The 288,358-nt window shown below is 43.6% G+C and overlaps 2 protein-coding genes and 2 long non-coding RNA genes across 7 annotated transcripts; all 4 read right to left on the bottom strand.

Moving 5' to 3' along the window:
* Positions 1 to 51,200: 51,200 nt before the first annotated feature.
* On the bottom strand, positions 51,201 to 65,006 carry LOC139554957 (PAK4-inhibitor INKA2-like). Of its 3 annotated transcripts, XM_071368281.1 has the most exons (3): positions 64,554 to 65,006; positions 63,948 to 63,989; positions 51,201 to 54,567 (listed from the first exon to the last, which is right to left on the bottom strand). In XM_071368281.1, the coding sequence occupies exons 1-3, from the start codon at positions 64,587 to 64,589 to the stop codon at positions 53,473 to 53,475; spliced, it is 1,173 nt and encodes a 390-aa protein (XP_071224382.1). In that variant the 5' UTR covers positions 64,590 to 65,006; the 3' UTR covers positions 51,201 to 53,472. The 3 variants fall into 3 exon arrangements, with proteins under 3 accessions (XP_071224382.1, XP_071224391.1, XP_071224399.1); XM_071368290.1 differs by lacking the exon at positions 63,948 to 63,989 and having other exon boundaries at positions 64,554 to 65,005; XM_071368298.1 differs by lacking the exons at positions 63,948 to 63,989; positions 64,554 to 65,006 and adding an exon at positions 55,747 to 63,909.
* A 9,540-nt stretch (positions 65,007 to 74,546) lies between these two features.
* LOC139554712 (uncharacterized) lies at positions 74,547 to 74,945 on the bottom strand. Its single transcript, XR_011670880.1, has 2 exons — positions 74,821 to 74,945; positions 74,547 to 74,715 (listed from the first exon to the last, which is right to left on the bottom strand). It is a non-coding gene; the product is annotated as an uncharacterized lncRNA (long non-coding RNA).
* Positions 74,946 to 79,451: 4,506 nt separating this feature from the next.
* LOC139550705 (uncharacterized) lies at positions 79,452 to 79,910 on the bottom strand. The gene is made up of 2 exons (XR_011670113.1): positions 79,727 to 79,910; positions 79,452 to 79,621 (listed from the first exon to the last, which is right to left on the bottom strand). It is a non-coding gene; the product is annotated as an uncharacterized lncRNA (long non-coding RNA).
* Positions 79,911 to 83,521: 3,611 nt separating this feature from the next.
* LOC139554946 (A-type voltage-gated potassium channel KCND3-like) lies at positions 83,522 to 237,996 on the bottom strand. 2 transcript variants are annotated; one of them, XM_071368258.1, is made up of 8 exons: positions 237,630 to 237,996; positions 235,595 to 236,742; positions 104,018 to 104,186; positions 94,036 to 94,140; positions 90,212 to 90,244; positions 89,582 to 89,674; positions 87,139 to 87,392; positions 83,522 to 86,420 (listed from the first exon to the last, which is right to left on the bottom strand). In XM_071368258.1, exons 2-8 carry the CDS (start codon positions 236,695 to 236,697, stop codon positions 86,192 to 86,194), a joined length of 1,986 nt encoding a protein of 661 aa, XP_071224359.1. In that variant the 5' UTR covers positions 236,698 to 236,742; positions 237,630 to 237,996; the 3' UTR covers positions 83,522 to 86,191. The 2 variants fall into 2 exon arrangements, with proteins under 2 accessions (XP_071224359.1, XP_071224368.1); XM_071368267.1 differs by lacking the exon at positions 90,212 to 90,244.
* Between the last annotated feature and the right edge of the window lie 50,362 nt (positions 237,997 to 288,358).

The following is a 288,358-nucleotide window of genomic DNA, read 5'->3' as shown; positions in this document are numbered from 1 at the left end:
TTACTCTACAATACTAACCTAATTGAGTGAAAAGAATGAAGCCTGTAGACAATATAAATATTCCAAAACATGAATCCTGTTTGCAACAAAGCACTAAAATAATACTGCAAAAAATGTGCAAAGCAATTAACTTTTTGGCCTGAAAAGAAAGTGTTATGTTTGGGGCAAATCCAATACAACACATTACTGAGTACAGATTAACACTGGTAACTGGGATCTGGGACTGTCTCTGGACCACTCTTAATATTTACTGAATAAGTTCAATGACAAGACTAGGGAAATTACATTTCCCTACAATGTTGCGCTAATGCAATTTCACAAAATACACAAAATGTGCAGCAGCAGATTGGCAAAAAACAAAATAGCACATTATCCAAACAGGAAGCCTTTAGCCTAGCGTATTTAGTTCACACAAAATCGCCATAAATTCAAAGCACACGCATAATTGAGACTGCCGGACTGCACACGACCCGAAGCAGTTTAGTTTTCATCAGAACTGAACATTTTTATCCTGGTCCGACCTAAGCCCGGTGAGCTGAAGCCGGAGCCCAGACCTTGTACGACATCACAGAAATGAAATGAGCCCGAACCCGAAAAAATAGCCAGATTTTTAGAAAACACTAGGCTATATTGATTTAAAGTGGTGTTGAGAACGACACGGCGGAGGCGGGCGGCAGGAGACGAGGAAACAGCCATTGGGCCTAGAAAAACCTCAGAGAGAAGAAAACTCACCTTAGTTATGATCAACTGAATTATGAAAATACTGGAATAAAGTAGGCTACTGCAATTGAAGGCCTATAGCAAATTCTTACTTATACTGAAACTCCCAAAGTTATATCCAATTGTTATACTAATTTACAGTGGCGACCCGTCATTCCGGGCAGGTGGGACAGAGACCCACCTGTTTTGAGCCCCACATTCTTTCTTTTTTTGGCGTGTTATTTTGCCATTAATACGGGTCACATATCAGTTTGCAAACAATGTAAACAAATCAGTTAAAAAAAAATATATATATCATTGAGTTAATAAAGCCGCATACAAACATGGTCTCTTTTTTGTTTTCTTGAGTAAGGGAGCTCCAAAATGCAGGTGTTTAGCTCAGTGCTTTCTGTGGTGGTGGGGAAAGCCAGCAGAAAATATGGAGCATTGCGCCGTGATTGGCTCAGTGTTCTGTCACTCATGGGGACACTACGTCACCACCAAGTCTAAGGGTAGCCCCTTGGGTGCTGCCATATAGTTAAATTAGATGTGCCCATCTAAGGCTCAAGGTCATTGGCCACAGATAAAATGACATCAAATCACATATCTACAGTAGCTTTGATTGAACTGATCATGTCAACATTATACCTTCAAAATCTTAGCTAGCAGTCATCATCATGAATCAAGTCGACAATCTACTGACAAATCCTTTTTAATCCTTGTCATATGGAGAAATAATGAAGAGAAATGATAGATTAAACGCATCGGTGCTCATCGGCCATTGGACATTAACATTACGCAACAAGTTGGAAATCGCAAATTCAACAACGAGTGGTTTGGAAGGAATCAGTGGCTAACTGTGATTTCAAGACAACTGAGAATTGTCAATCGGGAACGTGGGCCTCTTTCTAGAGCTACTACATGAAGATCACTGATGTCATCATGATTCTACCCCCCCACAGCCCATGTGGCCTCACCCTAATAAATTAGTCTATTTTCACCTCTTAATTCCGCCTACTGTTCTGACTTGGTGGTGCACATGTAGCCTATAACCTGTTTTTGAGGAATGTAATAATCGAATATTGTAAGAGCTTTCATTGTCTGCTTATATGTCCCCTTTATTTATCTTACGGTTCTGACTTTGTGTACAGGGAGAACACTGTAAGAACGGCCCATGTTCTGAATTCTGACGCTGTACATTTCAAAAGTGCTGAACAAGTAGTTATATTGACTATGTCTGTCTTTGCTCGCTCATTGTCTTAATAGAAATTACGGATTGCCTCTTATCCAACGTCGTCCCCTCATGCCATAGTTTGTACATCTCAATTGTCAGTAGAAACCACATTTGTTTCAGAAAGTCATCCATATCAGCTATGTTTTTTTTTTAAAGCAGTAAATGAGGCTGAATGAACTGTTTCGCTGCCAGACAAGGCTCTGCTGATAGCCAGGTGTAGCGGTGGTAAGGTGTTGGGACAGCTTTATGTAGGCCCTAACAGTTTGTGGGCACCGTTTGTCACCGTTATAGTGCAATTAATGTATTGTTTAGTGTTGTGCAGTGGCTTTGCAGGCATGCATCCCACATTATTATTTTTTTGCCCCACCGAGATTTAAATGCTAAAATCGCCACTGCTCATTGAAAGCAATAGTTGTGTATGGTCACCTGGATTATCATTTCAGCACGGTTTTGTGACAAGCGTGGGGGACTCTCCGTTTGGATATCTGGTAACAGTTAGCAGGGGAAATGTTAGTTCAAATGATCATCTTTATTCTATTTTGCTCATGTATTATTTGATCTGAACATTTTGTTAGGATGTTATACAACTCTACTTAGTCTTCAATCGTGTAGTAGCCTAAAGCCTGTGAGTTGTTTTTTTAGGCCTAATCAATCAATGTTTCACTGAATCTCTGTACATATACACTGAACAAAATATAAACAGAACATGCAACAATTTCAAAGATTTAAATGAGTTACAGTTCATATAAGGAATTAAGTCAATTTAAATACATTCATTAGGCCTTTACTGGGAATACAGATATGCATCTGTTGGTCACAGACAACATAAAAAAGGTAGGGGCATCAGAAAATCTGTCAGTATCTGGTGTGATCACCATTTGCCTTATGCAGCGCGACACTTCCCCTTCGCACGGAGATGATCAGGCTGTTGATTGTGGCCTGTGGAATGTTGTCCCACTCCTCTTCAATGGCAATATAAAGCTGCTGGATATTGGCGGGAACTGGAACAAGCTGTCGTACACATCGATCCAAAGCATCACAAACATGCTCAACTGATGACATGTCTGTTTAGTATGCAGGCCATGGAAGAACTGGGATATTTTCAGCTTCCAGGAATTGTGTACAGGTCCTTGCGACATGGGGCCGTGTATTATCATGCTGAAACATGAGGTGATGGCGGCGGATGAATGGCACAACAATGGGCCTCAGGATCTCGTCAGGGTATCTCTGTGTATCGATAAAATGCAATTGTGTTCATTGTCTGTATCTTATGCCTGCCCATAAAATAACCCCATCGCCACCATGGGGCACTCTGTTCCCAACGTTGACATCAGCAAACCGCTCGCCCACACGACGCCATACATGCTGTCTGCCATCTACAGTTCTAACCGGGATTCATCCGTGAGGAGCACACTTCTCCAGTGTACCAGTGGCCATCGAAGGTGAGCATTTGCCCACTGAAGTCAGTTATGATGACGAATTGCAGTCAGGTCAAGACCCTGATGAGGAGGAAGGGCACTCAGATGAGCTTCCCTGAGACAGTTTGTGCAGAAATTCTTCGGTTGTGCAAACCCACAGTTTCATCAGCTGTTCAGCTGGCTGGTCTCAGATGATTCCGCAGGTGAAGAAGCCGGATGTGGAGGTCCTGGGCTGGCGTGGTTACACAAGGTCTGCGGGTGTGAGGCCAGTTTGCCGTACTTCCAAGTTCTCTAAAATAACATTGGAGACGGCTTATGGTAGAGAAATAAACATTACATCTCTGGCAACAGTTGCACCTGTTTAATGATCATGCTGTTTAATCATCTTCTTGATATTCCACACCTGTCAGGTGGATGGATTATCTTGGCAAAAGAGTAATGCTCACTAACAGGGATGTAAACACATTTGTGCCCAACATTTTTGAGAAATAAGCTTTTTGTGCATATGCATCATTTCTGTGATCTTTTATTTCAGCTCATGAAACATGGAACAATCACTTTACATGTTGTGTTATATTTTCGTTCAGTGTAGTTGAAAAGTAGCTAATTAGCTCAAATTCTAAAGTTGTCCGTGATGAGATTCAAACACACAACCTTTGGGTTGCTAGACAATCACATTATATGCCTACCTATCCTCCTCAACCAAGCATCCGCCCTTTGTTTTTGCATTAATTAACCTGCCTTATGTAACCGTACCAAACGTCACATATCATACTAATTTTAGATTTACATATAAAATCAAATCATATTGTATTTGTCACATGCGCCAAATACAACAGGTATTACTTCATCACCACCTTACCGTGAAATGCTTACAAGCCCTTAACCAACAATGCAGTTCAAGAAATAGAGTTAAGAAAATATTTACTAAATAAACTAAAGTAAAAAAAGTTAATAAAAAGTAACACAATAAAATAACAATAACGAGGCTATGTACAGGGGCTACCGGTACCGAGTCAATGTCCAGGGATACAGATTAGTTGAGGTAATTTGTACATGTATGTAGGGGTAAAGTGACTATGCATAGATAATAAACAGTGAGTAGCAGCAGTGTAAAAACTAAGGGGGGAGGGTGTCAATGTAAATAGTCTGGGTGGCCATTTGATTAATTGTTCACCAGTCTTATGGCTTGGGGGTAGAACTGTTAAGGAGCCTTTTGAACTTAGACTTGGCACTCCGGTACCGCTTGCCATGCGGTAGCAGAGAGAACAGTCTATGACTTGGGTGACTGGAGTCTTTGACAATTTTTAGGGCCTTCCTCTGACACCGCCTAATTTATACTGTAGGTCCTGGATGGCAGGAATCTTGGCCCCGGTGATGTACTGGGCCGTACGCACTACCCTCTGTAGCGCCTTATGCAGAGCAGTTGCCATACCAGACGGCGATGCAACCGGTGAGGATGCTCTCGATGATGCAGCTGTAATAACTTTTGAGGATCTGGAGACCCATTCCAAAACTTTTCAGTCTCCTCAGGGGGAAAAGGTTTTGTCGTGCCCGCTTCATGACTGTCTTGGTGTGTTTTGACCATGATAGTTTGTTGGTGATGTGGACACCAATGAACTTGAAACTCTCGACCTGCTCTACTACAGCCCCTTTGATGTTAATGGGGGCCTGTTCGGCCCTCCTTTTCCTGTAGTCCACAATTTACTATGTTATGTCTAGTCTATGAGACTACTTAGGGTGGACTCTGTGCATCCTGAGCTCACTCTGTGTCAAGATAGCCTCGGCCTACTGCTGAAATGCTCTGAATTACTTGAGGAACATGATAACGCTCTGAATTTATGAACGGCCTGTTTCGCAATTCACAAAATGTAATTGCCGATCAAAGTAACTCAATCATTTTTACTCCCACCCGTAGCACGCGCTCCAGCAGGTATATTTCACTGGTCATCCCCAAAGCCAACTCCTCCTTTGGCCGTCTTTCCTTCCAGTTCTCTGCTGCCAATGACTGGAACGAATTGCAAAAATCACGGAATCACTGATCTCCCTCACTAACTTTAAGCGTCAGCTGTCAGAGCAGCTTACCGATCGCTGCAGCTGTACACAGCCCATCTGTAAATAGCCCATCCAACCAACTACCTACCTCATCCCCAGATTTGTTTTTGTTTTTCTGCTATTTTGCACACCAGTATTTCTACTTGCTCATCCTCATCTGCACATATATCACTCCAGTGTTAATTGCTCAATTGTAATTACTTCGTCACTATTGGCCTATTTATTGCCTTACCTCCTTACTTCATTTGCACACACTGTGTACAGATTTTTCTATTTTGTTATTGACTGTACTTTTGTTTATCCCATGTGTAACTATGTGTTGTTTTTGTCGCACTGCTTTGCTTTATTTTGGCCAGGTCGCAGCTGTAAATGAGAACTTGTTCTCAACTGGCCTACGTGGTTAAATAAAGGTGAAATAAAAATAATAAAAACTAAATATCAGTTTCACATGCTGTGAAATCTTTAGGTCAATATAGTGGTGCAGCCAATCTGGCAATATGGCGTAGCGACAATCTTCTTTTGCGAGAACCCTGGCATAGTGACCATATCTTGGTTTTAAATGCTTAAATAGGGCACTTCCGATTTTTGGTATTTCCCGGGACTCTCAGAACAAATATGTATTTTTCTCAGTAAATATGAATCCCAATTACTTTGTACCACTCTCTATATTTTCAAGCATAGTGGTGGCTGCATCATGTTCTGGGGAAGCCACCACAAAATGGAGCTAAGCACAAGCAAAACCCTTAGAGGAAAACCTGGTTCAGTCTGCTTTCCACCACACTGGGAGATGAATTCCCCTTTCAGCAGAACAATAACCTACAACACAATGCCAAATCTACACTGTTGTTGTGTTACAGCCTGAATTGTTGCTTACCAAGAAGACAGTGAATGTTCCTGAGTGGCCAAGTTAGACTTACGACTTAAATCTACTTCAGGCAAGACATGAAAATGGTTGACTAGCAATGATCAACAACAAATTTGACAGAGCTTGAAGAATTTTGAAAATAATAATGGACAAATGTTGTACATCTTAGAGATTTACACAGAAAAACTCACAGCTGAAATCCATGTCGAAGGTGCTTCTACAAAGTATTGACTCAGGGGTGTGAATACTTATGTAAATTAGATATTTCTGTATTTCATTTTCAAATCATTTTCAAAACATGTCTAAAAACACGTTTTCAATTCGTCATTATGGGGTATTGTGTGTAGATGGGTGAGAAAAAATGTTATCTAATCCATTTTTAATTCAGGCTGTAACACAACAAAATGTGGAAGAAGTCAATGGGTATGAATACTTTCTGAAGGAACTATGTCGCTTGTTTGTATCAATTGCAAAGACATTGGAAACTTTGTATTTGTAGTCAACTTTGTTCTGAAGTTATCATGGTCATAGAGAAATGTATAAATCATGTGATTCTATGTTTAGCGGAGATCTTCTGTGTATAAAGTGACGCGCAGGAGGGCAAAAGAACATCTCACCACGCACTTAGCTGTTTGCTTGACTATAACTGCTAAATATAGTAGTTCAATCTATGGTTGTTGGTAAAGCAATGCAACATAAAACTGACACTATGCTTACTGTTTAATGTATTATTTAATGTCTCTGGATGCAGCCGTATGAAAAGGCTTTCCAACTTCATCCTTGGCTGTTCATAGAGAGATAAATACAAATATTTGTGTTTACTTGGATTTTGGAAGTATTAACAAAAAAACAAAACGCATCCAGCTCTTTTTGAAGTCAGAGTCCGCTTTTGAAATTGCTGTATCATCTAAGCGTCTTACGTCTCCTAGTAAGAGGGAGTCAGGCAGCCAATCCATCTGGCAGGGATCAGCTGGGATGTGATTACTGTATGAATCACAGCGCTCTTGTTTTTGACTTTTATCACCCAAACGGCAGCCTTGATCACAACTTATCCCTTTAGTCCTGAGAGGAGAAGTAACACCAAACCCTCCTGCATGTATGATCCTCTCTAAGCTACCTAGCTGTCATCTTAAATGCCTCCCAGGTTCTTCAGTTTTGCTGTATGCCGCCCGTCTCCTCGGGTATATAATACTATAGGTGGGCTTGAGCGTTAAATCTCAGCTTTCTGCACCAAAGCACATTATCCCTGCCTTATACAGCGCACAGAACCATGGGTTTGAATGTCTGTGAATATATCAGTAGTGCATCACAAATATATTGATGGATTATGTATTCGCTAGCTAGCACACATGAAGTAGAGAAGCCTGACTTACAAGTATTCTTAAGTCTTTTGTAGGATAGTTTAAAATGGTCAAATTTGTTGAAAAGGGACAAATGCATATATTGTTTTACAGAACGGCACTATTCAGTTTTCTCAAACTACTGTGCAGTATTCCATTCCCCTCTTGTTGTTTGCACTGTCATCTCTCTTTAGACTGGAAACACTGTGCAGACAGTGCCAACATTACAACTGTTGGCCGGATGAATTCTGCATTTAAAGAGGAACATCTACAGTGCTAACTAAGTATCCCGCTCATGATCCCCTAGCCCATTATAACAGATGATATATTTCTTCAGTCATAATGCCTAACATTTCCATGGCCAGATCAATTAACAGATTAGTAACAGTGCAGGATGGATTGAGGAGCCGGGTGGGGACAGAGATGTTTGGTGTGTCTAATGCATTTTGCAAAGAGAGAGCGAATATGATCCTGACTGTAGGGGGATATTGACAGGAAGTGGAGGATTAGGTGAGCCACAAGGGAACCTCTCTCTCGCTCTCTCTATCTCTTTCTCTCTCTCTCTGTCTCTTTCTCTCTCTGTCTCTCTCTCTGTCTCTCTCTCTCTCTCTGTCTCTCTCTGTCTCTCTCTCTTTCTCTTTCTCTCTCTCTCTGTCTCTTTCTCTCTCTATCTCTTTCTCTCTCTCTCTCTCTCTGTCTCTTTCTCTCTCTGTCTCTCTCTCTCTCTTGCTTTCTTGCTTTTGGCTGGGGTAGTCTGTCATTGTAAATAAGAATTTGTTCTTAACTGACTTGCCTGGTTAAATAAAGGTTAAATAAAAAAAATGATGAAACATGGTACCGCATGTTGGTGAGGATTGTGGCAGCACATTGCTTCCTCTGTCTGTATTATGATGCTGTTGTCTCCATGGCTACTGACTGGAATATATTTTCTTATGACACACTGCTGACCCTAGGAATCTCCATGCTCACTGTAAGGGGAGATACTCATTAACTGCAAAGATGAATTGAACAGGATGATGTCTTCCACCAGTGCTATGACTGGTCAAGATGCACTCTGAGACAGTCCTTCTGTAAATCAGCCTCCTGAAACAGAGTCAGAATGAAGGAATGGCTGAGAACATGGTTTAATAGAGGGTCACTCTGTTACCCCTCCAGTGAGTGACTGTAGCCTAGCCTATATTATGTTTTTTATTTAACTAGTCAAGTCAGTTAACAACAAATTCTTATTTACAATGCCAGCCTACACCGGCCAAACCCTAACCCGAACAACGCTGGGCCAATTGTGCACCGCTCTATGGGACTCCCAATCACAGCTGGTTGTGATACAGCCTGGAATTGAACCAGGGTCTGTAGTGATGCCTCTAGCACTGAGATGCAGTGCTTTACACCACTGTGTTTCCTTTAGCCCTGATTGGTACTAATTAGTTATTAGATGTTAGAATGATTGATTAATTCACATGGATATCACTGTAAAAACAGTTCCTCTGTGTAATGTGCTTGATTACTTAATTTCACCTTAGTAGAGGTTTTTGGGCCAGATGTGGTGGACTTGCAGCACAGATGGCTGATCTGATGATGTGGGTCCAAGGCGTCCTGTTACATTTTGATGAGCCCCCTCTTTCTTGACAGCCATTAGGCTACCTACGTTATTCATTGACTTGTACAATTCTTTTCTTAATTTTTGCAATATGATCCCCCTTTTCTCTTTTGCTCTTCCTCTCTCTCCCATGTCTCTCTATCTCTCTCTATTCTCTTTCTCTTTCTCTGTCTCGCTCTGTCTTGTTCTCTCTTGTTATCATTCTCTCCCTCTCTCCTTTGTTGTCTCTCACCCTCTCTTCTCTCTATCTTTCTGTGTCTCTGTCTCTCCCCCTCTCTTATCTTTTTGGTGTTTTATGCACGCTTTTATTGTGCAAATGCACACCTGACAATTTTTCCGTTTAATGGCTAGGTTTCTTTCTTCCAGTTTCTCTAAATGTCAATACCTCATTAAGAGAGGAGCTCTCGCTTCGTCTCCCGTAAACCCATGCCATGATTACCTCATCCTCCCCTAGTCGCTCCCCTTGTTTATTAGTGAGGTGGTGGATGGAGGGATGGATAGATGAATGGAGGGATAGATGAATGGAGGGATAGATGAATGGAGGGATAGATGAATGGAGGGATAGATGGATGGAGGGATAGATGGATGGAGGGATAGATGGATGGAGGGATAGATAAATGGAGGGATAGATGGATGGAGGGATAGATGGATGGAGGGATAGATGGATGGAGGGATAGATAAATGGAGGGATAGATGGATGGAGGGATAGATAAATGGAGGGATAGATGAATGGAAGGATAGATAGATGGAGGGATAGATAAATGGAGGGATAGAAGGATGGAGGGATAGATGGATGGAGGGATAGATGGATGGCGGGATAGATAAATGGAGGGATAGATGGATGGAGGGATAGATGGGTGGAGGGATAGATGGATGGAGGGATAGATGGATGGAGGGATAGATGGAGGGAGGGATAGATAAATGGAGGGATAGATGGATGGAGGGATAGATGGATAGATAGATGGATGGAGGGATAGATGGATGGAGGGATAGATGGATGGAGGGATAGATGGATGGAGGGATAGATGGATGGAGGGATAGATGGATGGAGGGATAGATGGATGGAGGGATAGATGGATGGAGGGATAGATGGATGGAGGGATAGATGGATGGAGGGATAGATAAATGGAGGGATAGATAAATGGAGGGATAGATGGATGGAGGGATAGATGGATGGAGGGATAGATGGATGGAGGGATAGATGGATGGAGGGATAGATGGATGGAGGGATAGATAAATGGAGGGATAGATGGATGGAGGGATAGATAAATGGAGGGATAGTTGGATGGAGGGATAGATAAATGGTGGGATATATGGATGGAGGGATAGATAAATGGGGGGATAGATGGATGGAGGGATAGATGGATAAGCTTGTGCTTTCCACTGTGATGTATGGCTCAGGCCTGTATGATAATTTATTGCGGTTTTAATGTATACATCTCAAGTCATTCCTGAGACCATTCAATACTAGAGTCAGTTTAATCACTGATCCCAGCAGTAGCGCAACGACAGGGACACATTACTAATCAAATAAAATTGTATTTGTCTATATGCGCCAAATACAACAGGTAGACCTTACCGTGAAATGCTTACATACAAGCACAACAATGCAGTTCAAGAAATAGAGTCAAGAAAATACTTACCAAATAAACTAAAGTAAAAGATTTAATGAAAAGTAATACAATTAAATAACAATACCGAGGCTATATACAGGGGGGACCGGTACCTAGTCAGTGTGCGGGGGTACAGGTTAGTTGAGGTAATTTGTACATGTACAGTTGAAGTCTGAAGTTTACATACACCTTAGCCAAATACATTTAAACTCAGTTTTTAACAATTCCTGACATTTAATCCTAGTAAAAATTCCCTAATTTAGGTCAGTTAGGATCACCACTTTATTATAAGAATGTGAAATGTCAGAATAATAGTAGAGAGAATGATTTATTTCAGCTTTTATTTCTTTCATCACATTCCCAGTGGGTCAGAAGTCTACATACACTCAATTAGTATTTGGTAGCATTGCCTTTACATTGTTTAACTTGGTTCAAATGCTTCCCACAAAAAGTTGGGTGAATTTTGGCCCATTCCTCCTGACAGAGCTGGTGTAATTGAGTCAGGTTGGTAAGCCTCCTTGCTCGCACACGCTTTTTCAGTTCTGCCTACACATTTTCTATAGGATTGAGGTCAGGGCTTTGTGATGGCCACTCCAATACCTTGACTTTGTTGTCCTTAAGCCATTTTGCCACAACTTTGGAAGTATGCTTGGGGTCATTGTCCATTTGGAAGACCCATTTGCGACCAAGCTTTAACTTCCTGACTGATGTCTTGAGATGTTGCTTCAATGTATCCACATAATTTTCCTACCTCATGATGCCATCTATTTTGTAAAGTGCACCAGTCCCTCCTGCAGCAAATCACCCCCACAACATGATGCTGCCACCCCCGTGCTTCACGGTTGGGATGGTGTTCTTTGGCTTGCAAGCCTCCCCCTTTTTCCTCCAAACATAACTTTTTGGTAAAAACTAAACTCGTCGTGTTTGGAGGACGAAGAATGCTGAGTTGCATCCAAAGAACACCATACCTACTGTGAAGCATGGGGGTGGAAACATCATGCTTTGGGGCTGTTTTTCTGCAAAGGGACCAGGACGACTGATCCGTGTAAAGGAAAGAATGAATGGGGCCATGTATCGTGAGATTTTGAGTGAAAACCTCCTTCCATCAGCAAGGGCATTGAAGATGAAACCTGGCTGGGTCTTTCAGCATGACAATGATCCCAAACACACCACCCGAGCAACGAAGGAGTGGCTTCGTAAGAAGCATTTCAAGGTCCTGGAGTGGCCTAGCCAGTCTCCAGATCTCAACCCCATAGAAAATCTTTGGAGGGAGTTGAAAGTCCGTGTTGCCCAGCAACAGCCCCAAAACATCACTGCTCTAGAGGAGATCTGCATGGAGGAATGGGCCAAAATACCAGCAACAGTGTGTGAAAACCTTGTGAAGACTTACAGGAAATGTTTGACCTCTGTCATTGCCAACAAAGGGTATATAACAAAGTATTGAGATAAACTTTTGTTATTGACCAAATACTTATTTTCCACCATAATTTGCAAATTAATTCATTAAAAATCCTACAATGTGATTTTCTGGATTTCTTTTTTTCATTTTGTCTGTCATAGTTGAAGTGTACCTATGATGAAAATTACAGGCCTCTCTCGTCTTTTTAAGTGGGAGAACTTGCACAATTGGTTGCTGACTAAATACTTTTTTGCCCCACTGTAGGATTTGTTTTAATGTGGATATAGATACTTTTGTACCTGTTTCTTCCAGCATCTTCAAAAGGTCCTTTGCTGTTGTTCTGGGATTGATTTGCACTTTTCGCACCAAAGTACGTTCATCTCTAGGAGACATAATGTATCTCCTTCCTGAGCGGTATGACGGCTGCGTGGTCCCATGGTGTTTATACTTGCGTACTATTGTTTGCACAGATGAACGTGGTACCTTCAGGCATTTGGAAATTGCTCCCAAGGATGAACCAGACTTGTGGAGGTCTACAATTTTGTTTCTGAGATCTTGGCTGATTTCTTTTGGTTTTTCCATGATGTGAAGCAAAGAGGCACCGAGTTTGAAGGTAGGCCTTGAAATACATCCACAGGTACACCTCCAATTGACTCAAATGTAGTGAATTAGCCTATCAGAAGCTGCTAAAGCCATGACATAATTTTCTGGAATTTTCCAAGCTGTTTAAAGGCACAGTCAACTTAATGTATGTAAACTTCTGACCCACTGGAAGTGTGATACAGTGAATTATAAGTGAAATAATCTGTGTGTAAACAATTGTTGGGAAAATTACTTGTGTCATGCACAAAGTAGACGTCCTAACCGACTTGCCAAAACTATAGTTTGTTAACAAGAAATTTGTGGAGTGGTTGAAAAACATGTTTTAATGACTCCAACCTAATTCGATGTAAACTTCCGACTTCAACTGTAGGTATGGGTAGAGTGACTATGCATAGATAATAAACAGCTAGTAGCAGCAGTGTAAAAACTAAGGTGGGGTCAATGTAAGTAGTCCTGGTGGCCATTTGATTGTTAAGCAGTCTTTTGGCTTGGGGGTAGAAGCTGTTAAGGAGCCTTTTGGACCTAGACTTGGTGCTCCAGTACCGCTTGCAGTGCGGTAGCAGAGAGAACAGTCTATGACTTGGGTGACTGGAGTTTCTGACAATTTTATGGGCTTCCCTCTGACACCGCCTATTATATAGGTCCTGGATGGCAGGATACTTAGTCCCAGTGATGTACTGGGCCGTACGCACTACCCACTGTAACGCCTTACGGTCAGATGCCAAGCAGTTGCCAGTGCAACAGCTTAGGATGCTCTCGATGGTGCAGCTGTGGAACTTTTTGAGGATCTGGGGACTCATGACAGATCTTTTCAGTCTCCTCAGGGGGAAAAGGTGTTGTCATGCCCTCTTCACGACTGTCTTGGTGTGTTTGGACCTTGATAGTTTGTTGGTGATGTGGACACCAAGGAACTTGAAACTCTCAACCTGCTCCACTACAGCCCCGTCGATGTGAATGGGGGCGTGTTCGGCCCTTCTTTTCCTGTAGTCCACAATCAGCTCCTTTGTCTTGATCATGTTGAGGTAGAGGTTGTTATTCTGGCACCACACTGCCATGTCTCTGACCTCCTCCCTATAGGCTGTCTCATAATTTTTGGTGATCAGGCCTACCACTGTTGTGTCAGCAAACTTAATGATGGTGTTGAGGATCAGCGTGGCAGATTTGTTGTTGCCTACCCTCACCACCTGGGGGTGGCCCATCAGGAAGTCCAGGATCCAGTTGCAGAGGGAGGTGTTTAGTCCCAGGGTCCTTAGCTTAGTGATGAGCTTTGAGGGCACTATGGTGTTGAACGCTGAGCTGTAGTCAATGAACAGCCTTCTCATAGGTGTTTCTTTAGTCCAGGTGAGAAAGGGCAATGTGAAGTGCGATTGAGATTGCCTCATCTGGGGATCTGTTGGGGCGGTATGCGAATTGGAGTGGGTCTAGGGTTTCTGGAATGATAATGTTGATGTGAGTCATCACCAGCCTATCAATGCACTTCATGGTTACCGACGTGAGTGCTACGGGGCGATAGTCATTTAGGCTGGTTACCCTTGTGAATGTTGACCTGTTTAAAGGTCCTGTTCACATCGGCTATGGAGAGAGTGATCGCACAGTCGTCCAGAAACAGCTGGTGCTCTCATGCATGGTTCAGTGTTGCTTGCCTCGAAGCGAGCATAAAAGGCATTTAGCTCGTCTGGTAGGCTCGCGTCATTGGGCAGCTCACGGCTGGGTTTCCCTTTGTAGTCCGTAATAGTTTGCAAGCCCTGCCATATCCGACGAGCATTTGAGCTGGTGTAGTAGGATTCAATCTTAGTCCTGTATTGACACTTTGCATGCTTGATGGTTCGTCTGAGGGCATAGCGGGATTTCTTATAAGCGTCCGGATTAGTGTCCCGCTCCTTGAAAGCGGCAGCTCTAGCCTTCACAAATACTAAATGGAAGATCTTCTCTGTTAGGTTTCACAGGGGAACGTGATGTGGTGTCCACTCTGTATACCAGCTAACAGTCACCAGCTAAGAACCACCTACGGCTGAGAGCTGACCCCCACGGCTGAGAGGAGAGCTGTGGTGTCAGGACATCAATCTCTCATTCAACATCAACAAAACAAAGGAGATGATCGTGTACTTCAGGAAACAGCAGAGGGAGCACCCCGCTACCCACATTGACGGGACAGCAGTGGAGAAGGTGGAAAGTTTTAAGTTCCTCTGCGTACACATCACGGACAAACTGAAATGGTCCACCCACACAGGGTGAGGCACCAGCGTCTCTTCAACCTCAGGAGGCTGAAGAAATGTGGCTTCTCAACTGAAACCCTGAAAAACTTTTACAGATGTACAATTGAGAGCATCCTGTCAGGCTGTATCACCGCCTGGTACAGCAACTGCTCCACCCACAACCACAGGGCTCTCCAGAGGGTGGTGCGGTCTGCACAATGCATCACCGGGGGCAAACTACCTGCCCTCCAGGACACCTACAGCACCCGATGTCACAGGAAGGCCAAAAAGATCATCAAGGACATCAACCACCTGAGCCACTGCCTGTTCACCCCGCTATCATCCAGAAGGCGAGGTCAGTACAGGTGCATCAAAGCTGGGACCAAGAGACTGAAAAATAGCTTCTATCTCAAGGCCATCAGACTACATACAGACTTGAAATCATTGGCCATTCTAACAAATGGATCACTAGTCACTTTTTTAATGCCACTTTAATAATGATGTTTACATATCATGGATAACTCATCCCATATGTACAGTGGGGAGAACAAGTATTTGATACACTGACAATTTTGCAGGTTTTCCTACTTACAAAGCATGTAGAGGTCTGTAATTTTTATCATAGGTACACTTCAACTGTGAGAGAAGGAATCTAAAACAAAAATCCAGAAAATCACATTGTATGATTTTTAAGTAATTAATTTGCATTTTATTGCATGACATAAGTATTTGATACATCAGAAAAGCAGAACTGAATATTTGGTACAGAAACCTTAGTTTGCAATTACAGAGATCATACGTTTCCTGTAGTTCTTGACCAGGTTTGCACACACTGCAGCAGGGATTTTGGCCCACTCCTCCATACAGACCTTCTCCAGATCCTTCAGGTTTCGGGGCTGTCGCTGGGCAATACGGACTTTCGGCTCCCTCCAAAGATTTTCTATTGGGTTCAGGTCTGGAGACTGGCTAGGCCACTCCAGGACCTTGAGATGCTTCTTACGGAGCCACTCCTTAGTTGCCCTGGCTGTGTGTTTCGGGTTGTTGTCATGCTGGAAGACCCAGCCACGACCCATCTTCAATGCTCTTACTGAGGGAAGGAGGTTGTTGGTCAAGATCTCGCGATACATGGCCCCATCCATCCTCCCCTCAATACGGTGCAGTCGTCCTGTCCCCTTTGCAGAAAAGCATCCCCAAAGAATGATGTTTCCACCTCCATGCTTCACGGTTGGGATGGTGTTCTTGGGGTTGTACTCATCCTTCTATTCCTCCAAACACGGCGAGTGGAGTTTAGAGCAAAAAGCTCTATTTTTGTCTCATCAGACCACATGACCTTCTCCCATTCCTCCTCTGGATCATCCAGATGGTCATTGGCAAACTTCAGACGGGCCTGGACATGCGCTGGCTTGAGCAGGGGGACCTTGCGTGCGCTGCAGGATTTTAATCCATGACGGCGTAGTGTGTTACTAATGGTTTTCTTTGAGACTGTGGTCCCAGCTCTCTTCAGGTCATTGACCAGGTCCTGCCGTGTAGTTCTGGGCTGATCCCTCACATTCCTCATGATCATTGATGCCCCACGAGGTGAGATCTTGCATGGAGCCCCAGACCGAGGGTGATTGACCGTCATCTTGAACTTCTTCCATTTTCTAATAATTGTGCCAACAGTTGTTGCCTTCTCACCAAGCTGCTTGGCTATTGTCCTGTAGCCCATCCCAGCCTTGTACAGGTCTACAATTTATCCCTGATGTCCTTACACAGCTCTCTGGTCTTGGCCATTGTGGAGAGGTTGGAGTCTGTTTGATTGAGTGTGTGGACAGGTGTCTTTTATACAGGTAACGAGTTCAAACAGGTGCAGTTAATACAGGTAATGAGTGGAGAACAGGAGGGCTTCTTAAAGAAAAACTAACAGGTCTGTGAGAGCCGGAATTCTTACTGGTTGGTAGGTGATCAAATACTTATGTCATGCAATAAAATGCAAATGAATTACTTAAAAATCATACAATGTGATTTTCTGGATTTTTGTTTTAGATTCCGTCTCTCACAGTTGAAGTGTACCTATGATAAAAATGACAGACCTCTACATGCTTTGTAAGTAGGAAAACCTGCAAAATCGGCAGTGTATCAAATACTTGTTCTCCCCACTGTATACACTGTATTTTATACCATCTATTGCATCTTGCCTATGCAGCTCGGTCATCGCTCATCCATATATTTATATGTACATATTCTTATTCCAACCCTTTACTTACATTTGTGTGTATTAGGTAGTTGTTGTGGAATTGTTAGATTACTTGTTGATATTGCTGCACTGTCGGAACTAGAAGCACAAGCAATAACATCTGCTGTGCATGTGACCAATAAAATTTGATTTGATTTAAGCTGACCCTCACGGCTGAGAGGAGAGCTGACCCCCACGGCTGAGAGTAGAGCTGACCCTGGGTTGAGAGGAGAGCTGACCCCCACGGCTGAGAGGAGAGCTGACCCTGGGCTGAGAGGAGAGCTGACCCTGGGCTTAGAGGAGAGCTGACCCTGGGCTGAGAGGAGAGCTGACCCTGGGCTGAGAGGAGAGCTGACCCTGGGCTGATCCTTAGAGTGTGTGGTCCTCTAGTGATTGACACGCTAGGCTGCTGGCTGTGCAGATTGGCTTTACTATTCTCCATCCTCCCTCCCTCTCTCCATCCATCTCTTCCTCCTCTTCTCTCTCTCTATCCTCGCTCCCTCCCATCTCTCCCTCTCCCTGAACTTAACTTAGGGCTGCAGACTTGATTTAAACCCTCCACAACGGCCACGAAGCTGCACTGTAAAATATTGGTCTCACCAGACACAGAGAATAAAACTCAACACATCCTCCATTTGAAGGAACCCCTATCCCTCAGTAATGGTTTGTCCACTGACGCTAGATAGGCATCCCTTTTTAAGTGTGACGGACAATTTTTGTTCTGAGTTGCATTTGTGGGCCGAGACTAGAACAGGGGAGGGGCAGGGGAGAGACAATGGAAAACAGGATGGGGCTGGGGCAGGTTTCCCGAAACGAAGGAAATGTAGCTTGAAGCATGACATTCAAGCCTTTCGGAGGAGAGACGTCTCTCTGCTCTGGATCCTACTGTGGTCATCTGGTTTCCTGTTCTGCTGAGTTGCAGTTAGATGTCTGTCTGGGAACAATGAAGAGGGATTCTAGAAGGTTCATTAGGCTCTCCCACAGACACACCCCCTCCCTCCGTCACCCTCTTCTCTCTGGTCAGGCACGGCAGGAGGAGAGAGGAGGCACGGTTAAAATACAGCAAAATTTGATTTCCTTTTTTTTAAGAGAGCTGTGCTTTAGCCTCCAGCTGTGAAAATGTATTTGTGATTTATAAAATGTATTTGTGATTATTACTATTCTCTGTTTATGAAGTGAATATGTTTTTGGTATGGCCAATAATATAGCTATAGTGGTTTTCGAACCTCTCCTCGGGGAGCACCAGAAATGTCATAAAAGCCCTGAACTAACTCACCTGATTCAGGCCTTGATGATTAGTTGACAAGTTTAATCAGATGTGCTTTCTCTGGAATAGATCAAATACCTGGAACGGCTGGGGGTCCCTGAGGAGAGGTTTAATGTACACTGCTATAGTACATTAAACATAGTGTTACACATGTATAGCCACATGTTTTGCACATACTGCCCTCATAGTTTGTGGTGTCATTCTAAAAAAACGTTGTCCCTAAAACACTCTCGTTGTCAGTAGCCTCAGGTGTGAATGGGAAAGAGGACTCAAAAGGACACACCACTGGAAGATAAATCAGAGTGGACATTGTAACCAGCAAAGAACAGGATGACTACTGTCTGAGAGGCAGTCGTGTGTGTTTCAGAGTCACTCTGGGGGGAGGCAAGTGAGGATTTGGCGTATGATCACAGTCTCTCCTCCCCTCACCTCTCTTCTGTACCCAGCTGTAGCTGCATCACAGAGATGCTCTGTCCCCATGTGGCGCTGCTGCGACGGTGTGTGGCCATGCGTCAAAGACATCTGTGTGTGTTCACCACACAGCTTTATTAGAGCATGTTTACAGACTGAAGAACACAGAGCACAGAGCTCAGAACACAGAACACATAGCTCAGAACAGATAGCTCAGAACACAGACCACAGAACACAGAGCTCAGAACACAGACCACAGAACACAGAGCTCAGAACCCAGAACCCAGAACACAGAGCTCAGAACCCAGAACACAGAGCTAAAAAAAACAGACCACAGAGCTGTGATCACAGAGCTCAGAACACAGAACACATAGCTCAGAACACAGACCACAGAACACAGAGCTCAAAACACAGAGCTCAGAACACAGAACACAGAGCTCCGAGCTCCGGGTCTAGTACCTCATGGTTAACCACCTCAGCATAACACATGTACCCCACAGTAGACATATCTGTGCCAATAGCAGGCAGATGTGTGTAAAAACAAGATCAGGCGTTCAAGTCAGGTTGAGATTTCAGTGGGAGACTTCAATGGCCCCTCAGTCAAAGCTCTCTACCTCATTTGCAGCAGCCTACAGCAAGGCTATGTTTGACACAATAAACTCCAGAATAGAACAAAGAGATGTGTGTTAACTTGATCTGGGTTTTCTGTCTGGAGACAGGCAATTGGTTGTCAGGATATTGCTCTGATGGAGATTTTATTCCTCATTGTTATATTTTGAAGTTCTTTTTTTTTTTGGTGGTGGGGGGGGGGGGGGGGGGCAACTATGGGTTGCATAAAGCCTTTACTCCAGATTAAGGGTCTTTTGATTTGAGCATGATGGTTTAATTCTGATTCCTGTCTGTCTCCCTGTTTTACCAGGGTCAAAGTGGCAAAGTGCATCCCCCAATTGATTACCCAGAGACAGTCACAGTTCTCAAGTTTCTGCTTATTGAATACCTTCTGTGCTTTGATGTCTATAAACCTGGTATACCCTATTCTGATGACATCACACAATATAATTCTACAGTATCCTGTTTCTGTTTCAGATGGTCAGAGGCACATAAAGCAATTGGTGTATATTTGTAGTGTTTTGTTTTCAGATGTATTGGATGAGGAGAAGAGGCAGTGATGGTTGACTGAGTCATCTGGCATAGCCATCAGAGCCCACAGTCAATACGCCCAAGGGGTAACCAACCAACCAACCTCACTCTGAGCCTCTGAACTCACACATTATTCCCCAACTGTTAAAAAAGTCACCGTTAACCCAAATCCCTGCCTGTCTTCCAAGCCCACCTGCTCATCTCGTCGTGTTTGCTTCGTCAACACAAATGTAAAGTCACATGAAAGCGCCTCTCATAAACAACAAAGCCCCAACACAACACAACACAACACAGCCCCCTCCTCAGTTAACTCTCAGTGGCCCCGGGGTTAAAGGTTATGACCTCTTCTAGAGCTGTGTAAACAAACAAGCCACTGCGACCTCCTCTCCCCTCTCTGGTCTCCCCACTAAGGGGAATACAGCAGAGAGAGTGAGAGACTGGGGGATTGAGGTTTAACCAGTAGGGGTAGAAGGGTTAGACCTTGGTCCTCTGTGCTGGAGTTACAGTTCTGTTCAGCTGCAGCTGTGAGGAGGAAGACTGGTCTCTTTAATCCCTTGATGGATGGGAAGAACGTTGGGAGAACGAAAAAGAGAGAGAGAAAGAGACAATGTTTAAGGAGCCGTGTGGGGGTGGGGTGAGGAGTCGAGAGCACTCTTCTGACATTAGCATATCCCCAGCAGAATGCTAACACTTCTTTGCTCTGGCACTCAACCAGACATAGTGCATCCCACCAGCACCCCTCCTGTCCAGTTATATGTTTCACACGATGTTAGAATCAGATGACACCATGTTTAATACACACAGAGGTGAGATCCAGTTTGTCAGTCAATGTAAGACTTATTGTGAAATATGATAGAATAGCATCATTAGAGTCCGTGGTTGTTTGGCAGCCATACTTTACATGTTTTATTTGAAGAAGATTTTATATTACATGGTAATAAACAGGTGCAGTCCATCTGTATTGACAACGTCAATGGCCCATTCAGACCATAATGTGGGTTAATTTGGGACTAACTGAGAAAAGACAAAGTGTGTATTCATCCTAAAATAGCACACCCACAGTTAACAGGGTCTGTCCTTGGTCTACTGGGGAGGGTTTTCAGTCTCTCTCTCTCATGTGCTACCACCCCCTCCATACTGGGTACATCTCAGCCCCCTCTAGCAGGTTCATAAACACCCCCTCCCAACTGGGTACATCTCAGCCCCAGTCGTGGGTGAACAGGGAGTACAGGAGGGGACTAAGCATGCACCCTTGAGGGACCCAGTGTTGAGGGTCAGCGTGGTGGATGTGTTGTTGCCTACCCTCAACACTTGGGGGTGGCCCATCAGGAAGTCCAGGATCCAGTTGCAGAGGGAGGTGTTCAGGGTCCTTAGCTTAGTAATGAGCTTGAAGGGCACAATGGTGTTGAATGCTGAACTGTAGTCAATGAGTATCATTCTCACGTAGGTGTTCCTTTTGTCCAGTTGGGAAAGGGCAGTGTGGAGTGCAAAGAGATTGTGTCATCAGTGGATCTGTTGGGGCGGTAGGCCAATCGGAGTGGGTCCAGGGTGTCTGAGATGATGGTGTTGATGTGAGTCATGACCAGTCTTTTAAAGAATTTCATGGCTACAGATGTGTGCTACGGGCCAATAGTTAATTTGTACTTTTTTCTCCCAAATTTTGTGATAGTCAATTGGCAGTTACAGTCTTGTCCCATCTCGGCAACTCCCCTACAGACTCGGGAGCGGCGAAGGTCGAGAGCCATGCGATCTCCGAAACACGATCCTGCCAAGCCACACTGCCTTTTGACACAATGCTCGCTTAACCTGGAAGCCAGCCGCACCAATGTGTCAGAGGAAACACCGTCCAGCTTGTGACCGAAGTCAGCTTGCAGGCACCCGATCCACCACCTGGAGTTGCTAGAGCATGATGGGACAAGGAAATCCCAGCCGGCCAAACCCTCCCCTAACCCAGACGATGCTGGGCCAATTGTGCGCCGCCTCATGGGTCTCCCGGTCACAGGTCTGTAGTGACGCCTCAAGCACTGTGATGCAGTGTCTTGGACAGCTGCACCACTCGGGAGGCCTGGCAAAAATAATTTAAACAGGATAACTTGGCATTTTTGGGCATTTGAAACATGTAGTCTGCTTGAAACATGTAGGTATTAGAGGGAGAGGTTGAAAATGTCAGTGAAGACACTTGCCAGCTGGTCAGTGCATTCTCTGAGTACGCGTCCTGGTAATCAGACTTTTGAATGCTAACCTGTTTAAAGGTGTTACTCACATGGCTACGGAGAGCGTGATCATACATTCGTCCAGAAAAGCTGGTGCTGTCATGCATGATTCAGTGTTGCTTACCTCGAAGTGAGCATAGAAGGAATTTAGCTCATCTGGTAGGCTTGCGTCACTGAGCAGCTCGCGGCTGGGTTTACCTTTGTAATCCGTGATAGTTTACAAACTCTGCCACATCCGACGAACGTCAGAGCCTGTGTAGTAGGATTCAATCTTAGTCCTGTATTGATGCATTGCCTGTTTGATGGTTTGTCGCAGGGAATTGCAGGATTTCTTATAAGCATCCGGATTAGTGTCCCGTTCCTTGAAAGCGGCAGCTCTAGCCTTTAGCTCAGTGCGGATGTTGCCTGCAATCCATGGATTCTGGTTGGGATATCTATGCACTGTGGGGACAACATCGTTGATGCACTTATTAATGAAGCCGGTGACTGTTGTGATAAACTCCTCAATGCCATTGGATGAATCCCAGAACATATTCCAGTCTGTGCTAGCGAAACAGTTCTGTAGCTTAGCATCCGCTTCATCGGACCACTTACATATTGAGCACATCACTGGTACTTCCTGTTTGAATACTTGCTTGTAAGCAGGAATAAGGAGGATAAAGTTATGGTCAGATTTGCCAAATGGAGTCCGAGGGAGAGCTTTGTATGCGTCTTTGTGTGTGGAGTAAAGGTGGTCTATAGTTTTTTTTGCCTATAGTTGCCAGGTGACATGCTGTTAGAAATGAGGTAAGACAGATTTCAGTTTTCCTGCATTAAAATCACCGGCCACTACTGGGAGAAACATAGGATATTACAGTTCTTCAGATATCACGTTGATAGGATCGTCTCAAACGCAGCTCACCAATAGAATGGAGGGTAGAGGCGGTTTATCCATTCGCCGACGTAGTCTCATCAGGTATAACGAACGCCGACTCTTCCTTTTTTGGGTGTCGGGGATTTGGGCCACGTCAGGGAGGAGCAGTATGTCCTTCGCCACCGACTCATTGAAGTAGAAATCCTCATCCAAATTGAGATTAGTATTCGCTGTTCTGATGTCCAGATGCTCTTTTTGCCATAAGAAACGATACCGGAAACATTATGTTAAGATAAGATCATCTAAAAAAACACACAAAATAGCACAATTGGTCAGGAGCCCATAAAATGGTAGCTATCCCTCCAGCGCCATTTTCTAAATTATTTCTGAACCCAAAGGCTACAGCCAATGGTGACTCACCACCTGGATTCGGTCTTATGTAGCAAAATTTGAAATTGTGTTTTTTACATTATATAAAAGTAGAGACTCAGAGCTACAAAATTGTATATCATACACTGCCTTTGAGGAATAATGGGAAAGCAATTCTCCTTTGAAAGTTGATCAACTTGTAAACTCACTTTTGAGAAAATCGCCTTTGAATGTTTTGCAATCTAGTGAAGAGCTCTTCTTCGTCTACACCCACTCAGCATTGTTCTCACCCTAAGCTTTAGCCCCACCCATCTTGTTTCGCTCTCGAAGCGCACACTTGATGCTCTGGCTGATGATTTGTTTACCTCTGGATAACATGAAAACAGCCTAACCAGTTCTGCTGGAAACAATTTCATTATGCTTTTTTGCAGACGTTTACTGACACAGGCCATAATCAACAGGTGTTGTACACACGTCACGTAACGTTAGCTAACGAGCCAGCCAGCCAACGCTAGCTAGTTAAACAATAAACAGTGCCAACAATGCCACAGTGCTGGAAGCTAACCAACGATGTTCAATGTTAGCTAGCTAACATTAGGCTCTAACTAGAAGAGCAAACGGCTCTGGGAAACAGAGCTAGGGAGCCAGCCAGCTGATGTTAGTTTGAAATGAAACCACTTTCTGTCAAAATTTGAAAACGTTTCATATCTGAAAATGTAACGTTAGCTAGCTAACCCTAGACTATCTTACCTGTATACATCATCGTGCATGGACGCATCTCCCTGTCAGGAATGCCATGCCACAGCTGCTGTTAGTTTGAAGATGAAATCTGGAGACAGACATCTCTTTAGCTATCATACTCTAATTCCACTGATTTCAAAACTTGATCCTCCAGAAAGTGGAGAGCAACACTTATGCAGCTCCACTACACAATACATTCAAAAAAAAGCTGCGTTTGGTAGGATTACCAACACCGACTGACCAGCTTCTATTGCAGACCAATCTGAACTCGTCTCTCGGCATGTCCAGCCCACTCATTACCTCAGCCAATCATTGCCAGTGGGAAGGTTGCTCGCTTTTTCTGTGGCTTAACCAACAAGGCTCGTCATTTAACAATTGTATTCGTATTTACAGATGGCATACGAGTTTGTTATTAAGGCACATGAAAGTGTCGTGACTTGTGTCGTGACTTGTGTCGTGACTTGCGACATATGCCCAGTTTCCTGAATCGGGTCACAGTGGTGATACAATGTGAGATTCTATAGTTCTTTACGTAGTTGAAAGACTGTTTAGCGTCAGGACATAAAGAAGAGAGATTTGAACCTTTTGAAAGTCTGAACCCAAGAAAAATACACTGAGTTGCTATTAGATTTATTAACCAGGGATAACGAGGAAAAGGGACAATGGTTTAGACTCTCGAAAACCTATATGATCAATATGTGGAGCTGAGCTGTCACTTTCTATTAGATGTGGATCTCGATTAAGGCAGCCCCCCACACCTCTCGGGGTTAAATGCGGAAGACACATTTCAGTTGATGGTATTCAGTTGTACAACTGACTAGGTATCCTCTTTCCCTTTCCCTATTAACAAATCATTGATATCTCAACATCAGGGAAAAGTCCATCTGTCTTCTTAACAGTCGTGTCTCTCCACCCTGACTAGAAGGTCATGACAAACCATCTCCATCTTTAAATAGATTGTGGTTTCAATCACTGTTGCCATTGCATGGAAAAAGAATCAGAAGCTGTAGCCTAGTCTAATGGGTTGGAGGTTGGTGTTATAGTTTCTACACCTAAGGTGATGTACGGTAGAGCTAGCATTCAACCAGCACTGGCTCTCTCTGCATGTTGTGCTGTGACATATTCATGTGCAGAGGGAAAAGGAATTGGTTGCACTGAAAAACTAGTAAAATTAAACTGTTAAATGTTTAATGGCCCTTCCAGAGCAGAACTTTGGGGATGTGGGTTAGAGGAACAAACAAGAGTGAAGTAGGAAGAGAGTGCTGTTTGCTGTGGCCGCATGTAACAGTCAGCAAATGGAGGGAGGAGAGGAGGAGGAGGCATGGTATGTTTCCAGGGTTTCCTACGACACGACCCATGCAGGCCTGCCTCCTCTCCCCAATATAAACAGGGCTTATGTGTGCATCACTGAATCACACAAAGATGTTCAGTCCTTTTTCATAAACCAGGGAGTGGACGATGAGAGCCACCTTGGCCGAACGCATGCGAGGCGAGCTGAGACCAGAGAGTAACGTTCTCCTTTTATTTTTTTAAATTTCACCTTTAGGTAGGCCAGTTGAGAACAAGTTCTCATTTACAACTGCGACCTGGCCAAGATAAAGCAAAGTATTTCGACAAAAAACAACAACACAGAGTTACACATGGGATAAACAAAAGTACAGTCAATAACACAATAGAAAAATCTATATACAGTGTGTGCAAATGAAGTAAGGAGGTAAGGCAATAAATAGGCCATAGTAGCGAAGTAATTACAATTTAGCAAATTGACACTGTAGTGATAGATGACCAGTGAGATATACCTGTTGGAGCGCGTGCTACGGGTGGGTGTTGTTATGGTGACCAGTGAGCTGAAATAAGGCGGAGCTTTACCTAGCAAATACTTATAGATGACCTGGAGCCAGTGGGTCTGGCGACGAATATGTAGCGAGGGCCAGCCGACGAGAGCATACAGGTCTTAGTGGTGGGTGGTATATGGGGCTTTGGTGACAAAACGGATGGCACTGTGATAGACTGCATCCAGTTTGCTGAGTAGAGTGTTGGAGGCTATTTTGTAAATGACATCGCTGAAGTTGAGGATCGGTAGGATAGTCAGTTTTAGGAGGGTATGTTTGGCAGCGTGAGTGAAGGAGGCTTTGTTGCGAAATAGGAAGCCGATTCTAGATTTAATTTTGGATTGGAGATGCTTAATATGAGTCTGGAAGGAGAGTTTCCAGTCTAGCCAGACACCTAGGTATTTGTAGTTGTCCACATATTCTAAGTCAGAACCGTCCAGAGTAGTGATGCTAGTCGGGCGGGCAGGTGCGGATAGCGATCGGTTGAAGAGCATGCATTTAGTTTTACTAGCATTTAAAAGCAGTTGGAGGCCACAGAAGGAGAGTTGTATGTCATTGAAGCTTGTTTGGAGGTTTGTTAACACAGTGTCCAAAGAAGGGCCAGATGTATACAGAATGGTGTTGTCTGCGTAGAGGTGGATCAATGAATCACCAGCAGCAAGAGCGACATCATTTATATATACAGAGAAAAGATTCGGCCCGAGAATTGAACCCTGTGGTACCCCCATAGAAACTGTCAGAGGTCCAGACAACAGGCCCTCTGATTTGACACACTGAACTCTATCTGAGAAGTAGTTGGTGAACCAGGCAAGGCAGTCATTTGAGAAACCAAGGCGGTTGAGTCTGCCGATAAGAATACGGTGATTGACAGAGTCGAAAGCCTTGGCCAGGTCGATGAAGACAGCTGCACAGTACTGTCTTTTATCGATGGCGGTTATGATATCGTTTAAGACCTTGAGCGCGGCTGAGGTGCACCAGTGACCAGCTCGGAAACCGAATTGCACAGCGGAGAAGGTACGGTGGGATTCAAAATGGTCAGTGATCTGTTTGTTAACTTGGCTTTCGAAGACTTTAGAAAGGCAGGACAGGATGGATATAGGTCTGTAACAGTTTGGGTCTAGAGTGTTACCTACTTTGAAGAGGAGATGACCGCGGCAGCTTTCCAATCTTTAGGAATCTCGGACGATACGAAAGAGAGAAGTGGAGTGATCAGAGGAGTGTAGTGATCAGAGCTGCTGTAGAATTACAGTATGGCCTGTATTCAGACCAAATGGAACTCAGCCAATGATGCATTGCTAACATAACGCTAAAACAGTGTATGCTTTATCAGTGTAGATTTGTACAGTGTTGTTTAAGTGTGTCTGAGCACCCATTTCATTCCAATCTGTTGAGGGGGCTGAACAGTAAATGGTCTTACTTATTGAGATTCTAGCCACATACATTTATCTGGTCTCACTTTAGCAATGCTGCATTGAGACTGGAGTGCCCTGTAATTGACATGCAGCCACTGCAGCAGCAGCTGGGCTGGCTCAAACAGTCAGCGCCCGAGCCACAGGGGTTAAGGTTGTAACCCACATCTATAATTTGGGATATATCCGGGGGACTTAATAACAGGCCTGTCTGACACTGATGCACACTGATGGCCATTCATTACATACACAGCTCTCCGTTCACTGCCCTTCACCCTCCACTGTCCACCCTATAACCTGCGTCCACCAACCCCCCAGCCCTCCTCGGGGCCAGTGCTGGTGAATGACTCATCTCATCCAATCACAGATTACCCTCCACCTCTCTCCTCCTTTTCCTCTGCAACCTCCTCCTCCTAGTTATTTATTATTCACTTTTATTTAATCAAGGGAGCCCAATTGAGACCAGGGTCTCATTTTCAATGGTGCCCTGAGGACATAAAACAAAATATAAAACTACAAGATACAAGAATAACAAGATAGAATAACAAGATAGAATAACAAGATAGAATAACAAGATAGAATAACAAATACATTACATTAAAACATCACAAACATCTAACACAGGCATCATAAACAAATTATTAAAGTCAATCAAAATAATCCTCCTCCACCTCCTCCTTCTCCTCCTCCACCTCATCCTCCACCTCCTCTTCCACCTCCTCCTCCTTCTTCTTCTTCTTCTCCTCCTCCTCCACCTCATCCTCCACCTCCTCTTCCACCTCCTCCTCCTTCTTCTCCTCCTCCTCCACCTCATCCTACACCTCCTCTTCCACCTCCTCCTCCTTCTCCTCCTCCTCCACCTCCTCCTCCACCTCCTCTTCAACCTCCTCCTCCTTCTTCTTCTTTTCCTCCTCATCCTACACCTCCTCTTCCACCTCCTCCTCCTTCTTCTTCTCCTCCTCCTCCACCTCATCCTCCACCTCATCCTCCACCTCCTCTTCCACCTCCTCCTTCTCCTCCTCCACCTCCTCTTCCACCTCCTCCTCCTTCTTCTCCTCCTCCTCCACCTCATCCTCCACCTCCTCTTCCACCTCCTCCTCCTTCTCCTCCTCCTCCACCTCCTCCTCCACCTCCTCTTCAACCTCCTCCTCCTTCTTCTTCTTTTCCTCCTCCTCCTCCTCCTCATCCTACACCTCCTCTTCCACCTCCTTCTCCTTCTTCTTCTTCTCCACCTCATCCTACACCTCCTCTTCCACCTCCTCCTCCTTCTTCTTCTCCTCCTCCTCCTCATCCTACACCTCCTCTCCACCTCCTCCTCCTTCTTCTTCTCCTCCTCCTCCACCTCATCCTACACCTCCTCTTCCACCTCCTCCTTCTCCTCCATCTCATCCTCCACCTCCTCTTCCACCTCCTCCTCCTTCTTCTTCTTCTCCTCCTCCTCCACCTCATCCTACACCTCCTCCTCCACCTCCTCCTCCACCTCATCATACACCTCCTCTTCCACCTCCTCCTTCCCTTTCTTCTTCTTCTCCTCCTCCACCTCATCCTACACCTCCTCTTCCACCTCCTCCTTCTCGTCCTCCACCTCATCCTCCACCTCCTCTTCCACCTCCTCCTCCTTCTTCTTCTTCTCCTCCTCCTCCACCTCATCTTACACCTCCTCTTCCACCTCCTCCTCCTCCTTCTTCTCCTCCACCTCATCCTCCACCTCCTCTCCCACCTCCTCCTCCGTCTTCTTCTTCTCCTCCTCATCCACCTCATCCTCCACCTCCTCTTCCACCTCCACCTTCTTCTTCTCCTCCACCTCATCCTACACCTCCTCTTCCACCTCCTCCTCCTCCTTCTCCTCCTCCTCCACCTCATCCTACACCTCCTCCTCCACCTCCCCCTCCTCCTCCTCCACCTCCTCTTCCACCTCCTCATCCTTCTTCTTTTTCTCCTCCTCCTCCACCTCATCCTACACCTCCTCTTCCACCTCCTCCTTCTCCTCCTCCACCTCATCCTCCACCTCCTCTTCCACCACCTCCTCCTCCTTCTTCTTCTTCTTCTCCTCCTCCACCTCATCCTACACCTCCTCTTCCACCTCCTCCTCCTCCACCTCATCCTACACCTCCTCTTCCACCACCTCCTCCTCCTTTTTCTTCTTCTCCTCCTCCTCCACCTCATCCTACACCTCCTCTTCCACCTCCTCCTCCTTCTTCTTCTTCTTCTCCTCCTCCTCCACCTCATCCTCCACCTCCTCTTCCACCTCCTCCTCCTTCTTCTCCTCCTCCTCCACCTCATCCTACACCTCCTCTTCCACCTCCTCCTCCTTCTCCTCCTCCTCCACCTCCTCCTCCACCTCCTCTTCAACCTCCTCCTCCTTCTTCTTCTTTTCCTCCTCCTCCTCCTCATCCTACACCTCCTCTTCCACCTCCTCCTCCTTCTTCTTCTCCTCCTCCTCCACCTCATCCTCCACCTCATCCTCCACCTCCTCTTCCACCTCCTCCTTCTCCTCCTCCACCTCCTCTTCCATCTCCTCCTCCTTCTTCTCCTCCTCCTCCACCTCATCCTCCACCTCCTCTTCCACCTCCTCCTTCTTCTCCTCCTCCTCCACCTCATCCTCCACCTCCTCTTCCACCTCCTCCTCCTTCTCCTCCTCCTCCACCTCCTCCTCCACCTCCTCTTCAACCTCCTCCTCCTTCTCCTTCTTTTCCTCCTCCTCCTCCTCCTCATCCTACACCTCCTCTTCCACCTCCTTCTCCTTCTTCTTCTTCTCCACCTCATCCTACACCTCCTCTTCCACCTCCTCCTCCTTCTTCTTCTCCTCCTCCTCCTCATCCTACACCTCCTCTTCCACCTCCTCCTCCTTCTTCTTCTCCTCCTCCTCCACCTCATCCTACACCTCCTCTTCCACCTCCTCCTTCTCCTCCATCTCATCCTCCACCTCCTCTTCCACCTCCTCCTCCTTCTTCTTCTTCTCCTCCTTTTTCTCCTCCTCCTCCACCTCATCCTACACCTCCTCCTCCACCTCCTCCTCCACCTCATCATACACCTCCTCTTCCACCTCCTCCTTCCCTTTCTTCTTCTTCTCCTCCTCCACCTCATCCTACACCTCCTCTTCCACCTCCTCCTTCTCGTCCTCCACCTCATCCTCCACCTCCTCTTCCACCTCCTCCTCCTTCTTCTTCTTCTCCTCCTCCTCCACCTCATCTTACACCTCCTCTTCCACCTCCTCCTCCTCCTTCTTCTCCTCCACCTCATCCTCCACCTCCTCTCCCACCTCCTCCTCCGTCTTCTTCTTCTCCTCCTCATCCACCTCATCCTCCACCTCCTCTTCCACCTCCACCTTCTTCTTCTCCTCCACCTCATCCTACACCTCCTCTTCCACCTCCTCCTCCTCCTTCTCCTCCTCCTCCTCCTCCACCTCATCCTACACCTCCTCCTCCACCTCCCCCTCCTCCACCTCCTCTTCCACCTCCTCATCCTTCTTCTTCTTCTCCTCCTCCTCCACCTCATCCTACACCTCCTCTTCCACCTCCTCCTTCTCCTCCTCCACCTCATCCTCCACCTCCTCTTCCACCACCACCTCCTCCTTCTTCTTCTTCTTCTCCTCCTCCACCTCATCCTACACCTCCTCTTCCACCTCCTCCTCCTCCACCTCATCCTACACCTCCTCTTCCACCACCTCCTCCTCCTTCTTCTTCTTCTCCTCCTCCTCCACCTCATCCTACACCTCCTCTTCCACCTCCTCCTCCTCCTCCTTCTCCTCCTCCTCCTCCTCCACCTCATCCTACACCTCCTCCTCCACCTCATCCTACACCTCCTCTTCCACCTCATCCTCCTCCTTCTCCTCCTCCTCCACCTCATCCTACACCTCCTCCTCCACCTCCCCCTCCTCCACCTCCTCTTCCACCTCCTCATCCTTCTTCTTCTTCTCCTCCTCCTCCACCTCATCCTACACCTCCTCTTCCACCTCCTCCTTCTCCTCCTCCACCTCATCCTACACCTCCTCTTCCACCACCTCCTCCTCCTTCTTCTTCTTCTCCTCCTCCTCCACCTCATACTCCACCTCCTCTTCCACCTCCTCTTCCACCTCCTCTTCCACCTCCTCTTCCCCCTTCTCCTCCTCCTCCTCCTCCTCCTCCTCCTCCTCCTCCTCCTCCTCCACCTCCTTCTTCTTCTCCTCCTCCTCCACCTCATCCTACACCTCTTCTTCCACCTCCTGCTCCTTCTTCTTCTTCTCCTCCTCCTTCACCTCATCCTACACCTCCTCTTCCACATCCTCCTCCTCCTTCTTCTTCTTCTCCTCCTCCTTCACCTCATCCTACACCTCCTCTTCCACCTCCTCCTCCTTCTTCTTCTTCTCCTCCTCCTCCACCTCATCCTACACCTCCTCTTCCACCTCCTCCTCCTCCTTCTTCTCCTCCTCCTCCACCTCATCCTACACCTCCTTTTCCACTTCCTCCTCCTCCTTCTTCTTCTCCTCCTCCTCCACCTCATCCTACACCTCCTCTTCCACCTCCTCCTCCTTCTTCTTCTCCTCCTCCTCCTCCACCTCATCCTCCACCTCCTCTTCCACCTCCTCCTCCTCCTTCTTCTCCTCCTCCTCCTCCTCCACCTCATCCTACACCTCCTCTTCCACCTCCTCCTCCTCCTTCTTCTTCTCCTCCTCCTCTTCCACCTCCTCCTTCTCCTCCTCCTCCACCTCATCCTACACCTCCTCTTCCACCTCCACCTTCTTCTTCTCCTCCACCTCATCCTACACCCCCACCTCCCCCTCCTCCACCTCCTCTTCCACCTCCTCCTCCTTCTTCTTCTTCTCCTCCTCCTCCACCTCATCCTACACCTCTTCCACCTCCTCCTTCTCCTCCTCCACCTCATCCTACACCTCCTCTTCCACCTCCTCCTCCTTCTTCTTCTTCTTCTTCTCCTCCTCCTCCACCTCATCCTCCACCTCCTCTTCCACCTCCTCCTCCTCCTACTCCTCCACCTCATCCTACACCTCCTCCTCCACCTCATCCTCCACCTCCTCTTCCACCTCCTCCTCCACCTCATCCTACACCTCCTCTTCCACCTCCTCCTCCCCCTTCTCCTCCTCCTCCTCCTCCACCTCCTTCTTCTTCTCCTCCTCCTCCACCTCATCCTACACCTCCTCTTCCACCTCCTGCTCCTTCTTCTTCTTCTCCTCCTCCTCCACCTCATCCTACACCTCCTCTTCCACCTCCTCCTTCTCCTTCTTCTCCTCCTCCTCCACCTCATCCTACACCTCCTCTTCCACCTCCTCCTCCTTCTTCTCCTCCTCCTCCACCTCATCCTACACCTCCTCTTCCACCTCCTCCTCCATCTCCTCCTCCTCACCAGACAGGGTAGAACCAGAGGCCAGGATGGGCACTGGCATTGGTCTGCCCACTACGAATAGGTTAGTAGAGGGATGATATGAGCGAAGAGAGCAGAGTCCAGATGGATTCTATCTCTCACATCTCATTGATGTGGGTTGTGATGAGGGAATTGGGCTGTAGTCAACGATTTATATATACACTAGATGACCGATAGGGGAGCTGTGTTGAAGCCACCGCACTTCCATCTTGGCACTCCTACAACGACGTAAAACATATTTTGGAAGCTATAGAAATCCATTTATTAAGGAATACTTTAAAATCATATTATGTGAGCTAAACATGAAAAAAAAAAAAAAAAAGAATTGGGAGATTACTAATGTTACTGTTCCCACTATAACAAAACATACTTAAATACATGTAATTTTGTCCTTGAAACATTTAATTGAAATACTGTAGAATTCCATTCATTCCTATGGAGGCCTGCTCCTACTGGGGAGTGTCAACATGGCCGACCGGTGGCTTCAAAGCCTCTCAATGGCCAAAACATAGCATCAGCAATCCAGGGTTTATATACAGTTGAAGTCGTAAGTTTACATACACTTAGGTTGGAGTCATTAAAACTCGCTTTTCAACCACTCCACAAATTTCTTGTTAACAAACTATAGTTTTGGCAAGTTGGTTAGGACGTCTACTTTGTGCATGACACAAATCATTTTTCCAACAATTGTTTACAGACAGATTATTTCACTGTATCACAATTCCAGTGGGTCAGACGTTTACATACACTAAGTTGACTGTGCCTTTAAACAGCTTGGAAAATTCCAGAAAATTATGTCATGCTTTAGAAGCTTCTGATAGGCTAATTGACATAATTTGAGTCAATTAGAGGTGTGCCTGTGGATGTATTTCAAGGCCTACCTTCAAACTCAGTCCCTCTTTGCATGACATCATGAGAAAATCAAAAGAAATCAGCCAAGATCTCAGAAACAAAATTGTTGACCTCCACAAGTCTGGTTCATCCTTGGGAGCAATTTCCAAATGCCTGAAGGTACCACGTTCATCTGTACAAACAATAGTACGCAAGTATAAACACCATGGGACCACACAGCCATCATACCGCTCAGGAAGGAGACGCATTCTGTCTCCTAGAGATGAATGTACTTTGGTGCGAAAAGTGCAAATCAATGCCAGAACAACAGCAAAGGACCTTGTGAAGATGCTGGAGGAAACAGGTACAAAAGTATCTATATCCACAGTAAAACGAGTCCTATATTGACATAACCTGAAAGGCCACTCAGCAAGGAAGAAGCCACTGCTCCAAAACCGCCATAAAAAAGCCAGACTACGGTTTGCATATGGGGACAAATATTGTACTTTTTGGAGAAATGTCCTCTGGTCTGATGAAACAAACATAGAACTGTTTGGTCATAATGACCATCGCAATGTTTGGAGGAAAAAGTGGGATGCTTGCAAGCCGAAGAACACCATCCCAACCGTGCAGCACATGGGTGGCAGCATCATGTTGTGTTTTTTTTTTTTGCTGCAGGAGGGACTGGTGCACTTCACAAAATAGATGGCATCATGAGGTAGGAAAATTCTGTGGATATATTGAAGCAACATCTCAAGACATCTGTCCGGAAGTAACAGCTTGGTTGCAAACGGGTCTTCCAAATGGACAATGACCCCAAGCATACTTCCAAAGTTGTGGCAAAATGTCTTAAGGACAACAAAGTCAAGGTATTGGAGTGGCTATCACAAAGCCCTGACCTCAATCCTATAGAAAATGTGTAGGCAGAACTGAAAAAGCGTGTGCGAGCAAGGAGGCCTACACCAGCTCTGCCAGGAGGAATGGGCCAAAACCCTTTGTGGGAAGCTTGTGGAAGGCTACCCGAAACGTTTGACTCAAGTTAAACAATTTAAAGGCAATGCTACCAAATACTAATTGAGTGTGTGTAAACTTCTGACCCACTGGGAATGTGATGAATGAAATAAAAGCTGAAATAAATCATTCTCTCTACTATTATTCTGACATTTCACATTCTTAAAATAAAGTGTTGATACTAACTGACCTAAACAAGGAATTTTAACTAGGATTAAAGATCAGGAATTGTGAAAAACTGAGTTTAAATGTATCTGGCTAAGGTGTATGTAAACTTCCAATTTCAACTGTACATCATTGGCTGTAGTGCCCAGCTGATGGCTGGTTGGGAGTGTCTCTATTTTTGAACAACCTGAGGATTGATTATAAAAAACATTTGACATGTTTCTACGAACATTACGGATACTTTTTGGAATTTTCGTCGAACGGAACAAGGCTTTGGTTTTCTGAACATAACACGCAACCCAAATGGCGGTTTTTCGTTATTAAAGTAATATTTATCGAACAAAAATAACATTTATTGTGTAACTGGGAGTCTCGTGAGTGCAAACATCTGAAGATTATCAAAGGTAAGCGATTAATTGTATTGCTTTTCTGACTTTCGTGACCATGCTAATTTGGGGCTAGCTGTTGTAGCATTGATTGATATACTCACAAAAGCTTGGATTGCTTTCGCTGCAAAGCATATTTTCAAAATCTGACACGATAGGTGGATTAACAACAAGCTAAGCTGTGTTTTGGTATATTTCACTTGTGATTGCATGATTATAAATATTTTTTATAATATTTTGCGCCCTGCAATTCAGCGGTTGTTTAGGAAAATGATCCCGCTACGGGATCCGTAGCGCAGAGAAGTTAAAGACACCTCTCCCCCACTTTTTTTTCATCTCTGTGACCAGATGAGGAATTACAATCACAATATGACTATATACTGTAGAGGCTGTTGCTTTTATTTTGATTTGAACAATTGTGATTGTAATCCCTATTCCGATCATAAAGACAAACAGGAGTTGAGGGGTGGGCCATAGCTAGGACCGTTCAATAAGCCTCAAGCAGTCTTGTTTCACATTTACACATGTTTCAACAAATAACCATTTAGTTAAATGACTGAACACACACTACACATGGATTTAGAAGGTCAGGATCTGGGCCACTGCCTCTGATCCTAAGGGAGTTGGGAATGGATTAAGCCCTTTGTCACATTGATGGTAAAGGTTGAGTTACAAGGCAGAGAGCAAATGGCTTACCAGGATTCCCCATGTTGAGACAAAGGTGCTACAAGGCTGTACCAATGTCTATGGGCTGTCTGTCTCTCGACATGATCTATGATGGCCAGGCTGAACTCTCCTTAGATGTAGCTCTGCTTTGACATTCAGTACATATACAGTAGTACTCTCTGTTGTTAATGACTGTGGTCTATTGATGGTTATATAGTGGGGTGGATGACTACCATCCTCTGCTCGTTGCGTTGTATAACCAGGCTTGATGATTCTCAGCCCTGCTCGTGCTCCTGCTTGCTTCGTGGGGATCGGCTAGCTAGGAGGCTGATCCAGTTCTGTGTGTGTTCTCCTCCAGCCCTCTTCCTCTCCAAGAGGACCTACTGGAGCAGAAACAATGTTCTGGCATGCATGAAGCATTCTGCGTGCGTGGAGCCAGCGCACGCATACTCCCTCCCGAGGAGGTTCTGTGACACCAGACAGAATTGGGTCTGTGATTAGTAATGGTGGTGGCCTTCAGGCTCCAGGCCTGATGCTGAGGTTGCAGTAGAACAACCAGAGTCTTTTAAAGGGCACAGTGGAGGGATGGTTCCTCCAGGCTGCCCATATGTCTACACAACCAAATGTCAACATTGGCAAATGCACACAGTTAATAGCCTAGTTATAAGCAGGGAAATATAATGAGACAACCAACAAAGATGCAGTTTCTAGAATGGGTGTACAGTGTTTAACTATATATACTACACTTAGCTATGTATAGAGTTGTGTGTGAAATCTGAAATAGGTGTGCCGTGTTTGTGATTTAAGATTGTCTTAACTGTCTGTTCTTCACTGTGTAGATGTGGATGGACCCATCTATCAGGCTGTGTGATGGTGGTGTGTTCAGAAACAGATAGGGGTACTGGACGTCCTTGGGCTGCACAGTGAGTCCTCACAGGGAAAACCCAGCTCCCTGTCATCCTCGCTACTCTACCATGCTCTTGTTAAGGGGAAATGTGAAAGGCTGATAGTAGATTACTGTAAAATAAGGCACAAGCAGAGACATTGATTTGGGAAGTGGAAGCTTGGCCCTCAGTGCAGGATCAATATCAGATATGGGATCTCCATGCAACTCCGATAATGGCACTTTAACCAGTAAAGAAATGCACATAATTTACAGTAATTGACTGGTACGTTATCGATAGACAAGGAACTCTGCACGTACATCGGAAGCACTATGCTTCCTCTCCCATCCTGTGGCACTTACTGAAGCGTGTATCTGGAAACACACCAAGCACCACCAACGTCATCAAGCTTGATAATCTCCCTTTCCTTCACTACATTCCTCCCTTAAGAGCAAAGCGGAGAGACAAATGTGTGTAGACAGCAAGTGCAGTCTGAGCAGACAATCTGGAGGAGCCGCTCTGCTCAGAAAGCACTGATCAACGACACAGCACGAGAAGCAGAGCTAATGGATGAACAAAGTGGAGCATGTAGTAAAACCAAACCTGAAAATGCATCAAGAAACAATAAAGTGGCGTTCAGAGGCCTTTAAACGCTCTCTCCAGTACATCCAAACAAAGTGAGTCAGAGTCATTGTCCTCTGTTCAATAACACAGTGTACTGTTGAAGAACCGTCCACAATGATGCTGAGTGTGAGTCAATTTAGGAGATTATGTCTGTTTTAATCTGGATTAATGAAGGGCGCTGAGGAGCTATCGTTGGGCCGGGGCCATTTCAGCTTCGGAGAGGAAACAGGTCTCAGGGGGACGATGGGACGTGTGAGTGCAAACAGCCGCTTTAAAGGAGCTAGACACCCCACCGAGATAAGACTGGCTAAATACGAGGCTCAATCATTTAGCGTTCAGCGGGTTTAATAGAATTGCAGGAGCTTGTGGGCATTGTGGGAAATTGAGGCCTTTGTTGCCAGAGTGAGTTTTAAATGGTGAACACTGAGCCGAAGCCACAGAGGTCACTTTTAGTGTGTGTGTAGTTCATTCTCACCTCGGAGAGGTTGGAGAGAGAGGCCTCTTTCTTCTTCCTGCCTGGCGGCCCTCACCACCATCCTGGTTCTGACTGAGGACTGCTAGGACACACATAAAGCAAACTAGTTCCTGTTTATTATTTACTGATTGCTATCACTCCTCATCGATTGGTGTTGTCTACTGAGGTTACCTTTTGGTTCACGCTACACACGGGTCTTGGTTTAAAGCTGTTGTACCCAGAACTGGTCTTGCCATATTTATAGGTATTTTTCGCTTCATTTTTTGGTTTTGGATCCAATGAACTGAGTAGGCTGGGCTGACATGCTTATAACCTTTGTGTGGACTTTCTTAATATGTGCATGAATCTATAATATTGTTCTGTTATTATTTCTATCAATGTTATCTATTATTATTGTTATTGTTATTATTGTATTTTCCTGACTGTTTCCCATGTTATTTGCTTAGTTCTCTCTTAAAAAGCTCCCTCATAGATATGCAATAGACCTATGAGGTTTTGAATGTGTGAGTGAACGGTGGCAGTATTACATTATGGGGCTCCCGAGTGGCGCTGTGGTGTAAGACACTGCATCTCAGTGCAAAAGGTGTCACTGCAATACCTGGTTCAATTTCAGGCTGCATCACATCTGGCTGTGATTTGGAGTCCCATAGGCCAGTGCACAATTGTTGCTGGGTTATTGTAAATAAGAATTTGTTCTTAACTGACTTGCTTAGTTAAATAAAAATCATGGTTCTGGCCTATGCCAAATGTGATATTTCTGTTTTTATTTTTAATAAATGTGCAAAAATATCTAAAAGCCTGTTTTTGCTTTGTCATTATGGGGTATTGTGTGTAGATTGATGAGGGGAAAAAACAATTTAATCCATTTTAGAATAAGGCTGTAACGTAACAAAATGTGGAAATAGTCAAGAGGTCTGAATACTTTCCAAATGCACTGTATATGGGGAATACAACAATCTCAGCTCTGTAGATTTTGCTGCGAAGAGACAGAATCACTACATAATTTATTCTGGTATTGCCCCTATGTAGCTTGTTTCTGGTCACAGGTTCAGGAATGGTTAAAAAATCACAACATTCACTTAAGATTAACCTTACAAATAGCAGTGTTGGGCGATTTGGAAAGCCATAGTCAGTCAGTCAATCAATAATATAATAATACTCATAGGAAAGGTTTTCATCTTTAGCTCACAATCTGTGGATACTGTATAATTAGAAAGGTTAGAGGTTCATGTAAAACATCACAGTACAATTGAAATATATATGACACATGGAAACCAAACGAGGGTGGTCTATGGTGATAGGTGGGATGAGCTGAGAGTGGCTGAGGGGTGGGTTTAAAGAGCTAAGGTCTATGGTGATAGGTGGGATGGGCTGAGAGTGGCTGAGGGGTGGGTTTAAAGAGCTGAGGTCTATGGTGATAGGTGGGATGGGCTGAGAGTGGCTGAGGGGTGGGTTTAAAGAGCGTATGTTCGGTAATGTATTATTGTTATGTAATTGCTGTATATAAAAGTAGCATGTACGGAACATGTATCTATATGTAGCAGAAAGGCTGTAATTTTTTTTAATACAAAATAAAAATGTACCCATCCTGCAAAATGGTACAGATCTCTTCAAATTGAGAAGGCTGCTCAGTAACAGATTTGTCATTGCAACATGCTCAGTAGGTCTATGGGTTTTCTTTTTGATGTGGGATTGAACATGTAAAAGAGGAGTCAACAACAATTACCACCAAAGACGTTGTTGGTAGACTCATTTGCACTTCAATACATTTAAAATTGGGAGCAAAACCTTGCAGGGGAAAAAGAGTCTCACTCCTGTATCAACATACTCTGGTGTTGGAGGAATCAACATTAGTTAATTTAGCCATACAGATGGGATTCCTTACATTGTTAACACTGTGACTGAGAACCAGATTAAATCATCTAATCATTCCTGAGTTTCACTTGTCAGAGCACCCATCGGTCAGTCCTCCCAACCCTTCTCCTTCTGGAGACCCGTGATCATTATGTGACGCTTAAGTTGTCATATGGATAACGTTAAACCATGGCACACACTGGTCTGCTGTTTTCCAATCTATTCAAACACAAGTAACAGAGGCAGCAGCCAAATCATGTTGATTTGTGAGAACATGTTTATTTCAGTAATATGAGATTGTGCCTGTTCTATTACATGCATCGCTAGATCGAGAGAGAGTCAAATAATTATCTTGTTAGATGAACATGCACTACAAGAGGCCAGACGGCAAATCCTAAAAGAATCGACCCAGATATAACTCCTGGTTTTATCACCTCAAATCTGTCTCTAACGGTATGGCCTTCGTCTGCAGTCTTTCAGTACAGAATGGCTGTTTACATGCTGTTGCAGATTAACTTTGGTTTGCTAGTGCTTGCCTGCCTTCCTGGTATACTGTATGGGTGTGTATCGTGGGAAGCACAAATTCTGAGCTTTTCTGAGCTGACAAAGAGAAAAAGTGAAATTTGAGCACATACCAGGGAGAGTTGACAGAGCTGTTGGACTGAACAGCTGAGGAGGCTATTGAAAGACCAATGATGGTAGGTGGGAATCTGTGCCAACATGGATTCCAGGCAGTATGGCTACCCCCTTCCCCCCATCCACCCTACCACCATATCCCCCCACCCCTCCATCCCTCCCTCCCACACAGCAAATTGGTTAGTGTTGATTTTCAGTGTTACACTTATAGTGTTGATTCAGGAGTTAAATTCACTCTGTAAGACCACCAGTGTTGGTGTTAATAACCAGAGTTATTGTTTAACACTGGAGAGTAAAACAGTCCTATCAAAACCACGCCCCTCATTATCCTATTTCCCAGCATGCTCTACTGCAGGTCGATTTTTTTGGATTGTTTTTAAGTATCTGTTTTTGCATGTACATTGATTTATGCAACACAAAGATAAATAACATACCTTTTTCTAAACTAATCCAATCAGTTAGTTCGATGTATTGCACCCGGTTCTTAAATGGTTGTTCCTATTTAAATGGTTTAGGTAGTGTTCTTATATCACATTTCCTAACCCTGACAGTCATTCTGAATGCAGGTTGTGGGTGAATAAAAATTCCAATTGTTGGATATTCTAACTCTGGCTGAATTACACATCACTTTGCAAGCCAACATAATGTGACTTGCAGGCCTAATGTGGCCTGTAAACCAGCAGTTGCCTAACACCACTGTGTTAGGGTAAAACTAGGCCATCAACTAGGCCAATATCTAAGACCTTTTGATACTGTATATGTATTGTCATTGAGTTTTTATTGATAACATTTGCCTAGGAATTCACTTGGTGAAAGCCACGTGTAGTCATGGGCAAATGTATATGCAAATTAGGCTTTACACCATACAGTGTTAAAACAACACCCCAAAATGATTTACTGTGAAACCACAGGTGTGAATTTCTTTCACTGAGAAAGTGTAACAGAGTCAGCACTAAGCAGAGTGGGTCCAGTTTACTCTGAATCAAGTTTTACACTGAGGTGTTGCATATTACTCTACAGTGAAGCTATGCAAACACCACAATCAAGTTCATTTGAACACCTTAAGAGTAAAATGGGGAACAGTGCAAGAGTCAAATCTTTAATACTTTCAAAAATGTTACTTTAACACCAGTACTGTGGGAATCATATGTTCAATAAAAATAGTGCACATTTTTCACTTTCAGAGTTAAATTTACACCATTGATTTTGCTCTGCAGTTATATGATAATCCCCCCACTCACCATAAAGTAATAATTTTAATATGATCATCTCTTAATTTCTGTCATTACATTTGGGGTGGAAGTCAAAGCTCAACTACTATAAGCTGTGAGGGAGGCTGCCTGCCTCTTGTAAGGAGTTACAGGGCTGCAGGGTTGTATAGGGATGCATATTTGTTAAGCATTGTGTCCCAGATTTTTTATCAGGAGGTGCTGTGGCCGGGGCTAGACAGGGCTGTGAGAGAGCGACAGCAGCCTAGCTAAGGGTTGGAGAATGGATGGGAAGAGGGGCCTTGGGGGATGGGTGGTCAGCCAGCATCCATCGCTTTTGTTCCAAGAGAAACTGGAACCAGTATGTTTATTAATTAAACACACGGATGGAATTGTGATACAGATTTAGACTTACTTTTGCCTAAGTTGATGCACAGGAGCTGACTTGCTTCCCACTAAAAGTGTCAGTCATGGTCCAGCACTTCTTAAGCCTACAGAGATGGCAGGGAGTAGAGCAGGGCAGAGTAGAGTAGAGAAGGGCAGAGTAGAGTAGAGTAGAGCAGAGAAGGTCAGAGTAGAGCAGGGCAGAGTATAGCAGAGCAGGGCAGAGTCGTCACTCAATGCCTGGGTTTACCTCCGCTGTACTCGCACCCTACCATACCCCTGTCTGTACATTATGCCCTGAATCTATTCTACCATGCCCAGAAATCTGCTCCTTTTATTTATTCTCTGTCCCCAACGCACTAGACGACCAGATTTAATAGCCGTTAGCCGTACCCTCATTCTACTCCTCCTCTGTTCCTCAGGTGATGTGGAGGTTAACCCAGGCCCTGTGTGTCCCCAGGGCCTCTCATTTGTTGACTTCTGTAACCGTAAAAGCCTTGGTTTCATGCATGTTAACATCAGAAGCCTCTTCCCTAAACTTGTTTTACTCACTGCTTTAGCACACCCTGATGTCCTTGCCGTGTCTGAATCCTGGCTTAGGACGGCCACCAAAAATTCTGAGATTTCCATCCCCAACTACAACATTTTCCGTCAAGATTGAACTGCCATAGGGGAGGAGTTGCAATGTACTGCAGAGATAGCCTGCAAAGTTCTGTCATACTTTCCAGGTCTGTACCCAAACAGTTCAAACTTCTAATTTTAAAAATTAATCTCTCCAGAAATAAGTCTCTCACTGTTGCCGCCTGTTATAGACCCCACTCAGCTCCCAGCTGTGCCCTGGACACCATATGTGAATTGATTGTCCCTCATCTATCTTCAGAGTTCGTGACCTAAACTGGGATATGCTTAACACCCCGGCCGTCCTACAATCTAAGCTAGATGCCCTCAATCTCACATAAATTGTCAAGGAACCCACCAGGTACAACCCCAAATCCGTAAACATGGGCACCCTCACAGATATTATCCTGACCAACTTGCCCTCCAAATACACCTCTGCTGTTTTCAATCAGGATCTCAGCAATCACTGCCTCATTGTCTGCATCCGCTATGGGTCCACGGTCAAACGACAACACCTCATCACTGTCAAACGCTCCCTAAAACACTTCTGTGAACAGGCCTTTCTAATCGACCTGGCCCGGGTATCCTGGAAGGATATTGACCTCATCCCGTCAGCAGAGGATGCCTGGTTGTTCTTTAAAAGTCATTTCCTCACCATCTTAAATAAGCATGCCCCTTTCAAAAAATGTATAACTAAGAACAGATATAGCCCTTGGTTCACTCCAGACCTGACTGCCCTCAACCAGCACAAAAACATCCTGTGGTGTACTGCACTAAAATCGAATAGTCCCCGCGATATGCAACTTTTCAGGGAAGTCAGGAACCAATACACACAGTCAGTTAGGAAAGCAAAGGCTAGCTTTTTCAAACAGAAATTTGCATCCTGCCACTCTAACTCCAAAAAGTTCTGGGACACTGTAAAGTCCATGGAGAATAAGAGCACCTCCTCCCAGCTGCCCACTGCACTGAGGCTAGGAAACACTGTCACCACTGATGAATCCACAATAATCGAGAATTTCAATAAGCATTTCTCTACGGCTGGCCATGCTTTCCTCCTGGCTACTCCAACCTCGGCCAACAGCTCCGCACCTCCTCAGCTACTTGCCCAAGCCTCCCCAGCTTCCCCTTCACCCAAATCCAGATAGCTGATGTTCTTAAAAAGCTGCAAAACCTGGACCCGTACAAATCAGCTGGGCTAGACAATCTGGACCCTCTCTTTCTAAAATTATCCACCGCCATTGTTGCAACCCCTATTACTAGTCTGTTCAACCTCTCTTTCGTATTGTCTGAGATTCCTAAAGATTGGAAAGCTGTCGCGGTCATCCCCCTCTTCAAAGGAGGTGACACTCTAGACCCAAACTCTTACAGACCTATATCCATCCTGCCCTGCCTTTCCAAAGTCTTCGAAAGCCAAGTTAACTTTTAGTTGGTCCCAATCCCGGATCCGGGAGCACCCTCATCAGTAAAAAAGCTGACTAGCATAGCCTAGCATAGCGCCACAAGTAAATACTAGCATCTAAATATCATGAAATCACAAGTCCAAGACACCAGATGAAAGATACACATCTTGTGAATCCAGCCATCATTTCTGATTTTTAAAATGTTTTACAGGGAAGACACAATATGTATTTCTATTAGCTAACCACGATAGCAAAAGACCCAACTTTTTTTCCCCACCATTTTTTTAATGCATAGGTAGCTATCACAAATTCGACCAAATAAAGATATAAATAGTCACTAACCAAGAAACAACTTCATCAGATGACAGTCTGATAACATATTTATTGTATAGCATATGTTTTGTTCGAAAAATTTGCATATTTCAGGTATAAATAATAGTTTTACATTGCAGCCACCATCACAACTCTCACCAAAGCAACTAGAATAACTACAGAGAGCAACGTGAATTACCTAAATACTCATCATAAAACATTTATGAAAAATACACAGTGTACAGCAAATGAAAGACAAAGATCTTGTGAATCCAGCCAATATTTCAGATTAGTTAAGTGTTTTACAGCGAAAACACAATTTAGCATTATATTAGCTTACTACAATAGCCAACCACACAGCAGCATTGATTCATGCACGTTAGCGATAGCGAATAAACCAGCAAAAGATATTACATTTTTCACTAACCTTCTCAAAACTTCATCAGATGACAGTCCTATAACATCATATTACACAATACATATATTGTTTGTTCGAAAATGTGCATATTTAGTGGCACAAATCGTGGTTATACAATGAGAATAGTAGCCAAGCTGCAAACAAAATGTCGGGAGAAATCTTGGGAGAGGCACCTAATCTAATCAATAACTAATCATAAACTTGACTAAAAAATACAGGTTGGACAGCAAATGAAAGATACATTAGTTCTTAATGCAACCGCTGTGTTAGATTTTTAAAATTAACGTTACTACGACATACAGCGTGCGTTAAAGCGAGACCGCACCGAAATTAATGGCGGAATAGTAGTTTAACATTTTTCAACAGAACAACGAATTAACATCATAAATAGTTCTTACTATTTGATGAGCTTCCATCAGAATCTTGTGCAAGTTGTCCTTTGCCCAGAAGAATCGTTGCTTGGTTGTAGATTGTCGTCTTCAACTTTGGAATTAGCAGCAAACATTAGCCATGTGACGAAGACGTGTCCAACTCACTATAACGCAGCACAAATGAAATACCGAAAATCGCAATATACTGATATAAACTGATATAACTCGGTTTAAAATAACTACATTATGATGTTTTTAACACCTATATCGAATAAAATCAGAGCCGGATATATCTAAAGCCTATAACGAGAGCTTTTCAGAATTCAATCCTGAGGTCTGTCATGCGTCATGGCGAACGTTGAAAAGACTGCACACCCGGTTCCAAGAGCTTTTATACGGCCTCAGAACTACCCAGACACCCCATTCCAATTCTCACTGCTTACTGACATCTAGGGGAAGGCGTATGCAGTGCATGTCGACCCATAGATTACATGCAAATGTATAAACTGACCCTGGAACAGAGCCCCCGATTTGAGATTTTTCAGTTCCTGACAGGAAGTTTGCTGCAAAATGAGTTCTGTTTTACTCACAGATATAATTCAAACGGTTTTAGAAACTAGAGAGTGTTTTCTATCCAATAGTAATAATAATATGCATATTGTACGAGCAAGAATTGAGTACGAGGCAGTTTAATTTGGGAACAAATTTTTACAAAGTCGAAATGGCGCCCCCCTATTGAGAAAAGGTTAACAAACAGATCACTGACCATTTCAAATCCCACCATACCTTCTTCGCTGTTCAATCCGGTTTCTGAGCTAATCATGGGTGCACCTCAGACACGCTCAAGGTACTAAACGATATCATAACCGCCATTGATAAAAGACAGTACTGTGCAGCCGTCTTCATTGACCTGGCCAAGGCTTTCGACTCGGTCAACCATCATCCGGACCTCTGGCAGTCTCTATTGGGGTACCACAGGGTTAACTTCTCGGGCAGACTATTTTCTCTGTATATATCAATGATGTGGCTCTTGCTGCGGGTGATTCCTTGATCCAACTCTACGCGGACGACACCATTCTGTATACATCTGGTTAACAAACCTTCAAACAAGCTTCAATGCCATACAACACTCCTACCGTGGCCTCCAACTGCTCTTAAACGCTAGTAAAACTAAATGCATGGTCTTCAACCAATCGCTGCCCGCACCCGCCCGCCCGACTAGCATCACTACTCTGGACGGTTCTGACTTAGAATATGTGGACAACTACAAATACCTAGGTGTCTGACTAGACTGTAAACTCTCCTTCCACACTCATATTAATCATCTTGTGGTAAACCGTGGGGTGTTGGGTTGAGCGTGCAGAGATTGACACAGAGACAGGGAGGTTTTAGTCCGCAAAAACAACTTTACTAAAACAGAAAATAAACATAACAAAGAAAATCACTAAGGTTTGGCTCAGTCCTTCTTCTCTACTGTGGCTTGGTGTCGGTCTCTCCCCGTTCTCCCTCGTGGTGTGCCACCGTGCTCCTTTTATTTGGCCTCCACGGCTGGTTGGCACTTTCCTCTAATTATCTCCACTTAGAGCTGTCTGTGTCGGGGTGCCCAGCTCCCGTATTCCCAGCAGAGGGAGCCAACGTCGCCTCACATACCTCTCCTCTATTACCATCCCCCGGGGTAGACCTCCTGGGATACCCCCCCTTAGCCCTGACTGGTAGGGAGGCATGCTAAGGGCTAGGTTTGCATCCCTCCGTGATAGGACGTCCGCATTGCCGTGCTGGGTCCCCGACCTGTGGATGACAGAGAAAGAGAATCGCTGTAAGGACAGGACCAGCGGGTGACACAGTCATTCGTGTCCTTACCTCTTGCCATCCACACAAGGGGGGCTTGGTCAGTGATCAGGGTGAACTTCCTCCCGAGGAGGTAATACTTGAGGGTGTCCAGTGGCCACTTCACGGCGAGGCACTCCTTCTCTTCAATCGAGTATTTGTTCTCCCTCGGGAGGAGTTTCCTGCTGTTTCCTCCTCGCCATCCTGCTCTTGGGAAAAAATGTCCCCTACCCCTGTGTCAGATGCGTCTGTCTGGACCAGGAGGTTTTTTGAGAAGTCCAGGGTGACGAGTACCGGGTGCGAACATAGCGCATCCTTCAGGGTCTGGAATGCCGCCTCTGTGTCCTCCGTCTATCGCACCGTCTGGGGTAGTCGTGCCTTTGTTAAGTCTGTGAGGGGAGAAGCTATAGCGGCAAAGGTAGGTACAAATCTACTGTAGTAGCCTGCTAACCCCAGGAATGACTTCACCTGCCTCTTGGTTCGGGAACTGGCCATCCCCTAATGGCAGCGTTTTTTTTCTTGGGGTTTCACATTTCCCCTCCCGATCTGATAGCCAAGGTACTCCATCTCGGCGTAGCCCAGTTTGCATTTGTGGGGGTTCGTGGTCAGACCTGCATGCCTTAGCGCATCCACCACGGCCTGTAACCTACAAAGATGTGACTCCTAACTGTCACTGTGCACAATTATGTCGTCCAGATAAGCAGCTGCGTACTCACTGTGCGGCCGCAGGACGCGGTCCATGAGTCGCTGAAAGGTCGCTGGTGACCCGTGGAGCCCGAAAGGCAGAACCCTGTAGTGGTATAGCCCCCCCCCCCCCCCGGGGTGAAGAAGGCAGTCTTCTCCCGGGAGGCCGCTGCCAGTGGCACCTGCCAGTACCCCTTCATCAGGTCCAAGGTGCTGACATATCTCGCCATCCCCAAGCGGTCGATCAGTTCGTCCCCCTGGGGGATGGGGTAGGCATCGAACTTACTGACCTCGTTCAGGCCCCGGAAGTCATTACAGAAGGGGATGGTTCCGTTCAGCTTCGGAACCAGCACTATGGGGCTAGACCACTCACTGTGTGACTCCTCCAGTACCCCCATTTCTATCATTGTTGCCACTTCCCGCTGGACTGCCACCCTCCGGGCTTCTAGTATCCGGTATGGCCGTTTACGCACATTTTCTCCTGGACAGGTGTGGATATGATGTTCCACGAGATCCGTACGCCCCGGCACCTCGGACCAACTCTCTGAGCTCTTGTCGGTGGGTCGGGCTGAAGTCTTCCCCATTGCAACTTCGACCGAGGGCGGGCCCTGCTGTGGCCGGGTCCACGTTACGCACAGTGCCTCGCGTGCGTTCCATTTCTTCAGTCAATTCACATGGTAAAGCTGGAGGGGTTTTCTCCATCCCGGTTGGCTGACCTTATAGTTTATGTCGCCTACCCGCTCAACGATGTCGTAGGGTCCATGCCACGTAGCCAGGAATTTACTCTCTGTTGTAGGGATCAGCACCAAGATCTTCTCACCTGGTTGGAACTCTCGTGGTTGGGCCCCCCGGTTGTAAACACGCTCCTGGGCACGTTGCGCCTGGGCCATGTGCTCCCTCACCACTGGCCAAATCGCTGTCAACCTCTCCCTCATCTCCTCCGCATGTTCTACTACGCTGCGAAGGGGGGTTGGCTGTTCTTCCCAGACCTCCTTGGCTAGGTCCAGCAGCCCGCGGGGCCGACGGCCATACAGGAGCTCAAAGGGGGAGAACCCCGTGGATGCTTAGGGTACCTCGCGCACTGAAAACATCAGGTGGGGCAGCAGCTGGTCCCAGTTCCTCCCGTCTCTCTCAATGACCTTCTTCAGCATCTGTTTTAAGGTCTTGTTGAAGCGTTCCACCAGCCCGTCCGTTTGTGGATGGTACACACTGGACCTCACCTGTTTTATTCGTAACAGATTGCAGACATCTTTCATCACCTGAGACATGAACGCGGTGCCCTGGTCCGTCAGGATTTCCTGCGGAATACCCACCCGGCTAAATAAATGGAAGAGCTCCCGTGCGATACCATTTGCTGCCGCCGTGCGTAGCGGGATTGCCTCAGGATTCCAGGTGGCGTAATCCACAATGACCAGGATGTATTGGTGTCCCCTTGCGGTCTTCACCAACGGACCCACCAGATCCATTGCCACCTGCTCGAATGGCACTCCTATAATGGGCAAAGGAACCAAAGGGTTTCGATAATTCACCCTTGGAGCTGTGATCTGGCACTCCGGGCAACTATTGCAGTAGTCCTCCACGGCGCGCTCGACTCCGGGCCAGTGGAACCAGTTCCCGATCTGCTCCCTGGTTTTCTCCATCCCCAGGTGTGCCCCAAGCAGGTGGGTGTGGTAAAGCTGCAACACAGTCCTAACATACTGGCTGGGTATGAGTAACAAGTCTTTTGTCTCCCCATTATGCTTTACTACCTGATACAATAAATTATGCTTGATTGCGAAGTGGGGGTAGCGTCAATCACTTACCCCAGGTAACAGTACGCCATCCACCACAATCACCTGGCCCCTAGCGTTCTGGAGATTGGGGTCTTCTAACTGGGCCATCCCGAACTGACCCGTGAGGATTCCAGTGTTGGGAGGTCCGTTTAGGGCCTCCACCTCCATAAAGGGGAGCCTGAGGTCTTCCTCGCACGGTGGCTCGCTTGCCGGAGCGGGGTCGTCTCCCTCCTCCGGGTCCGACTCGTGCCCAGTGGACATTTTCTTCCTACCTCCCGTGCTCGCCTCCCCAGGTTCCTCCTCCACAGGGCCTGGAAGAGAGGGCAGTCTCGACCGAGGAGAATGGACACGGGTAGGTTAGGAACAGCTCCCACGCGCATCTGGCACTCCCCCCTTGGGGTGGTTATCCTCACCGGCACCGTTGGGTACCTCTTTGTGTCCCCGTGTACACAGTGTCCCCCGGTTCCTCCTTCCCCTCTCGTGTGAGCCACTGCGGGTGGGCCAGGGTCACCATGCTGCCGGAGTCCAGCAGAGCGCTGGTGTCAATGCCATCGATTCGTACAGGAACCATCGGAGGGGCCGTCTCGGTGTGCGCCCAACAGGAGATGACGTAACTCGCCATCCAGGTTACCCCAGAGCTGGGGGATGCTGAGGGCATGGCCTCCTCCCGACCGGGACAGCAGAGCAGAGAAAAGCAGAGTAGAGCAGAGAAGGGCAAAGTAGAGTAGAGCAGAGCAGGGCAGAGTAGAGTAGAGCAGAGAAGGGCTGAGTAGAGTAGAGCAGAGAATGGCAGAGTAGAGTAGAGTAGAGAAGGGCAGAGTAGAGTAGAACAGAGCAGAGTAGAGTAGAGCAGAGAAGGGCAGAGTAGAGTAGAGCAGGGCAGAGTAAAGCAGAGAAGGGCAGAGTAGAGTAGAGCAGGGCGGGGCAGAGTAGAGCAGGGCCGAGTAGAGTAGAGCATTGCATAGTAAAGCAGAGAAGGGCAGAGTAGAGTAGAGCAGGGCAGGGCAGAGTACAGTAGAGCAGGGCGGAGTAGAGTATAGCAGGTCAGAGTAGAGTAGAGTTGGGCAGAGTAGAGCAGGGCAGAGTAGAGTAGAGCGGAGAAGATAAGAGTAGAGTAGAGCAGGGCAGAGTAGAGCAGGGCAGAGTAGGGCAGAGTAGAGCAGGGCAGAGTAGAGCAGGGCAGAGTAGAGTAGAGCAGGGCAGAGTAGAGCATGGCAGAGTAGAGCAGGGCAGAGTAGAGCAGGGAAGAGTAGAGTAGAGCAGCGCAGGGCAGAGTAGAGCAGGTCAGCGTAGAGCAGAGTAGAGCAGGTCAGAGTAGAGCAGGGCAGAGTAGAGTAGAGCAGGGCAGAGTAGAGTAGAGCAGAGTAGAGCAGGGCAGAGTAGAGCAGGTCAGAGGGGAGCAGAGTAGGGCATAGAGCAGAGAAAAGTAGAGCAGGGCAGAGTAGAGCAGGTCAGAGTAGAGTAGAGCAGGTCAGAGTAGAGCAGGGCAGAGTAGAGCAGGTCAGAGTAGAGCAGAGCAGGGCAGAATAGAGCAGAGTAGAGCAGAGCAGGTCAGAGTAGAGCAGAGTAGGGCAGAGTAGAGCAGGTCAAAGTAGAGTAGAGTAGAGCAGGGCAGAGTCAAATCCTACTCAGAATTTTTCAGCAAAGAGAAAACTTGATTATCGTTGATATATAAAACATATCCCCACAAAAAACAGTAACTAATTCAAATCTAAACGTAGCAAGACAGACTAATTGTTTAGAAGTATGTTGGGTCAACATTAGAATCACCCAATAAAAATTGGTCACCGGTCAAAGAGTACATTTATGTTCAGAATATACAAATTCAATTTCCAGTCAAGAAACGAGTCTCTTCAGAAAAAAGTTTAATTTACAAAGAGCCAGTGGAAGTTTTACAGTGCAAATTTACACTCAGTAACACTTTGAGGTTCGCAGAACCGCAGTTTTAACAACAGTGCTAAAATGACAATTATAGCTGTAAATATGAATAAGACGACAGGCAGAGAGAGGCTCAGAGAGGCTCTTATGGCATAACAGTTTTTGTAGAGACCGTCCGTCTGTGTGTGTGATTTACTGAATATAATCCGACCTGAATATTGAAAAATATTGTGTTTTCAGTATATGAAGAGATATTTAAAGGCCCAGTACAGTCAAAAACATGATTTGCCTGTGTTTTATATATATTTCCACACTATGAGGTTGGAATAATACTGTGAAATTGTGAAAATTATGATAAAGCCCTTTTAGTGTAAGAGTTGTTTGAATAGACCGCCTGAGATGTCAGCCTGTTTTGGTGGGACACACTCAGTCCTAGCAACATTTTTGCTTGAGAAATTGCTCATGCTAAGAAGGTATTTTTGTTTCTTTTTGACAATTGTATTTGAAAACAATCACAGTAAGTTACTTAATTATTTCCCAGAAATTATTTGATATTGAGACAAAAATGGCTGCATTGGAACATTCATAATCATGTCTGTTGAATTAGTGGATGGGGTGATGTTTCACTTCTCAGGCCATTACTAGTGAGGGCTGAGGATTGTACTTGCATACCGTGTGTTTTCTAAAGAAGATAAATAGTTTTCGTAATTACAGTGATTTCCCTGAGGAAATTATATGTGGAGCTCAGCTCTGGGAAATTATGGCAAATGTTGCTAAACCATTCTAATGTTCACGCTGCTCTCTCAAATCTCTTCACAACACCTTCATACAGTTTCATAAAGAGTGCTTGGTCTAACCACATATCTACCGGGTTCAACCTCCATCTCTTTAAGTCCCTTTTTAAAATAACTGAACACAACGGCTAATCGACTTTGTTGACATCATGACATTTAGTACTGCATGTACATGTGGAATGATTCACTGTAAACATTCTCCTCCTCCTCAGTCCTCTGATTTCTACATGAACTCTCCAGGCCCTGTCTGGCATGACGTACATAGGACATATACATGTAACTTCAGCATCACAGCTTAGGGTTCGTTTCAAAACACTCGACAGCCTACGCTGAATGACAGCACCTCTTGTCTGTGCTGCTAGCTTGTCCTTATGTAACTGTAGGCAACCAGATGGTACACAGCTCTTTCTCTCTCTCTCTCTCCCTCTCTCTGCTATGTATAATACACTATCCAGGAGGATTGGCTGAAGAGTAACGATGTGCCATCATGTCTGCATGTCTTTTTAAACAGCTCTTACACTAAAAGGGCATTATAATCATTTTCACAACCTCATAGTGTGGATATATATATAAAACACAGGTAAATCTAGTTTTTGACTGCACTGGACCTTTAACCCTATCCTGTGTGTGTAGGTGGATGGTGAAGATGTAACAGAGGTGGTTCGGAACCAAGGAACCATGTGATGAGTAACCTTGCCTGAGACCTGAAGACCTGTGTTAGCTCCCCAAGCTAATACCTAGGCTTTACCTAAGCGGGCTAACAGTGTTGTGGTGTACAGGAGATCCAGGTTTGAACCCAGTCGGTCACACAGGCCACATCCCGATCCCTGAGTGAGGCTAATGGAACAATATTACACTCTGTGTGTATTCATCCAGCCGTCTGACTCTGGGCAGCGAGGCAGAGAAGCACCTGTGGTTGTGTTTAGTGGCAGTTCAGTGACTGTTTCACAATGTCATAGATGAAATATTTAGTAGTGCCCATGCAGGATGTGTCACAACTGATAGAAGTACGAGATGAGGGTGGGGATACACTTGGGTATACAGTAAAATTCAAACATATGAAACAGGGTTGAGGTTTGAAACCATGATGACGCTGTAACAAGGAGAGAAATTCAGAGCATTATTATGTCCATATTGAAGTACCGTATATTGGATAGTCCAGGGCACTTATGCACTCATTAGAATCTTATTTACTTTGGTGAACCCATCTATGAGAGAAAGTCCTGCTTGCTCTCACAGTCACAGACAAAAAGGTCTTAGGATTGTCAGACAAACAGTTGCCCTGATAATCTCTCTATTGGGAAATAGTCTGGATATTCATCCCTCAGTCTGCCTGTTCTCTGGGAGAAGGAGACACAGACACACAAACCTCCTTGTTTCCACCCAAGAGCTCCCAGCCAAATCCCCAACACCTGCCACCACCGCAGCATCCTAGAGCAGCGTCAGCATTAGACCCACACAGCCGTGTTGTAGTCAAACAAGGGCAGCATTTTCTCCATTCTGGCCTCCTGTCTCCTGTCTATGTAAAGCCCAGAGAACTGGCCCTGGCTCGTGGGATGTCTCTCCTCAGCCAGCTGGGGACATGGCCGTCCCTTACCCTGTTGCCTTACACCTGCCCAGAATGGGAGGTACAAGCTCCCCTTGGTCTGCTGCTTAGACACTTTCTTGGGCCTCTTAAAGAGCTCGGCCTTCTGGTTCTCAGGGACCATCCAGCCTGGCCTCTCCTTAAGTAGCTTGTCCCTGTCGGGCCTCACACTGCGCAGGAACTTCTTGAAGATATTGGTGGTCAGAGAGACCTTCCTGCAGATCTCCTGGGAGCGGCTGAGACGGAGAGGGTGGGCCGGGGAGTCGGGCCTGTCGGTCCAGCCAATCATCTCCTCCTTCTCCAGCTCAGGCAGGTCCAGCCAGTTGCCCACCAGGTCGGCGAAAACGTTGTCCCCCAGCACCAGCGGCTGCCGGTTGCGGCTGTGGCTCATGAGCGAGGAGGTCCAGTCTCTGGAGTCGTCCATGCTGTCCTGGGAGTAGTCGCTGTCCAGCGAGGGGCCTTCCCTGGACAGGCTGTAGAGAATGCCAGGGAGATCCACTACCTGGCCTGGGTGAGCCGGCTTATGATGCTCTGGAAACACTTGGCTAAGACGTGGGCCGCAGTACTCCCCCTGTGGGGCGGTGTATCCAGACACTCTGCGGGGGAGAGGGAGAGGCTGGCTCTCAGTCTCTACTGGCTCCAGGCTGGAGGAAGAGGGCGAGGTGCCCAGGCTGCTCTGGTGCCCCCCCCGGCTCTGCTGCTGCTCCTGGCTGGATGTCCTGACCAGGGGGGGCCTCAGGGTCTCATTGTGGCCAAAGCCAATGGTAGCATTGGGGCTGGGGATAGGGCCAGGGCATGTGTCCTCTGCTGGTGGTGGGGCCGCCCTTTGGACAGACCTCCCTGAGATGTCTAGCTGCTCTAGCGCTGTCTGCACCTGTAGAAGCTTGAGTTCCTGAAGAGCCCCCATCATGGAGTTCATCTGAGCATGGAGGCCATCTCCTGCCTCCTTCATAGACACCTGTAGGGAGGGAGAGGGAGAAAAAACAACAGGGAAATGGCTAGTTAGCTTCACAAAAGGACCCGCAAAACTCATCCATTCAAGCACTTGACCCATAACCCTCTGTCAAACATCGACCATTGTTTTCATTGCCCCTGTACGGTTGAATTTATGTTAGATCACAGCACCTCTTAGGACAAATAAATGCACTCAAGGACAAACCAAAATGTACACATGGTACTAACATATGAATTCATTCTTCCTTTAGTGTTGCTACAGTTAATCGCTCTCTGCACTGTTGCCCTTTTGTGTTTTGAGGCCACACATGGTTTGTTCAGTCACGTGACCCGTTTTGAATGATAGGGCCCCCATCTGCCCTGAGTATGTGAGTGGACCCTGTCGCCCAGCAGCTGTAGGGAGGAGCTCTCTCTCTCTCTCTCTATCTCTGTGCCAGCATCCTGTGGGACTGAGCTTACGTCATGTGACCATGTTGTAACTGTTTCCCCTGCAACCAACTAATCCCTGAGGCAACAACCTGACCTCATGTCTTGACTTGTTAAAAATGAAGCCCTGACTCACTTTGATATGACTGTTATGTCTTTGGAATTAAGAATACACAGAGACGAATGCAACCTATTAAAAGCAAAGCTGTGTGATCTTACGTCAAATGTAGCTTTACAGAAATAGAAAAAGATTTGCGGATATCCTTTTCAGAATACCATGTTGTATTCGAACATTTGAATAACTCATTGGTATAATGGATAAAATAATGGATAACATTTCAGTAGTCTGATCAACTATGGGTTTTCACTGAACACAGATCTCTCTGAATATAGACAGCTTTCACCCTACAACTCCTCCATTTGGGTAATACAATTTGTCCACCATACCAACAATGTAACATTATATGTGTGCACTTACGAGATTGCTCCAACTCACATTAGAATGCAAACATCGAAACAAGCTAGATAAAGTGCTGTTCAATACAATGACATATAGAAAACCTCTGGTCTGTCAATGTTCTTGAAACTTTTACAGGGCAGACACATCAACATTCAACTTTATATCAATGAAATATTTCAATTTAAGGGGCTTTACTGGCATGGAAAACATATGTTTACATTGCCCAGCATATCTCCCTCCATACGTCCTAGATCATCAATCTATCCATGAGTCTTAGATCCTAATAAATCAACTTACCTTGTTATAACTTTCCCAGAAGTCTTTCCCTTTCTCTTTTCTCCTCTCTGTTGGCTGCTCTGTCAGTCCGTCTCTGCTCCCCTCTTTCTCACCTTTCAAACAGCCCTTTCTGTCAGCCCCTATATGAAGCCCCTGCCAATCAGGGCCAGTGCCTGTCCTGGTAGCCAATCAGCTGTGTGTCTAGACTTCGTTAATCCCTAACTGTGGGGGTGGGTTCACTCAAGCACACATTGATTGACAAAGACCGGGTGAGAGTCAGCAGCAGTGGAAGTGGTTTTTGGGGTAACAGCAGGGTAAGTTCGGGTGTGAGGGTCGTTTTTTTTTTTAACCTTTATTTAACTAGGCAAGTCAGTTGAAAACAAATTCTTATTTACCTTGGCCAAACCCTCCCCTAACCCGGGCGACGCTGGGCCAATTGTGCGCCGCCCTATGGCACTCCCGATCACGACCGGTTGTGATTTAGCTCGGGATCGAACCAGGGTCTGTATTGATGCCTCTAGCACTGAGATGCAGTGCCTTATTCCATCTAGACATGGCGCAGCGGTCTAAATTATTGAAGAACGGGACGTGGGTGGGTGTCATAAGGTCAGTGGTACTGTATCTGGGTACCATTAGTGCCTAGTGGGAAAGCGTTGGATCCTGTTTTACAGTAACTAACACAGTAGCATATGACAGACAGGAGAGTATCACCAGCAGTGATTGAGAGGTGAATATAATAATCTGCAAGTTTGTCCGAGTGTATGACTGTTGTATGTAACGACTATCTAACGACATGTTACATGTAACAGCGAGTCAAATGTAACAACATGTTAATAACATGTTATAATGCTTCATATGTAAAGAGCCCTCATGAATCATATTGAAAATACTTTTTCATATTGAAAGAGTAACTCAAGATAATCTGCATGAAAAATAATCTGTTGAATTTTGTAATTTGTCTGAGGCAAGAGCCACTGCACTGACAAACCCTAAACTAGCCTTTCAGTCCCGCATATTCAAACAAAAATCATTACACATGAAGAAGCACTTGAAAAGGTCTCATAGAAGATGTCATTTTAATCCATACGCAGCTCAGCTGACATTTCCACCGAAAATGAAAAGTAACATCAGTAGGCCTACTCTGAAGCATATGGATAGATAGTGGAATAACTTAGGGTATGATTAACATTGGCAAAGGTCATATAATATTTCTATCTATGCATATGCTGGAGACCAAGGAGTCTTTGTTCCTGAGTAGCCATTATAGAAGGAGAAGGTAATTGGAACAATGAGGTCATCTCTGTGTTCTCCTGCGGTTCTCTGCAGTTCTAGGCGCTAACACCTATGGTTGACTTCATTAGGTATAATTAGCTGGAGTCTTTAGAAGCTGGGGAACAGACTGTATATAATTACGGTTTACTTCAAACCACATCAAAGTTCAACCAGTATTACCACATGATGCACACTTTCCCAATTACTGACATCTCCATTAAACAACGTGGCTTTTTCAAAAACATTACACCAGAATGATTCAAAAGACTACGTCACAAGGTATAGAAGTTAGCCTTCTACAGCTTCACTACAACCCCTGTTTGGAGATGCTACTATTCATCCTGTTCTCATGGAATCTAGCTGCTAACTTGTTCATGCATGCCATGTTTTAATGCCTTGCTTGCTGCTCACATGCAACCCTTCTCCGTGTCCCCAAATACACGCATTCCCTCCAGTTCTCAAGAAGCACACGTGGTTTACTCCATCTTGTCTCTCTGGCTCTGTTCAATGATTCATAATGTGCCCTGCGGAGCAGTCCTATTGTTGGCCTCACTGTGCCATCTAAGGCACTTGCTCTGCCAACACAAAACTTTTAACCCAAATATGTCAAACATTTCCAGATTTTTAACTTGGCAAGTCAGTTAAGAACAAATTCTTAATTTCAATGACGACCTTGGAATAGTGGGTTAACTGCCTTGTTCAGGGGCAGAATGACAGATTTTTACCTTGTCAGCTCAGGGATTCGATCTTGCAACCTTTCGGTTACTAGTCCAACACTCTAACCACTAGGCTACTTGCCACCCCAAATCATATCCTATAGCTGGCATCAGATTTTTGCTGGATGAGACTGACTGAGTGACTGCTCACCCCCCCCCTGCCCCCCAGGGCAGTGTACTGTACCACCCCAGATGTTTACTGTAATGTGTTGCGGAGATGGCTTGAGTCAGTGGCTCATAGAATACTGCTGCTATTCGCCTCCCTCTCATAATAACTGGAACAGACAGGCGCTGCTCCACATCCTCCAGGTCTAAATCTCAGCAAATGGGGAGGAAAGCTGTGAATCAGGAGCTTCTGGGCATGGAACACTGTGTGGTACCATTAACTTAAGCAATGTCTCAAATACTGAAGCTAAGTCAGCAGCTTTCAGTAACGTTAGTGTGTTAGCATTACTTCAGCAGTGTGATATGTTACTGTCTACCTGTAACTGTCAGCTGTAAGGGTTTGGGGAATGACTGAGGATGTATTGAGAAGTAAGAGTGCAGGTTAAAGGCAATCCAGCCATCCTCACACACAAATTAAAGCTAATTGTCAATGAAGAACTCAATGCTCTCAAACTCTGGGAGTAATCGCTGCCGGTCTTGAATTAATGTTGGATGATTAGCCATTAAAGGCCCAGTGCAGTACAATTTATGTTTTTCCTGTGTTTTATATCATATAACAGCTTATGAAACTAACACTGTAAATGTGTGAAAAAAATGTATCACTGTTATTTGCTGATAGTTGCTGGTTCAACCTGGACTCAGGGGTAGACGTCACATAATGAACACTCAAATGGGTATGATATGTTAGGTTTGGTATGGTATGTATCAATTTGTGGATGTCCATCATCCACTTCGTATTACAAATTACAAATCGTATAATACAATATGTTAAGAATTTGAAATACGGATGATATGTTACAAATTCCAATTTATTGTGGCTAATGTTAGCTAGGTGAGCTAGGGGTTAAGGTTAGGAGTTAGGTTAAATGGTTAAGGGTTAGTGTTAGGTCTAGCTAACATGCTAAGTAGTTGCAAAGTGGCTAAAAAGCAGTAAGTAGTTGCAAAGTTGCTAATTAGCTACATTTGTCAGTGATGAGATTCAAACACGCAAACTTTGGATTGCTATACGTTCGTGTTTTTTCCTTTCGTTTTTGCCTTCAGTAACCTTCTGTCTTATGTAACCAAACGTAACATATCATATTTATTTAAGTGTCCTGGATTTTTGTTTACTATGTTACGTCTAGTGAGACCAGCCTGGCTGGTTGAAAATACAATCTACACAGGACCTTCTACTCAGCAGGTTTGCATGTGTGGGAGTTTCGGTAAATTGGTTAATAGACCAATAACAAAGAGAGTTGCAAACCTCTCTGCCAATAATAGCTGGTTTTCAGTTTCCCCATCCCACTCAAGACCACTCCCAGACAGTCCGAACTAAATTTTTGCTTGAGAAATAGTTTTTTTCCAAAAACCTATTTTTGTCACGGCCGTCGTAAGGAGGGGACCAAGGCGCAGCGTCGTAAGCGTACATTCTTCTTTATTTAAAGAACGAACACTGAACTAAACGAACAAAATAACAAAACGAACCGTGAAGCTAATATGGATAGTGCAGACAGGCAACTAAACATAGATCAAGAACCCACAAAACCAAAAGGGAAAATGGCAACCTAAATATGATCCCCAATCAGAGACAACGATAAACAGCTGCCTCTGATTGGGAACCAATTCAGGCCAACATAGGCATACATATACCTAGACTTACCAAAACCCCTAGACATACAAAACCCCCTAGACAATACAACACAAGCATACCCACCCTCGTCACACCCTGACCTAACCAAAATAATAAAGAAAACATAGATAACTAAGGTTAGGGTGTGACAATTTTGCCCATTTGAATGGAAATCGATTACAGTAAGGTACTTAATTGTTACCCAGAAATGATTTGATATTGATATAAAACTGCTGCATTGGGCCTTTAAAAGTTAAGAAGGTGATGATGTCAGTGCTTCTTTCTTCAAATTCATATAAACTGTTTGCTAAAAGCAGGAAAGGAGTGTTCAGTTAAGACACACTAGTCATTGAATATGCATGAATGTGAATTAAATCCAACCCAGCATAAATAAACAAACACTATATTGCGCTCAGTTGAGATTAGGGTCTGTGCTCTTATGTGTTTTCTCATTCAGTTAAGGGGAAAATAAATGGGAGCAAACCTGACACATTTGGAATGGTTAAATCCGGCTCCCTGTATGTGTGGTTGTTCGCAGAACCCTCATTGACACGGTTAAACTGGATTCAGTGAAACAAACCCACACACAAAAACACGTCTTTAAGTGGCAGTTCATTGTAATAAGGGACAGTCAACTAAACACCCTTATTTAATGTCATGAACGTAAAGAGAGACCAGAGGCAGGGGAAATGGGAGGCCAAGGCCAGCTTATCAAACCCTGGGCTATTTGAGAGGGCATTATCCCATACACACACGCACACACACAAACATCCCCACAACCACCCACACACCTCTCATTGAGTATGAATGTTAGGCTGTGTTGGTCAGGAGCAGTAATAGGATCTGTGTTGGGGGCATATAGGCCATGCCTCTGTACTAGAGATGGTCAATATGGACAAAAATACAATTGACGCAATAACGATAAATAGTTTATAACATGAACGTGCATCACAGTTTTTTTTATTACCCTTTAAACTACTACTACTAGTTTGATTGTTGTAGCCGTGTTATAGAGCAGAGCCCTGTTGTGGGGTGAGCCGCTGCACTGTGCTGACCATAGAGCAGGGACCAGAGGTGGGGTGAGCCAGACCAGGCCTCCTGGGGCATCTACCACTGGGAGGTGGTCTAATGGGCAGTTTCCTGGCCTGAGTGAAGCTGCAGAGATTACCAAGCTACTTCTTTGGAAGAACCGTTTTGGAGACGGTTGGTGATCCAATCTGGAGCCTTGGCTCACAATGACCAACAGCAGAACAGAAAGTCTGTACATGCTGTGTGCTGTTCAAGTGAGCATTAGTTTACTATCCAAACAAAATGCATAACAATAACAATATCAAATGTTACTGCATCATTGTACTGCAAACGCTCGAGATAATTGTAATTACTTTATCTATTTTGTTTAACCTTTATTTAACTAGGCAAGTCAGTTAAGATTTTTATTTTATTTACAATGACGGCCTACCGGGAACAGTGGGTTAACTGCCTTATTCAGGGGCAGAACGACAGATTTTTAACTTGTCAGCTCGGGGATTCAATCTAGCAACCTTTCGGGTACTGGCCCAACGCTCTAACCACTAGGCTACCTGCTGCCCCAATAACCATGAAATTAATTAGGTCTTGAGCAACTTGCTTATGTTTTTTGTTGAAGAATTTACTTTCACTGTGAATCACGTTCATCAGATCTCTGTGCAGATTGGAGTGGCATAAATACATTAGTCCTTGTGGGAGGTTATCAGCGATCTCTGAAACACAATGATCACATCATGCAGCTGCCAATGTGACCTCGGCCAATTTTAGCAGAGGGGAAGGAAGGGCTGGCTGGAGAATGGAACCACAGGAGAGGCTTCAAACAAACGAACAAGAGACCACTACTCCGAGCCATACCACTACCAGCCCAACGCCCTCGAGGTAACAAAGAATAAACAAACTCCATGAGCACAGTAGCTTGGCTAACCACCTCAGGACATAACCACATTGGCAGAGTTTTTCTCTCAGAAGTTCCATGACCTTTACGGCTCACTCACAGCCTCCTTTGAATAGAATTCCAAATTGACAGCCAGTTAGTTTAAATGTTGTGAAGCGAATAACAGCTATAGAAGAATCATGAAATAAAAAATGTGTGTTAGTATCGATATCAAAAGCTTTGATATCCTTTAGTCTCAGCGATAACAGCACCATGCAAGGGTTCAACTGCCATTTAGAAGATACTCAGGGGAACATGGAAAAGGACTGAGTCTTTGTGTGACTCATGATGAATCATCTTCACTTAGCAACATTGTATTGTTATGAACTGAAGAATTTGTTTTGCCATGCAGGACTTCCATATGAAAGGAAATGTAAGTAAAGAGTCAAGGTTAGGATATCTATCGGGCTCTGGTATGTTTCCAGTAGTCAGCACAGGTTTAAATAGTCCCAGATATACGGGCGGCTGGAAGCTAGGCTGTTAGAGCGTTGGGACAGCAACCCTGAGCTGGCAGGTTGGAAGAATCTGCTGTTCTGCCCTTGAGCAAGGCAGTTAACCCTCTCAACAACTGCGCCAATGATGTCGATGAAGGCATCCCCCTGCACCTCTCTGATTCAGAGGGGTTGGGTTAAATGCATTCAGTTGTGCAATTGACTAGGTATCAAATTAAATCAAACTTTATTTGTCACATGCGCCGAATACAACAAGTGTAGACTTTACCGTGAAATTCTTACTTACAAGCCCTTAACCAACAGCGCAGCTCAAGAAGAAGATCAAATATTTACCAAGTAGACTAAAATAAAAAGTAATAATAAAAAGTAACACAATAAGAATAACAATAACGAGGCTATATACAGGTGGCACCAATACCGAGTCAGTATGCAGGGATACAGGCTAGTTGAGGTACTCTGTACATGTAGGTGGGGGCGAAGTAACTATGCATAAGTAACAAACAAACAGCGAGTAGCAGCAGTGTACAAGAGGGGGGAGGGTCAATGTAAATTGTCCGGTGGCGAATTTTATGAATTGTTCAGCAGTCTTATAGCTTAGGGGTAGAAGCTGTTGAGGAGCCTTTTGGTCCTAGACTTGGTGCTCCGGTACCGCTTGCTGTGCGGTAGCAGAGAAAAAAGTCTATAACTTGGGTGACTGGAGTCTCTGATAATTTTATGGGCTTTCCTCTGACACCGCCTATTATATAGGTCCTGGATGGCAGGAAGCTTGGTCCCAGGGATGTACTGGGCCACACGCACTACCCTCTGTAGCACCTCACGGTCAGATGCAGAGCAGTTGCCATACCAGGCGGTGATGCAACCAGTCAGGATGTTCTCGAGGGTGCAGCTGTAGAACCTTTTGAGGATTTGGGGACCCATGCTAAATCTTTTCAGTCTCCTAAGGGGGAAAAGGTTTTGTCGTGCCCTCTCCACGACTGTCTTGGTATGTTAGGACCATGATAGTTCGTTGGTGATGTGACACCAAGGACACCGTTGGTGACACCAAGGAACTTGAAACTCTTGACCCGCTCCACTACAGCCCTGTCTAAGTTAATGGTGGCCTTTTCGGCCCGCCTTTTCCTGTAGTCCACGATCAGCTCCTTTGTTTTGCTCACATTGAGGGAGAGGTTGTTGTCCTGGCACCACACTGCCAGTTCTCTGACCTCCTCCCTATAGGCTGTCTCATCGTTGTCGGTGATCAGGCCTACTACTGTTGTGTCATCAGCAAACTTAATGATGGTGTTGGAGTCGTGTTTGGCCACACAGTCATGGGTGAACAGGGAATACAGTAGGGGACTAAGTACACACCCCTGAGGAGCCCCAGTGTTAAGGATCAGCGTGGCAGATCTTTGTCCCTTTTCAAAGTCCACTGTTCAGCTTGACCTCTTGACACCACACTTTCCCACACATAGTGCTGCACTACCTACCAGCTATGGCGGGTGGATCAGAGGGTCAAGTCAAGGTCTGTTGCAGATGTTGGTCATTTTCTTGACATTACAGAGACCCCAGATAATAAAACAGTCCATAACATGAGACATAACATCCACATGTACAATAAGATGACTGTAGACTTGGATCATAAGGCCAATCTACTGCCCTTATTCTATTCTCTTCCACTCTCTTTTGTTGCCCTTATACACACCCTTGCTTTTTCCCTTCACTGGCATAATGGTAGAGCGTAACTCTGTGCCATGGGTGTTCAGGGGAACCAGGAATGGGCAGACACAGACAGACATGTGTCAACATTGGCATGGGCAACACAAGCGAATTCAGTGCAGACAACCCAGAAGACCCAGAAGAGTAATGTTGCAGACCTTGCATGCCTTATCCTGGCCATGTGGGTTAAGTTTAAATGAACATCCTTCACAGTTTAAAAAGAGTTTGAAGAGAGTGTATAGCCTATACATGCCTCAGTGGTTAGGAATATGAATATAAGAATATGAAAAGAAGCAGCAGTTGAATATGAAAAGAAAAGACAGCAGGAAGCTTGACCATTCATTATACTGTACCATTTCTTCCCGTTCATGGCGCCCAGACGCATGCACAACGGTCTGCAAAAAGTACATGATATGATGTTCGCACTGAGCTTTTTGATTTGCTTGACTAAATCATTTATAAACGGAGTCAATTGCACCGTGCCTTATTATGCAATCTCCCCACCGTGCAAAATCTGGTTGAAACAACGTTATTTCCACGTCATTTCAATAAAATAATTAAATGTGATGACGTTGAATTAACGTGTAAAAGTGATTGGATTTGCAAAAAGTCATCAACGTTAGTCTTTTTTTTTTTACACAACTTTTAACCTAAATCCAATGACATAGTGACATTTGTTGTTGATTTCACGTTAGTTGACAATTCAACCAAAAAACGAAACGTTGAAATGTCTGTGCCTAGTGGGTTAGCTGTATAACAATAACGAAATATTATAATGTATATCTTAGCTGCTGTTTACTCTTTTGTGACCAAGTTGCATTTTAACTTGCAAAAATCTGAATGCAAAATCTGAATGTATATACTTAAATTGTATATCAGAACCGTATTTACAGTAAAAAACTAAAAAACGTACATTGTATACTATATAACATGCAGAAAACTCAAATAAGACAACATACCAGCTCCTGCTTCAGACGTCTTAAGCAAGTATCCATATTTTTTTGCTCTGACTTGGGAAGCTGTCGTTCTATTTTTGTAGATGTAAGCTTTTTAAATTAAAATACTTGCTCGTTCTTTCAAGCATGTCTCTAACAAATGCCACTCACGTAGTATAGGCCATTAAATTGTGCACAGAAAAAAAAATAACTTTGATAAAGAGACGACTATCGTCCTGACGATGGAACGCTGCAAAGACGCTGATCTTGTTCTGGAATGCGCGCGTCTTGTCATGTGGATTCCACAGGCATGAACTCTAAAATCTGTCACTCTGTGTATATTTAAGCCTACTCCAAAAATTATTGTTAAATCCAAAGCATGGTTTAGGTTTGCACAGCTGCCTGTCGATATCTCTGACGTGTCATCTCATGCCTTGCTTACAGTGTGCAACCTATATTTTTTCTCATTCATGAGAAGCGCTTCGGTTGATCATCAAAAGAGGTTGGGATTTTTTCTATCGCACAGTGCTGACGCTGTTGGAGCCGTAATTAAAAAGGCAAGTATTTGCAATAGAGGTCAGGTTATGCGTTATGTCCTTGTGGTATTGAAATGAATCAATCTACATTTAGTTGAAAAAATATAGTAGGTCTATATGTTGACAGTGTTTTAGGCAAGATAAAATACACATTTGAATGAACTACAGTAGCAATTTCACTGGTGTGAAGACAACCTGTTCATTTGAAATGATTTAAATGTAATTGAAATGGAATGTAAGGCCCGGTGTTTGACACACAGATGATAATTGGTTGAAAGTGAGTTGTGTTATGCATGACATTGGTGCTACAAGCATAATTCACATGATCAGTTCCACATGTGGCTAAGCAGACCCATGAGACACTGCGGCCCCTCATTTTTTTGTGGCCGCCACCCCCATCAAAGTTGCCCATCCCTGACATAGACTATAAACATCTGCAAAAAGGTTCTACTCAGAGGAAGTGTTGAGGAGCAGACTGCTAATAGGAGCAGTACATAGGTTATCTCAGGAGGGCAGAACATTGTCACCCTCACAGCAAGGAAGCACCTGAGTGACAGTCCTTTGTTGTGTGATCCCTGACCCGGATACAATACTAACAGTGGAGGAAGGAAGGGGTTGAACCTGATCTGCACTCCATTCATAAGTCTTCCGCTCGTGCACAAGTGACATGCCTCTTGTATTGCAGACAGAGACACTTGGACCAGAATTCAGAAATGGAACTGGGAGAGGGAGCTCCAGAGCTCCTGGTGTAGGACCTGATTCCATCTAAATACTATTATCATCTTGGTTTTTGTATCTGCCTCGCTGGGCTTTCCCAGGTGGATGTGAGAGAAGGAAGTAGCTCCGACTCCAACTCCAAAAGCAAGGAAATGGGCAGGATGTATGAATTAATTATCTGAAACATCAGTGTACTTTAGGGAGAGAGAGGTTTCTGCCTTCAACCCGCTGTCTCCTAAAACATCAGTGTACTTTAGGGAGAGAGAGGTTTCTGCCTTCAACCCGCTGTCTCCTAAAACATCAGTGTACTTTAGGGAGAGAGAGGTTTCTGCCTTCAACCCGCTGTCTCCTAAAACATCAGTGTACTTTAGGGAGAGAGAGGTTTCTGCCTTCAACCCGCTGTCTCCTAAAACATCAGTGTACTTTAGGGAGAGAGAGGTTTCTGTATTCAACCCGCTGTCTCCTAAAACATCAGTGTACTTTAGGGAGAGAGAGGTTTCTGTCTTCAACCCGCTGTCTCCTAAAACATCAGTGTACTTTAGGGAGAGAGAGGTTTCTGTCTTCAACCCGCTGTCTCCTAAAACATCAGTGTACTTTAGGGAGAGAGAGGTTTCTGCCTTCAACCCGCTGTCTCCTAAAACATCAGTGTACTTTAGGGAGAGAGAGGTTTCTGTCTTCAACCCGTTGTCTCTTAAAACATCAGTGTACTTTAGGGAGAGAGAGGTTTCTGTCTTCAACCCGCTGTCTCCTAAAACATCAGTGTACTTTAGGGAGAGAGAGATTTCTGTCTTCAACCCGCTGTCTCCTAAAACATCAGTGTACTTTAGGGAGAGAGAGATTTCTGTCTTCAACTCGCTGTCTCCTAAAACATCAGTGTACTTTAGGGAGAGAGAGGTTTTCTGCCTTCAACCCGCTGTCTCCTAAAACATCAGTGTACTTTAGGGAGAGAGAGGTTTCTGCTTTCAACCCGCTGTCTCCTAAAACATCAGTGTACTTTAGGGAGAGAGAGGTTTCTGCCTTCAACCCGCTGTCTCCTAAAACATCAGTGTACTTTAGGGAGAGAGAGGTTTCTGTCTTCAACCCGTTGTCTCCTAAAACATCAGTGTACTTTAGGGAGAGAGAGGTTTCTGTCTTCAACCCGCTGTCTCCTAAAACATCAGTGTACTTTAGGGAGAGAGAGATTTCTGTCTTCAACCCGCTGTCTCCTAAAACATCAGTGTACTTTAGGGAGAGAGAGATTTCTGTCTTCAACTCGCTGTCTCCTAAAACATCAGTGTACTTTAGGGAGAGAGTGGTTTCTGCCTTCAACCCGCTGTCTCCTAAAACATCAGTGTACTTTAGGGAGAGAGAGATTTCTGTCTTCAACTCGCTGTCTCCTAAAACATCAGTGTACTTTAGGGAGAGAGAGGTTTCTGCCTTCAACCCGCTGTCTCCTAAAACATCAGTGTACTTTAGGGAGAGAGAGATTTCTGTCTTCAACCCGCTGTCTCCTAAAACATCAGTGTACTTTAGGGAGAGAGAGGTTTCTGCCTTCAACCCGCTGTCTCCTAAAACATCAGTGTACTTTAGGGAGAAAGAGGTTTCTGTCTTCAACCCGCTGTCTCCTAAAACATCAGTGTACTTTAGGGAGAGAGAGGTTTCCGCCTTCAACCCGCTGTCTCCTAAAACATCAGTGTACTTTAGGGAGAAAGAGGTTTCCGTCTTCAACCCGCTGTCTCCTAAAACATCAGTGTACTTTAGGGAGAAAGAGGTTTCTGTCTTCAACCCGCTGTCTCCTAAAACATCAGTGTACTTTAGGGAGAGAGAGGTTTCTGCCTTCAACCCGCTGTCTCCTAAAACATCAGTGTACTTTAGGGAGAGTGAGGTCTCTGCCTTCAACCCGTTGTCTCCTAAAACATCAGTGTACTTTAGGGAGAGAGAGGTTTCTGTCTTCAACCCGCTGTCTCCTAAAACATCAGTGTACTTTAGGGAGAGAGAGATTTCTGTCTTCAACCCGCTGTCTCCTAAAACATCAGTGTACTTTAGGGAGAGAGAGGTTTCTGCCTTCAACCCGCTGTCTCCTAAAACATCAGTGTACTTTAGGGAGAAAGAGGTTTCTGTCTTCAACCCGCTGTCTCCTAAAACATCAGTGTACTTTAGGGAGAGAGAGGTTTCCGCCTTCAACCCGCTGTCTCCTAAAACATCAGTGTACTTTAGGGAGAAAGAGGTTTCTGTCTTCAACCCGCTGTCTCCTAAAACATCAGTGTACTTTAGGGAGAGAGAGGTTTCTGTCTTCAACCCGCTCTCTCCTAAAACATCAGTGTACTTTAGGGAGAAAGAGGTTTCTGTCTTCAACCCGCTGTCTCCTAAAACATCAGTGTACTTTAGGGAGAGAGAGGTTTCCGCCTTCAACCCGCTGTCTCCTAAAACATCAGTGTACTTTAGGGAGAAAGAGGTTTCTGTCTTCAACCCGCTGTCTCCTAAAACATCAGTGTACTTTAGGGAGAGAGAGGTTTCTGCCTTCAACCCGCTGTCTCCTAAAACATCAGTGTTCTTTAGGGAGAGAGAGGTCTCTGCCTTCAACCCGTTGTCTCCTAAAACATCAGTGTACTTTAGGGAGAGAGAGGTTTCTGTCTTCAACCCGCTGTCTCCTAAAACATCAGTGTACTTTAGGGAGAGAGAGGTTTCTGTCTTCAACCCGCTGTCTCCTAAAACATCAGTGTACTTTAGGGAGAGAGAGGTTTCCGCCTTCAACCCGCTGTCTCCTAAAACATCAGTGTACTTTAGGGAGAAAGAGGTTTCTGTCTTCAACCCGCTGTCTCCTAAAACATCAGTGTACTTTAGGGAGAGAGAGGTTTCTGTCTTCAACCCGCTCTCTCCTAAAACATCAGTGTACTTTAGGGAGAAAGAGGTTTCTGCCTTCAACCCGCTGTCTCCTAAAACATCAGTGTACTTTAGGGAGAGAGAGGTTTCTGTCTTCAACTCGCTGTCTCCTAAAACATCAGTGTACTTTAGGGAGAGAGAGGTTTCTGCCTTCAACCCGCTGTCTCCTAAAACATCAGTGTACTTTAGGGAGAAAGAGGTTTCTGCCTTCAACCCGCTGTCTCCTAAAACATCAGTGTACTTTAGGGAGAGAGAGGTTTCTGCCTTCAACCCGCTGTCTCCTAAAACATCAGTGTACTTTAGGGAGAAAGAGGTTTCTGCCTTCAACCCGCTGTCTCCTAAAACATCAGTGTACTTTAGGGAGAGAGAGGTTTCTGCCTTCAACCCGCTGTCTCCTAAAACATCAGTGTACTTTAGGGAGAAAGAGGTTTCTGCCTTCAACCCGCTGTCTCCTAAAACATCAGTGTACTTTAGGGAGAGAGAGGTTTCTGCCTTCAACCCGCTGTCTCCTAAAACATCAGTGTACTTTAGGGAGAAAGAGAGAGGTTTCTGCCTTCAACCCGCTGTCTCCTAAAACATCAGTGTACTTTAGGGAGAAAGAGAGAGGTTTCTGCCTTTAACCCGCTGTCTCCTAAGACATCAGTGTACTTTAGGGAGAGAGAGGTTTCTCTCTTCAACCCGCTGTCTCCTAAAACATCAGTGTACTTTAGGGAGAGAGAGGTTTCCGCCTTCAACCTGCTGTCTCCTAAAACATCAGTGTACTTTAGGGAGAAAGAGGTTTCCGTCTTCAACCCGCTGTCTCCTAAAACATCAGTGTACTTTAGGGAGAAAGAGGTTTCTGTCTTCAACCCGCTGTCTCCTAAAACATCAGTGTACTTTAGGGAGAGAGAGGTTTCTGCCTTCAACCCGCTGTCTCCTAAAACATCAGTGTACTTTAGGGAGAGAGAGGTCTCTGCCTTCAACCCGCTGTCTCCTAAAACATCAGTGTACTTTAGGGAGAGAGAGGTTTCTGCCTTCAACCCGTTGTCTCCTAAAACATCAGTGTACTTTAGGGAGAGAGAGGTTTCTGCCTTCAACCCGCTGTCTCCTAAAACATCAGTGTACTTTAGGGAGAAAGAGAGAGGTTTCTGCCTTCAACCCGCTGTCTCCTAAAACATCAGTGTACTTTAGGGAGAAAGAGAGAGGTTTCTGCCTTTAACCCGCTGTCTCCTAAGACATCAGTGTACTTTAGGGAGAGAGAGGTTTCTCTCTTCAACCCGCTGTCTCCTAAAACATCAGTGTACTTTAGGGAGAGAGAGGTTTCCGCCTTCAACCCGCTGTCTCCTAAAACATCAGTGTACTTTAGGGAGAAAGAGGTTTCCGTCTTCAACCCGCTGTCTCCTAAAACATCAGTGTACTTTAGGGAGAAAGAGGTTTCTGTCTTCAACCCGCTGTCTCCTAAAACATCAGTGTACTTTAGGGAGAGAGAGGTTTCTGCCTTCAACCCGCTGTCTCCTAAAACATCAGTGTACTTTAGGGAGAGAGAGGCCTTACCCTGCTCCTCTGGAAGGGCTGCCTTCAACCCGTTGTCTCCTAAAACATCAGTGTACTTTAGGGAGAGAGAGGTTTCTGTCTTCAACCCGCTGTCTCCTAAAACATCAGTGTACTTTAGGGAGAGAGAGGTTTCTGTCTTCAACCCGCTGTCTCCTAAAACATCAGTGTACTTTAGGGAGAAGAGCGCCACCCGCGCTCCTCTCGTGCGGGGGGGTCGTCTTCAACCCGCTCTCTCCTAAAACATCAGTGTACTTTAGGGAGAAAGAGGTTTCTGTCTTCAACCCGCTGTCTCCTAAAACATCAGTGTACTTTAGGGAGAGAGAGGTTTCTGCCTTCAACCCGCTGTCTCCTAAAACATCAGTGTACTTTAGGGAGAAAGAGAGAGGTTTCTGCCTTCAACCCGCTGTCTCCTAAGACATCAGTGTACTTTAGGGAGAGAGAGGTTTCTCTCTTCAACCCGCTGTCTCCTAAAACATCAGTGTACTTTAGGGGGAGAGAGGTTTCTGTATTCAACCCGCTGTCTCCTAAAACATCAGTGTACTTTAGGGAGAGAGAGGTTTCTGCCTTCAACCCGCTGTCTCCTTTTATTAGCCAGCTTGATTTCACACCATTGTTATTATGGTATTATAATAAAGAGAAATCACCATTGTTATTATGTTAGAGAGATCACAGTTGTTATTATGGTATTATGCTAGAGAGAGAGAGAGAGATCACCGTTGTTAATATGGTATTATGCTAGAGAGAGAGAGAGAGAGAGAGAGATATCACTGTTGTTAATATGGTATTATGCTAGAGAGAGAGAGAGAGAGAACCGTTGTTATTATGGTATTATGCTAGAGAGAGAGATCACCGTTGTTAATATGGTATTATGCTAGAGAGAGAGAGAGATCACCGTTGTTACTATGGTATTATGCTAGAGAGAGAGATCACCGTTGTTAATATGGTATTATGCTAGAGAGAGAGAGAGAGAGAGAGAGATCACCGTTGTTAATATGGTATTATGCTAGAGAGAGAGAGAGAGAGAGAGAGAGAGAGAGATCACCGTTGTTAATATGGTATTATGCTAGAGAGAGAGATCACCGTTGTTACAATGGTATTATGCTAGAGAGAGAGATCACTGTTGTTAATATGGTATTATGCTAGAGAGAGAGAGAGAGAGAGAGAGAGAGAGAGAGAGAGATCACCGTTGTTAATATGGTATTATGCTAGAGAGAGAGAGAGAGAGAGAGAGAGAGAGAGAGAGAGAGAGAGAGATCACCGTTGTTAATATGGTATTATGCTAGAGCGAGAGAGAGAGATCACCGTTGTTAATATGGTATTATGCTAGAGAGAGAGAGAGAGAGATCACCGTTGTTAATATGGTATTATGCTAGAGAGAGAGAGAGAGAGAGAGAGAGAGAGAGAGAGAGATCACCGTCGTTAATATGGTATTATGCTAGAGAGAGAGAGAGAGAGAGAGAGAGAGAGAGAGAGAGAGAGAGAGAGAGAGAGAGAGAGAGAGATCACCGTTGTTAATATGGTATTATGCTAGAGCGAGAGAGAGAGATCACCGTTGTTAATATGGTATTATGCTAGAGAGAGAGAGAGAGAGATCACCGTTGTTAATATGGTATTATGCTAGAGAGAGAGAGAGAGATCACCGTTGTTAATATGGTATTATGCTAGAGAGAGAGAGAGATCACCGTTGTTAATATGGTATTATGCTAGAGAGAGAGGGAGAGAGATCACCGTTGTTAATATGGTATTATGCTAGAGAGAGAGAGAGAGAGATCACCGTTGTTAATATGGTATTATGCTAGAGAGAGAGAGAGAGAGATCACCGTTGTTAATATGGTATTATGCTAGAGAGAGAGAGAGAGAGAGAGAGAGATCACCATTGTTAATATGGTATTATGCTAGAGAGAGAGAGAGAGAGATCACCGTTGTTAATATGGTATTATGCTAGAGAGAGAGAGAGAGAGATCACCATTGTTAATATGGTATTATGCTAGAGAGAGAGGGAGAGAGATCACCGTTGTTAATATGGTATTATGCTAGAGAGAGAGGGAGAGAGATCACCGTTGTTAATATGGTATTATGCTAGAGAGAGAGAGAGAGAGATCACCGTTGTTAATATGGTATTATGCTAGAGAGAGAGAGAGAGAGATCACCGTTGTTAATATGGTATTATGCTAGAGAGAGAGGGAGAGAGATCACCGTTGTTAATATGGTATTATGCTAGAGAGAGAGGGAGAGAGATCACCGTTGTTAATATGGTATTATGCTAGAGAGAGAGAGAGAGAGATCACCGTTGTTAATATGGTATTATGCTAGAGAGAGAGGGAGAGAGATCACCGTTGTTAATATGGTATTATGCTAGAGAGAGAGAGAGAGAGAGAGAGATCACCGTTGTTAATATGGTATTATGCTAGAGAGAGAGAGAGAGAGAGAGAGAGATCACCATTGTTAATATGGTATTATGCTAGAGAGAGAGATCACCGTTGTTAATATGGTATTATGCTAGAGCGAGAGAGAGAGATCACCGTTGTTAATATGGTATTATGCTAGAGAGAGAGAGAGAGATCACTGTTGTTAATATGGTATTATGCTAGAGAGAGAGATCACCATTGTTAATATGGTATTATGCTAGAGAGAGAGATCACCGTTGTTAATATGGTATTATGCTAGAGAGAGAGGGAGAGAGATCACCGTTGTTAATATGGTATTATGCTAGAGAGAGATCACTGTTGTTAATATGGTATTATGCTAGAGAGAGAGGGAGAGAGATCACCGTTGTTACAATGGTATTATGCTAGAGAGAGAGATCACCGTTGTTAATATGGTATTATGCTAGAGAGAGAGGGAGAGAGATCACCGTTGTTAATATGGTATTATGCTAGAGAGAGAGAGAGAGATCACCGTTGTTAATATGGTATTATGCTAGAGAGAGAGAGAGAGAGATCACCGTTGTTAATATGGTATTATGCTAGAGAGAGAGGGAGAGAGATCACCGTTGTTAATATGGTATTATGCTAGAGAGAGAGAGAGAGATCACCGTTGTTAATATGGTATTATGCTAGAGAGAGAGAGAGAGATCACCGTTGTTAATATGGTATTATGCTAGAGCGAGAGAGAGAGATCACCGTTGTTAATATGGTATTATGCTAGAGAGAGAGGGAGAGAGATCACCGTTGTTAATATGGTATTATGCTAGAGAGAGAGTGAGAGATCACCGTTGTTAATATGGTATTATGCTAGAGAGAGAGAGAGAGAGAGAGATCACTGTTGTTAATATGGTATTATGCTAGAGAGAGAGGGAGAGAGATCACCGTTGTTACAATGGTATTATGCTAGAGAGAGAGAGAGATCACCGTTGTTAATATGGTATTATGCTAGAGAGAGAGAGAGAGAGAGAGAGATCACTGTTGTTAATATGGTATTATGCTAGAGCGAGAGAGAGATCACCGTTGTTAATATGGTATTATGCTAGAGAGAGAGAGAGAGATCACCGTTGTTAATATGGTATTATGCTAGAGAGAGAGAGAGAGATCACCGTTGTTAATATGGTATTATGCTAGAGAGAGAGAGAGAGAGAGATCACCGTTGTTAATATGGTATTATGCTAGAGAGAGAGAGAGAGAGATCACCGTTGTTAATATGGTATTATGCTAGAGAGAGAGAGAGAGAGATCACTGTTGTTAATATGGTATTATGCTAGAGAGAGAGGGAGAGAGATCACCGTTGTTAATATGGTATTATGCTAGAGAGAGAGAGAGAGAGATCACTGTTGTTAATATGGTATTATGCTAGAGAGAGAGGGAGAGAGATCACCGTTGTTAATATGGTATTATGCTAGAGAGAGAGGGAGAGAGATCACCGTTGTTAATATGGTATTATGCTAGAGAGAGAGGGAGAGAGATCACCGTTGTTAATATGGTATTATGCTAGAGAGAGAGGGAGAGAGATCACCGTTGTTAATATGGTATTATGCTAGAGAGAGAGAGAGAGAGATCACCGTTGTTAATATGGTATTATGCTAGAGAGAGAGGGAGAGAGATCACCGTTGTTAATATGGTATTATGCTAGAGAGAGAGGGAGAGAGATCACCGTTGTTAATATGGTATTATGCTAGAGAGAGAGAGAGAGAGAGATCACCGTTGTTAATATGGTATTATGCTAGAGAGAGAGAGAGAGAGAGAGAGAGAGAGAGATCACCATTGTTAATATGGTATTATGCTAGAGAGAGAGATCACCGTTGTTAATATGGTATTATGCTAGAGAGAGAGAGAGAGAGAGAGATCACCGTTGTTAATATGGTATTATGCTAGAGAGAGAGAGAGTGTCACGCTCTTTCAAGATCGAACCCAGAAGCAGACCAGGACAAGGAGCGTAGGAAGAAGGTGAGTATTTATTTACAGTGAAATGTGAAAAGGTAGATATATCCAGATGGCGTAACGGGCAGCGGTGGTGAGTAGATGAGAGGAAATAGGTGAATCCAATGTAGTAGCAGAATCCTCTGTCAACCAGGCGGGAATGGAGTGAATGATCCAGGTGAGTAACTGAAGACAAAACAAACGGAGGTAAGTTCAAGGCAAGCAATACGTAAATGAAAACAACAAAACAAATTCTATCCAACTGGAGTCTGGTACTCAGGCACAACATACTATTCATGGCTAACGATCCGGCAGGGAATGGAAGTCAGGTCAGAGCTTTTGAAGGGTAGAGATGATGATCAGGACAGGTGTGCAGATTACTGACGGGAAACAGGTGCGGGTGAAACCAATCTCCCAATGAGCTAATTCGCCCGGCAACCAGACAGGGTGCGTTCCAGGACACCTGAAACACACTCCAGGACAGACACACAGGCAAACCCAGACTCAGGAAGCGGGATTCGTGACAGTACCCCCCCTCCGACGAACGCCACCGGGCGGACTACCTGGAGCGCCAGGATGGAGGCGGTAGAAGTCACGAATCAGGTCGTCATCCAGAATCTGTCGCCGAGGAATCCAACTCCTCTCCTCTGGACCATATCCTTCCCAGTCCACTAGAAACTGGTACCCTCGACCCCGCCGTCTGGAGTCCATGATGCGGCGCACCGTGTAGACAGGACCACCTCCGATCATCCGAGGAGGAGGAGGACGAGGAGGCAACAGAGGACTGAGGTGAACCGGCTTGAGACAGGAGACATGAAAAGTGGGATGCACTCTAAGTGTTGCAGGCAACTTGAGTCGAACCACCACAGGATTTATGATTCTCTCCACTACAAACGGACCAATGAACTTAGGTGACAACTTCCTTGACTCCGTCCGTAGAGGAAGATCCCGTGTAGCCAACCAAACCTTATCTCCAACCGTATAAGCTGGGGCAGGAATACGGCGACGGTTCGCCTGTATCTGATACCGGTCAGAAACTCTAAGGAGAGCCTTCCTGGCCCGATGCCAGGTCCGGTGGCAACGACGAATATGGGTCTGGACAGAAGGAACCGAGAGATCCCTCTCCTGAGAAGGAAACAAAGGAGGTTGGTATCCGTAAAGGCATCGGAAGGGGGACATCCCAGTGGCAGATGAAGGAAGGGTATTATGGGCATACTCAACCCAGGGTAATTGAGATGACCAAGAGGTGGGATCAGAGGAGACAAGACAACGCAGCGTGGACTCCATCTTCTGGTTGGCTCTCTCCGCTTGACCATTAGATTGTGGGTGAAATCCAGAAGTGAGACTGACTGTAGCTCCAATGGCCAAACAGAAGGATTTCCAGACAGCAGAGGTAAACTGAGGACCACGGTCAGACACAATGTCACTGGGCAATCCGTGAACCCTGAAAACCTCCCTGACCAGGATCTCGGACGTCTCCGTAGCCGATGGAAGCTTGGAGAGAGGAACAAAATGAGCAAACTTGCTGAATCTGTCCACAATGGTCAGAATGACCGTGTTCCCAACAGAAGGGGGCAATCCCGTGACAAAATCCAGAGCCAGATGCGACCAAGGTCGCCGAGGAATAGGTAGGGGATGAAGAAGCCCAGAGCTGGGCCGATTGGTACTCTTGTTCTGGGCACAAACAGGACATGCGGCAACAAACCTCCGAGTATCTTCTCCCATGGCAGGCCACCAAAAACGTCTGCGCAGTAGTGCCATAGTCCGAGCAACGCCAGGGTGACAAGCTATCTTGCTGGCGTGGGACCACTGAAGGACAGCAGAACGGACCGACTCGGGTACGAACAACCGACCGGGTGGACCGTTACCGGGGCCGGGCTGCGTCCGAAGGGCCACCATCACATCCTCCTCTATCCTCCATGTAACGGCTCCCACGACAACATTCTGGGGAAGAATCGTCTCAGTCTTAACCCCACTCTCCTCCGTCTTAGAGAACATCCGGGACAGGGCGTCCGCCTTCCCGTTCTTAGACCCAGGTCGGAATGTCAGGGAAAAATTGAAACGTCCAAAAAACAAGGCCCACCTAGCCTGACGGGCGTTGAGACGTTTAGCCGATTGTACGTAAGCCAGATTCTTGTGGTCAGTCCAGACCACAAACGGTTGCTCCGCTCCCTCCAACCAGTGCCGCCACTCCTCCAAGGCAAGCTTCACAGCGAGAAGCTCCCGGTTACCCACATCGTAGTTTCTTTCAGCTGGAGAAAGACGACCAGAGTAGAAAGCGCAGGGATGGAGTTTACCGTCAGTGGAGCTACGCTGGGACAGGATGGCGCCCACACCCACATCAGAAGCATCCACTTCCACAACGAACTGACGGGAAGTGTCAGGTTGAGAGAGAATCGGGGCGTTGGTGAATCGGCTCTTCAAGTCCAGAAATGCTCGGTCTGCCTCAGGAGTCCAACAGAACTTTCTGGTGCAAGACGTCAGGGCAGTTAAAGGTGCAGCCACCCGGCTGTAGTCACGGATAAACCTCCGATAAAAATTCGCAAACCCCAGGAATCTCTGGAGCTGCAATCTTGTACCGGGCTGGACCCAATCCCGAACCGCCCGAACCTTCTCTTGGTCCATCTTGATTTCTCCCCTGGATATGATGTACCCGAGGAAGGACGTTGTATGGGCGTGAAAATCACACTTCTCCGCCTTCACGAACAGACGGTTCTCCAATAACCGCTGCAGGACCTGCTTGACATGCAGAACGTGGCTAGAAAGCTCCTTAGAGAAGATGAGGATATCATCCAGGTAAACGAACACAAAAATCCCAATCATATCTCTCAAAACGTCATTCACCATACTTTGGAACACCGCCGGAGCGTTGGTCAATCCAAACGGCATCACCTGGTACTCAAAATGTCCCATCGGAGTATTGAACCCAGTCAACCACTCGTCCCCCTCCTTGATCCGAACCAAATGATAAGCATTACGTAAATCAAGCTTCGTAAAAACCGTAGCACCCTGTAAGGAATCGAAAGCCGAGCTCATCAAGGGCAGGGGATACTTGTTCTTAACCGTAATCTCATTCAAACCCCGATAATCAATACACGGTCGAAGAGAACCATCCTTCTTGCTCACAAAAAAAAATCCTGCTCCCAAAGGTGATGACGATGGCCGAATGAGACCTGTAGCTAGAGACTCCTTGATGTAGGTCTCCAAGGCCTCACGTTCCGGTCGAGAGATACTGTATAACCGTCCCTTGGGAAAGGCAGATCCAGGAAACAGATTAATCGCACAATCATAAGGTCGGTGGGGAGGAAGAGACAGAGCCTTCTGTTTACTGAATACCTCACCCAACTCGTGATATGTTTCTGGAACCAGGGACAAATCAGGAGGAGCAGAGTCACTGACCTGACTGGAAACAGCAGGAGAACAGGCAGTCCTAAGGCAGTTAGCATGACACTCAATGCTCCAACTAGTTACCTTCCCTGTCACCCAATCAAACGAGGGATTGTGTTCCTTCAGCCAGGGGTAACCAAGAACCAGAGGAACATGGGGCGAGGACAAAATGAAGAAAGAGATAAACTCTGAATGATTTCCCGACACCAACATCTTAACCGGTTCAGTCCTCATAGTGATCCGTGCCAGACTACTGCCGTTCAGAGTGGTTGCTTCAATGGCTTCCGGCAATTGCTCCTTGGAAAGCCCCAGCTGTTCCACCAAGTCGGCATCCATAAAGTTGCCATCGGCACCTGAATCGATAAAAGCGTTCAGGTCAAAACTCTGATCCTTATTCATAAGGGTCGCAGGAAAACGGGGTCTGACAAGATCCTTGAGAGATTGAACTTGGCTCGCTAAAATTCCTCCCAAATTTAGCGAGCCGGGCAGTTTAACGGGCGCTGTGGACAAGCGGAGTTGTAATGTCCCGATCTACCACAGTAGAAAGAGCTATTGGTCTCACGTCTACTTTGGCGCTCCTCCTTAGTTAGCCCGTGTCGCCCCACTTGCATTGGTTCAGAATCTGGTGGCAAGACTCCTCCACTAATCCCTTGTGGAGAATAACGATCAATACGTCCTGGTTCACCTCCTGAACCGAATGGTAACCGAGTTACAGATTGATTGGATAGACCCCACTGCTTCTCCCTCCTTCTCTCTCGGACTCTATTATCAACCCGAATAGATAAAGCGACCAAGCTGTCTAAGTCACTAGGCTCTGGATAAGAAATCAGCTCATCCTTAAGTTCATCTGACAACCCCTTGTAAAAAACCGCTTGTAGTGACTCCTCATTCCAACCACTCTCCACAGCCAATGTCCTGAACTCAATCATAAAATCTGCCACACTGCGATCTCCTTGGCGAAGAGAGAACAAACGTTTAGCTGCGTCCTTACCTCGGACTGGATGATCAAAAAGCTTCCTCATCTCTCCCGTGAACTCCTGATATGAAACCGTGCAGGTTCCCTGTCGTTCCCAAACGGCTGAAGCCCATTCCAGAGCTCTTCCACGCAACAGTTCAATAACAAAGGCTATCCTAGCCTTGTCAGTGGCGTAAGAATGGGGCTGTAGATCAAACACTAACCCACACTGCATAAGAAACGAACTGCACTTTCCCAAATCCCCTTCATATTTATCAGGCGTCGGTACCTTGGGTTCATGAAATGGAACCGCTTCAGACACGGCAGGTGAGATGGGTGAAACCGGTATTGAATGAATCACCTGCAAACTGAGCTGATCCTGGACTTGTGTCAAGCTAGCAGATAAATTCTGGATCGAACTCGCTATCTCCTGTAGCGCCGTATTGTGTTGTCCCAATTCCTTCTCCTGCAGGGTAATGGCATGGCAAACGGAGTCCAGGTCCGCTGGGTTCATTACTGGCCGGATCGTTCTGTCACGCTCTTTCAAGATCGAACCCAGAAGCAGACCAGGACAAGGAGCGTAGGAAGAAGGTGAGTATTTATTTACAGTGAAATGTGAAAAGGTGGATATATCCAGATGGCGTAACGGGCAGCGGTGGTGAGTAGATGAGAGGAAATAGGTGAATCCAATGTAGTAGCAGAATCCTCTGTCAACCAGGCGGGAATGGAGTGAATGATCCAGGTGAGTAACTGAAGACAAAACAAACGGAGGTAAGTTCAAGGCAAGCAATACGTAAATGAAAACAACAAAACAAATTCTATCCAACTGGAGTCTGGTACTCAGGCACAACATACTATTCATGGCTAACGATCCGGCAGGGAATGGAAGTCAGGTCAGAGCTTTTGAAGGGTAGAGATGATGATCAGGACAGGTGTGCAGATTACTGACGGGAAACAGGTGCGGGTGAAACCAATCTCCCAATGAGCTAATTCGCCCGGCAACCAGACAGGGTGCGTTCCAGGACACCTGAAACACACTCCAGGACAGACACACAGGCAAACCCAGACTCAGGAAGCGGGATTCGTGACAGAGAGAGATCACTGTTGTTAATATGGTATTATGCTAGAGAGAGAGATCACCGTTGTTAATATGGTATTATGCTAGAGAGAGAGAGAGAGAGAGAGATCACCGTTGTTAATATGGTATTATGCTAGAGAGAGAGAGAGAGAGAGAGATCACCGTTGTTAATATGGTATTATGCTAGAGAGAGAGAGAGATATCACTGTTGTTAATATGGTATTATGCTAGAGAGAGAGAGAGAGAGAGAGAGAGAGAGAGAGAGAGAGAGATCACTGTTGTTAATATGGTATTATGCTAGAGCGAGAGAGATCACCGTTGTTAATATGGTATTATGCTAGAGAGAGAGAGAGAGATCACCGTTGTTAATATGGTATTATGCTAGAGCGAGAGAGAGAGATCACCGTTGTTAATATGGTATTATGCTAGAGAGAGAGGGAGAGAGATCACCGTTGTTAATATGGTATTATGCTAGAGAGAGAGAGAGAGAGAGAGAGAGATCACCATTGTTAATATGGTATTATGCTAGAGAGAGAGATCACCGTTGTTAATATGGTATTATGCTAGAGAGAGAGAGAGAGAGAGAGATCACCGTTGTTAATATGGTATTATGCTAGAGAGAGAGAGAGAGAGAGAGAGAGATCACCATTGTTAATATGGTATTATGCTAGAGAGAGAGATCACCGTTGTTAATATGGTATTATGCTAGAGAGAGAGAGAGAGAGAGAGAGAGAGAGAGATCACTGTTGTTAATATGGTATTATGCTAGAGAGAGAGAGAGAGAGAGAGATATCACTGTTGTTAATATGGTATTATGCTAGAGAGAGAGAGAGAGAGAGAGAGAGAGATCACCGTTGTTAATATGGTATTATGCTAGAGAGAGAGAGAGAGAGAGAGAGAGAGAGAGATCACCGTTGTTAATATGGTATTATGCTAGAGAGAGAGATCACCGTTGTTATTATGGTATTATGCTAGAGAGAGAGAGAGAGAGAGAGAGAGAGAGAGAGAGAGATCACCATTGTTACTATGGTATTATGCTAGAGAGAGAGAGAGAGATCACCGTTGTTAATATGGTATTATGCTAGAGAGAGAGAGAGAGATCACCATTGTTACTATGGTATTATGCTAGAGAGAGAGAGAGAGAGAGAGAGAGAGAGAGAGAGAGAGAGAGAGATCACTGTTGTTAATATGGTATTATGCTAGAGAGAGAGAGAGAGAGAGAGAGATCACCGTTGTTAATATGGTATTATGCTAGAGAGAGAGCGAGAGAGAGAGAGTTCACTGTTGTTAATATGGTATTATGCTAGAGAGAGAGAGAGAGAGAGAGAGAGAGATCACCGTTTTTATTATGGTATTATGCTAGAGAGAGAGAGAGAGAGAGAGAGAGAGAGAGAGAGAGAGAGAGAGATCACTGTTGTTAATATGGTATTATGCTAGAGAGAGAGAGAGAGAGAGAGAGAGAGAGAGAGAGAGATCACTGTTGTTAATATGGTATTATGATAGAGAGAGAGAGATATCACTGTTGTTAATATGGTATTATGCTAGAGAGAGAGATCACCGTTGTTATTATGGTATTATGCTAGAGAGAGAGAGAGAGAGAGAGAGAGAGAGAGAGAGAGAGATCACTGTTGTTAATATGGTATTATGCTAGAGAGAGAGAGAGAGAGATCACCGTTGTTATTATGGTATTATGCGAGAGAGAGAGAGAGAGAGAGAGAGAGAGAGAGAGAGAGAGAGAGAGAGAGAGAGAGAGAGAGAGAGATCACTGTTGTTATTATGTTTTTTTGCTAATATGTTTGCAAGATAAACTTGTATTGTACAGTCGGTCTTCTTGTTGCATGTTGCATTCATTCAGATGCAATGAGAAGCCCTGTTACTGTTGTAATGGTATTCAGTTTCTTGTCTCCTGCCATAGTGTAATGGGATGCATGTCACAGATGACAACCCTACTTTCTTTTAGTAAAGAATGTGAACACATGCGTGACCCTGACCTGCAGCTGCCCGCCTGTATGTCCCCACTTCCCCCCAGCAGTCTCCAGGACTAAGATGTCTGAGGAAACGTGTCCAGCCACAGACCACACAACAACTGTTCTCCATCCATCATTCATTGTCCCATTGCAGAGGCAAAGAACATGCTTTTAGATAGTGGTTATTGAGTTGAGTACTGGGCAGTGCATCTTGTCTTCAGTTTCTGGTCAACCACCTGCTTCATACCCAATTCCATGTACTATTGTTTATGTTGGAGTGAGTGCTCACCCAGTGCGAGCAAAATTGTCCCAATGCGCCATCATTGTCTTGCACAGTTTCTCCTCATCATGGTCGACTGTCCCTGTAACTCTCATGAAGGGATTAAGGGAGAAGATAGGGACTGATCGGATGTTACCTTGTTCTGAAATGAATATGATCTCCATAAACTGCTTTCTAAAATGTAGCAACGCTGGCTCAATGGTTGAAGACAGGCCTAACCTGACCCCTTGTGGCTGTCATTGGAATAACTTACAGTAATATCAGATGGCTATATGAGTCTCATTGCACTATTTTACATTGAAGGTAAAGTGTAACCATTTCAACCAAGAATTTCATCATTTGAACCACCAAGAAGAAATGCACTTGTAAAATAATCGTATATGCCTCTGCTAGTAATAACTTCTAATCATTGCCTCTGAACTTGTGGCGCTCACCAACTCCTCTTCGCTTTTCTCTCTCATATACTTAGCAAGCTGCTCAGTAGTTGTGTGGTCCCACCAAAGATGATTAATAAATGAAGATGTCTTACTCAGGCCATTTACCATTGAAAGAAATGGTCACAATACCACTCTACTTATGGGGTGGCTCTACCATTGACACCAATGCGATCACAGCTGGGTCTGGTCTACTTAGTTAGTTAGAGAGTGGGATGTCTCGCTTCCTCTTCTGGCTCTGGTCACACCTTCAAGTTAACCACAATCTGGCCATGTAGGCTCTGTTTAGACAGGCAGCCCCAATTCTGATTTTTTTTCTCATTAATTGGTCTTTTGAACAACCAGATCAGCTCCGAAAAAGATCTGATGTAAAAAAAGATCTGATGATTGGTCAAAAGACCAACTAGTGGAAAAAAGATCAGAATTGGGCTGCCTGTTTAAATGCAGCCATTGAGTTTTGGGCAAATGCGATTGTATACATTTAAATAGAGAATGGGGAGGGACAACCAATAAATCATAAGCCTGTCATATCACAAATGATGTGATACATGCTACCACATCTGTATTTAAAGACTGGGTGCATATAGTAAAAGTGAGTAGAATTAATGTTTTTGTCCTTTAGTTTACCTGCAAACTGCCATATGGCTCAATCTGCTCCAGATGTGGTTTCACTCAGGTTAACAACAGCCAGCTTGAGGAATGAACCTATTCACTTTTAATGAGGCAGGAAGTTAAGCACCTGAAGTACAGAACACATGATATGAGCTGCAGTAATATGTCTCAGACATCTCCATTACTTCTCTGTTGTAGTTCTTTGTACCAACTTTATGTGTAAAAAATGACATGGAAATGTCCACAACTGTTCACGGAAAAGAAAGCTCACAAGCCAGGTTTGGGTGGCAGATGAAACATCTTTATCTGACACTACTTTATAGTCATTATGACACAGACAAAGTCACATGATAAACACCATCGGACAGATAATATGGAGCAGACAGAAAAACAGAGAATACAAAGCAGACAGAAAAACTGAGAATACGGAGCAGACAGAAAAACAGAGAATACAAAGCAGACAGAAAAACAGAGAATACAAAGCAGACAGAAAAACAGAGAATACAAAGCAGACAGAAAAACAGAGAATACAAAGCAGACAGAAAAACAGAGAATACAAAGCAGACAGAAAAACAGAGAATACAAAGCAGACAGAAAAACAGAGAATACAAAGCAGACAGAAAAACAGAGAATACAAAGCAGACAGAAAAACAGAGAATACAAAGCAGACCTGATTAAATAATAAACCTAAGGAGGCTAAAAGTAGGAAACAAACGACAACACAAAGACTTTTTGACAAGCGACCTTTTCCATTCCGTCTCAGGTGGATAAATGTGTCCATTATCTTCCCATCACAAGACAGGAATGAGACTTCATCACTGTTTTCTGTAGAGGTTAGCTTTGTATTCTCGATGACCTCGCTAAGCATGAAACAGTACACAGAATGTGTACTAGGTCTACTGTTGAATTCACATTACTAGGGCAAATGAAAAACTCCATGCCCTAGTCATAGACTATAACTTGGGCTCTATTCAATCCGTATCGCGGAAGTTCAGCTTTATAGCGCGATTGACAACTAAAGGCAATGTTTGTGGAGACTTCATTCACGGTAAACGCTGCATGTCGGCTCAATCGGAAATTACTTTCACAGTGGGCAATCTTTTAACACTTCAGCGATACACCCTGAACAGAGCCCTTGGTCAGCCTGGTCAGCATGACCCTGGTCAGCTCATATGGCCAGGAAAAACTCCTACACATTACACATCATGGACCCAGTTGTTAACCAGATGAGTGAGCAGCGTTCTTTAAAGGGTGTGGTAAATGTGACAAGGCCTCAACCAGCACGGAGACAAATTAGGATTGTTAAGAACCACCCTCCAATCGATAGATGTTTGTAGTAACCCATTGATATGAATTTTACTCATCTTTTCACGTGACATGGTCAACATGTTAAAACATCTATTTTTAACATCCACATTACACATTGACTCACAACAATGGATTAGGTGGGGATTTTATAACAGTATGTCCTTACCTCTGTCTACCACATGGCTGAGTACACAAAGTCAATACAAAAACATACACATACCTTGAATGCAACATGGTATTTTCATTTTCATTATTCAAAAACCTACAGAGTAAAATAATAATTTACACAAAAAACGAAAACAAAATACTTGTTAATCTGTTATAATTTTACTGTAGCACATCTTGGCACAAGCTATTCCGAAACACCAGGCACCTACAGCATGGACCTCCAATGGACAACAGTTAATGTAACATGTAGAGGAAGCCGGTTCACATCATAGTAGGGCATTGACATGGACATTCATCGTTGCCATGGTGATTATACTGTCTTCCACTGAACTGAAACAACAACAACTAAACTGCTAAAGTCTTAAAAATGAAGACAGTTTGGAAGAGAAAGAGAGAGACAGAGATAGAGTGAGACAGAGAGAGAGAGCAAAGGAGAGAAAGAGAGAGTAAGAGCGAGGGAGAGATAGAGATATAGAGAGAGCCATAGAGGGAGCGATAGTGAGAGACAGAGAGAGAGAACTTGTGTGAGTGTAATATTTACGGTTCACTTTTTATTGTTTATTTCACTTTTGTTTATCCATTTCACTTGCTTTGGCAATGTAAACATATGTTTCCCATGCCAATAACGACCCCTTAAATTGAAATTGAGAGAGAGAGAGTGAGAGCAAGGGAGAGAGAGAGACAGGGTGATAGCGAGAGAGAGAGAGACAGATTTGGGAAAGCAGCAATACTGTAGCATGTCTGATGGAACATTTGTCAGAGTACTAGTAGGCATTTATGTTGTTTAGATTTTAAGGACATTGTGGATAGATGGAAATGTAAGGTTATAACCCACTAAAATATGAACATTTCATAAAAGTATCGCACACACACACACACACACACACCGCCACACACCGCCACACACACACACACACACACACACACACACACACACACACACACACACACACACACACACACACACACACACACACACACACACACACACACACTCACACTCACACTCACACTCACACACAGTGAAAATAGATAAGACAACACAAAACATAAAGAAGACCTAACAAACCTAGAGTTAAAACATTGATAGGTGTCTTCATCCTCATCTTTCAGACATTCAGGGTTTAGCTGTAGGCAGATCAAAACAATAATATGTAGGTGCGAAGTGCACAAAGACACAGTGACTTCCTTTGTCCTGTCATAATCCCAAAATGCACACATACTGGCCCGTTTTAGGTAAAATGCGCACATCGTAGCCTACTGTACCATCAGCTGCCTTGCAGCATTTCACTCAGTATAGCCTATCCCTTTGCTGCCTAAAAGGCTGTATACTCCTTGGTACACGAGGAGTTCTCTCCCATGTCTCTATCTCTGTAACGGGCGACAGGGGTCCTTCAAGGTAGAGTTCTAGTGAAAGCATCTCTTCACCTCTCCTCCTGCTCAGTCAGTCTGTTGAGTGGGTCAGTCACACAGTCACAGAGCGGACACTTTGAAGACAGTGGAGCTGGCTGTGGTGTTAATACTGGCGGCCTCTGGGCCGGTGGGGGGAGGGGGGGGTCTGCGCTGGGGGGGTCCGTGAAGACCGTCCCCGTCCGGGGTGGCAGAGTGGGGCGTGGGGATGCTGATGATCGCTGTGGTGATCTGACCGCCCTTGCAGTTGAACAGACCCACCTCGTCTGTCTTCATGTTGAGACTAGAGCGACTGAGAGAGAGAGAAAGACAGAGAGTATAGAGAGCAAGAGGGAGAGAAAGACAGAGTAAGAAAGATAGAGAGAGAAAGACAGACAGACAGACAGAGGGAGAGGGTGGAATAATACTGTAAAAGTACTGTAATTTTACAAATGGCCCAACAACTTGTAACAAAAGTGCTAGATACAACCCTACAGCGCCATCTAGTGTTTTCTACGGGGACTCCATGTGTGCATGACGCATGTCTGTGCCGAGTATGATGAAGGTGCACCATGTGCACCTGTGCCTAAGGAGAGGCAACTTGGATTGGATACAACCTGCAATGGATAGGGTTCAGGTTTTATTTATTCACACCAAAGAAAAGAAGTGAAAGACAAAAAGGTACAGATAAAAAACTGGTAAAAACTGTGTCCAGGTGAGGTTGGAAGCACAAAAGGGCTTATATGAAAACCACACCACAAATATGTACCAAATAAATGTACTGGCCCCGACAATATTACAGTAAATGAGAGATGGGTAAATTAAGCAAAAGTATAGAGTTAGGTAGCAGGCCTGATGTACCAAACCACTAATCTTTATGATGATACCAACAGATTTCATCACTTTGCTACTGACAAATTGAATATGATCTTTCCATGATCAACCGTGTCAAACGCTTTGGATAACTCTAAAAAGATGCCAAGAGCGTATTCAACCTGTCTCCCTGTGCCTGGCTGCCTGCAGTCTCTAACCTGGTGGTGCGTGGCAGCTTGTCCCCACACTGGATGCGGAGGGCGCTGAGCTCCTGTAGCGGCCCATGCTGATGGCTGGGCTGGAGGGGCATGCTGGAGTTGGGCAGGGGGGAGCTCCTCTTCACCCGGCGGGTACAGCAGGTGCCTATGGGCCTGTCCTGGCTGGAGAGGGAGGGGCTACGGGAGGTGTAGCTCTGGACCGTGGTCTCCAGACAGTTCTGTTCATACAGCTGCTCATCCATAAACTCATGGGCCTGCAGAGAAGGAGGGGCATTAAAAGACAGATGCTGCTCGCTCGATTATATAGTCACCCTATAGAAGTGAATATATTAGGTTTATATAGTGACAGAATAGTTGTTATTAGGTTAAATAGTGATAGAATAGTTGTTATTAGGTTAATATAGTGACATAATAGTTGTTATCACTGTATAATAAAACAAGATCTCAAAAGATGTGGGGCATGTCAACTCCTCTCGATAACAACATTGGATAACATGTTTCCTTTATTTGAATAACGAATAAGACTATATTTATCATGAAAAGTTTTTTACAGGGGAATCCTGACAAGTATGGTTAGAGTATGGTTTTCTAGTCATTGAGTATGTTAGAGTATGGTTAGAGTATAGTTTTCTAGTAATTGAGTATGTTAGAATATGGTTAAAGTATGGTTTTATAGTCATTGAGTATGTTAGAATATGGTTAGAGTATGGTTGTCTAGGCATAGAGTCTGCTAGAGTATGGTTTTCTAGTCATTGAGTATGTTAGAATATGGTTAGAGTATGGTTGTCTAGGCATAGAGTCTGCTAGAGTATGGTTTTCTAGTCATAGAGAATGTTAGAGTATGGTTAGAGTATGGTTTTCTAGGCATAGAGTACGTTAGAGTATGGTTTTCTAGTTATAGAGTATGGGTTTTTATAATCATAGAGTATGTTAGAGTATGGTTATCTAGGCATAGAGTATGCTAGAGTATGGTTTTCTAGTCATAGAGAATGTTAGAGTATGGTTAGAGTATGGTTGTCTAGGCATAGAGTATGCTAGAGTATGGTTTTCTAGTCATAGAGAATGTTAAAGAATGGTTAGAGTATGGTTTTCTAGGCATAGAGTATGTTTTTTAAAATAATCATTAAGTATGTTAGAGTATGGTTTTCAAGGCATACAGTATGTTAGAGTATGGTTTTCTAGGCATACAGTATGTTAGAGTATGGTTTTCTAGTCATAGAGTATGTTAGAGTATGGTTGGAATACGGTTTTCTAGTCATAGAGTATGTTAGAGTATGGTTAGAGTATGGCTAGAGTGTGGTTTTCTAGTCATAGAGTATGTTAGAGTATGGTTAGAGTGTGGTTTTCTAGTCATAGAGTATGTTAGAGTATGGTTAGAGTATAGTTTTCTAGTAATTGAGTATGTTAGAATATGGTTAAAGTATGGTTTTATAGTCATTGAGTATGTTAGAATATGGTTAGAGTATGGTTGTCTAGGCATAGAGTCTGCTAGAGTATGGTTTTCTAGTCATTGAGTATGTTAGAATATGGTTAGAGTATGGTTGTCTAGGCATAGAGTCTGCTAGAGTATGGTTTTCTAGTCATAGAGAATGTTAGAGTATGGTTAGAGTATGGTTTTCTAGGCATAGAGTACGTTAGAGTATGGTTTTCTAGTTATAGAGTATGGGTTTTTATAATCATAGAGTATGTTAGAGTATGGTTATCTAGGCATAGAGTATGCTAGAGTATGGTTTTCTAGTCATAGAGAATGTTAGAGTATGGTTAGAGTATGGTTGTCTAGGCATAGAGTATGCTAGAGTATGGTTTTCTAGTCATAGAGAATGTTAAAGAATGGTTAGAGTATGGTTTTCTAGGCATAGAGTATGTTTTTTAAAATAATCATTAAGTATGTTAGAGTATGGTTTTCAAGGCATACAGTATGTTAGAGTATGGTTTTCTAGGCATACAGTATGTTAGAGTATGGTTTTCTAGTCATAGAGTATGTTAGAGTATGGTTGGAATACGGTTTTCTAGTCATAGAGTATGTTAGAGTATGGTTAGAGTATGGCTAGAGTGTGGTTTTCTAGTCATAGAGTATGTTAGAGTATGGTTAGAGTGTGGTTTTCTAGTCATAGAGTATGTTAGAGTATGGTTAGAGTGTGGTTTTCTAGTCATAGAGTATGTTAGAGTATGGTTAGAGTATGGTTTTCTAGTCATAGAGTATGTTAGAGTATGGTTAGAGTATGGTTTTCTAGTCATAGAGTATGTTAGAGTATGGTTAGAGTATGGTTAGAGTGTGGTTTTCTAGTCATAGAGTATGTTAGAGTATGGTTAGAGTGTGGTTTTCTAGTCATAGAGTATGTTAGAGTATGGTTAGAGTGTGGTTTTCTAGTCATAGAGTATGTTAGAGTATGGTTAGAGTGTGGTTTTCTAGTCATAGAGTATGGTTGGACTAGAGACTCACAGTGGTCTTCTCCAGACAGTGCAATAGATGGTGGTGTTGACTCTCTAATAATGACATGCTCTTGCTGAGCAGCAGTTCCTCCTCGTCTGAGCCCTTAGTGGAGACACACAGAAACACACAGAAACACATAGAAAAACATACAATACAAACATTTTTAACAGTCACATACATGGCATACAGATGTAGCATCTTAATTTGAGTCAATCTGCTACAGCAGGAAAATAATCCTGCAGCAACAGGAAACACAAATTATTATGTGGAAATTATAATTAACATATTTCTTTTTAGAGGTTGATACATTTTTCGTTTGAGCAAATCAAGTCTAAAATTTCAACATGGAAATAGCAAAATTTAGAAGCCTTTGTAAACCTCAAATACACAACAAGTTTGCATTCCCTGGTCTGCAGGAAAATAATCAACAACAAAAGAGTGATCTAATTAAGATCCTACATCTGTACAATGGTACAAGTGTGTGGATTAGCCAATTGAGCTCAAGGCATTTTGTTTCATTATCAATATCTACCAGACAGGTAGGGTTAGGATTAGTCTTTGCTGACAGAATTCAAGTGGATTGAGGATGTTGCATGTGTAGGTTTTCATTGTAACCTCATGTGATGGCTGATTAAATACCTCGTGGATATTGTTTTGCTTGTAAGGTTGTTGCTTCAGAGAGTTGAAGAGGAGAGAAGAGACAGTGACAGAAGAAAATAAAGACAGAAATGGCTTTACTTCTCATATGGATCAATTTCTTTACAATATTTTTTTGTTTGTATTTTACCCCCTTTTTTCTCCCCAATTTCGTGATATCCAATTGCGATCTTGTCTCATTGCTGCAACTCCCCAACGGGCTCGGGAGAGGCGAAGGTCGAGTCATGCGTCCTCTGAAACATGACCCGCCAAACCACGCTTCTTAACACCTGCCTGCTTAACCTGGAGGAAACACTGTTCAACTGATGACCGAGTCAGCCTGCAGGTTCCCGGCCCGCTACAAGGAGTCGCTAGAGCGTGATGAGCCAAGTAAAGCACTCCCGGTCAAACCCTCCCCTAACCTGGACGACGCTGAGCCAATTGTGCGTTGCCCTATGGGACTCCCGGTCACGGCTGGTTGTGACACAGCCTGGGATCGAACCCGGGTCTGTAGTGTTGCGCCACTCGGGAGGCGCCACTCGGGAGGCCCCCCAATTTCCATGAAACATAACTTGATCCAGCAGTTAAACATTGGACTGTTTCAACAACAATTACAGTTAAAGACATTTTAAAAAGAATATGCAGACATACCACCTGTTTGCAACAAATGGTGCTAGGCACAACATTGCACGATAGCTGGAAATACTTTTGTCTCGATCAACAGAGATCTGTTCCATTTACTCTCATTCAAATTTCACACACAGTCAGTTCAGTGGACAGTTAATTAACACAGCATTTCTTTGAAGGATTACTCTATGGAGGTTTTTCAGTTGGATGAATTCATATGAAAGTATAGCCTATCTCCTCTGAGTTACTTTTGCTTGTTGATGTGCTAGCAAACAAATTACCAAGAAGATAAAACCAAACAAAGCTTGTCATCTGACTGAGAAAAACCACAAGGGGAGACAATCTTCCCAAATGTGTAGAGGACAGAGTTAGCCAGTTCTTCTTTCAGCTACAGTATGTGGGCCCACACAGCCCTGACTGACTGCGGTGACATGACAGTAATTCAACGTGCCAGAGCGCTGGCAGCTGTATCACAGCCACAGTAAAACAACTAACTAAATGAAGCCTCTGAATGCTTCAGCTTTCTATGGTACTTTTTGTTCTTCCTGAACTCACATGGACTTGTGCTCCAAGTCTATTACACAGTATTTATTTTACATGTAACCTTTATTTAACTAGGCAAGTCAGTTAAGAACAAATTCTTATTTACAATGACAGCCTGCCCCAGCCAAACCCAGACGACGCTGGGCCAATTGTGCACCGCCCTACAGGACTCCCAATCACAGCAGGATGTGATACAGATGTGAACCAGAAACTGCAGTGACACCTCTTGCACTGAGATGCAGTGCCTTAGACCGCTGCACCACTCGGCAGCCCAGTAGACTCAGAGGGACTTCAGGCCGTGCTACAGTTAACCAGAGTGTTGCTGAGAGAATGCCAGTCATGTCAGTCTGTGCCATTTATTATGGTAATCCATCCACCGCTCCCTAAATGGCGAAGAAGTGAAGAGATATGGGACATTTGTCCATAAATGCCTGCTGTGACGCACCCCTATCGTTTAATTTCTCCCACAACATGAATACTACCATATTTAAATTCATCCCATAACATCAATATCAATATAATTTAATTTATCCTACAACATCCCACAATGCATACTAATACCTGCTAAATCGATGGCATAATTTAGAGCCATTTGCTATTTGCTAATCTTTCAATGTAGCAACCAGCACATTCATGGACAATAACAAAGAGTGACACAAACACAATAACAGTTTTCCTTCTCCCTTCTGACCATGTTTAATTAGGGCTACAGAGAAGACAACATGCCTGACTAGGCTTCATTACCTGGAAAACAAGACACAACAGACTTGTGAACTGAAAGAAGACACAAGGCAACAGAGAGCACTAAAACTGACAGCAGAGAGCACTAAAACTGACAGCAGAGAGCACTAAAACTGACAATAGAGAGCACTAAAACTGACAGCAGAGAGCACTAAAACTGACAGCAGAGAGCACTAAAACTGACAATAGAGAGCACTAAAACTGACAATAGAGAGCACTAAAACTGACAGCAGAGAGCACTAAAACTGACAGCAGAGAGCACTAAAACTGACAGCAGAGAGCACTAAAACAGACAGCAGAGAGCACTAAAACAGACAGCAGAGAGCACTAAAACAGACAGCAGAGAGCACTAAAACTGACAGCAGAGAGCACTAAAACTGACAGCAGAGAGCACTAAAACAGACAGCAGAGAGCACTAAAACTGACAGCAGAGAGCACTAAAACTGACAGCAGAGAGCACTAAAACTGACAGCAGAGAGCACTAAAGCAGACAGCAGAGAACTAAAACAGACAATAGAGAGCACTAAAACTGACAGCAGAGAGCACTAAAACTGACAATAGAGAGCACTAAAACGGACAGCAGAGAGCACTAAAACTGACAATAGAGAGCACTAAAACTGACAGCAGAGAGCACTAAAACTGACAATAGAGAGCACTAAAACTGACAATAGAGAGCACTAAAACTGACAGCAGAGAACTAAAACAGACAATAGAGAGCACTAAAACTGACAGCAGAGAGCACTAAAACAGACAGCAGAGAGCACTAAAACAGACAGCAGAGAGCACTAAAACTGACAGCAGAGAGCACTAAAACTGACAATAGAGAGCACTAAAACTGACAGCAGAGAGCACTAAAACAGACAGCAGAGAGCACTAAAACTGACAGCAGAGAGCACTAAAACTGACAATAGAGAGCACTAAAACTGACAGCAGAGAGCACTAAAACTGACAGCAGGGAGCACTAAAACTGACAGCAGAGAGCACTAAAACTGACAGCAGAGAACTAAAACAAACAATAGAGAGCACTAAAACTGACAGCAGAGAGCACTAAAACAGACAGCAGAGAGCACTAAAACTGACAGCAGAGAGCACTAAAACTGACAGCAGAGAGCACTAAAACTGACAATAGAGAGCACTAAAACTGACAGCAGAGAGCACTAAAACTGACAGCAGAGAGCACTAAAACTGACAGCAGAGAGCACTAAAACTGACAGCAGAGAGCACTAAAACTGACAATAGAGAGCACTAAAACTGACAGCAGAGAGCACTAAAACTGACAGCAGAGAGCACTAAAACAGACAGCAGAGAGCACTAAAACAGACAGCAGAGAGCACTAAAACTGACAGCAGAGAGCACTAAAACTGACAATAGAGAGCACTAAAACTGACAGCAGAGAGCACTAAAACTGACAGCAGAGAGCACTAAAACAGACAGCAGAGAACACTAAAACAGACAGCAGAGAGCACTAAAACTGACAGCAGAGAGCACTAAAACTGACAATAGAGAGCACTAAAACTGACAGCAGAGAGCACTAAAACTGACAGCAGAGAGCACTAAAACAGACAGCAGAGAGCACTAAAACAGACAGCAGAGAGCACTAAAACAGACAGCAGAGAGCACTAAAACTGACAGCAGAGAGCACTAAAACTGACAGCAGAGAGCACTAAAACTGACAGCAGAGAGCACTAAAACTGACAGCAGAGAGCACTAAAACTGACATCAGAGAGCACTAAAACAGACATGCTTGAGCTTTAGCTCAGCAGGCTAACTCAGCCTTGTGGTATTCACCACTTGGTGCAGACATCCTGGATTCAAACCTAGTTGGTGACATGTGCATATTTCAAACTAGGACTGGGTCCTTTAGCTCAGTGGGCAAATGCACTCTTGGGCCCTCAGAGGTCAAATGGGAGCCTTACCGTGAGCTCCAGCAGGTCGTTGAGGAGGTCGTTTCGTTTGCTCTGGAGGAAGCCCGTGCAGGAGCTGCCCGCCTGGGCTATTCTTATCCTGGCCAGTCTGGCTTTCTGTGTGGGGAGAGGTTAACGTGTCAGACCCAGACAAGGATGAGAAATGTCTTATCATCTAATGGTGAGAATGTGCAGCCTCATCACCCCTTCCCTGGATGATGTAAAATGATGAGTCGTATTATTATGGCTAGAAAGGGTTTAGAGTTTCCTATGGTTCGATCTATTTCATGTTAGCTATTATGATCTATTTCATGTTAGTGCAATTTCTGTTTTTAGTAGGATACTGAGGCAATTCCAATGGATCCTTGGGGGGTCAAACTATACACAAAAAAGAAAAACAGAAGCTAATTGTAGATGGAAATTAAAAATAAGCAATTAAAACTTGCTGCCAAATCTACCAAATCTATCTGAAGACTCCTGTGATGTAATGCAACCCATTTGCTGGTTTAGAGATGTGGTGATTCAACCTGTGAGACAACCTGTGCTGTCCTTGGGGATTACAGAGCATGTGGATATGTGTGACTGAGCCAGAACCTGTAGCCTGGTCCCAGATCTGTTTGTACTATCTTGCCAACTCCTATGTCATTGACAAGACAGCACAAACAGATCCGGGAACAGGCCAGCACTTCTATGCTGCTGCTTTCTCTGGCCCTCACCAGTGGGAAATATAGGACATGTCATTTAAGTGAGCAGGCTGCCTCATGTCATTCGCTTTACTCAGACATGTTGATGAAAGGCTTCATTTGATGTAGGAAAAACTGAAATGAATAAATGAAAAACTGGAGCAGTCTCTAACTGAAAGGAGGCTTTGGAAATGTGGGTGATGTGCACAGAGTTTCTTTAACAAAAAAAAAAGAACAAAAACCTTTCAAACTGAATCCAGTTCAACTTCCTTCCATCTCTCTTCACTCTGTGCTGTCTTGGGGAGTGGATGTTTCCCTCATTCAGCTGTGGCCATACTGCAGCCCCAGCCCCAGCCCAGCCACAGCTCATCCACAGCCACAGTCCAGCTTCGGCCACCGCCCAAGAGGAAAGTAATAGTCTTCTCTGAGCAAAGTGTTTGTCTGAGCTAATCTAATGGAACTCACACTGTCTCCCTCTGACCCTGACGACACACTGTCTCTCTCTGGCCCTGACGACACACTGTCTCTCTCTGGCCCTGACGACACACTGTCTCTCTCTGGCCCTGACGACACACTGTCTCTCTCTGACCCTGACGACACACTGTCTCTCTCTGGCCCTGACGACACACTGTCTCTCTCTGGCCCTGACGACACACTGTCTCTCTCTGACCCTGACGACACACTGTCTCTCTCTGGTCATGACGACACACTGTCTCTCTCTGTTCCTGACGACACACTGTCTCTCTCTGGCCCTGACGACACACTGTCTCTCTCTGACCCTGACGACACACTGTCTCTCTCTGGCCCTGACGACACACTGTCTCTCTGTTCCTGACGACACACTGTCTCTCTCTGTTCCTGACGACACACTGTCTCTCTCTGTTCCTGACGACACACTGTCTCTCTCTGGCCCTGACGACACACTGTCTCTCTCTGTTCCTGACGACACACTGTCTCTCTCTGGCCCTGACGACACACTGTCTCTCTCTGTTCCTGACGACACACTGTCTCTCTCTGGCACTGACGACACACTGTCTCTCTCTGGCCCTGACGACACACTGTCTCTCTCTGTTCCTGACGACACACTGTCTCTCCTCTGTTCCTGACGACACACTGTCTCTCTCTGTTCCTGACGACACACTGTCTCTCTCTGTTCCTGACGACACACTGTCTCTCTCTGTTCCTGACGACACACTGTCTCTCTCTGTTCCTGACGACACACTGTCTCTCTCTGTTCCTGACGACACACTGTCTCTCTCTGGTCCTGACGACACACTGTCTCTCTCTGGCCCTGACGACACACTGTCTCTCTCTGTTCCTGACGACACACTGTCTCTCTCTGTTCCTGACGACACACTGTTTCTCTCTGTATTGCACCACTTAACTTTGCCGTGCCATTAACACAGTGACCCCAGCCCAGTCAGAACCTTCTGTGCTGTGGGTGAGAGCCCTCTCTATTGTTCTAGCAACTAAATTCGTGATTTGTGTTATACTAAAATAAAACCTTTGCTGCCATGATTCTGGGCCTCAGTAGCATTTCACCAGTGAATAAGACGCGCCACAAAGTTCTTCTTGTCCTCTTTGTGTGGCTGGTCAAGCTAGTGGCGACCCTCAGAGTAAATGGGATGGTGCATTAGGGGAGCCCGCCACACAGGGTTGATGCGTAACAATACCAATCTTCCTAGTACCCTTCTTACATATTATTGTACTACTTAACTATGAAAATAGAATAACTATCCGCCTGTCTGCTAGATGAAGTTAAAGGTCTGTACTTGGACGAGGAAGACAGGATAGGATACATGAGATTTCTTTTTTACAGTGTTGGCCCCAGACGGCCAGCTAATTGTACTGGGAGCTTGGAGCAGCCAGCCCGCTATTAAATCGGGACGAAGACGGATGAGAGGGAGGGAGGGAGAGGTGAACACATCTAATTTGAGAGACACCCGCTCTGGCTCGTCAGCGCACGTGGACCAACCCACCGGGCACAGAAGTCAGTTCAACATCTATTCCACGTTGGTTCAATGACATTTCATAGGAATGTAATGGACACAACGTTGATTCAAACAGGGGGTGCCCAGTTTGAAGGTGCATGTAGAGCACATTTCAGGAGCCTGGCACAAGAGAGTAATAACTGTTAGCAGGTACAAGGCAAGAGGTAGCGGGTAGGGGTCATCAGGGACAGTCTTTAGAGACTGATTAGCACCGTGTCTATGACATGTTTCCACTGCAGTGTTAGAAGATAAAATGACAATGCTACTCACTGTAGAAGACCATAGGAAAGCATACACTAGATATTTGCCTTAACATTTGACCTCAGGATTGTAACCCGGGGAGTGTAACCTGGGGGGTGCGACCTCAGGGGTGCGACCTCAGGGGTGTAACTTGGGTGTAACCTGAGGAGTATGACCTCATACTGGACTCAACTACACTCTGCCTTGATGTACTCTTATCTTTTTATGAAAGGCCAACACCACTGGGGCTGTGGTGAGAGGGGTTAGGTACTGCCACTTAATGCTTGGTGTGTGTGTGTACTTAGCGTTTAGTGGGTATGGTCAGAGCACCTGTAGAGGGTCTCTCTCCCAGGCACTCTGAGAACACACAGCATGTGTGCAGGCTGACGGCGTAGCAGTCGGATGTGTGTTTTTGTCTTGTCCCTTCCTGTCCCTTGTAAACATCGTTTTTCCTTGTTTTTTTCCCGTATATATATTTAATATTTTAACTTCTTATGGCTTCAGGGCAGTATTGAGTAGCTTGGATGAAAGGTGCACAGAGGTGCCCATAGTAAACTGCCTGCTCCTCAGTCCCAGTTGCTAAAATATGCATATTATTATTCGTATTGGATAGAAAACACTCTGAAGTTTCTAAAACTGTTTGAATGATGTCTGTAAGTATAACAGAACTCATATGGCAGGCAAAAACCTGAGAAAAAATCCAAACAGGAAGTGGGAATTCTGAGGTTGATCAATTTTCAACCAAGACCCTATTGAATACACAGTGGGATATGGATGAGTTTGCACTTCCTACGGCTTCCACTAGATGTCAACAGTCTGTAGAACCTTGTCTGATGCCTCTACTGTGAAGGGGGGCCGAATGAGAGGGGATTGAGTAAGGTCTATCATGACCTGACCATGCTCCGACCATGCGCGTTCACATGAGAGGGAGCTCTGTTCCATCGCACATCTGAAGTCAATGTAATTCTCCGGTTGGAACGTTACTGAAGATTTATGTTAAAAACATTCTAAAGATTGATTCAATACATCGTTTGACATGTTTCTACTGACTGTTACGGAACTTTTTGACATTTCGTCTGCTTTTAGTGAACGCGCTTCCTGACTTTGAATTTGTTTACCAAACACGCTAACAAAAATAGCTATTTGGACATAAATGATAGACATTACCGAACAAAACGAAAATTTCTTGTGGAAGTGGGAGTCCTGGGAGTGCATTCTGATGAAGATCAGCAAAGGTAAGTGAAGATTTATAATGCTTTTTATGAGTTTTGTTGACTGCACAATTTGGCGGGTAACTGGGGCTTCCTTTTGTGGCTGAACCCTGTTCTCAGATGATTGAATATTGTGCTTTTTCCGTAAAGATTTTTTAAAATCTGACACAGCGGTTGCATTAAGAACAAGTGTATCTTTAATTCTATGTAAAACATGTATCTTTCATCAAAGTTTATGATGAGTATTTCTGTTATTTGACGTGGCTCTCTGCAATTTCTCCGGATATTTTGGAGGCATTTCTGAACATGGCGCCAATGTAAACTGATGTTTTTGGATATAAATATGAACTTAATCGAACAAAACATATATGTTTTGTGTAACATGAAGTCCTATGAGTATCATCTGATGAAGATCATCAAAGGTTAGTGATTCATTTTATCTCTATTTCTGCTTTTTGTGACTCCTGTCTTTGGCTGGAAAAATGACTGTGTTTGTCTGTGATTTTGCGGTGACCTAACATAATCGTTTGTGGTGCTTTCGCTGTAAAGCCTATTTGAAATCGGACACTTTGGTGGGATTAACAACAAGATTACCTTTAAAATGGTATAAGATACATGTATGTTTGAGGAATTTTAATTATGAGATTTCTGTTGTTTGAATTTGGCGCCCTGCACTTTCACTGGCTGTTGTCATATCATCCCGTTAATGGGATTGCAGCCATAAGAAGTTTTAATGTAACTTTCTATCTACGGACTGAATATACTCTCCTGCAACCCGCCTCACCCAATGTGGTACGGATCTGCTATTTTTATACTTAATACTTATTAACTCATCAAAAGCTAGCCAGCTAACTGGCTAACAGCTAACTGGCTACTAGTTAGCCACGGCCCGCTAGCTGTCTAAAGTACATCGGACTGTTAGCTTAAGAGGCCCATCGGACAAATTCTTTGGCCACTATACCCACCATACGGAGCACTGCTGATCCGTCGTCTGAACCGTCGCCTGAACCGGAACCCCAACAGATGCTAGCCAGCTAACTAGCTACTAGTTAGTAGTCAGCTAGCCACTGCTAGCGGTCATCAGCTACCTCTAGCACGGACAACTCTCGCCAGTCTGCACAGCGCGACTCAAACCAGAGCAATTCGGACATATTTTTCTCCATATCTCCGGAGTCCTACCGCAAGCTCTGAACTTTTTTTCTTTTTTCACCTGGATCATCGCAGCAAGCTAGCTGCTATTCGAGTGGCCACTCCTGGCTAACGTCACTGTCCCGAAGCAATAACCAATTAGCCTGGAGCTAGCCTTGCTAGGCCCATCTCCCGGCTAGCCAAAGAGGTCCGTCCATCAGCCACTACTTGGGCTACAATACCTCTTTTTGTCAACTGGCTTGGACCCCCGCCGACTCATTATGACTGGACCACCGATGTGATTCGCACAATGGGGTTTTTCTCAACTGGCTCCGCCGTCGCTTCGTCCCCTGAAATCCCATCCGCTAGTATGCTAGTCGCGGCCTGCTAGCTGTCCAGAGCACATTCTTTGGACACTATACCTATTCTGCCAATTGGCCTGGTTTACCACACGGAGCGCTGCTGATCCGTCTGCCGACGTAACAGCACGAGGGGGCCACAACAGACTTTCTTCCATCGCAACGTCCCTCCAAGGCCCTTCTGTTAGCTTGCTAGCCCCGGCCCGCAAGCTGCCTGAAGCCACTCACTGGACTCCTATGATCACTCGGCTACGCATGCCTCTCGCTAACGTCAATTGCTGTTTTGGTTAGTATGTATTGCCTTATTTCACTGTAGAGCCTCTAGCCCTGCTCAATACGCCTTATTTAACACTTTAGTCCCACCTACCACACATGCGGTGACATCACCTGGTTTAAATGATTTTTCTAGGGACAATATCTCTTTCATCGTCACTCTATGCACAGGTTTACCCTCACTGTATCCACATCCTACCATACCTTTGTCTGTACATTATGCCTTGAATCTATTCTACCGTGCCCAGACATCTGCTCCTTTTACTCTCTGTTCCGAACGTACTAGACGACCAGTTATTTTAGCCTTTAGCCGTACCCTTATCCTACTCCTCCTCTGTTCCTCTGGTGATGTGGAGGTTAATCCAGGCCCTGCAGTGCCTAGCTCCACTCTCATTCCCCAGGCGCTATCATTTGCTGACTTCAGTAACCGTAAAAGCCTTGGTTTCATGCATGTTAACATTAGAAGCCTACTTCCTAGGTTTGTTTTATTCACTGCTTTAGCACACTCTACCAACCCGGATGTCCTTGCCATGTCTGAATCCTGGCTCAGGAAGACCACCAAAAACCCTGAAATTTCCATCCCTAACTATAACATTTTCCAACAAGATAGAACTGCCAAAGGGGGCGGTGTTGCAATCTACTGCAGAGATAGCCTGCAGAGTTCTGTCTTACTATCCAGGTCTGTACCCAAACAATTCGAGCTTTTACTTTTAAAAATTCACCTTTCCAGAAACAAGTCTCTCACCGTTGCCGCTTGATATAGACCACCTTCTGCCCCCAGCTGTGCCCTGGACACCATATGTGAACTGATTGCCCCACATCTATCTTCAGAGCTAGTGCTGCTAGGTGACCTAAACTGGGACATGCTTAACACCCCGGCCATCCTACAATCTAAGCTTGATGCCCTCAATCTCTAACAAATTATCAATGAACCCACCAGGTACAACCCCAAATCCGTAAACACGGGCACCCTCATAGATATCATCCTAACCAACTTGCCCTCCAAATACACCTCTGCTGTTTTCAACCAAGATCTCAGCGATCACTGCCTCATTGCCTGCATTTGTAACGGGTCTGCGGTCAAACGACCACCCCTCATCACTATCAAACGTTCCCTAAAACACTTCAGTGAGCAGGCCTTCCTAATCAACCTGGCCCGGGTATCCTGGAAGGATATTGACCTCATCCCGTCAGTAGAGGATGCCTGGTCATTCTTTAAAAGTGCCTTCCTCACCATCTTAAATAACCATGCCCCTTTCAACAAATTTAGAACCAGGAACAGATATAGCCCTTGGTTCTCTCCAGACCCGACTGCCCTTGACCAGCACAAAAACATCCTGTGGCGTTCTGCATTAGCATCGAATAGCCTCCGTGATATGCAACGTTTCAGGGAAGTCAGGAACAAATATACACAGGCAGTTAGGAAAGCTAAGGCTAGCTTTTTCAAGCAGAAATTTGCATCCTGTAGCACAAACTCAAAAAAGTTCCGGGACACTGTAAAGTCCATGGAGAATAAGAGCACCTCCTCCCAGCTGCCCACTGCTCTGAGACTAGGAAACACTGTCACCACCGATAAATCCACTATAATTGAGAATTTCAATAAGCATTTTTCTAAGGCTGGCCATGCTTTCCACCTGGCTACCCCTACCCCGGTCAACAGCCCTGCACTCCCCACAGCAACTCGCCCAAGCCTCCCCGATATCTCCATCACCCAAATCCAGATAGCTGATGTTCTTAAAGAACTGCAAAACCTGGACCCCTACAAATCAGCCGGGCTAGACAATCTGGACCCTCTCTTTTTTAAATTATCTGCCGAAATTGTTGCAACCCCTATTATTAGCCTGTTCAACCTCTCTTTCGTATCGTCTGAGATTCCCAAAGATTGGAAAGCTGCCGCGGTCATCCCCCTCTTCAAAGGGGGAGACACTCTAGACCCAAAGTGCTACAGACCTATATCTATCCTACCCTGCCTTTCTAAGGTCTTAAAAAGCCAAGTCAACAAACAAATTACTGACAATTTCGAATCCCACCGTACCTTCTCCGCTATGCAATCTGGTTTCCGAGCTGGTCATGGGTGCACCTCAGCCACGCTCAAGGTCCTAAACGATATCATAACCGCCATCGATAAGAGACATTACAGTGCAGCCGTATTCATCGACCTGGCCAAGGCTTTCGACTCTGTCAATCACCACATTCTTATTGGCAGACTCAACAGCCTTGGTTTCTCAAATGATTGCCTCGCCTGGTTCACCAACTACTTCTCTGATAGAGTTCAGTGTGTCAAAACGGAGGGCCTGTTGTCTGGACCTCTTGCAGTCTCTACAGGGGTGCCAAAGGGTTCAATTCTCGGGCCGACTCTCTTTTCTGTATATATCAATGATGTCGCTCTCGCTGCTGGTGATTCTCTGATCCACCTCTACACAGACGACACCATTCTGTATACCTCTGGCCCTTCTTTGGACACTGTGTTAACAAACCTCCAGAAGAGCTTTAATGCCATACAACTCTCCTTCCGTGGCCTCCAACTGCTCTTAAATGCAAGTAAAACTAAGTGCATGCTCTTCAACCGATCACTGCCCGCACCAGCTCGCCCGTCCAGCATCACTACTCTGGACGGTTCTGACTTAGAATATGTGGACAACTACAAATACCTAGGTGTCTGCCTAGACTGTAAACTCTCCTTCCAGACTCACATAAAGCATCTCCATTCCAAAATTAAATCTAGAATCGGCTTCCTATTTCGCATCAAAGCATCCTTTACCCATGCTGCCAAACATACCCTCGTAAAACTGACCATCCTACCGATCCTCGACTTCGGCGATGTCATCTATAAAATAGCCTCCAACACTCACAGTGCCATCCGTTTTGTCACCAAAGCCCCATATATTACCCACCACTGTAACCTGTACGCTCTCGTTGGCTGGCCCTCGCTTCATACTCATCGCCAAACCCACTGGCTCCAGGTCATCTACAAGTATCTGCTAGGTAAAGCCCCGCCTTATCTCAGCTCACTGGTCACCATAGCAGCACTCACCTGTAGCACGCGCTCCAGCAGGTATATCTCACTGGTCACCCCCAAAGCCAATTCCTACTTTGGCCGCCTTTCCTTCCAGTTCTCTGCTGCCAATGACTGGAACGAACTGCAAAAATCACTGAAGCTGGAGACCCATATCTCCCTCACTAGCTTTAAGCACCAGCTGTCAGAGCAGCTCACAGATCACTGCACCTGTACATAGCCCATCTGTAAACAGCCCATCCAACTACCTCATCCCCATACTGTATTTATTTACTTATCTTGCTCCTTTGCACCCCAGTATCTCTACTTGCACATTCATCTTCTGCACATCTACCATTCCAGTGTCTAATTGCTATATTGTAATTACTTCGCCACCATGGCCTATTTATTGCCTTACCTCCCTTATCTTACCTCATTTGCACTCACTGTATATAGATTCTTCTTTTTTCTACTGTATTATTGACTGTATGTTTGTTTATTCCATGTGTAACTCTGTGTTGTTGTATGTGTCGAACTGCTGTGCTTTATCTTGGCCAGGTCGCAGTTGTAAATGAGAACTTGATCTCAACTAGCCTACCTGGTTAAGTAAAGGTGAAATAAAAATAAATAAATAAATCTGCTACTCAGACACGAGCACGTACTTAATGGGTGAACACCCAGCTGAAAATGTCCAAAATGTCCTTTCTGCCTTTCATCAAACAGAGCAGATTTGTCATCAGATCTTTGCCGCTGACATTAAACTAATGATCCTTTGCTAAATGGTGGTTTGATTGTGTGATGCTGGAACAAGGGCCTCCCATCGACCCCCCAGCAGTTCCTAGTGCGTAACCTCTCACATCTGTCTCTCTGCTGCATGCCAGAGGTCTAGCGGGCCGGGGATAGCCTCTGAAGTTAGGGGGGCCAGGGGTGTCGCATCCACACACGCACACGCACACGCACACACACACACACACACACACACACACACACACACACACACACACACACACACACACACACACACACACACACACCCACACACACACACACATACACACACCCCTTGCCTCCCTACAGCCGGATGCAGGTGATCCATCAGGTGAATGGTGTTCACCTGTACCTTCTGAGCACGCCGTTTGTCAGCTCTCTGGTTCTGGTGATAGATGCGGCTAAAGTTGGACACGATGACGGGAACAGGCAGGGCGATTACCAGCACCCCGCTCAGAGAACAGATAGAACCAAAGATCTTCCCTGCGATCGTCTTGGGCACCATGTCCCCGTAACTATAGAGAGAGAGAAAGAGAGAGAGAGAGGGGCGGGGGAGAAAGAGAGAAATAGGGAGAGAGAAAGAGTAGAAAATATAAAATACTATATTTAAAATACAGTATTGTATACATTTAAAATGCAATCTCCAGTTCTGAAACTGTACATTTGACCTTCCAAAGGGTTAGCATCTCAGCAGGTTGTGTGTGTGTGTGTTTAGGTGTGTATGTATGTGTGTGTTTATGCGTGTGTATGTGTGTGTGAGTATGTGTGTGTGTGTCTGTGTATTGTGTACCGAGACGCTCTCTACTATTCGACTTGGGGGCTAAACCCATATCAACAGCGACTCTCTTTCATTCCCAGCTTTCCCATTCGTTTCTTGCTATGCAATTACGTGTTGCTCTCTCAGTTCCTTCGGCTGAGGCTAATTTTATTACACAGGTGGAGGAGGCAGTGACAAGCTTAGTAACAGGTGGGGAGAGGGAGCGAGATAGAGGTGCTATCTGGGCTGCTCAGACAGGGCACAACAGTCACGCCAGCACAGCTACTTTCTTGTCAGTTCAGGGGCAGGCAGGGTGAGCACAGGGGAACAAATCACTTTGTCAATGGGGACTTCAGGTACAAGCTCTCATGAAGTTGAGCCAAAACAGAGGTGTGTGTGTGTGTGTGTTTATTTATTTAACCTTTATTTAACTAGGCAATTCAGTTAAGAAAAATATCTTATTTACAATGACGGCCTACCGCGGCTAATCCGGACAACACTGAGACAATTGTGCGCCGCCCTATGGGACTCCCAATCACGGCCGGTTGTGATACAGCCTGGAATCGAACCAGGGTCTGTAGTGACACCTCTAGCACTGGGATGCACTGCTCGCCACTCGGGAGCAGTGGTCTAAGTGTGTGGTGGGGCGGGGAGGTTAAGGGGGGGTTAACGGGGTTGAGAGTGTTTTACTTGGCAGACCTACTCTGAATCAGTAAACAAACAAAAAAACGTAAATGTAAAATATAGTTGTGGAGTTTGGAGAATGTCAGACACACACAGCCCAGGTGATATTTCACTGCAAACCAATCATCAGAGGTAATATTCCTGTGACTTATTTTGTTTCCTGTGTCATTTGCCCTGATTGAGAAATCTGTAGTCAACTGTAAATGTATTCTGACAATCTATTTACGACCTTTTTACCGAACAACACCAACGTTTGTCATAATGTATTTTTTGTGTATTCCATGTATTCTCCTAAACAACAGAGCAATGCCTTCAAGCTCACTATGATCAATTAAAAGACAGAGAGAGAGAGAATAATATTAATGATAACTTTTCTGTAAAGCAACATCATTTTTTCCAGTTGTCACGTCTACATCTAATTAAAAGCCAAATATTCTCAGGCTTGACTTGGATACTCTCCAAGTATGTTAGTAGAGTACTCATGACAGACCAGAGTTTTCGTGACCGGGAAGATTTTAATTTACCGGCCATTTGAGAAAGTGGAATCTAAAGATGTAACAACTAGGATGGGTTGCTAATATGACTAGGATTGTGCCTTTGGCTTCTGGACAACGAAAGAAAGATGATATGAAAACAGAGAAACAAATAGGGAAGCAAATGGAAATACTTTCTCCAGAAAGCATGACTTAGCCACAGAGGAATCGAGGATCATTAGCTTCTTTTCAAAAATAACTGGATTGTTTCAAATCACAAGCTCGTAGGCCTATGCCTATTTGGGAAGCCTGCAATTTGGGCAGCGCGCTTGGCAATAGGCCTAGCTGATTATTGAATTGCTGTTGTCAGTGAAAAGGATCTAAAATATGTGTTAAGATAGTATCTTGAGTATAATTTAAAATGTTGAGACAAGAAGAAGGGGAGGGGTGTGTGGCGAAGATATAGGCAAGTCTCTCTCCACAATGGCTCAGCTGTCTCCTGCCAGTTTCATTGTGTGAATAGTTTTTTGTAGTTTTTGTGTTTTTTTTGTAATGATCTTTTTATTAAAATGTTATTTTCTATTAACAGGGGTAACATAGACAACCAGATAAAGTGCACCACACCAATAAAATGAATAAGGATAGAGTAAAACATTAAACAAAAAGGCAGTCAAAAATTGAGAGAAAAAAATACAAACATCACAATTACAACATGGGTGGGTCGAGCCCTGAATGCAGATTGGCTGACAGCCGTGGTATATCAGACCATATACAACGGGTATGACAAAATATGTATTTTTACTGCTCTAATTACGTTGGTCTTTGTAAGACGCAGAGTAGGTGAAGGAGGATCTCTGCATGAGTGGTTCCCACCGTGAAGCATGGAGGAGGATGTGTGATGGTGTGGGGGTGCTTTGCTGGTGACGTTGTCAGTGATTCATTTAGAATTCAAGGCACACTTAACCAGCATGGCTACCACAGCTTTCTGCAGCGATACGCCATCCCATCTGTGTGCGCTTAGTGGGACTTTCATTTGTTTTTCAACAGGACAATGACTCAACACACCTCCAGGCTGTGTAAGGGATATTTGACCAAGAAGGAGAGTGATGGAGTGCTGCATCAGATGACTTGGCCTCCACAATCAGACCTCAACCCAATTGTGATAGTTTGGGATGAGTTGGACTGCAGAGATAAGGAAAAGCAGCCAACAAGTGCTCAGCATATGTGGGAACTCTTTCAAGACTGTTGGAAAAGCATTCCAGGTGAAGCTGGTTGAGAGAATGCCAAGAGTGTGCAAAGCTGTCATCAAGGCAAAGGGAAGAATCAAACATGTTAATTCAATATATTTTGATTTGTTTAACACTTGTTTGGTTACTACATGATTCCATATGTGTTATTTCATGGTTTTGATGTCTTCACTATTATTCTACAATGTAGAAAATAGTAAAAATAAAGAAAAACCCTTGAATGAGTAGGTGTCCAAACTTTTGACTGGTACTGTATAGGCTAGGCTACATGTGACTGTATTGTGTGTGTGTTCGGGTACATGCATATGAGTGCAATAGCGATAATTTTTTGGAAAATGTAAAAGATCAGGTTATTCATTTATCCTCCACATGTCCATAGATCTATGCTAATTCCCCTTTATTCAATATAGGACATAATTAAACTTCTTAAAAACCCTTAGTGGGCTTCCTGTTAACAACATGGCAGAAAACAGGGTATATACTGTTTTTGGGGTCTGTCGTTTCATTTGGGGACTCGGCAGTGGGGGTTTCAAAATGGTATTCTTATGTGATGCACTACTCAGTCTGAATTAAGTTATTAATTAACATTACTGAAACATAAACAGTTCATTTAAAGCAGTCTCCTGGAATGTTCGGGGCATGTGGTCAAGAGGTAGAAAATTCGAACATTCTTAAAAATGGAAAGGGTTTCAATTGCTATACTACAGGAGACCCATTTATCTTCACCAGAACATGCTGAAGGGGGATTGGGTGTGCCAGGTGTATTTTTCTTATTTTAGTTCAAACAAAAGAGGTGCTGCCATCCTTGGAAATAAAATGTCCCATTTATTATTTGAGCACCAAGTTACAGACCCTGAAGGACTATTTATTTTGAATACAGGTAATATACTTGGTCAACATCTTACTATACTAAATGTATATGCCCCGAACACATACTCCACCAAAGAGACTTGGGTTTATTTCAGGAGATTTTATCTGTACTTTGGATTAACTGGATAAATCTTCAGCTGCTCCAGTCTCGAATCATAGAGCCTCAAATACTCTTAGAAACATTTGTGATTCATCTGGTTTAGTAGACATATGGAGAGAGCTAAATCCTCATGTCAGACACTATACTTTCTACTCTAGGCCCCATAATTCATTTTCTAGATTGGGCAATTTTTTATGCCCTCTACTTACATGCATGTTGTCCAGTCATGTGCTATTGGTTCTATAGTCATTTCTGACCATGCACACAGTGTATATAGATAATGAAATTGGCAAAACATTCCCAAAACAAAATACGTCTCTGCTTAACAATAAAGGACTCTGCTCTGTGATAAAAGATAAATGATCACATTACTGTCTCGACAATCAACTCTCTCCTGTCTCAGCTGCAATTGTCTAGGATGCTGCTAAAGCAACCATAAAGGGTTGTATAATTTCCCAAGTCTCTCTGATCAAGAAGTTTAGGATGGAAAATAGGGAAAGGTTGGAGGCTGAAGTAAAGCCTGTAGAACTTCTTCATAAACAACAACCAACCCAGGAGAACAGGAAGTCACTAGCTTATGCTGAGGCCAAACTCTATTTAGATCATACAAAGCATGTCAAAGAAACGAGTGTTTTTTACCAAGCAAAAATATTGTGAGTTCGGTAACCGTCGGTGCCGTCTGCTTGCACACCAACTTAAAAAATAACAGAACGAAAAATCGATTAAGTCTATAAGGATGGCAGATGGCTATACTTCTTATGATCCATTGCTTGTCAATAATATGTTTTGCGACTTCTAAAAATCTCTTTATACTTCACAATGTACAGGATCTAACAACAAAATTACAAAATATCTGAATAAGATCATCTTGCCCACTACAGTATATCAGATGAGCATAGAAATAGACTAAATGCTCCCTTTACTCCTGAAGAGGTTTGGGAAACTGTTAAGGCAATGCCTTCTGGCAAGAAACCCAGCCTTGATGGCTTCCTGGCAGAGTTCTACAAGATGTTCTGCCTGAGATTTGGCCTATCTTCATGCCTGCTCTAAATGATATGTTTGAAACAGACATCATACCAAAGTCCTGGAAAACTGCATCCATTAGCCTGTTTCTATAAAAGGGCAAAAACCCATTAAACTGCAGTTTGCTAGGATTCTATGTTAAAATAGTTGCTAAAACACTTGCTCGCAGGTTGGAGGTCCTACTCCAGACCTCATTAAACATGGCTTTGTCAAATCCAGATTTGGAAAGGACAATGTGAGACGTGCTTTAATATCATAAACCATCTTGGCAGAATGAAAGACCCTCATTGTCTCTCAATGCTGAAAAGAGTTGAGTGGAAATGATTGTTTCTGGTATTAGAAAAAGTCAATCGGGGTGACAGTTTTATTAATTTAGTAAAATTACTTCATTCTGACCCATCAGCGGCAGTTAACACAAATGGTAAATTATCAGAAAGATTTTCTATCGGTAGGGGCTATTGCCAAGGCTGTCCTTTATCTCCTGCTCTGTTCTTGTTAGTCATAGAACCACTGGCTGAGGCAATAAGGTCTAGGGGCATCTCTATGGGTGACGAAGATCATAGAATTTCATTCATTACTGATGATGTGCTTTTATACATGGGCTATACAGTACCAGTCAAAAGTTAGGACACACCTACTCATTCAAGGGTTTTTCTTTTTAGTATTTTCTACATTATAGATAATAGTGTAATAGAGAAGACATCAAAACTATGAAATAACACATATGGAAATACTTAGTAACCAAAAAAGTGTTCAACAAATGATAATAGATTTTAGAGTAGCCACCCTTTGCTTGATTTGTGTGTCCAAACTACTTTTGACTGGTACTGTATATATATACAGTGGGGAGAACAAGTATTTGATACACTGCCGATTTTGCAGGTTTTCCTACTTACAAAGCATGTAGAGGTCTGTCATTTTTATCATAGGTACACTTTAACTGTGAGAGACGGAATCTAAAACAAAAATCCAGAAAATCACATTGTATGATTTTTAAGTAATTAATTTGCATTTTATTGCATGACATAAGTATTTGATCACCTACCAACCAGTAAGAATTCCGGCTCTCACAGACCTGTTAGTTTTTCTTTAAGAAGCCCTCCTGTTCTCCACTCATTACCTGTATTAACTGCACCTGTTTGAACTCGTTACCTGTATAAAAGACACCTGTCCACACACTCAATCAAACAGACTCCAACCTCTCCACAATGGCCAAGACCAGAGAGCTGTGTAAGGACATCAGGGATAAATTGTAGACCTGTACAAGGCTGGGATGGGCTACAGAACAATAGCCAAGCAGCTTGGTGAGAAGGCAACAACTGTTGGCACAATTATTAGAAAATGGAAGAAGTTCAAGATGACGGTCAATCACCCTCGGTCTGGGGCTCCATGCAAGATCTCACCTCGTGGGGCATCAATGATCATGAGGAATGTGAGGGATCAGCCCAGAACTACACGGCAGGACCTGGTCAATGACCTGAAGAGAGCTGGGACCACAGTCTCAAAGAAAACCATTAGTAACACACTACGCCGTCATGGATTAAAATCCTGCAGCGCACGCAAGGTCCCCCTGCTCAAGCCAGCGCATGTCCAGGCCCGTCTGAAGTTTGCCAATGACCATCTGGATGATCCAGAGGAGGAATGGGAGAAGGTCATGTGGTCTGATGAGACAAAAATAGAGCTTTTTGCTCTAAACTCCACTCGCCGTGTTTGGAGGAATAGAAGGATGAGTACAACCCCAAGAACACCATCCCAACCGTGAAGCATGGAGGTGGAAACATCATTCTTTGGGGATGCTTTTCTGCAAAGGGGACAGGACGACTGCACCGTATTGAAGGGAGGATGGATGGGGCCATGTATCGCGAGATCTTGACCAACAACCTCCTTCCCTCAGTAAGAGCATTGAAGATGGGTCGTGGCTGGGTCTTCCAGCATGACAACGACCCGAAACACACAGCCAGGGCAACTAAGGAGTGGCTCCGTAAGAAGCATCTCAAGGTCCTGGAGTGGCCTAGCCAGTCTCCAGACCTGAACCCAATAGAAAATCTTTGGAGGGAGCCGAAAGTCCGTATTGCCCAGCGACAGCCCCGAAACCTGAAGGATCTGGAGAAGGTCTGTATGGAGGAGTGGGCCAAAATCCCTGCTGCAGTGTGTGCAAACCTGGTCAAGAACTACAGGAAACGTATGATCTCTGTAATTGCAAACTAAGGTTTCTGTACCAAATATTCAGTTCTGCTTTTCTGATGTATCAAATACTTATGTCATGCAATAAAATGCAAATTAATTAATTAAAAATCATACAATGTGATTTTCTGGATTTTTGTTTTAGATTCCTTCTCTCACAGTTGAAGTGTACCTATGATAAAAATTACAGACCTCTACATGCTTTGTAAGTAGGAAAACCTGCAAAATTGTCAGTGTATCAAATACTTGTTCTCCCCACTGTATATATATATATATATATATATATATATATATATACAGTGAGGGAAAAAAGTATTTGATCCCCTGCTGATTTTGTACGTTTGCCCACTGACAAAGAAATGATCAGTCTATAATTTTAATGGTAGGTTTATTTGAACAGTGAGAGACAGAATATCAACAAAAAAATCCAGAAAAACGCATGTCAAAAATGTTATGAATTGATTTGCATTTTAATGAGGGAAATAAGTATTTGACCCCTCTGCAAAACATGACTTAGTACTTGGTGGCAAAACCCTTGTTGGCAATCACAGAGGTCAGACGTTTCTTGTAGTTGGCCACCAGGTTTGCACACATCTCAGGAGGGATTTTGTCCCACTCCTCTTTGCAGATCTTCTTCAAGTCATTAAGGTTTCGAGGCTGACGTTTGGCAACTCGAACCTTCAGCTCCCTCCACAGATTTTCTATGGGATTAAGGTCTGGAGACTGGCTAGGCCACTCCAGGACCTTAATGTGCTTCTTCTTGAGCCACTCCTTTGTTGCCTTGGCCGTGTGTTTTGGGTCATTGTCATGCTGGAATACCCATCCACGACCCATTTTCAATACCCTGGCTGAGGGAAGGAGGTTTTCACCCAAGATTTGACGGTACATGGCCCCGTCCATCGTCCCTTTGATGCGGTGAAGTTGTCCTGTCCCTTTAGCAGAAAAACACCCCCAAAGCATAATGTTTCCACCTCCATGTTTGACGGTGGGGATGGTTTCTTGGGGTCATAGGCAGCATTCCTCCTCCTCCAAACACGGCAAGTTGGGTTGATGCCAAAGAACTCCATTTTGGTCTCATCTGACCACAACACGTTCACCCAGTTGTCCTCTGAATCATTCAGATGTTCATTGGCAAACTTCAGACGGGCATGTATATGTGCTTTCTTGAGCAGGGGGACCTTGCGGGCGCTGCAGGATTTCAGTCCTTCACGGCATAGTGTGTTACCAATTGTTTTCTTGATGACTATGGTCCCAGCTGCCTTGAGATCATTGACAAGATCCTCCTGTGTAGTTCTGGGCTGATTCCTCACCGTTCTCATGATCATTGCAACTCCACGAGGTGAGATCTTGCATGGAGCCCCAGGCTGAGGGAGATTGACAGTTCTTTTGTGTTTCTTCCATTTGCGAATAATCACAGAAACTGTTGTCACCTTCTCACCAAGCTGCTTGGCGATGGTCTTGTAGCCCATTCCAGCCTTGTGTAGGTCTACAATCTTGTCCCTGACATCCTTGGAGAGCTCTTTGGTCTTGGCCATGGTGGAGAGTTTGGAATCTGATTGATTGATTGCTTCTGTGGACAGGTATCTTTTATACAGGTAAGAAACTGAGATTAGGAGCACTCCCTTTAAGAGTGTGCTCCTAATCTCCGTTCGTTACCTGTATGAAAGACACCTGGGAGCCAGAAATCTTTTTTGATTGAGAAGGGGTAAAATACTTATTTCCCTCATTAAAATGCAAATCAATTTATAACATTTTTGACATGCATTTTTCTGGATATTTTTGTTGTTATTCTGTCTCTCACTGTTCAAATAAACCTACCATTAAAATTATAGACTGATAATTTCTTTGTCAGTGGGCAAACGTACAAAATCAGCAGGGGATCAAATACTTTTTTCCCTCACTGTATATATATACAACTTGTAAATATATATACAAGTATATATATTTACAAGTTGCGGGCCTAAAGTAAATTAATATATCCTAGTAATATACGCCACTTTGTCTACCTTGAGGCCCAACTAAAGGAGCAAATTAAGGAACGTCATTGGATTTTGGCTTATTCATTCAACCTCAGTTCTGTAAATGAAAAGCCTAGTTACATTACACCATTACGCTTATTAACGATTACTTTGCATACCTACCATGGCATGGTGGACGGTTCCATCCCGAGGTAGTCAGCCATCTATATGCGGTGCATGGACTACCCAAATAGGGCAAATAAAAGTTAATCACGTTCACGGCCATAAGCTGTCGATGACTGGGGGCCTGTCAAACATCTCTCCACCGAGGATGTCTTGCAGGAAAGAGGCCATGAACTCGGTAGGATTGCACCCTTCTGGGATTCCGATAAACGTTTTTCCTGTTTAGCTAGACTAACCTTTAGCTTCACGTTCTCGGGGGTAAGCTCATAGTTTTTGGTATCCAATTCGGTAAGCCGCTTATTGATGACGGTCAACGATGTTTCCATATCCTTTATTTTTGGGGTTTGTGTCGTGACAGTTGTTTGTAGTGTCCCCATAGTTGACTGGACTTCTGTCATAATTTCAGCTTGTAGACTTGACACAGAGGTACGAAGTTTGGTCATGAAAATCAGCTAGCATCTCCATAACTTTAGCATCCGCCATCTTGTTGCGAGTCTTCGTCGTGTCTTCTTGTTTACCGTTCAGTGTTGTTTTCTCGGTTACAGACATTTCCAAGAATGCCACCCAAACATTGCTAGAGCCAGTAGGTGTGCAAAGTGTGTTCTCTGCACACCCACAGGAAAGGAAGACCCAGAGGATAAGTTCATTAGAGTTAACTGCACCTCATACTGCATCCCAAAAGTATCAACCCTTAGTGGAGAGGCCTCGGAACACGTCTTTACGTAGCAATGTTGAAACCGTGCCCGTTTTTCTTTTTTAATCAATTCCTCATTAAATATGTCACCAGTTGTAAATGTACCGTTAATCCCTGTCATTTGGTTACATTCATTTCTGTTAATGTGTGTATTAATTACAGTCCGTTCTCATTCTTGGAGTGGAAACATTGTTTGCAGAGTTCAACACCTGCTACACTTGTGAAAAACAAGTTTTGGTTTATTTCATAACCATCATTTATGAGATTTGTAAATTTTTTCATTGTCTTTTGTTTGGAGTGCTCCATGTGAGCAATGACCATGTTTCTGGTTTCTCTTTCCTGATAATGTTGAGGGAGCGTGCATGTCTGAGCAAGCACAGAAGTACCTGGCCTGCTGCACGGAAATGTAGGAAAGCGTTGTTGTTTTTTTACATCCATTGCGAATTATAATAGAGTACATTATACAGCAACATGTAAAGTCTTGGTCCCATGTTTCATTAGCTGAAATAAAAGATCCCAGAAATATTCCATATGCACAAAAAGCTTATTTCTCTTAATTTATGTGCACAAATTTGTTTACATCCCTGTTAGTGAGCATATCTCCTTCGCCAAAATAATCCATCCACCTGACAGGTTTGGCATATTAGGAAGCTGATTAAACAGCATGATCATTACACAGGTGCACCTTGTGCTGGGAACAATAAAGGGCTACTCTAAAATGTGCAGTTTTGTCACACAACCCAATGCCACAGATGTCTCAAGTTTTGATGGAGCATGCAATTGGCATGTCCACCAGAGCTGTTGCCAGATAATTTTATGTTCATTTCTCTACCATAAGCTGCCTCCAACATCATTTTAGAGAATTTGGCAGTACGTACAACCGGCCTCACAACGGCAGACTACGTGTAACCACGCTAGCCCAGGACCTCCACATCCGGGCTTCTTCACCTGCGGGATCGTCTGAGGAGTATTTCTGTCTGTAATAAAGCCCTTTTGTGGGGAAAAACTCATTCTCATTTGATTGGCACCCATGACTGCGCCCCTGCCCAGTCATGTGAAATCCATAGATTAGGGCCTAATGAACTGTAGCTCAGTAAAATGTGTCCATATGGTAGAGGCTGGTGATCTCGCAGTAGTTGACTTTTAACTTTTCCATTTCATAATTTTAATTCTGATTATTCTGATTAACCACGTGTCAATGATTTTGAGAGACAAAAACATTATTATTGAAATGAAACTGTTCCACAAAAATATGCATATGAAAATCATAACTCTGACGAAGATCAGTAGATATGGTAGGATAAATTGTTTGCTTCCCCTCACGCGTAGTCTATGAAGTCTTTGTAAAAGAATTGCTTCCCCATTGGTCGGATTTGGCCTAGGCTACTTTGAAGCAAGGTAGTACATGCCTCATAATATGAAATAAAGCATCCAGGTTTCAAACAATTAAGTATGTTTTCAAAATGCATAGAGCTTCCAGCTCACATTGTAAAGTGGTGGGTAACACGCTGATAGCCTGTTGCCTGCACGTGATGGTGAATGGGAGGCGCGCTTTAGTACCAGTTGAGAAATAATACAAATAGTAGCTCTTTTTAATAGCGCACCAAAATGGTTTTTAACACATGATTGCATTTACAATTGTTGCACAATGAATGGGCTTATAAAAGCATGTTTTACTCAAGCAGCAACCAGCTGAGGAGCAGCAGGAGAAATCCCTCTCAAAAAAACCTCTGCACTGTATGCTGTGCGCGAGCTTGAGATAGTTGTGTTGGATAAATATAATACATGATGACTAACAAAAATACACATAGCCAATTTAATTCCACTAAATTATGCCAATTAACCTATAGACCGATATGCATGATGGTCAGATGTATTTACATCGGCTTGTATTTCCATCAATGACTGAAATGCATTATTTTGCAATGGGATTTTTTTTCTCCGGTCATTTTGACAGTCAACAATTTAATTTATTGGGTTTTCTTTTTTTAATCGGCCAAAAGCCGGTAATTGCTGGCTAAAGGAAACCCTGTGACAGAAGCGTCCTCTGACTGCTCTGATTCTGGCCATTAACTTTCCTCTCCACTGCGTTCTGCGCAGATTGGACCCCTGACAGGTAACACATGGGCTGTCGCCTCTGCTGGCTCTCAGGGGACTCTCAGGGCCTGCAGGAAGACGCACACCACTGACATGGGCACTGGCATCAAACTTTTCCTGATGTGCATTGTCTCACACAAACTCCCTCTCCATTTCCAAGCGTCTTCTGCAAACTCCCTCTCTCTGTCTGCCACCCTCACTGAATGCCCACGACTTCTTCTCTGAGGGAAATGGGATTGTGTAATAACCAAGGTTACTCCTAAAAAAGCAAATTGAGCCATAAAATGTTTCTTCTACTTCCCGCTGTCTTATGCTCTTTTTCAGAGTCAATCACCCCTGGCAAAGATTTCCTTTACATGGAGAGGGGGGCTTACAACATAATAAAAGGACGGCAACTCTGGAGAAAAACAGCCCAAAATGATCCCAGCTGTCAGAATGGAGTGTCAGAGCTGCAACGTCTCTGAAGCATTGAGACGGGTGTGTTGAGTTGTGTCCTGGCTGCCAAGTGGTGGATCTCTCAGTCCATGCCGTCTGTCTGTCTCTCTATTACTGATGACACCCCATCAGCTCCGTCTCTGCAGAACAGCTCTACAGCCAGATAGAAATGTGAAAAATAACGCCTCACAAATTGTTGTTTTCTCTTTACCTCTCTCTAGGTTTGGTAAAAGAGAAACAGGCATTTAGAAAATCCCTGACGGTTATGATCCGGTCAATTTAATGACCTTACTTATAGAATTACGAACCAACCATTTAGAGAACAGCAAAAATGTGATTGGAGGTGGAGGCATGGAAAGTTGATGTCCCCTCTGTAACATCAAAGCTGTAAAATAACTAACATTATGAAAAACCACATTCACCTGGAAAACATCCTTTGTTCGAGTTCAAGGAAAACAATACAATGTGTTACTGTGAAACAGTAAAGCCAGTACTGTGAAGCCATTTGGCTAATCTACAGAGTGTGATTTTCAGACACAAATACATGAATTAGTATCCACTCCACACAACCATAGAGGAAGACAGAGGAAATTAGGAGAGGAGAGATAAACAAAGCTGCACTGAGACACACACACACACACACACACACACACACACACACACACACACACACACACACACACACACACACACACACACACACACACACACACACACACACACACACACACACACACACACACACACACACACACACACACACACACACACACACACACAGAGAGGTGAGCTCCTAAAACACAGTGTGGATGTCACTGCAATGGAACCTCATTATAACTAGGTGATTATAATTAATCAGGAAGTTAGTGGCTCGTTTTATGTTGGAAAGAAAGCAAATTAAACATTTGAACATGCATACTGCAAGCTAATCCAACTCATACAGGTCAATAAAGTGAACATGTGACAGAGCAAATGGTCTATGGTTATGATTTTGACAATTACTTACAGCAGACATTTTTGAGTGAAAAAAAGAATAGGCTAACAAGCAAACATATATTTGTCAGAGAAACAAACAGTGTGGTTACAAGAGGCAGAAGAGAAAGCTGAAGATACTCAACTACTGCATGCTGTCATTCCTTTGGCAATTTCGTTTCTTCAGGCATTATATCGGTATTGTGGGATGCTCCATATTGGCATTATCTATTTTCCGTTTTACAATGGAATGAGAGGAGGACGAGGAGGAGAAAATCACTTGTGAAGAAATGTATTCAGTCTGTGTCCGTGTTTTATCCCTTCAATTTCTTCTTTACTGTGGTCTTCATTAAAGAAATGTCTCCAATTGTTCCAGCACATTCCAGCACAGGGATGCTGACCCATGTTGACTCCAATGCTTCCCACAGTTGTGTCAAGTTGGCTGGATGTCTTTTGGGTGGTGGACCATTCTTGATACACACGGGAAAAACCCAGCAGCGTTGCGATTCTTGACACACTCAAACCGGTGCGCCTGGCACATACTACTATAACCCATTCAAAGGCACTTAAATATTTTGTCTTGCCCATTCACCCTCTGAATGGAACACACACACAATCCATGTCTCAAGGCTTAAAAATCTACACTGATTGAAGTGGATTTAACAAGTGACATCAATAAGCGATCATAGCTTTCAACTGGATTCACCTGGTCAGTCTATGTCATGTTCCTAATGTTTTGTACACTAAGTGTGTATACAGTACATTCGGAAAGTATTCAGACCCCTTACCTTTTTCCACATTTTGTTATGTTACAGCCTTATTCTAAAATTGATTATATAATTTTTCCCCCCTAAATCAATCTAAACACAATACCCCATTTACAAATGTATTACAAATAAAACAACAGAAATACCTTATTACATTAGTATTCAGACCCTTTGATATGAGACTCGAAATTGAGCTCAGGCACATTATGTTACCATTGATCATCCTTGAGATGTTTCAACAACTTGATTGGAGTCTCCCTGTGGTAAATTAAATTGATTGGACATGATTTGGAAAGGCACACCCCTGTCTATATAAGGTCCCACAGTTGACAGTGCATGTCAGAGCATGAGGTCGAAGGAATTGTTCGTAGAGCTCCGAGACAGGATTGTGTCAAGGCACAGATCTGGGGAAGGGTACCAAAAAAATTCTGCAGCGTTGAAGGTCCCCAAGAACACAGTGGCCTCCATCATTCTTTAATGGAAAAAGTTTGGAACCACCAAGAATCTTCCGGAAGTGGCAAGATGGCGAACTGAACACAGCTATGTAGACCACCTCAAGATAAAAACATAATATTTAATATCGGTAAGTTAGACTAAATATTAGCACTGCACAATCTGGTGGGTAATAACCTTCAATCTGGATAACAACCCAAAACAAATCATAAGACTAGAGACATTTATCTACAAATATTATGAAAACAATCAACACCCAAACATGATGGAGAGTAAGACAGGGGAACCTATTTCAAGACGAAAACATGACTCTTCTACAGACACAGACGATTTAATATTTTCACCAGCGGGAATGGTAAAGGTCGAAACCCATCTGGTAAAATCAATAAATGACAAAATGGGTATACTTGAACTAGTCAGTAAGGATATAAAAGAGTTGAAGACGAGCCTCGAGATGAGTGACGAAAAAGCTGCGACATTGGAGAAAGACACAAACAAGCTAAAAGGGACGGTCAATAAGATTGAAACCGAAGTGAATGAACTTAAAAAGGAGAACATCGTTCTGAGAGAAGCCTTACTTGACATACAGGCTAGATCCATGAGAGAGAATCTGGTACTTACAGGTATCCAAGGGAAAGAAGGAGAAGTACTGAATCTGTAGGTAGAGAGTTCCTCCTTACAGCGCTTCAGATTCCACGCCAAGCTATCGACAAAATGACAAAATCCAACTTGAACGTGTACACCGCTTCGGACAGAGAGGGCAGAGGTATGAACGCCCAATCGTTGCCAAATTTGCTTTCCTTAAAGATAAAATAATGGTTAAAAGCCTGTGTAAAAGACTTGCTGGCATGAAAATTGGCATGAATGACCAGTTAACAAAGGAAATTGCAGAACGGCGTAAAGTTCTGTATCCAATTTTCAAGGAGAATAGATTGTAAGGGAAATGCGTAGCTCTCGTCGTCGACAAACTATATATTGAAAACCAGTTGTTCTGAGACACAAAGACTACTCCATGGCTATTTTAAAAATGACAAAGTTCTCATAGAGGAGGCAAATAAGGAAACACATAATTCTAGCCCGGTTATGGATTGTAATAATGCAAAAAATATAGCTTTTCTATCTATCTTCAAATATAATTAATTGGAACACAAAAGCACTAATTCAACATGGTGAAGATAAAAACTCAGTAAACAGAAGGCACAGTATGTGTGGATGGTATGGTGTGTGTTTTTTGGTGTTTGGGAAAGTGTGGCGTTGAGTGAGAAAGGAATTGGTTGCATGTCCCTGAACCAATGTATTTCTGTGAGCAGGTGTTGTGAGAGAGCGTTCAATGTTGTTCAGATGAGGGATATACATTTTATAATAAATTATACATCTAATTTATTTATTGTTCTATCATAGTGGAACAGCGTTTTAAAATAAATTATACATATCTTTTATTTATAGTTCTATCATGGTAAACTACATTTTTTAAACTACAACCCTATACCCTAGACACCCACCTGAATGACCCAGATACTAAGGAGAAGTCCCTAACTGTTTTATGGGCCTGCTGTAAGAGCCCTGTACATCAGTACAAATATGAATAGCTAATTATGGAAAATAAGATAAACAGGATTTTTGAAATATATATATATATATATTTGAATGGCTATATATATATATATATATATATATATATATATTTGAATGGCTATATATAATCCATTTGGCGGTTGATCTGCTTCTGTTCTGTGGGTGGCACTGTGTGCTCTTTTCCAAGGATGGGATCCGGGGGGTCGGGGGTGGTCTGCCGGGCATTGGGATGACAACCCAACTCGGGATGAGGAGGGCTTTTAGCGGGTGGAATAGTGGGGACCAATTGGAGGTTTACTTAGTAGCAATGCAAATATCACGGTACAGCTATATAGACTCAATCATCATGCTACTTTTTAATGGTATGTTTACAAACCTATATTTTGATAAATAGAATTGAAGCTTGTGTCTCATTATGGTAAGTGGTGAATAAGTATAGCCAGTTATAATTGTAATGGCCTAGCAGATAATAAGAAAAGACAATCAGTATTTACCTGGCTAAACGAGAAGGAATAAAATATCTATTGTTAGCAGGAAACTCATTCAACAATTTTAGATGAAGTTTTGTGGAAAAAGGACTGGGGGACGAAATATATTTTTCCCGTGGGCAAAGGAATTCAAAAGGGGTGGTGATATTAATTAACAGTAATTTTGATCCAAATGTGCAAATTGTCCAAACAGATCATCAAGGTAGATGGATTATTTTAAATATGTTATTGGACAATTAACAGATATGGCTTATTAAACTATAGGCTCCAAATAATGATGATCCAAGCTTCTTTGAAAATATATATAAGATTTGATCAACTCTACAAGCAACACTAGACTCTATTATTATGGTGGGGGATTTTAATACGGTTTTAAATACCTCTATGGACCGGAAAGGAAATCACACTACAAACTATCACCCTCAGGCACTTAAGGAAATCATGAATGTCATGGATATATTGGAATTAGTGGATATGTGGAGGGTAAAATACTCTGACCTAGTGAGATATACATGGCGGAGGCTTAATCAAGCTAGTCGTCTTGATTACTTTCTTATGTCATTCTCTCTGGCACCAAACGTTTAAAAAGTGTTGATAGGGGACAGAATGCGGTCGGATCATCATATAATTGGCATATATATTACTCTTACAGAATTTCCACGTGGGCGAGGATATTGGAAATGTAATCAAAGCCTACTGGATGATAACTAGTTTATAACTACGATAGAATAATTTATAACTGACTTTTACGACATAACATAGGTACAGCAGATCCATTTTGGATGGGACAATTTTAAATGTGCCTTTAGAGGCCATGCCTTTCAGTACTCATCTATAAAACAAAAGCAATTTAGATCAAAAGAGTCGATAATAACAAAGGAAATTGAAGGACTAACAGTACAGTTAAATAGCAATAAAACGGTACCATAGAGGCACAGAATAAGTTAGAGGAAAAACAAAAAGAAATGGAGGAACTTATTCAAGAAAGATCCAGTGTAATATATTATAAAAATAATGCGAACTGGATGGAATATGGGGAAAAATGCACCAAATTATTTTTCAATCTTCAACATATGCTACCCAATTTTTTTAACTGAAACTTGTTACAAATGATGAGTCACGCATGATTCACCAAATTATATTTTGAAAGAGGAAGTGAAGTACTTTAAGAATATGTTTTTATTTTCAGTCTCCTCCATATCCACTAACCGAAGCTAATTGTATGGATTTTTTTCATATTAATAATGTAAAGTTAACATCTGTACTGAAAGAATCATGTGAAGGCCAAATTACAGAGGAGGAACTTCTTGGTGCAATTAAAGCCTTTATGGCTGGGACAACTCCAGGGCTGGATGGCATACCAGTGGAAGTATACAAAACTTTTTTTGATATACTCAGAGGACCATTATTAACATGTTTTAACCATTCCTATATAAATGGTAGATTATAGGACACGCAACAAGAAGGTCTGATTTCATTATTACTGAAACAGGATCCAAGTGGTATATATAAAGATCCAGGCCTCTTACACTTCAGTGTTGTGATGCAAAAATTCTAGCTAAATGCTTGTAGCATAGAATTAAAAAGGTATTGTCAGATATTATTCATCCTAATCAGACAGTTTTTTTTTACATGGACGATACATTGGAGATAATATAAGACAAAAACTGGAAACAATAGAACACTATGAAATATCAGGGACACCAGGCCTGGTTTTCATAGCTGATTTTGAAAAGGCTTTTGATAAAGTACAACTGGAGTTTATATATAAATGCCTAGAATATTTCAATTTTGGAGAATCTCTTATAAAATTGGTTAAAGTTATGTATATTAACCCTGGGTGTAAAATGGTAAATAATGGCTACATCTCAGAAAGTTTAAACTGTCAAGAGGAGTAAAACAAGGTTGTCATCTATCGGCATATCTATTTATTATCGCCATCGAAATGTTAGCTGTTAAAATTTGATCCAACAATAATATGAAGGGATTAGAAATCCGTGGATTTAAACAAAGGTGTCATTGTACGCTGATGATTCATGTTTTCTTTTAAAACCACAATTAGAATCCCTCCACAGCCTCATAGAGGATCTAGATACTTTTGCTAACCTCTCTGGATTAAAACCAAATTATTGGTAACAATTAAACATAGTTAGTTGATTAGATAGATGACGGTCATCAGATTAATGAAAGTAAAGCCACGACACTACCTAAGTTATCCCTCACCCATCATAGGCCTGCCATTCCCATCCAATCAGAGCACTTGGAAATGCGCTTCTGGACACTGCACCCACTCAGGTCAGAGTGTTATCGTCGTCCGAAAGGCTTCTAGAGTCACCCCAGACAGTTCTTGGAGCTTGCTTGACCCTGACCCTGTGGCGACAGGGCAGATCTGATGTCTTAGCCTGGCAGATTCTCAAAAACGTCTGGAGAGAGAGGGTGCCATAAAATCTTGACCCTTTGTCAATCAAAGGGAATTTTTCAGTTTATGTTGATGCTGTGTTTATAGCCCTTTATAGACATGTTGTAAGTGTAATGCCATTAGCCATTTATTAATGTACATATATGTATATTGTATAGTTATAACCCTTAACTAATACTTTTTACATGTGTGCATATCCTTGTCTTATAGAACCAATCCCAACAAGATTCCAAGTCATTCGGATGACCAAGATCATATAAACATCTTCAAATGGAAACAGCTGTATCTGTGTGTGTGTGTGTGTGTGTGTGTGTGTGTGTGTGTGTGTGTGTGTGTGTGTGTGTGTGTGTGTGTGTGTGTGTGTGTGTGTGTGTGTGTGTGTGTGTGTGTGTGTGTGTGTGTGTGTGTGTGTGGTGACTCAAGAGTACCGTGATGGGCCTCAACATCATGTTGTAACTGGACAGCACTTTAGAGAACAGAACCAAACCAATCAGTTATAAGTGTATAGCAGGTGAGGGCATTCACAGCCGACTGCTCAGACGGGTGAGGTCATACCAGCCAACCGTTTTTATGTGGTCCTTCTAGCCGGATTTAGTGACCAACAGTTTTTTACATGGTCAGTAATTTCTCTGGAATCAGCGACCAATAGTTTTTACAATAAGCTTGTTTTACTCCAATGTTTATAAACAAAGTAAACAAACACCATATAGCCTCAAAACATGGTTGAAACTATAATTTAAATATCACGGGTGGTCAGTCCATATCGCTGTTTATGAATTTGAGAATGGTTACATTTCTCCAGCCCCATCCCCACATTTTTTACCAAAACAGGGGTGCGAAAGGGGCGGGGAGAACGCTTTGTTTTGTTTCAACAAAATAGTCCAAATTGGTGAAGTGAAATGAAAAAAATTACTTATTTAAAAAAATATATAAAAAATAAAAAACGGAAAAGTGGTGCGTGCATATGTATTCACCCCCTTTGCTATGAAGCGCCAAAATAAGATATGGTGCAACCAATTACCTTCAGAAGTCCCATAATTAGTTAAATAAAGTCCACCTGAAACTGGTCAGAATTCAAGGAATGATGGATGGCGCTAAATACAGGGAAATTCTTGAGGGAAACCTGTTTCGGTCTTCCAGAGATTTGAGACTGGGACTGAGGTTCACCTTCCAGCAGGACAATGACCCTAAGAATACTGCTAAAGCAACAATCGAGTGGTTTAAGGGGAAACATTTACATGTCTTGGAATGGCCTAGTCAAAGCCCAGACCCCAATCCAATTAAGAATCTGTGGTATGACTTAAAGATTGCTGTCCACCAGCAGAACCCATCCAACTTGAAGGAGCTGGAGCAGTTTTGTCTTGAAGAATGGGCAAATCTCCCAGTGGCTACATGTGCCAAGCTTATAGAGACATACCCCAAGAGACTTGCAGCTGTAATTGCTGCAAAAGGTGGATCTACAACGTTTTGACCTTGGGGGGTTGAAAAGTTATGCATGCTCAAGTTTTCATTTTTTTTGTCATATTTTTTGTTTGTTTCACAATAAAAAATATTTTGCATCTTCAAAGTGGTAGGCATGTTGTGTAAATCAAATGATACAAACCTCCCCAAAAGTCTATTTTAATTCCAGGTTGTAAGGCAACAAATTAGGAAAAATGCCAAGGGGGGTGAATACTTTCCCAAACCACTGTAATCTTACTGATAAAGAGGATTACATTTGGAATGATAAAAACAACAAATCTCCTTAACCGTTGTTAAACTGCATAAACCTGACATCAGACATGTCACCAAGGTGACTGCTAATCTGCTAATGTGTTGTCAGGTTCCTCAACAGCCATACACCAGTGGTGGCATTGCAGGATAATAGTTGGTTTGTCTGCATGTTATTAACATAATTTGGATTATATCAGTTGCCTGAAAATAATCCTCATCTCCTCAAACAAATGGTAATTTTATAATTTAAGGATTGGAAATGTGAAAGGATTGAAATAATAATAACAATAATACTTTTGACAAAGCAAAGACATTCCAAATGATTATTGTCTGATCTTGACCTTTGGGACAGTGACCTCTGAAATAAGTAGATTAGACTATAACAGGTCAAACAACTCCCCCAAAGCGTTTTTCTTATTGGTTCCTATTTCACTCTTCAAGGTACATTTGTAACTCACCTCTGTGGCCTAATCATTGTACTGCCAACACAGAAACCAATCTAGTCCACTAAACGACTGTCACCAAAGTGAACAAGCAATAAGTGAAAAACTACCCAAGGGGAATTACAGGTTAATCTTCTCTGCCTCACCATACAATATCTCCTTTCAATTCAGCAGAGGAGGAGGGGATGATAAAAGGAAAACTGAGGAAAAACTCACTCTGTGGGGGAAAAGCTGGAGAGACTGGAGGTCTGTGTATTGTAACCAACCCGGTATAAAACACAGGTACCCCATTTATATATCCAAGTTGTCATTTGAATCATTTAGCAGATGATCTTATCCAGAGCGACTTACAGGAGTAATTAGGGTTAAGTGCCTTGCTCAAGGGCACACAGACAGATTTTTCACCTATTTGGTTTAGGGATTTGAACCAGCGACCTTTCGGTTACTGGCCCAATGCTCTTAACCGCGAGACTACCTGCCACCCATTACTCATGTATTTATTCCTTGTGTTATTATTTTTTGTATTATTTAAAAATGTCTCTCTCTGCATTGTTGGGAAGGTCCCGTAAGTAAGCATTTCACTGTTAGTCTAGACCTGCTGTTTATGAAGCATGTGACAAATAACATTTGATTTGATTGTAACCAACCAGGTATCAAACACAGGCAGTGGTTGTGTCAGAAGAGCTTAGCTAAAGCTCAATCGTATACTGTAATTTAAAAAAAAAAATTCTACACTGAACAAAAATATAAACGCAACATGTAATGTGTTGGTCCCATGTTTCATGAGCTGAAAAAAAAAATCCCACAAAATATTCTATACTCACAAAAAGCTTATTTCTCTCAAATGTTGTGCACAAATTTCTTTACATCCCTGTTAGTGAGCATTTCTCCATTGCCAAAATAATCCATCCATCTGACAGGTGTGGCATATCAAGAAGCTGATTAAACAGCATTATACAGGTGTGGGGAGGGGGGGGGGGATATTTCTGTCTGTATTTCTGTATGCTGAGGAGTATTTAAAGCCCTTTTGTGAGGGAAAACTCATTCTGATTGGCTGGGCTTGACTCCCAAGTGGGTAGGTCTATGCCCTCCCAGGCCCAGCCATGTGAAATCCATAGATTAGGGCCTAATTTATTTATTTCAATTGACTGACTGAACAGTCTATGGTTGGATTCTTTAACGATTTTCCGGGCCTTCCTTTCACACCGCCTGATATAGAGGTCCTGGATGGCAGGGAGCTCGGCCCCAGTGCTGTACTGGGCTGAACGCACCACCCACTGTAGCACCATGCGATCGAGGACGGTGCTAATGCCATAACAAGCAGTGATGCAGCTAGTCAAGATGCTCTCAATAGTATAGCTGTAGAACTCTTTAAAGATTTGAGGGCCTATGCCAAACCTTACCAACCTCCTGAGAGAGAAGAGATGCTAACACACCTTCTTCATGACTGCGTGCGTCTCTGTGGACCATTTTAATTTCTTAGTGATTTGACTCCGAGGAAATTGAAGCTCTCGACCTGCGCCACTGCTGCCCCGTCAATGTGGATGGGGGAGTACTCACCCCCCTCTAGTTCCTGTAGTCCACGATCAGGTCCTTGATCTTACTGACGTTGAGGGAGAGGTTGTTGTTCCAGCCCCACACTGCCAGGTCACTGACCTCCTCCCTGTAGGCTGTCTCATCGTCACCGTTGATCAGGCCTACCACAGTCATGTCATCTGCAAACTTAATGATGCAGTCGCGGGTGAACAGGGAGTACATGAGGGGTCTAAGCACGCAACCCTGTGGGGCCCCCACAGCGTGGCTGACGTGATGTTGCCTACCCTCATCGACCTGGGGTCGGCCTGTCAGGAAGTCCAGGATATCTCTAGAATACTATAAGATACAGCCTCCCAAGTGGTGCAGTGATCTAAGGCACTGCATCGTAGTGCTAGAGGCGTTACTACAGATCCGGGTTCGATGTCCTTGTCCCATCGCACTCTAGCGACTCCTTGTGGCGGCCGGGCGCATGCACGCTGACTTCGGTCACCAGCTGTACAATGTTTAATCCGACTCATTGGTAAGGCTGGCTTCCGGGTTAAGCGAGCAGTGTTTCAAGAAGCAGTGAAGCTTGGCTGGGTCATGTTTCTGAGGACGTATGGCTTTTGACCATCGCCTCTCCCGAGTCCGTACAGGAGTTGCAGCGATGGGACAAGACTGTAACTACCAATCGACGTCATGAAATTGGGTAGTAAAAAGGGGTAAAAAGTAAAAAAAGAAGAAAAAATTATAATAATACTATAAGACGCTGTCCAGACGGAGAGGAGAGATTGGAGCTCCTATTTCCGCTTGCACATGGTTAAAACAACATATGGTCTCTTAATGCATTTGTAATTCCCTTCATTCACCTAGTTTATCTCTGCAAATCATTGCTCATTGTCCTTCTGCCTTATTCCAATCCAATACCAATGCTGCATCCTCCTTGACTGAGTTTTCTCCCAATCAAATTGGAAGGCGTGCTGTCACACTTTATTAATTGACAATGTCGGCTATGCAATCAGCCAGAGTAATGGAGCATGGCATTCAGAGAATGTGATGGAAATGTATATTTGACTTCTGTTTTACTCTGACTGGAGCAGTGCTTCTGAAATGCTGTGGCAGCAGGACACTCAGGAGCAATGTATGTCGGTGCTGAACCATACACGGTTAGTGCTGCTGCCTTCTCTTATTGCAATGTACTGTGTGGTGGACTGAACTATAGTATGTCTGCTGGTGTTATGACTGTATATAACAGTATCAAGGCATCATATCTGACAACGCTACGATTGGCCAGTGCAGTGTAGCTCCTCTTCAGTCAGGACAATGGCTCAATAAAGAAAGAGGTTTGGCTAATTAGGATTTTAGTACAAATTCTTCATCATTACGTCAGTACTCTCATGGTGCTGTGCAGATCACAGGATCCACACGCAGCCACAAACACCTAGCTGATTACCATTTTGAACAATAGCTTGGCTATACGGCAGACTGCCAAGCCACTTCATATATCATCAAGTACCTGCATATATTCATTAAGATTATTGGCCTACAATCTCCTCTCCTATCATTTGATACCTCAGAATCCTTATCATTTCAAACACAAAAAGCCTAACATGTTCATCTGCATATAGTATTATTTTATGAAGTCTACATGTACATGCCACTCTAAAGGCCTACAGAAAACACATTCATTTACAATCCCCATTGGGTATTATTTAACTAGTTGTCCCAATGCTAATTCATTGGACTCTCCCTTTGACTTACTCAGGGGAAATCAGCACAGGTGGGACTAAATCAGTGTGCTATCTGGTGGGACTAAATCAGTGTGGTATATCTGGTGGGACTAAATCAGTGTGGTATATGTGGTGGGACTAAATCAGTGTGGTATATCTGGTGGGACTAAATCAGTGTGGTATATGTGGTGGGACTAAATCAGTGTGCTACTGTATCTGGTGGGACTAAATCAGTGTGCTACTGTATCTGGTGGGACTAAATCAGTGTGCTACTGTATCTGGTGGGACTAAATCAGTGTGGTATATGTGGTGGGACTAAATCAGTGTGGTATATGTGGTGGGACTAAATCAGTGTGGTATATGTGGTGGGACTAAATCAGTGTGGTATATGTGGTGGGACTAAATCAGTGTGGTATATGTGGTGGGACTAAATCAGTGTGGTATATGTGGTGGGACTAAATCAGTGTGGTATATGTGGTGGGACTAAATCAGTGTGGTATATGTGGTGGGACTAAATCAGTGTGGTATATGTGGTGGGACTAAATCAGTGTGCTACTGTATCTGGTGGGACTAAATCAGTGTGGTATATGTGGTGGGACTAAATCAGTGTGGTACATGTGGTGGGACTAAATCAGTGTGCTACTGTATATGTGGTGGGACTAAATCAGTGTGCTACTGTATCTGGTGGGACTAAATCAGTGTTGTATATCTGGTGGGACTAAATCAGTGTTGTATATGTGGTGGGACTAAATCAGTGTTGTATATCTGGTGGGACTAAATCAGTGTTGTATATGTGGTGGGACTAAATCTGTGTGCTATCTGGAGGGACTAAATCGGTGTGGTATATCTGGTGGGACTAAATCGGTGTGGTATATCTGGTGGGACTAAATCGGTGTGGTATATGTGGTGGGACTAAATCAGTATGCTACTGTATCTGGTGAGACTAAATCAGTGTGGTACTGTATATGGTGGGACTAAATCAGTGTGCTACTGTATATGGTGGGACTAAATCAGTGTGCTACTGTATATGGTGGGACTAAATCAGTGTGCTACTGTATCTGGAGGGACTAAATCAGTGTGCTACTGTATCTGGAGGGACTAAATCAGTGTGCTACTGTATCTGGAGGGACTAAATCAGTGTGCTACTGTATATGGTGGGACTAAATCAGTGTGCTACTGTATCTGGTGGGACTAAATCAGTGTGCTACTGTATCTGGTGGGACTAAATCAGTGTGCTACTGTATCTGGTGGGACTAAATCAGTGTGGTATATGTGGTGGGACTAAATCAGTGTGGTATATGTTGTGGGACTAAATCAGTGTGGTATATGTGGTGGGACTAAATCAGTGTGGTATATGTTGTGGGACTAAATCGGTGTGGTATATGTGGTGGGACTAAATCAGTGTTGTATATCTGGTGGGACTAAATCAGTGTGGTATATGTGGTGGGATTAAATCAGTGTTGTGTATCTGGTGGGACTAAATCAGTGTGGTATATGTGGTGGGACTAAATCAGTGTGGTATATGTGGTGGGACTAAATCAGTGTGCTACTGTATCTGGTGGGACTAAATCAGTGTGCTACTGTATCTGGTGGGACTAAATCAGTGTGCTACTGTATCTGGTGGGACTAAATCAGTGTGGTATATGTGGTGGGACTAAATCAGTGTGGTATATGTTGTGGAACTAAATCAGTGTGGTATATGTGGTGGGACTAAATCAGTGTTGTATATCTGGTGGGACTAAATCAGTGTGCTACTGTATCTGGTGGGACTAAATCAGTGTGCTACTGTATCTGGTGGGACTAAATCAGTGTGGTATATGTGGTGGGACTAAATCAGTGTTGTGTATCTGGTGGGACTAAATCAGTGTGGTATATGTGGTGGGACTAAATCAGTGTGGTATATGTGGTGGGACTAAATCAGTGTGCTACTGTATCTTGTGGGACTAAATCAGTGTGCTACTGTATCTGGAGGGACTAAATCAGTGTGGTATATCTGGTGGGACTAAATCAGTGTGGTATATGTGGTGGGACTAAATCAGTGTGCTACTGTATCTGGTGGGACTAAATCAGTGTGCTACTGTATCTGGTGGGACTAAATCAGTGTGGTATATGTGGTGGGACTAAATCAGTGTGGTATATGTGGTGGGACTAAATCAGTGTGCTACTGTATCTGGTGGGACTAAATCAGTGTGCTACTGTATCTGGTGGGACTAAATCAGTGTGGTATATGTGGTGGGACTAAATCAGTGTTGTATATGTGGTGGGACTAAATCAGTGTGGTATATGTGGTGGGACTAAATCAGTGTGGTATATGTGGTGGGACTAAATCAGTGTGGTATATGTGGTGGGACTAAATCAGTGTGGTATATGTGGTGGGACTAAATCAGTGTGGTATATGTGGTGGGACTAAATCAGTGTGGTATATGTGGTGGGACTAAATCAGTGTGCTACTGTATATGGTGGGACTAAATCAGTGTGCTACTGTATCTGGTGGGACTAAATCAGTGTGCTACTGTATCTGGAGGGACTAAATCAGTGTGGTATATCTGGTGGGACTAAATCAGTGTGGTATATGTGGTGGGACTAAATCAGTGTGCTACTGTATCTGGTGGGACTAAATCAGTGTGCTACTGTATCTGGTGGGACTAAATCAGTGTGGTATATGTGGTGGGACTAAATCAGTGTGGTATATGTGGTGGGACTAAATCAGTGTGCTACTGTATCTGGTGGGACTAAATCAGTGTGGTATATGTGGTGGGACTAAATCAGTGTGGTATATGTGGTGGGACTAAATCAGTGTGCTACTGTATCTGGTGGGACTAAATCAGTGTGGTATATGTGGTGGGACTAAATCAGTGTGGTATATGTGGTGGGACTAAATCAGTGTGCTACTGTATCTGGTGGGACTAAATCAGTGTGCTACTGTATCTGGTGGGACTAAATCAGTGTGCTACTGTATCTGGTGGGACTAAATCAGTGTGGTATATGTGGTGGGACTAAATCAGTGTGGTATATGTGGTGGGACTAAATCAGTGTGGTATATGTGGTGGGACTAAATCAGTGTGGTATATGTGGTGGGACTAAATCAGTGTGGTATATCTGGTGGGACTAAATCAGTTTGTATATCTGGAGGGACTAAATCATTGTGGTATATTTGGTGGGACTAAATCAGTTTGTATATGTGGTGGGACTAAATCAGTGTGGTACAGTGGGGAGAACAAGTATTGGATACACTGCCGATTTTGCAGGTTTTCCTACTTACAAACCATGTAGAGGTCTGTAATTTTTTATCATAGGTACACTTCAACTGTGAGAGACGGAATCTAAAACAAAAATCCAGAAAATCACATTGTATGATTTTTAAGTAATTAATTAGCATTTTATTGCATGACATAAGTATTTGATCACCTACCAACCAGTAAGAATTCCGGCTCTCACAGACCTGTTAGTTTTTCTTTAAGAAGCCCTCCTGTTCTCCACTCATTACCTGTATTAACTGCACCTGTTTGAACTCGTTACCTGTATAAAAGACACCTGTCCACAAACTCAATCAAACAGAAGTAAGGTGAGAAATTAAACTATATTAATTAAGAGAGTGTTTGTCCAGCTCTGCCTTTCTCTTTCTCTATAATGGTCCAATCTGGCAGCTCTGATCAGGCTTTACGTACCTCATCTGTGATGGAAGCCACACACTGGGTTGTCCCTATTGAACTATAAGACGGGCTTAAAAGACACATGGGTTTTAATGCATTAGGATCTCACGCAGATGTAAAGACTTTCTGAGTGTGACACTTTCTGTCACACTCAGACTCCACCCAGACATTTATAGATGATGTCTTCACCTGCTCACTTACTGTCACACTCAGACTCCACCCAGACATTTAGAGATGATGTCTTCACCTGCTCACTTAAAGTTATTGAGGAGGACACCAACAATATAAGTTGCGACTCTGCTCCAGACTCACTCATAAGAATGTCTCGTGACTAGTACGAACGTCTCTTTGAGAATGTGTCTCCAAAATGTTAAGTAGAGGGGGGCAAAACTGGGTGAACTTCCTACAACTGGATGTTTTAGGTCACCTCAGTCCACCAGCATCCAGAGATGTGGGCTGGGGCATTGAATAGCGACCTGGGCAGGGGCGGACTGGCCATATGGTATTTCGGGCAATGTGCGGGTCTCTAGGAAAAAAATAGGCCGGTATGAGGATCTCAAGGGGAAAAAATGGTCTGGTCTGTTAGAATGCCAAGGGCGATTTTACATCCCAGTACACCCCTGGACCTGGATAAAGATGCAGGTAGGTGTCTGGGCTGGTGGCTGTAGGGAAAGCAGTTCAGAGATTAGCGTCCTGTGTCTGCTGCAGATGGTCTGCCAGACGGACACTAACAGGAATGGGCCATGGTGTTCTGGTGGAGGGGAAGTACACTTACAAACACACACGCACACTCACACACACAGCTGCTGTTTAACTTCTTATGGCTGCAGGGGCAGTATTGAGTAGCTTGGATGAAAGGTGCACAGAGGTGCCCAGAGTAAACGGCCTGCTCCTCAGTCATAGTTGCTAATATATGCATATTATCGCTCTGGATAAGAGCGTCTGCTAAATGACTTAAATGTAAATGTAAATGTAAATTATTATTAGTATTGGATAGAAAACACTCTGATGTTTCTAAACCTGTTTGAATTATGTCTGTGAGTATAACAGAACTCATATGGCAGGCGAAAACCTGAGAAGTTCCACTTCCTGTTTGGACTCTAATGTGAAGGGGGGACCGAAGGAGACAGGAATGAGTAATCACTGCCATGAGGTGACCACGCATTGAACACGCACGTTCACGTGATAGGCAGCTCCGTTCCATCTCTCAACTGAAGTCAATGTAATTCTCCGGTTGGAACGTTATTCAAGATGTATGTTAACAACATTCTTAAGATTGATTCAATACATCGTTTGACATGTTTCTACTGACTGTTACAGAACTTTTGGACATTTTGTCACGTTATAGTGGACGCGCTTTGTGACTTTGGAATTGTTTACCAAATGCGCTAACCAAAGTAGCTAATTGGACATAAATAACGGACATTATCGAACAAATGAAGCATTTCTTGTGGACCTGGGATTCCTAGGACTGCATTCTGATGAAGTTCATCAACGGTAAGGAAACATTAATCATGTATTTTCTGGTTTCTGTTGACTCCAACATGGCGGCTAATTTGGCTATTGTTCTGAGCTCTGTCTCAGATTATTGCATGGTTTGCTTTTTCCGTATTTAAAAAAATAAATATGACACAGCGGTTGCATTAAGGAGAGGTATATCTATAATTCCATGTGTATAACTTGTATTATCATCTACATTTATGATGGGTATTTCTGTTGAAACGATGTGGCTATGCAAAATCACTTGATGTTTTTGGAACTAGTGAATGTAACGCGCCAATGTAAACTCAGATTTTTTTATATAAATATGAACTTTATCAAACAAAACATGCATGTATTGTGTAACATGAAGTCCTATGAGTGTCATCTGATGAAGATCATCAAAGGTTAGTGATTAATTTTATCTCTATTTCTGCTTTTTGTGACTGCTATATGTCGCTGGAAAAATGGCTGTGCTTATTGTGGTTTGGTGGTGACCTAACATAATCGTTTGTAGTGCTTTCGCTGAAAAGCACATTTGAAATCGGACACTTTGGTGGGATTAACAACAAGATTACCTTAAAAATGATATAAGACACATGTATGTTTGAGGAATTTTAATTATGAGATTTCTGTTGTTTGAATTTGGCGCCCTGCACTTTCATTGGCTGTTGTCATATCGACCCCGTTAGCGGGATGCAGCCATAAGAAGTTAAATGTATTTAACACATTTTCTGATTCATCAACTTCAGAACCTTATGGATAATTGTCACTCTCGCTATCCTCAAACTCCCTGTCATAAATCAACCAAGGCGCAGCGTGCATGTCGTTCCACATCTTTTAATCGGAGTGAAAAACTTAACCAACAAAACAAACAGGTAAACAGCAAAGAACGTGACGCAACCGAGGTGCACACAAACACACACAGAAAAATTATAATTACCCACACATTAGATGGGAAAAAAGGCTGCTTAAGTATGATTCTCAATCAGAGACAACGATAGACAGCTGTCCCTGATTGAGAACCATACCCGGCCAAAACATAGAAATACAGAAACATAGAAAACAAAACATAGAATGCCCACCCCACATCACACCCTGACCTAACCAAATAGAGAAATAAAACGTCTCTCTAAGGTCAGGGCGTGACAGTACCCCCCCAAAGGTGCGGACTCCTGGCCGCAAACCTGAACCTATAGGGGAGGGTGCGGGTGGGCATCTACATTGGTGGCGGCTCCGGTGCAGGACGCAGACCCCGCTCCACCTCTGGTGCGGGGACCTTCGTTGCCGACCCCTGACTGGGGACCCTCGTTTCGGGCCCCGGACTGGGCACCCTCGTTGCGGGCCCCGGACTGGGCACCCTCGCTGCGGGCTCCGGAGACTCCGGACTGGAGACCGTCGCTGGAGGCTCCGGACTGGAGGCCGTCGCTGGAGGCTTTGTGCCATGGATCATAACTGGAGGCTTCTTGCCATGGATCATCACTGGAGGCTTCGTGCCATGGATCATCACTGGAGGCTTCTTGCCATGGATCATCACTGGAAGCTTCGTGCCATGGATCATCACTGGAGGCTTCTTGCCATGGATCATCACTGGAGGCTTCGTGCCATGGATCATCACTGGAGGCTTCTTGCCATGTATTATCACTGGAGGCTTCGTGCCATGGATCATCACTGGAGGCTTCTTTCGTGGAGCCGGAACAGGTCTCAACGGACTGAGGGGACGTACTGGAAGCCTGGTGCGTGGCGCTGGCACCGGATACACTGGGCCGTGGAGGCGCACTGGAGGTCTCGAGCGCAGAGCTAGCACAACCCGTTCTGGCTGGATGCCCACTTCCACCCGGCAAATGCGGGATGCTGGCACAGAGCACACCGGCCTGTGAATGCTCACTCGAGACACCGTGCGCATCACCCCATAACACGGTGCCTGACCAGTCACATGCTCCCCACGGTAAGCACGGGGAGTTGGCTCAGGTCTAAACTCTGACTCCGCCAATCTCCCCATGTGCCCCATGCCTCTCAGGCTTCCGTGACCGGGTCTTGTCCTCTGCCATTCTTTCCTCCCCGGTCCAGCTCAACCTCCAGGTTGGCGCACGCTGCTTGGTCTTCTTGTGGTGGGTAATTCTGTCACGCTCGCTATCCTCAAACTCCCTGTCATAAAACAACCAAGGCGCAGCGTGCATGTTGTTCCACATCTTTTAATCGGAGTGAAAAACTTAACCAACAAAACAAACAGGTAAACAGCAAAGAACGTGACGCAACCCAGGTGCACACAAGCACACACGGAAAAATAATAATTACCCACACATTAGGTGGGGAAAAAGGCTGCCTAAGTATGATTCTCAATCAGAGACAACGATTGACAGCTGTCCCTGATTGAGAACCATACCCGGCCAAAACATAGAAATAAAGAATTCTAGAAAACAAAACATAGAATGCCCACCCCACATCACACGCTGACCTAACCAAATAGAGAAATAAAACGGCTCTCTAACGTCAGGGCGTGACAATAATGAACTACATTGTGTTGGTACTGTTGGTATCCAGGGTGAGATCATCCTAAAGCAACCACAGCGTAGAGTCAGTGACTATGCAATTATTATTTACCTTAGTGAGCCTCAGTAACAGTGACTCATGTCATGTCCCCCTTTGTCCAGGTGAGAGACAGAGCACAAACACATCTGGCCTCAAACCACCCCTGGTGTGTCCAGACACTTCTCCCACCCTCCCTACCTCCATCCAGCTTCATTTCTCTGCTCTTTAATTAAAAATGCTCCCTTCAATCTCCCACCTCCCCTCAGCTCATGGAGAACGAGGAGAAAAGAGATGAACCGCTTCAATGGGTTCCCATGCTGGCTTTTTAAAAGCTCCTAAACTAGGTTACAGGCAAAAGTAGGCTGCCAGCGAGGCTCAGGAGACCTGAGTAGCTACTGTTGTTCTACTCCAGAGGGCCCCCATCCCACTTCAGGAGTCCACACGGAGGGAACAAATGAACCAACGAATGAGAGAGACAGATGATGTGTGATGCAGCAGGTATACAGTAAGCTAAGAGGTTCTTGTCGGATGTAAGAGAAGATCAGTCTCATGTTGGTTCACTCAGATGTGGCCATTAGGATATAATATAGAATGTGGTACTGTCCACAGTAACAGAGGTGGATCTGTCAAACACGCTCATGTGACGAGTAACCTTGCCTGAGACGTGAAGACTTGTGTTTGCGCCCCGAGTTAATGCCTTGGGTTTAGTTCAGCAGGCTCAGCAATCTTGTTGTGTGCATGACACCTGTGTTCGAAACTCGGTATGTCACACCAGCATGACCACCCTGACCTGCAGGAAAACGTCTCAGTCCAATGAGGGTCAATGTGACCAGTACCAGTAGTGTACACAGCACACTTCACTATGCTGATTGCTGAATCCCTTACGATCAACCATCACTGCTAATAAGTCAATCAGTAAACACCTATAAAACATCAACGTGAGGCCAAGAACGAACAAATCGAGAGATGGCGTAATTCAAATCCATTGATTGAAGCTTTGAGACAGAACAAATCTCATTAAATGATCACCACTTCTCTTTTGTTAGATTGTTTAAAAGATCTTCAAACATCAACGTGAGGCCAAGAACGAACCAATCGAGAGATGGCGTAATTCAAATCCATTGATTGAAGCTTTGAGACAGAACAAATCTCATTAAATGATCACCACTTCTCTTTTGTTAGATTGTTTAAAAGATCTTCAAAGCCCCATCTCTGTAGTACCGTGCATAGCAACGGCAAGATTCTGATTGGTCCTGGACTCCATCTGGTGGTAACACCTAGTCAATCTCAGGTCCATTGAAGAATCCAGATCCCATACCCTGTTATGGTAATTTTATTTGTTTATTTGTATTTTTTTTTTCTTAATTTTTTTTAATATATATATATTTTTCATTATTTGTTTTTCTTTTTTTGATTCGCTCGACAGGTAGTATTACATTTCATTTCATTACATCATGCTCTACAACATTCGCAGAGTACGACCCTGCTCACGCAGGAAGCGGCGCAGGTCCTAATCCAGGCACTTGTCATCTCCCGTCTGGATTACTGCAACTCGCTGTTGGCTGGGCTCCCTGCCTGTGCCATTAAACCCCTACAACTCATCCAGAACGCCGCAGCCCGTCTGGTGTTCAACTTTCCCAAGTTCTCTCACGTCACCCCGCTCCTCCGCTCTCTCCACTGGCTTCCAGTTGAAGCTCGCATCCGCTACAAGACCATGGTGCTTGCCTACGGAGCTGTGAGGGGAACGGCACCTCCGTACCTTCAGGCTCTGATCAGGCCCTACACCCAAACAAGGGCACTGCGTTCATCCACCTCTGGCCTGCTCGCCTCCCTACCTCTGAGGAAGTACAGTTCCCGCTCAGCCCAGTCAAAACTGTTCGCTGCTCTGGCACCCCAATGGTGGAACAAACTCCCTCACGACGCCAGGTCAGCGGAGTCAATCACCACCTTCCGGAGACACCTGAAACCCCACCTCTTTAAGGAATACCTAGGATAGGATAAAGTAATCCTTCTAACCCCCCCCCCCCCCCTTAAAAGAGTTAGATGCACTATTGTAAAGTGGTTGTTCCACTGGATATCATAAGGTGAATGCACCAATTTGTAAGTCGCTCTGGATAAGAGCGTCTGCTAAATGACTTAAATGTAAAATGTAAATGTAATTACAGTACAACGGTTTGATTTGTTTGATCTTAGCAATTTTTTCTTAGCTAGCTACATAGCCGTCTTTGTATCAAAGATAATTGTGTAGTTTAGAGTAATTATCGAGGTTAGCTAGCCAGCTATTTTCGTCCTTCTAACGTAGTCAACACTGCTAGCTAGCCTACTTCACCAGCCAGCAGTACTGTATCATTTTAGTCAATAAGATTTTTTGCAACGTAAGCTTAACTTGCTGAACATTCGAGACGTGTAGTACACTTGTCATTCCAATCTCCTTTGCATTAGCGTAGCCTCTTCTGTAGCCTGTCAACTATGTGTCTGTCTATCCCTCTTCTCTCCTTTCTGCACAGACCATACAAACGCTTCACACCGCGTGGCCGCTGCCACTCTAACCTGGTGGTCCCAGCGCGCACGACCCACGTGGAGTTCCAGGTCTCCGGCAGCCTCTGGAACTGCCGATCTGCGGCCAACAAGGCAGAGTTCATCTCAGCCTATGCTTCCCTCCAGTCCCTCGACTTCTTGGCACTGACGGAAACATGGATTACCACAGATAACACTGCTACTCCTACTGCTCTCTCCTCGTCTGCCCACGTGTTCTCGCACACCCCGAGAGCTTCTGGTCAGCGGGGTGGTGGCACTGGGATCCTCATTTCTCCCAAGTGGACATTCTCTCTTTCTCCCCTGACCCATCTGTCTATCGCCTCCTTTGAATTCCATGCTGTCACAGTTACCAGCCCTTTCAAGCTTAACATCCTTATCATTTATCGCCCTCCAGGTTCCCTTGGAGCAGGGGTCGGGAACCTATGGCTCCCGAGCCAGGTGTGGCTCTTTTGATGATTGCATCTGGCTCGCAGATAAAACAAAATATTCTCACATTTTTTTTAATTTTTTAATTTATTTTTTTATCCCCTTTTCTCCCCAATTTTCGTGGTATCCAATCGCTAGTAATTACTATGTCTCATCGCTACAACTCCTTGTTTTAATCCATCCATCGATTTTTTACTGCTCATGTCCTGTTCAGGGCTGCAGGAGCAATTGTCCATTATTTTAATTAAATGATACTGGCCTACGTTGGCCGTTGCTAGGTAAAACAGGTAAACGCCTCCTTTTGAATCAGTCTGCTCGGTCATTAGCTCAAAGCTAACCCTTCGACGAAGAAGATGGCGAAAAGAAAAAAAGATGACGAGTATCGTACATTTCAGGACGAATGGACCGAAGAATTCGCCTTTGTGGAGAGAGCAGGTTCTGCGGTGTGTCTAATTTGCAATGACAAAATTACATCGATGAAACGGTCGAATGTAAAGCGGCACTTCGACACGCGCCATGCTACCTTTGCATCAAAATACCCTGCGGGAGACAGCAGAAAGAAAGCGTGCCAAGAGCTACTGAGCAGGATGCAAGCTAGCCAGCAGCAACTCCGCGTATGGACCCGGCAAGGTGACTATAATTCCGCTAGCTTTGCTGGATCTTTAGCAATAGTGAGGAACGGAAAACCATTCACAGATGGCGAGTATGCTAAAACGTTCATGCTGGATGTAGCCAATGAACTTTTTGATGATCTTCCGAACAAAGACAAGATAATTAAACGGATACAAGACATGCCTCTGTCGGCAAGAACTGTTCATGATCGTACCATCGTGATGGCAAACAAAGTGGAGGAAATGCAAGTGAAGGACATAAATGCAGCGCCGTTCTTTTCCCTGGCTTTGGATGAGTCAACAGACGTGAGCCAGACGTGAAGCAGAAGTGGCTGACCTGAAGGCCTCAGACATGTGGGTGAATAAGTTCAAGTCACTGAATGAAGATTTGGAAAGAATCACACGACAGAAAGCGGAGTTGGCGAGCAAGCACATGTGGACAGAAATGAAAAAACTTCAACCCGAAGACCAGCTGATTCTCAAAACTTGGAACGCGCTTCCTGTCACATACCACACACTGCAGCGTGTCAGTATTGCTGTATTGACCATGTTTGGATCTACGTATGCATGTGAGCAGTCATTCTCACATCTTAAAAACATCGAGTCCAACCTACGATCACGTTTAACAGATGAAAGCCTCAACGCTTGCATGAAGCTTAACCTCACCAAGTACCAACCAGACTACAAAGACATCAGCAAATCCATGCAGCACCAGAAGTCGCATTAATGGTGAGTATTATAACAACATTATTTAAGAATAAATTCAGAGGCTTATTATACTGACATTTAGTTGAATTCACTTTTAAAATATATTATATGGCTCTCACTGAAATAAATTTCCAATTTTTTTGCTTTCATGGCTCTCTTAGTCAAAAAGGTTCCCGACCCCTGCCTTGGAGAGTTCATCAATGAGCTTGACGCCTTGATAAGTTCCTTTCCTGAGGATGGCTCACCTCTCACAGTTCTGGGTGACTTTAACCTCCCCACGTCTACCTTTGACTCATTCCTCTCTGCCTCCTTCTTTCCACTCCTCTCCTCTTTTGACCTCACCCTCTCACCTTCCCCCCTACTCACAAGGCAGGCAATACGCTTGACCTCATCTTTACTAGATGCTGTTCTTCCACTAATCTCATTGCAACTCCCCTCCAAGTCTCCGACCACTACCTTGTATCCTTTTCCCTCTCGCTCTCATCCAACACTTCCCACACTGCCCCTACTCGGATGGTATCGCGCCGTCCCAACCTTCGCTCTCTCTCCCCCGCTACTCTCTCCTCTTCCATCCTATCATCTCTTCCCTCTGCTCAAACCTTCTCCAACCTATCTCCTGATTCTGCCTCCTCAACCCTCCTCTCCTCCCTTTCTGCATCCTTTGACTCTCTATGTCCCCTATCCTCCAGGTCGGCTCGGTCCTCCCCTCCTGCTCCGTGGCTCGACGACTCATTGCGAGCTCACAGAACAGGGCTCCGGGCAGCCGAGCGGAAATGGAGGAAAACTCGCCTCCCTGCGGACCTGGCATCCTTTCACTCCCTCCTCTCTACATTCTCCTCTTCTGTCTCTGCTGCTAAAGCCACTTTCTACCACTCTAAATTCCAAGCATCTGCCTCTAACCCTAGGAAGCTCTGTGCCACCTTCTCCTCCCTCCTGAATCCTCCCCCCCCCCCCCCCCCTCCCTCTCTGCGGATGACTTCGTCAACCATTTTGGAAAGAAGGTCGACGACATCCGATCCTCGTTTGCTAAGTCAAACGACACCGCTGGTTCTGCTCACACTGCCCTACCCTGTGCTTTGACCTCTTTCTCCCCTCTCTCTCCAGATGAAATCTCGCGTCTTGTGACGGCCGGCCGCCCAACAACCTGCCCGCTTGACCCTATCCCCTCCTCTCTTCTCCAGACCATTTCCGGAGACCTTCTCCCTTACCTCACCTCGCTCATCAACTCATCCTTGACCGCTGGCTACGTCCCTTCCGTCTTCAAGAGAGCGAGAGTTGCACCCCTTCTGAAAAAACCTACACTCGATCCCTCCGATGTCAACAACTACAGACCAGTATCCCTTCTTTCTTTTCTCTCCAAAACTCTTGAACGTGCCGTCCTTGGCCAGCTCTCCTGCTATCTCTCTCAGAATGACCTTCTTGATCCAAATCAGTCAGGTTTCAAGACTAGTCATTCAACTGAGACTGCTCTTCTCTGTGTCACGGAGGCGCTCCGCACTGCTAAAGCTAACTCTCTCTCCTCTGCTCTCATCCTTCTAGACCTATCGGCTGCCTTTGATACTGTGAACCATCAGATCCTCCTCTCCACCCTCTCCGAGTTGGGCATCTCCGGCGCGGCCCACGCTTGGATTGCGTCCTACCTGACAGGTCGCTCCTACCAGGTGGCGTGGCGAGAATCTGTCTCCGCACCACGTGCTCTCACCACTGGTGTCCCCCAGGGCTCTGTTCTAGGCCCTCTCCTATTCTCGCTATACACCAAGTCACTTGGCTCTGTCATATCCTCACATGGTCTCTCCTATCATTGCTATGCAGACGACACACAATTAATCTTCTCCTTTCCCCCTTCTGATAACCAGGTGGCGAATCGCATCTCTGCATGTCTGGCAGACATATCAGTGTGGATGACGGATCACCACCTCAAGCTGAACCTCGGCAAGACGGAGCTGCTCTTCCTCCCGGGGAAGGACTGCCCGTTCCATGATCTCGCCATCACGGTTGACAACTCCATTGTGTCCTCCTCCCAGAGTGCTAAGAACCTTGGCGTGATCCTGGACAACACCCTGTCGTTCTCAACTAACATCAAGGCGGTGACCCGTTCCTGTAGGTTCATGCTCTACAACATTCGCAGAGTACGACCCTGCCTCACACAGGAAGCGGCGCAGGTCCTAATCCAGGCACTTGTCATCTCCCGTCTGGATTACTGCAACTCGCTGTTGGCTGGGCTCCCTGCCTGTGCCATTAAACCCCTACAACTCATCCAGAACGCCGCAGCCCGTCTGGTGTTCAACCTTCCCAAGTTCTCTCACGTCACCCCGCTCCTCCGCTCTCTCCACTGGCTTCCAGTTGAAGCTCGCATCCGCTACAAGACCATGGTGCTTGCCTACGGAGCTGTGAGGGGAACGGCACCTCCGTACCTTCAGGCTCTGATCAGGCCCTACACCCAAACAAGGGCACTGCGTTCATCCACCTCTGGCCTGCTCGCCTCCCTACCTCTGAGGAAGTACAGTTCCCGCTCAGCCCAGTCAAAACTGTTCGCTGCTCTGGCACCCCAATGGTGGAACAAACTCCCTCACGACGCCAGGTCAGCGGAGTCAATCACCACCTTCCGGAGACACCTGAAACCCCACCTCTTTAAGGAATACCTAGGATAGGATAAAGTAATCCTTCTAACCCCCCCCCCCTTAAAAGAGTTAGATGCACTATTGTAAAGTGGTTGTTCCACTGGATAAGGTGAATGCACCAATTTGTAAGTCGCTCTGGATAAGAGCGTCTGCTAAATGACTTAAATGTAAATGTAAATGTAATCTACTGAGCGTTTACTAATTGCAACATCCAGTGCATGTTATATCACAAATGGATTGGTTGCCTGTTAAAACAGAATACAAATATAGTAGCTACATTTACTAGTATATAGTTGTCCTGCAGTGTTGGGATTTGATTAGATTAGAGCAGGGGCGTTCGGAGCCGTTTAAGATTAGGGAGGACAATTTATTTTTATGAGCGTGGCCTTATTTCTATTACAGCACATTGACTGACTGTCATATTCCATTCACCCAGCTCAATGTAACATCTATAGGTTCAGGCCACTACATTATTTGCCCAGATGCGGCTGGTGGGAGGAGCTATATTAGGATGGGCTCATTGTAATGGCTAGAATAGAATAAATGGAATGGTATTAAACACATCAAACATGTGGAAATGTTTGACTCCTTTCCATTAATTCCATTCCAGCCATTCCAGCCAAAAACATTTTTACCTTGTCAGCTCGGGGATTCAATCGAGCAACCTTTCGGTTACTGGCCCAACGTTCTAACCACTAGGCTACCTGCCGCATAACATAGGTGCGCAGGTAGAGAGGCAAATTGGAGTAACCGAGGTGACAGAAAGTGACCAATTCAATACTGTCTCGCAGCTGACCTGGGGTGTAATCATTATTCCAAACAGTTGCAAAACCACAACAGTTTCTATTGGACAAATCAAGGTAGGTCCCTCCCCATTTCAATCCAAGATGGCGTAGCAGTGCAGACGTTGTTTGTTGTTCTCCCGTGTAAATTTGTTTTTTTTCGTATGTTTTGTATATATTTCAATATATTTTCAATCTCTTTTTCTGATAAAATAATGTATATGTTGAAAGATAATGATAAAATAATTCCACTCTGAAACCTTATAACTGTATGAAATTGATTAGAATCATAAAAATATAATCTGATGATGTGTGTTGTTTTAGTCAGAATTAGGTTAAACAATGTATCTGTATTGTGGAAAAAAACAGACTGTCTGAGCAAGGCGTATCTTAGGATTTGAACTTGTATGTGTGTGCCGAAGAAAAAAACAGAGAACACTTAAACTGTGTTTGGACCGACCTGGCTAGGCCTCTTAAGGAACATATGATAGCATAGGGAGTACTTCTCAAGGTTTCCATAATCTCGGGGGAACGGAACTGTCGGCTGGGTAGTGATAAACAGTGGTGAGAACTCTGGAGAAAGATAAAACTCACCTCCTGTGTGTGTACAGTATGTATGTGCGTAGGATACCTACTGTTTGTGTGTGAAGGTATGTGCGTAAGGAGCCAGTATAAAATGGATGTTTTTGTACAACGGACTAGGACATTCTCGTGAATAAACATTTTGACTATTGTAAGCTGAGATATCTGTCTGTTTCATTTAAACCAGAATCTTACAAACTCTGGGTTGCAGACTGAGTAGATTAATTTAAGTTTATGAACATTGATAACAAAATTCTCATAACATTTTCAATTTTTAAATTAAATAGACCTTCCGGCAACACGCCTCACCCAATGTGATACGGATCTGCTATTTGTAGTCCATATAGCCAGAACGTCCATCAGAAGTTAGCCATCAGAGGCTAACCAGCTAATTAGCTACTTAGTCATTGCTAGCCACTAGCGGCCTTTACCTTTAGCACAGACACCAGCCGCTTTTAGCCTGGATAATACTTGCCAGTCTGCACAGCGCATTATCAACCCTGAGCATACCGGACTCAACTACAACACCTGATTCCTGCTGTAAGCCCTGGACCATTACTCCTGATCATCACAGCTAGCTAGCTGCTACCGAGTGGCCCAGCCCCGATGCTAGCCTTGAGCCAGGCCCATCTCCTGGCCTACTCAGTGGACCCTATTTATTTATTTATTTATTTCACCTTTATTTAACCAGGTAGGCTAGTTGAGAACAAGTTCTCATTTACAACTGCGACCTGGCCAAGATAAAGCAAAGCAGTACGACACAAACAACAGCACAGAGTTACACACGGAATAAACAAACATACCGTCAGAAATACAATAAAAATGTGTATATACAGTGTGTGCAAATGGGGTAGGATAAGGGAGGTAAGGCAATAAATATGCCATAGTGGCGAAATAATTACAATATAGCAAATAAACACTGGAGTGATGCAGAAGATGAATGTGCAAGTAGAGATACTGGGGTGCAAAGGAGCAAAGTAAATAAATAAAATAAATAACAGTATGGGGATGAGGTAGGTGGATGGGCTATTTACAGATGGGCTGTGTACAGGTGCAGTGATCTGTGAGCTGCTCAGACAGCTGGTGCTTAAAGTTAGTGAGGGCGATATGAGTCTGCAACTTGTTCCAGTCATTGGCAGCAGAGAACAGGAAGGAAAGGCAGCCAAAGGGGGTGTTGGCTTTGGGGATGACCAGTGAGATATACCTGCTGGAGTGCGTGCTACAGGTGGGTGTTATGGTGACCAGTGATCTGAGATAAGGCGGAGCTTTACTTAGCAAATACTTGTAGATGACCTGGAGCCAGTGGGTCTGGCGACGAATATGTAGCGAGGGCCAGCCAACGACAGCATACAGGTCGCAGTGGTGGGTGGTATATGGGGCTTTGGTGACAAAACAGATGGCAATGTGATAGACTGCATCCAATTTGCTGAGTAGAGTATTGGAGGCTATTTTGTGAATGACATTGTCAAGGATCGGTAGGATAGTCAGTTTTACGAGGGTATGTTTGGCAGCATGAGTGAAGGATGCTTTGTTGCGAAATAGGAAGCCGATTCTAGATTTAATTTTGGATTGGAGATGCTTAATATGAGTCTGGAAGGAGAGTTTACAGTCTAGACAGACACCTAGGTATTTGTAGTTGTCCACATATTCTAAGTCTGAATCGTCCAGAGTAGTGATGCTGGACAGGCAGGCAGGTGCGGGCAGCAATCGGTTGAAAAGCATGCATTTAGTTTTACTTGCATTTAAGAGCAGTTGGAGGCAATGGAAGGAGAGTTGTATGGCATTGAAGCTCGTCTGGAGGTTTGTTAACACAGTGTCTTAAGAAGGGCCAGAAGTATACAGAATGGTGTCGTCTGCGTAGAGGGGAATCAAGGAATCACCCGCAGTAAGAGCGACATCGTTGATACATACAGAGAAAAGAGTTGGCCCGAGAATTGAACCCTGTGGTACTCCCATAGAGACTGCCAGAGGTCCGGACAACAGGCTCTCCGATTTAACACACTGAACTCTATCTGAGAAGTAGTTGGTGAACCAGGCGAGGCAGTCATTTGAGAAACCAAGGCTGTTGAGTCTGCCGATAAGAATACGGTGATTGACAGAGTCAAAAGCCTTGGCCAGGTCAATGAAGAATGTCACCATAACACCCACCTGTAGCACGCGCTCCAGCAGATACAGTATATCTAACTGGTCATCCCCAAAGCCAACACCCCTTTCCTTCCAGTTCTCTGCTGCCAATGACTGGAACGAATTGCAAAAATCACTGAAGTTGGAGACGTATATCTCCCTCACTAACTTTAAGCATCAGCTATCTGAGCAGCTTACCGATCGCTGCAGCTGTACACAGCCCATCTGTAAATAGCCCATCCAACTACCTACCTTATCCCCATATTGTTTTATAAACTTTTTTGCTCTTTTGCACACCAGTATTTCTACTTGCACATCATCATCTGTACTGTACATCTATCACTCCAGTGTTAATATGCTAAATTGTAATTACTTCACTACTATGTTATATTTATTGCCTTACCTCCTTACACCATTTGCACACACTGTATACAGACTTTTTCTATTGTGGTTTTGACTGTACGTTTGTTTTTTCCATGTGTAACTCTGTGTTGTTGTTTGTGTCACACTGCTTAATCTTGGCCAGGTCGCAGTTGTATGAGAACTTGTTCTCAACCGGCCTACCTGGTTAAATAAAGGTAAAATAAAATAAGAAAATAAAAAAATGAGTTCCCGTTGCTTCCGTTTAAGAAACGTTTTGCAACAGAATCGGTGGAATGATAGGGGAGAGGCGGGGCGAAAGTAAGACAGGGCTAAAATAACGCCCATTTTCTCAGATAACACAGAAGCTAGAATGACAATGAAGTCAGCACGTTCCTAATGTGGAGGACGACCTCCCTGCAAAAAACAGCTCAGTTTGACCTTTTTCCGCTGAGTTAACAACAAAAAGTGGTTTTGAGTGATTTAAGTATAAAAAAACGGAACTGGAAGTGTTTTTTGGTAATAGAGTTGTGTTTAGTTGTTTAAGGTTCCAAACATACAGTACCAGTCAAAAGTTTGGACACACCTACATTGCAGAATAATAGTGAAGACATCACAACTATGAAATAAAACATATGGAATTATGTAGTAACAAAAAAAGTGTAAAACAAATCAAAATATATTTCAGATTTTAGATTCTTCAAAGTAGCCACCCTTTGCCTTGATGACAGCTTTGCACACTCTTGGCATTCTCTCAACTAGCTTTATGAGGAATGCTTTTCCAACAGTCTTGAAGGAGTTCCCACATATGCTGAGCATTTGTTGGCTGCTTTTCCTTCACTCTGCGGTCTAACTCATCCCAAACCATCTCAATAGGGTTGAGGTCGGGTGATTTTGGAGGCCATGTCATCTGATGCAGCACTCCATCACTCTCCTTCTTAGTCAAATAGCCCTTACGCAGCCTGGAGGTGTGTTGGGTCATTGTCCTGTTGAAAAATAAATGATAGTCCCACAAAGCACAAACCATATGAGATGGATTATCGCTGCAGAATTCTGTGGTAGCCATGCTGATTATGTGTGCCTTGAATTCTAAATAAATCACTGCCGGTGTCACCAGCAAAAGCACCATCACACCTCCTCCTCCATGCTTCATGGTGGGAACCACACATGCGGAGATCATCCGCTCAACTACTCTGCGTCTCACAAAGACACAGAGGTTAGAACCAAAAATCTCAAATTTGGACTCATCAGACCAAAGGACAGATTTCCACCGGTCTAATGTCGTTTGCTCATGTTTCTTGGCCCAAGCAAGTCTCTTATTATTATTGGTATCCTATAGTAGTGGTTTCTTTGCAGCAATTCGACCATGAAGGCCTGATGCAAGCAGTCTCCTCTGAACAGTTGATGTTGAGATGCGTCTGTTACTTGAACTCTGTGAAGCATTTATTTGGGCTGCAATTTCTGAGGTGCAGTTAACTCTAATGAACTTATCCTCTGCAGCAGAGGTAACTCTGGGTCTTTCTTTCCTGTGGTGGTCCTCATGAGAGCCAGTTTCATCATAGCGCTGGATGGTTTTTGCGACTGCATTTGAAGAAACTTTCAAAGTTGTTGAAAATGTCCGGTTTGACTGACCTTCATGTCTTAAAGTATTGATGGACGGTCTTTTCTCTTGCTTTTTGGTTACTACATGATACCATATGTGTTATTTCATCGTTTTGATATCTTCACAATTATTCTACAATGTAGAAAATAATAAAAATAAAGAAAAACCCTGGAATGAGTAGGTGTGTCCAAACTTTTGACTGGTACTGTAGGTCATTTACGTAACTGCACTAGTGACTAAATGACAGCATAGGTTTCAAGTATCATCCTAGCAAGGCCTTGGGTGTTAGCCTGGGAGAAGTTACAGGAGGGATGTATAACACAATGTAAACTGGTGACCTGGAAAAAAATGTAACTCTAGATCATACTGCATGTATAATGTTAGCAAAATATCAACATGTGACTGAATGTTTAAAAATAATATATGACATCATTAGAATTATGCCTTAATGCTATAGGTTTGAAATGTATGAAAATTACAACATCGTAATGTTGCGCAACCAGTATATTTTGCATTACAATATTAATCAGACTAAAATGGATCACATAACAACATTATTAACCATAATTTTCTCATCTCACTTTAATGGGTAAGAAGTAGTCGACTAACCTGTCGATAAATACTTATGTGAAAAGCTGATCCATCAGGTCGATTGATTAATTATTAAAATCAATGCAAACATGAAATTATGACTCATAGTACATTTGGTGAAGGTACAGAGCATTACAAACCAGAAACATGGAGATAAGATAGACTTCTCGCCAGCTAGCTGTTACTTCTGTCCCAAGGCTGTGTACTTCTGTCCCAAGGCTCCTCTCGCTGGCAGGTACAAAAGTAACGTTGCGGTAGTTCAGTTCTCAGTCTATTTAATTTCAACTAAATTACCCTAGAAACGAAATTGCAGTTGCTAATGTTGGAGGACCTATATAAGTTGTTTGTCATAAAATATGGCCACATACTGTACAGCATCATCACTTTGATCATTGTATAATACCTTCTCGCATCTAAGCACTCTCCTCCTTTCACCTTTTCCCTTCGCTTGTGGAGTGGACTTTAATGCACAACACTACAGCTGTCTGTTACCACGTGTCCAGAAACCTCTCCAAGCCAAGCCTTCACACCATAATTGCTAACTGCTACACAGCCTATATCGCTGTCCCCATAGTAACATAGTCAACAAAGTACAACTAACACGCTAGTAAACCCACAATTTAATCCATGTGTACAATCACGCAGTACAGTGTACAGCAAGCAGTTACACCAGCAGGCCCCGGTGGCAATAAATTAATACAACCGAAAGCTTACCTTGACTTGAAAGAGTTACAGTGTTGGATAGCCTTAGCCAGCTAGCTAACATAAATAGCATTCCTCTCTGTTTAAGTCAAGTTGTCAAGTAGGCTAAATTAGCTGCATTAGCTTTGTAAGTGCTCCCGAGTGGTGCAGTGGTCTAAGGCACTGCATCTCAGTGCTAGAGGCATCACTACAGACCCTGGTTTGATCCCGGGCTGTATCACAACCATCTGTGATCGGGAGTCCCATAGGGCAGCGTGCAATTGTCCCAGTGTCGTCTGGGTTAGGGGAGGGTTTGGCTGGGGTAGGCTGTCATTGTAAAATAAGAATTTGTTCTTAACTGACTTGCCTAGTTAAATAAATAGTAAAAATTAACAGTAAACTAAGGGGGGAAAAAATACAATGAAATATAGCTAGCTCTCCCTAGAGGGTGCTGTTGAGGCTACTGTAGACCATTGCAAATCGGTGTGTTTTAAATAATCAGTTATTTGGTGACGTGAACATATTTAGTATAGTTTTATTGTATAATTTTTTATGTTTCACTATTTTTACTTTGATGAAATTCACTAAGTAGGATGGCCCTCCCCTTCCTCCTCTGAGGAGCCTCCACTGGACTAGAGGAACCACAAGCTTACTGCTTGGCAAAACAGTGAAGGGCCACCGTGTTCAGCAGTGCAAGTCTGCCAGAGCAGAAGCCGGGACGGAAGACTGGCATTAGGGGCGACTGGCATGAGCACTAAAGGCATGGGCCGAATCATCTGGCTTCTAACGAAATGGGCATAAAACAGCTCTGTCCCTAGACAGTCTGCCAGGACTTGCTCGTGAGAGCTCGTGAGATAGATGGATCAAAACACATTCCTCTCTCTACAAAGAGCCTGGCTGGGGCTGCACACCATAATAAGTGTGAATAGATTTCACTTTAATTAAAGGGGAGGAGAGGAGAATTTAGATTTGATATGGGAGTTTATAACACATAACTAGTATAGGGGACGAAAAGGCAATGTGTGTGGGAGTACACCCATCTTCCCCATCTCCCATCATTCTATAGCCATGTTCCAATTCAATACCTTAACATCTACTCCCTCCACGAGAAGAGACTCCAGATTCATGTTTTCCCCTGGGTTTTTTAAATTAGTGGGAGACAGTGAGAAAGGTTTGAAAAACTTTTAATTAGTGAGTTGGGCATTAATAACCCATGTTAGGCTTATCTTTGCCCAAAAAGATTGACCTCAGGTCATTATCGGTAATTTGATATCATTTCTGACAGCTCTGGATACTTCAGCAAGAGTCTTGGTGAGAACAAGAGCAGCGAGACTGGATGTGATCCTATCGGTGTAAAAAAAAAAAGATTAAGAACGACTTTTCACTTTCCAAGTCACTTATCATTTATCGTTCTCCCTGCAAACAAAACTGAAGCTAGTGTAATTTAACATGTGTGGCAAAAGCTGTATTGTGCATCAGATAACCATCGTATCACCATGCAGGTTGGTTTAAAGTGGTTACTGACACATAGCTCCGGGGAAAACATGCCATAAGAGTCAATTGCAGAGATAACCACTTATACCTGCTATTAACTATGGTTGCCATGGTGATGACACAAAACATAACCTTTATTTTCCAAGTCTTGTCGAATGCATTATATGGTTTTCCCTTTCTAATAGGTGAATGGCACTATGACAACACTTCTGTGCTTACCTGGCTAGTACTTGCCATGTGAAATGTAGTCTGAATTCGACATTATACCCAGCAGGAATGCATATTGCCCAATCCTAGCAGCACCAATTCTCTACAGTCAATTATTACTGCTAAGACATTTCCATTGAAGAGAGAGACACAGCTCCAGGCTCATTGTTTTCCTCTGTTGGCTCCAAGCTACTCACTAATCCCTGCTAGTTCTTTAGAAACATCACTGTGGGAATGTCATTCTTTGAACAGTGTGTGTGGATTCAATAACAACCTAAAACACTACAAACAATGTTAGATTACAATACTTCTGTGGTGAAATAATGGATTAACATTGGTTTCAATTAATATGTCAGTATAATGGAATGTCTTTATAAAGGGACTTTAATAAAATCCTTTACAAAGTGATTCTTAAGGTAGCTAACATACCTTAATCTACATATATGCCCAGTGTATCCTCACTGAGAAGGGGACTACATAGTTAGATGCACAACATGTCTTCTGCATTTAACCCAACCGCTCTGAATCACAGGGGGCTGCCTTTATCAACGTCATCAGCGCCCATGAAGCAGTTGTTGGTGGTTAACTTGCTCAAGGGCAGAACAGCAGGTTTTTCCACTTTGCTGGCTTGGGGAGTCGAACCAGAAACCTTTAGGTTACTGGGCCAACGTGCTGAACCGCTAGGCTACCTGCCGCTCCTAACTGTGTATTGAGAATGAGGTAGTTTGTCTAAAATGTTAGCTCTTTTGACATTAAAACATTTAAAAACTCAGATAAAAACCAGTACACACATTCCATGATGTAAGATGACAGTGAATCTGGTATGAATCAGTAGTGTTCAGCTGTAGATGAATAGACAGTGAAATCCATGAGGAGTGAAAAATACATTGCTGAGTGACAGTGGCATTTCAAAGTGTCAAAGCCTGAATTAGCTGCATTAAGGTTTCACATAATTATATTAAAACCAGGGATTTTGTCGCTGATGCCCCTACAGACACATGTAGCTGTAATTCCCAGTCATTACCATCTGGTTGGGCTTGTCTTTACATGTTTTAGGCCTCAAAACAAACATCCTTTGCTTTGCCATTTCCCTCAGCAAACAGCTGCACAGCAGAGATAGGTTTTGGGGCATTAAGATTCACAAGCTGCTCAATATTCACTGAATAAATTATAGCTGACATTTTACAGGTGTCAATACAGTAGATACGGCTCTGTTCTACAGCAAAATAAAAGCAAGTATTTTTTTGTACTTTGTATTTTGTTTCTCACCCATCCCAATCTTTCTCTTTCAGAATGTATGCTCCAGTTTTAATTACTGAATGGATCTCATTGCTACCATCGGACTGGCCATAAAAACAGCAGGATTTTCTTAGTAGGATTTTTCTCTCACAGAACATGAATGTAGCGAGGCAGGCAAAAGGTGATATTGACAAAAAGCCTTGGCCAGTGGAAAACACAGATAGACTCTTGCCTCTTAGATGAAAGGCCTTGTAGCACTTTGCTGTTTCGACCCACTCACCACAGAGCCTCAGAGACACTTAACTAATTGTGACAGTGACATATGTGGCATCTGACATATTAAAGGCACAATGTAGTCTGTGTTTTATAATATTTCCACACTATAGTTTGGAATAATACTGTGAAATTATGATAATATAATTTTAGTGTAAGAGCTGTTTGGAAAGAAAGCTTGACATTTCTGCCTGTTTTGGTGGGATTGAGTTTTGGACTGCCTGTTGACATCACCAGGCAGTAAATTAGTTAATAGACCATTAAGAAAGAGAGTTCCAAACCTCTCTGCCAATAACTACTAGTTTTCCATTTTCCCCTCGCCACAGACCACTCGCTGACTGTCCTAGCATAATTATTGCTTGAGAAATTGCGCTTCCCTAAGAAGCTATTTGTATTTTTTTTTTTTTACAATTTTAATCTAATACCATCACAATACGGTAGCCTACTTAATTGTTACAAAGAAATGATTTGATATTGAGGTAAAAATGGCTGTGTTGGACCTTTAAGTGCTATCAACATGACCTAACATTGGAGGGAGGCAGGAGCTACTTCTCCCCTTGACAGATGAGCTCTATCATTTGTCATCATGGCTGTTACATCATGGCCATCCATCAACTGTTGGACACTGTAAATGCCTTACTAGAGACAGACAGCCGGAGGGAGAGGTAGCATGCTGGCAGCGGCCTGACACTGATTCCCCGGATGATGTCATAGAGGTAGAGGTCGCGCCGCATGACACATCTGTGCGTGTGTGCGTGTGTGTGTCAGTGCCTCAGGCTGAGGGGAACATGGAGGGGGCTGCCTGTAGGGACGGAGGACCTATGGGGTGAAGAATGGAAACCAGGGAAAAGAGAGAGATGAAGATGGAAGGATAACAGAGGGGAGAGATGGAGGGATAGAGAGATTGAGGGAGAGATGGAGGGGCCTTGTCTCTCATTCCCAACGGGGGAACCTGCTTGGACGGTTAGAGCTATAATTACATAAATCATTTTTTTAGATGTACTGTCATGTTTTCAATGCATCGCTCTTAGGGAAAGTCAATTCCATTTGTTTATCTAGGACAGGGATGGGCAACTTTGATTGGGATGGGGGCCACAAAATATCTGAACTCATCATGATGGGCCGCAGTTGCGAAGCCACCATTTGTGCAATTCTACACATTTTGCCATGGAGTGTAGAGAAAATGTTGACGCTTAAAACATGTTTGCTTCAATTCTACACATTTTGCCTGGGTCGGAGAGAAGATTTAGCAATTTTAGAACTCATTCCGTCCAATTCTACACATTTTGCCATGGGGTGGAGAGAAATGTTTGCAGTTTTTAATATGATATCTGAGTGAGTCTGACTAACAAAATCAATGGGGGGCCCCTAGTCGGTAATTTGACCATGCTTACTACAAGTTTAGATAGCTGGCCACTAGATTCATTTACCAATCTAAAAACATTTACCTGACATGGGCTAATTGAGTGACTATCAGTGACTGACATAACAAGAGAAAAACTGCTGAAGCACAACAAATTTAGAAATTGCATCTTGCCCAGTTTCCCATCCCTGATCTAGGATCTAGAAACCCTGAACATGAACTCAGAATGCAGGCCAAAACAAGGTACTGTTCCTATGACAGGCTATCTTGTCCAGCTATCCGGTTTCTCTGTGAATTGCTGCTAGGGGGATTTTATCTCCAACAGCAACATTGACTGACTGTTCAGTATCTGACTCCATCTCTATTCACTCAGCGCTATAAAGGTAATGGCTGTCCCTCTGTAGACAGAAAAAAGGAGACTCCAGCACACTGACAGTCTTGAATGCTCCATAACATTTAACCCTCCTGTTGTGTTCTGGTCGAATGGGACCGATTTAGAAGTTTTCTCTCTGAACAATGTAGTTCATTTAATCTGATTGTCATAAGGTTCCATGACTCTGTCCACACAGGGCATCTGAACATACAAAATACATTTTTGATGATTTTCATTACATTTTGGGTGTTTTATTTAACTTTTGTACACCTGTGGTGTTCCCGGTCAAAAACGACCGGTCATTAGAAATTAAGGGGTCAGACTACAATTAGTGTATAAAATTGAGTTCAGGCACATGCCCAGTCATCAGATGGACACACTTCCACTCCCAGACCCCCACATATGCATGTGTGTTTGAGCACACACACACACACACACACACACACACACACACACACACACACACACACACACACACACACACACACACACACACACACACACACACACACACACACACACACACACACACACACACACACACACACACACACACACACACACACACACCTCACTCCCCTTCTTGGCTTCCATGGCAACCCCGACGGGAACCTTTCCCCAATATAATCTTTCCCCCACGAGAACCACACCTGTTAGCATTCTCACAAACAATCGCAACATTGTTTGAATAATATATAGAACTTTTCTTGCAGCTCTGGTATATAAAGCTTTCTTGAGGCCTTGCTCACAATTCATTCTGTGGCAGCACAATAACCAAACAACGTACTGTATGTGAGGCTCTTGATCATATCTTTGATCATGACACTGGTGAGGAGGAGAGAGGCCAGGAAACTGACAATGACGATGCATTAGAGGAGGAAGTGTCAGAAGTTGAAGACAACCGAGAATATGATCCAGACCAAGAGACAACCGATGTGGAACATTCCGGTGATGAGGAAGAGGGCCCTGCTGAGGTTGTTGTTACATTCCGGTAAAACAATGGGAATTTGTCCTGGTCTTCATCCCCACCTGAGAGGAGAGGTCGGCTGTCTGCTGAAAATGTTATCAGGATGACCCCAGGGCCAACGAGATACGCCATAACCCGGGTTGATGACATAAAAGCCTGCCACTATTTAAACATTTGAAATGGTTTCAAAACAAATGTCCTTGTTAAACTTTGACACAAAGTAGTCTGTGATGAATAGCACAATATGTTTCATCTGAGTGTTTGTTATAGTCAAAATAATCCATACATTATGCTTTTTTTACTCAAAAACTAGTTGTATGAGCTCAGGTCAATGAGGCCTACAGGCCATAAATAGCAAATAGAAGTTAACAATGTGTAATGTTCACAAGAACTGAAGTTGATAAAAAGATCTAACACAAAGGAAGGTGATAATATATGTATTATTATTATTTTATTATCAGCTATAATGGGGCGGTCATTTTGGACTGGGAATACAGAATTAATTAACATGAAATGAACACAACAGGAGCGTTAACCAATGTTTCAATCAAAAGACCTTGGTCCCTGTGTGGAGTGGACACCAGAATCGGACAACCCCATTGGTCTGGCTCTGTCAGCTCTAGCCAGGGAGAAACTTCCTGAGATGGCTCTTTGGCTCATCAGAAAATAAATCTTCTTTGTGGTGGCAGAGATAATCCTGGATTGTTTGTAAAGGGGATTGTGACAAAGAAGAAGCTTTTAGTGCGCATCCCTGAGAGGAATCCTAACTTAAAGACAAAGTGAGACTCAAGAGCTGATCCGATGTCATTTAGCAGGAGATGGTTCTGAATTGAAGTGTGCATTCAGCTTCAGCTCAGCTTTGTGATAGCTCCAGTTCCGAGCCTTAAAACATTATATTTCCCATCCGATTTGCTGTGATAGGCAGAGCACCTTCTCATAACTGAACATTGTATTGCAAGACAGTCTAGGAAGATTTGTATTATACTGTATTCCCGAGTGTGTTCCAGAGTATACAACGTAACAAGTAAAGAACTGTTCAGAACACACAAATAAAACTACATCCTCTCTCTCTCTCTAATCCCCTTCATCCCTCCTTTCCCTCTCTTCCTCCTTTCATCCCACTCAGTTGGAAGGGTCAAAGGTGGAACAGAAAATGGTCCATGCTATTCACAGCTCTCCGCCCACTGAGCCCCAGTAGGGGAGTCTGAAGTCCGCCTGACCCCTATCCCACCCTAGCTTTGAGGCCTCACCCCGGTCCCTTTCATGCCTGACCTGACCTTTTCTACACACATACAGGTCGAGAGACAGGCTCTCTCCATCTCTGTACTTTCACTGAAGCATTTCCTTTCTACAGAGGTGAGAGGGCTTGGTAAAAGTAGCTTCTAGAACTGTATTTCTGGCTTACAAATAAAGTGTCCTACACACGGAAATCTGTGATCCTGATGTTCTATGTTCCAGTGGCAAGAGAGCCACAAACAGATCATGCTTCTGAAATGTTCAACTTCTGTTTTTAATGCAGAAACAGTTAGATAATTGTATTCCTGGTCACAGAATAATGCAGAGAACAAAATAGAGATCAATTCTAAAGCCCCTTAAGATGGCGCCGAAGAGGATGGCTGACGTTTTACATGCCCGTAACCAATTATGCTATTTTTTTCTTTTTTTGTGTGTTGTTTGTAACTTATTTAACTTATTTTGTACATAATGTTGCTGCTACTGTCTCTTATGACCAAAAATTACTTCTGGACATCAGAACTGGGATTACTCACCACGAACATTTGCGTGAAGAAAAGATGGAGGAAAAGAGGATGCCGATCGGGCTACCTTTTGAGAATCCATGGGCGAGCCAGTAAACTCCCACTGCCATCGATTCTACTTGCTAACATGGAATCATTGGAAAATAAAATGTATGACCTACGATTACGATTATCCTGTAAAATGGGACATTAAGAATCGTAATATTTGATGTTTCACAGAGTCGTGGCTGAACGACGACACGGATAATACAGAGCTGGAGGGAGTTTCAATGAACCGGCAGAACAGAGAAGCTAAGTCTCGTAAGACAAGGGGTGGTTGTGTGTGTCTTTTTGTCAATAACAGCTGGTGCGCGATGTCTATTATTAAAGAAGTCTCGAGGTATTGTTCGCATGAGGTAGAGTACCTTATGATAAGCTGGAGAACACACTATCTACCAAGAGAGTTCTCATCTATATTATTCGTAGCCTTAAATTTACCACCACAGACCGATGCTGGCACTTAGACCACACTCAAAAGGAACACCTATGTGAGAATGCTGTTCATTGACTACAGCTCAGGGTTCAATACCATAGTGCCCACAAAGCTCATCACTAAGCTAAGGACCCTGGGACTAAACACCTCCCTCTGCAACTGGATCCTGGACTTCCTGACGGGCTGCCCCCAGGTGGTAAGGGTAGGCAACAACACATCTTCCACGCTGATCCTCAACATTGAGTCCCTCAGGGGTGTGTACTTAGTCCCCTCCTGTACTCCCTGTTCACCCACGACTGCGTGGCCAAACACGACTCTAACACCATCATTAAGTTTGCTGACGACACAACAGTGGTAGGCCTGATCAACGACGAGACAGCCTATAGGGAGGAAGTCAGAGAACTGGCAGTGTGGCTTGTCAGTAAGCATTTCAAGGTCTACAGTTGTTGTATTCAACACATGTGACAATTAAAGTTTGATTTGATTTTGATTTGAGCATTAGAATATAATCTATAGATAGAAATATAATCTATGTTTCTGAGGGCTTTAGTGCTGAGCGATTAATGCTTTTTTCGGTTCGGTTTCGGTTCGATTATTAAAAAATAATCACAGTTTTCGATTTCGGTTTAGATTATTTGGGTTGAATGCTGTAACAACACAGAATAAAACAATCACTAAAAGTCCCATGATTGTAGTGACTGCCCATTAGTGCTTATCACTTATTAACCATCATTTATTCACATTACTTTAATACAATATTTCTTTGTTGCGTATATTACATTTGTTTTATTTGATGATTTTATTATTCTAAGTTATCATCTCATCTGTATAGAGCTGCTGCCTATGCAAGTCTGATAAAATCACTATTTTAGTAGTTATTCAAAGTTAATAAGACATACACTATATATAAAAAAGAGTATGTGGACACCCCTTTGAATTAGTGGATTTTATTATTTCAACCACACCCGTGGCTGACAGGTGTATAAAATTGAGCACACAGCCATGCAATCTCCATAGACAAACATTGGCTGTGGAATGGCCTTACTGAAGAGCTCAATTACTTTAAAATGTGGTACCGTCATAAGATGCCACCTTTCCAACAGGTCAGTTCCTCAAATGTATGCCCTGCTAGAGCTGCCCCGGTCAACTGTAAGTGCTGTTATTGTGAAGTGGTAACGTCTAGGAGCAACAACGGCTCAGACGCTATGTGGTAGGCCACACAAGCTCACAGAACGGGACTGCCGAGAGCTGAAGCACGTAAGAATCATATGTCCTCGGGTGCAACACTCACTGCAGAGTCCCAAACTGTCTCTGGAAGCAACGTCAGCACAAGAACTGTTAGTCGGGAGCTTCATGAAATGGGTTTCCATGGCCAAGCAGCAGCACACAAGCCTAAGATCACCATGTGCAATGCCAAGAGTCGGCTGGAGTGGTGTAAAGCTCACCACGATTGGACTCTGGAGCAGTGGAAACACGTTCTCGGGAGTGATGAATCACTCTTCACCAAGCCAGGAGAACGCTACCTGCCCCAATGCATAGTTCCAACTGTAAAGTTTGGTGGATACAATGACATTCTAGACAATTTGTTGCTTCCAACCTCACACAAAGCGAGGTCCATACATAAATGGTTTGTCGAGATTGGTATGGAAGAACTTGACTGGCCTGCACATGGCTCTGACCTTAACCCCATCGAACACCTTTGGGATGAATTGGAACGCCGACTGCGAGCCAGGCCTAATCGCCAAACATCAATGCCCAACCACACTAATGCTCTTGTGGCTGAATGGAAGCAGGTTCCCGCAGCAATGTTCCAACATCTAGTGGAAAGCCTTCCCAGAAGAGTGGAGGCTGTTATAGCAGCAAAGGGGGGACCAACTCCATATTAATGTTCATGATTATGGAATGAGATATTCCACAAGCAGGTGTCCACATACCCTTGGTCATGTAGTGTACTTTTATGACAGCTGAATTCCATCAATCACTTAGATCATGTATTTTCAGGTAGAGATACTGTACCTGGCGAAGTAACCGCTGCTCTCTATAGAGCCCGCCAGCTTGTAATGTAGTCCTAAAACCTTGAAATGAGTTACCTCTGTTCCGTTCAGCCATTCCTATGGGGAAAATGAATGAGGAAGGAGTAGGGTTTTGGGATAAACACCAAAATTAAGGTTTGAGGTTAACACAGGCTTAGATCTTATACTTTTTGTTTTATGAGATAATATCATTCAGTTAACATGACCGTTATGAATTATGAAGCCTTTATGTGCTTTATGCTTAAAAATTCACAAAAAGTGGTGTTAGCTGATGAAGATTATCTCATAGAACAAAATGTATAAAATCTCCTAAGTCTGTGTTTACCACAGACCTTCTTTTCGGCGTTTATCCAAAAACTCCATTAATTTCCCCATTGGCTTTGACCAACGAGCCATGGTGGAGTTAGTGCCTAGAGAAAAAGATGGCATTACTATTTCTCTCTATATCCCCTCACGATCGTGCATTCTTCTGTAGCAGGTGTAAAAGGAACACATACCGGACAAGTAGATCCGCAATGGATTATGGTCATTTTAGTTAATTACCATGTTTTATGCTGTAAACTATGTAGAATATTGGCCTGTTGGAAACTATAACTCCCTACTATCGTCGCACAGTTCAGGCTGGAGCTGATTTATCTCTAGGGAACTGTGCAATGTGCGCATTGAGTTTACAGAAAAAAAACGAACAAAATAGAATTCAAATAATTTAACTGACCTCCATAAATAACTTTTTGGTTAATTGCTCAGCACTAGACGGCTTTGACCTACAACACATACTCATTCAATGGGACTTAGCTTTTGTGTGCCTGTCACAAATCAACATTTTTGTTAAATGTGCAAGGTCGTTTTGGCGTCAACAAGCGGCGGCAACAAATAAAGAGAACTGGAACTGCAAATATTGTTTCGTTATGCTCTTTGAAAGGTGTGCAGACACTGAAATCAAATCAGCCAGTCAATCTGTTCACTCTTCATTGCATTCGGTGCAATTTACCTGGAGAGTGGCGATGTAATCTGTGAGTCACCTCTGTTTTCCCGTCTAGGCTCTGGCTGCCTGCAGTGTCCAGCTGTTGCTGTCTCTGCACTGCCATTTATTTACTGCAATCAGACAAGGTGAGAGGAGAGCCACAATAGATTCCACAATTACATCAGGCCAGTTTGAGAGGCTTACACTTCGTCTACAGATACATGAAAGACATATTAGATCAACTAGTCAGGACCAAGGCTCAACAACAGGTTTTTAACAAGCAGTCTCAAAATTAATTAGATGTGGAGGATTAATAAAACAGATTTAAAAATGTATTTCATCCCTGCCTCAGAAACAAGGTGCTTGAGGTGTTCTGAGGTTGGAACGTATTCACTTCTTCATTTAAAAATCATGTCTGTGTTTCTTTTTGTTCTCTTTCACAAAACAGATTTTTATCAGAATGAAAAATACCTGAAGGTCTGTCTCTCTGCAGAGTGCCATGTGTCGTTGATTAAATAACAGCTTCCATACCGAAATATGGGGGAACAAGAAGCAATAGACATAATCATTAACAAAGCTGAAGCCTATTCCTGGGCCTTTAAGTGGCGACAGAGAGAATTGCACTAAGAGAGCCATGCAACTAGGGAGTGAGAAAGAATAACATAAAATATCTAATCCAATCCCTTGCACTTAATATCAGCGTTCAGACCAATTTCTAGACAAAGATTTACTTGTAAAAAAAGGTCTGTAATTTTAGCCACCAGTAAGTGTAAATCAGTCTGGGGGTGTTAAAAACATCACCATAACATTCAAGATGTCTTAGCTTAAGTCTTTTCAATGGTCTGCCCATTAGTCCTTTTCCACATTTCTTTAGCTAAGCTCCAAGTGAAACATATTGCTACAATATTTCTTTAGTGAACAGACAGCTAGTGAGAGTGTAGGCATGCATGAGAGACGATATGAAGTGTATGTATGAGAGAGAGAGGGAGAGGCAGAGAGAGAGAGACAGAGAGAGAGCGAGAAAGAGAGTGAGAGAAGGAGGGAGAGGCAGAGAGCGAGCGAGCGAGACAGAGAGAGGGAGAGGTAGAGAGCAAGCGAGAGAGAGAGACAGAGAGAGAGGGAAAGGCAGAGAGCGAGAAAGAGAGCGAGAGAAGGAGGGAGAGGCAGAGAGCGAGCGAGCGAGAGAGACAGAGAGAGGGAGAGGTAGAGAGCGAGCGAGAGAGACAGAGAGAGAGGGAGAGGCAGAGAGAGAGAGAGAGAGAGAGAGAGAGAGAGAGAGAGAGAGAGGCAGAGAGAGAGAGAGGCAGAGAGAGAGAGAGCAAAAAGAGACAATTAAAATGTCCCATTTCCTTATCAGATTGAATTCTTTACAACAAGCAACGCACAATTAATACCGCATTGATTTGGTTGCCTAGGTTACCTCACTTTTTCCTTTTAACACTACCCAGGCCTGTCAGGCACTGTCAACTAATCTCCTTCTGCTGAACAACTTATCATCAAACATAGTTAATACATGATGGTGGTAAATTATACACAGCCATCATTTCTTTTCAAATCAAAATCAAATCAAATGTTATTTGTCACATGCGTCAAATACAAGAGGTGTAGACTTTACCGTGAAATGCTTGCTAACAAGCCCTTCCCAACGATGCAGAGTAAAAAAAATAATTTGTATTCAATCTTGGTTTATAGGCAGCTGAGGGCAATTCCATTTCATGTGTGAATTTCTCTGGCCTTTCTGATGAAAAGGATTAACAACAGACACAAGACTGTTAGTGCTAATGCAATGTGACAAACCCAATGATAGGTGGGGTCAGCTTGAGTAATGTAATTTAATGGCCATTGCATGGCTTGACCTTATATTGCTTTAGTAACTGATAGATGTTTCTATGTCCTCACAATTACAGTGCTGCTGCCTGGGGGAAAAAAACTGCAGTGATCTGAAGTCAGAACACGGAGTCCACGACATTTTTCAACTACCGGGACTGAAAAACTCAAATAACCCTGGCTAAAATGGTTAGTGTGGCTAGCCTGTTGCTACAGTCCAAGCTCTACATACCAATCAGACTTCATACAGTACGATAGACTGGCTCTTGGTAAGTGGCAATACACTGCATCGGTACCATAGACTGGCTCTTGGTACGTGACAATACATTACATAGCAGAGAGAGGAGAGAGCTAGAGATGCGTGGAGAGATGGAGATGGCTGTGAACTGAGCAACACCAGTGAGCTTTCCTATTCCTCTGGGGACCAGCCAGTCTCCAAGGGATGTCCATTAGAGATATAGGAGGCCAGTGAAGATGGCCTCCGTTTTTGGTCATTGATACTCAGATAAAGCATCTTCAGTTTTTTTGGTGAAAATCCAATCCTCTTCTTCCCTCTTTTACATAGACTACAGTTCATAAGTTTGGGGTCCTTGTTTTTGAAAGAAAAGCACATTTTTGTCCATTAAAATAACATAAAATTGATCAGAAATACAGTGTAGATATTGTTAATGTTGTAAATGACTATCGTAGCTGGAAATGGCAGATTTTTTATGGAATATCTACATAGGCGTACAGAGGCCCATTATCAGCAACCATCACTCCTGTGTTTCAATGGCACGTTGTGTTAGCTAATCCAAGTTCATCATTTTAAAAAGGCTAACTAATCATTAGAAAACCCTTTTGCAATTACATTAGGTGAAAACAGGTGAAAACTGATGTGCTGATTATTTAAGAAGCAATAAAACTGGCCTTCTTTAGAATAGTTGAGTATCTGGAGCATCAGCATTTGTGGGTTCGATTACAGGCTCAAAATGGCCAGAAACAAAGTACTTTCTTCTGAAACTCGTCAGTCTATTCTTGTTCTGAGAAATGAAGGCTATTCCATACGAGAAATTGCCAAGAAACTGAAGATCTCGTACAACGCTGTGTACTATTCCCTTCACAGAACAGCGCAAACTGGCACTAACCAGAATAGAAAGAGGAGTGGGAGGCCCCAGTGCACAACTGAGCAAGAGGACAAGTACATTAGAGTGTCTAATTTGAGAAACAGACGCCTCTCAAGTCCTCAACTGGCAGCTTAATTAAATAGTACCCGCAAAACACCAGTCTCAACGTCAACAGTGAAGAGGCAACTCCGGGATGCTGGCCTTCTAGGAAGAGGTCCTCTGTCCAGTGTCTGTGTTCTTTTGCCCATCTTAATCTTTTATTTTTAATGGATTACAACCAATCCTCAGTTAGAGTGGTTTTCAATTAGACCAGAGACGCCGGGGACAAAACGTCACCTGGCTACTGTATGATAATTCACCTTAGATTAAGATCCAGTCTATCAAGATCAAAACATATGACCTAGTGTTATTAGTCAAGATAACCTCAAGCCAACAACGTACAGTATTAGACATAGGTAACACCTATCCTAAATAGTATCTCTAGAATAACGTGTCCCATGACCATGACATACAGTCCAATCTGAATACGGCCAAGGCCACCTCAAAGTAAATATATTATTCCAATGGTCATTAGCTAAAAATACACCACATTATTCAATACGTGTTCAATATGGTCCATCCAGCAAGAGCGAGCAGCTGCTGCAGACCAAGTGGTCATCCGGCTGTGTGGCTGCAGGCCCAGGTGTAGCCAGGGATGAGTTAACCCCTGGTGAACAGAGACTGACTCCACTGCATGAGCTGAGGAAGTGTGTTGGGCTTGGCTGGGCTGGATTTGGTAGGGTTGGGTTGTATAGGGCTGGGTAGGGTTGGGCTGGGTAGGGTTGGGCTGGGTAGGGTAGGGTTGGGTAGGGATGGGCTGGGAGGGTTTGGCTGGGTAGGGCTTGGCTGGGTAGGGTTGGGCTGGGTAGGGATGGGTAAGGCTGTGTAGGGCTGGGTATTACTGGGTAGGCCCAGGCTGGGTAGTGTAGGGTAGGGCTGGGCTGGGTAGAGCTGGGCTGGGTAGGGATAGGCTGGGTAGGGGTGGGTAGAACTGGGCTGGGCTGGGTAGGTCTGGGCTGGGTAGGGGTGGGTAGGGCTGGGCTGGGTAGGGATTGGTAGGACTGGGTATTACTGGGTCGACCTGGGCTGGGTAGGGCTGGGCCGGGTAGCAATGGACTGGGTAGGGATGGGCTGGGTAGAGCTGGGCTGGGTAGGGATAGGCTGGGTAGGTATGGGTAGGGCTGGGCTGGGTAGGGGTTGGTAGAACTGGGCTGGGCTGGGTAGGTCTGGGCTGGGTAGGGGTGGGTAGGGCTGGGCTGGGTAGGGATTGGTAGGGCTGGGTATTACTGGGTAGACCTGGGCTGGGTAGGGCTGGGCTGGGTAGGGCTGGACTGGGTAGGGCTGGGCTGGGTAGGAATGGGTAGCGTAGAGCTTGTCGTGATGCGTGTTTTGTCCTATATTTATATTTTTGTATTTTTTATTTTAAATCCCAGCAACCGCAGAAGTCCTTTTGCCTTTTGGTAGGCCATCATTGCAAATAATAATTTGTTCTAAACTGACTTGCCTAGTTAAATAAAGGTTAAATAAAATTAAAATAAATAAAAAAGGGATGGGTAGGTCTGGGTAGGGATGGGCTTGGTAGGTCTGGGTAGGGATGGGCTTGGTAGGTCTGGGTAGGGATGGGCTTGGTAGGTCTGGGTAGGGATGGGTAGGCTGGGTAGGGATGGGTAGGGCTTGGTAGGGATGGGCTTGGTAGGTCTGGGTAGGGATGGGCTTGGTAGGTCTGGGTAGGGATGGGTAGGCTGGGTAGGGATGGGTAGGGCTGGGTAGGGATGGGCTGGTTAGGGATGGGCTGGGTAGGGATGGGTAGGGCTGGGTAGGGCTGGGTAGGGCTGGGTAGGGATGGGCTGGTTAGGGATGGGCTGGGTAGGGATGGGTAGGGCTGGGTAGGGATGGGCTTGGTAGGGATGGGCTGGGTAGGGATGGGTAGGGCTGGGTAGGGCTGGGTAGGGCTGGGTAGGGATGGGCTGGTTAGGGATGGGCTGGGTAGGGATGGGTAGGGCTGGGTAGGGATGGGATGGGTAGGGATGGGATGGGTAGGGATGGGATGGGTAGGGATGGGCTGGGTAGGGATGGGCTGGGTAGGGATGGGTAGGGCTGGGTAGGGATGGGCTGGGTAGGGATGGGCTGGGTAGGGATGGGCAGGGCTGGGTAGGGCTGGGTAGGGATGGGCTGGTTAGGGCTGGGTAGGGATGGGCTGGGTAGGGCTGGGTAGGGCTGGTTAGGGATGGGTAGAGCTGGGTAGGGATGGGTAGGGCTGGGTAGGGATGGGCTGGGTAGGGATGGGCTGGGCAGGGCTGGGTAGGGATGGGTAGGGCTGGGTAGGAATGGGCTGGGTAGGGCTGGGTAGGGCTGGGTAGGGCTGGGCTGGGTAGGGCTGGGCTGGGTAGGGATGGGCTGGGTAGGGATGGGTAGGGCTGGGTAGGAATGGGCTGGGTAGGAATGGGCTGGGTAGGAATGGGCTGGGTAGGGATGGGCTGGGTAGGGCTGGGTTGGGATGGGCTGGGTAGGAATGGGCTGGGTAGGGATGGGCTGGGTAGGAATGGGCTGGGTAGGGATGGGCTGGGTAGGGATGGGCTGGGTAGGAATGGGCTGGGTCTGGCTGGGTAGGGATGGGCTGGGTAGGGATGGGCTGGGTAGGTATGGGCTGGGTAGGAATGGGCTGGGTAGGGATGGGCTGGGTAGGGATGGGCTGGGTGGGGCTGGGTAGGGATGGGCTGGGTAGGGATGGGCTGGGTGGGGCTGGGTAGGGCTGGGTAGGGATGGGCTTGGTTGTGTGCTTAGGAGGCTATGAGGCAGATGTGCCACTCCATCCATGTCCTATGTAGGTTAGATGAACTGTAACTCCCTTTTCTGGAAAGGGTATTTCTGTACTCTGTAACATTACCTCACTAATCAACCAATCAAAATGTATTTCTGTATTCTGCAACGTTACCTCACCAATCAACCAATCAAAATGTATTTCTGTATTCTGCAACGTTACCTCACCAATCATAATGTATTTCTGTATTCGGTAACGTTACCTCACCAATCAACCAATCAAAAGTGTATACCCGTATTCTGTAACGTCGTTATCTCACCAATCAACCAATCAAAATGTATTTCTGTATTCTGTAACGTTATCTCACCAGTCAACCAATCAAAATGTATTTCTTTATTTCTGTAACGTTACCTCACCAATCAACCAATCAGAATGTATTTCTGTATTCTGTAATGTTACCTCACCAATCAACCAATCAAAATGTATTTTTGTATTTCTGTATTCTGTAACATTAACTCACCAATCATGCAATCAAAATGTATTCTAAAACATCTCTTGCTTTGTTGATTGAATAACAAACGCTCAATTTCAAAGAGATTTATTCAGAATAAAATGTATTGTCTGTGAATCATGTTATCCATATCGTGCAAATTGTACCTGTTATAATTGAGATTAGTGAATTCAGACACCAAACAGCCTTCTATGAGTCATACACAGAAGACTAAGGGCTGGATTCAATCCAAAGATCCGGCGAATGCGGGAACATTGCTTTTTAATTTAAATCGAGCTACTAACGTGGAACTTCCCGCGTTACTTCTGCGATACGGATTGAATCCAGACCTAAATGTGCTCCTTTCAGGATTCAGCCACTATCTGCCTTTTTAGCAGTCAACAAAGTGACAGGAAGCCCAAAACAGAGGTCTATCAGGAGCTACATTCATGAATTCAAATTTCCACCACTCTAATCTAAGCTACTTGATCAACACATTGTAATCTTTTTCATCTGCATGTATTATCTAGTACTTGCTCTCAGCGTCCTTCAGACTCTAATTGAAATGTGCTTTTCATAAGAAGTTCAGCTTCTCCTCAGACACATTATCTATCAACAAATCATCCTGATAGCAGAGTACCACGCCTGGGTTCAAATAGTATTTGTTTTCTTTCATATACTTTAGCTGTGCTTGATTGAGCTTGCCTGGCGCAATGGAAGTAATGGAATAGTCCCAAAGGTACAAACCCCGTTTATCTGGCATTCCAGGCAGACTCAATCAATCAAATGCTCACAGTACTTGAACCGAGGTCTACGGTCTATAGCCATACGCATATAAAGAACCACTTATCACATTGCTGATTTGTAAGAAATGTAAATAGCAACCATTTATCGGTTCAGTTCCTTTGTCAGTATACAGCATGAAAACAGACCCCATCCATCCCCCACATCAACACAACTGCTTTCGGAGTACAGTATTTTAGCACATTGAATTTAATTAGCAAGCCATTTTGAGTGCTACGTCTCCCACCCCATGCAGGAAAAAAGCAAGTGCTACGTTTAACTGATGCGCTTACAAGCCCTAAAAATAGAGTTCAGTTTAATCTTGCACTCTATTGGGACGTACTTGAAGCAAAGAAAAACAAACAAATTGTGTTGTTTAAGAATATACCGATAGAATCTACCTTTACAACCCTGATTAGGGCCTGTACTTTATATTGCTGCAGGGCAGACAGACGGTGTAGTTGAGTAATAAATCATCAATGCAAATGACTGACGATAGATCATCAATTGTCATTGAACCTACAAGCACCATTCAAACAAGAGGAGCCCCAGGATTTCTTGTTGTCCTGATACTAAGTAGAAATGGGTTTGGAACAGCAACATGCAGAATCTATTTCCCTCTCTGTGTTTTCCTGGCTGCTGTATGGCATAAGTTTCAAATTTTATTAGTTGTATGTACAGGATACACATGGTATACACCATACAACAAAACGCTTACTTGCAGGTTCCTTCTCGACAATGCAACAAGAATTCAAATGTAATAAAAGATAAGAATACGGACATAAAGTAAATGGCTCAGTAGAATAGAATAAACATTTTAGCATCTTAGCAAGTATATTACAGGAAGGCACAATTTATAGTCCAATATTTACACATGTATCAGGGAAAGGGGGATTGGGGGGGGCTTGTGTTTAAATTGTGCAGGTAATAAAGTAATGAGGGTATGTGTGGATGTCAAGACATGGGGAAAGGTGACAGCCTCTACGGGCTTCTATTCCACTGTAGGAGTAATATAGGAGTTTACTTACAGTAGGTACTGCTCCAACGCAAACAGATACAGTTCTCGAACATAACACATTCATCTGCCTAACATGCTGACCAAACCGAATGCGCGCCTGCGTGCAGGTTGAAATATCAAAACAAACTCTGAACCATTTATATTAATTTGGGGACAGGTCGAAAAGCATTAAACATGTATGGCAATTTAGCTAGCTAGCTTGCTGTTGCTAGCTAATTTGTCCTGGGATATAAACATTGGGTTATTATTTTACATGAAATGCACAAGGTCCTCTACTACAATTAATCCACAGATAATACGGTAAACCGAATTCCTTTCTCGTCATCTCTCCTCTTTGGACTTTATATGATGGTCGGCAACAAACTTTACTGTGCATTACTACAACCGACTGGAGTGTGGACGTCAGTTCATCTTACAATCACCCACGTGGGTATATGGTCCTAAAAACCAATGAGGAGATGGGAGAGTCCGGACTTGAAGCGCATTGAGCGTCACAAATAAAATAAAATAGAAATAAACATTTCTATTTGAGCCCCTGGCCTCTCAAACGCTCCCTGAGGAGCACGAGCAGTGCGGGTGCAATGATTGAATAACATGTAGGTGTACGCGACGCAAGCGGTGTGGTCAGCATGTAAAACAACCAATGCATTGTACATATTGCCAATAACTAGTAGCAGAGTTTTCCCTGGTTAGAGAAGAAACACACTAGAATGATTGACGGACGAGTGCCTCTGACCAGCATATCACCCGATAATTTTCTGTTCGTTTCCTGATGATTCTACATGTTAAATAGGCACAAACAGCCACCGTTCGCCAGTACCCAGTAGGTGTTCGCTATAAAAACACCATGGCAACCGCAAGCGATAGGATGGCCACTTGCTGCTTTAAGCTGTCGACGGTCCGGTGTGTCCGTCCCTTAAAGTCACATGGTCAGGGAAACGGCTGTCCCTAATCATGACCGTTCAAATAGACTGCCGCTCAGCAATACAAGTCACCAGACCAGTCAATATGATAGTCTAGCCGTCCCTAAAAGTCACATGGCTAATTAGCTCTGTTCCCTTTATGACCATGGAATGGATGCATTGTTGGACCTCCGCTGGTGTCTGCTCCCTCATTGTTAACCATGCTGCACTGCCCTGTAGGCTTCTGGAAGGAGAACATGCATGCATGTCCCACTGGTTCTGCTGCTGCAGGACAACATTGAAAAAAGAAATGAAGTCGAATTGAATACAGTTTTATTTGGGAAAAATATATATACAACAATATATTGTATGTACAAATATGTTCAATGTGTTACCATAGGATAGCACTTAAAAGTATTCATTAAAGATACACTCAGGGATGTTAAGTATAACAAATTTGTAACATATCACACAAATTGCAATTTTTGAGGGATCTCATACGAATTGCACAATTCGTAACATATCCCACGAAATGGATGACATAGCACACAAAAAACGAGGACCCGTTTTGGCTTGTGAGAACCAGTTTGAAAACTACTGGCTGAAACTATACCAAAGTTTGAGGGTGCATCTTTAAAACACTTGTTTTCAAAGTGGTCCTGGAGAAGTCTGCAACATCCAAAATCCTCAATCCATGACTTCAGTCACTGTTGAGAGCATGTCAGATTTGAGGATATTGCACACAGTGGCATCATGTACTCTCATACTATTGGCACTCACCAAGGTGGCCTGTCTTTACTCTAGCATTTACTTACCGAGAGAGCTGTTGGCTTGACATGGATCAATGGGTAAATGGAGAACAAAGTGGAGTCGGCAGAGCCGCTGAAAGCCTGGTTCATCAATGGTTGAGTAAATCAGCACTGTTTGACTCACCCTGGGCTGGCTGTATGTCTTCTCTGTGTAGCATGCATTAAATAGGTGTGTTTGGAGACAGTGGAAACAGATGGCTGCTAAACCTCACTATATGGACACATACTGTAGGTGGGGTCTCGGTTTCAGGTAGAATTAATGGCATCATCTCACTGTGTAAAGAGGCCACTTACTTTAGAGCCACAGTCATTTATTAACGACATGCTCCGGAACTTTGGTGACTACAAAGTCTTTTTTAAACATCCCGCTTTGGGTCAATGTGCAGTTTACACATGCATAGTCTATGAGCAGAATTACTGTGTTACCTCAATTAGCCACGAAATCCCTAGATTGAAACCAACTATTTTTCTGGAAAATGCTGCGCCATTTTCCCCCAAGTGGGGCAGCCTCCTAGAAATTTGAGTTCAACCATTTGAGTGACAGTTAGCAAGATGCAACCACAGCTGAGTGAGAGAGAGAGCAATGACGTGATGCACATATCTGCACATACTGTATGTGACGTAGTACGCAATTTCCAGGGACCACTTTTGGCTTGTGGGCACTACTTTCAAAACCACTGTCTAAAAAGTATATACAATAGTACCGGCGAATCCTTTCAACAAGCACATATGAAATTCCTAAATGACATGGAAAAGGACAAAGACATTGAAAAGATATGGAAAACAGACATGCAAAGTGTGGAGTGAAGAGCATCCTGACCGGTTGCATCACCGCCTGGTATGGCAACTACTCGGCCTCCGACCGCAAGGCACTACAGAGGGTAGCACGTACGGCCCAGTACATCACCGGGGCAAAGCTTCCTGTCATCCAGGACCTCTATACTAGGCGGTGTCAGAGGAAGGCCCTAAGAATTGTCAAAGACTCCAACCACCCTAGTCATAGACTGATCTCTCTGCTACTGCACGGCAAGCGGTACCGGAGCACCAAGTCTAGGTCCAAGAGGCTCCTAAATAGCTTCTACCCCCAAGCCATAAGACTCCTGAACAGCTAATCAAATGGCTACCCAGACTATTTGCATTGCCCCCCCCCCCCATCTTCTGGAACGCAGCTACTACTCTCTGTTATTATCTATGCATAGTCACTTTAATAACTCTACCTACATGTACATATTACCTCAATTACCTTGACACCGGTGCCCCCGCACATTGACTCTGTACCGGTACCCCCTGTATATAGCCCAGCTATTGTTATTTACTGCTGCTCTTTAATCATTTGTTATTCTTATCTATTACCTTTCTTTTTAGGTATTTTCTTAAAACTGCATTGTTGGTTTTAAGGGTTTGTAAGTAAGCATTTCACTGTAAGGTCTATGGGTGTTGCCTACTTTACCTGTTGTATTCGGCGCATGTGACAAATCAAATTTGATTTGAAGTCAAACGACATAAACAACAGTTAGAGGAAAAGGAGCATGTGCATCTGCTGCAGACAGAGACAGGAGAAAAAGGCCACGGCGATTTAGGACTGTGCCTGATGTCTCCATGACGACCCCTCAGTCCTGGCCGACCGAACGACTCTGTCAGTGTGACTTATTGCTAACGAGATACCTGGGACGCTGCAGTCTAAACACACAGAGCCACAGACGACAGTCAAAGGTTCTTTTAGTATCAACATGAGTTATTGGAACAGTAAACAGTTTATATTAGGGAGTTATCTATCTGCAAGGAAATAAAACGTTTTCCCTATTTGTTATACTGCAGTGAAACTAGGTCTCCTCAGTGATACTGTAACCTGTGCTATTAGCGGATAGACAGGGAAAGTAGGTGCTGCAGAGAGTTTTTAATGATAGGGATCTTTCTATATTTCTCCATTAAATGGACACCCCTAGTGAGATTATGATCCTGTTGAAAATGCTGGTTTATCTCATTTAATTATTTCAGTCCGACTGATTCATCATTATGGGATAAACTATATATAGAGCGGTTTGAAGTAACCTCATAAAAAGGATGTCAAGGATGTTCCAGGATAAGGAGACAATGCCGTTGAGGAAGAAAGAGATATTTCAAGATATGAGACGAGGAGAAAACGTCCACATGCCACCGGCTCAACAGGTAGCTAGCTGCTCATCTATCAAGAGCTGCAGAAACAAGAAAAATACAACTATTTCCCAACAAATAAATCACACCAAGGTGTTACTGATGAAGTTCACTCCTTTGAAAATAGGACCTGACCATAAACAATAACCAGTAACAATGTCTGAAAAGCCAAAGAGAACTGCATGTTGTGTGGGGAGGTCTAATTGTGTTAGTTTATTCATCCCTCCAAGAGTGATAAACATGTTTAGGTTTTTTCTATCCATTGTCATTTTCAATTAAATTACTAATTCTCTGTCATCATGCTCATGATGACTGTATTAGTGAGGGTGTAGCCTAGAATATGAAACAGACAGTCTGTACTAGTGAGGGTGTAGCCTAAAATATAAAACAGACAGTCTGTACTAGTGAGGGTGTAGCCTAAAATATAAAACAGACTGTACTAGTGAGGGTGTAGCCTATAATATAAAACAGACTGTACTAGTGAGGGTGTAGCTTACAATATAAAACAGACAGTCTGTACTAGTGAGGGTGTAGCCTAAAATATGAAACAAACAGTCTGTACTAGTGAGGGTGTAGCCTACAATATAAAACAGACAGTCTGTACTAGTGAGGGTGTAGCCTACAATATAAAACAGACAGTCTGTACTAGTGAGGGTGTAGCCTACAATATAAAACAGACAATCTGTGCTAGTGAGGGTGTAGCCTAGAATATAAAACAGATAATCTGTGCTAGTGAGGGTGTAGCCTACAATATAAAACAGACAGTCTGTACTAGTGAGGGTATAGCCTACTCTATAAAACAGATAATCTGTGCTAGTGAGGGTGTAGCCTACAATATAAAACAGACAGTCTGTACTAGTGAGGGTGTAGCCTACAATATAAAACAGACAGTCTGTACTAGTGAGGGTGTAGCCTACTCTATAAAACAGATAATCTGTGCTAGTGAGGGTGTAGCCTACAATATAAAACAGACAGTCTGTACTAGTGAGGGTGTAGCCTACAATACAAAACAGATAATCTGTACTAGTGAGGGTGTAGCCTACAATATAAAACAGACAGTCTGTACTAGTGAGGGTGTAGCCTACTCTATAAAACAGATAATCTGTGCTAGTGAGGGTGTAGCCTACAATATAAAACAGACAGTCTGTACTAGTGAGGGTGTAGCCTACAATATAAAACAGACAATCTGTGCTAGTGAGGGTGTAGCCTACAATATAAAACAGATAATCTGTGCTAGTGAGGGTGTAGCCTACAATATAAAACAGACAGTCTGTACTAGTGAGGGTGTAGCCTAGAATATAAAACAGACAGTCTGTACTAGTGAGGGTGTAGCCTACAATATAAAACAGACAGTCTGTACTAATGAGGGTGTAGCCTACAATATAAAACAGACAATCTGTGCTAGTGAGGGTGTAGCCTACTCTATAAAACAGATAATCTGTGCTAGTGAGGGTGTAGCCTACAATATAAAACAGACAGTCTGTACTAGTGAGGGTGTAGCCTAGAATATAAAACAGACAGTCTGTACTAGTGAGGGTGTAGCCTACAATATAAAACAGACAGTCTGTACTAGTGAGGGTGTAGCCTAAAATATAAAACAGACAGTCTGTACTAGTGAGGGTGTAGCCTAAAAAATAAAACAGACAGTCTGTACTAGTGAGGGTGTAGCCTACAATATAAAACAGACAGTCTGTACTAGTGAGGGTGTAGCCTACAATATAAAACAGACAGTCTGTACTAGTGAGGGTGTAGCCTACAATATAAAACAGACAGTCTGTACTAGTGAGGGTGTAGCCTACAATATAAAACAGACAGTCTGTACTAGTGAGGGTGTAGCCTACAATATGAAACAGACAGTCTGTACTAGTGAGGGTGTAGCCTACAAAATAAAACAGACAGTCTGTACTAGTGCGGGTGTAGCCTACAATAAAAACAGACAGTCTGTACGAGTGAGGGTGTAGCCTACAATATAAAACAGACCATCTGTACTAGTGAGGGTGTAGCCTACAATATAAAACAGACAATCTGTACTAGTGAGGGTGTAACTAGTGAGGGTGTAGCCTAAAATATAAAACAGACAATCTGTGCTAGTGAGGGTGTAGCCTAGAATATAAAACAGACAATCTGTGCTTGTGAGGGTGTAGCCTACTCTATAAAACAGATAATCTGTGCTAGTGAGGGTGTAGCCTACAATATAAAACAGACAGTCTGTACTAGTGAGGGTGTAGCCTACTCTATAAAACAGATAATCTGTGCTAGTGAGGGTGTAGCCTACAATATAAAACAGACAGTCTGTACTAGTGAGGGTGTAGCCTACAATATAAAACAGACAGTCTGTACTAGTGAGGGTGTAGCCTACTCTATAAAACAGATAATCTGTGCTAGTGAGGGTGTAGCCTACAATATAAAACAGACAGTCTGTACTAGTGAGGGTGTAGCCTACAATATAAAACAGATAATCTGTACTAGTGAGGGTGTAGCCTACAATATAAAACAGACAGTCTGTACTAGTGAGGGTGTAGCCTACTCTATAAAACAGATAATCTGTGCTAGTGAGGGTGTAGCCTACAATATAAAACAGACAGTCTGTACTAGTGAGGGTGTAGCCTACAATATAAAACAGACAATCTGTGCTAGTGAGGGTGTAGCCTACAATATAAAACAGATAATCTGTGCTAGTGAGGGTGTAGCCTACAATATAAAACAGACAGTCTGTACTAGTGAGGGTGTAGCCTAGAATATAAAACAGACAGTCTGTACTAGTGAGGGTGTAGCCTACAATATAAAACAGACAGTCTGTACTAATGAGGGTGTAGCCTACAATATAAAACAGACAATCTGTGCTAGTGAGGGTGTAGCCTACTCTATAAAACAGATAATCTGTGCTAGTGAGGGTGTAGCCTACAATATAAAACAGACAGTCTGTACTAGTGAGGGTGTAGCCTAGAATATAAAACAGACAGTCTGTACTAGTGAGGGTGTAGCCTACAATATAAAACAGACAGTCTGTACTAGTGAGGGTGTAGCCTAAAATATAAAACAGACAGTCTGTACTAGTGAGGGTGTAGCCTACAATATAAAACAGACAGGCTGTACTAGTGAGGGTGTAGCCTAGAATATAAAACAGACAGTCTGTACTAGTGAGGGTGTAGCCTACAATATAAAACAGACAGTCTGTACTAGTGAGGGTGTAGCCTAAAAAATAAAACAGACAGTCTGTACTAGTGAGGGTGTAGCCTACAATATAAAACAGACAGTCTGTACTAGTGAGGGTGTAGCCTAGAATATAAAACAGACAGTCTGTACTAGTGAGGGTGTAGCCTACAATATAAAACAGACAGTCTGTACTAGTGAGGGTGTAGCCTACAATATAAAACAGACAGTCTGTACTAGTGAGGGTGTAGCCTACAATATGAAACAGACAGTCTGTACTAGTGAGGGTGTAGCCTACAAAATAAAACAGACAGTCTGTACTAGTGCGGGTGTAGCCTACAATAAAAACAGACAGTCTGTACGAGTGAGGGTGTAGCCTACAATATAAAACAGACCATCTGTACTAGTGAGGGTGTAGCCTACAATATAAAACAGACAATCTGTACTAGTGAGGGTGTAACTAGTGAGGGTGTAGCCTACAATATAAAACAGACAATCTGTGCTAGTGAGGGTTTAGCCTACACTATAAAACAGATAATCTGTGCTAGTGAGGGTGTAGCCTACAATATAAAACAGACAGTCTGTACTAGTGAGGGTGTAGCCTACAATATAAAACAGACAGTCTGTACTAGTGAGGGTGTAGCCTACAATATAAAACAGACAGTCTGTACTAGTGAGGGTGTAGCCTACAATATAAAACAGACAGTCTGTACTAGTGAGGGTGTAGCCTACAATATAAAACAGACAGTCTGTACTAGTGAGGGTGTAGCCTACAATATAAAACAGACAGTCTGTACTAGTGAGGGTGTAGCATACAATATAAAACAGACAGTCTGTACTAGTGAGGGTGTAGTCTACAAAAAAAAACAGACAGTCTGTACTAGTGAGGGTGTAGCCTACAATATAAAACAGACAATCTGTACTAGTGAGGGTGTAGCCTACAATATAAAACAGATAATCTGTGCTAGTGAGGGTGTAGCCTACAATATAAAACAGACAGTCTGTACTAGTGAGGGTGTAGCCTAAAATATAAAACAGACAGTCTGTACTAGTGAGGGTGTAGCCTAAAAAATAAAACAGACAGTCTGTACTAGTGAGGGTGTAGCCTACAATATAAAACAGACAGTCTGTACTAGTGAGGGTGTAGCCTACAATATAAAACAGACAGTCTGTACTAGTGAGGGTGTAGCCTACAATATAAAACAGACAGTCTGTACTAGTGAGGGTGTAGCCTACAATATAAAACAGACAGTCTGTACTAGTGAGGGTGTAGCCTACAATATAAAACAGACAGTCTGTACTAGTGAGGGTGTAGCCTACAATATAAAACAGACAGTCTGTACTAGTGAGGGTGTAGCCTACAATATAAAACAGACAGTCTGTACTAGTGAGGGTGTAGCATACAATATAAAACAGACAGTCTGTACTAGTGAGGGTGTAGTCTACAAAAAAAAACAGACAGTCTGTACTAGTGAGGGTGTAGCCTACAATATAAAACAGACAATCTGTACTAGTGAGGGTGTAGCCTACAATATAAAACAGATAATCTGTGCTAGTGAGGGTGTAGCCTACAATATAAAACAGACAGTCTGTACTAGTGAGGGTGTAGCCTAAAATATAAAACAGACAGTCTGTACTAGTGAGGGTGTAGCCTAAAAAATAAAACAGACAGTCTGTACTAGTGAGGGTGTAGCCTACAATCTAGTGAGGGTGTAGCCTACAATATAAAACAGACAGTCTGTACTAGTGAGGGTGTAGCCTAAAATATAAAACAGACAGTCTGTACTAGTGAGGGTGTAGCCTAAAAAATAAAAGGAGACAGTCTGTACTAGTGAGGGTGTAGCCTACAATATAAAACAGACAGTCTGTACTAGTGAGGGTGTAGCCTACAATATAAAACAGACAGTCTGTACTAGTGAGGGTGTAGCCTACAATATAAAACAGACAGTCTGTACTAGTGAGGGTGTAGCCTACAATATAAAACAGACAGTCTGTACTAGTGAGGGTGTAGCCTACAATATGAAACAGACAGTCTGTACTAGTGAGGGTGTAGCCTACAAAATAAAACAGACAGTCTGTACTAGTGCGGGTGTAGCCTACAATAAAAACAGACAGTCTGTACGAGTGAGGGTGTAGCCTACAATATAAAACAGACCATCTGTACTAGTGAGGGTGTAGCCTACAATATAAAACAGACAATCTGTACTAGTGAGGGTGTAACTAGTGAGGGTGTAGCCTAAAATATAAAACAGACAATCTGTGCTAGTGAGGGTGTAGCCTAGAATATAAAACAGACAATCTGTGCTTGTGAGGGTGTAGCCTACTCTATAAAACAGATAATCTGTGCTAGTGAGGGTGTAGCCTACAATATAAAACAGACAGTCTGTACTAGTGAGGGTGTAGCCTACTCTATAAAACAGATAATCTGTGCTAGTGAGGGTGTAGCCTACAATATAAAACAGACAGTCTGTACTAGTGAGGGTGTAGCCTACAATATAAAACAGACAGTCTGTACTAGTGAGGGTGTAGCCTACTCTATAAAACAGATAATCTGTGCTAGTGAGGGTGTAGCCTACAATATAAAACAGACAGTCTGTACTAGTGAGGGTGTAGCCTACAATATAAAACAGACAGTCTGTACTAGTGAGGGTGTAGCCTACTCTATAAAACAGATAATCTGTGCTAGTGAGGGTGTAGCCTACAATATAAAACAGACAGTCTGTACTAGTGAGGGTGTAGCCTACAATATAAAACAGACAATCTGTGCTAGTGAGGGTGTAGCCTACAATATAAAACAGATAATCTGTGCTAGTGAGGGTGTAGCCTACAATATAAAACAGACAGTCTGTACTAGTGAGGGTGTAGCCTAGAATATAAAACAGACAGTCTGTACTAGTGAGGGTGTAGCCTACAATATAAAACAGACAGTCTGTACTAATGAGGGTGTAGCCTACAATATAAAACAGACAATCTGTGCTAGTGAGGGTGTAGCCTACTCTATAAAACAGATAATCTGTGCTAGTGAGGGTGTAGCCTACAATATAAAACAGACAGTCTGTACTAGTGAGGGTGTAGCCTAGAATATAAAACAGACAGTCTGTACTAGTGAGGGTGTAGCCTACAATATAAAACAGACAGTCTGTACTAGTGAGGGTGTAGCCTAAAATATAAAACAGACAGTCTGTACTAGTGAGGGTGTAGCCTACAATATAAAACAGACAGGCTGTACTAGTGAGGGTGTAGCCTAGAATATAAAACAGACAGTCTGTACTAGTGAGGGTGTAGCCTACAATATAAAACAGACAGTCTGTACTAGTGAGGGTGTAGCCTAAAAAATAAAACAGACAGTCTGTACTAGTGAGGGTGTAGCCTACAATATAAAACAGACAGTCTGTACTAGTGAGGGTGTAGCCTAGAATATAAAACAGACAGTCTGTACTAGTGAGGGTGTAGCCTACAATATAAAACAGACAGTCTGTACTAGTGAGGGTGTAGCCTACAATATAAAACAGACAGTCTGTACTAGTGAGGGTGTAGCCTACAATATGAAACAGACAGTCTGTACTAGTGAGGGTGTAGCCTACAAAATAAAACAGACAGTCTGTACTAGTGCGGGTGTAGCCTACAATAAAAACAGACAGTCTGTACGAGTGAGGGTGTAGCCTACAATATAAAACAGACCATCTGTACTAGTGAGGGTGTAGCCTACAATATAAAACAGACAATCTGTACTAGTGAGGGTGTAACTAGTGAGGGTGTAGCCTACAATATAAAACAGACAATCTGTGCTAGTGAGGGTTTAGCCTACACTATAAAACAGATAATCTGTGCTAGTGAGGGTGTAGCCTACAATATAAAACAGACAGTCTGTACTAGTGAGGGTGTAGCCTACAATATAAAACAGACAGTCTGTACTAGTGAGGGTGTAGCCTACAATATAAAACAGACAGTCTGTACTAGTGAGGGTGTAGCCTACAATATAAAACAGACAGTCTGTACTAGTGAGGGTGTAGCCTACAATATAAAACAGACAGTCTGTACTAGTGAGGGTGTAGCCTACAATATAAAACAGACAGTCTGTACTAGTGAGGGTGTAGCATACAATATAAAACAGACAGTCTGTACTAGTGAGGGTGTAGTCTACAAAAAAAAACAGACAGTCTGTACTAGTGAGGGTGTAGCCTACAATATAAAACAGACAATCTGTACTAGTGAGGGTGTAGCCTACAATATAAAACAGATAATCTGTGCTAGTGAGGGTGTAGCCTACAATATAAAACAGACAGTCTGTACTAGTGAGGGTGTAGCCTAAAATATAAAACAGACAGTCTGTACTAGTGAGGGTGTAGCCTAAAAAATAAAACAGACAGTCTGTACTAGTGAGGGTGTAGCCTACAATATAAAACAGACAGTCTGTACTAGTGAGGGTGTAGCCTACAATATAAAACAGACAGTCTGTACTAGTGAGGGTGTAGCCTACAATATAAAACAGACAGTCTGTACTAGTGAGGGTGTAGCCTACAATATAAAACAGACAGTCTGTACTAGTGAGGGTGTAGCCTACAATATGAAACAGACAGTCTGTACTAGTGAGGGTGTAGCCTACAAAATAAAACAGACAGTCTGTACTAGTGCGGGTGTAGCCTACAATAAAAACAGACAGTCTGTACGAGTGAGGGTGTAGCCTACAATATAAAACAGACCATCTGTACTAGTGAGGGTGTAGCCTACAATATAAAACAGACAATCTGTACTAGTGAGGGTGTAACTAGTGAGGGTGTAGCCTAAAATATAAAACAGACAATCTGTGCTAGTGAGGGTGTAGCCTAGAATATAAAACAGACAATCTGTGCTTGTGAGGGTGTAGCCTACTCTATAAAACAGATAATCTGTGCTAGTGAGGGTGTAGCCTACAATATAAAACAGACAGTCTGTACTAGTGAGGGTGTAGCCTACTCTATAAAACAGATAATCTGTGCTAGTGAGGGTGTAGCCTACAATATAAAACAGACAGTCTGTACTAGTGAGGGTGTAGCCTACAATATAAAACAGACAGTCTGTACTAGTGAGGGTGTAGCCTACTCTATAAAACAGATAATCTGTGCTAGTGAGGGTGTAGCCTACAATATAAAACAGACAGTCTGTACTAGTGAGGGTGTAGCCTACAATATAAAACAGATAATCTGTACTAGTGAGGGTGTAGCCTACAATATAAAACAGACAGTCTGTACTAGTGAGGGTGTAGCCTACTCTATAAAACAGATAATCTGTGCTAGTGAGGGTGTAGCCTACAATATAAAACAGACAGTCTGTACTAGTGAGGGTGTAGCCTACAATATAAAACAGACAATCTGTGCTAGTGAGGGTGTAGCCTACAATATAAAACAGATAATCTGTGCTAGTGAGGGTGTAGCCTACAATATAAAACAGACAGTCTGTACTAGTGAGGGTGTAGCCTAGAATATAAAACAGACAGTCTGTACTAGTGAGGGTGTAGCCTACAATATAAAACAGACAGTCTGTACTAATGAGGGTGTAGCCTACAATATAAAACAGACAATCTGTGCTAGTGAGGGTGTAGCCTACTCTATAAAACAGATAATCTGTGCTAGTGAGGGTGTAGCCTACAATATAAAACAGACAGTCTGTACTAGTGAGGGTGTAGCCTAGAATATAAAACAGACAGTCTGTACTAGTGAGGGTGTAGCCTACAATATAAAACAGACAGTCTGTACTAGTGAGGGTGTAGCCTAAAATATAAAACAGACAGTCTGTACTAGTGAGGGTGTAGCCTACAATATAAAACAGACAGGCTGTACTAGTGAGGGTGTAGCCTAGAATATAAAACAGACAGTCTGTACTAGTGAGGGTGTAGCCTACAATATAAAACAGACAGTCTGTACTAGTGAGGGTGTAGCCTAAAAAATAAAACAGACAGTCTGTACTAGTGAGGGTGTAGCCTACAATATAAAACAGACAGTCTGTACTAGTGAGGGTGTAGCCTAGAATATAAAACAGACAGTCTGTACTAGTGAGGGTGTAGCCTACAATATAAAACAGACAGTCTGTACTAGTGAGGGTGTAGCCTACAATATAAAACAGACAGTCTGTACTAGTGAGGGTGTAGCCTACAATATGAAACAGACAGTCTGTACTAGTGAGGGTGTAGCCTACAAAATAAAACAGACAGTCTGTACTAGTGCGGGTGTAGCCTACAATAAAAACAGACAGTCTGTACGAGTGAGGGTGTAGCCTACAATATAAAACAGACCATCTGTACTAGTGAGGGTGTAGCCTACAATATAAAACAGACAATCTGTACTAGTGAGGGTGTAACTAGTGAGGGTGTAGCCTAGAATATAAAACAGACAATCTGTGCTAGTGAGGGTTTAGCCTACACTATAAAACAGATAATCTGTGCTAGTGAGGGTGTAGCCTACAATATAAAACAGACAGTCTGTACTAGTGAGGGTGTAGCCTACAATATAAAACAGACAGTCTGTACTAGTGAGGGTGTAGCCTACAATATAAAACAGACAGTCTGTACTAGTGAGGGTGTAGCCTACAATATAAAACAGACAGTCTGTACTAGTGAGGGTGTAGCCTACAATATAAAACAGACAGTCTGTACTAGTGAGGGTGTAGCCTACAATATAAAACAGACAGTCTGTACTAGTGAGGGTGTAGCATACAATATAAAACAGACAGTCTGTACTAGTGAGGGTGTAGTCTACAAAAAAAAACAGACAGTCTGTACTAGTGAGGGTGTAGCCTACAATATAAAACAGACAATCTGTACTAGTGAGGGTGTAGCCTACAATATAAAACAGATAATCTGTGCTAGTGAGGGTGTAGCCTACAATATAAAACAGACAGTCTGTACTAGTGAGGGTGTAGCATACAATATAAAACAGACAGTCTGTACTAGTGAGGGTGTAGCCTACAATATAAAACAGACAGTCTGTACTAGTGACGGTGTCGCCTACAATATAAAACAGACAGTCTGTACTAGTGAGGGTGTAGCCTACAATATAAAACAGACAATCTGTGCTAGTGAGGGTGTAGCCTACAATATAAAACAGACAGTCTGTACTAGTGAGGGTGTAGCCTACTCTATAAAACAGATAATCTGTGCTAGTGAGGGTGTAGCCTACAATATAAAACAGACAGTCTGTACTAGTGAGGGTGTAGCCTACAATATAAAACAGACAGTCTGTACTAGTGAGGGTGTAGCCTACTCTATAAAACAGATAATCTGTGCTAGTGAGGGTGTAGCCTACAATATAAAACAGACAGTCTGTACTAGTGAGGGTGTAGCCTACAATATAAAACAGATAATCTGTACTAGTGAGGGTGTAGCCTACAATATAAAACAGACAGTCTGTACTAGTGAGGGTGTAGCCTACTCTATAAAACAGATAATCTGTGCTAGTGAGGGTGTAGCCTACAATATAAAACAGACAGTCTGTACTAGTGAGGGTGTAGCCTACAATATAAAACAGACAATCTGTGCTAGTGAGGGTGTAGCCTACAATATAAAACAGATAATCTGTGCTAGTGAGGGTGTAGCCTACAATATAAAACAGACAGTCTGTACTAGTGAGGGTGTAGCCTAGAATATAAAACAGACAGTCTGTACTAGTGAGGGTGTAGCCTACAATATAAAACAGACAGTCTGTACTAATGAGGGTGTAGCCTACAATATAAAACAGACAATCTGTGCTAGTGAGGGTGTAGCCTACTCTATAAAACAGATAATCTGTGCTAGTGAGGGTGTAGCCTACAATATAAAACAGACAGTCTGTACTAGTGAGGGTGTAGCCTAGAATATAAAACAGACAGTCTGTACTAGTGAGGGTGTAGCCTACAATATAAAACAGACAGTCTGTACTAGTGAGGGTGTAGCCTAAAATATAAAACAGACAGTCTGTACTAGTGAGGGTGTAGCCTACAATATAAAACAGACAGGCTGTACTAGTGAGGGTGTAGCCTAGAATATAAAACAGACAGTCTGTACTAGTGAGGGTGTAGCCTACAATATAAAACAGACAGTCTGTACTAGTGAGGGTGTAGCCTAAAAAATAAAACAGACAGTCTGTACTAGTGAGGGTGTAGCCTACAATATAAAACAGACAGTCTGTACTAGTGAGGGTGTAGCCTAGAATATAAAACAGACAGTCTGTACTAGTGAGGGTGTAGCCTACAATATAAAACAGACAGTCTGTACTAGTGAGGGTGTAGCCTACAATATAAAACAGACAGTCTGTACTAGTGAGGGTGTAGCCTACAATATGAAACAGACAGTCTGTACTAGTGAGGGTGTAGCCTACAAAATAAAACAGACAGTCTGTACTAGTGCGGGTGTAGCCTACAATAAAAACAGACAGTCTGTACGAGTGAGGGTGTAGCCTACAATATAAAACAGACCATCTGTACTAGTGAGGGTGTAGCCTACAATATAAAACAGACAATCTGTACTAGTGAGGGTGTAACTAGTGAGGGTGTAGCCTACAATATAAAACAGACAATCTGTGCTAGTGAGGGTTTAGCCTACACTATAAAACAGATAATCTGTGCTAGTGAGGGTGTAGCCTACAATATAAAACAGACAGTCTGTACTAGTGAGGGTGTAGCCTACAATATAAAACAGACAGTCTGTACTAGTGAGGGTGTAGCCTACAATATAAAACAGACAGTCTGTACTAGTGAGGGTGTAGCCTACAATATAAAACAGACAGTCTGTACTAGTGAGGGTGTAGCCTACAATATAAAACAGACAGTCTGTACTAGTGAGGGTGTAGCCTACAATATAAAACAGACAGTCTGTACTAGTGAGGGTGTAGCATACAATATAAAACAGACAGTCTGTACTAGTGAGGGTGTAGTCTACAAAAAAAAACAGACAGTCTGTACTAGTGAGGGTGTAGCCTACAATATAAAACAGACAATCTGTACTAGTGAGGGTGTAGCCTACAATATAAAACAGATAATCTGTGCTAGTGAGGGTGTAGCCTACAATATAAAACAGACAGTCTGTACTAGTGAGGGTGTAGCATACAATATAAAACAGACAGTCTGTACTAGTGAGGGTGTAGCCTACAATATAAAACAGACAGTCTGTACTAGTGACGGTGTAGCCTACAATATAAAACAGACAGTCTGTACTAGTGAGGGTGTAGCCTACAATATAAAACAGACAATCTGTGCTAGTGAGGGTGTAGCCTACAATATAAAACAGACAGTCTGTACTAGTGAGGGTGTAGCCTACAATATAAAACAGACAGTCTGTACTAGTGAGGGTGTAGCCTACAATATAAAACAGACAGTCTGTACTAGTGAGGGTGTAGCATACAATATAAAACAGACAGTCTGTACAAGTGAGGGTGTAGTCTACAAAAAAAAACAGACAGTCTGTACTAGTGAGGGTGTAGCCTACAATATAAAACAGACAATCTGTACTAGTGAGGGTGTAGCCTACAATATAAAACAGATAATCTGTGCTAGTGAGGGTGTAGCCTACAATATAAAACAGACAGTCTGTACTAGTGAGGGTGTAGCATACAATATAAAACAGACAGTCTGTACTAGTGAGGGTGTAGCCTACAATATAAAACAGACAGTCTGTACTAGTGACGGTGTAGCCTACAATATAAAACAGACAGTCTGTACTAGTGAGGGTGTAGCCTACAATATAAAACAGACAATCTGTGCTAGTGAGGGTGTAGCCTAGAATATAAAACAGATAATCTGTGCTAGTGAGGGTGTAGCCTACAATATAAAACAGACAGTCTGTACTAGTGAGGGTATAGCCTACTCTATAAAACAGATAATCTGTGCTAGTGAGGGTGTAGCCTACAATATAAAACAGACAGTCTGTACTAGTGAGGGTGTAGCCTACAATATAAAACAGACAGTCTGTACTAGTGAGGGTGTAGCCTACTCTATAAAACAGATAATCTGTGCTAGTGAGGGTGTAGCCTACAATATAAAACAGACAGTCTGTACTAGTGAGGGTGTAGCCTACAATACAAAACAGATAATCTGTACTAGTGAGGGTGTAGCCTACAATATAAAACAGACAGTCTGTACTAGTGAGGGTGTAGCCTACTCTATAAAACAGATAATCTGTGCTAGTGAGGGTGTAGCCTACAATATAAAACAGACAGTCTGTACTAGTGAGGGTGTAGCCTACAATATAAAACAGACAATCTGTGCTAGTGAGGGTGTAGCCTACAATATAAAACAGATAATCTGTGCTAGTGAGGGTGTAGCCTACAATATAAAACAGACAGTCTGTACTAGTGAGGGTGTAGCCTAGAATATAAAACAGACAGTCTGTACTAGTGAGGGTGTAGCCTACAATATAAAACAGACAGTCTGTACTAATGAGGGTGTAGCCTACAATATAAAACAGACAATCTGTGCTAGTGAGGGTGTAGCCTACTCTATAAAACAGATAATCTGTGCTAGTGAGGGTGTAGCCTACAATATAAAACAGACAGTCTGTACTAGTGAGGGTGTAGCCTAGAATATAAAACAGACAGTCTGTACTAGTGAGGGTGTAGCCTACAATATAAAACAGACAGTCTGTACTAGTGAGGGTGTAGCCTAAAATATAAAACAGACAGTCTGTACTAGTGAGGGTGTAGCCTAAAAAATAAAACAGACAGTCTGTACTAGTGAGGGTGTAGCCTACAATATAAAACAGACAGTCTGTACTAGTGAGGGTGTAGCCTACAATATAAAACAGACAGTCTGTACTAGTGAGGGTGTAGCCTACAATATAAAACAGACAGTCTGTACTAGTGAGGGTGTAGCCTACAATATAAAACAGACAGTCTGTACTAGTGAGGGTGTAGCCTACAATATGAAACAGACAGTCTGTACTAGTGAGGGTGTAGCCTACAAAATAAAACAGACAGTCTGTACTAGTGCGGGTGTAGCCTACAATAAAAACAGACAGTCTGTACGAGTGAGGGTGTAGCCTACAATATAAAACAGACCATCTGTACTAGTGAGGGTGTAGCCTACAATATAAAACAGACAATCTGTACTAGTGAGGGTGTAACTAGTGAGGGTGTAGCCTAAAATATAAAACAGACAATCTGTGCTAGTGAGGGTTTAGCCTACACTATAAAACAGATAATCTGTGCTAGTGAGGGTGTAGCCTACAATATAAAACAGACAGTCTGTACTAGTGAGGGTGTAGCCTAAAAAATAAAACAGACAGTCTGTACTAGTGAGGGTGTAGCCTACAATATAAAACAGACAGTCTGTACTAGTGAGGGTGTAGCCTACAATATAAAACAGACAGTCTGTACTAGTGAGGGTGTAGCCTACAATATAAAACAGACAGTCTGTACTAGTGAGGGTGTAGCCTACAATATAAAACAGACAGTCTGTACTAGTGAGGGTGTAGCCTACAATATGAAACAGACAGTCTGTACTAGTGAGGGTGTAGCCTACAAAATAAAACAGACAGTCTGTACTAGTGCGGGTGTAGCCTACAATAAAAACAGACAGTCTGTACGAGTGAGGGTGTAGCCTACAATATAAAACAGACCATCTGTACTAGTGAGGGTGTAGCCTACAATATAAAACAGACAATCTGTACTAGTGAGGGTGTAACTAGTGAGGGTGTAGCCTACAATATAAAACAGACAATCTGTGCTAGTGAGGGTTTAGCCTACACTATAAAACAGATAATCTGTGCTAGTGAGGGTGTAGCCTACAATATAAAACAGACAGTCTGTACTAGTGAGGGTGTAGCCTACAATATAAAACAGACAGTCTGTACTAGTGAGGGTGTAGCCTACAATATAAAACAGACAGTCTGTACTAGTGAGGGTGTAGCCTACAATATAAAACAGACAGTCTGTACTAGTGAGGGTGTAGCCTACAATATAAAACAGACAGTCTGTACTAGTGAGGGTGTAGCCTACAATATAAAACAGACAGTCTGTACTAGTGAGGGTGTAGCATACAATATAACACAGACAGTCTGTACTAGTGAGGGTGTAGTCTACAAAAAAAAACAGACAGTCTGTACTAGTGAGGGTGTAGCCTACAATATAAAACAGACAATCTGTACTAGTGAGGGTGTAGCCTACAATATAAAACAGATAATATGTGCTAGTGAGGGTGTAGCCTACAATATAAAACAGACAGTCTGTACTAGTGAGGGTGTAGCCTACAATATAAAACAGACAGTCTGTACTAGTGAGGGTGTAGCCTACAATATAAAACAGACAGTCTGTACTAGTGACGGTGTAGCCTACAATATAAAACAGACAGTCTGTACTAGTGAGGGTGTAGCCTACAATATAAAACAGACAATCTGTGCTAGTGAGGGTGTAGCCTAGAATATAAAACAGACAATCTGTGCTTGTGAGGGTGTAGCCTACTCTATAAAACAGATAATCTGTGCTAGTGAGGGTGTAGCCTACAATATAAAACAGACAGTCTGTACTAGTGAGGGTGTAGCCTACTCTATAAAACAGATAATCTGTGCTAGTGAGGGTGTAGCCTACAATATAAAACAGACAGTCTGTACTAGTGAGGGTGTAGCCTACAATATAAAACAGACAGTCTGTACTAGTGAGGGTGTAGCCTACTCTATAAAACAGATAATCTGTGCTAGTGAGGGTGTAACCTACAATATAAAACAGACAGTCTGTACTAGTGAGGGTGTAGCCTACAATATAAAACAGATAATCTGTACTAGTGAGGGTGTAGCCTATAATATAAAACAGACAGTCTGTACTAGTGAGGGTGTAGCCTACTCTATAAAACAGATAATCTGTGCTAGTGAGGGTGTAACCTACAATATAAAACAGACAGTCTGTACTAGTGAGGGTGTAGCCTACAATATAAAACAGATAATCTGTACTAGTGAGGGTGTAGCCTACAATATAAAACAGACAGTCTGTACTAGTGAGGGTGTAGCCTACAATATAAAACAGACAGTCTGTACTAGTGAGGGTGTAGCCTACAATATAAAACAGACAGTCTGTACTAGTGAGGGTGTAGCCTACAATATAAAACAGACAGTCTGTACTAGTGAGGGTGTAGCATACAATATAACACAGACAGTCTGTACTAGTGAGGGTGTAGTCTACAAAAAAAAACAGACAGTCTGTACTAGTGAGGGTGTAGCCTACAATATAAAACAGACAATCTGTGCTAGTGAGGGTGTAGCCTACAATATAAAACAGACAGTCTGTACTAGTGAGGGTGTAGCATACAATATAAAACAGACAGTCTGTACTAGTGAGGGTGTAGCCTACAATATAAAACAGACAGTCTGTACTAGTGACGGTGTAGCCTACAATATAAAACAGACAGTCTGTACTAGTGAGGGTGTAGCCTACAATATAAAACAGACAATCTGTGCTAGTGAGGGTGTAGCCTACAATATAAAACAGACAGTCTGTACTAGTGAGGGTGTAGCCTACAATATAAAACAGACAGTCTGTACTAGTGAGGGTGTAGCCTACAATATAAAACAGACAGTCTGTACTAGTGAGGGTGTAGCATACAATATAAAACAGACAGTCTGTACTAGTGAGGGTGTAGTCTACAAAAAAGAACAGACAGTCTGTACTAGTGAGGGTGTAGCCTACAATATAAAACAGACAATCTGTACTAGTGAGGGTGTAGCCTACAATATAAAACAGATAATCTGTGCTAGTGAGGGTGTAGCCTACAATATAAAACAGACAGTCTGTACTAGTGAGGGTGTAGCATACAATATAAAACAGACAGTCTGTACGAGTGAGGGTGTAGCCTACAATATAAAACAGACAGTCTGTACTAGTGACGGTGTAGCCTACAATATAAAACAGACAGTCTGTACTAGTGAGGGTGTAGCCTACAATATAAAACAGACAATCTGTGCTAGTGAGGGTGTAGCCTAGAATATAAAACAGATAATCTGTGCTAGTGAGGGTGTAGCCTACAATATAAAACAGACAGTCTGTACTAGTGAGGGTATAGCCTACTCTATAAAACAGATAATCTGTGCTAGTGAGGGTGTAGCCTACAATATAAAACAGACAGTCTGTACTAGTGAGGGTGTAGCCTACAATATAAAACAGACAGTCTGTACTAGTGAGGGTGTAGCCTACTCTATAAAACAGATAATCTGTGCTAGTGAGGGTGTAGCCTACAATATAAAACAGACAGTCTGTACTAGTGAGGGTGTAGCCTACAATACAAAACAGATAATCTGTACTAGTGAGGGTGTAGCCTACAATATAAAACAGACAGTCTGTACTAGTGAGGGTGTAGCCTACTCTATAAAACAGATAATCTGTGCTAGTGAGGGTGTAGCCTACAATATAAAACAGACAGTCTGTACTAGTGAGGGTGTAGCCTACAATATAAAACAGACAATCTGTGCTAGTGAGGGTGTAGCCTACAATATAAAACAGATAATCTGTGCTAGTGAGGGTGTAGCCTACAATATAAAACAGACAGTCTGTACTAGTGAGGGTGTAGCCTAGAATATAAAACAGACAGTCTGTACTAGTGAGGGTGTAGCCTACAATATAAAACAGACAGTCTGTACTAATGAGGGTGTAGCCTACAATATAAAACAGACAATCTGTGCTAGTGAGGGTGTAGCCTACTCTATAAAACAGATAATCTGTGCTAGTGAGGGTGTAGCCTACAATATAAAACAGACAGTCTGTACTAGTGAGGGTGTAGCCTAGAATATAAAACAGACAGTCTGTACTAGTGAGGGTGTAGCCTACAATATAAAACAGACAGTCTGTACTAGTGAGGGTGTAGCCTAAAATATAAAACAGACAGTCTGTACTAGTGAGGGTGTAGCCTAAAAAATAAAACAGACAGTCTGTACTAGTGAGGGTGTAGCCTACAATATAAAACAGACAGTCTGTACTAGTGAGGGTGTAGCCTACAATATAAAACAGACAGTCTGTACTAGTGAGGGTGTAGCCTACAATATAAAACAGACAGTCTGTACTAGTGAGGGTGTAGCCTACAATATAAAACAGACAGTCTGTACTAGTGAGGGTGTAGCCTACAATATGAAACAGACAGTCTGTACTAGTGAGGGTGTAGCCTACAAAATAAAACAGACAGTCTGTACTAGTGCGGGTGTAGCCTACAATAAAAACAGACAGTCTGTACGAGTGAGGGTGTAGCCTACAATATAAAACAGACCATCTGTACTAGTGAGGGTGTAGCCTACAATATAAAACAGACAATCTGTACTAGTGAGGGTGTAACTAGTGAGGGTGTAGCCTAAAATATAAAACAGACAATCTGTGCTAGTGAGGGTTTAGCCTACACTATAAAACAGATAATCTGTGCTAGTGAGGGTGTAGCCTACAATATAAAACAGACAGTCTGTACTAGTGAGGGTGTAGCCTAAAAAATAAAACAGACAGTCTGTACTAGTGAGGGTGTAGCCTACAATATAAAACAGACAGTCTGTACTAGTGAGGGTGTAGCCTACAATATAAAACAGACAGTCTGTACTAGTGAGGGTGTAGCCTACAATATAAAACAGACAGTCTGTACTAGTGAGGGTGTAGCCTACAATATAAAACAGACAGTCTGTACTAGTGAGGGTGTAGCCTACAATATGAAACAGACAGTCTGTACTAGTGAGGGTGTAGCCTACAAAATAAAACAGACAGTCTGTACTAGTGCGGGTGTAGCCTACAATAAAAACAGACAGTCTGTACGAGTGAGGGTGTAGCCTACAATATAAAACAGACCATCTGTACTAGTGAGGGTGTAGCCTACAATATAAAACAGACAATCTGTACTAGTGAGGGTGTAACTAGTGAGGGTGTAGCCTACAATATAAAACAGACAATCTGTGCTAGTGAGGGTTTAGCCTACACTATAAAACAGATAATCTGTGCTAGTGAGGGTGTAGCCTACAATATAAAACAGACAGTCTGTACTAGTGAGGGTGTAGCCTACAATATAAAACAGACAGTCTGTACTAGTGAGGGTGTAGCCTACAATATAAAACAGACAGTCTGTACTAGTGAGGGTGTAGCCTACAATATAAAACAGACAGTCTGTACTAGTGAGGGTGTAGCCTACAATATAAAACAGACAGTCTGTACTAGTGAGGGTGTAGCCTACAATATAAAACAGACAGTCTGTACTAGTGAGGGTGTAGCATACAATATAACACAGACAGTCTGTACTAGTGAGGGTGTAGTCTACAAAAAAAAACAGACAGTCTGTACTAGTGAGGGTGTAGCCTACAATATAAAACAGACAATCTGTACTAGTGAGGGTGTAGCCTACAATATAAAACAGATAATATGTGCTAGTGAGGGTGTAGCCTACAATATAAAACAGACAGTCTGTACTAGTGAGGGTGTAGCCTACAATATAAAACAGACAGTCTGTACTAGTGAGGGTGTAGCCTACAATATAAAACAGACAGTCTGTACTAGTGACGGTGTAGCCTACAATATAAAACAGACAGTCTGTACTAGTGAGGGTGTAGCCTACAATATAAAACAGACAATCTGTGCTAGTGAGGGTGTAGCCTAGAATATAAAACAGACAATCTGTGCTTGTGAGGGTGTAGCCTACTCTATAAAACAGATAATCTGTGCTAGTGAGGGTGTAGCCTACAATATAAAACAGACAGTCTGTACTAGTGAGGGTGTAGCCTACTCTATAAAACAGATAATCTGTGCTAGTGAGGGTGTAGCCTACAATATAAAACAGACAGTCTGTACTAGTGAGGGTGTAGCCTACAATATAAAACAGACAGTCTGTACTAGTGAGGGTGTAGCCTACTCTATAAAACAGATAATCTGTGCTAGTGAGGGTGTAGCCTACAATATAAAACAGACAGTCTGTACTAGTGAGGGTGTAGCCTACAATATAAAACAGATAATCTGTACTAGTGAGGGTGTAGCCTATAATATAAAACAGACAGTCTGTACTAGTGAGGGTGTAGCCTACTCTATAAAACAGATAATCTGTGCTAGTGAGGGTGTAGCCTACAATATAAAACAGACAGTCTGTACTAGTGAGGGTGTAGGCTACAATATAAAACAGACAATCTGTGCTAGTGAGGGTGTAGCCTACAATATAAAACAGATAATCTGTGCTAGTGAGGGTGTAGCCTACAATATAAAACAGACAGTCTGTACTAGTGAGGGTGTAGCCTAGAATATAAAACAGACAGTCTGTACTAGTGAGGGTGTAGCCTACAATATAAAACAGACAGTCTGTACTAATGAGGGTGTAGCCTACAATATAAAACAGACAATCTGTGCTAGTGAGGGTGTAGCCTACTCTATAAAACAGATAATCTGTGCTAGTGAGGGTGTAGCCTACAATATAAAACAGACAGTCTGTACTAGTGAGGGTGTAGCCTAGAATATAAAACAGACAGTCTGTACTAGTGAGGGTGTAGCCTACAATATAAAACAGACAGTCTGTACTAGTGAGGGTGTAGCCTAAAATATAAAACAGACAGTCTGTACTAGTGAGGGTGTAGCCTACAATATAAAACAGACAGGCTGTACTAGTGAGGGTGTAGCCTACAATATAAAACAGACAGTCTGTACTAGTGAGGGTGTAGCCTACAATATAAAACAGACAGTCTGTACTAGTGAGGGTGTAGCCTAAAAAATAAAACAGACAGTCTGTACTAGTGAGGGTGTAGCCTACAATATAAAACAGACAGTCTGTACTAGTGAGGGTGTAGCCTACAATATAAAACAGACAGTCTGTACTAGTGAGGGTGTAGCCTACAATATAAAACAGACAGTCTGTACTAGTGAGGGTGTAGCCTACAATATAAAACAGACAGTCTGTACTAGTGAGGGTGTAGCCTACAATATGAAACAGACAGTCTGTACTAGTGAGGGTGTAGCCTACAAAATAAAACAGACAGTCTGTACTAGTGAGGGTGTAGCATACAATATAAAACAGACAGTCTGTACTAGTGAGGGTGTAGCCTACAATAAAAACAGACAGTCTGTACGAGTGAGGGTGTAGCCTACAATATAAAACAGACCATCTGTACTAGTGAGGGTGTAGCCTACAATATAAAACAGACAATCTGTACTAGTGAGGGTGTAACTAGTGAGGGTGTAGCCTACAATATAAAACAGACAATCTGTGCTAGTGAGGGTTTAGCCTACACTATAAAACAGATAATCTGTGCTAGTGAGGGTGTAGCCTACAATATAAAACAGAAAGTCTGTACTAGTGATGGTGTAGCCTACAATATAAAACAGACAGTCTGTACTAGTGAGGGTGTAGCCTACAATATAAAACAGACAGTCTGTACTAGTGAGGGTGTAGCCTACAATATAAAACAGACAGTCTGTACTAGTGAGGGTGTAGCCTACAATATAAAACAGACAGTCTGTACTAGTGAGGGTGTAGCCTACAATATAAAACAGACAGTCTGTACTAGTGAGGGTGTAGCCTACAATATCAAACAGACAGTCTGTACTAGTGAGGGTGTAGCCTACAATATAAAACAGACAGTCTGTACTAGTGAGGGTGTAGCCTACAATATAAAACAGACAGGCTGTACTAGTGAGGGTGTAGCCTAAAATATAAAACAGACAGTCTGTACTAGTGACGGTGTAGCCTACAATATAAAACAGACAGTCTGTACTAGTGAGGGTGTAGCCTACAAAATAAAACAGACAGTCTGTACTAGTGAGGGTGTAGGCTACAATATAAAACAGACAGTCTGTACTAGTGAGGGTGTAGCCTACAATATAAAACAGACAGTCTGTACTAGTGAGGGTGTAGCCTACAATATAAAACAGACAGTCTGTACTAGTGAGGGTGTAGCCTAAAATATAAAACAGACAGTCTGTACTAGTGAGGGTGTAGCCTACAATATAAAACAGACAGTCTGCACTAGTGAGGGTATAGCCTACAATATGAAACAGACAGTCTGTACTAGTGAGGGTGTAGCCTACAATATAAAACAGACAGTTTGTACTAGTGAGGGTGTAGCCTACAATATAAAACAGACAGTCTGTACTAGTGAGGGTGTAGCCTACAAAATAAAACAGACAGTCTGTACTAGTGAGGGTGTAGCCTACAATATGAAACAGACAGTCTGTACTAGTGAGGGTGTAGCCTACAATATGAAACAGACAGTCTGTACTAGTGAGGGTGTAGCCTACAATATAAAACAGACAGTCTGTACTAGTGAGGGTGTAGCCTACAAAATAAAACAGACAGTCTGTACTAGTGAGGATGTAGCCTACAAAATAAAACAGACAGTCTGTGCTAGTGAGGGTGTAGCCTACAATATGAAACAGACAGTCTGTACTAGTGAGGGTGTAGCCTACAATATAAAACAGACAGTCTGTACTAGTGAGGGTGTAGCCTACAATATGAAACAGACAGTCTGTACTAGTGAGGGTTTAGCCTAAAATATAAAACGGACAGTCTGTACTAGTGAGGGTGTAGCCTATAAAATAAAACAGACAGTCTGTGCTAGTGAGGGTGTAGCCTACAATATAAAACAGACAGTCTGTACTAGTGAGGGTGTAGCCTACAATATAAAACAGACAGTCTGTACTAGTGAGGGTGTAGCCTAAAATATAAAACAGACAGTCTGTACTAGTGAGGGTGTAGCCTACAATATAAAACAGACTGTACTAGTGAGGGTGTAGCCTACAAAATAAAACAGACAGTCTGTGCTAGTGAGGGTGTAGCCTACAATATAAAACAGACTGTACTAGTGAGGGTGTAGCCTACAATATAAAACAGACAGTCTGTACTAGTGAGGGTGTAGCCTACAATATAAAACAGACTGTACTAGTGAGGGTGTAGCCTACAATATAAAACAGAAGAGTCTGTACTAGTGAGGGTGTAGCCTACAATATAAAACAGACTGTACTAGTGAGGGTGTAGCCTACAATATAAAACAGACAGTCTGTACTAGTGAGGGTGTAGCCTACAAAATAAAACAGACAGTCTGTACTAGTGAGGGTGTAGCCTACAATATGAAACAGACAGTCTGTACTAGTGAGGGTGTAGCCTACAATATAAAACAGACAGTCTGTACTAGTGAGGGTGTAGCCTACAATATGAAACAGACAGTCTGTACTAGTGAGGGTGTAGCCTACAAAATAAAACAGACAGTCTGTACTAGTGAGGGTGTAGCATACAATATAAAACAGACAGTCTGTACTAGTGAGGGTGTAGCCTACAATAAAAACAGACAGTCTGTACTAGTGAGGGTGTAGCCTACAATAAAAACAGACAGTCTGTACTAGTGAGGGTGTAGCCTACAATATAAAACAGACCATCTGTACTAGTGAGGGTGTAGCCTACAATATAAAACAGACAATCTGTACTAGTGAGGGTGTAGCCTACAATATAAAACAGACAATCTGTGCTAGTGAGGGTGTAGCCTACACTATAAAACAGATAATCTGTGCTAGTGAGGGTGTAGCCTACAATATAAAACAGACAGTCTGTACTAGTGAGGGTGTAGCCTACAATATAAAACAGACAGTCTGTACTAGTGAGGGTGTAGCCTACAATATAAAACAGACAGTCTGTACTAGTGAGGGTGTAGCCTACAATATAAAACAGACAGTCTGTACTAGTGACGGTGTAGCCTACAATATAAAACAGACAGTCTGTACTAGTGAGGGTGTGGCCTACAAAATAAAACAGACAGTCTGTACTAGTGAGGGTGTAGCCTACAATATTAAAACAGACAGTCTGTACTAGTGAGGGTGTAGCCTACAATATAGACCAGACAGTCTGTACTAGTGAGGGTGTAGCCTACAATATAAAACAGACAGTCTGTACTAGTGAGGGTGTAGCCTACAATATAAAACAGACAGTCTGCACTAGTGAGGGTATAGCCTACAATATGAAACAGACAGTCTGTACTAGTGAGGGTGTAGCCTAAAATATAAAACAGACAGTCTGTACTAGTGAGGGTGTAGCCTACAATATAAAACAGACAGTCTGTACTAGTGAGGGTGTAGCCTACAAAATAAAACAGACAGTCTGTACTAGTGAGGGTGTAGCCTACAATATGAAACAGACAGTCTGTACTAGTGAGGGTGTAGCCTACAATATGAAACAGACAGTCTGTACTAGTGAGGGTGTAGCCTACAATATAAAACAGACAGTCTGTACTAGTGAGGGTGTAGCCTACAATATGAAACAGACAGTCTGTACTAGTGAGGGTGTAGCCTACAAAATAAAACAGACAGTCTGTACTAGTGAGGATGTAGCCTACAAAATAAAACAGACTGTACTAGTGAGGGTGTAGCCTACAATATAAAACAGAAGAGTCTGTACTAGTGAGGGTGTAGCCTACAATATAAAACAGACTGTACTAGTGAGGGTGTAGCCTACAATATAAAACAGACAGTCTGTACTAGTGAGGGTGTAGCCTACAAAATAAAACAGACAGTCTGTAATAGTGAGGGTGTAGCCTACAATATGAAACAGACAGTCTGTACTAGTGAGGGTGTAGCCTACAATATGAAACAGACAGTCTGTACTAGTGAGGATGTAGCCTACAAAATAAAACAGACTGTACTAGTGAGGGTGTAGCCTACAATATAAAACAGAAGAGTCTGTACTAGTGAGGGTGTAGCCTGCAATATAAAACAGACAATCTGTACTAGTGAGGGTGTAGCCTACAATATAAAACAGACAATCTGTGCTAGTGAGGGTGTAGCCTACACTATAAAACAGATAATCTGTGCTAGTGAGGGTGTAGCCTACAATATAAAACAGACAGTCTGTACTAGTGAGGGTGTAGCCTACAATATAAAACAGACAGTCTGTACTAGTGAGGGTGTAGCCTACAATATAAAACAGACAGTCTGTACTAGTGAGGGTGTAGCCTACAATATAAAACAGACAGTCTGTACTAGTGACGGTGTAGCCTACAATATAAAACAGACAGTCTGTACTAGTGAGGGTGTAGCCTACAAAATAAAACAGACAGTCTGTACTAGTGAGGGTGTAGCCTACAATATAAAACAGACAGTCTGTACTAGTGAGGGTGTAGCCTACAATATAGACCAGACAGTCTGTACTAGTGAGGGTGTAGCCTACAATATAAAACAGACAGTCTGTACTAGTGAGGGTGTAGCCTACAATATAAAACAGACAGTCTGCACTAGTGAGGGTATAGCCTACAATATGAAACAGACAGTCTGTACTAGTGAGGGTGTAGCCTAAAATATAAAACAGACAGTCTGTACTAGTGAGGGTGTAGCCTACAATATAAAACAGACAGTCTGTACTAGTGAGGGTGTAGCCTACAAAATAAAACAGACAGTCTGTACTAGTGAGGGTGTAGCCTACAATATGAAACAGACAGTCTGTACTAGTGAGGGTGTAGCCTACAATATGAAACAGACAGTCTGTACTAGTGAGGGTGTAGCCTACAATATAAAACAGACAGTCTGTACTAGTGAGGGTGTAGCCTACAATATGAAACAGACAGTCTGTACTAGTGAGGGTGTAGCCTACAAAATAAAACAGACAGTCTGTACTAGTGAGGATGTAGCCTACAAAATAAAACAGACTGTACTAGTGAGGGTGTAGCCTACAATATAAAACAGAAGAGTCTGTACTAGTGAGGGTGTAGCCTACAATATAAAACAGACTGTACTAGTGAGGGTGTAGCCTACAATATAAAACAGACAGTCTGTACTAGTGAGGGTGTAGCCTACAAAATAAAACAGACAGTCTGTAATAGTGAGGGTGTAGCCTACAATATGAAACAGACAGTCTGTACTAGTGAGGGTGTAGCCTACAATATGAAACAGACAGTCTGTACTAGTGAGGATGTAGCCTACAAAATAAAACAGACTGTACTAGTGAGGGTGTAGCCTACAATATAAAACAGAAGAGTCTGTACTAGTGAGGGTGTAGCCTACAATATAAAACAGTCTGTACTAGTGAGGGTGTAGCCTACAAAATAAAACAGACAGTCTGTAATAGTGAGGGTGTAGCCTACAATATGAAACAGACAGTCTGTACTAGTGAGGGTGTAGCCTAAAATATGAAACAGACAGTCTGTACTAGTGAGGGTGTAGCCTACAATATAAAACAGACAGTCTGTACTAGTGAGGGTGTAGCCTACAATATAAAACAGACCATCTGTACTAGTGAGGGTGTAGCCTACAATATAAAACAGACAATCTGTACTAGTGAGGGTGTAGCCTACAATATAAAACAGACAATCTGTGCTAGTGAGGGTGTAGCCTACACTATAAAACAGATAATCTGTGCTAGTGAGGGTGTAGCCTACAATATAAAACAGACAGTCTGTACTAGTGAGGGTGTAGCCTACAATATAAAACAGACAGTCTGTACTAGTGAGGGTGTAGCCTACAAAATAAAACAGACAGTCTGTACTAGTGAGGGTGTAGCCTACAATATGAAACAGACAGTCTGTACTAGTGAGGGTGTAGCCTACAATATGAAACAGACAGTCTGTACTAGTGAGGGTGTAGCCTACAATATAAAACAGACAGTCTGTACTAGTGAGGGTGTAGCCTACAATATGAAACAGACAGTCTGTACTAGTGAGGATGTAGCCTACAAAATAAAACAGACTGTACTAGTGAGGGTGTAGCCTACAATATAAAACAGAAGAGTCTGTACTAGTGAGGGTGTAGCCTACAATATAAAACAGTCTGTACTAGTGAGGGTGTAGCCTACAAAATAAAACAGACAGTCTGTAATAGTGAGGGTGTAGCCTACAATATGAAACAGACAGTCTGTACTAGTGAGGGTGTAGCCTAAAATATGAAACAGACAGTCTGTACTAGTGAGGGTGTAGCCTACAATATAAAACAGACAGTCTGTACTAGTGAGGGTGTAGCCTACAATATAAAACAGACCATCTGTACTAGTGAGGGTGTAGCCTACAATATAAAACAGACAATCTGTACTAGTGAGGGTGTAGCCTACAATATAAAACAGACAATCTGTGCTAGTGAGGGTGTAGCCTACACTATAAAACAGATAATCTGTGCTAGTGAGGGTGTAGCCTACAATATAAAACAGACAGTCTGTACTAGTGAGGGTGTAGCCTACAATATAAAACAGACAGTCTGTACTAGTGAGGGTGTAGCCTACAATATAAAACAGACAGTCTGTACTAGTGAGGGTGTAGCCTACAATATAAAACAGACAGTCTGTACTAGTGAGGGTGTAGCCTACAATATAAAACAGACATTCTGTACTAGTGAGGGTGTAGCCTACAAAATAAAACAGACAGTCTGTACTAGTGAGGGTGTAGCCTACAATATGAAACAGACAGTCTGTACTAGTGAGGGTGTAGCCTACAATATGAAACAGACAGTCTGTACTAGTGAGGGTGTAGCCTACAATATAAAACAGACAGTCTGTACTAGTGAGGGTGTAGCCTACAATATGAAACAGACAGTCTGTACTAGTGAGGGTGTAGCCTAAAATATAAAACAGACAGTCTGTACTAGTGAGGGTGTAGCCTACAATATAAAACAGACAGTCTGTACTAGTGAGGGTGTAGCCTAAAATATAAAACAGACAGTCTGTACTAGTGAGGGTGTAGCCTACAATATAAAACAGACAGTCTGTACTAGTGAGGGTGTAGCCTACAATATAAAACAGACAGTCTGTACTAGTGACGGTGTAGCCTACAATATAAAACAGACAGTCTGTACTAGTGAGGGTGTAGCCTACAAAATAAAACAGACAGTCTGTACTAGTGACGGTGTAGCCTACAATATAAAACAGAAGAGTCTGTACTAGTGAGGGTGTAGCCTACAATATAAAACAGTCTGTACTAGTGAGGGTGTAGCCTACAAAATAAAACAGACAGTCTGTAATAGTGAGGGTGTAGCCTACAATATGAAACAGACAGTCTGTACTAGCGAGGGTGTAGCCTAAAATATGAAACAGACAGTCTGTACTAGTGAGGGTGTAGCCTACAATATAAAACAGACAGTCTGTACTAGTGAGGGTGTAGCCTACAATATAAAACAGACCATTTGTACTAGTGAGGGTGTAGCCTACAATATAAAACAGACAATCTGTACTAGTGAGGGTGTAGCCTACAATATAAAACAGACAATCTGTGCTAGTGAGGGTGTAGCCTACACTATAAAACAGATAATCTGTGCTAGTGAGGGTGTAGCCTAAAATATAAAACAGACAGTCTGTACTAGTGAGGGTGTAGCCTACAAAATAAAACAGACAGTCTGTACTAGTGAGGGTGTAGCCTACAATATAAAACAGACAGTCTGTACTAGTGAGGGTGTACCTACAATATAAAACAGACAGTCTGTACTAGTGAGGGTGTAGCCTACAATATAAAACAGACAGTCTGCACTAGTGAGGGTATAGCCTACAATATGAAACAGACAGTCTGTACTAGTGAGGGTGTAGCCTAAAATATAAAACAGACAGTCTGTACTAGTGAGGGTGTAGCCTACAATATAAAACAGACAGTCTGTACTAGTGAGGGTGTAGCCTACAAAATAAAACAGACAGTCTGTACTAGTGAGGGTGTAGCCTACAATATGAAACAGACAGTCTGTACTAGTGAGGGTGTAGCCTACAATATGAAACAGACAGTCTGTACTAGTGAGGGTGTAGCCTACAATATAAAACAGACAGTCTGTACTAGTGAGGGTGTAGCCTACAATATGAAACAGACAGTCTGTACTAGTGAGGGTGTAGCCTACAAAATAAAACAGACAGTCTGTACTAGTGAGGATGTAGCCTACAAAATAAAACAGACTGTACTAGTGAGGGTGTACACTACAATATAAAACAGAAGAGTCTGTACTAGTGAGGGTGTAGCCTACAATATAAAACAGACTGTACTAGTGAGGGTGTAGCCTACAATATAAAACAGACAGTCTGTACTAGTGAGGGTGTAGCCTACAAAATAAAACAGACAGTCTGTAATAGTGAGGGTGTAGCCTACAATATGAAACAGACAGTCTGTACTAGTGAGGGTGTAGCCTACAATATGAAACAGACAGTCTGTACTAGTGAGGATGTAGCCTACAAAATAAAACAGACTGTACTAGTGAGGGTGTAGCCTACAATATAAAACAGAAGAGTCTGTACTAGTGAGGGTGTAGCCTACAATATAAAACAGTCTGTACTAGTGAGGGTGTAGCCTACAAAATAAAACAGACAGTCTGTAATAGTGAGGGTGTAGCCTACAATATGAAACAGACAGTCTGTACTAGTGAGGGTGTAGCCTACAATATGAAACAGAAAGTCTGTACTAGTGAGGGTGTAGCCTACAATATAAAACAGACAGTCTGTACTAGTGAGGGTGTAGCCTACAATATAAAACAGACCATCTGTACTAGTGAGGGTGTAGCCTAAAATATAAAACAGACAATCTGTACTAGTGAGGGTGTAGCCTACAATATAAAACAGACAATCTGTGCTAGTGAGGGTGTAGCCTACACTATAAAACAGATAATCTGTGCTAGTGAGGGTGTAGCCTACAATATAAAACAGACAGTCTGTACTAGTGAGGGTGTAGCCTACAATATAAAACAGACAGTCTGTACTAGTGAGGGTGTATTCTACAATATAAAACAGACAGTCTGTACTAGTGAGGGTGTAGCCTACAATATAAAACAGACAGTCTGTACTAGTGACGGTGTAGCCTACAATATAAAACAGACAGTCTGTACTAGTGAAGGTTTAGCTTACAATATGAAACAGACAGTCTGTACTAGTGAGGGTGTAGCCTACAATATAAAACAGACAGTCTGTACTAGTGAGGGTGTAGCCTACAATATGAAACAGACAGTCTGTACTAGTGAGGGTGTCACTTACAATATAAAACAAACAGTCTGTACTATTGAGGGTGTAGCCTACAATATAAAACAGACAATCTGTACTAGTGAGGGTGTAGCCTACAATATAAAACAAACAATCTGTGCTAGTGAGGGTGTAGCCTACAAAAATAAAACAGACAGTCTGTACTAGTGAGGGTGTAGCCTACAATATAAAACAGACAGTCTGTACTAGTGAGGGTGTAGCCTACAATATAAAACAGACTGTACTAGTGAGGGTGTAGCCTACAATATAAAACAGAAGAGTCTGTACTAGTGAGGGTGTAGTCTACAAAATAAAACAGACAGTCTGTACTAGTGAGGGTGTAGCCTACAATATAAAACAGAGTCTGTACTAGTGAGGGTGTAGCTTACAATATAAAACAGACTGTACTAGTGAGGGTGTAGCCTACAATATAAAACAGACAGTCTGTACTAGTGAGGGTGTAGCCTACAATAAAAACAGACAGTCTGTACTAGTGAGGGTGTAGCCTACAATATAAAACAGACAGTCTGTACTAGTGAGGGTGTAGCCTACAATATAAAACAGACAGTCTGTACTAGTGAGGGTGTAGCCTACAATATAAAACAGACAGTCTGTACTAGTGAGGGTGTAGCTTACAATATAAAACAGACAGTCTGTACTAGTGAGGGTGTAGCTTACAATATAAAACAGACAGTCTGTACTAGTGAGGGTGTAGCCTAAAATATAAAACAGACAATCTGTGCTAGTAAGGGTGTAGCCTACAATATAAAACAGACAATCAGTGCTAGTGAGGGTGTAGCCTACAATATAAAACAGACAGTCTGTACTAGTGAGGGTGTAGCCTACAATATAAAACAGACAGTCTGTACTAGTGAGGGTGTAGCCTACAATATGAAACAGACAGTCTGTACTAGTGAGGGTGTAGCCTACAATATAAAACAAACAGTCTGTACTATTGAGGGTGTAGCCTACAATATAAAACAGACAGTCTGTACTAGTGAGGGTGTAGCCTACAATATAAAACAGACAGTCTGTACTAGTGAGGGTGTAGCCTACAATATGAAACAGACAGTCTGTACTAGTGAGGGTGTAGCCTACAATATAAAACAAACAGTCTGTACTATTGAGGGTGTAGCCTACAATATAAAACAGACAATCTGTACTAGTGAGGGTGTAGCCTACAATATAAAACAGACTGTACTAGTGAGGGTGTAGCCTACAATATAAAACAGAAGAGTCTGTACTAGTGAGGGTGTAGCCTACAAAATAAAACAGACAGTCTGTACTAGTGAGGGTGTAGCTTACAATATAAAACAGACAGTCTGTACTAGTGAGGGTGTAGCTTACAATATAAAACAGACTGTACTAGTGAGGGTGTAGCCTACAATATAAAACAGACAGTCTGTACTAGTGAGGGTGTAGCCTACAATAAAAACAGACAGTCTGTACTAGTGAAGGTGTAGCCTACAATATAAAACAGACAGTCTGTACTAGTGAGGGTGTAGCTTACAATATAAAACAGACTGTACTAGTGAGGGTGTAGCTTACAATATAAAACAGACAGTCTGTACTAGTGAGGGTGTAGCTTACAATATAAAACAGACAGTCTGTACTAGTGAGGGTGTAGCCTACAATATAAAACAGACAGTCTGTACTAGTGAGGGTATAGCCTACAATATAAAACAGACAGTCTGTACTAGTGAGGGTGTAGCCTACAATATGAAACAGACAGTCTGTGATGCCCTCAATCACCTAATGTCTACACAGCTTAATGGATCCCAAACCCTTCCATTTAGGTCGTTCATTTCAATTAAGCTTTATCCCACTGGGCACAGATGTCATTTCAACGTCTAGTTTTGATTTACATTTGGTTGAGTTGTCAACTAACTTGAAATCAACGTGAAATGAATGAAAAATATCCCCATGTCATTAGATTTAGGTTAAAAGTTTGTTGAAAAAATAAACAATTTCCTTACGTTCCTGACCTTTTCCACATTGCTTCAGCGTCATCACATTGAAATGTTGGTTGAAATGACGTGGAAACAATGCTGATCCAAACAGTTTTTGTACAGTGTTATGAATGTAGCCAAGTGAAAAATATTGGCTCTACAAAAAAAGGCATGAGGGGATTTTATAGTCTAGTCAACCTTTTATCCTTCTTTAAGGGGAACCGTTCATCCCAAGTGAAGTTACTATGGGAACGGCTGTTGCTAGGATGAGACGGATGGGAAGGATGAGCGAGCAATCCAATTTGGAAATATGTATAACAGTCGGCAGACCTAGACCATGCCAACAAGGTCTGCCAACAAGCACAACCTAATTGATTTGAATCCAAGGACTTTTAATATCCAATCAAGTCTCACTGGATAGATAGAGGATAGCTAACTAAAAGGCTCAAGCCTCTAGTTCAAACACATGCCCTTGGAGTGTGCCTGGCCATCATTTAGGCTACCCTTCCTCTCTCTTATTGAAGTAAAAATAGACCATGACTTATTTTAAATACACTATATATAGAAAAGTATGTGGACACCATCAAATTAGTGGATTCGGCTATTTCAGCCACACACGTTGCAGACAGGTGTATACAATTGAACACACAGCCATGCAATCTCCATAGACAAACATTGGCAGTAGAATGGCCTTAATGAAGAGCTCAGTGACTTTCAACGTAGCACCGTCATAGGATGCCACCTTTCCAACAAGTCAGTTTGTAAAATGTCTGCCCTGTAAGAGCTGCCCCGATCAACTGTAAGTGCTGTTATTGTGAAGTGGAAATGTCTAGGAGCAACAACGGCTCAGCCGCGAAGTGGTAGGCCACACAAATTCACAGAACGGGACTGCCGACTGCTGAAGTGTGTAGCGCGTAAAAATTGCCTGTCCTCGGTTGCAACACTCATTACCGAGTTCCAAACTGTCTCTGGAAGCAACGTCAGCACAATAACTGTTCGTCGGGATCTTCATGAAATGGGTTTCCACGGCTGAGCAGCCGCACAATAGCCTAAGATCACCATGCGCAATGCCAAGCGTTGGCTGGAGTGGTGTAAAGCTCGCCACCATTGCACGCGCTCCAGCAGGTATATCTCACTGGTCACCCCCAAAGCCAATTCTTCCTTTGGCCGCCTTTCCTTACAGTTCTCTGCTGCCAATTTATTTTGCTCCTTCGCACCCCAGTATCTCTACTTGCACATGCATCTTCTGCACATCTACCATTCCAGTGTTTAATTGCTATATTGTAATTACTTCGCCACCATGGCCTATTGATTGCCTTACCTCCCTTATCCTACCTCATTTGCACACACTGTATGTAGACTTTTTCTACTGTATTATTGACTGTATGTTTGTTTTACTCCATGTGTAACTCTGTGTTGTTTTATGTGTCGAACTGCTTTGCTTTATCTTGGCCAGGTCGCAGTTGTAAATGAGAACTTGTTCTCAACTAGCCTACCTGGTTAAATAAAGGTGTTTTAAATTTTTTTAAATAATAATAACACATTTGACGAATCTGGGTTTGCGGATGCCAGGAGAACGCTACCTGCCCAAATGCATAGTGCCAACTGTAAAGTTTGGTGGAGGAGGAATAATGGTCTGGGGCTGTTATTCATGGTTCGGGCTAGACCCCTTAGTTCCAGTGAAGGGAAATTATTGTACAACAGCATACAGCATACAATGACATTCTAGACGATTCTGGACTTCCTACTTGGATGTAACAGTTTGGGGAAGGCCCTTTCCTATTTCAGCATGACAATGCCCCATGCACAAAGCAAGGTCCAAACAGAAATGGTTTGTCAAGATCAGTGTGGAAGAACTTGACTGGCCTGCTCAGAGTCCTGACCTCAACCACATCGAACACCTTTGGGATGAAATGGAATACTGACTGCGAGCCAAGCCTAATCCCCCAACATCAGTGCCCGACCTCACTAATGCTCCTGTGGCTGAACAGTAGCAAGTCCCCGCAGCAATGTTCCGACTTCTAGTGGAAAGCCTTCCCAGAAGAGTGTTCTGAATACAAAGTGGTATGTTTTGGGCAAATCCTATACCACACATTACTGAGTACCACTCTCCTTATTTTCAAGCATAATGGTGGCTGCATCATGTTATAGTATGCTTGTAATCGTTAAGGACTGGGGAGTTTTTCAGGGTAAAACTTTTTCGGAATGGAGCTAAGCAAAGGCAAAATCCTAGAGGAAAACCTGATTCAGTCTGCTTTCCACCAGATCCTGGGAGATTAATTCACTTTTCAGCAGGACAATAACCTAAAACCAAAGGCCAAATCTACACTGGAGTTTCTCACCAAGAAGACAGTGAATGTTCCTGAGTGGCCGAGTTACAGTTATGACTTAAATCTACTTAAAAATATGTGGCAAGACCTGAAAATGGTTGTCTAGCAATGATCAACAACCAACTTGACAGAGCTTGAAGAATTCTAAAAAGAATAACGGGCAAGGGTTTTTCTTTATTTGCACAATTTTTTTTACATTGTACAACAATAGTGAAGACGTCAACACTATGAAATAACACATATGGAATCATGTAGTAACCAAAAAAGATTGAGATTCTACAAAGTAGCCACCATTTGCCTTGATGACAGCTTTTCACACTCTTGGCATTCTCCCAACCAGCTTCATGAGGTAGTCACCTGGAATGCATTTCAATGAACAGGTGTGCCTTGTTAGAAGTTAATTTGTGGAATTTCTTTCCTTCTTTATGCGTTTGAGCCAATCAGTTGTGTTGTGACAAGGTAAGGGTGGTATAAAGAAGATAGCCCTATTTGGTAAAAGAACAGCTCAAATAAGCAAAGAGAGACGACAGTCCGTCATAACATTAAGATATGAAGGTCAGTCAATTCTGAACATTTCAAGAACTTGCAGTCGCAAAAAACATCAAGAGCTATGATGAAACTGGCTCTCATGAGGACCGCCACAGGAAAGGAAGACCCAGAGTTACCTCTGCTGCAGAGGATAAGTTCATTTGAGTTAGCAGCCTCAGAAATTGCAGCCCAAATAAATGCTTCACAGAGTTCAAGTAACAGACACATCTCAACATCAACTGTTCAGAGGAGACTGCATGAATCAGGCCTTAATGGTTGAATTGCTTTAAAGAAACCACTACCAAAGGACATCAATACTTGCTTGGGCCAAGAAACACGAGCAACGGACATTAGACCGGTGGAAATCTGTACTTTGATCTGATGAGTACAAATTGGAGATTTTTGGTTCTAACCGCTGTGTCTTTGTGAGACGCAGAGTTGGTGAAAGGATGATCTCCGCATGTGTGGTTCCCACCGTGAAGCATGGAGGAGGTGTGATGGTGTGGGGTTGCTTTGCTCCCGAGTTGCGCAGCGGTCTAAAGCACTGCATCTCAGTGCTAGAGGCATCACTACAGACACCCTGGTTTGAATCCAGGCTGTATCACAACCGGCTGTGATTGGGAGTCCCATAGGGCGGCGCACAATTGTCCCAGCATTGTCCAGGTTTGGTTTAGAGCTTGGCCGGTGTAGGCTGTCATTGTAAATAAGAATTTGTTCTTAACTGACTTGCCTAGTTAAATAAAGTTTAAATCAAAGAAAACTAGTGACACTGTCTGTGATTTATTTAGAGATCAAGGCAAACTTAACCAGCATGGCTACCACAGCATTCTGCAGCGATAAACCATCTCATCTGGTTTGGGACTATCATTTGTTTTTCAAAAGGACAATGACCCAACACACCTCCAGGCTGTGTAAGGGCTATCACCCAACCTCAACCCAATTGAGACTGTTTGGGATGAGTCGGACCGCAGAGTGAAGGAAAAACAGTCAACAAGTGCTCAGCATATGTGGGAACTCCTTCAGGGCTGTTGGAAAAGCATTCCAGGTGACTACCTCATGAAGCTGGTTGAGAGAATGCCAAGAGAGTGCAAAGCTGTCATCAAGGCAAAGGGTGGCTATTTTGAAGAATCTAAAATCTAAAATATATTTTTATTTGTTTAACACTTTTTTGGTTAGTACATGATTCCATATGTGTTATTTCACATATTGATATCTTCACTATTATTGTACAATGTAGAAAATAGTAAGAATAAAGAAAAACCCTTCAATGAGTAGGTGTCCAAACTTTTGACTGGTACTGTATATACAGTTCAAAGTTTACATACACTTAGGTTGGAGTCAAAAACTCGTTTTTCAACCACTCCACAAATTTCTTGTTAACAAACTATAGTTTTGGTAAGTCGGTTAGGACATCTACTTTGTGCATGACACAAGTCATTTTTCCAACAATTGTTTACAAACGGATTATTTCACATATAATTCACTGTATCACAATTCCAGTGGGTCAGAAGTTTACATACACTAAGTTGACTGTGCCTTTAAACAGCTTGGAAAATTCCAGAAAATTATGTCATAGCTTCAGAAGCTTCTGGTAGGCTAATTGACATAATTTGAGTCAATTGGAGGTGTACCTGTGGAAGTATTTCAAGGCCTACCTTCAAACTCAGTGCCTCTTTGCTTGACATCATAGGAAAATCAAAAGAAATCAGCCAAGACCCCAGAAAACAAAATTGTAGACCTCCACAAGTCTGGTTCATCCTTGGGAGCAATTTCTAAATGCCTGAAGGTACCATGTTCATCTGTACAAACAATAGTATGCATGTATAAACACCATGGGACCACGCAGCTGTGATATCGCTCAGGAACGAGACGCATTCTGTCTCCTAGAGATTAACGTACTTTGGTGTGAAAAGTGCAAATCAATCCCAGAACAACAGCAAAGGACCTTGTGAAGATGCTGGAGGAAACAGGTACAAAAGTATCTATATCCACAGTAAAACGAGTCCTATATCGACATAACCTGAAAGGCCACTCAGCAAGGAAGAAGCCACTGCTCCAAAACCGCCATAAAAAAGCCAGACTACGGTTTGCATATGGGGACAAATATCGTACTTTTTGGAGAAATGTCCTCTGGTCTGATGAAACAAACATAGAACTGTTTGGCCATAATGACCATAGCAATGTTTGGAGGAAAAAGGGGGATGCTTGCAAGCCGAAGAACACCATCCAAACCGTGCAGCACAGGGGTGGCAGCATCATGTTGTGGGGGTGTTTTGCTGCAGGAGGGACTGGTGCACTTCACAAAATAGATGACATCATGAGGAAGGACAATTATGTGGATATATTGAAGCAACATCTCAAGACATCAGTCAGGAAGTTAAAGCTTGGACGCAAATGGGTCTTCCAAATGGACAATGACCCCAAGCATACTTCCAAAGTTGTGAAAAAATGGCTTAAGGACAACAAAGTCAAGGTATTGGAGTGGCCATCACAAAGCCCTGACCTCAAGCCTATCAAAAATGTGCGTGCAAAACTGAAAAAGCGTTTTCGAGAAAGGAGGCCTACAAACCTGACTCAGTTACACCAGCTCTGTCAGGAGGAATGGGCCAAAATTCACCCAACTTATTGTGGGAAGCTTGTAGAAGGCTACCCGAAACGTTTGACCCAAGTTAAGCAATTTAAAGACAATGTTACCAAATACTGATTGAGTGTATGTAAACTTCTGACCCACTGGGAATGTGATGAAAGAAATACAAGCTGAAATAAATCATTCTCTGAAATATTATTATTTCACATTCTTAAAATAAAGTGGTGATCCTAACTGACCTAAAACAGGGAATTTTTACTGGGATTAAATGTCAGGAATTGTGAAAAACGGAGTTTACATGTATTTGGCTAAAGTGTATGTAAACTTCTGACTTTAACTGTGTATATATATATGCTTACTCTACCATGCACTTTAGATCCTGCTGCCCTATGTACTGCACATAGTCATGGAACACTGGTCACTTTAAAAATGGAACACTGAACACTTTAAATAATGTTCACATACTGTTTTAACTACTTTATATGTACAGTCGTGGCCAAAAGTTTAGAGAATGACACAAATATTAATATATTTTTAATTAATATATTTTTTTCAGATGTTACTATGGAATACTGAAGTATAATTACAAGCATTTCATAAGTGTCAAAGGCTTTTATTGACATGAAGTTGATGCAAAGAGTCAATATTTTTAATGTTGACTTTTCTTTTTCAAGACCTCTGCAATCCGCTCTGGCATGCTGTCAATTAACTTCTGGCCCACATCCTGACTGATGGCAGCCCATTTTTGCATAATCAATGCTTGGAGTTTGTCAGAATTTGTGGGGTTTTGTTTGTCCACCCGCCTCTTGAGGATTGACCACAAGTTCTCAATGGGATTAAGGTCTGGGGAGTTTCCTGGCCATGGACACAAAATATCAATGTTTTGTTCCCCAAGCCACTTATTTATCACTTTTGCGTTATGGTAAGGTGCTCCATTGTGCTGGAAAAGGCATTGTTCGTCACCAAACCGTTCCTGGATGGTCGGGAGAAGTTGCTCTCGGAGGATGTGTTGGTACCATTCTTTATTCATGGCTGTGTTCTTTGGCAAAATTGTGAGTGAGCCCACTCCCTTGGCTGAGAAGCAACCCCACACATGAATGGTCTCAGGATGCTTTACTGTTGGCATGACACAGGACTGATGGTAGCTCTCACCTTGTCTTTTCCAGACAAGCTTTTTTCTGGATGCCCCAAACAATCGGAAAGGGGATTCAGCAGAGAAAATGAATTTACCGCAGTCCTCAGCAGTCCAATCCCTGTACCTTTTGCAGAATATCAGTCTGTCCCTGATGTTTTTCCTGGAGAGAAGTGGCTTCTTTGCTGCCCTTCTTGACACCAGGCCATCCTCCAAAAGTCTTCGCTTCACTGAGCGTGCAGATGCACTCACACCTGCCTGCTGCCATTCCTGAGCAAGCTCTGTACTGCTGGTGCCCCGATCCCGCAGCTGAATCAACTTTAGGAGGTCCTGGCGCTTGCTGGACTTTCTTGGGCACCCTGAAGCCTTCTTCACAACAATTGAACCGCTCTCCTTGAAGTTCTTGATGATCCCATAAATGGTTGATTTAGGTGCAATCTTACTGGCAGCAATATCCTTGCCTGCACTTTTTGTGCAAAGCAATGATGACGGCACGTGTTTCCTTGCAGGTAACCATGGCTGACAGAGGAAGAACAATGATTCCAAGCACCACACTCCTTTTGAAGCTTCCAGTCTGTTATTCGAACTCAATCAGCATGACAGAGTGATCTCCAGCCTTATCCTCGTCAACACTCACACCTGGGTTAACGAGAGAATCACTGACATGATTTCAGCTGGTCCTTTTGTGGCAAGGCTGAAATGCAGTGGAAATGTTTTTGGGGGATTCAGGTCATTTGCATGACAAAGAGGGACTTTGCAATTAATTGCAATTCATCTGATCACTCTTCATAACATTCTGGAGTATATGCAAATTGCCATCATACAAACTGAGGCAGCAGACTTTGTGAAAATTAATATTTGTGTCATTCTCAAAACTTTTGGCCACGACTGTATATACTGTATTCTAGTCAAGGCCTATCCTATTTAACTATTGCTCTACATATATTAGTCTTCATATATTATTCTTATACTACATATTCTATCCATAAACTGTCCATATTGTCTATACATTCTGTCACATTAAAAATGAAGTTTGAGTTGATCAGTTATCTTGCACTTTGAGTTCCAACCGGAAAATGTAGACTGAGGTTTCTGTTGCGTATGTACTGTATTATTGCCAATATGCTAATTATGCTAATTATTATGACCGCCAATGACTCAACTGAAGAACAAATCTGCCTGTTCTGCTAATCCCAGCTGTCATTATTCATGTACCAGTGGAGGTCGGTGCTGTTTAAGATGAGGGAGGACGTTTTTTCTTTCTTCTCATGAGCATGGCCTTGTTTCTGTTACAGCATTTTGGATGACTGTCATTCATATTCCATTCACCCAGTTCAATGTAACAACGATAGGTTTAGGCTACTACATGTTACTCAAATTTTCTCTCTACCCATCATGAGGTTGCTAAAACCTAGCCGATTAAGGAAAGTTTACAGCATAGGTGCACACAGGTAGAGAGAACATAATTACTGTGTACGTCTATGGAAAGGGGGTGAGAACCATGCGCCTCCTAGGTTTTGTATTGAAGTCAATGTACCCAGAGGAGGACAGAAGCTAACTGTCCTCCAGCTTCACCGTGGTGCTACCCTACAGAGTGCTGTTGAGGCTACTGTAAACCTTTATTGCAAAACAGTGTGTTTTAATCAATTATTTGGTGAAATGTTAATATATTTAGTATAGATTTATATACAAATGATAGCCTTTTCAATGTTTAAAAATATATTTTCTAATGAAATTCACTGAGGAGGATGGTCCTCTCTTCCTCCTCTGAGGAGCCTCCACTGACATGTACAGTCAGTTATTCATCTGTCTTTTGGTTAGAACGTGCTGATGGCTCTAACCATGCAATGTGAACCTTTGAGTTATAACTGTTTATTAATGGCTTACTATAAACCCTTTACAATCTCCCTTTTGCTTGACAGCTTGATCAAGACAAGCTGTACGCCCTGAACCCATGGCTGCAGAACCCAGGGCTGCAGAATTCAGGGCTGAAGAAGCCAGGGCTGCAGAACCCAGGGCTGCAGAACCCAGGGCTGCAGGAGCCAGGGCTGCAGAACCCATGGCTGCAGAACCCATGGCTGCAGAACCCAGGGCTGAAGAACCCAGGGCTGAAGAAGCCAGGGCTGCAGAACCCATGGCTGCAGAACCCATGGCTGCAGAACCCAGGGCTGAAGAACTCAGGGCTGAAGAAGCCAGGGCTGCAGAACTCAGGGCTGAAGAACTCAGGGCTGAAGAACCCAGCTTCTTCAGCCCAGGCTGGTCGCCTCGCTTCAGGTCCTTGTTTTTTTATGTATTATTTCATACATTGTTAGCCCAGAAAATCTCAAGTGTTATTACATACAGCCGGGAAGAACTATTGGATATAAAAGCGATGTCAACTTACCAACATTACAACCAGGAAAATGTCTTTCCCGAAGCGGATCCTTTGTTAGGACCTCCACCCTGGACATCAAATCAAATCAAATTTATTTATATAGCCCTTCTTACATCAGCTGATATCTCAAAGTGCTGTACAGAAACCCAGCCTAAAACCCCAAACAGCAAGCAATGCAGGTGTAGAAGCACGGTGGCTAGGAAAAACTCCCTAGGAAGAAACCTAGAGAGGAACCAGGCTATGAGGGGTGGCCACCCTGGCTGTGCCGGGTGGAGATTATAATAGAACATGGCCAAGATGTTCAAATGTTCATAAATGACCAGCATGGTCAAATAATAATAATCACAGTAGTTGTTGAGGGTGCAGCAAGTCAGCACCTCAGGAGTAAATGTCAGTTGGCTTTTCATAGCCGATCATTAAGAGTATCTCTACCGCTCCTGCTGTCTCTAGAGAGTTGAAAACAGCAGGTCTGGGACAGGTAGCACGTCCGGTGAACAGGTCAGGGTTCCATAGCCGCAGGCAGAACAGTTGAAACTGGAGCATGGGATTTTATCCCAGAGGCCGACTCAAAACTACGTGGTCGCTGCAGGAGAGGCAGACGGAGCGGCCTACTGGTCAGAATCAGAAGGCGAGCACACCGTCCAAAGCTTTCCTGCATATTACACGCCAATGTCCAATCTCTAGATAACAAGGTGGACGAAATTAAGGCACGAGTTGCCTTCCAGAGAGACATCAGAGATTGTAACATTCTCTGTTTCACATAAACATGGCTCACTCGGGATATGTTGTCAGTCGGTACAGCAGTCCGATTTCTTCATGCATCTCGCCAACAGAAACAAACATCTCTCTGGTAAGAAGAAGGGCGGGGGTGTATTCCTTATGATTAACGACTCATGGTGCATGGTGTAATCACAACAACATACAGGAACTCACGTCATTTTGTTCACCTGACCTAGAATTCCTTACAATCAAATGACGAACGTATTATCTTCGAAGAGAGTTCTCTTCGATTATAGTCACAGCAGTGTATCCCCCCCTCCCTCCAAGCAGATACCTCATCGGCCCTGAAAGAACTTCACTGGACTCTATGTAAACTGGAAACAATACATTCTGCGGCTGCATTTATTGTAGCTGGGGATTTTAACAAAGCTTACCTGGGAACAAGCCTTCCTAAATTCTATCAGCATATCAAATGCGCAACACGAGCTGGTAGCATTCTGGATCATTGCTACTCTAACTTCCGCGATGCATCAAAGCCCTCCCCCGCCCTGCCTTTGGCAAACCTGACCACGACTCCATCTTGTTGCTCCCAGCCTATAGACAGAAACTGAAACAGGAAACGCCCATGCTCAGGTCTATACAATGTTGGTTTGACCAACCGGATTCCACGCTTCAAGATTGCTTCGATCACGTGGACTGGGATATGTTCCGGAAAGCCTCAGACAATAACATTGATGTATACACTGACTCGGTGAGCAAGTTTATTAGCAAGTGCATCGGAGATGTCGTACCCATTGTGACTATTAAAACCTTTCCTAACCAGAAAACGTGTTTTGATGGCAGCATTCACGCAAAACTGAAAGCGCGAACCACCGCTTTTAATCATGGCAATGCGACTGGAAACATGACCGAATACAAACATTGCAGCTATTCCCTCCACAAGGCAATCAAACAAGCAAAGCGTCAGTATAGGGACAAAGTAGAGTCGCAATTCAACGATTCAAATATGAGACGTATGTGGCAGGGTCTACAGTCAATCACGGATTACAAAAAGAAAAACAGCCCCGTCGCGGACATTGACGTCTTGCTCCCAGACAAATTAAACAACTTCTTTGCTCACTTTGAGGACAATACGGTGCCACTGACACGGCCCGCTACCAAAGCCTGTGGGTTCTCCCTCTCCGTGGCCAACGTGAGTAAAACATTTAAACGTGTTAACCCTCACAATGCTGCTGGCCCAGACGGCATCCCTAGCCGCGTCCTCAGACAGTGAGCAGACCAGCTGGCTGGTGTGTTTACCGACATATTCAATCAATCCCTATCCCAGTCTATTGTCCCCACATGCTTCAGACGGCCACCATTGTTCCTATTCCCAAGAAACCTAAGGTAACTGAACTAAATGACTATCGCCCCGTTGCACTTACTTCTGTCATGAAGTGCTTTGAGAGACTAGTCAAGGACCATATCACCTCCATCCTACCTGACACCCTAGACCCACTCCAATTTGCTTACCGCCCAAATAGGTCCACTGACGATGCAATCGCCATCACACTGCACACTGCCCTATCCCATCTGAACAAGTGGAATACCTATGTAAGAATGCTGTTCATTGACTACAGCTCAGCATTTAACACCATAGTACTCTCCAAACCCTGGGTCTCGACCCAGCCCTGTGCAACTGGGTCCTGGACTTTCTGACGGGCCGCCCCCAGGTGGTGAAGGTAGGAAACAACATCTCCACCCCGCTGATCCTCAAAACTGGGGCCCCACAAGGGTGCGTTCTCAGCCCCCTCCTGTACTCCCTGTTCACCTATGACTGCGTAGCCATGCACGCTTCCAACTCAATCATCAAGTTTGCAGACGACAATACAGTGGTAGGCCTGATTACCAACAATGACGAGACGACTAACAGGGTCCTGGGAGTGTGGTGTCAGGAAAATAAGCTCTCTCTCAACAAAACAAAGGAGATGATCGTGGACTTCAGGAAACAGCAGAGGAAGCACACCCCCCCCCCCCCCCCCCCCATCCGCATTGACGGGACAGTAGTGGAGAAGATGGAAAGTTTTAAGTTCCTCGGCATACACATCACGGACAAACTGAAATGGTCCACCCACACAGACAGTGCCTCTTTAACCTCAGGAGGATGAAGAAATGTGGCATGTCACCTAAAATACTCACAAACTTTTACAGATGCACAATCGAGAGCATCCTGTCGGGCTGTATCACCGCCTGGTACAGCAACTGCACCACCCTCAACCACAAGGCTCTCCAGAGGGTAGTGCGGTCTGCACAACGCATCACCGGGGGAAAACTATCAAAGTTGTGGCCGAGAGACTGAAAAATAGCTTCTATCTCAAGGCCATCAGACTGTTAAACAGCCATCACTAACATAGAGAGGCTGCTGCCAACATACAGACTCAAATCTCTGTCCACTTAAATAAATGGACTTAATAAAGTTATCACTAGTCACTTTAAATAACGTCACTTTAATAATGTTTACATATTCTACATTACTCATCTCATATGTCTTTTCTGTATGCTATACCATCTACTGCATCTTGCCTATGCCGCACGACCATCACTCATCCATATATTTATATGTACATATTCTTATTCATCCCTTTACATTTGTGTGTATAAGGTAGGTGTTGTGAATTTGTTGGATTACTTGTTAGATATTACTGCACTGTCGGAACTAGAAGCACAATCATTTTGCTACACTCGCATTAGCATCTGCTTGCCATGTGTATGTGACCAATAAAATGTGATTTTATTTGATTTGCAGTAGGAGGAGTGCTGAGCTAATCTTTGCTGTGTGTATCAGTCGTTCTGTTTCAACTATGTCTCCTGCTGTGGCAGGATGGAGGCCAGGTCACAATAGCCCTGCTTGATGCAGAGATGCACTGCTGGAGAGACACAGACAGTATGGGAGTTGCCCCCCCCCCCTCCCCCTCTCACTCTCTCTCTCCAGCTACAATGCATCACCAGTATGATAGAAGTGACAACAAGGGTCCATAGCTTTTCCTTGTCAGGGCTTTTTGTCTGGTCATGTGGTCCGGTCATGCGGTTCGGAAAAACTGGCCCTAGATTATTTAACATTTTTTTCAACACCACTTTGTAAGGATTTACATTTCTAAGTCATTGAAATGCCTGTGTCAGTATGACCATGCAATACTTGGACAGTGGTTACAAATAACGCGTGGAAACCACAGACCAGTTGCCATGGCCCTGAGAAACGTCAATAACAGAAATGTCAAGTCAAACTGTAAACTGTTAAGTTGGGGATGGTTGCCAAGACTCTGCATGCGGTCTCTTCCCTCCTGATGGATCCGCTCCAAGAGGCTGTTCAATTCCTATTATGGTCTACAAGAGACACCATGACTCAATACTGGAACACACAAATGGGTTTCATCCTTAAATCAGCCACCTACTAGATTCTCTGTTAGTTATGAGTACATGAAAATTGTTTCCTGGGGTGGTTGTCCATGTCAACACTTTTGACATTGAAGGAAACTGCTCAGCTGATGGGAGCACAGAGTTGAGAGAGGGATATTTGTCTCCAGTACTGCTGGAAATCGGCATCTGAGGTTTCAGACAAGATCATGGACATTCCACATGCTGAATGAATCCCATACCAAGGTCATGTCACTTATTGTGTTGGGTGTGAAAAGTCTGTTCTAAAATAGAATTGCATTCTTTATAAGAAACAGACAAATGGCTTTTTTTGATTTGTGCCATTGCATCCAAAAACTAAACAAACAGACACATGGTAATGTGATGGGCATTAGTGTGAAATAATTGTTTTGTGTCAGCCATCTCCATTCAAATTTTGATTGAATTTACCCACCTGCGTAAGTAGACCGTGATTAAGCAAGATAATTGCCAGCAAATGTCAGGTTGCCGTCTGTGCCCCAGGTTTTCATCCATCACGCTCGCCAGATGAGCGACCATCATTCCATCTAGAATAACAGCCAAGTAGTTAAGACTGAAATCATCAACGCTTCAGGCCGTGTAAGATGACAGTGACACCTGTGTTCTCCTCAACAGCAATGGATATTTATATTAACATATTATCATGTCCGACAGCAGCAAATGCCACTAAGATGCGATTTTATACGAAGAACATGTAGTCTAAGAAATGTCTTGCTTCAGGATCCCTATGAAGAAGTAGGAAAACGGTTCTGTAATTTGAAAATGTGAAAGATTTCATGAAGAAAATGGGACATAGCTTTCTAACGCAGTACCATCTTTTTCTCCCAATTTCAATTATGATCTTGTCTCATAGCTGCAACTCCTCCAAAACATGACCCGCCAAACCGCGTTCCTTAACATCCGCCCGCTTAATCCAGAAGTCAGCTGCACCAATATGTCGGAGGAAACACCGTTCAACTGAGCCATGTAAAGCCCCCCCGGCCAAACCCTCCCCTTATCCAGCCGATGCTGGGCCAATTGTGCACTGCTCTATGGGACTCCTGGTCACGGCCGTTTGTGACAAAACATGGGATCGAACCCGGGTCTGTAGTGACGCCTCAAGCGTCACTCGGGAGGCGCCGCGCTTATATTTTTGTTCATTATACAAAAAAGTCAAAAGATAGCCAGTAATAAGTCAGCCATCGGCTACAGTAACTACCTCCCCAGTAAGTAATACAGGGATCATCAACTACATTCATCCCTGGGACAATTTTTTTCTTGAACGGATGGTCAGGGGGCCGGACCATAATTACAAATCATTTGAAGACTGCCAATTGACCGATAGAAGCCCAAACAGATATAATATTTGACTAAAACATAATAATTTCAAATCTTGCTTACATTTGTATACGATCACATATACACTACATGACCAAAAGTATGTTGACTTCTGCATGTTATATGGAGTTAGTTCCCTCTTCTTTAACAGCCTCCACTCTTCTGGAAAGGCTTTTCAGTAGATGTTGGAAAATTGCTGCGGGGACTTGCTTCCATTCAGCCACAAGAGCATTATTGAGGTCGGGCACTGATGTTGGGCGATTAGGCCTGGCTCGCAGTTGGCGTTCCAATTCATCCAAATAGTGTTCGATGGGGTTGAGGTCAGGCCAGTCAAGTTTCTCCACACCGATCTCGACAAACCATTTCTGTATGGACCTCACTTTGTGCACGGATGCATTGTCATGCTGAAACAGGAAAGAGCCTTCCCCAAACTGTTGCCACAAAGTTGGAAGCACAGAATTGTCTAGAATGTCATTGTATGCTGTAGAGTTAAAATTTGCGTTCATTGGAACTAAGGGGCCTAGCCCGAACCATGAAAAACAGCCCCAGAGCATTATTCCTCCTCCACCAAACGTTACAGTTGGCACTATGCATTCGGGCAGGTAGCGTTCTCCTGGCATCTGCCAAACCCAGATTAGTCCGTCGGATCGCCAGATGGTGAACCGTGATTCATCACTCCAAAGAACACGTTTCCACCTCGTGGGAATATTTTGGAGATGGAGCTGTGCTTCTAGCTCCTAGGCAACTTTACAGTATTATGTTATGTTATGTTTTTTTTGTTGTTTTAATTTTATTAGCCTATAATCTTTTTTGTGCTGTTAAATACAGCCGGGAAAAACTTTTGGATATCAGAGTGACGGTAACTCACCAGCATGACCAGCATTACGACCAGGAATACGACTTTCCCGAATCGAATCCTTTGTTTGTACCCCCCAGGGCAATTGAACTGATTCCAGAGGCTGATCCAAAACACAGCTGGAGGTATTTGGAGTGGACTTCTAGTTCAACTCAGGAGGCGCGCACAGCACCCACCGCTTCCGAATATGTTACTAGCTAACGTTCAATCTCTGGGTAATAAATTTGACGAGCTCAGGGCGAGGTTTTCCTTCCAGAGAGACATCAGTGATTGTAACATACTCTGTTTCATGGAAACATGGCTCTCTCGGGATATACTGTCTGAGTCCATACAGCCATTTCAGTTCTCAGTTCATCGCGCAGACAGGAATAAATATCTCTCCGGGAAGAAGAAAGGTGGGAGTGTATGTTTCATGATTAACTACTCATGGTGTGATTGTGATAACATACAGGAACTTAAGTCCTTTTGTTCACCTGACCTAGAATACCTCACAATCAAATGCCGACCATATTACCTTCCAAGATAAGTATCTTTGGTTATAGTCACAGCCGTGTATATTCCCCCTCAAGCAGTTACCACGACGGCCCTCAAAGAACTTCACTGGACTTTATGCAAACTGGAAACCACATATCCCGAGGCCGCATTTATTGTAGCTGGGGATTTTAACAAACTAAATTTGAGGAAAATGCAACCAAAGTTATATCAACACATTGACTGCAGAACTTGCACTGCTAAAACATTCGACCACTGCTACTCCAACTTCCGGGATGCCTACAAGGCCCTCCTCCGCCCTCCCTTTGACAAATCTGATCACGACTCCATTTTGCTTCTCCCTTCCTATAGGCAGAAACTCAAACAGCAAGTAACCGTGCTAAGGACTATTCAATGCTGGTCTGACCAATCAGAATCCACGCTACAAGATTGTTTTTATCACGCGGACTGGGATATGTTCCGGGTAGCGTCTGAGAATAACATTGACGAAAACACTGATACGGAACTGAGTTTATCAGGAAGTGTATAGGAGATGTTGTACCCACTGTGACTATTAAAACCTACCCTAACTAGAAACCGTGGATAGATGGCAGCATTCGCACAAAACTGAAAGCGCAAATGACTGCATTTAACCATGACAAGGTGATTGGGAATATGGCCAAATACAAACAGTGTAGTTATTCTCTCCGTAAGGCAATCAAACAGGCAAAACGTCAGTATAGAGACAAAGTGGAGTCGCATTTCAATGGCTCAGACATGAGACGTATGTGGCAGGATCTACAGACAATCAAAGACTACAAAGGGAAAACCAGCCATGTCACCGACATCTTGCTTCCAGACAAGCTAAACACCTTCTTCGCCCGCTTTGAGGATTACACAGTGCCACTGACGTGGCCCGCTACCAAGGACTGTGGGCTCTTCTTCTCCGTGGCTGACGTGAGTAAGACAGTTAAGCGTGTTAACCCTCGCAACACTGCCGGCCCAGACGGCATCCCTAGCCGCATCCTCAGAGCATGCGCAGACTAGCTGGCTGGAGTGATTACGGACATATTCAATCTCTCCCATTCCTAGTCTGCTGTCCCCACATGCTTGAAGCCCTGGGTCTGAACCCCGCCCCCAGGTAGTGAAGGTAGGAAACAACACATCCACTTTGCTGATCCTCAACACTGGGTCCCCACAAGGGTGCATGCTCAGCCCCCTCCTGTACTCCCTGTTCACCCATGACTGCATGGCCACGCACGCCTCCAACTCCATCATCAAGTTTGCAGACGACATAACAGTAGTATGCCTGATTACCAACAGGGAGGAGGTGAGGGCCCTGGGAGTGTGGTGCCAGGAAAATAACCTCTCACTCAACGTCAACAAAACAAAGGAGCTGATCGTGGACTTCAGGAAACAGCAGAGTGATCACCCCCTATCCACATTGACGGGGCCGCAGTGGAGGAGGTGGAAGCTTCAAGTTCCTCGGGGGTACACATCACTGACAAACTGAAATGGTCCACTCACACAGACAGTGAGGCGAAGAAGGCACAACAGCGCCTCTTCAACCTCAGGAGGCTGAAGAAATCATCACAAACTTTTACAGATGCACAATTGAGCGCATCCTGTCGGGCTGTATCACCGCCTGGCATGGAAACTGCACCGCCCGCAACCGAAGGGCTCTCCAGAGGGTGGTGCGGTCGGTCCAACGCATCCCCGGGGGCAAACTACCTGCCCTCCAGGACACCTACAGCACCCGATGTCACAGGAAGGAAAAAAAGATAATCAAGGACAGCAACCGCCCGAGCCACTGTCTGTTCACCCCACCATCATCCAGAAGGTGAGGTCAGTACAGGTGCTTCAAAGATGGTACCGAGAGAATGAAAAACAGCTTCTATCTCAATGCCATCACACTGTTAAATAGCCATCACTAGCACATTAGAGGCTGCTGCCATGTATACTGTACATAGACTTGAATTCACTGGCCACTTTAATAATGGAACGTGGACCAAATTCGGCCCGTGGGCCACCAGTTGGGGACCCCTGTCTTACGATGTAGAAAAATGTCAACAGGAATGAAAAATCGAATAAGTCATGGGAGCTAAACGTCTCTTCTCCTTATACGTTGTGTGGAAATTCAGCACAAAGTTCCCCACCCATGGCTATCCTGCCAGACACCTATTAGCTGCCTGGTGCTAGCTAGCAGTATTTTTACCTTGTCTTCACAGGACTGTGTTTTGACGAACAAAGTAACCAGGCAGTATCTTCCGGAAGAATAACATGCCGGAGGAAGCTGGAGAGGCTCAGTGATCTTCAGAGACACAAGGGTAACAGTGTCATACTGGAAATATCAACATAATATACAGTACACTAACAACACTACTGATTCACTTCAAGGTAAAGTGGCGAATACTGAGGTGGTAGATTGAGTGCTCATGTGGCCTGGAAGGGAGAAACAGGCCTATGTGATGTAAATACTGATCTTCATTTTTATATCTCTTTCTCTCAGTGCATGTGTGAAGGAATTCTAGCATCAGACTTCTATCACCATCTACAATACTTGTTGTTGAGAGGTGACCTGACATTTTCCTACAAGCTCTCATCCAACAAGTTAGTAAACAACTTGAATTGCAATAGCCATGGATAGGGCTTTGGAGGTCATGACATTTCGTCAGCCGGTGATTGTCAAGGAAATAACTGTCGGTCTCCCGGTAATTGACCGTTAATTAACATAAACACATTTAGCATCTCCTGGCTTCCACACATGGCCTACAAGCTGCTGATGGAGACCTTTCGAACATTTCCATTTTGAAAAGTCTAATAAACACATGTAATATAGCCTACACCTTCACAATAAAGCCATCATAATTTTAGACAGGTCTAAAGAAGACTGATATGAAGAAAATGTAGTCTATTTCAGAAGAACAGAATAGCATACTCTGAGTTGTCCTTATGTAAGGTCCTGATCTGGCTATGCTAAATGGCTGTGGGCTACACTAGTTCATTTAGCAGACAAGATTTGTATATAGCCTCGCAATTGTTATTTACTGCTGCTCTTTAATTATTTGTTACTTTTATTTATTTATTTATTTTTTAGGTATTTTTCTTAAAAATGCATTGTTGTTTGAGGTCTTGTAAGCATTTCACTGTAAGGTCTACACCTGTTGTATTTGGCGCATGTGACAAATACAATTTGATTTGATTTGACTTCTGACTTCCACTCTCCGGCTGTATTTATTATGTTAATGGAAAGCCATAAGCTCACCATAAATAAACATGCCAGCATATAATTACATCAGGTAGGAATATGCACCAGAGGCAGAGGTAAACAAAAACAAGGCTGAGCAGAGAAGCAGTAAGTCAACTGCACACACTACAATCCCCTTCAGTGGAATGGAACAACCATTTCCATGTAACGTACCCTTGGGAGAGATGAGAACTGTATTAAAAAGCTTGTAAATTAGATTTATGAATAAACATTTAATGCATTACAATGATGCAGTTAAATCCACAGGGGAATATGAAAATAGCCGTAGCGTATAGCAGTGCATATTTGTTCACTTCAAGATGCTGGCTGTTAATTTTGCTTCATCGAGTGTGCTGTGTTGAATATGAATTTGATCTATCTGAGAGTGAAATCATTAATTAACAAAATTATCACAAAACGTGTACAAATATGTGTGTTGTGCATGCGATTCTCTAATTATTATTTGTCCCTGTGACACGGAAAAAGACCCAACAGTTACCAGGACAATCAGTCCACTTCACATTGATATTGTAGATCTCACTAACATATACAGACATACTATAAACGACAAAACATCTAGTTTATTTTAGTTTACCTGACAACAATGCTTTTATGAAACCTGAAGGTTCATTCAGACTGACCCCTGTCTGACCCCTAGCTGTCCCCTAGTTGACCCATGGGCCAACACCTGCCAGGTGTTAGGAAAGATATGTCAAAAATAAAAATGAGTCTGCCTATTTTGGGGAAAGCGTGCTATTATGCTAGAATGTCAACATCTTGAGAGGATCAGGGTTGGAGTCAATTCAATTTCAACTCAATGAATTTCGTCATGAATTGAACAGTCCACACAGAACATTTTTTAATTGATAAATTGAATTAATTTAATTCCAATTCATATTTTTGAACTGACTGAAGAGTAATATAATTGGCCACTGCCTGGTTGTTTCCAGTCCAGTCAACTCCCTCCTTCCTCCTAGACTCTGGCATGACCTATGCCTGTCTCACCAAGCCAACAATATCAATGTGCCCCGCAATACTTATTTTTCTTAAAACTGCATTGTTGGTTAAGGGCTTGTAAGCATTTCACTGTAAGTTCTACACCTGTTGTATTTGGTGCATGTGACAAATAAAATTTTATTTCATTTTTGATTTACAGTGAGAGCTCAGCTGATCTTACATTCATTCCCACTGAACGTCTGCACATCTATCTGTCTCTGGCCCAACACCGCACGCAACCCAAAGTAAGCCCACATTACCTCAGGCAGCAATCTGAATCAATCAATCAATCAAATGTATTTATGAAGCCCTTTTTATCTCTGCCAACGTCACAAAGTGCTATAGAGAAACCCAGCCTAAAACCACAAACATCAAGCAATGCAGATGTAGAAGCACGGTGGCTTCTACATCTGGCAACCGCCTGTATTGAATGGAGAGAGATGCTATGCTACTAGCTTCAAACCATGAATATGCACAGCCACCTCGAGACAACTCCAATATAAAGCGTTTTTTCTCAAGGTTTCCGGGATGTTACGTGTCATACTTATATAAGTACACTCGTAACAACTTAAGCATTACGAAACTTGTATTCGATCAAATAAACCTCACAAAGCAAATAAGACATACATTTTTTTTGTTGACCAAATTTGACACTCTCTCATTGACCTCCATACAAAAACTCCTTGCTTGGTGGGCGAAACAACAAAAAAATTGCCACCTGCTGGAGGGAGACAGATTTTCTGCCACGTTGGGCCTCTCTCTTCCTCTTTCTCTCTGATGAGGGATACAAAATATATTGAAAGCAGGTGCATCCACACAGGTGTGGTTCCTGAGTTAATTAAGCAATTAACATCCCATGATGCTTAGGGTCATGTATAAAAATGCCCAGTTGCCCATTATTTTGGCTTCCACGGCTAGAAGAGTTAGTATAATTACTTTTAAATGAGTTTAGGCGCTAAATGAATCTCCAACAGAGCTAAATTAAATTCCACAGCTATCATTAGAAAGGTCCCAATTAAAGAGGGCAGTGTTGGGAAATTGGTTCCAAGTTTCTTAGCCAGATAAAGGGCATTATTTTTATTTCTTACTAGGCTTGCTCATTCTGGTCAGCGAGGCTGTAGGGCAGCAAAACGCACCATTCATTCCATTTTGAAGTTAGGTTGCCATTGAAGATAACTTAGCTTTGATGATGAGGGTGAAACTTCTTCCTAGTGCTTATAAAACATGTAACTGTGCATTTCACTTGTGTTTCATCTAGCTGCCGATACACTGAATTATTCACAAATAATGTACAGTACACCACAGCGTTCATGAAGACATGAGAGAAATAAAGCCATTGACAGATTGCCTTTGACCAATCCACACCTCCAGTATTTCCACTCACTCATTACTTTTGATGAATCTTCATTCATTCCCTAGTTTTCTCATGGTGAAATAATAATCCAACACCCAACAATATCATATATTATTGTAAATTATTTAAGTATATGACTTGATAAATGTGCAGAGACAGCAGTCAATCAAACACATTCAACGTTCCAAAATGGTGGTAGTAGATGGCTTGTTCTGTGACATGCTGGTAAAGTTCTCAGAAAGACTGACAGTGAAAAGTGGGAGACTGATCGAGTCTTAGAGAAAGGAAGCCACATTGGCTTTCATCATAACTAACCATGAGGTTATTGGTTTTCTTTCCCCACCCCTGGCTAATGTCTGTCACGTTCACTCAGCTCAGTGGCACAGTGCCATGGGGATCAATGGTAAAAAAAAAAAGTCAAGTAACCTAATTTGCATTTTAAATTTGTTCATGAGCGACATAGAACACAGTCGGGGAGCCTGACAGATGCAGCAAGCCACTCGTCTCTGGTGGAAGAAGACACTCTTTAAAGACGTCCTCCAGTGATTTTGTAACTTTTCCTGCGATATCCCACGTATAAAGACAGTACATTTTATTAAAGGGTAATTATTTTTTATTGTTTTACAAAATCAGTTTTTTTTGTTAAATAAATCGGGTGATAAATGTTACCCATTTCAAGTAGCTCGACGCTTGTCACACATCGATACTTCACAGGAGAGCCATTTTAATGTTTAACAAAATATATATCCAAATATTTTTTGGGGCCTAGTTGGTTTAGCAACGGAAAAAGTGAGGAACCTTCCCGCTAGCCATGATTGGCTGAGATAATGGATGGGCTGGAAATGCTGAAAGATGAGTTCGGATTGGTCTGCCAGGTATCACGCTTCTGTATATGTATGTGTACAGTAGATAATCCTTGCTATCACAGATTTTTTAAAAGATATAACGTTAACCATTGAGATCTGCAAAAGTGTTGCTACTGCTCTCAACAACATTGCTGACAAGAATTTGGCAGGCACTATCAACAGAGATCAGTGGGAAAAAGTTGTGATGGACTACTTTCTGCACACGGTCAGTGTGAACCAGAGTGACTTGACACAACAACGGGCCAAAAAAGCTGTAGCTAGCTACAAACCAAACGGAAAAGACACTCTGCCGTGAAGCGTTCATTCATGTATACGGGTAAGAGTCTAGCTACATTTTCAGATATTATACGTTTCAAATTTTGTTACAAAGTTGTTTTCATTGCAAGTTCAAATGTACTAGCTAGCTAGTGAATGTTAGCTGGCTGGCGCGCTAGCTAATGTTACGTGTATGATCGGTGTAGTAATATTATTTGTATCTTAGAAAGCCAATTGCATGGCTAGTTATAGCCTAATGTTAGCTAGCTAGCTAACATTGAACCTAGTTGGTATGTTACCTGCAGATTCATACTCCAGCATTTCATACATAGTGGATAGTTACGACAATCCGCATGTACTGCAGCTATGGGTTGGGATTATGGTTAGCCTGATAGCTAGCTACATGCCTAAACAAAAGACTCCACTTCACAAGAGAATGATTACATGACCCATCAAGTTAGCCAGGTGTGTCTGGGGGTGATTATGGCCATCTATTGTATTTCATGAACATGTGTACATGTTTAAACAATAGTGACCCATCCACTTAGATAGATGTGGCTGCAGGGTGGTTATAACATTTCTTTCACATAATTGTTTTTTCTGGACACTTTCAAAGTCAGATTAGAATATACTGTTGGCCAAGGATGGTGTAGACAAGAAGAGCTCTCCAGTAGGAGTACCAAAACATTCAAGGGCCATTTTCTCAAAAGTGGGGTTACAAGTTGATCAACTTTCAAAGCAGAATTACTTTCCCATTGTTCCTCAACGGCAGTGTATGATCTAGCATTTTGTAGCTCTGAGTTGCTATTTTTATCCAAAGTTTAAAAAAAGAAAACAATTTCAAATGTTGCTACATAAGATCGAATCGAGGCGGTGGGTCACAAATGAGGTGAAAAGGAGACTGGAGTGAAAGATACACTTAGTGTTACTGAGACTTGTTTTGGAAAACACAGAGGTAAGAAAGTATGTTTGTGTGTGTTTGGCCTCTTTTAGACCCCTCCTTGGTTAGGGGCCTCACAATAACAATTCGGGGCCTCTGCGATGTTCACACAGCACATGCTGTAAGTGGTCCACTCTCTCTCTCTCTTTCAATCCCTTTACCTCTCTCTCTCTCTTTCTCTCTCTACCTTTACCTCTCTCTCGTCCTCTCTCTCTCTCTCTCTCTCTCTCTCTCTCTCTCTCTGGCATCCAGCACCATCCAGTCCAATCTTTAAATGTCTTAGAATGATGGTCCTAACACAGGAGAGAGGGCTAAATGTCTCTCTGAAGCAGCTTATATATAGCCAGTGATTAAGGCAGACGGGAACATGACCTACATGCATAACAACATTCCTCTCACTTCTGCTGCTCTGCCACAGAATACGTTGGTTCAGGACTTTACAACTGGGAGAATCAGATTAATTTTAACACTGGAGTCATACTACAGTTCACATCATCATTAATATAGAACTCAATTTTTGGGTTAATATTTTGGGGAGTCAATGACACAACCCAGTGAAGCTCTTGTGCCTGGCCTGGCTGAGCCTTGTAGTAGCTCAGGTAAAACGACTGCTCCCTACTACACTAGTGGGTCCATCAGCATATTGCATTTTTAAACAGATATCACACTGTTGATAGGCCTAAAATAGCCACCTTCCCCCCTAGGAACCACTTGGGGATGGGAGAGAGGGGATATAGAAATGGCTTCCTCCATCCCCATCAATCTTTTGGGTCCAGTCCCACTGCTGCTGCTGGCTGCCAAACGCTGGGTATCTATCTATCCAGCAGGTGAAGTAGCTGGGAGAGGCTCCTGTTGTGATTCAATGGAGATCCTTTTATCAGCCACCTGAGTTTAATTGAACAGTCCTGTTCCTCTGTAGCCACAGTGTGATTATCAGTTACCTGAGTTTAATTGAACAGTCCTGTTCCCCTGTGGCCAAGGTGTGATTATCAGCCACCTGAGTTTAATTGAACAGTCCTGTTCCTCTGTAGCCACAGTGTGATTATCAGTCACCTGAGTTTAATTGAACAGTCCTGTTCCCCTGTGGCCAAGGTGTGATTATCAGCCACCTGAGTTTAATTGAACAGTCCTGTTCCTCTGTAGCCACAGTGTGATTATCAGTCACCTGAGTTTAATTGAACAGTCCTGTTCCTCTGTGGCCAAGGTGTGATTATCAATCACCTGAGTTTAATTGAACAGTCCTGTTCCTCTGTAGCCACAGTGTGAATATCAATCACCTGAGTTTAATTGAACATTCCTGTTCCTCTGTAGCCACGGTGTGATTATCGGTCACCTGAGTTTAATTGAACAGTCCTGTTCCTCTGTAGCCAAGGTGTGATTATCAGTCACCTGAGTTTAATTGAACAGTCCTGTTCCTCTGTAGCCACAGTGTGATTATCAATCACCTGAGTTTAATTGAACAGTCCTGTTCCTCTGTAGCCACGGTGTGATTATCAGTCACCTGAGTTTAATTGAACAGTCCTGTTCCTCTGTAGCCACGGTGTGATTATCAGTCACCTGAGTTTAATTGAACAGTCCTGTTCCTCTGTAGCCACGGTGTGATTATCAGTCACCTGAGTTTAATTGAACAGTCCTGTTCCTCTGTAGCCACAGTGTGATTATCAGTCACCTGAGTTTAATTGAACAGTCCTGTTCCTCTGTAGCCACAGTGTGATTATCAGTCACCTGAGTTTAATTGAACAGTCCTGTTCCTCTGTAGCCACGGTGTGATTATCAGTCACCTGAGTTTAATTGAACAGCCCTGTTCCTCTGTAGCCACGGTGTGATTATCAGTCACCTGAGTTTAATTGAACAGTCCTGTTCCTCTGTAGCCACAGTGTGATTATCAGTCACCTGAGTTTAATTGAACAGCCCTGTTCCTCTGTAGCCACGGTGTGATTATCAGTCACCTGAGTTTAATTGAACAGTCCTGTTCCTCTGTAGCCACAGTGTGATAATCAGTCACCTGAGTTTAATTGAACAGTCCTGTTCCTCTGTGGCCAAGGTGTGATTCCCCCACCGCCAGCCCCCTGTACACCCAATTACCCAGGCTACACTTTCTGCTCTCTGACAGGAATGGAGGAGGGGGGCAGTCGGCCAAAGAGAGGAGACAGGTTCAAAAGTGGTTGCAAATAAAAGGGTTGCATAGATGTAGGTGGCTGACCACAGAAGTGACAGGTTTATTGCTGAATGTTGAGGGTCTGGGATGGAGGGGGGAGGGTCTGCCCTTGGAGGGGGTTAAGAGTGAGGAAGGTTAAAGAAGTATTCTAACTTCTTCACAGTCTAGGAAACTGAACAGAGTAAAATGGAGGGCCAGACTGAGAGAAGAGATTGAACAGTCTTGTAACAAATGAATCACCTAGGATTATAGGCAGTCTGGTTTGTAAATATGGTATTCACATAGTGAAGTAAATCCCCCACTACATCTTCCAATAATGGTGTCAGAGAGGTTATTAGTGACACATATACTGTACGTTTTTGAAGAGATGTTACAGCTACTATATTCTATGATAAAACACAATGCATTATTAACCAGACTGGGACCTTTCCTACTCAGTGATGTATGGTTCCGTTCACACCCTGTAGAACAGAGCCCTCATCTCTCTGTCTCTGTCTCTGTCTCTGTCTCTGTCTCTGTCTCTCTCTCTCTCTCTCTCTCTCTCTCTCTCTCTCTCTCTCTCTCTCTCTCTCTCTCTCTCTCTCTCTCTCTCTCTCTCTCTCTCTCTCTCTCTCTCTCTCTCTCTCTCTCTCTCTCTCTCTCTCTCTCTCTCTCTCTCTCTCTCTCTCTCTCTCGTACACACAAGTACACACCCAAATTGCTTCTTTAATAGACAATCGGGGCCATTCATTAATAGTGTCACACAGGTAAAGGTATTTCTGGTATTGATAATGGAGTTGGGATGGGGAGGAATATTTACCACACATATACTGCATAATCACAGCTGATGGTATGCCGATGAGGTTTAGTACTCCATTATACAGATTTTTAGGCCCTAATTTTAGCTTGCAAAGAGAATAACAGCATGCGTTCTCTGTATATGTATTTATATTGTAAGGTCCCATCCAACAAAACACCTACTAAAACATAAGGGAAATAAATAAAAAAAGATAACACTATCTCTATGTCCACAAAAGCCTTAATCTGAACACCTAAATGGGAAGATTTGCTGGTAAAATGTGTTTGGGGCAGAGACGTTTGCTTGGTTTGCACCCATAGTTCTTACATAAAGAGACAGATGGGAAATGGGTGACCTCATCACCTGAGCATATGCCCCTTCAGCAGGTGAGCAAAGTGACAGGCTTTAGAAACGCTGTGTCGGAAACAAGATGGCTGACTGACTACTGAGTTTCTGTTGTGATCCCATTCTGTAATAATGAGAAGCTTTATCCACACTTACAGTAAATTATAGAAGATTGGGGTTATTCATATTATTATATTATAGAACAAATTGATTTATTAGGCAGACATGTTGGAAATGCCAACCCAAATACCCATGTATTCCAGTTATTTAGCTTTTCAAGATTTTGATAAAAAGTTTAACCTTAACCCAAAGCTAAACTAAGCGCTAGAAATGAAGGACACTCTGTTATTAGAGTGTGAAATCTCAAGGTCAACAACCATGTCAATCCAAGTTGAAGCAGCAGGTGAGTTTGTAGAAAACTAAACAGAAACAAGCCTGAACTGGGTGTCTGTTATAACAAGATGTTCTGTGTTTCTGACACAGAAATCAACTGTACTAGTTGTTCAGGCTCTGGTCCCATCTTGATTTCTGTCTGGTAATATGGTCAAGTGCAGCAAAGAAAGACCTGGAAAATCTGCAGCTGGCTCAAAACAGAGCAGCACGCCTTGCCCTTAACCGCACATACAGAACTAACGTCAACAACATGCCAGTCTTTCCTGGTTGAGGGTTGGCAAGAGATGAACTGCTTCTCTTGTAGTTTTTATGAGAAATATTACTGTGATGAAAATTCCAGATTGTCTACATAATGAAATAACATTCAGCTCAGACACCCAGACATACCCAATACATACCCCATACATACCCCATACATACCCCAGACATACCCCATACATACCCCATTCATACCCCATACATACCCCATTCATACCCCATACATACCCCATACATACCCCATACATACCCCATTCATACCCCATACATACCCCAGACATACCCCAGACATACCCCAGACATACCCCATACATACCCCAGACATACCCCATACATACCCCATACATACCCCATACATACCCCAGACATACCCCAGACATACCCCAGACATACCCCATACATACCCCATACATACCCCATACATACCCCATACATACCCCATACATACCCCATACATACCCCAGACATACCCCATACATACCCCATACATACCCCAGACATACCCCAGACATACCCCAGACATACCCCATACATACCCCATTCATACCCCAGACATACCCCATACATACCCCATTCATACCCCATACATACCCCATACATACCCCATTCATACCCCATACATACCCCATACATACCCCAGACATACCCCAGACATACCCCATACATACCCCAGACATACCCCAGACATACCCCGTACATACCCCATACATACCCCATACATACCCCAGACATACCCCATACATACCACACAAGACATCCAAAACGAGTTCACGGCGTCACAGAGTGTTATACAGAGCCATGATCACATGGAACTCCCATCTCCAACTACTCAAATAAACAGCAAAATTACCTTTAAAAAAACCTCATGGAATGGCGGACAAACACACACACACAAACACGCATACACAGACACACTCTAACACACATTGTTTTTGTTGTTGTATTGCTTGTATATCGATGTATTTCAAATGTGTGTGACTGTCATTGTCTATCAGTGTTTCAGTGTTTTATTACTTGTCATGTTTTGTTTTGTTTTGTCCCCAGGAAGAGTAGCGGCTGCTTCTGCAAAATAAATGTCTCTACTGGCACTATTTTCTGGAGAGACTTCCTAGCTGACCAGTGAAGAATCAGAACAGCACCAGTCTACCAGTAAGACATTAGAGGTCATTGTCAATGACTAACACAATGTGGAGATGGACAGAGCCCAATGACTAACAAAATGTGGAGATGGACAGAGCCCAATGACTAACACGATGTGGAGATGGACAGAGCCCAATGACTAACACAATGTGGAGATGGACAGAGCCCAATGACTAACACAATGTGGAGATGGACAGAGCCCAATGACTAACACAATGTGGAGGTGGACAGAGCACAATGACTAACACGATGTGGAGATGGACAGAGCCCAATGACTAACACAATGTGGAGATGGACAGAGCCCAATGACTAACACAATGTGGAGATGGACAGAGCCCAATGACTAACACAATGTGGAGATGGACAGAGCCCAATGACTAACATGATGTGGAGATGGACAGAGCCCAATGACTAACATGATGTGGAGATGGACAGAGCCCAATGACTAACACAATGTGGAGATGGACAGAGCCCAATGACTAACACAATGTGGAGTTGGACAGAGCCCAATGACTAACACGATGTGGAGATGGACAGAGCCCAATGACTAACAAAATGTGGAGATGGACAGAGCCCAATGACTAACACAATGTGGAGATGGACAGAGCACAATGACTAACACAATGTGGAGATGGACAGAGCCCAATGACTAACAAAATGTGGAGATGGACAGAGCCCAATGACTAACACGATGTGGAGATGGACAGAGCCCAATGACTAACACAATGTGGAGATGGACAGAGCCCAATGACTAACATGATGTGGAGATGGACAGAGCCCAATGACTAACATGATGTGGAGATGGGCAGAGCCCAATGACTAACATGATGTGGAGATGGACAGAGCCCAATGACTAACACGATGTGGAGATGGACAGAGCCCAATGACTAACAAAATGTGGAGATGGACAGAGCCCAATGACTAACATGATGTGGAGATGGACAGAGCACAATGACTAACGCAATGTGGAGATGGACAGAGCCCAATGACTAACATGATGTGGAGATGGACAGAGCCCAATGACTAACACGATGTGGAGATGGACAGAGCCCAATGACTAACACAATGTGGAGATGGACAGAGCCCAATGACTAACATGATGTGGAGATGGACAGAGCCCAATGACTAACATGATGTGGAGATGGGCAGAGCCCAATGACTAACATGATGTGGAGATGGACAGAGCCCAATGACTAACAAAATGTGGAGATGGACAGAGCCCAATGACTAACACAATGTGGAGATGGACAGAGCACAATGACTAACACAATGTGGAGATGGACAGAGCCCAATGACTAACATGATGTGGAGATGGACAGAGCCCAATGACTAACACGATGTGGAGATGGACAGAGCCCAATGACTAACACAATGTGGAGATGGACAGAGCCCAATGACTAACATGATGTGGAGATGGACAGAGCCCAATGACTAACATGATGTGGAGATGGGCAGAGCCCAATGACTAACATGATGTGGAGATGGGCAGAGCCCAATGACTAACATGATGTGGAGATGGACAGAGCCCAATGACTAACACGATGTGGAGATGGACAGAGCCCAATGAGAAGTCGGCAGAAAGAGACAAAGTATAGAAAGAGGAAAATAGAAATCTTCATAAGTACCTATACACACGCACGCACGCACGCACGCACGCACGCACGCACGCACGCACGCACACGCACGCACGCACACACACACACACGCACGCACGCACACACACACACACACACACACACTGTCCCAGCAGCTACTTTATGTCTGTATTCAGCCAGCCTGCAGTGAGGTAAACACTTTATGTCATGAGTGTTTATACTGGTAGGCCTGGTACAGTAGGTGAATGTAGTGGTGGTACCCATCCATCAATCACACTGGCAGCAGCCTCATACCTCATTCACCCACTAGTCTATTGAAGACGTTTCATGCTTCAACTTCAAATTTAGCACAGTGCTGTTGGCTTTTATCCATATTCCATAACAGCAGAACACATACATACGGACACCCATTACAAAAATACATCAAAACAATAGCCTGAGGTATTACATTTTTTGTAAAACACAGGCAAGCATTTTAGCATCAGGTCAAATCTAGTAATCAAACGTTTAAGGTGCGTTAATTATAGTTGTATAACTAATTAAAGCACTTTTGGAACATAGTTGTTGTTTGGATTCAACTTTGGAGGATTTACTTTTTTACTTTTTAGGATGCCAAGTAAGGTTTTTGGAGAGCTCCTGATTTGAAGATATTATTTGGGCACCATCTTAAATTCTCTTGGGGGCATTATTCCAATGGAGAAGACACACATTTTATGGACCACACGAGTGGAGGGAGAGAGAACTAAAACTGTGGAGAGAAAGAGAGGGAGAGAGAAGCGAGAGATAGGGATGAGAAAGAGTAAGAAAGAGAGATAGACAGAAGGAGGACATACCCCAACGTGGTCATTGTGACAATGGTGTACCAGAAGGAGGCTGGGATGCTGGTGAACTTGGTCGACGACGACCCCTTCTCTGCGTAAAACATGACGGTGGCGAAGATGATGATGGCCATGGTGAGGGAGAAGAGGAGGAAGCCCAGCTCGGAGGCGCAGCTCTTCAGCGTGTACCCCAGGATCCTGAGGCCCTGCGAGTGGCGGGAGAACTTGAAGATGCGGAACACACGGAACACACGGAGCGTGACGAAGGCTCCGCTCACATCCTCGTTGTCTGTCATCACCAGGCCAATGTAGTAGGGAAAGATGGCCACCACGTCGATGATGCTCATCACGCTGCGCATGAATTGATAGCGGCTGGGCGCGGCAAACAGTCTCATGAGGTACTCTATGGTGAAGATGAGGACGCAGGCCGTGTCCATGCAGAAGAAGGCTACGGTGTAGCGCTCGCCACATGGCATGTCCTTCTGGGAAGGCGTGGCACCGCACGGAACAGTCTCTATCACGTTGGTGAGGACTGAGATAGCAATGAAGAAGCCGGTGACGTAGTAGAACACCAGGGCCATGGTGGAGGTGTGAGGGTTCTCAAAGGCCCTCCACATGGTCTCTCTGTATGTCATGTTGGGCAGCTTGCAGTCCTTGTTGTCATCCTGGTCGTCCTGGAGACGTTCAGCATTCTCCCGCTTACGATCTTTGTACTCTTCATAGCAGCAGTCACCGATGATCTCCGGGATGATGCCGAAGAAGGTTAGCTCTTCGTCATAGGCTGAGATGCACTCATAGCGTGGATAGTGCAACTTGCCCGTCCGATAGAAGTTGAGAATGCTACGGAAGGAGTCTGGGTCCCGGTCGAAAAAATACTCTTTGGTCTCCTCATCGTAAAAAAACTGTTTCTCTGAGCTGCCCAGCAGGGTGTCTGGGTAGCGGTCCAGTGTGGTCCTCCAGGTCTGGAAGCGTCGTCCACTCACATTCAGGATGATCAGCTCATCATGTCTCTTTCTGTGGTCTCTAGGAGCGATAGGCATGGGGCAGTTGGCCACAGGCATCCAGCCAATAGCTGCTGCCCGGGCGAAGGGAAGCCATGCAGCCACTCCTGCCGCCATGGCAACTCACTCTGGTTTCCCGCTTGCCTTAAAATGACCTGTCATCTTGAGCAGAGAAACAGACAACACAAAATCAGTAACTCCTGAATAAAGCATTTCCACAATAAGGTGGTTGCATGGTAGGGGGTTTGCACTATAAGCTACTATAGCAAATCATAGTATTCAAGTATTTTCATCATAAACCAAAGAGACTAATACGTTCTAAAGAACTCAAACAAATATTTGATGATAGGTTACATCGCTGATGCTAGTCTTCTATGTTCTCATGACTGTTGGAGTCACAACCCTGACTCTGTTTTTCATCCCAACAGTAGCCCCACCACTTGGTGTGGTGTTATAAAAGGAAATGTATCCACTCTGGAATTCATAGATGGAGATGGATGCAAGGACTATAATGACAATCCCTCTGCCAGAACACCAACACCACAAGAGCTCTAAGCAGGCGGTCAAATTCCCTGTCATTTCCAGAGCTCACTGAACAGAAGGTTTAAGAAAGAGAGGATAATGCGAAGCCTCTTTAGGAAGCTCTGTTAAACATCTATGAAAAATAGAAGTGGTCTCTCCAGAATAGAGAGAGACCTGTTGAATCAGAAGTGCCATATCGCTAGGTCTGTATCAGATTTAAGGATAATGTTAATGTGAAGAAAAATGATGTCAAATGATAGAAAATCAAGTTTACCTCTGCCTATTTCTGGCTCTTCTTTTTTTTAAAGAAAAAATCTCGAAAGGAGTGTATACTCTGACGTTAGTCGAATACATTTCAGTATTTTGATGCATAAGTAAAATAGTATTGCTGCTTTAACATTCTGATTATGATGATCAACTCCACATGTTAGGCTACTTGTAGAAAAGAGGAAAAAACAGACCAGCACATTAGAAACAAAATTAGACAACTCATCAGGTGCATCTTCCAAGCTTTCTTTATCACTTACCTCCAAACAAGGAAAGATCCAAACAATTTCAATGCGCGATCCTCCAGCAAAATAACTCCTCTGGGGAAAAGCTACAGAAATTGAAAGGCGCATTGACAAAGGACCTCTGTGCGAATGGGCGAAACAAGCATAGAGGAACACGAGATGGGGATATCGATGCGTTGAACGATCGTAAACGTGTTGATGAAATTCACTAAAACCTTAAAGTCTGTTCTTTAAACCACACCTGCATCTTGATGCACCTGCGGTTTGGACAGACAGCACAGATTCACCACCTTCAGGATGATATTCACACCTACCTCATGACTGTGATGATGACTAGAAAAGTGGGTGATGGACATGAGTCAGACTCCGTAATCTCTCTCTCTCTCGCTCTCTCTTACTCTATCGTGCGCATAGGCTCCTCTCTCACACAATTTTACGGTGCTAAATCAGTCCACTCGACCGACTAAATGGACGGATGTGTCAACAACACTTTCTTTCTTATTTAGTTTTTATAGTTAATTTGAGAAAATACAAACATTTTGATTCTGCACACTTTTAATGAGGCAGTTGGTGTTACTGGAAAATGTCCTCAATTCAATTACGCGCAGCGCAGTGAGGGAAGTTGCCTTCTAGACAAATTGTATGACATGACAGGATGCTATAACTAGAACACTTGATAGCAGCCAGCATCTCCATGATCAGGAAAGTCTTGCAGCGTCTGTGCTTTATAACATTTTCTTTATTACATGGTTATATATCTCAATTAATTGTCGTCTCATCTTTTAAGATCCCTTATCAAATCGCATATTCACTCAATAATGAAAATATTTAATAGCCACTATAATTGACACTTATTACCATGTAATTTCGAAGTAAATACAGTACCTTGTTAATTATTTTACAATGTGAATATGTAAATGATGGATGGTACATATCACAATGTTTAAGTAAACTTTTTTTAAATTTATCATATCACTATATGATAAAATGAAATAAAAGGTTGGATTTGAGATAATTAAAAATGTCGACCTCGACTTTCCTCATTACTAGCATACCCATCGTTATTACCCAAGAGAGGCAGTAAGCATTGATTGGACTGAAGAAAGTATGTGTTCTATCATTGAGCCAACGCTATGTATCATCAAATTCCCTTGTTGCACTGTGCAGTGCAGACATACTATTCAGTAAGAGCGCTCAGCCTACACAACTCACAGAGTATTTACTTTGCCTCAAGTTCATTGTTGATTAATAGTAGCCTTCACCTTTGGATCAATTTTCTTTCCCCGAGTAGCAATTTTTATCCATACCCAAAAAGGCCCTCCAGAAGAACATTCTTTCACTAATTAGTAATTATCATTAGAATTGGGATGTATTCTAAAAGGGTACTAAATTGCTCTGGAGGCCTTGAAGTAGTGAAATAACCCTCAGATTTAAAACATACTATCAAGGCCGGCTCCAGGCATAAGCGATATAAGCGGTCGCTTAGGGCCCCAGAAAGGAACTCAGTTGGGGTCTCAACTTACTGTTGAGAGTTAGAATTGTAGAATAAACAAGGTGCAAGTTCGAAATTTGTTTGTGCATCAACAATTTTTCTCTTGTTAAGTCAGTCACTAACAGTCACTCAATTAGCCATGTCAGCTAACAATTTTTTGATTTGTAAGTCAGCTGGCAAGACTATCTAAACTTGTAGTAATCACGTCCGAATACCTGACCTGCAGGGGGCCCCCAATAACTTGTGTTAGTCACTCTCAGTCAGATATCATTACGTAACATGGCATAAGTCATGTAAAAATGTGTAGAATTGTAGGAAATTTGCTTTAAAACTAAAACAATTTTTCTCCACCCCATAACAAGCGGGTAGAATTGCAGGAAATTAGTTGTAAAACTGGAAGAAAAAAAATGTCTGCCCCATGGCAAAATGAGTATAATTGCATGAAATGTTTTATAAAATTGCTAAATGTTCTCTCCACCCCATGGCAAAATGTGTAGAATTGCAGGAAATTAACTTTTTTTTTTTTTTCTGCCGTCAAAAGAGGGCCCCAAATCTCACTTAGGGCCCCCAAAAGGCTAGAGCCGGCTCTGCATACTGTAATGAAAAGCCCTACAAGGGTTCATAGAAGTGCTTTCAGAACCCTCTGTGCCTTGTGAGGTGATGGTGCTGATGCACACATCTTATTTCAACATCTGTTCAGCAGCTTAATGACTAATGGCGAATTTTCACTGAGGATTTACCCCAGCCTTTTTGCCCAAAATGAAATTAAAGCCAGTGTGTCTATGTATGCAAATTACTCAACACTACACACGTCAGCTACAACAGTGACTGAAATGATTGCAACACTTAACAAAGAGCTGCAGTTAGTTTCAGAATGGGTGGCAAGGAATAAGTTAGTCCTAAATATTTCAAAAACTAAAAGCATTGTATTTCAAATCAAACTTTTTTTGTCACATGCGCTGAATACAACAAGTGTAGACCGTAGACCTTAACATGAAATGCTTACTTACAAGCCCTTAACTCTTCTTGAACTGCACAGTTGATTATTAAGAAAATATTTAGCAAATAAACTAAATGTAAAAAATAAAAAGTGACACAATAACATGACAATAATGAGGCTATATACAGGGGGTACTGGTATTGAGTCAGTATGCGAGGGTACAGGTTAGTTTAAGTATTTTGTACATGTAGGCAGGGGTGAAGTGACTATGCATAGATAATAAACATGTAAATAGTCCGGTGGCCATTTGATTATTTGTTCAGCAGTCTTATGGCTTGGGGGTAGAAGCTGTTAAGGAGCCTTTTGGTGTTAGACTTTGGCGCTCCGGTACCGCTTGCAGTGCGGTAGCGGAGAAAACAGTCTATGACTTGGGTGACTGGAGTCTCTGACAATTTTATGGGCTTTCCTCTGACACCGCCTATTATATAGGTCCTGGATGGCAGGAAGCTTGGCCCCAGTGATGTACTGGGCCGTACGCACTACCCCCTGTAGCGCCTTACGGTCAGATGCCGAGCAGTTGCCATACTAGGCGGTGATGTAACCGGTCAGGATGCTCTCGATGGTGCAGCTGTAGAACCTCAGTCTCCTGAGGGGGAAAAGGTTCTGTCGTGCCCTCTTCACGACTGTCTTGGCGTGTTTGGACCATGATAGTTTGTTGGTGATGTGGACACCAATGAACTTGAAACTCTCGACCCGCTCCACTACAGCCCCGTCGATGTTAATGGGGGTCTGTTCGGCCTGCCTTTTCCTGTAGTCCACAATCAGCTCCTTTGTCTTGCTCATATTGGGTGGGTGCACCTCAGCCATGATGAAGGTCCTAAACGATATCTTAACCACCATCGATAAGAAACAATACTGTGCAGCCGTATTCATTGACCTAGCCAAGGCTTTCGACTCTGTCAATCACCACATCCTCATCGGCAGACTCGATAGCCTTGGTTTCTCAAATGATTGCCTCGCCTGGTTCACCAACTACTTCTCTGATATAGTTCTGTTTAAAGGTCTTACTCACATCGGCTGCGGAGAGTGTGATCACACAGTCGTCCGGAACAGCTGATGCTCTCATGCATGTTTCAGTGTTACTTGCCTCGAAGCGAGCATAGAAGTAATTTAGCTTAGTCTGGTAGGCTCGTGTCACTGGGCAGCCCTCGGCTGTGCTTCCCTTTGTAGTCTGTAATAGCTTACAAGCCCTGCCACATCGACGAGTGCTGGAGCCGGTGTAGAACGATTCAATCTTAGTCCTGTATTGACGCTTTGACTGTTTGATGGTTCGTCGGAGGGCATAGTGGGATTTCTTATAAGCTTCCGGGTTAGAGTCCCGCTCCTTGAAAGCAGCAGCTCTACCCTTTATCTCGGTGTGGATGTTGCCTGTAATCCATGGCTTCTGGTTGGGGTATGTACGTACAGTCACTGTGGGGACCACGTCATCGATGCACTTATTGATGAAGCCAGTGACTGATGTGGTGTAATCCTCAATGCCATCGGAAGAATCTCAGAACATATTCCAGTCTGCGCAGGCAAAACAGTGCTTCCTGCTTTAATTTTTGCTTGTAAGCAGGAATTAGTAGGATATAATTATGGTCAGATTTGCCAAATGGAGGGCGAGGGAGAGCTTTGTAATTGTCTCTAAGTGTGGAGTAAAGGTGATCCAGAGTTTTTTCCCTCTGGTTGCACATTTAACATGCTGGTAAAAATGAAGTAAAACGGATTTAAGTTTCCCTGCATTAAAGTCCCCGGCCACTAGGAGTGCCACCTCTGGATGAGCGTTTCCTGTTTGCTTACGGCGAAATACAGCTCATTGAGTGCGGTCTTAGTGCCAGCATCGGTCTGTGGTGGTATGTAGACAGATACGACGAATACAGACGAAAACTCTCTAGGTAGATAGTGTGGTCTACAGCTTATCATGAGATACTCTACCTCAGGTGAGCAAAACCTTGAAACTTCCTTAGATATCGTGCACCAGCTGTTGTTTACAAATATACATAGACCACCCCTTGTCTAACCGGAGCCTGCTGTTCTAGTAGGATATACATGCTTTTAGTTCGTCCAATTTATTATCCAGCGATTGTACGTTGACCAAAAGTACCGATGGCGAAGGCAGATTAGCCACTCATCGCTTGATCCTCACAAGGCACCCTGATCTCCTTCCGCGAAATCTTTGTCTCTTTCTCCAGCAAATGACAGGGATGAGGGCCTGTTTGGGTGTCTGAAGTAAATCCCTCTCGTCGGACTCATTAAATAAATATTATTTGTCCAGTTCAAGGTGAGTAATCGCTGTTCGGATGTCCAGAAGCTATTTTCGGTCATAAGAGACGGTAGCAGCAACATTATGTACAAAATAAGTTACAAACAATGCGAAAAAACTCACAAAAGGGGTAGGCAAGAGAATGGTCATGGACAGGCAAAAAGGTCAAAACCAGATCAGAGTCCAGGAGGTACATTAAAGTCAGTAGAGTCAGAGTGGGGGTGTCAAGTGCAAGTGCTGGTTATTCTTCTTCTTTTTGTATTCATTTTTTTTTGGGGGGGGGTGTTGAGGTGAGGAGGAGGATTATTTAAGATACTGTTTGAAAAGGTAGGGTTTCGGAAGATGGGCAGGGACTCTGCTGTCCTAGCTTCCGGAGGAAGCTGGTTCCACCATTGGGATGACAGGACAGGGAAGAGCTTGGACTGGGGTGGGAGGGCCAAGATACCTGAGATGGCAGAACGGAGTGCTCGGGTTGGGGTGTAGGCTTTGAGCATTGCCTAAAGGTAGGGAGGGCCAGTTCCTCTTGCTGTTCCGTAGGTAAGTACCATGGCCCTTTTAGTGGATACGAGCTTTGACCAGAAGCCAGTGGAGTGTGCGGAGGAGCAGGGTGACATGAGAGAACTTGGGGAGGTTGAAAACCAGGTAGGGTTTGATGGCACAAGTTGGGAGCCTAGCCAAGAGCGGGTTGCAGTAGTCCAGACGGGAGGGGACAAGTGCCTGGATTAGGACCTGCACCGCTTCCTGTGTGAGGTAGGGTCGTACTCTACGAATGTTTTAGAGCATGAACCTGCAGGAGCCGGTCACTGCTTTGATGTTTGCAGAGAACGACAGGGTGTTGTCCAGGGTCACGCCAAGGTTCTTTGCACTCTGGGAGGGCGACACTGTGGAGTTTTCAACCGTGATGGAGAGTTCTTTGATCAGCCAGGCCTTCCCCGGGAGGATAAGCAGTTCCTTCTTGTCTAGGTTGTGCTTGAGGTGGTGGGCCACATCCAAGTTGAGATATCTGCCAGGCACGCAGAGAGCGTGTCGCCACCCGGGTGTCAGAAAGGGGGAAGGAGAAGAGTAGTTGAATGTCATCCGCATAGCAATGGTTGGAGAGACCATGTGAGGATATGAATGAGCCGAGTGACTTGGTGTATAGAGAGAAGAGGAGAGGGCCTAGAACCGAGCCCTAAGGGACACCAGTAGTGAGAGTACATAGTGCAGACACAGATTTTGTTTAATTAAAGCCTTACATAAATTACATACATTTTAATACATCATTTTGTATTCATCCCATGCCTTTACTTGAACTGAAGTCTGTCTTCTTCTCAAAACTCTGCCTCCTAGTTTCTTCAAGTATTCTATAAAATGAGATAATTGTTGTGCTCCTTTTATACCCACATATTTTTCACAAATGTTTTGATTCTTGAGATTCCCTGTCTGACTACAGCAGATCAGATTACACTGCATGATTCAAAGAAGGAAGAGGTCCTTGGTCTAACATGCTTCACATTTGGAATCAGTCAATAGTTACTGTGCCATGCCATTATATTCTCTAATACCAACTTTGGTGAGTGAGAGAATAGCAGGCAGTCTTAAAATTGATTTGTATTCATGGCAGGTTTATCACCCTGATCCTGTGCCAGTCATGTTATTGGCTCAATAGCCCCTACTGTGTGTTAATGAATTGGAAATTAAGTTTGTTGAGTGGAAATATGGATGTCTCGCCCTTAGACAAAAATATATAAATATAGTTATTTTCAGAAAAACAGTCAGACACGATACTACATTGTCTTTAGGCTAGCGTACAAGACCCACTAAAGCATTTTAAACAAGCAATGAAATATTGAAGCATGTGTGGTCACGTGTGGCTCAGTTGGTAGAGTATGGCACTTGCAACGGCAGGGTTGTTGGTTGTGGGTTTGACGGCAGGGTTGTGGGTTTGGTTGTGGGTTTGACGGCAGGGTTGTGGGTTTGGTTGTGGGTTTGACGGCAGGGTTGTTGGTTGTGGGTTTGACGGCAGGGTTGTGGGTTGTGGGTTTGACGGCAGGGTTGTGGGTTTGGTTGTGGGTTTGACGGCAGGGTTGTTGGTTGTGGGTTTGACGGCAGGGTTGTGGGTTTGGTTGTGGGTTTGACGGCAGGGTTGTGGGTTTGGTTGTGGGTTTGACGGCAGGGTTGTTGGTTGTGGGTTTGACGGCAGGGTTGTGGGTTTGGTTGTGGGTTCGACGGCAGGGTTATGGGTTCGATATCCGTGGGGAAAACTCACGACTGTAAGCTGCTCTGGATAAAAATGACGTAGATGTATGGCTAGAGGCCTCACTTTAACATGACATTTTTGTCATATTTTTCCTCTTAATTTTCTTTATAAAGCCCATGTCGATTATAAGACAAGATGAAATGCAAGCTTACCTACTGTATCAAATCCTCATGTAATCATTAGCAATTATTTCCTTGTTAACCCAGCCCATGGGAGGTGAGTTGGCACTGTAAAGCAAATCACAGAGTAGAAAGCACCCAATAGCCTGGCCCCAGACCTGTTTGTGCTTTAGCCAACTCTCATAACTCATAACTCACATCCATCCATTTAGACTTTTAAATGAATAATTTATACCCATTGATTATTGAATAATATCTTATAAATGCCTCATGAGCTTAGTTTAACTGTCAAACTCAAAATATACTATTGTTTTACTCCAATGTTTGTAAACAAAGTAAATGTAAACAAACACTGTATAGCCTTAAAACATGGTTAAAATAATATTTTGACGCTATTTAAATGCTCCGAATTTAAGACATTTGACCTTTTCTCTCATCTCTAACGATCAGAAAGCCTGAACGAACAGGCTGAATGTGCGGGGAGCTTATATTCATGAGCTTGCCTTGACTGACATCTCTTTGAAACACACTTGTGGTAGTTGCCAGGTAACAAGGTAAACAATGGACCACATGTCATTCTGAGCCTAAATAGTATGCCTCAAACCATTTTCCCCGCAAAAATGTTCTCATGGTCAACAGAGCTGATCATGGACTGCTGGATATCAGACAAACAGCAGCAATACACAACTGCATTTCTATTGTTTTGTAACTAATTACAGAATACAGTTCAGTTCTTCACAAGAATTAGTAAAGCTTGAGTCCCTTAGAAGCTTAGACATAAAGGAATGTACATGAAAACAGCATACAATAAATGTACTGGAAATGTATTGGTGCCTCTGAATTAGCATTATAAATGGCAATATGTTCAGAATGATATGTATTGATCAGACATTTATTTGATTATTTACCATAGGCCACCATAGCTGAAATATTGATCAACATGATCACTCATGAAAAATAATGGTGAGACATCATTTGACATAAAAGTTCTCAGAGCCATAAGCCTGAGAACTTACGCACATAATGACACTCACCTGTACTCCATCACCTCCTTGACTACCTGCCCTTTATATGTCACTCCCTTTGGTTTCTTCCCCAGTCGTCATTGTTGCTGTTTCATGTCGGTGCACTGTTTGTGCTTCTTGTTTTGTTCATTTATTAATTAAATCTATTCACTCCCTGAACTTGCTTCCCGATTCTCAGCGTACATCGTTACAAAGCCTAATATAGGCACCCGGCACCCTACAATGTGCAGGATCCATTGATTCATACAATTTGTAACACTCATCTCCCGTCCGAATGTTTGAAAAAAACTATACAAAGTGTGATGTCATATCACGTAAAAGTGAATTATTTAGGCTATAGGGAATGCAACCAACTACAGTATAGAGATGGATGAGAGGGGGACCCATGTACCCCACTTCAATCAAGCAGGCTTCAGTCACACACTTGGCTTCAGTCACCCACAAGATTGGGCGGGAGACAAATCCAGCTATTGCCTCCTTGTCAGGCCTCTCAGACAGGGGTCCTGGGATGGCCAGCTCCCACAGCTTCCCCGCATGCAGTCCTTCGCTAGCTCAAGGCTGACCTCGTTGAAGAGGAGATCCAGGAGCCGTCCCTTTTCAATGTTTTTGAAAAAGGAAATGTTTGGTAAATGGGCAGTGAATTTATGATGCTATCAATTCCTTGATGTCGTGGTCTACTCATTCTACCATGTGTTTTATGGTGTTTTTGAAGTATTCAATTTGAAATATGCAATATTTGGTTGTGCACTTTATTGTGAAACTTTTCAATGTTTGTAATTGGAATTTTTCTGTGCCCGAAATGTAGATTTGAAATGAATAAATATGACTTACAGTATGTTAGGTCTGTCTTCATAGGCTTCACACCAAATCCCCCTTCTTTGCCTTGAGGTTTTGTTGTTTTTTGTATTGCAGCATTCCTGTTTTGGTGGGTTGCCTGGGAAGCTGTTAAGACAGTACATTTTCTAAAATGTCTATTATTACAGCTTGATGATAGTGGAAAGACAAAAGGAGATGGAAGATGAAATAATACAACTTTACACAATGATTTTCAGGGGTAACGTATCATGACAGACTCATCAAACTCTGATACTAACATCATGGTCTACGCTTGCAAAATCTACTGACGATGATGGTACAGCATCTGTCTTCAGGATGAGCTTCCTGGCAAGACCCATCGAATGTTCTTCCCAATTGATAAAGCAACTTCACTCGAAATGTGCACTGCACATGTCTGACATGATCGTAATTTGCAGCCTGTCCACCCGAGCCACTGCTGTTGGATGTCTTAATTCTTCGGAAAATAGTGTAAGGTTAATTGTACACTAAGGCATCCAGTCACAACACAGTGTGCTTTTGCCGGCATGCTAATAAGTAGCTTGCTAGCAAACAGTCACACCACAGATGAAAGGTTACCAGTATATTTGGTCGTACGTTCTGCTTAAGCTAGCAACTAGTAGCTAGTTTACGGTTTGTAAACAAAGCCAAAGCAAGGCGTAGGCGCACATGTGATGACGGTTTTAAGGCGGGACGGATTTAAATGAGTTAAGATGATAAGATACACACTACCGTTGATGTATTTCCAGCTTTGGTAAAGCCTGCCTCCTGAATCCAAGAGTTTGAAACAGAGGGAGGGGACCAGTAACTTTATGATGAAACTTTATCAATGTACTAGCTACAGTCATTTTTCATACTTGGGTAAGAATTCTTTGAACTGATTTTATCCGAATATGACCTAATTTGATGAAAAACATGATTTTCACTGTTCGGGATGTTTAAACTATAATTTTGATATCATGAATATTCAGTCTTTGCAGCCAAAGCTATGTCTATGAATTTGAGAGTGATAACATTTCTCCAGCCACATCCCTCAGCTTTTTACCCAAAAAAGTTTCAACTGCTGATTGGCCCTTTAAGTACCTCTAGTACTTTTCTGGAAGAGATCTTGACTTCCCAGATCAAAGTCTGTATCTGAAAAACAGAAAGAGGGTGGTTTAAAAGTGATGATTGCACTAAAAATTAATTTCCATTGCCAGATTCCTTTGACTCAGCATTGTCAGTTCAATACAAAATCAATAGAATGATCTGCTGCGGCTATTACTGTAGCTGTCAATCTTCAGTGATTTGAAGTTTCACACACACAAGCCACAATTTACAGTGACAACATTGTGGCTATATAGCTGCAATATTTTGTCATTCAAACACACTTGGTTGAAATAAATTAAAGCCACATTTACCGGGACCAGACTGTAAAGCGATATTGTTCATGAATCAAAACCTGCTCACCTGTTCTGGGACATTTGCTCCTGAGTGGATGAAAGCATGTTGGTTGGCACACAGCCAATTAATTGTTGGCCTTTGAACACAGTCCTCTCACTGTAGTCAGACGGGCAGAAGATGAAGACATTATTAAAGTTTTAGGCTTTGTGTTGCATTTGTGGAGATAGTATGACATCTTTTGTAGGCCTATTCAAACTTTACAACCTTCCCACCGTAGCCACTCTCAAGGTCTTGCAGAGAAATGTTTGCCATTCATCGCCACAAAAACATTCTCACTGCTAAAGGAAGCTTACAGACAGTGATACAGGAGACTTATTCAGGAGGTTTTGAGAGATGTAGTTTCATGATTTGATTAGCATTCCTTGGGAGATTAATGGACTGCAAACATTGCTTTGATTTCTTAAGTGTAGTTTTTGTTCGCTCATGTTTTCTTATGAGCGCTGTATCCAACATCATTACCGTTTGACTTGGAAAAGGAGATACAGGGGATACAGGGGAAAAGTTGGTTATTTGTTTGTATCGGTTTAAGCTCAATATGGTGAAATCCATTAGAAGAGAAGCACTTCTGTCAAAAACTCTTAAATATTTTTTTCTGAGAGGATAAAATGCTTCCAGAGCAGAGAAAAAATGGCAAATATTGCCACTTTATTAAAAACCACGGTGCATTGGTAAACAAAAGAACGTAGGTCACATCATGGAGGTGAAGCAGTTACAGTAGGCTCGGATGTCCACTGGGTAATGATCATAGCTATTACCATTTCAAAGTGAAGGACTCTTGTCTGGAATAGTCAGTTGGCGCTGTCTCTTCATCATTGTGATTGTACAGCAGAGAAACTCAGTAATGCATGCAGATGTACAGTGCCAGTCAAAAGTTTGGACACACCTACTCATTCAAGGGTTTTTCTTTATTTTAACTATTATCTACATCGTAGAAATAACACATATGGAATCATGTAGTAATGAAAAAAGTGTTAAACAAATCAAAATATATTTTATATTTGAGATTCTTCAAAGTAGCCACCGTTTGCCTTGATGACAGTTTTGCACACTCTTGGCATTCTCTCAACCAGCTTCATGAGTTAGTCACCTGGAATGCATTTCAATTAACAGGTATGACTTGTTAAAAGTAAATTTCTTAACTTTTAAGAATCTCAAATATAACATTCATTTTGATTTGTATAACGCTTTTTTGGTTACTACATGATTCCACATGTGTTATTTCATAGTGTTGATGTCTTCACTATTATTCTACAATGTAGAAAATAGTCAAAATAAAGAAAAACCCTTGAATGAGTAGGTGTGTCTAAACTTTTGACTGCTACTGTATAAGGACTGCCAATCAAGGACCAAGGGCATGGCTGTGCCAGATGAAAGGGGGCAACGTTTTTCTCTCCTCACTGCAGCAACATGTGTGGACCTCGCAAAGAAAATAAATTTTTCAAGCACACCCAGTCATTCTGTTCAATAAGGAAAGGCTTTTGGGGGGGGAAGAACTGAATAACATAATAAAGTGTGAAAGTCAATCAGCAATTCAACCTTGGAAATGTCTGTGATGTTGACACATCTACAGTAGATGGATATACTGTGTGTAGTCTGATAAATCTCAGGGATTTCAATCCAATAAGAAGAGGATTTACAGAGGTTGGCACCTTGCTCTGCTTATCAGATTTCTTATTATTAAGTGAAGCATCTTTACATAATTATGAGGGAGAAAGAAAAGATACTTAATTTCTAGGATAACTGTAATACGATGCTACTGGCGGCAGAGAAGTCAGATGCAGGAGAGCGGAAACTGATTTACAACGGTTGTGTTTAATAACCATAAACCACCGTAAACAGAATAGTAATAATAAATGGGTCAAACAAAACCCGGTAAAAACCAGCATAACGTGCACAAGCACTACAACAAACAATTACGGACAAGGACATGGGGGGGGACCAGAGTTAAATACACAACATGTAATTGATGTAATTGGAACCAGGTGTGATGGAAGACAAGACAAAACCAATGGAAAATGAAAAGTGGATCGGCAATGGCTAGAAAGTCGGTGACTTCGACCGCCGAATGCCGCCCGAACAAGGACCAACTTCGGCGGAAGTCGTGACAGTACCCCCCCCCCCCCCCCCTGACGCACGTCAACACCGGCCGCGGGGACGACCCGGAGGGAGAGGCGCAGAGCCAACCCTGATGAAGACGGTGGAACTCCTGCAGCATTGAAGGGTCCAACACGTCCTCGACCGGAACCCAGCACCTCTCCTCCGGGCCGTACCCCTCCCACTCCACGAGATACTGAAGGCCCCTCGCCCGATGCCTCGAATCCAGTATGGAGCGAACGAAGTACGTTGGGGCCCCCCCGATGTCCAGAGGGGGCGGAGGAACCTCCCGCACCTCAGACTCCTGGAGCGGGCCAGCCACCACCGGCCTGAGGAGAGACACATGGAACGAGGGGTTAATACGGTAATCGGGTGGAAGCTGTAACTTATAACAAACCTCGTTCACTCTCCTCAGGACTTTAAATGGCCCCACAAACCGCAGACCCAGCTTCCGGTAGGGCAGGCGGAGGGGCAGGTTTTGGGTCGAGAGCCAGACCCGGTCCCCCGGTGCGAACACCGGGGTCTCATGCGGTGGCGATCTGCATTCCTCTTTTGGCGCGTCACGGCCTGCTGAAGGTGGACACGGACGGCTTCCCATGTCTCCTCCGCGCGCCTGAACCAGTCGTCCACCGCAGGAACATCGGTCTGACTCTGATGCCAAGGCGCCAGAACTGGCTGATACCCCAGTACGCACTGGAAGGGAGAGAGATTAGTGGAGGAGTGGCAGAGCGAGTTCTGTGCCATCTCGGCCCAGGGCACGAACGCCGCCCACTCCCCCGGCCGGTCCTGGCAATAGGACCACAGAAACCTACCCACACCCTGGTTCACTCTCTCCACCTGCCCATTACTCTCGGGGTGAAACCTTGAAGTAAGGCTGATCGAGACCCCCAGATGTTCCATGAACGCCTTCCAGACCCTAGACGTGAACTGGGGACCCCAATCCGACACTATATCCTCAGGCACCCCGTAGTGCCGGAAGAGATGTGTAAACAAGGCCTCCGCAGTCTGTAGGACCATAGGGAGACCGGGCAGAGGGAGGAGACGACAGGACTTAGAGAAACGATCCACAACGACCAGGATCGCGGTGTTACCCTGTAAGAGTGGAAGATCCATAGGCGGAAATCCCAGGGGGGACGGGGGGGACACGACCCCCCCATCCTGGGGAAAATATGATTTGTCCCCCCCAATATATCACTGTAAACATAACTATGTAATTTCAATAATATTAATAATACGCAATGAAAGCACTTGTGCTGATTATAGACACTTAATAGCGCGTTTTTAAATTTCACAAGATTGCGACCCCCCCGCCCTTTGCCTCACAATGGTTTGATCCACTGCCAGTACTTTAGCTGGCAAGGTAATAGAGGGCTCGTATCTACTGTCCGAAAGGCACTCAATGTACGTAACTGACGTGAGGTAATCCAGTCAATCGCGCCTTAGCAATGTATATATTTTTTTAATGTTGCAGGGTTCACACACTAGCTGAATTTGCAGAGCTAGCGCGCAAACTAAAGCAAACATTAACTATCAAGCTAGCTAGTACCTATTCCATTTATGTGGCGTCGTCAAAGATGGAATATTTGCTATCGTCAGTTTATTCCAAGATTAGCATGCAGCTGTAGTGCTTCAAAGTCCCTGTGATAAGGTTAGCGATAAACTGAAGTCCAAACTGAACAGAACTACACTCTCTTATACCATTGTCTTAAATATATTTAATGGTCTCGTTGCAAAAGCTAAATTGTTGCTAGTGAATTTTTTATTTTTTTCACCTTTAACCAGGTAGCAAAGATTATAGCAAACACCACAGAAACGGAATTGGTGCTCGCTAGCTTTGCAAATTCAGCTATTGTTGGAAGCCTGCCAATATGAAACAAACTATGTTAAAATTTCAAAACGTTGCAGCATGTGTTGTGTAAATGTGTGTGTGCAGCTAGACCGGTCAGCCAGCCAGCCAGGTAGAAAAATGTCAGAAAAAAAGTAAAAAGACGGACATCAGAGTATTTTTCAGTACACCAAAACGCAAAGTAAGAACTCTAGTAGCCTAATATCTCAAAGACCAGTTGATAAAATGTTCATAAGAAAGAAGTGAAATGCTAATGGAAATATTTCACAATGATGTCATTAGGCAGAGCAGGCAACAGATGGCACACAGACAGCAGAGCTGGGGACAGATATGCAGCGACAGACTGGCAGAGACAGGGAGTCTCAGGTAAGTTTGTTGAGTCTTTGTTTGGCAACATTATGAAAGGTTCTCAATTTTTTTTATTTGTAAAATAGGGACATAATTGGAAAATGCCATGAATACCCCCACTCTCAATTTAAACTGGTGACTGAACCAAGATTTGTTTAAGGCAATGGTATTGCTGTTGTGATTAATTGTGTAGTTTTGGGTACCGGTAGTTAGGAGTACAGCAAACACCTTATTTCTTTTCTAGGAGACAGACTGAGTCAGTGAGGGTGGTGAAAGGGAAAGAGCCAAGGAGAGAGACTTCAGAGGACAGTGTCACAGCCACGGCAGGACCAGGTGTCACCCTTGTTGCCAGCAGCACCAGTATAGGGGACAGTGGCACAGCATCGTCCTGTTACCTCAGTGATGACACAAAACCATATCAGCCACACCCACAATTTATAGAACCGCAAATTCTTGCAAACGTTTCAAGAGAGAGGAACACTGCACTGATAAGGAACATTGCTATAACTATTATTATTATTAGTATTATAATGATTTAAACAAGTTGGGACAACCCTTCAGTTAACTACTGTACCTAACAATTATCCAGTAGTAGTGATTATGGTCCCTCAATATACATTTAACATATTACAACATAGTCTATGTGTTACAGCACTACTTTTGGTGTCCCCCTCAGGAATTGCTCCTGAGAAAATTTCATGTAATTGTCCCCTCCAAGGTTGATATCAGATTTTCGCCCCTGGGAAGATCAGTCAGAAAATCCACCGACAGATACGACCAAGGCCGCTGTGGAACGGGTAAGGGGTGTAGCTTACCTCTAGGCATGTGCCTAGGAGCCTTACACTGGACGCACACCGAGCAGGATGAAACATAAACCCTCACGTCCTTAGCCACCAGTACCTCCCGCTCATACAGCGCACTGTCCGACCGATCCCAGGATGACCAGAGGAGGGTGACATGTTGGCCCAATCGATCAACTGGTCACGAACAGCAGACGGGACGTACAGACGCCCAGCGGGACACTGGACGGGAGCGGGCTCTGCACGTAACGCCTGCTCTATGTCCGTGTCCAGCTCCCATACTACCGGTGCCACCAGGCAGGAGGCGGGGAGTATGGGAGTGGGATCCATGGGGCGCTCCTCTGTGTCATACAGCCGGGACAATGCGTCTGCCTTAGCGTTCTGCAAGCCTGGTCTGTAGGAAAGGGTAAACACAAAACGGGTGAAAAACATGGCCCACCTTGCCTGGCGAGGGTTCAGTCTCCTCGCTGCCCGGATGTACTCCAGATTGCGTTGGTCAGTCCAGATGAGAAAAGGGTGTCTAGCCCCCTCAAGCCAATGTCTCCACGCCTTCAAGGCCTTGACGACAGCCAACAGCTCCCGGTCCCCCACGTCATAGTTTCGCTCCGCCGGGCTGAGCTTCTTCGAGAAGAAGGCACAGGGGCGGAGCTTCGGTGGCGTACCCGAGCGCTAAGAGAGCACCGCTCCTATCCCAGCCTCGGACGCATCCACCTCGCATTCATCAACCCGTACGGCATGACGAGGTACTCATAGTGCGCTGAGGTGGTACTGAAAGCCGTCTTCCACTCGTCTCCCTCTCGGATACGCACCAGGTTGTAAGCGCTCCTGAGATCTAGTTTGGTGAAGAAGCGCGCCCCGTGCATTGACTCAATTGCTGTGGCTATGAGTGGTGGCGGGTAACTATAACTCACAGTGATCTGATTCAGACCCCGATAGTCATTACACGGGCGCAGACCTCCCTCCTTTTCTTCACAAAAAAGAAACCAGAGGAGACAGGTGAAGTGGAGGACCGAATGAACCCCTTACGCAGGGATTCGGAGACATATGTTTCCATAGCCTCCGTCTCCGCCTGTGAGCGAGGATACACGTGACTCCTGGGAAGTGCAGCGCCTACCAGGAGATTTATCGCGCAATCGCCACGTCGATGGGGTGGGAATTGAGTCGCCTTCTTTTTAGAGAAGGCGAGAGCCAAATCGGCATATTCAGGGGGAATGCGCACAGTGGAGACCTGGTCTGGACTTTCCACCGTAGTAGCACCAACGGAAACCCCTAAAGACCACCCCGAGCACTCCCGCGACCACCCCGTGAGAGCCCTCTGTGGCCAAGAAACAGTGGGGTCATGACTAACTAACCAGGGTAGGCCTAACACCACGGGAAATGCAGGAGAGTCAATAAGGAAGAGACTAAATCTCTCCTTGTGGCCCCCCTGCGTCACCATGCCCAGAGGAGCAGTGGCCTCCCTGATCAAACCTGACCCTAATGGTTGACTATCTAAGGCGTGAACGGGGAAGGGCACAGCCACGGGAACAATGGGTATCCCTAAACTATGGGATAACGACCTATCTATAAAGTTCCCAGCCCCGCCTGAATCGACGAGCGCCTTATGCTGGGAATGCGGGGAAAACTGGGAAAGTGACATAGACAAACATGTGAGCAACAGAGGGCTCTGGGTGAGAATGGTGCCGGCTCACCTGGGGTGAGGAACCAACCCGGCACCGAGGAACCAACACCGACCCGGCACCGACCCGGCACCGACCGGCAGTGTGACCTCTGCGGCCACAGATGGTGCACGAGCTGAAACCCCCTCCGGTCTCCCTGCGCACCGCCCCTCCCAGCTCCATAGGTATCGGAGAGGGGGTGCGAGGGGATAGAACCACCAGACCCCGATCTGAACATCCGCGGGTTGCCAGCATGTTGTCCAGCCGGATGGACAGGTCCACCAGCTGGTCAAACGTGAGGGTTGTGCCTCTGCAGGCCAACTCCCGACGGACGTCCTCGCACAGTCTGCAGCGGTAATGGTCAATCAGGGCCCTGTCGTTCCATCCCGTGCCGGCAGCCAGGGTCCTAAACTCCAGGATGAACTCCCGGGCGCTCCTCGTCTCCTGCCTCAGATGGAAGAGGCGCTCACCCGCCGCTCTACCCTCGTGCGGGTGGTCGAAGACTGCCCGGAAACGGCGGGTGAACTCCTCAAACTGGTCCAACGCCGCATCTCCCTCTCTCCACACGGCGTTGGCCCACTCCAGGGCTTTCCCGGTGAGGCACGAGACGAGGGTGGACATCCTCTTACGGCCCGATGGAGCCGGGTGGACGGTGACCAGGTATAGGTCCAGTTGGAGAAGGAACCCCTGGAAGTTCGCAGCCTTCCCATCGTATTCCTGGGGCAGGGAGAGATGAATCCCACTGGGACCAGGATGAAGAGGGGTGCTCAGGGGAGACCCCGGCTGTGCTGGTGGAGGCACTGGAAGAACTCCCTGTCTCTCCTAGCGGTCCATATTCTGGACAACGCGGTCCATGGCGGTGCCAAGATGTAGGAGCATTGCTGCATGCTCCTGGAAGCGCCCCTCCACCCCTATACCCGGGGTACCTGCTCCTGCTGACTCCATAGTATGGGTCCGTAATTCTGTAATGCGATGCTACTGGCGGCAGAGAAGTCAGACGCAGGAGAGCGGAAACTGATTTACAACGGTTGTGTTTAATAACCATAAACCACACCAGAACAAATAACACACCTACATACAACAAACAATCTCTGACAAGGACATGAGGGGAAACAGAGGGTTAAATACACAACATGTAATGAATGGGATTTGAACCAGGTGTGTAGGAAGACAAGACAAAACCAATGGAAAATGAAAAGTGGATCGGCAATGGCTAGAAGGTTGGTGACTTCAACCGCCAAACGCCGCCCGAACAAGGAGAGGGACCAACTTCGGCGGAAGTCGTGACAATAAGCACATGTATTTAAGTATTCACTGTCAAATAAATACATCATCTAGGTCTCATTTGCACAGTAATTGAAATTGTAAAAAGAAAAATCAATCAAGATGGTATATTAATATTGGGTGTTTACATAAAGCTGGTTAAATAATCAAAACCCTTACTTTCCTCAGATAATCTACATACTAGTTAACTTGATCTCATACTATTCTACCTGCTTATCAATACCATATCTGACACATTACATTTGTTTGTGAAGTCTAATTAGACTCGTCTATATCTTAGCCCCAGCAAATTGATGAGCATTATCTTGACTGGTTGCCAGCATCCATGTGTCTTGATGCCATAGATATAATCTGGAGGACTTTGCTGTGCAAATGAGTTTGAGATCTGACGTCCATATCCATCTGGTGTGAATGGCACTAAACATCCCTTATCTTCCTCCCCTGTAGTTAGAACATGAGAACCATGTCGACATAGAATCCACCCTCACAGCCCTCATTCATAGCTAAGACCATGAGTTTTACCGGTGTCAGTGGCTAACATGATTTCACAAACACAGCTTCATGATGAACCAGGACTAACACAGCTTCATGACAACCAGGACTAACACAGCTTCATGACAACCGAGGACTAACACAGCTTCATGACAACCAGGACTAACACAGCTTCATGACAACCGAGGACTAACACAGCTTCATGACAACCGAGGACTAACACAGCTTAATGACAACCCAGGACTAACACAGCTTCATGACAACCGAGGACTAACACAGCTTCATGACAACCCAGGACTAACACAGCTTCATGACAACCGAGGACTAACACAGCTTCATGACAACCCAGGACTAACACAGCTTCATGACAACCGAGGTCTGAAATTATTGACACCCTTGATAAAGATGAGCAAAAATAACTGTATAAAATAAATCATTCAAATACTGAGCTATAGTGCATGCAAATGTTTTATACAACAACTATATACAGTGCATTTGGAAAGTATTCAGACCCTTTCTCTTTTTCCACATTTTGTTACGTTACAACCTTATTCTAAAATTGATTAAATTAATCAATCAATCCTCATCTACACACAATACCCCATAATTGTAATGAATACTCAGGGAGAAAAAGGTGTAGATTCACGCGCAGAGCACAGCAGGTCTTTGTTTCGCCTTCACAGAAGGCAGGAATCGTGGTCACAGGCGGGCAATCATCATACACAGGTAGGCAAACAGGCAGGTGAATCAAAACTAGGACTGAAGGCTTTAACTGGTTTTCACAAACGAACTAGGAAAAGGCTTAGTAGAGTCAAAACGAACAATACCTCACAAAGGCACAAACAGAATGAACTGAACGAAATAAGGAGCTGATGAGACCAGGTGAGTAACTAACACAGGTGAAATCAATGAACAAAAATGAAAGACAGGGCTACGTTCAAGAACACAAAGATACAGGGCTACGTTCAAGAACACAAAGATACAGGGCTATGTTGAAGAACACAACGAAACAGAACACAAGGTTGACTAAGAAAATAAATACAGAACCTTACAATAATGACAAAGAGAAAACAGTTGTTTTCATTTTTGCAAAAAAAACAAGACATATTTACATAAGTATTCAGACCATTTGTTATGAGACTCGAAATTAAGCTCATGTGCATCCTATTTCCATTGATCATCCTTGAGATGTTTCTACAACTTGATTCTAGTCCACCTGTGGTAAATTCAATTGATTGGACATGACTGGGAAAGGCACACACCTGTCTATATAAGGTCCCAAAGTTTACAATGCTCATGTGCATCCTATTTCCATTGATCATCCTTGAGATGTTTCTACAACTTGAATCTAGTCCACCTGTGGTAAATTCAATTGATTGGACATGACTGGGAAAGGCACAAACCTGTCTATATAAGGTCCCAAAGTTTACAATGCATGTCAAAATAAAAAAAAACAAGTCATGAAGTCAAAGGAATTGTCCATAGAGCTCCGAGAGAGGATTGTGTTGAAGCACAGAACCACCAAGACTCTTCCTAGAGCTGGCTTCCCGGCCAAACTGAGCAATCGGGGGAGTAAGGCCTTGGTCAGTGAGGTGACCAAGAACCCGATGGTCACTCTGACAGAGGTCCAGCTCCTCTGTGGAGATGGGAGAACCTTCCAGAAGGACAACCATCCCTGCAGCACTCCACCAATCAGGCCTTTATGGTAGAGGGGCCAGATGGAAGCCACTCCTCAGTGAAAGGCTCATGACAACCCACTTGGAGTTTGCCAAAAGTCACCTAAAGGACTCTCAGACTATGAGAAATAAGATTCTCTGGTCTGATGAAACCAAGATTGAACTCTTTGTTCTGAATGCCAAGCATAACATCAGGAAGATAACCTGGAGCCATCCATACGGTGAAGCATGGTGGTGGCAGAAACATGCTGTTGGGATGTATTTCAGTGGCAGGGACTAGGAGACTAGTCAGCATCTAGGGAAAGATGAATGGAGCAAAATACAGAGAGATCCTTGATGGAAACCTGCTCCAGAGCGCTCAGGACCTCAGACTGGGGCAAAGGTTCACCTTCCAACAGGACAACAACCCTAAGCACACAGCCAAGCCAACGCAGGAGTGGCTTCGGGACAACTCTCTGAATGTCCTTGAATGGCCCAGCCAGAGCCCGGACTTGAACCCGATCAAACATCTCTGGAGAGACCTGAAAATAGCTGTGCAGTGACGCTCCCCATCCAACCTGACAGAGCTTGAGAGGATCTGCAGAGAAGAATGTGAGAAACTCTCCAAATATAAGTGTGCCAAGCCTGTAGCGTCATACCCAAAAATACTTTAGTCTGCCATCGCTGCCAAAGGTGCTTCAACAAAGTGCTGATTAAAGGGTCTGAATACTTACATAAATGTCATATTTCCATTATTATTTTTTTATACATTTGCTAAAATTTCTAGAAACTGAGTCTCGAGTGGCGCAGTGGTCTAAGGCACTGCATCGCAGTGTTTGAGACGTCACTACAGCCTTGGGTTCGATCGATCCCCGGTTGTGTCACAACCGGCCGTGATCGGGAATCCCGTAGGGCAGCACACAATTGGCCCAGTATCGTCCGGGTTAGGGGAGGGTTTGGCTGGGGGGGCTTTACTTGGCTCATCGCGCTCTAGAGACTCCTTATGGCATGCCGTGCGCCTGCAGGCTGACTTCGGTTGTCAGTTGAACAGTGTTTCCTCTGACACATTGGTGCAGCTGGCTTCCGGATTAAGCAGGCGGGTGTTATGTAGCGCGATTTGGTGGGTCATGGTTTCAGAAGACGCGTGACTTGACCTTCGCCTCTCCCGAGCCCGTTGGGGAGTTGCAGCGATGAGACAAGATCATAATTGAATTTGGGAGAAAGAGAGGGTAAAATACAACATATAAAGTAATAATCTGAAAACCTGTTTTTGCTTTATCATTATGGGATATTGTATGTAGATTGATGAGGAGAAAAAACGATTTAATCAATTTTAGTATGAGACTGTAAGGTAACAAAATGTGGAAAAAATCAAGGGGTCTGAATACTTTCCGAATACACTGTACAATTGCTCAGAAAAATAGATTTTGTTTAACAAGTAATGTATTTTTTCTCAAAAAGGTAGGTGTCAAAATTATTGACCTTTCAATATCTCAACTTGCGACGACAATGGCACTGAGCCTTTTTCTAAAATGTTTTATGAGTTGGACAGCAGAAATTAACCCCATAACTACTGTAAAATATGGTGGTGGATCTTTGATGTTATGAGGCTATTTTGTTTCCACTGGTCCTGGGGCCCTTGTTAAGGTCAACGGCATCATGAACTTTACCCAGTACCAGGATATTTCAGCTAAAAACATTGTTGCCTCTGCCAGGAGGCTAAGTAGATATTAGATATAAGTAGATATTCCAGCAAGACAATAACCTTAAGCACACGTCAAAATCCACAAAGAGATGGTTAATTGGCCACAAAATCTACATTTTGCAATGGCCATCTCAGTCTCCAGACTTGAATCCCATTGAAAAGCTGTGGTCTGAATTGAAGAGGCCAGTCCATAAGCACAGACAAAGGATATCAAGGATCTGGAAGGATTCTGTTTGGAGGAATGGTGTAAGATCCCTCCCAATATTTTCTTCAACTCATAAAACATTTTGGAAAAAGGCACAATGACGTTATCCTCTCAAGGTGAGGCATTGAAAGGTATTGAAAACAGGGTTGTCAATAATCTTGACCTTTTGACCTCTAATAATACAATTTCACAATTTTTTGGGGCATAAAATATAGCCAAGTATTTGAATATTTTTTTTATACAGTAATTGCTGCTAGTCATTATCAATGGTGTCAATCATTTCAGACTCTACTATAAATGAGGGTCCAGGATCAATAGAACAACACTTCGATAGCTTGCCAGATGTGACCCCAAATCACACCATCATTCTCATGTTAGTAAGATTTAAATGTTTATTTTTAAACTGCTGTGTAATTTATGCTTGACTGCGACTGCTGAAGTATTTTCCTGGGTTTTAATGTGGCTATTTGCTGGTTTGTTTTAATTTAGAGCATTTGAAATACAGAGATGATTGGTGTCCATACCATTTGGGAGTAATTCAGTAATTCACACAAGTACCACTCTCACACTCTCTCTCTCAGCTTCTGAAGGTAACCACACCAACATGACCTATGCATGTAAGTGTGTTGTTAGTGCAGGGGAAAGCGAAGGCAACTTCATATTCTTGTGGAGATGCGGCTCGCATCAAAGGAGAGCGGCCGGACAGCAAGATAAATAGAGGTTAGAGTACTGTATGGTGAGCAGAGTGCAGGGGGAAGGGAGGCCCTGGAAGGCGAGGAAGGGAATGAGGAGGACACAGTTCACAAAGTCCTCCAACAAAGTGAGAACAAGAGCAAGAGGAGGAGTGGGATGGAGTGAGATCGTCGGAGAGGCATCAACAAAGCATACAGAGAGAGAAGAAAGGTTGAGGCTCCCTGAGGAGATAAGACAGCCGAGAATCTCCAGGAAGAAAAACAAACAGTCACCATGGAAAGTGGAAGATGGGAGTGAAAGATTCTTCGTATTGAAATGCATGTGTTGCTTATGACAGATTTATAGTGAATTCATAATAACATATACAGTATTGTCCTTTTAGCAGACACTTTTATCCAAAGCGACTTACAGCCAGTAGTGCATACATTTTTTATTTATGGATTGTCCTGAGATTCAAACCCACTAACCTGGCATTGCAAGCAAAATGCTTTACCAACTAAGCTACAGAGGAACAATAACAAATATTATAAACATTACTTCCTTGTTATTGCTCATAGCTGTGTAAACACTGCAGCTTGATTAGCTACCTGCCTGCCTCACAGCACCGTTAAATGATTATTGCTTTTGGCACCTCATACTGTGAGGGTTATTCAGAGTAGCTTGCAAACAGACATCACAGGTGTACACTAATGAATGACAGGCAGCAGCAGTGATTCAAAGAAATGTGGAAGTATCCAAGAAAGACTACCGCTGGTTAGCTTTTATTTGCTATTATTAAACAGTAACTTCTCTTTCTTTTTGTGATTTGGTCATTGATTGTTTAATAAATACAGTAGTAAATACAGTTCCATTATGGTGTGAATTTCATCCGAGGAAGTATACAATTACAATTTTGTCATTTAGCAGACGCTGTTATCCAGAGTGACTTACAGTAGTAGTGAGTGCAGAGATTGTGTGGTATGATTCATACCACATGACAAGAAGAGGTACGGTTTCTCCCTCCCTAGTATCGTCTTGTCACCCCAAAATTAGCTATATTATCTCAGAAAATATTTTAATTAAAACTAAAATGAGCACACAGGGGAAGTCTACAGAATCAAGCTGATTCATGTCAGGGTAATGAATTGCATGTGATAATGGATATTCTCAATTATAGAAGTCTTCCCTGACAAATTCACCCAAAGCCTCAAAGGAGAAAAACTTTTATCTAATAGTGTTGATGAAAATGGAGCTGCTATGTTTCTAGTTACTTTGATGTGCACCTTTTCCCTCAGACTATCAGAGTCCAAATGTGTTTTATCAGTTTCCACACGAACACACTTACACATGCACACACACACGGAGCTAATGTGAGTGTGACAAGCAGGCAACCCAACTCTGTCTCCTCTCGCGACCTAGTTCTACTGCTCCTCATCATTATCCGCAACACTCCAGTTATGCACAGACCTCAAGGAGTGTTTGAGACACAAGACAGCCAGGAAGTATCCTGAGAGAGGAATAAACACAATGAAAATGGTCTAAATCCTCCTTCATAGATTTCCCACTTGTCTCAAGCTTGATGACACATTACCGACAAAACCAATAGCAGAATTACCAGATCTTTTCTATTTCTAGAAGTAATGCCCACACACTTTTTTTGAGAAAGCAGTTCGTTCAGTGGGGTTTTACATGTTTCATTCATCAGACCAGCATTACCATAACATGCTCAGTAGGGTTTTACATGTTGCATTCATCAGACCAGCATTACCATAACATGCTCAGTAGGGTATTACATTTTCATCCATCAGACCAGCATTACCATAACATGCTCTGTGATCTAAAGAAAAGAGTCCGCATTCAAGAAGAGATAACATTCTTATCAATGAACAGGAAATGTTTGGGAGCTGAAATGCCCTTTATTTAGCTGCTTGGGCTGTGGAAGGGTTATCCTAAACAGTTTGCAAAAGAGAGACGAGTGCTTTGTACAAACTGTATTCAATCGGTTGTAGGTCAGTGGCTGCATGTAGCCAAGGGACGGGAAAAGGTGTAAACACGTGATTACATTTAGATGATATTTTCATGAACACTGAACAAGGATAACTTCTTACATCTTTCTCTCTCTCAAGTTGTAGCTCCACAATAACATGAAGGTACTGCGTTTACAGTAGACTTTATTTGTAAAAGCCTTTATGAAGCCCAAGAGGCAAGTTGATACTCGCAAGAGCAGTGTGCAGGTCTTTATTTTAAATTTAAGACTTTTGTTTAAAATGCCACACAGAACCTAACAAATTATATCTCTGAGTTAGAAGTAGGAATGTTGGATAATGTAGATCAGGCCTCTCCAACCCTGTTCCTGGAGCACTACCCTCCTGTATGTGTACTCTCCAACCCTGTTCCTGGAGAGCTACCCTCCTGTTGCTTTACTCTCCAACCCTAATCTAGCGCACCTGATTCTAATAATTAGCTGGTTGATAACCTGAATCAGGTTAGTTACAACTACAGGAGGGTAGCTCTCCAGGAACAGGGAGGGTAGCTCTTGATATAGATAATAGCTAAACAGGGTTCATAGGAAGGCTCACTCAAACATACTGTCACTTTTATTTATCTGTTTGCTTGTATGGATATACAGTGCATTCGGAAACTATTCAGACCCCTTGACTTTTTCCGCATTTTGTTACATTATAGCCTTATTCAAAAATGTATTAAATCATTTTTTTCACTCATCAATCTGCACACAATAACCCATAATGACGAAGCAAAAACATATTTTTTTACTTTAACAAGTAAAGAACTTAGATATCACATCACATAAGTATTCAGACCCTTTACTCAGTACTTTGTTGAAGCCCCTTTGGAAGCAATTACAGCCTTGATTCAAATAAAATAAAATAAAATGGTATTGGTCACATACATATGGTTAGCAGATGTTAATGCAAGTGTAGCGAAATGCTTGTGCTTTTAGTTCCGACAGTGCAGGAATATCTAACAAGTATTCTAACAATTCCACAACAACTACCTAAAACACACAAATCTAAGTAAAGGGAAGGAATAAGAATATGTACATATAAATATATGGATGAGCGATGAACGAGCGTCATAGGCAAGATGCAATAGATGGTATAGAAAACAGCATATACATATGAGATGAGTAATGCAATCTATGTAAACATTAATTAAAGTGGCATTATTAAAGAGACTAGTGATCCATTTATTAAAGTGGCCAATGATTTAGTAGGCAGCAGCCTCTCTGTGTCAGTAACGTCTGTTTAACAGTCTTATGCGCTTGAGATAGAAGCTGTTATTCAGTCTTTTGGTCCCAGCCTTGATGCAAATCAAAATCAAATTTTATTAGTCACATACACATGGTTAGCAGATGTTAATGCGAGTGTAGCGAAATGCTTGTGCTTCTAGTTCCGACAATGCAGTAATAACCAACAGTAATCTAACCTAACAATTCCACACTACTACCTTACACACACACACAAGTGTAAAGGGATAAAGAATATGTACATAAAGATATATGAATGAGTGGTGGTACAGAACGGCATGGCAGATGCAGTAGATGGTATAGAGTACGGTATATACGTATGAGATGAGTACTGTAGGGTATGTAAACATAAAGTGGCATAGTTTAAAGTGGCTAGTGGTACATGTATTGCATAAAGATGGCAAGATGCAGTAGATGATATAGAGTACAGTATATATACATAAGAGATGGGTAATGTAGGGTATGTAAACATTGTATTAAGTGGCATTGCTTAAAGTGGCTAGTGGTACATTTTTACATAATTTCCATCAATTCCCATTTTTAAAGTGGCTGGAGTTGAGTCAGTATGTTGGCAGCGGCCGCTAAATGTTAGTGGTGGCTGTTTAACAGTCTGATGGCCTTGAGATAGAAGCTGTTTTTCAGTCTCTCGGTCCCTGCTTTGATGCACCTGTACTGACCTCGCCTTCTGGATGATAGCGGGGTGAACAGGCAGTGGCTTGGGTGGTTGTTGTCCTTGATGATCTTTATGGCCTTCCTGTGACATCGGGTGGTGTAGGTGTCCTGGAGGGCAGGTAGTTTGCCCCTGGTGATGCGTTCTGCAGACCTCACTACCCTCTGGAGAGCCTTACGGTTGTGGGCGGAGCAGTTGCCGTACCAGGCGGTGATACAGCCCGACAGGATGCTCTCGATTGTGCATCTGTAGAAGTTTGTGAGTGCTTTTGGTGACAAGCCGAATTTCTTCAGCCTCCTGAGGTTGAAGAGGCGCTGCTGCGCCTTCTTCACAACGCTGTCTGTGTGGGTGGACCAATTCAGTTTGTCCGTGATGTGTACACCGAGGAACTTAAAACTTTCCACCTTCTCCACTACTGACCCGTCGATGTGGATAGGGGGGTGCTCCCTTTGCTGTTTCCTGAAGTCCACAATCATCTCCTTTGTTTTGTTGACGTTGAGTGTGAGGTTATTTTCCTGACACCACACTCCGAGGGCCCTCACCTCCTCCCTGTAGGCCGTCTCGTCGTTGTTGGTGATCAAGCCTACCACTGTAGTGTCATCCGCAAACTTGATGATTGAGTTGGAGGCGTGCATGGCCACGCAGTCGTGGGTGAACAGGGAGTACAGGAGAGGGCTCAGAACGCACCCTTGTGGGGCCCCAGTGTTGAGGATCAGCGGGGTGGAGATGTTGTTACCTACCCTCACCACCTGGGGGCGGCCCGTCAGGAAGTCCAGGACCCAGTTGCACAGGGCGGGGTCGAGACCCAGGGTCTCGAGCTTGATGACGAGTTTGGAGGGTACTATGGTGTTAAATGCTGAGCTGTAATCGATGAACAGCATTCTCACATGGGTATTCCTCTTGTCCAGATGGGTTAGGGCAGTGTGCAGTGTGGTTGCGATTGCGTCGTCTGTGGACCTATTGGGTCGGTAAGCAAATTGGAGTGGGTCTAGGGTGTCCGGTAGGGTGGAGGTGATATGGTCCTTGACTAGTCTCTCAAAGCACTTCATGATGACGGAAGTGAGTGCTACGGGGCGGTAGTCGTTTAGCAAAGTTACCTTAGCTTTCTTGGGAACAGGAACAATGGTGGCCCTCTTGAAGCATGTGGGAACAGCAGACTGGGATAAGGATTGATTGAATATGTCCGTAAACACACCAGCCAGCTGGTCTGCGCATGCTCTGAGGACGCGGCTGGGAATGCCGTCTGGGCCTGCAGCCTTGCGAGGGTTAACACGTTTAAATGTTTTACTCACCTCGGCTGCAGTGAAGGAGAGCCCGCAGGTTTTGGTAGGGGGCCGTGTCAGTGGCACTGTATTGTCCTCAAAGCGGGCAAAACAGTTGTTTAGCCTGTCTGGGAGCAAGACATCCTGGTCCTCGACGGGGCTGGTTTTCTTTTTGTAATCCGTGATTGACTGTAGACCCTGCCACATACCTCTTGTGTCTGAGCTGTTGAATTTCGACTCGATTTTGTCTCTGTACTGAGACTTAGCCTGTTTGATTGCCTTGCGGAGAGAATAGCTACACTGTTTGTATTCGGTCATGCTTCCGGTCACCTTGCCCTGGTTAAAAGCAGTGGTTCGCGCTTTCAGTTTCACGCGAATGCTGCCGTCAATCCACGGTTTCTGGTTTGGGAATGTTTTTATCGTTGCTGTGGGTACGACATCGTCAATGCACTTCCTAATGAACTCGCTCACCGAATCAGCATATTCGTCAATATTGTTGTTGGACGCGATGCGGAACATATTCCAATCCGCGTGATCGAAGCAGTCTTGAAGCGTGGATTCAGATTGGTCGGACCAGCGTTGAACAGACCTGAGCGCGGGAGCTTGTTGTTTGAGTTTTTGTTTGTAGGCTGGAATCAACAAAATGGAGTCGTGGTCAGCTTTTCCGAAAGGGGGGCGGGGGAGGGCCTTATAAGCGTCGCGGAAATTAGTATAACAATGGTCTAGTGTTTTTCCAGCCCTGGTAGCACAATCGATATGCTGATAGAATTTAGGGAGTTTTGTTTTTAGATTAGCCTTGTTAAAATCCCCAGCTACGATGAATGCAGCCTCAGGGTGTGTGGTTTCCAGTTTACAAAGAGTCAGATAAAGTTCGTTCAGGGCCATCGATGTGTCTGCTTGGGGGGGAATGTATACGGCTGTGATTATGATTGACGAGAATTCCCTTGGTAGATAATGCGGTCGACATTTGATTGTGAGGAGTTCTAGATCAGGTGAACAGAACGACTTGAGTTCTTGTGTGTTGTTATGATGATCACACCACTTCTCGTTAATCATAAGGCATACCCCCCCGCCCCTCTTCTTACCGGAAAGATGTTTGTTTCTGTCGGCGCGATGCATGAAGAAACCAGCTGGCTGCACCGACTCCGTTAGCGTCCCTTGAGTTAGCCATGTTTCCGTGAAGCAGAGCACGTTGCAATCCCTGATGTCTCTCTGGAATGCTACCCGTGCTCGGATTTCATCAACCTTATTGTCAAGAGACTGGACATTGGCGAGTAGTATGCTAGGGAGTGGAGCGCGATGTGCCCGTCTCCGAAGCCTGACCACGAGACCGCCACGTTTTCCCCTTTTTCGGCGTCGCACAGGGTCGCCGGCTGGGATCAGATCCATTGTATTGTGTGGAAGGCAAAACACTGGATCCGTTTCGGGAAAGTCATATTCCTGGTAGGAACGATGATGAGTTGACGTTAATCGTATATTCAGTAGTTCCTCCCGACTGTATGTAATGAAACCTAAGATTACCCGGGGTACCGATGTAAGAAATAACACGTAAAAAAACAAAATACTGCATATTTTCCAAGGAACACGAAGCGAGGCAGCCATCTCTTTTCGGCGCCGGAAGAAGGACCTGTACTTGCACCTGTACTGACATCGCCTACTGGATGATAGTTTGTTGAACAGGCAGTCGCTTGGGTGGTTGTTGTCCTTTATGATCTTTTTGTCCATCCTGTGACATCGAGTGCTGTAGGTGTCCTGGAGGGCAGGTAGTTTGCCCAAGGTGATGCGTTGTGCAGACCTCACTACCCTCTGGAGAGCCTTGCGGTTGTGGGAGGTGCAGTTGCCATACCAGATGGTGATACAGCCCGACAGGATGCTCTCAATTGGGTATGACGCTACAAGCTTGGCACACCTGTATTTGGGGAGTTTCTTCCATTCGTCTCTGCAGATCCTATCAAGCTCTGTCAGGTAGGATGGGGAGCGTCTCTGCACAGCTATTTTTAGGTCTCTCCAGATATGTTAGATCGGGTTCAAGTGCGGGCTCTGGCTGGGCCACTCAAGGACATTCAGAGACTTGCCCCGAAGCCACTCCTGCGTTGTCTTGGCTGTGTGCTTAGGGTCGTTGTCCTGTTGAAAGGTGAACCCAGTCTGAACCCGCTGAAAGACATCCCCACAGCATGATGCTGCCACCACCATGCTTCACCGTAGGGATGGTGCCACGTTTCCTCCAGATGTGACACTTGGCATTCAGGCCAAAGAGTTCAATCTTGGTTTCATCAGACCAGAGAATCTTGTTTCTCATGGTCTGAGAGTCTTTAGATGCCTTTTGGTAAATTCCAAGCGGGCTGACATGAGCCTTTTACTGAGGAGTGGCTTCCATCTGGTTGTCCTTCTGGAAGGTTCTCCCACCTCCACAGAGGAACTTTGGAGCTCTGCCAGAGTTACTATCGGGTTCTTGGTCACCTCCCTGAACAATGCCCTTCTCCCCCGATTGCTCAGTTTGGCAGGGCGGCCAGCTACACGAAGAGTCTTGGTGGTTCCAAACTTCTTCCATTTAAGATTGATGGAGGCCACTGTGTTCTTGGGGATCTTTAATGCTGCAGAAATGTGTTGGTACCCTTCCCCAGATCTGTGCCTCAACACAATCTTGTTTTGGAGCTCTATTGACAATTCCTTCAACCTCATGGCTTGGTTTTTGCTCTGACATGCACTGTCAAATGTGGGACCTTACATAGACATGTGTGTGTGCCTTTGCAAATAATGTCCAATCAATTGAATTTATCACAAATTGGAGAAATAGCTCAAGGATGATCAATGGAAACAGGATGCACCTTAGCTCAATTTCGAGTCTCATAGCAAAGGGTCTGAATACTTATGTAAATAAGATATTTCTGTTTGTTTTTTTATACATTTTCAAAAATGTATAAAAACCTTTTAGAATAAGGCTGTAACGTAACAAAATGTGGAACAAGTCAAGCGGTCTGAATACTTTCTGAAGGCACTGTAGATGTGTATGTATATAATTCATTTAAAAGTATAAATGGATGGATGGATGTAGCTACTGCAGATTGCCCCTTAAAACCTCTTAAGGATCTGATTATTTTTTTTTTTTTTATCGCCTAAAATGACATACCCAAATCCCGATCCCGTAGAGGTTAAGTGATAGCCTGGTCCCAGATCCGTTTGTGCAGAGGTATTATAGATGTTCATAATGTTTCTTAAGTGATAGCCTGGTCCCAGATCTGTTTGTGCAGAGGTATTATAGTTGTTCATAATGTTTCTTAAGGTGATAGCCTGGTCCCAGATCTGTTTGTGCAGAGGTATTATAGTTGTTCATAATGTTTCTTAAGTGTTAGCCTGGTCCCAGATCTGTTTGTGCAGAGGTATTATAGATGTTCATAATGTTTCTTAAGTGATAGCCTGGTCCCAGATCTGTTTGTGCAGAGGTATTATAGTTGTTCATAATGTTTCTTAAGTGATAGCCTGGTCCCAGATCTATTTGTGAAGAGTTATTATTAGTTGTTCATAATGTTTTGAACACTCACTGTATTACGATCTCTCGATATGTGGTATTTCATGGAATAATAATGGACTTGGTAACCATATAATTTGACTCAATGTCTTTACACCTGATTCTCCTGGGCTATTATTATACTAGCTCATTTATAAACCTCTGTCAGTTCCATTGCCTTGTTCTGGATTCTAGGAATTTAATTTCCAATCTAATTAGAATGAAACATGACCGAGTGCTTTCATATTCTTGGATGAAGGATACAAACTTCATCAAGCCCCTTTCCTCTCTGGTGAGGTAATATTTGACATGCATTAAACGCTGTTTAATAATTCTGCACTCTTCTCAAACAATAGCATGGTATTCTTTCACTGTAATAGCTACTGTAAATTGGACAGTGCAGTTAGATTAACAAGAATTTAAGCTTTCTGCCAATATATATGTCTATGTCCTGGGAATTGTTTTTGTTACTTACAATCTCATGATAATAACATTAGCCTACGTTAGCTCAACTGTCCCGTGGGGGGGGCGATCCCATAGAGGTTAAGTGTTAGCCTGGTCCCAGATCTGTTTGTGCAGAGGTATTATAGTTGTTCATAATGTTTTTAATTGATAGCCTGGTCCCAGATCTGTTCGTGCAGAGGTATTATAGTTGTTCATAATGTTTTTTAAGTGATAGCCTGGTCCCAGATCTGTTCGTGCAGAGGTATTATAGATGTTCATATTGCATCTTTAAGAGGAATCTCTTTTTTCCGCAGATGTATTCCACATCCCTATTCTCCAGTAGATGTGTCAGCTGTGAAGCATACTGTTCAGACGTTCTAATCTCTATGGGGTTTTGCCATTGTGGATGGTTGTAGTTATAAATCTATTTGAAAGAAAAATGGCAATCACCACAGAAGCTACAATCCGAGCCAGTAGTGAAACATATAAATGACCAACAGGCAATCCACTGGAGCAACTGGATGTTTGGCTCAATCTGTCTGGATGGGGATAATGAGAAAGCCAGGTGTCAACAGAGCATTTCACAAGCAGTCACAGCCTGCTTCTCAGACCACACTGCCCTGGACATTGCTGCTCTTGATTGGTTAGTAAGTTAAATGCAGTTTACACATCCCCTCGATGTCGAGCCTTGACAGAGCTTTGAGATCGAATGTTTGTGAACTAGGCATACAGTTCTTCAATGATTTTGTTTTGCTTCTCTGGAATTAAATACTATGGAAATAATATAATTTCTTGCCTCCCTCAATTCAATATCAACAAACGTCTTGTTAAAGTACCTCCTTCCTACTTCCGCCATATGAATTGATCTGTCTGAACGGGCTGTTTATGCCGCTAAGAATGGTGGTTTTCTGACAGGAATAATTCTGCAAATCCTCTCACAGAAAGCCTTGATGTGTGGAATGGGAGAGATGCTTTGAAAGGCCTCACCATTTGAGGCACTGGATCGATACTGCAGCCTTTTCAACTCAGAATATAGTGTGCAGGCTTTGACAAACACCGGCTGAGGAATATCCTGTCATGTCGTGTCCTGTGGGATATCTCTACTCGGTCAAAAAAGCAAATTCATCCTCAGAATATAGATTAGTTATGGCCTGAGATAAAGATTATCAGGGGAAAGCCTCTACACCACTGAACTGATATACTGTAGAACACTTAGGCACAGCACAATCTTGAAACCGTTGGAACACAGTGTATTATAGCACTCGCTTGCGATTACAAGTAACTAAGTGATAGCCTGCTATACGATATTAGATTTAAGCAATAAGGCACGAGGGGGTGTGGTATATGGCCAATATAGCGCGGCTAAGGGCTGTTCTTATGCGCGACGCATCGCGGAGTACCCGGACAAAGCCCTTAGCTATGGTATATTGCCCATTTACTGTACCATAAACCCCCAGAGATGCCTTATTGCTATCATAAAAACTGGTCACCAACGTAATTAGAGCAGTAAAAATAAATGTTTTGTCATATCCGTGGTATACGGTCTGATATACCACGGCTGTCAGCCAATCAGCATTTAAGTCTCGAACCACCCAGTTTAACAATGAGGCATAACACAAATGCATAATTTACTTCTGATTGCACAAGCCTGCAGTATAGAACCATTTATTTTCTGTCCTCACTGATCTTACGTAGTAGAGGTAGGCATCATGGTGTCACGCCCTGACCGTAGAGAGCTTTTTGTGTCTCTATTTTGGTTTGGTCAGGGTGTGATTTGGGTGGGCATTCTATGTTCATTTGCTATGTTTTGTATTTCTTTGTGTTTGGCCGGGTGTGGTTCTCAATCAGAGGCAGTTGTCTATCGTTGTCTCTGATTGAGAATCATACTTAGGCAGCTTTTTCCCACCTGTGTTTTGTGGGTAGTTGTTTTCTGTTTAGTGTTTTGCACCTGACAGGACTGTTTCGGTTTCGGTTATTCACTTTGTTATTTTTGTTTAGTGTTCAGTTTAAATAAAAAGTCATGAACACTTACCACGCTGCGCTTTGGTCCGATTCCTCTTCATCCGACGACGACACCCGTGACACATGGAGACTAGTGGCTAGCTCTTCACCAAGACAAGATAGAAACGATTAAGGGTTCAATTGGGAATTTGGAGATGGGGAGCCCTATCTGGTGGGTTAAGGCCAAGGGTTGAGCAAAAAGGTTAGGTTTATGGCTCGGGTAATGGTTACCGCTGTAAGTCTTGGTGAAGAGCTAGCCACTTGTCTCCATGATGCTACTCCTCTCTTTCTAAAATTATCTGCCGAAATTGTTGCAACCCCTATTACTAGCCTGTTCAACCTCTTTCGTATCGTCTGAGATTCCCATAGATTGAAAAGCTGCCGCGGTCATCCCCCTCTTCAAAGCGGGAGACACTCTAGACCCAAACTGCTACAGACCTATATCTATCCTACCCTGCCTTTCTAAGGTCTTTGAAAGCCAAGTTAACAAACAGATGACCGACCATTTTCGAATCCCACCGTACCTTCTCCGCTATGTAATCTGGTTTCAGAGCTGGTCATGGGTGCACCTCAGCCACGATCAAGGTCCTAAACAATATCATAACCGCCATCGATAAGAGACATTAGTGTGCAGCCGTATTCATCGACCTGGCCAAGGCTTTCGACATTCCACATTCTCATCGGCAGACTCAACAGCCTTGGTTTCTCAAATGATTGCCTCGCCTGGTTCACCAACTACTTCTCTGACAGAGTTCAGTGTGTCAAATCGGAGGGCCTGTTGTCCGGACCTCTGGCCGTCTCTATGGGGGTGCCACAGGGTTCAATTCTCGGGCCAACTCTCCTCTGTATACATCAATGATGTCGCTCTTGCTGCTGGTGATTCTCTGATCCACCTCTACGCAGACGACACCATTCTGTATACCTCTGGCCCTTCTTTGGACATTGTGTTAACTAACCTCCAGACGAGCTTCAATGCCATACAACTCTCCTTCCTTGGCCTCCAACTGCTCTTAAATGCAAGTTAAACTAAATCCAGCATCACTACTCTGGACGGTTCTGACTTAGAATATCTGGACAACTACAAATACCTAGGTGTCTGGCTAGACTGTAAACTCTCCTTTCAGACTCACATTAAGCATCTCCAATCCAAAATTAAAATCTAGAATCGGCTTCATATTTCACAACAAAGCATCCTTCACTCATGCTGCCAAACATACCCTCGTAAAACTGACCATCCTACCGATCCTCGACTTCAGCGATGTCATTTACAAAATAGCCTCCAACACTCTACTCAGCAAACTGGATGCAGTCTATCACAGTGTCATCCGTTTTGTCACCAAAGCCCCATATACTACCCACCACTGCGACCTGTACGCTTTCGTTGGCTGGCCCTCGCTTCATCTACAAGTCTCTGCTAGGTAAAGCCCCGCCTTATCTCAGCTCACTGGTCACCATAGCAGCACCCACCCGTAGCACGCGCTCCAGCAGGTATATCTCAATGGTCACCCCCAAAGCCAATTCTTCCTTTGGCCGCCTTTCCTTCCAGTTCTCTGCTGCCAATGACTGGAACGAACTGCAAAAATCACTGAAGCTGGAGACTCATATCTCCCTCACTAGCTTTAAGCACTAGCTGTCAGAGCAGCTCACAGATCACTGCACCTGTACATAGCCCATCTGTAAATAGCCCATCCAACTACCTCATCCTCATACTGAGTTTATTTATTTATCTTGCTCCTTTGCACCACAGTATCTCTACTTGCACATTCATCTTCTGCACATCTACCATTCCAGTGTTTAATTGCTATATTGTAATTACTGCGCCACCATGGCCTATTTATTGCCTTACCTCCCTTATCCTACCTCATTTGCACATGCTGTATGTAGACTTTTCTACTGTATTATTAACTGTTTGTTTGTTTATTCCATGTGTAACTCTGTGTTGTTGTATGTGTCGAACTTGGCCAGGTTGCAGTTGTAAATGAGAACTTGTTCTCAACTAGGCTAACTGGTTAAATAAAGGTGAAATATATATATATTTAATTAAAAAGTACAATGCATGACCATTTTTGGTTAAGGGGGTTATATGGTTAGTGTTCGTACATGTATCCTACTTGAACTCGTAAGGTGCTGTAGCTCCGCTCGGCTCTCTCTTTGATCCAATGTGCAAGAGCACAGTTCCGGCTATCTCCGGCTCAATTTAAGCACGGGAAATTTAAATGAAACACTTAGGCATAGATATAAGTATATGCAACACCTAAGCATAGGTTTATTTTTTATTTGTGCCGTTATTTCCGAAATTTTGACAATTAGATAGGCATATTTATAGTTCAGAAAGGAAACACTACCTAGAAATATGTTTAACCATTTATTGAATGAATCATGTAAGTCTTGGTGATATAGGCTCTGCTCCTTCAGGGTAGCTCAAGCAAAGCATCAATATCGATATATAAAATGACCTACAAGCAGTGAGCGCGGTAAGCTATAAAATCAAATCAAACGTTTTTTGTCACATGTGCCAAATACAACAAGTGTAGACCTTACCGTGAAATGCTTACTTACAAGCCCTTAACCAACAATGCAGTTCAAGAAATAGAGTCAAGAAAATATTTACTAAATAAACTAAAGTCAAAAATAAAATAAAAAGTATCACAATAAAATAACAATACTGAGGCTATATACAGGGAATACCAATCCCCCAGCAGGAAAACAGAACCTAACAGGTGGAGACTGGAGTGGTGGTGGGAGCAAAAGAAGCAAACGCATACTAGCACTAGCAGCATGCGGCAGCAGGATGTGTGAGCAGAACCGGTCAGCTTAAATAGACCACCAAATGAGGTAGTGGGATTGTTACTACCACCTAATTGGTGCAATCTCAGCTGATGCCTAAACTGAGGCGGGCACTCGGGTTCCCTTTCTGAACTGGCTTCGCTTTATTTAACAAGATGACAATTTATGGTAACAGTAGTGGGAATTATAGTATGCCATGTCTTTTGTGGTCACATTTGCTATACATAAAATCTTAATGGATAGATTTTTTACTATTCATCTACTGTTCTACATATCTCAATCTGGTGTGAAATGATAAAAGTGGTGGAAAAATTGGTAACAGGTGAGAGGATTGATGATGACCAGGGAATAAGGACAGATTAATGGTGTCCAGACAGACAGCGGCCAAGGCCCTCAGCAGCCAGCCAATCAGCCAGCCAACCAGCCAGTCAGCAGCCAGCCAATCAGCCAGCCAACCAGCCAGTCAGCAGCTAGCCAGCCAGCCATCCAGCCAGTCAGCAGCTAGCCAGCCAGCCATCCAGTCAGTCAGCAGCTAGCCAGCCATTCAGCCATCCAGCCAGCCAGTCAGCAGCTAGCCATCCAGCCAGCCAGTCAGTCAGCAGCTAGCCTGCCATCCAGCCAGCCAGTCAGCAGCTAGCCAGCAACCATGCCAGTCATGGACCTCAACATGTAACACATAACAAAGGAGACATTCAGGTGCTTGTGCAACTGTGTTTAATGGGATTATAGTAAAGGTTATGGAGGCAATTACAGAGCACTGATTTAATAAGAGAGAGAGAGAGAGAGAGAGAGCCCGACGGTCAGCCTGATGCTGTACCCTTTACATAATGTGCGGCCACCCGGTAAAGACCAGGCTTCACACAGCCACAGACATACGTCACTTTAAATGGAAAATCCACTCAAACTATTTTTTTCATTAGTCCACTGTTGATACAGTCCCAAAATGTTTTGGATGTCAGCAGTCGAGTTTTCAAGATATTGGACTTTCAAGAAATGAAGTGTCACCAGCCACATCATCATGATGATGCAAAAGGCAAGATAAAATCTAATGATAAAACAAGATGCCTCAGGTAACACAGTATCCTATAGCCTGAACAGCTAACCAACATCAAGCATCCTTCTGGTAAAGGAGCACTCAGGTAACACAGTATCCTATAGCCTGGCCAGCAACCCAACATCAAGCATCCTTCTGGTAAAGGAACACTCAGGTAACACAGTATCCTATAGCCTGGCCAGCAACCCAACATCAAGCATCCTTCTGGTAAAGGAACACTCAGGTAACACAGTATCCTATAGCCTGGCCAGCTACCCAACATCAAGCATCCTTCTGCTAAAGGAGCACTCAGGTAACACAGTATCCTATAGCCTTGCCAGCAACCCAACATCAAGCATCCTTCTGGTAAAGGAGCACTCAGGTAACATAGTATCCTATAGCCTGGCCAGCTACCCAACATCAAGCATCCTTCTGGTAAAGGAGCACTCAGGTAACACAGTATCCTATAGCCTGGCCAGCTACCCAACATCAAGCATCCTTCTGGTAAAGGAGCACTCAGGTAACACAGTATCCTATAGCCTGGCCAGCTACCCAACATCAAACATCCTTCTGGTAAAGAAATACTCAGATAACACAGTAGCCTATAGCGTGGCCAGCTACCCAACATCAAGCATCCTTTTGGTAAAGGAGCACTCAGGTAACACAGTATCCTATAGCCTGGCCAGCAACCCAACATCAAGCATCCTTCTGGTAAAGGAGCACTCAGGTAACATAGTATCCTTTAGCCTGGCCAGCTACCCAACATCAAGCATCCTTCTGGTAAAGGAGAACTCAGGTAACACAGTATCCTATAGCCCTGCCAGCAACCCAACATCAAGCATCCTTTTGGTAAAAGAGCACTCAGGTAACATAGTATCCTATAGCCTGGCCAGCTACCCAACATCAAGCATCCTTCTGGTAAAGGAGCACTCAGGTAACACAGTATCCTATAGCCTTGCCAGCAACCCAACATCAAGCATCCTTCTGGTAAAGGAGCACTCAGGTAACATAGTATCCTATAGCCTGGCCAGCTACCCAACATCAAGCATCCTTCTGGTAAAGGAGCACTCAGGTAACACAGTATCCTATAGCCTGGCCAGCTACCCAACATCAAGCATCCTTCTGGTAAAGGAGCACTCAGGTAACACAGTATCCTATAGCCTTGCCAGCAACCCAACATCAAGCATCCTTCTGGTAAAGGAGCACTCAGGTAACACAGTATCCTATAGCCTGGCCAGCTACCCAACATCAAACATCCTTCTGGTAAAGAAATACTCAGATAACACAGTAGCCTATAGCGTGGCCAGCTACCCAACATCAAGCATCCTTTTGGTAAAGGAGCACTCAGGTAACACAGTATCCTATAGCCTGGCCAGCAACCCAACATCAAGCATCCTTCTGGTAAAGGAGCACTCAGGTAACATAGTATCCTATAGCCTGGCCAGCTACCCAACATCAAGCATCCTTCTGGTAAAGGAGCACTCAGGTAACACAGTATCCTATAGCCTTGCCAGCAACCCAACATCAAGCATCCTTCTGGTAAAGGAGCACTCAGGTAACATAGTATCCTATAGCCTGGCCAGCTACCCAACATCAAGCATCCTTCTGGTAAAGGAGCACTCAGGTAACACAGTATCCTATAGCCTGGCCAGCTACCCAACATCAAGCATCCTTCTGGTAAAGGAGCACTCAGGTAACACAGTATCCTATAGCCAGCTACCCAACATCAAGCATCCTTCTGGTAAAGGAGCACTCAGGTAACACAGTATCCTATAGCCTGGCCAGCAACCCAATATCAAGCATCCTTCTGGTAAAGGAGCACTCAGGTAACATAGTATCCTATAGCCTGGCCAGCTACCCAACATCAAGCATCCTTCTGGTAAAGGAACACTCAGGTAACACAGTATCCTATAGCCTGGCCAGCAACCCAACATCAAGCATCCTTCTGGTAAAGGAGCAGTCAGGTAATACAGTATCCTATAGCCTGGCCAGCTATCCAACATCAAACATCCTTCTGGTAAAGGAGCACTCAGGTAACACAGTATCCTATAGCCCTGCCAGCAACCCAACATCAAGCATCCTTCTGCTAAAGGAGCACTCAGGAAACACAGTATCCTATAGCCCTGCCAGCAACCCAACATCAAGCATCCTTCTGGTAAAGGAGCAGTCAGGTAACACAGTATCCTATAGCCTGGCCAGGTACCCAACATCAAGCATCCTTCTGGTAAAGGAGCAGTCAGGTAACACAGTATCCTATAGCCTGGCCAGCAACCCAACATCAAGCATCCTTCTGGTAAAGGAGCACTCAGGTAACATAGTATCCTATAGCCTGGCCAGCTACCCAACATCAAGCATCCTTTTGGTAAAGGAGCACTCAGGTAACACAGTATCCTATAGCCTGGCCAGCAACCCAACATCAATTATCCTTCTGGTAAAGGAATACTCAGGTAACACAGTATCCTATAGCCTGGTCAGCTACCCAACATCAAGCATCCTTCTGGTAAAGGAACACTCAGGTAACATAGTATCCTTTAGCCTGGCCAGCTACCCAACATCAAGCATCCAGCTGGTAAAGGAGCACTCAGGTAACACAGTATCCTATAGACTGGCCAGCTACCCAACATCAATCATCCTTCTGGTAAAGGAGCAGTCAGGTTACACAGTATCCTATAGCCTGGCCAGCTATCCAACATCAAGCATCCTTCTGGTAAAGGAGCACTCAGGTAACACAGTATCCTATAGCCCTGCCAGCAACCCAACATCAAGCATCCTTCTGGTAAAGGAGCACTCAGGTAACACAGTATCCTATAGCCTGGCCAGCTACCCAACATCAAGCATCCTTCTGGTAAAGGAGCACTCAGGTAACACAGTATCCTATAGCCTGGCCAGCTACCCAACATCAAGCATCCTTCTGGTAAAGGAGCACTCAGGTAACACAGTATCCTATAGCCCTGCCAGCTACCCAACATCAAGCATCCTTCTGGTAAAGGAACACTCAGGTAACACATTATCCTATAGCCTGGCCAGCTACCCAACATCAAGCATCCTTCTGCTAAAGGAGCACTCAGGTAACATAGTATCCTATAGCCTGGCCAGCTACCCAACATCAAGCATCCAGCTGGTAAAGGAGCACTCAGGTAACACAGTATCCTATAGCCAGCTACCCAACATCAAGCATCCTTCTGGTAAAGGAGCACTCAGGTAACACAGTATCCTATAGCCTGGCCAGCAACCCAATATCAAGCATCCTTCTGGTAAAGGAGCACTCAGGTAACATAGTATCCTATAGCCTGGCCAGCTACCCAACATCAAGCATCCTTCTGGTAAAGGAACACTCAGGTAACACAGTATCCTATAGCCTGGCCAGCAACCCAACATCAAGCATCCTTCTGGTAAAGGAACACTCAGGTAACACAGTATCCTATAGCCTGGCCAGCTACCCAACATCAAGCATCCTTCTGGTAAAGGAATACTCAGGTAACACAGTATCCTATAGCCTGGCCAGCTACCCAACATCAAGCATCCTTCTGGTAAAGGAGCACTCAGGTAACACAGTATCCTATAGCCTGGCCAGCTACCCAACATCAAGCATCCTTCTGGTAAAGGAGCACTCAGGTATCATAGTATCCTTTAGCCTGGCCAGCTACCCAACATCAAGCATCCTTCTGGTAAAGGAGCACTCAGGTAACACAGTATCCTATAGACTGGCCAGCTACCCAACATCAATCATCCTTCTGGTAAAGGAGCACTCAGGTAACACAGTATCCTATAGCCTGGCCAGCTACCCAACATCAAGCATCCTTCTGGTAAAGGAGCACTCAGGTAACATAGTATCCTATAGCCTGGCCAGCAACCCAACATCAAGCATCCTTCTGGTAAAGGAGCAGTCAGGTAACACAGTATCCTATAGCCTGGCCAGCTATCCAACATCAAGCATCCTTCTGGTAAAGGAGCACTGAGGTAACACAGTATCCTATAGCCCTGCCAGCAACCCAACATCAAGCATCCTTCTGGTAAAGGAGCACTCGGGTAACACAGTATCCTATAGCCTGGCCAGCAACCCAACATCAAGCATCCTTCTGCTAAAGGAGCACTCAGGTAACACAGTATCCTATAGCCCTGCCAGCAACCCAACATCAATCATCCTTCTGGTAAAGGAGCAGTCAGGTTACACAGTATCCTATAGCCTGGCCAGCTATCCAACATCAAGCATCCTTCTGGTAAAGGAGCACTCAGGTAACACAGTATCCTATAGCCCTGCCAGCAACCCAACATCAAGCATCCTTCTGGTAAAGGAGCACTCAGGTAACACAGTATCCTATAGCCTGGCCAGCTACCCAACATCAAGCATCCTTCTGGTAAAGGAGCACTCAGGTAACACAGTATCCTATAGCCTGGCCAGCTACCCAACATCAAGCATCCTTCTGGTAAAGGAGCACTCAGGTAACACAGTATCCTATAGCCCTGCCAGCTACCCAACATCAAGCATCCTTCTGGTAAAGGAACACTCAGGTAACACAGTATCCTATAGCCTGGCCAGCAACCCAACATCAAGCATCCTTCTTGTAAAGGAGCAGTCAGGTAACATAGTATCCTATAGCCTGGCCAGCAACCCAACATCAAGCATCCTTCTGGTAAAGGAACACTCAGGTAACACAGTATCCTATAGCCTGGCCAGCAACCCAACATCAAGCATCCTTCTGGTAAAGGAATACTCAGGTAACACAGTATCCTATAGCCTGGCCAGCAACCCAACATCAAGCATCCAGCTGGTAAAGGAGCACTCAGGTAACACAGTATCCTATAGCCAGCTACCCAACATCAAGCATCCTTCTGGTAAAGGAGCACACAGGTAACACAGTATCCTATAGCCTGGCCAGCAACCCAATATCAAGCATCCTTCTTGTAAAGGAATACTCAGGTAACACAGTATCCTATAGCCTGGCCAGCTACCCAACATCAAGCATCCTTCTGGTAAAGGAGCACTCAGGTAACACAGTATCCTATAGCCTGGCCAGCTACCCAACATCAAGCATCCTTCTGGTAAAGGAGCACTCAGGTAACATAGTATCCTTTAGCCTGGCCAGCTACCCAACATCAATCATCCTTCTGGTAAAGGAGCACTCAGGTAACATAGTATCCTATAGCCTGGCCAGCTACCCAACATCAAGCATCCTTCTGGTAATGGAGCACTCAGGTAACATAGTATCCTATAGCCTGGCCAGCAACCCAACATCAAGCATCCTTCTGGTAAAGGAGCAGTCAGGTTACACAGTATCCTATAGCCTGGCCAGCTATCCAACATCAAGCATCCTTCTGGGGCCTCCCGGGTGGCGCAGTGGTCTAGAGCACTGCATCGCAGTGCTATGCTGCGCCACCAGAGTCTGGGTTCGCGCCCAGGCTCTGTCGCAGCCGGCCGCGACCGGGAGGTCCGTGGGGCGACGCACAATTGGCTTAGCGTCTTCCGGGTTAGGGAGGGTTTGGCCGGTAGGGATATCCTTGTCTCATCGCGCTCCAGCGACTCCTGTGGCGGGCCGGGCGCAGTGCGCGCTAACCGAGGGGGGCGGGTGCACGGTGTTTCCTCCGACACATTGGTGCGGCTGGCTTCCGGGTTGGAGGCGCGCTGTGTTAAGAAGCAGTGCGGCTTGGTTGGGTTGTGCTTCGGAGGACGCATGACTTTCGACCTTCGTCTCTCCCGAGCCCGTACGGGAGTTGTAGCGATGAGACAAGATAGTAATTACTAGCGATTGGATACCACGAAAATTGGGGAGAAAAGGGGATAAAATTTAAAATAAAAAAATAAATAAAAACATCTTTCTGGTAAAGGAACACTCAGGTAACATAGTATCCTATAGCCTGGCCAGCAACCCAACATCAAGCATCGTTCTGGTAAAGGAGCACTCAGGTAACACAGTATCCTATAGCCTGGCCAGCTACCCAACATCAAGCATCCTTCTGGTAAAGGAGCACTCAGGTAACACAGTATCCTATAGCCTGGCCAGCTACCCAACATCAAGCATCCTTCTGGTAAAGGAGCACTCAGGTAACACAGTATCCTATAGCCTGGCCAGCTACCCAACATCAAGCATCCTTCTGGTAAAGGAGCACTCAGGTAACACAGTATCCTATAGCCTGGCCAGCAACCCAACATCAAGCATCCTGCTGGTAAAGGAGCTCTCAGGTAACACAGTATCCTATAGCCAGCTACCCAACATCAAGCATCCTTCTGGTAAAGGAATACTCAGGTAACACAGTATCCTATAGCCTGGCCAGCAACCCAATATCAAGCATCCTTCTGGTAAAGGAGCACTCAGGTAACATAGTATCCTATAGCCTGGCCAGCTACCCAACATCAAGCATCCTTCTGGTAAAGGAACACTCAGGTAACACAGTATCCTATAGCCTGGCCAGCAACCCAACATCAAGCATCCTTCTGGTAAAGGAACACTCAGGTAACACAGTATCCTATAGCCAGCAACCCAACATCAAGCATCCTTCTGGTAAAGGAACACTCAGGTAACACAGTATCCTATAGCCTGGCCAGCTACCCAACATCAAGCATCCTTCTGGTAAAGGAGCAGTCAGGTAACACAGTATCCTATAGCCTGGCCAATTAGCCAACATCAAGCATCCTTCTGGTAAAGGAACACTCAGGTAACACAGTATCCTATAGCCTGGCCAGGTACCCAACATCAAGCATCCTTCTGGTAAAGGAGCAGTTTGTAGATGCAAATCAAATTTGTTTGAAAACAGACACACTTTATAAAGTATGTAATCTCTAAGAGGTTTGAGACAGACATGTCAGCTAGAGTGAAATTAGTTAGAAAAATGCTAGCTAGTTTTAAAATGCTAAAATGATATGCCTCAGGTAAAAACAAAACAAAGAAATGAACGTAGGCTACAGCTGAAACAATTACACGATGATACTTGGACATCTCTTACAGTGACATGCTTTTAGTAAGACACCCCAAATGGCCATTCATTTTATACCGTAAAGTTATCTGATCTTACGGATGGCCATGAACTTGAGGGATGACCTATGGTATTATCAATAGTAACATGTGAGCCACCAGCCCTAGTGTCTTTGATCTTTACCGCTGTGACAGCTGCACTTTCTTTCATTTTTTCTACTTCGGGATTACTGCAGTTGACATTTGGCAAATCTGGTCAAGGGAGATAAGATGGGAATCTCTGTATGCTAGTCTTCAAAGTTGAAATTGCAAGGGGTACTTATGAGTGACTTACAGAAGTGAGAGTAGAGGCAAGGCCAGTGATGTTGAAGAAATGCATTTCATGAATCTTATTAGCAGCCCATGTGAGTTACAAATAGAGGTACTTGAAAAGATATTGCCCTGTGCATTGGCAAATGTTTACTTGAACTGTCTGACTAGCAACATTTCTTTTGAGATGAGGAGCCGCTAGCTTCCAGATGTTTTAACAGGAAGTTAGATTCTAAAAGCCAGAAGCATGTTGATTTGAAGAGCAAAGACCATCTGCAGACGAGCCTGGAGTGAAATATTGTAATTACAGTAGATAACTCTACTATCTAATCTCTATTTACATATCTATCTGGATCCACATTCTTTACTTTGTTAGAAAATCTAAAGGTTTACAAATGTATGAATATATGGACTGATGGAGAAAGGGGAATTCTGTTTGTCTATATGTGACAAGTAGATAATCCTATTATTTTGTACGTTTCGATACAGAATTGTAATGAAGTCACAGCTTAATAGGAACATACATTTTGACATACATTGATCTATACTGTCCTACGCATACTATTATTCTACCATAGGTAAGAGGGACCAGGCAGTGTGTGTGTACGTTGTATGCATGTGCATGTGTGAGTGTGCATGTGTGTGTATTAGAACGAGTGAGACAGCCCCTTTCTGTATTAACTTCCATTGTTGCCGGGGTAATATATGAATGCCATGCAGAGCCTCAATTACAAAAGAGATGCAGTCATCATTAGGTTCAGCAAACTGTTATGTTTGAAGGGTCTCATTAATTTCGGATACTTGTTGACTTACACATTAAAGCAGCAGCAGCAGCTTACATCCTGTAGGCTACATAAAAGGAATCAAGGGAAGGTCATTGGTTTTCAATGAGCCAAACATCCTTTGTAGAGAAAAGAGATCTCCTTTTTGAACGTGCTCCCTGGTAGCCAAACTGTTTCCACAGCCTCTGCCTTGTGCATCAACCTTGCAGATGACATACATGGGGAGTGTTTAATGGCAAACTAATTTGGATGTTCAGGGAACCTGCAGGAGCAACATTTTCTGTCTGAATAACGAAAGAAACATCATCGTTTAACCCAAACAGCCACTCATTTCATTCTCTAGGAAAAGAGTTTAACTGCTGCTTCAACGTGTCCTCAGATTACTACCACCATCATGACAACAACAAAAACAGTTCTAGGGACACAAATGAATCAATAATAAAATGTAAAACCTATTCTACTGAATGAATAGCACTAAAAGTTAAAGGTGTAAAATTGGCTTCTCAGACAAAATAGTCTGTTTCACAGACACACAGAATCGAAACGTGCTTTTACTCAGCGGGAAGCATCGGTCCCCTCAGACCCATGAAAAAACGTTGTTTATGTCCTCTGTAATAGGATTTTGCTATATTGTATGTGCCGCTATTCCCACATTAGACCCTGTGGACTAATGTGGGAATATATCTGATTTATAACTTAAGGCTGCAACTTGTCGATAATAGTAAATATACTCTCTCTAAGTGTCTATGTATGATGGTTATATATTGTTTCAACTAATAGATACAGTATTTCAATGTAACGAGTATGGCATGTCAAACCTTCAGCCTTTGTTTTTATTACACTAACTCACTGTACATATCAACCCCTTGGTGTCCAGCACTGTTTTTTATCAGGCAAAGTTGAGGTGTCTGAATAAAATGGAATGTAACATTTTTCTCCCCTGATATCTATCATTACAATTGACACTACATACGTGGAAAAGTGGAGCAGCCACCAGAAATGAGCCATTTGAAAGGACTCAGAGCCATTATGTGATTAAATTACCATTCATAATCTGGTACTTAGCAGAGCCATTTGCCTGGCTGTCTCGCCATGTTGGTCTGTGTGGACAGGGCTTCCCAGCTAACAACAAATGTTCTCACAACTTTTGAGAACGTTCCCTTTAGAGTCTTGTTAGGTCATTAACTAAAGTCTTCATAGAATGTTTCTGTGATGTACAAGAAATCTTTCCAAAAGACCATTATCTTAATGCAAAATAGAGCTTACCCCTAACGTGGTTACCATGTTCTCAGAACTTAAGATATTCATGTTCTAGACACGTTTCTTGAGCACGTTGCAAGAACATTCATTTGTCCAGTTTTCTGTGGGTAAGGAGAATATTCCATCAACGTCCCACCAAACATACACAGAACATGATTGCGATGTTCACAGAACATAAGATATGAATGTTCTAGACACGTTTCATGGGAACATGGCAAAAACATTAATGTGTCCAGTTTTCTGTGTGTTTGGAGAATATTCCACCAAAACATGCTAAAAAGGTTCTCAGAAGGTTTTTTGCTGACATGGATTGTTCCACTAACTAACGAAAAACGGGACACTCAAACATTAGGGGAACATTGCAGGTAACATTACAAAAACGTTCTCTCTCCCTAGAATTGTTAGCTGGGTTTCTCTCATTGTTTACCCAGACAGTGTTACTGAGATGGTACTTTGAGCACAGGAGGTTGGTTGCACCTTAATTGGGGAGGGCGGGCTGATATTAATGACCGGAGTGGAATGAGTGGAATGGCATCAAATACATGGGGTGGCAGGTAGCCTAGTGGTTAGAGCATTGGGCCAGTAACTGAAAGGTTGGTGATTTTGAATCCCTGAGCTGACATGGTAAAAAGCTGTCTTTCTGCCCCTGAACAAGGTAACACACTGTGCCTATGCCATCATTGTAAATAAGAATTTGTTCTTAACTGACTTACCTAGTTAAATAAAAATGTATTTGATGTCATTTGCGCCGTTACAGACATTATCAGCCTCCACTGATTTTGAGTACTGCTGGGGAAGACCTGAGGGTTTCCATTTCATCTAAACCGCATTGCAGTATTCACACAGTAGCTCCTTTTCCCATGGTCAAATAGAATCGCAGACAGTTTGGGGGTGGTCTTAACCTACTTCTACTAGATTCTGCTCACAGGTGAATGCTTCCTGTTTTCAAAATAACAAGTGTGCTTGCATGGGCAGTATTTCGCAAACATTGCTATGGTGGATTTAGTTGAATGCCACCTCAATTTCAGGATTCTCTGTGTACATTTGTATGTCCATCACCAGCTTGTAATGGTGTCATTATATTTTACAGCAGCATGGTGTTGCTGCTGTGTTACACACTGTCACTAGACTAGAGGTATTCTCTCAGCTATGATAAACATAGCACCCAAAAGGTCTTCATCTTACCAACACTGCCTATTGTGCATCATCCTCTACTTGACCGTCTGCCCTAAACCTAGACATGACCCATGATCCACAAAGTCTGAGCATATCACACCAGCCGTGCTGCTGTAGTCTACTCCATTCCTGCAGGCTGTCCAAAAATCCCTGACTTCATTTAGCGCCTTGAAATGTTTTGAGGAGATTGAGGTAAAATCACACACTCCACCATGGCACAGCTGTTCAGAGACAAAAAAAGTATTATCCAACTAATATAAATCTCCCTTCCCTCTGTTCAGTGGTTTCACCCCGGCATGTTTGTTCCTTGCCAGCCATTATTACAGGTAGCAGCAGACAATATCCAATTGATAGGGCAGGTTTATTTGAGTAGGCCAGGAAAAACACATTTTTCAAATGGTTGAACAGAGCCATATGCCAGCCCAAATGTCAACCCAGGTGTCTACAAATATAATTACAGCACTCAAAGGCTCCATTTGTCATAGCTTTCTTAAAACATCATGATTTGTTGTTTGTTTGTTTTTGTTGGAAGTGTCAGCTATGCCTAATGTGGATTTAGAACTGGACAGTAGTTTCAGCTCCAACTCTACTTGTTCAACATTCTTGTTCACACTACTCTATAACAGTAGTGAGGACACTTTCGTAAGTGTTTTGTTGCTTGCGTCATTTTGTAATAGATAAAAAAATATATATTTTGGCATTACCCTTATACAGTATAATACAGTTGAAGTCGGATGTTTACATACACCTTAGCCAAATACATTTAAACTCAGTTTTTCACAATTCCTGACATTTAATCCCAGTAAAAATTCCCTGTCTTAGGTCAGTTAGATCACCACTTTATTTTAAGAATGTGAAATGTCAGAATAATAGTAGAGAGAATGATTTATTTCAGCTTTTATTTCTTTCATCACATTCCCAGTGGGTCAGAAGTTTACATACACTCAATTAGTATTTGGTAGCATTGCCTTTAAAATGTTTAACTTGGGTCAAACATTTTCGGTAGCCTTCCACAAGCTTCCCACAATAAGTTGGGTGAATTTTGGCCCATTCCTCCTGACGAAGCTGGTGTAACTGAGTCAGGTATGTAGGCCTCCTTGCTCGCACACGCTTTTTCAGTTCTGCCCACAAATGTTCTTTTGATTTGAGGTCAGGGCTTTGTGATGGCCACTCCAATACCTTGACTTTGTTGTCCTTAAGCCATTTTGCCACAACTTTGGAAGTATGCTTGGGGTCATTGTCCATTTGGAAGACCCATTTGCGAACCAGCTTTAACTTCCTGACTGATGTCTTGAGATGTTGCTTCAATATATCCACATAATTGTCCTCCTCATGATGCCATCTATTTTGTGAAGTGCACCAGTCCCTCCTGCAGCAAAGCACGCCCACATGCCCACAGCACGCCCACAGTGGCTTCTTCCTTGCTGAGTGGCCTTTCAGGTTACGTCGATATAGGACTCGTTTTACTGTGGATATAGAGACTTTTACACCTGTTTCCTTCAGCAACTTCACAGGGTTCTTTGCTGTTGTTTTGGGATTGATTTGCAGTTTTCGCACCAAAGTACGTTCATTGCTAGGAGACAGAACGTGTCTCCTTCCTGAGCGGTATGACGGCTGCGTGGTCCCATGGTGTTTTTACTTGCGTACTGTTGTTTGTACAGATGAACGTGGTACCTTCAGGCCTTTGGAAATTGCTCCCAAGTATGAACCAGACTTGTGGAGGTCTACAATTGTTTTCTGAGGTCTTGGCTGATTTCTTTTGATTTTCCCATGATGTCAAGCAAAGAGGCACTGAGTTTGAAGGTAGGCCTTGAAATACCTCCACAGGTACACCCCCAATTGACTCAAATTATGTCAATTGGCCTATCAGAAGCTTCTAAAGCCATGACATATTTTTCTGGAATTTTCTAAGCTGTTTAAATGGCACAGTCAACTTAGTGTATGTAAACTTCTGACCCACTGGAATTGTGATACAGTGGATTATCTGTCTGTAAACAATTGTTGGAGCACAAAGTAGATGTCCTAAGCGACTTGCCAAAACTATAGTTTGTTAACAAGAAATTTGTGGAGTGGTTGAAAAACGAGTTTTAATGGCTCCAACCTAAGTGTATGTAAACTTCTGACTTCAACTGTACCTACTACAGTGTTTTAAGAATTTGTTGACTTGCCTAGTTAAA

Source organism: Salvelinus alpinus, chromosome 2 (genome assembly GCF_045679555.1).
Source record: "Salvelinus alpinus chromosome 2, SLU_Salpinus.1, whole genome shotgun sequence".
Lineage (NCBI taxonomy): Eukaryota > Metazoa > Chordata > Actinopteri > Salmoniformes > Salmonidae > Salvelinus > Salvelinus alpinus.
The sequence above is the reverse complement of the archived record's forward strand: the minus strand, read 5'-3'. Positions and strand labels throughout refer to the sequence as shown.

What these genes read in the sequence shown, in the direction of transcription:
- LOC139554957 (XM_071368281.1), bottom strand. Translation starts at nt 64,589, where the DNA reads ATGGATACTTGCTTAAGACGTCTGAAGCAGGAGCTG. An exon ending in GACGTCTGAAGCAGGAGCTG is followed by an intron (nt 63,990 to 64,553) that starts GTATGTTGTCTT and finishes TACTTTTTGCAG; the next exon opens with ACCGTTGTGCATGCGTCTGG. An exon ending in GCCATGAACGGGAAGAAATG is followed by an intron (nt 54,568 to 63,947) that starts GTACAGTATAAT and finishes CCCTCCCTACAG; the next exon opens with GTGTCTATGAAGGAGGCAGG.
- LOC139554946 (XM_071368258.1), bottom strand. Translation starts at nt 236,697, where the DNA reads ATGGCGGCAGGAGTGGCTGCATGGCTTCCCTTCGCCCGGGCAGCAGCT. An exon ending in GTCACAATGACCACGTTGGG is followed by an intron (nt 104,187 to 235,594) that starts GTATGTCCTCCT and finishes CTCTCTCTATAG; the next exon opens with TTACGGGGACATGGTGCCCA. An exon ending in GGCGTGCTCAGAAGGTACAG is followed by an intron (nt 94,141 to 104,017) that starts GTGAACACCATT and finishes CTCCCCACACAG; the next exon opens with AAAGCCAGACTGGCCAGGAT.